This window comes from Platalea leucorodia (genome assembly GCF_965183815.1).
Source record: "Platalea leucorodia genome assembly, chromosome: 6".
NCBI classification, from domain to species: Eukaryota; Metazoa; Chordata; class Aves; order Pelecaniformes; family Threskiornithidae; genus Platalea; species Platalea leucorodia.
The window spans coordinates 1243941-1528562 of NC_138828.1; the positions used below are offsets into that span (position 1 = coordinate 1243941).

Below are 284622 nucleotides of genomic sequence, written 5' to 3' on the forward strand. Positions count from 1 at the left end.
TCACCTGGTAGTTTATTGCCTCATCAATGAATCTCCTAAGGTCCTTCTGCAGTTCTTTATAGCGGAGCCTAGTCTTTACTACTCTTCATTGAGTATCATCAGAATACTTCAGCCCGTAGCCAGTGACCTTCCCAGGCCACCTGTGGATATGCCAAACCAAAAAGGACCCGGCACCAGCTGCTGTAGGAATCGGTGGGCGATGTCCCTTCATCAACAAAAGCCGACCTTTTCATTCTGTCCTTCATTTCTCTGTATTCACCTGTTACGTATCCATTTCCAAGACGTCTTTCTTAGCCTCGTTACTTCTAATGTTTGGTGAGGGTTGCGAAAGGATTTCAGACAGACGGTGTGACTGCACCTGTGGGACCTTCCACATCCGTAGGCTTGTTGTCACCTTCAGGGAACTGTAACAAGTGCGTGAAATACGACTTCCTTCAAAGCTACGCAGACTCTTCCTTAGTATATGTTTATTCATGTGTTTGCTAGTTGTATCCTTTCTACTTCTGGTTTAAGTAAGGCCATTTAAGGGTAACTAATTTCCTCTAGTTTATTCTTGTCCTTGCAGCACTAAAACACATTCATTAAGCTTGAACTCCTTGATACATCACAGTTAGAATTTGAGAGAGACACTGCCAAGGAAATAAGTAGAATCGGCAAGTGTCTGGGGCGCAGGGGGGAATCAAATGTAGTAACGTAGCAGAAGGGGGGTCTGTTCCTTGGCACTCTCATCAGCAAGCGTTTGCTCTCTTTTCATATCCTTGAAAAACTCCAAGGTGTATTGTTCCTTGACTTTTCTTTGATTGGTGACTCAGTATTGTCTCTGGACCTGTCATTAGGTGAAGTATAAAGTGAATTCAGAAATTTATTAATGAAACAATTACCATTAATACAAGCTACAGGGAGAGCAACAGGTGCTCACAAGTTGTTAATGACCTGTTTTTACCGTACCAACCAAAGGGCAGGTGTGCAAAGACAAAAAATCCCGCGTTTACACAAGTACTGCTCCAACAGAAAGGATTTCCACGTGCCTATGTGCAAATTGTGCCAAGTAGGGACCCGATAGTCCCCATTTAGAGGAGCGAAAGCTAATAAGCTTAGAAATGCCAGCTGTACATCTGAATTATACCCAGAAAGGGGCAGGGAGTCTTTTAGAGCTTGATTTTTGGAAGCGTCAGAGGCACACGGATTGTGCTGTCTCTCCGCGGATGTCGAGGCGCATCGTACCTGCGGCCTTTTGGGTGCCTTAACACACAGGGAAGGTATCAAAGCTAGGAAGCTATTTTAATTCTCAGGCATTTAGAAATATAGGTTTAGAGAGCACTGTTGGAAAAAATTACTAATGCCCGAAGAGGGTGAACATTTTCATGCCAGGAAATTAAAATGTGCCTTCTAAAAATAGCTTTCGACCGAAGCTGTTGTAGTAAAGAAAACAACTTGCCTGGCCACAATAGCCTGTATGGGCAGCCGGACCCCAGTGGCTTCCACACACACTCGCCTGCCACCTTTCAGCGTAGCCCTGCCAAGAAAGAAGCACAGAAGTTAAGGCTGGGTGGGTCCCTCCCACGCTCCTGACGCTTCAGAAGTATCTTAGCTCTTTCTCAAGTAAGTGACTGGAGGACATGGTACGAACTTCTGTTTATTAAACTTGTTCCAACAAATTTTCCAGCTAGCATTTCTGAGACAACTAGAGAAAAATGATTTTCCTATACTTGTTCTATACTTGGGCATTTAAGTTTGTGGGGTTTTGTAACGAATGATGTCAATATAGGTGCTTATGATGCAGTCTGTCTAATGAGCCTGATGAACTTTGTAGTTGGTTTCTGTTCTCCATCTGGTCATAGTTTAGCAGATCTTTCAGGAACTTACCTATCTATCTTGGAAACTTTTTTCTTTTTTAATCAAATGTGGCTGTAATTACCAATTACTAGCGAGGTGGAACTGGATGACATGCAATGCTGCACAGAGGGTATGATTGTACAAGTATTATTTGCTTATGAAACCATAGCGAAAGCATAAAACCCTGAAAGCTCCCTTCTGTTTACAGGAACGCATTGATCCAATTCATGTGTATAGTTCCTGATGTGATTTTAAATGAAGCTTACCATACCTTTTATTTTGTACTCACATGGATTTTACAATTCAAGTTCCATGCTCCTCGCGCAGGAAAAAATGCTCAATGTGCAATTCGGACATAGGGAAGAACTCGTGGCGTGTCAAACTTTGCCACGTGCAGACCAAGTTAGTGGAAACTGTTTGAATTCAGGTCAATGGGATCAAGATTGTATCTTTGATTGCGTCTTCATTGTCTAGATTATTAATTGTGCCCTGAATGTGTTACGGGGATCTAATTCTCTCCTCTGATGTTAGTCATAATTAAGATATTAGCATAGAGAGACTTTTAAAATACTGCCTGGAGGTGGCTTGTAACCTCAGCAGGGAATTAGCTCGTTCCTTTGAACAGAAGGCCTAATACCTTACGCTCGGTGTCTACGAGGCTCTGCAAGGGATGTATAATTCCACCCAAAGTCAATAAGTAACTAGGGTGTGAAATGCCAGATCACTTCCTCCTACTGAAAGCAAGATGCTCTTTTGCAAAAGTGCCTACATGATTTCCACATTTTTGCAGCGAGGTCCTCTTTGGCTTAATCTCGCGTTCTGAATAGCCTTGGCAGGCGGGAACTTGGAACGCGTGCTTATGCACAGGCACTGGAAGCCCTTTTCCTCTGTCTTCGCCAGGGCTTGCCTGTAGAACAAAAACAAGTTACGTCTAGGGAAACGAGCCATCTCATGCTTTCCTTCTATGAAGCGAAGAGTATTCCCTTCCGTCAGCCTTATTCTCGTTACTCAGACACTCTGATTTGCTGAAGACTTTGAGATAGAATTAACTGCATCTGCACAACAGCAGCAGTTACGTTTTCAGAGCTGTTGATATGCCGACGCCTTTGAAGTTAAACTTGTATCTCTAAGCTAAAATACTTTGACGTTTTCATACCGCATTTGTGCCGGCCAGATCCTACACCTAAATTGCATCGCTTGAACAAAGTAGGTTAATGTCATTAACTATATCCGCGTATTGTTTAATAGTTTCTCCTATGATCATCTGCTCATATTCTTTATTCTCTTCTGCAAATTGGATAGTTCTTGCTTTGAGGAAGCACTGTCATCAACCTGCCTACCAAGAACAAAAGTACAAATAGGAGAAAGGTGTCATTTGGAAATGAGATGTATGGACACGTTTAGAAAAAAGGTCCTGTCTTAATTCACATTTCTTAAAATCTAGAGTTAGGCAAATATTATGGCATAGGGATAAACTGATGTCCTGACAGAAGCGCATTTTACCCCTAGAAATGGCCACAGCATCCTAACAACAGACGCAAACACAAACGCCAGCTTTTTATTTCTGAATGACGGTTTATTGAAGATGCACATCTTTTGCAAAAAGCCAGCATTAACATAGCATAAGCCCACTTGCATTTGCATATGTGTATTTATTCATTAGTTACGTGAGTTTTAAGAAATAGCTTCCCTACCTTCTGACCCCGCCATTAAGACCAGACAGAGAACCAAAGCAACGGCAACAGATGTGGCATCCACTGCTGTGCAGAAGTTTTCTTCTGGACAGACGTCCTGCTCCGGTTGTATTTCAGGGTTTATACTGGGAAGGTGCGCTCCCAGCAGCCTCGGTGCTGACCAAGTGCGCTCCAGCACAACCTGGGGCCTCTGTACACACAGGTTTCCTAACACCTGCGAGTCTTGCGTAAGAAATCCAAACCTCTGCCCAGTCCCTTCACTGGCTCTTCAGAATTCCCTAACCTGCTTCTGCTGCTGGTTATTTTTAATTATTTCTTTAAACTGTGATTATTAGCCATCACTTTCTGTTTGCACTTCTAGGATTTCTGTTCAGCTCTTTGCAGTGAGTTTAAGGGCCTCATGCAAAAACTTTTACCCAGCACGATTACGGGAACTTTTCATCCCAATCTTATGGACTATATTTTGGTATGACTAATGAAGTTATTTAGCCAGTGACTTACGAAGGCGAGACATAACTGGTTTCTGTTGTTCTCTGAAAGGATATTGTCATTATCAGCTCGGCTAAAGGGATTTAGATGCTTAATTCTGTACTGAAAAGCTTCTCTAGGCACTGAACAGGAAACGATGAGCTTAAAATGACTGAGGCATTGTCACCTAAGTCACTTAAGCTCTTCTGAAAATTTCATTTGTTCAGAATATGAAAAGAGAGAGTATCTGACAATGAGTTGTAACAACACCTGATTAAAGTAAGCACTTAGCAAGTTACTTGTTTTTCTTTCTAACCTCGTGCATCTAGAATAATCATAGGTGTTTAAAACAGAAGATAAACACGTCGTAAGTGAAATCTCTCGAGCGTTCCTCAGGAATCCATTTCTAGCGTGCGTGTGGTTTAGTCATTGGGATATTGGATATTCTTATTTTTGTGAGGTGAAAAAGAGGTGGTCTGACGGAAAGAAACTGCACCAAACTGTGATCTGATAAAATACGTTGTGCATGTGAATTTCAGTACTTTACCAAAATTAAGAAAGCAGTTGGGTTTTGAAAAGAAGGAGCCTGCCAAATGAGAGCCTTGGTATTGTGTGTAGGGGAGATGGCAGTTTATCCTGGACATACACAGTGTCTGGCTTTTGCTCGCTAGGGAGCAGGACAACGCTTTGGATGTGTTAGCTAAGATCGTTAACTAGTTCATGACTGGCTTAATTGTTAAGTTTATCAACGTAAAAGTATTTTGCCAGGAGAATTAGTAATTTCATGGAGTCCGAGTTCAGCCTTGGAGAGACGGTACTAGCAAAGCAGAAACGACACGGAAGAACGGCCCACGTTTGACAAAGGCAGTCACCGAGTGGGAAGAGCGGCAGCGCTTCTCTTGGCAGCCTCTGAGGGCACTGAAACACGTGTTGGGAAGCGTGAAGGTTGTTGTTGTGTTCCTAAGAAAGATATCTTGTGAGCGCACGCAGAAGAGAAAGGCGATATGTTATCATTTTTAGCCAGCCTCTGAATCACGTCTCACCGATGAGCGATAACCTACGGAGAAAGAAGGGATATGGTTCAGCCGCTGTGCAGGTGCCCTGCCTGGGGTCCTGGGGGCGCAGCCATCGCTGATGTTTTGGACAGAAGAATTTCGAAGAGCCCTTTCTTGGCTGTGACTCAGCTGCAGTAACGTGACTGGCATTTTGCTGTGATAAAGGTTACGTGCTTACTGTAAGTACCTGTACAGCACTAAAACTGGTGCCAGTCCTTTAGGATACGCACATACTTTTATGCATGTATTTTATACTTTTGTGCCAGTCCTTTAGGATACGCACATACTTTTATGTGCGTGCAGCTAAAGTGGTTCTTCCCCGCCTCTTCCCATTCTTGGCTGATATTTATGACTCGCTTACCTCCAAATTAGATTCCTGAAAGAAGCCAGCTTGTAAAACCACTCAGAAAACAGGAAGGCTTAGTGGTGTAAGACAAGTCTGAACAAAACCTGTCCCCTTAAGAAACTTTACCTCCTTTACATTCTGAGGATGCGGTCTGGCAGGCTGTGTAACACGGTGCTGTGGGGCAGGGGCAGAGATGGGGTTAGGGAGCAAAGAGTGCTTGGAATAGTTGTCATCTTGCACAAGAGCTTGCTCAAACAGTACCAGAAACTCCCTTGTTATCTTGCACCACGAGCAAACATGAGCTGTTTGTGCAGAATACGGAGCGGCTCTTTATTGGAAAAGACCAAAGAAAAACAAATATCAAAAGATTTGCTCAACTTTCCCATTTTCTTAAGTGTTTGCTGCTCGTATTCCAGCCATTCCTCTGCAAATCGCTGTGTCACAGGCAGATGTGTGGCCGTACGATCGGAGCGCTGTTTCTCAGGATTTCTCCTGAGGTAGTCCTCCCTCCCCACTGGAATTCGGGAGGGTGCTCAGGGACTTCCTTCATGTTTGTCAGGTTTCCCTGCTTATTTAAGTTCATGAAAAACCTTGTTCAGTGCCAGATTCTCAGCGGATGTGCTGTCTGCTGTGGCCTTGGAATTCCTGTGACTAACCGTTATTTGTTCATTACTTTCTATATTCGAATTTTGTTACCCAGACCTCTGAAAATACTGAGTCTGGCAAGAAAAGAGAGAATTTTTATAATTCCTCCTACTGGCAACCATCTGCACTCACCCGAGGCAAGAATTTGCTGTTGTAGTGAGCTGTCCCGCACAACTCAGCCACCACTTGCCCTTCTGAGAACCCGTTACGTGATGCAAAAGGAAAGGAAATGCATCCTCTTTCTCAGTTCTGTATTGCAATAGGGAAAGTAATAAGACACAATACTGAAATGAAAACATTTCAACAAGGGTTTATTAGGTACATAAACGCAAATATTTTCCATAAATAAATAAATAAATAAATAAATAAATATTGAAGACGAACTACATTCTTACATTAAAGTAAATAAATATGCAAAAGTAAATAAATACCAATAAATAAATAAATAAATCCAGTGCTTTTTTCTAAACAAAAGATGGCATTAAAATATATGTTTATACCTTCATAACACTAATTCACAAGAAATAATACCTTGAAAATGATGGCACAAAACCTGATGTCTCGCAATTTTGGCTCTCCAATTTTGCAAGCCCCCCCCTTCCGGTCAGCAGCCCCCACTGGGTAGCAGCGACCGAGGCAGAGCTGATGCTACCTATCTCTGCTTTCCTGGAGAGAAGGAGTCACTGCTCTTTTCCTAACTTAGCAAAAAGGGAAGGGGTCGCTTGTGAAAGCTCTGCTGAGAGTGCGCTGCACCGATCCAGCTGTCTTTAGCAAAAATGACTGCAGAACCGTCTCCGTCTCCTTTTACAAGCCATTTTTTCTGCCAGCTGTTTCTGGTGTCAGTGGTTTCTCTCCTACCTAATGAGAATTCTTTAAAAGACTTAAAGTACTGCTGTCAACTAACTGCAAAAACAGGGAATCCATGCTCTCTAGATGCTGTTAAAAGCGTGAACGTAGGAGGCAGGAGGAGGTGAGCTGCCAGAAGCTGGATAAGGGTCTCTCCCATTTTTGCCTTCCTGGAAGAGTTAGGACATTTTTCTTCTTTGTCCTAGGACACTGTCTCAGGTTTGGCGTTTGCCCTAGAAAGAAAGAAAACGGAAAAGGAGACCATTAGAACTTGTGCACGGAACAGGTATCACTCGCTGGAATCAGACAAAATCCAGCACTAAGGGCTTGTGCCTCTGTGTCCAAGCCCCCTAAAAGCTGTTCCTGAACCTAAGGGACGCTGGTGCATTGCGGCCTTTTCCCAAGGACTCAGTCACTGTCGGCTTCCATAGTTTGGTGCTTCACTTGCCACCTCTCGGGCCTGATTCGTCCCCCGCTCATCTAAATGCCATGAGTTTTGAAAAACTGATCGTTGCTTTCTACAATTGCAAGCAAGAGAAACCCGGTCGGTTAACGCCTGGATTCCCTGAGCGCTCGAGCTGCAGGTTTTCAGCACGCGTGTGCCTTACGAGAGATGGAGCTCACATTCACGTGGGGTGTGCGGCACAGTACGGGACTGAATCTCATGCTGCAATTAAAGCTCAAAGCAATCGCAGCGTTTGTCCCAGTTAGTGAACACAAACGGTAGTAACTGCCGGAGGAGACAGAATTTCTGACCACTTCACGCTGTGCACGTTCGCTAGCTCATTTAAAATACATTTTTTGGATAAGCCATGCTCACGGAGAACAAACGACTCACTTGTCCAGAATGGCCTTGATGATCAGCTTCACCCAGGGAGCCGTGGGGTCCAGGCACACTTCTCTGCCATCTGTCAGGGTAGCTCTGCGCCAGGGAAAAGAGGAAGGGGAAAGGTCTACTTAGTGAATTCCAAGGCAAATTCCCTTTTCTCTCCTAGCATCGTTCCAGCTGTACACTTCCACGTTCCCCTTTACTGTAAGCTGTATCAGTTGAGGCTGTAGCCTAACATAAGGTTGGGGTTTTTTAAAATGGTTTCACCTCCTTTCATATCTGTTTGTTTGAATGTATTAAATCATTTGCAGGACTCTCGCTCTTTTCAAAATTGCTTCTTTTTTAGCCCCGCTTGCTTTGCGTTTGTGATGGTGTTTAACTGAAGGGCTAAATCTTTCCATCTTGATTCAGAAGCCGTACTTGCCAGTCCATAGGAATTTTGTTACACTAAGAGTTCTGGAATTGTGACCGGATTATAGGATTGGTATGCGAACGGTAGTTTTTGTCATTGACTTCAGTAGAAGTGTGATCGTATTTTTGGCCTAGCCGTTAAAATTCATGTTTTAATCACCTGCTCAGCATGGCTCCACGAGTTTAATTCTTTTCTCACATGCTGGTGGAATTCAGAGTTTTAAAAAGTTATTTGCTGTCTAATGTCTGCGGGTTTAGGTTGAAATATTGCATGGGGTGTTTAAAAAGCAGAGATTGGCGAAAGCAACGCGAAGCTTACAACACGTAGCATATTGTTTGTAAGAGCAAGGAGCGTTGCTGTTCTGCTTTCTGAGTAGCCACGCCTGCTGGCTTGTTACATCTTTCGGAGAACATTTTCATCATCCTTAATGTAAAACCTGTTTCCTTCTCGTTAAGTAATCGTGAGGATTTTGCAAAAGCACTTACATGACTTCAACGTTCTTGCAGTGAGGTCCACTGGGGATGAGGTTCACGTTATGAATGAACTTGGGATGGATGAACTTGGAGTGGGTGCTTACGCACTGGCACCGGAGTTCAATTGCTGAGCGGGGCAGGGCCTTACCTGTAAAAGAAGAATTAGAAAACTAAAGGTGGACTGTTTCACTGTTTCCTCAGGAAGCACAACATGTTCTTTTTGCTGACAGTATTAGAATAGTCATTTGCTGCACTTGTAAGACAGCACAGGGGCTTGCCCGTCAGCATTTACACTAGCAGTTAGTTAGGAGAGCTTTAGGAAGGATTTCTTTACCTTCTGTTCCCACCGCTGAGATCAGGAGAAGAGTCAGGACAGCAGCTACCGCCTTGCCCTTCATGATGCAGGAGTGTTTCTTCCTCGTGCCGCCCGGGTCTGGTTCAGTGGTGAGGTGAGCTCCCGCAGCCCCAAGGGTGGCCAGTGCCTGTGCTCGGAGACCTGCCGTGTTTATATACTGCCGTGGCCTCCCCACGCGCTCCGGCATCACGGGTGGGTCACACCGGTGGAAACTCCGACTCTGCAAGATGCCACTGTGAAATGAGTCACAGGTGAGTGGGTAAGCCCCTTTCCCTAGATGACCACGAAATTGCTTTTCATTAACAGGAAACACTTCATTAATTAAAGAAATATAAAACCATAGAATATGTACAAAATCGGCCTCTACTTTGCTTTGTGGAAACTATAGGGGTTTTGTAATACTCTCTTTCTTGTGGTTATTTTCTTCTGTACCTTCGTACTTTTGCTGTTGTTATTATTATGTTACTCTTTGCAAACCTCCACTTCTGGTGGAGGGCATTTGATCTATGATTTTCCATCTGTGTGTCTTTGGGCTTTGATTTTTTATTCATTTTAAGACGTGGCAGAAGTAGGAGCTAATACTTTGTAGAAATGATAGCTCCTAGAACTGGATTTTAATGAGCTCCCCTTGTCTTTATATGCAATTACATTTTAAAAAATCTTTCTTTATATACTGAGATAACTTCTGCAGAAATACTCTACAGTACTTTCTGATACATTAAAACCTCGCATCACTGAAATAAGCAACAGAATCCAGACTGACCTTGTACTGCTGAGAACATACGGTATGTATTATTACGATAGGATGAATTGCTTTGCCTCATCAGGTGGAATTTTTTTTGGAGGATGACTGCTTCTTCTGAAGCCAAAACTTCTTAACTGTTTGCTGCTTTGAATGGGGGCAGAGGAAAATTCTAAAAGCTGCTGCAGGATTCCGCTTCTGAAATAAATTGAGGCACTTGTGCAAATGTAAATTAGGCCCTGTAACGAGTAAATGTCTTCCGATTATGATAAAATTAAAGGAAAAGTGAGGATGGGATCATGAAGGAGGATTATTCAGATAAAGTCAGAGATGTACAACTGCTTTTATTAACAATAGAAAATAATCCTAAAACACAAGTGGGCTTTTTGGGGGTTAAACATTAAGGGATCCCGTATTGTTGTGCCAGGTAATGGAGACAGTCAAAGGGGCACAGCATAGGACCAGATAGGAACGAATACAGGTTGCTTGTTCTCTGACTCATCAGGAAGGACACAGAGGTTTATGTATGCCGGACTGACATTCACGTAACATTACCGTACGTATCGGTGTCTGTAGTTGTACAGAATTAAGTTTCTAAATAGTCTTAGAGGATGTGTTCTGCATAGTAGCCTAATAAGATGTGTAGATATGGAATTAAGCACCTGTTTTTCCTGTAAATTTTCAGCTTGCAGGGAACATAGCTGGATTAGCTAACGTGAGCACATAAGCCCTTAATTACAGCCCTTCCGTGTGAAACCAGAGGTCTGCCTAGGGAGTATCCTCTCCTCGATCCTGGCCATCGGCAGATGTCTAGGAATGTGTAAGAAAAGATCAGGTGTGTTTGAGACTGATCCCTAGTAGTCTCCCACGCTGAGCCTGGTTTCCTTTGATGCCTCCTGATTCTTTTATGGGAGAACAAGAGTTAGATATTGATCCTTATCCCTGATTTCCATCTCCTTCATAATTCTGTAGACCTTTATCGGATCTCCGGGTGCTCTCTTTTTACTAAATGTTGTCGTGCTGCCTGATAGCAGCATAGGCTGGGTTGTTCATTCCTATCTCTGGACTTTTTGTTTCCCCCTAACGCACTCTTTCCAGGCCCAGCAAGCTGTTTACAGAAATGCAAACAAGGGTATCAATGGAAGTGTCTTCTGGCCCGTACACAAGGAGAAAATGCAAGTATAAATCGCACTGCCTAAGGAGCGTAGACCTCTTTTCCAAATAAACCCAAGAAACTGTTCTTTGTCTTTAATTTCATTAATGATTTTCGTTAACTCAAAGATAAAATTATTGCTTCTGTACTGTATAAGCAATGAAGGTGTTATTCTTTGTCTTCTTTGCGTAAAACCTACTACCTGTTGTGTTTTAAGGAAGTGTTATTTCTGCTTTCTTGATCCAGACAGATGAGATGCGTGTGGCTCTTGTATGTTACTCCTCAAATATAAAGAAAGGGCTTAGGTGTCTTACATCTATCCTATAAAACATAATGATCACAGTATAAAAAAACTTGATATGGAGCAAGGGGGACAACTGAGCAGAGTTCTGGTGCCCGCGTTCTGACTTGTGACTTAAGAGGTAGTGAGCGGAAGGGAAGACTTGGCCTGCAAAAAACCCGCAGTCAACAAAGATAAAATTCCTTTTGTGGTTACAGAGAGAAGTCAGAAAAGATGAACCATAAATGAAAAGGTCACATGTTTTATTGTCAACTCTTGTGATTTGGGCAAAAGAGAGGAGCTGCCGTTTCTATTTACTTAGGAGGCCCTAGTTTTGGAGACGTGAGACAGGTGAATGAAAAGCTGCTGAATTTCTGATGCATACAGTCTCTGACTGAAGAGAGTAACTCCTAAGCCTTAAACATGAGTATCGTAAACAATATCTGGTAGCCTCCAGCTGAATCAACACTTCTTTTGTCATAAGGGTCATAAATATAGTTATTGAGAAGCTTCCATTTTCTTGGTATAAGAGTGCCTTAACACGTACCAAGTGATAAGATTTCTGAGAAACGACGGCCTTATCAGCAATATATGACAGACAGGAATGCAGACTGTTCTGCGTCCGACTTTCGACATTGGCGTGTGGTGCAGAAGTCCCTGTCCAAATCACGCGGCAAAGCGGTACGTGCTAGATTAGTTCGGGTCAACCTGTAGGTGATACCACAGGCATAAAATCCGCTCATTCCACTAATTGAGGCTTCCACATCAGTTACGCTATGGCATAGCAAAGGGCAAGAGAGAGCCTGAGGTACCCGAGGGAAAAACTGGAGTTTCCCCGATCATTTTGTGTATGCTTCTGCCCACCTTTGCCTGACTTGTGGGTGACCTGGAACTTTACATTTCCTTGTGCTCCCATGAGCAGTGGGGGATTTCTTTCCCCTGGGAAACCCCTTGCGCTGCTCTGTACTCGTCTCCTTCAATGATTGCTCACCGGTATCTTTAGAAATCCTGCCTCATGCCTGGAATTTTAGATCCAAACATGTAAAAGAGCATTGAGAAATAGCTGAGCAGCTGGGTCACTGAATGTGACAGCTCCTGTTGGTTTTTTTTAAAGAATATTAGGTTCAGAATATTAGGGTAGTCCTGCTTGAGCTTTAGATTTCCTTCAGGCAAATTCTCCCTCTTATTTTCGTATACTTTTGGCCCTGTACGCAAAATCTATGCATTCTTTTGATCTGCAAAGGGGAAATGTCTCAGCTTCTTGGCCAGTTTGGCAACTGTCACACTGAATGACTTTTACATGAACGATACGGAACGAACGGCTGTAAATAGAAATGCAACCATGAGATACACGTTTAGTACCGATCTTCCTGATCAGCTTCAGTAGCGTCTGGGTCAGCCCTCTACAAAAATATTTGTTCTTTTTTGTTTAGTTGATATGCCATTCTGAAACCCTGACTCATTTTGATGAGCCCTTCTCAGGAAAGGCTCGCTGACATTCATGTCGTTGTCTCTGCCCCTCCTCCTGAAGCTGTTCGTGCTTCCTATTTACCACCATTAACACGAATAGAAATTGCATTCGTTTGTTTCTAAAGTGCTGGACGTGGAGTGGATTTTCTGCATCAGTCCTCTACTGGGCAGGTGTTGCAAAGGTCGCTGTGCGAGTGCTTGAACAAGGGAGTATTAATGAGTCATAAGGTTGCAGAGAGTCTCATGAGAAGAAGGATGAGAGGCAGAGCTCTGCTGTACCGCAGTGCTGCTTCCTCACAGTGCAGGAGATGACGATCCCTATTCCTGGGTTTTCCGGGCGGCCTGCGATTCTTGCTGCAGCGAAGTGCAGTTGCAACACCGATGCTGGTGAATATTTTTTTCCACTTACACCGCTGATGAAGTCTGTGGTTTAGAGGCAGGAGAAGCACCTTCGAGTTCTGTCTCGAGAGCACCTGGCACGTGGATCTCGCAGCAGCACAAGCAAGCGCTCCCGTGATACGCCATTGTATAACGCATCGAAAACCATCACTATCACTTCTTTCTCTCTCTTCTGATTTTCCTGTTAACCGGCTTAATTTCCCTTTGTTCATCTTGCTAGCTGTTCTGGATCCTAGTGCTGTGCATTTAATACTCCGCCCTTGCGGCTGGACTTCTAAAATTCATTCATGGCGACGTTGAGCATTGCTTCAGCAAAGTCCCTGAGCCTCGAGCAGAGCATCTACGGTTGACTCAGAACTTTATTCACAGTTTTCAGCCGTTTGAAAGAATCCAAAATTGCAGTCCTTCCTTTCTGTGCCCTTTGGCCCGCTAACAATACAATCAAAAGCCATTTACGGATGGGGTTTAATGGAAAATATTTGCCTTTGTATATTCCTGGGGTTTCCCCGTGTATGCAGTAATTGCATAGGAAATGAAGTAATCTGCAGAAAGGGAAGTAGTACGGCGGGGGGAGAAGAGAAGAAAGAAAATGGACAGGATGCTGCCGGAAGCATGATCGGGATGTTCATGCTACTCCACATGCAGCGACTTTTCTTAAAAACAAGTGACCACTGTGGTTTAATTGCAGTAGTTGCATTTTTAAGAAAAAAAAATTGCAGTAGGCTTACTCAGGGACTTTCCGGTATTTCAGCTGCTATCACCATGCGTTGCCTTTCCTATTAAATAAATACCTTTTTTCATTAATCATCATAAGCAACTGAAAACCAATTACAATACATGAACCAAAGAGTTCCTCAAGCAAATATTTTATTTAATGTGACAAGGCCAAGACTTCCAGGACCGAGCAGAAACAGTAGCTGAGAATAAGGACAGGACCGGAGGAGATACTTAGGAGTGGCACTCGCTCACGCTCTCTCCTTTACTCCCTGGCCCCCCCTTTGCAAGTTTCTATCCGCTCAGCTGTGCCGAAACTGGAAGTTTGTTTTCTAGGTAGCCGTTATCTTCTTGAGGGAGACGGTAAAGTAATGACAGTTTTTCCAAAGCTATTGTATTTTCAAGCCTATTGCAAAGCAAAGCAGAATTAACACCCCTGTGCTACACGGGTATTGCAATTCCACTCATCCGCCTCCTGGTGTAAATCAGGAATAAATGAAAACCAGTGGAGTCAGGCTTTGGCACTGGATCTAAATCTGAAGAGAACAAGGTCCTGAACTCAGAGGCAGCGATACGATGTGAACCACAAGAGCTACTAGGAGACAGAAGAGGGTGCATTCGCCTCAAATTCCTGTGTGTAAATCATCAAGGCATTTTTTATTGCCAAAGTTGCAGCTGCGTGGAGGAAAAATCACTTTGAACTGGAGACAGAGGGCTTACGCGTACGCTTTTTGCCCGCACCTGAGAGAGCAAAGGGTGAAGACAGAAGAACGTGGAGAGGAAGGGAGCTGCAGTCTGCATTTTATCCACGAGGGCCTGTCCCCATTGTGTGGGAAGATGCCTCCTCGAGGGACCGATCGTCATCGAGCAGACTGTATGTATGTTTACATCACCTAAGGAGTTTTTAGCTCCTGAAACAAAGACCTCTGACACTGGAGCTGAGGGAAAATGCTCCTGAGTAAGCGCCAAGCTGGAGGCCAAAATGGAGCAAACGCATCCTAAGGCATCTGCTTCTGGTGCAGTCCTGCTGGTCGGACACTGCAGAAACATTAGCTGACTCCAAGCACGTAACTCTTCCCCGGGAATTAATTTCTGCCAGTTTATTTACACATTAAATAATTTCCCTGCTGTGTGCATGGCATCGATTTTTGCAGATTAACAATTTGTGTGTGTTCTGCTCTGTGGTATTGCTGTGGAGGAGATTGGTTTTCCCTCTTCATAGGTGCAAATAAGGATGTGCGTTGCAGCTGCACCTGGGTATTCCGCTTCCTCCTGCAGTTGTTACAGATGCCGGGCAGACGTCAGGAAAGTCAGCTGAGATGGGAACAGCCCCCGGGTCCTGTCTCTTCCCACCCAGTCCCGCTCCTCAGGAAAAAAGAGCAAAGGCAGCACCTCCAGCATATACTTTTTCTGACTGGCAACAGTGTGCTGGAAGGTAATGGTTTTCAGGGGATGCAGACTAATTTTTGTTGTCACTGGCTTTCCCTCTTCTTTCCTTCATTTCATGTTGTAATTTTGTTCCTATATCAAATGGAAAACCCCAGGGAATAATTTACATTATTCTGACTTCTTGGCAACTCCTGCTATGGAGAACTTCCTTTAACTCCAGTGGATTTTATTACGCTGATCAAAAGTCAGCAGCAGGTCAAACAAATGCTTTAGGTATGACCTGTTTTGCCTTCTCCCACTCCTCTTAGATATGTTATAGCAAACCAGAATACTTGTGTGACAGGGGGAGTTTGTGAATTTGCACCTTGTTTTTTTCCAAGCGCTCACAAGTAGCTCTCTAGATTTTTAAAGGCCCAGTGACAGGAAGACAGAATTCATATTTTTTAAGCCTCCATAGGTTGCCTGCAATATTATAGCACTTTGGGAAAGCAACTCTATTTGTGTGTAAAGCTTCTCAGCTCTTGTGAACTTGAAATTAAAAATACCATTGTTTAGCAGTTTAAATCTATGTCTAACCACCTGGGTAGTTATATTCTGAATCATATCTCCTCACACCTGAAGTTTCTAGTGCATTTGCAATTCACCCCGGTGCTTTGGGGAAAGTGATGAATCTGTTCTTTAACTCCCCAAAAGAAAGTGACTTGAGAGCGGAGAGCAGTCATTTGTGACCGGACATAAACACCTCCTACCCAGACTGATCTTCTTAACCTGAGGTAGATCCTATCTCTGTGTGACTGATGTGCGTACAGCATGACGGCGTGTCTGATGTTTACCAAACCACCATCAACCGAGGTCTGACATAGCTTGAACTGTCACGGTTAGACTTGCTAGTTGTTTTATACCCTTAGCAATTCCTAAGGTGTGTCCTGAACTTCTGAAAGGCCTCCCCCCTACCTTCAGTATTACGCTTCAGTGTTTGTCCTTTTTGGGCTTGGATTCTCTTTGAATGAAAGGCATCTTCTCCTGTTTATTGTAGGAAAAGTATTTGTCATTGGATTCAATGAAAGATGTGAAAATTACTCTTCTATATCACCGTGTCTCTTACTTCCGGCCCAGAGCTAATTTACTCTTATAAAAAGTAAGGTAATTAGAATCCAGGAATTTACCCACTTCAATTTGGCATAAATGGCTGTGTTGACACAGGCCCTTAGTGGCCCGTGCCAAACCCAAACATCTGAATCTTTAAGGTAGATCAAGGATATAAACGTACAGCAAGGAGTTTGATTTTCCCCAGCACTTGTTTCCCGAAGGTCTGCCAATACCTGTTTGTTAAGTCCAACCTGTTGAGGTACCCGATCCCAGTACGAGGAAACCATCCATTATGAGCGTAAGGCACGCACTGGGGGTAGTCAGAGAGCCGAACGTTTAACCACCCACACAAAACTATATCCCTTCCCCATTCTTCTGACGTGTAATAACCACTGGAGAGTTTGGGAACTGTTAAGAGTCATTATAAGCTTCGATTCCAGCATATCTTTTATCCTTTTAATTTCTGAAGCGGCATGCATGACTGCACACTGGCTGGCAGTCTTTCAGAAGGTTCATCCTGTCAATCACACATATTCTTCAGAAAAGACTTCCATTGCTTCTGCAAAATCTCCATGATTTCTGCAGTTTTGGAGGACAAAAACTCCTTGGGTAGTAAGATGTCCTCCAGAAGAGTTTCTCATAGACTGTCAGAGAGTAAATGAGAAATGCAAGAGACCTAGGACCCCCTCTTCTTGGTCAGACTTCATGTTTGCATCTACTTTTCGGCTTTGATGATATGGGTTAAAAGATTCTCTCCTGAAAAGATTGTCCTCGCGCATTCCAGTTTTACTGTTCTACTTGAGGCATTTGGCCAAGTTCTGTTCCACCAAATCAACTAAGGATTTGCCAGTCTTAAAGGACCTGAGATACTTTGCGACAATGTTTTTTTTCTCCTTCATGCTTAGCGTGTCCTTCCTAGGAATCTTTGAGATGGTCCAAAAGCAACTCTGACTTTCCCACTACCCAGGAGGTCTGATGGGGCAAACCTTAGAGACTAGGTATGCCTCAGAGCTGGTAGGAAATAAACGGAGCGACGTAGTAAGCTCACCATTCACTGTCTGATTCGTAACACAGCCCTGAGAGCGAGAACTTGCCCAGTTCACCTTTTCCTGGTACTAGCATCAAATCTATCACCACAACTAAAAATGTTTTCCCTTTCGCTGAAGCTGACGTGAACAAAACCGTGTTACTTTGACGTTCGCTGTCTGCCATCTCAAAAATGTAGCCCTTCCTTACACTGTCTGTAGGCTTCATTTTGTTTTGGAAAAAGATCCCTCCTTCCCTAGATCGCCCAAAACTATCTTTCAGGTTTATTTGGATTCAAATGTCCCGTGTCTGACTTGAGAGATGTCTCACTGCCTGTTTCAGACAACCTCCTCAACAAATCATTGCGTGAACACTCTGAGTTGGAAATACTGACGTCCAATGGTACTGCGGGTATCATCTAACCAGACATCGTTACCTCTTCCTGAGCCAGATGGAGAATCACGGTTTCACAGAAAGACATGAGAGAATGAGGTTGGAAGAGCCCTCTGGAGAACGCCCAGTCCACGCTCATACAAACACATATGCGCGCGCGTGCGCGTGTCCTACCTGTTCAAAGCAGGGTCAAAGCAGGTTGCTCAGGACCTTGTCGAGTCGAGTTTTGAGCATCTCTAAGGACGGAGACTTCACAGCCTCCGTATGCTTTTGGTTTATGTCAGAGTTTTGTCAGGAGCTCCTTGTTCATCCACGCAGGCCTCCTGCTGCCTTTGCTCGATTTCCTCCTTGCTGGGATGGACCGCTCTTGAGGTTGGCGGGGAGGTGATACTTGAAAATCAACCAGCGCTCCTGGACCCCTCTGCGCTCCAGGATGGTCTCCCATGGGATTCTTCTGAGCAGATCCCTCAAGAGCCCCAAGTCTGCTCTCCTGAAGTCCACAGCTGTGATCCTGTTGTTTGCCTTGCTCCCTCCTTTCAGGATCCTGAACTCTGGCAGCACTCATCGAGGGTGCTGCAGCCACAGTTGCCCCCAGTGTGGTTTGTGCTACTAACCTAATCATTTTGGGGTGGTAAGAGGAGAGTGACATTGCTCAGACCAGCAAGGAGCACCAGTACAAAAATTGCAGTCAAGTCTTTGCCAGAACCTGACTCAGTGACTCAGTGTCACCTGCAACAAGAGGTGACGGGGTGATTCATGAATCCTGGCAAAGTAGTTAGGTGGTGACAGTTAGTCTGACAACGTATGGCATCCAGAGTTTGAGCCTTATGTCCAGCCTTGAATCTTACAAGGTCTCCTAGCACATTAACGTGGCTGCTCTAACACTCCTCCCGCTGCACATGAGCTTTATTGTTACTTTTGTGTTGACTGCAGATTTGGTACTGATCGCAGGTGGAGCGTGATGAGTGTTTCAAGAGTGACAAAAGCCTTCATGAGCATAGAAGGCCTAGCAAGCTTGGCCAGTTGGGACATGAGCAATTTTTTAGGCAAGAGTACCTTAAAGGGTGATTGCCGAGTGCCACATTCGAAGCATTTGACTGTCCAGCCTAGGCGTGTACTTACGTACAATTGCGTTCACTTGGAGCCATCTTTGGTGAAAGCTTTGAGTTACACACGTGGAACTGCAAAGGTCCTGTAACCACGCCGCACCTCTCAGCTCTGTTTCTGCAATTTTTAAACGCTTTTCTCTGTGAAATGAAAGTCACTTTGGAAAGTATTGCAGATAATAATATTGTCCAGTTCTGTGTGCCAGGAGCAGGGACAGGGGCTCGAGTGCTTTATCTCATTCTGTACGAGTGGCGGTTAGTTGTAAAACCCTGTGCAATTAGTAGTTCATAAGGATGTATCAGATGTAGCAGTATTTTTGATCAGGGAATGGTTACTAAACCAGAGTTTGAACACAGTTTCCTTCCAGCTAAGGTTGCAAAATAAGCAGGATGTGCACTTGTTGACTTGAACGTCACTCTGTTCACCTTTCATATGAGTTTTTGAGGTACGCTGTACAAGTGTGGGAAAGGGAATAGGTGCAGATGACACTTGAACTCGTAGCCTTTGCTATTGCAATCTTTAAGTAATAAGGCTTGAGCTTCAAGGTACAGAACTGGACAGGAAGGGAGAAAATGAGTTCTGGAGTATATTTGTGCAGCTTCCTCGAAATTTTTAGGGTTTTATGCCCAGGTCCAAGATAGAGCTCAATTTATCACCGACCTTTGAAGCACTGGCTACTGCCATATACATTCAGCATGAAAAAGCTGACGTATTCTTTGTTGCTGTGGCGTAAACACTCCTGCCATGACAGAGAAGAAGATCCTGTCCAAAGCTTTCTATCACAGCGGTACTTTTCATCAAGCACTGTTTTCATTGGTGTTTTGTGATACTCGTTTAAGAAGTTACTAATTAAAAATTGTGTGTCGTGTCTTAAACGCACCATATAATGCGTTCCGAGAGGAATGCTTGTAATTCCGCATAAGCCACTGCTTGTCCTACTCTTTTCACAACCCAGTCTGAAAGGAAATGCCAAACATGATGGTAATCATTTATCAAAAGAAATTCCAGATGAAAACCATGTGTCTGCAGCAGAAGGCGTAAGAGCAAAGAAGTTTGGTTTTCAGATACATTTTTTGAGTACTTATGTCATTTGTTGACAGTACGAAGTGTAAACCGGGTGGCACAAGTTCAGACAACGAATGAATTCCTTCCCTTCTGAAGTTACTAAAAATTAGGTTTTACTCTTTAGGCAGAACTTTAAGGCAAGTTGTGTCGCCCCATGGTGAGTTCCTCGGAGTCCTCCTCTATTGGCCTCTCCTTATTTCTTTTCTGAATCAATGATATTTCCCAGTTACCAGCAGTTATTGTGCTGTGTTACTATGTTTTGGACAAATTAATGCCGAAAGGAACAGCGTTTCTCATTAACATGCAGTCAAATCAGAGTTTCAGTGGAAGACTTTTGGGACTTATTTTGCGATCTGGGAATAGGAATGGGCTGAGACTTCTGCGGCGTTGTTATTACAGACCTGTTTTTTCACTCCAGTGCCGGTCATTTTATTTTTAGGGTGATTCTGCCTTATTTATTTGAGGGGGATCCCATTTTACACTCTGGCTCTGTGATCGCGGTAGTGAAATAACCGAAGAGACGCTGCAAAAGCTGCGCTGCAGAGGTGGGAACAAGAGGCCAGGGCTGAGGAAGGCAGAGGAACTTCTTACGCTGGCTTCCCCAAAGCTGTACGTCTCGAACTACATCCTTCGTTGTAACAACATAGCCTAGAAAATTATGCACTGTAATCCCCTGTATGAAGCATCAGACATGCCGTAGTAGCTGCCAGATAATATCGGAAGGATTAGCGACGATTGCTCTAAAGCCTTAAAGAACTAAGGCGCTATCAAATTAAGTTATACGACACAATGGAATTACAAGACATAATGACATTTTTATCACAGAACAAAAGCTGTCTTTATGAGGCCTTACTAACATATAGGTCACTTCATTTCATGGCAAGTTCAGTCACGTTGGCTCTTCCTGCTAGCAGCAACGGGTGAGAACGGAGGCAGTGCTGTGTATCTGATAATGCCTTGGATCCCTTAACCTCAGCAGCGACCAGTGAGGGTCTCGGGTCCGCAGTGCTGCTCAGGAAGCAGTCAGACCATACTGCTGTTATTTCTAGTTTACATCCACTATCACAACTATAGCACTACAGCTAGAGCCTTGCGCTGCACGGGACTGCTATGGTATGAAGGGACAACAGGCAGGCTGGAGGCAGAAGAGCAGTTGTTGCCTAAGGCGAGTCGCTTACAGTCGTGCCTCCCGTCTTTCAGACTGTGAATATATCTCCCTGTGCTGTTTATCTGCAAAAGGCAGCGTCGGTACATTGCATCTCTGCTGTTTTTCAGGGCCCTGTCCTCAAGGCCGCATGTAGCAGCCATTGCTCATTTCAAAATGAATCATTTGTTGTGGGGACATCCAAAGGCCATTTTCATGTCATTCTTTTACTTGGAGGCAGGAACTTTGTAATGAGTTCCAGCAAGACAATACAATCATAGCCGCATCGTGTTGCAATCTCGTTGTGTTGCACAGTGTCATCCTGGGAGCCCTGTGTAGGAAGTCGCTTCGGCACTAATGGCACGCAAGCGAGGACGCTGTCATTTTGAAAGAGAAGCGGTGGTCCCTCTTCAAGGACAGCCGGGCAGCTTCCTGCCTAGGAGCGGCAATCAGCATTTTAACATTTCCCCTCGGTGAGAATGCTTCTGCTCCGAGCAGGCGGCATTTCGCCACCGCGCAGCCGGAGTTCCTGGCGTAGCTCATTAGTGGGTTCAGAATAATCGTCTGTCCCTGTAAGAGGATCAGTAAGCGGATGCATTAGATCCTCTCTTTCAGCGTAGACCCCGCAGGCAGCGTACACTTGTAAAAGTGAGGAATGGCAGAGAGTGCACATACAGGGTTTCTAGCAGCACTTGCAGTCTTACCAGACGGCATCTTGCTGCCTTTGGCGCGGGGCTTGCAGTGGGTGCTAAGACTCTAGCACCAGCAAGCATCCCATTTTCCTATTTTTGAAGAGTATCGAGAAGAATGGGCTACTTATCCGAAGCGGAGCTTTTGCACACTGCAAAAATGAATAATAGTAGTGGTGACTCAGCCCTGAGGTGCTCTGCACACTGCCCCGGTGCTGAGCCACAGCTCTTCGAAATCGGATAGAGCCTTTCCACACCCTTCAGCGCTCTTGCACAACCAGCAGCTACTCGCTTGTGTCCCAGGCAGCGGAGGAGAGGCCTGAATCACAAAGCTGAGATCAGAAGCTGGATCTGAAGCTCCCATTCCCGTGCGGGTATTTGAATACAGAAATTTTGTCTAAGGCTCCCCCCAAGGATATGAAATCACTGCGTGAGAAGGAAACATAGATGTGCGTATTTACTAGCTGCTGTTATTTGGTAGGGGATGTGACATTAACATTCTGCAGGCAAGTTAGCAGCACGGCCTTTGATAGTTAAAGTTGCACTCTTCAATTTTCACGTGGATACTTAAAAAAGTGGCCCGATTTTCACATTTGTCACTGCTGTTGAAGTTGCTGGGTATCTGTGGGAGCAACGACCGAGGCAGTTTCATTATCTTACTTTAGAAGTGCCCGTGTGAAAGCATGGACCCCTTGGGAATCTTCAGCTTAAGGCAAGTCCCTTGTGAAAGAAAAATAGAAGGACAACCCAGGACAAAATCAGCAAGTAAATTAGATTTATTGCATGTGCATGATGTGGAAGATTGATAAACTCAGAGAAAAGACAGTGACGTGCCTAAAGCATTAACCTGGAACCCCGCAGATTTCAGTCCAGCTCTTGGCCTTGGTGCGGAGCTTTGTGACTCTGGGAGAGTCGATTAGGGCAGGATCTGCAAAGATCTCATCGAAGATGAGGCTGTCATCCTCAAAGGTCATGCCAGAGCAAATTAATTACCGCTGAAGATTTGAGCTTTATTTCTTTGTGCCTGACTCCTCCTCTATAAAATTACGTAGCTGCATAGATTGAAGCTGCCTGACTGCCAGGAGACGTGAGTCTTTTCTGGAGGTTCAGAAAAAGAAATACTCTCGAGTACACAGCATGGCGGAAGGTTAGTTGAAAGGCCTTGAGAACTGAGTGATGAATATTTTTATTTTATTAAAGAATGTATACACTTTAAAAAACAGGAGCAGAGGATTGCCATGGGTTACATGGTTAAATAAAGTATTGGCACAGTTCTTAGACACAACAAGTACAGACCTCAGACAATGTACGTGAAACCGGGTTTTCTTTTTGCAAATGTAGGATTTGTGAGTTACCGACTATACTTTAAAGTATGGATCTAGAAGACCTTTGAAAGAAACATCGCCGCCTTCATCCTGCGTCTTTTGCATGAAAAGATGCAAATTACCAGTACGAGCTTATCTTTAACACTTTAGGCAGTTGAACCTTTTAAAATGGAAACACAATCTGTAATTCAGAGAAAGAGAGGCTTGCTTTCTTCCTTTCTGAAATAACTCTACCTTATAATCCTCTGGAAAGGCTTCAAGCAATATGTTTCATCCTCATCGCATTTCATAAACAAATAAACTAACACAGAAGAAAGCACCTGAGTTGGATTGTGGTTTTCCTCCACACCTCAGAGACGGGAAATTCAGCTACAGGTGACACCCTGCCTTTCAAGGCAAGCTGATTTGTTTTGATAGCAATGCCAGTTAGCTGAAAGCCCCGCTTCCTGCCAGAAGTCGACGCAGGTCACACTTCTACTGTAGGATTTGCATGATTTATTTCTGTTTCGTATTCCTTTTGCATCCCTGATACATTGCTGGGGATTGCAAGGGTCTTATTCACCCCACTGAAGTCACTGAGGTTATTTCCCTCTCGCACGTTCCACTTGTGTAATCTGATATTTTTTCCCCCCGTCTCACATGCCTTAACAAGATCGCTGAAGTGAAAAACACGACCAAGGTTTTCTTCTGCTATGAGACACAGCGCATGTTTGATGGGAGAGAATGGTTTGTCTCTCTGCAGTCTAGAAACTCATTAATCTGAAAGCTAATAGGAAGGATATTTTCCTATTCACAGCAACGGCAGAAACAGCCTCTTGCACTTAAACCGGCATGGGCTAGAGTGGCCATAGCCGTTTCTTGTTTTGTCCAGGAATCAGCATTTGTGGTCCAGATTTTTTCCTTTAATAATATTTGGCTTTGCTAGGAATATTGGGATTTCTCTTCGCAAGCGCTTCACTAACAACTTCAAGCAAGCAGGAGACCATAGTATCATTTCAGCTTCTTTGTCCAGAACGGTTACCTTTTCTGTCGTTGCACTGTTGTAAAGCTTATAACCAAAACCAGACATCTCATGCCCTTTTTCTGCTCTTATTTCTTGTCCAGGAAGATCTACTGATATCCCTGAAGATGGACTCATTTTCTGTTTTACGTCTGCTCCCACAGCCTCAGCACGGGCAGCCCTTCGGTAAGGCAGCGCCATGTATGGTTATTCAGCATGGCTACGGGTGTACTGTGGAGAGTCTGTGAAAGACAGATGTGTCTAACTCCATCCCCTTCCTCCCCGCATTTTTATTCTCCTTCCCTCCCTCTTTTCTGCCCCAGGTCACCACAGTAAAACGCAGCACAATAAAATGTAATGACAGTGCTTCTTAAGGCAGTCTAAGTAGGAAGCCAACTTTCTCCCCTGGTATCTTTTAGCCAGGAGGTATAGGAAAGAGTGGTAAGGCAGCAGTATCCAGGCATGAAACATCCTTCTCCCAGGAACCCCCTCCGCGTTGCATGCCCCACCGTCTCTTCTGTTAAATAACAACAGCGTAAGCAGTTCCCAGACCTGGTGTTGCAGGGACTGCAGGCGTTTATGCAGCAAGAGAAAGGCGGGTGGCCCTCCCAGCGATGCCATAGCCTCCCTGTGGCGGGTCCACAGTTCCACCTGGAGGCCACGTCTCATACAGCAGCCTCTTGTCACAGGGAGCAGTCAGAGCCTGCTCTTCATGCTATTAAGGGATGGCTCCACACCAAATCCAAAACCTGTAGGTCTACCCCTGCGCTTCTCACGCACACCGAATTCATTCCATTACTTACGTACAAGAAAGTTGTGCTTTCACCCTGGAAGCTACCGCTGCGTTGAGACTGAAGTTGTTCCCCACCGTTCTCCCTAGCTGTAATCGCATAGTAGTTTTATGAGATACGATCAAAAGGTCACTGATGGGAGGCTTGATTGATACATGCTGTTATACATGAAGAGTTGTAGAGGACAAGGAGAACTGTTTCCTCTTGATATGCAACACAGCTCTTTCAGGTGGAAGTTTTCACCTGCCTGATTCGCTTCACTTCCAACAGCACAGGTCCCACAGCAGCTCTGTGGGACTCAGGCCACCCCTCTCCCATAAGAAAAGTGGCCATTGCTTAGTCCTGCTGTCTGTTTCTAAGCCTTTACCCTTCTGCACAAGTCATTTCTCACCTCTCTGGAGGGATTTTTGGTGATGGACATTGTTGATGTGCTCCAGGTAGCAAGAACATCCCTACCACCTGGGTCCCCGCTGCCTGCAGGCATCCTAACAGGTCCCGAGACACAGCTTTTGACAAAAGCTGTTAACCCTTCCCCAATATGTTAGGTGGAGTTCTTTTTGTTTTCTTTTCTTCTAACCTGCCTGGTAAAGACATCAACTTACTGGTCTGTGGTTTTCCATACATCCAGAAGATTTATCTTTAAAACAAGGCCATTTTCAAGTCTGGTACCTAGGCAGGTGTAAATGAGAGGTTTGGCACATGCTGTGTTTTATCCCCACATGTAGCATGCTACAGCTGGTACTCCTTTTGTCTTTTCTCTCCTTAACCATTCCTTAAGCCTTGGAAGCTACCTTCCCTGTTGTAACAGCCTCCTTAACACTTAATTACATGGGCCCTTAGAACAACTTTCCAACATAAATTTAACAGTGTTTTTTTGCACTCCCCAGTCAATAGAGCCTTCTCACAAACAGCAACACCCCACCCTCCCCCCCCCAAATGCTGACAGCTCTAGCACCCCATCCACCACAGGGAGAGCTAAAGTATTTCAGCTCAGCCAAGTTCAAGACCAGCTGTTACGGAACAGACTCACACCCACGGGGGCTGCGCCACCGGGCAGTGCCTGCGCTCCCCTGCAGCCCAACCATCCCACACAGGGCAGGCAGGTATGGGCCATTTCCCTATGGGGTAGTTTTGTTGACTTCAGTTCGATGTAATTACTAGTATTAGTGTTTATATTGGAACAGTGGGTTTTTACCGTATTTTAGAGATCAGGACAAAGACTAACAAGTGTGTAATCAGAAACACTTATAGTCTAAAGAGTCAAGAAAAGGTAAAGTACTAAGCAACAAGCCCAGTGTAAGACAAGCAGTTGGCATGTCAAATAACTTTTTAGTACATCATCTTCGTATACACCATTTGACTGCAACAGCAGTCACTCAGTTTATGTACCAGGGACGGCTTGCAATAACACATTTTTCTAGAAACGGAGTTAGTGGAAAATAGAGCTTAAGAAAAACAGAAGAAAATCAGAAGGAAAACTGATATCTGCCAGCTCTTACTTATCTGTCTTAATGATATCTCAATGGTATGTTGTCTATCTTGATAATAGACAAGAGAGCCAGCAGAAATTCTTTTTACATTCATAAGAACTTATGACAAAATCCAAGAGCCATATTGGGTTTGTTTCAGCAGGTATATTAAATACAAAGGCATACATTTTAGAAGACAATGTTCAGGTGATGAAATTTTAGTTCCTAACATTAGTGTTTGACGAGATACCAAATTAATTGAAGAAATTACTCTACTTTCTGTAATAGTTTAATGGAATACAATGAAAATTATTTTTACTCCACCAAGGCCCCAGCAGCTTGTAAAAATCAAGTGCTGCAGCAACACATGCAATCGGGCCAGAGAAACAAGTTCCTGGATACAAACTACATGAGGATTGGAGTCTCTTAGCTCAGCCCTTTTTAACTACAGTTGCCATTATGTTTGCCTCAAGCACCCTGAGAGATGAGGCAGAGCAGGAATAGCCGTGGCTCACCGTAGGTCCCTGGAGCACATTTTGCTGCAGAAGCCAGCAGGGGCCACTGCAAGATCACCACGTTGGGCTGCAGACTACCTGCAGCCCCAGCCCAGCTGGCGCTGGCAAGCACCCTACCCCACTACTTCCCTGGCAGCAGTTTACCTGCTCAGCACACCCCTTACTCATCTCCCCTGCTAAACATTTCCCCTGGTACCTTAGCAAGGCAAGCTGAGCAGAGCCAGAGGCTGCAGCCACACTGAAGCAAGAGTGCAGGTACCAGACGAAGTCACGGTGATGAAACAGGACCAATGAAAAACCAAGAAATCAAATCCCCACATGAAAACCAGATCATCCAGTGACTGCTCATCAAGTCTAGAACAACAAGAAAACAAGTCAGTCTGCAAAACAGGATCAGTAGGGTCCACAACCAGGCATAGACATGTTTACCACTGAGACAGACACCAACAGCCTTACAACACAGCTCAAAAAGCAAGAAACTACTCCAGCCTGAGCTTAAATAGGACCATGGGCCCATGGGTGAGGGTCAGGGGGTGGGGAGGTTCCAGGTGAGGCAAATCAGTATCATTAGGGTGAATTGGTGCCCTCGGAGTGCAGACAATGAAAGAGATCTTACTTTTCATTTTGCAGCATGGAGTTATGCATGTGTCATTGCCGTATGAAGTCCGATACGCTGGGAAGAAGCATATCCTGCACCTAGCAGGGCCTTGCCCATTGGTGTGGGGCAGAGGAAGCAGCAGGATCCAACCCCAGAAGATTGTCACCTTTGATGAAATTTCAGGTAAGACAGGCAGCTCTCCGTGAACACCAGAGACAACACTGTCGCTCTTTGAAAAACATTGTCACTTAAGTGCAAATTTCTGGTGTTTTATGTCAGGAGAGTGGTGCCACGCTCAAACGTTCACATCAGTCTTGTAAAAATGGTCATTGTTCTGTGAGTCTTCAATTTCCGGGTATTTCGCTAGATGTTCTGTAATTTTTCATGAAGGTGTCTGAAATTCTGAAATTTATTGCCGTAAGTGAAGGCTTGAAAATTCAGTGCCAACTCTTGCAGCGCTGAGGTACTACGGAAGCGCACAGGGGCCAGATCTACGCAGGGATCTACGCAGATCGCGGGTGCTGTGGGAGAGGAGCGTCCAGCTCCCTGTCCATATCCCTCCAGTAATAGCTGGACATTTACCGCTGGGACGCGGTGCCCGTTTCTGCAATACCTTTGCATAAAATTTGGCGCCTGAAATTGTTTCCATTCCTGCACCTGTTAGAACCTGTGCTCTCGGCACAGACCTGGGCAAGCACACCATCCAACTTACGGTCCTAAAGACGCCCCTGTTTCTCTACAGCTTTTTAGCTGATGGAACATCATCTCGTTGGAGACGGCCTCCCACCCAGCAGCCCATGGTTTCCTGTGGTGAGGACTGCTTCCTGCAAGCGTGGTACCTTTCCTCTGGGCGGCGTGCGCCGTGGAAGCTGGGACGACACCGTCCCAGAAGCTGAATTTGCATTTCCAGTGGGCAGCTTGTTCAGATTCTTCACTTGTAAGGACATGTGTACCGGCTAGAAGCGAGGTATCGCCCGCAGGGCTGCGAATGACACTTTCAGATGGATCAAATTCCAGACTGGAAGACACACCCTCTGAACAACTGAGCAGGGAAGAGTCTTTCCAGAATTTCAGCATCTCCTAAACAGCTGTTGACTTGTTTATGTTGCCTTACACAGGAACATGCAGAGCTCACAGCCCAAATCAGACAGTGATTTTATATACCACTGTGTTCTACATGCCTCCATTCTTGTCTGCTTTTGTTTTTCCAAAGCGCTTCTAGACCAGAAAGACATTCAGATGTCCTCAACGATGAGATCAAATCTTAGCCTGGTTAATTCCCACGAAACCTAGCGTAGGTTGTAAATGTGTTAGCCAAGCACTGAGAGAAGAGTTAGCCCGTCAAAGTTAGAGACGCTATTGTTTCATCCAGCGCCACTGAAATGCCACCGCCTCTGCCATGGAGCTGACGCGTAAGTGCCACCCATAGCAGGTTGTGCTCTAGGACCCTGCTCACGAGAGTTTGGGCCTTGCATAGCTGAATGAGAAGAAAAATGTGATCCACGCAATCAGACACTCAGGAGAAGAATATGAATATGACACAGTAAGTATATAAATGTATTTACTCTTGCTAAAATACGTTAGACAGCTGAATGCCCAAAGGGGTTATTTGATATTGTAATAGAAAAGCAGCGTTACGGAAGGACGGGAGCGATCCAGAGCAAGCAGTTGCAGGGTCTACGGGGTGATTTTCAACACGGAGACCGAGCAGAGTTGAGGAGCGTGTCAGTGTCAGAGGGTGAGCTTTCTTAGAGAGCACTGAGGAGTCACGGAGGTCTCTTCAAAGGGCCAAACCCAAGGCAGAACCTCAGCGAGTCAGCCCAATCTGTGGGCTTTGCACTTTCTCCTTCGCAGCGCGCTCTGTGCTTGTGTGAGATTTTCAAGAGCAAATTAATAAATAAATGCTACGGATGCTAGTAGATCATCTGCTCTGCTGTCTGTTTAGATATCTAATGCAGTACAAAAATTAAAAAGTCAGTTCTCTCTCTGAACAATTTTTACAATGTACACCAGGGATGATACTTGCTTACGCAGTCAATATTCAGTGTGGAAATGTTTTTAAGTCTCCGATGTCGCCGTTTTTACGCTAGCTTCCCAGCAGTTTGATGTATCACTCAAGTTATTTGTGCTTAGCAGCATACAATGAAGAACTGTATGCCACGCAGAGACGCCGGGACACAATGTGAAGAATGTCTGCACTGCGTAGCGACTGTGAGCAAAGGAGCGTGGGCTGCTTACGCACAGAGGCAGGCTGCAATTGCCACGCGTTCCCCCCGTGCCCACCAGCTTCTAATTCCTCACTTCATAATCACAGAGCAAAAATGAGTGAGAAAACTGTTTCTCACGTTACTCCTTTTCAGCCTGAACACTTTTATTGCACAAAGAGTTACGTATGTAAGGATAACGGAAATTTATTCCGGCGTGCTTTCCTGCAGTGACAAACTATGTCCTCATCTGTACAGGAGCAGCTCTGGTGTGTAATGGCTCTTTAAGGAAATCTGATTTTCTTCTAGAATGGATGCTAGAATAAACGAGGTGGCATAAGCGCGTGTGTGCTCTTCATACTCTTTATCTGGGCACCCGGTACGAGAAGACGTTATAGGAGCCGAGCTCTTGCTAGGTGACTTGTCGTTCAGTCTCCTAGGTCCCCTAATGACGCTATGTACACTGAAAGGTTATTTTCCGTCGATATTGACGGAGTTTCTTCATTTTATGCCATCAGGAAACTTGGTCCAGTACAGTCATGTAAAATATGGTGGAGATATCGCATACTTTTGTATCACACATTCTTTACTAAAATTGCTTTATAATCTCGATCTCAGTAAAACATCTGCCGAGTCCAGTTGCCATATCCCCTCTTGTCCTTACCATTTTCTTGAGGTTTGTAAATTCTAGCCACGCTGGCTAGCACAGGTCGTCATTCTTCCTTAAAGTAATTGCCATTTACTGCCCCAGAGCAGAGCAGTGTGTGAAAAACTTGTACTTTCTGTTGGCGAGTGTGAAGAGAATGATATCCGGAAATCTGGGCTACTTTTTTTAACCACTAGAGTGTTTACATAGACAACGGCTAAGTATTTACATGAGTGCGCTTTAACCCATATCCAGCCTAGCATGAAGGTAATTTAACGTTAGGAGGTTTTTGCTTCGTAATGATGACTCAGCATCGATTGCTATGAAGCAGGAATATTTATCTTAGTTTAGTAGTACATTACACTGTATTTAGGCAGTACACTATATAATAGTGACGCTCCTGAAGTGCAGTTTACTTGCGGGTTTTTTTTCAAATAGATCTTGCAGTTTACAGACAAAAAAATTTGCTGCCGAGCTCTTCTCTGAATTTTGCCAGAGGCGCGTGTGTGCTCACAGCATCTCAGGATCCAGCACCGTGTAAATTTTCAGAAGATGAAAGTCTGAGGAAAAAGAGAGAATCTCTCTGGAAGTCTGACCGGTAGGGTAGGGAACACGGACAGCATGACAGTACAGAGCCTCTCAGATCCCCCCGAGCTCGGTAACATGCAGGCACGGTCCGCAGGGCTTAGGACAGTGCCGCAGACCATACGCTAGAGGTTCTTAATCATTTCATTACACAGTGCCATGCGCTGCAGCAAAGTCAAGGAAACAATGTCTGATTTGCAGCGTGTTCATTAGAAATTAAACTCGGACTGATTACGGGTAGAGTTTTTTGGATAAGGTTCATGTATTTATAATGTGACTCTAGGACTGATCTTCAGCGGAGCCGAGACATTTCCCGTTTCTTCACTGAGCGTGCGGAGAAAATACAGACTTGCGTACGTATGTCTGTGATGCAAAATATATTGGAATTGGAGTTATTGCTGAAGTTTGCTTTATGATTTAGGACATCTTAGGATGAGGAGAACGGGGGAAATTCGGGCACAATAACAAATAGTCATACAACGCTTTGCAAATCGAATCTTCCCATTTGTACGCAATCTAAAGGCAAGCGTAGAAGTAACAGAAAAAAACTCTGGTTGTTTTGCAAGGGCAGTTCCAGCTGTAGCAGGTGAGCATGCCTTCACAGGATCCATGGTGAGAGCTTCAAGTCCGAATTAAGGTCTGAAGCTTCCTCAAAACTCTAGTTTGGATCTAGTGTGACCCTTTGATTGTGGAGAGTACTGAACCCATATTGTTAAAAGCGATAGAAAATAGGGGACAGTCCACATTATGACTCAGCTGCTTTAAGAAAGAAGTAATTAAAGAAAAATCATTAGCATATTGGAAATGGGAGTCAGGTGCTACAGTCACATGACCCTCAACTGACCATTACAGAGGAGGGACCTGAGCATAAAAGGACCTTGGGTTGCAAAGGGGAAGAAAGCTGGAGGGGGACTTTGTGTTGTGGAGCAGGAGAGAGTTTTAATGTGGGTCTTAAAAGAAAACCAGACTGTGTGTTTTGTGGTTAAAGAGAGAAGAGCCCAAATCTGGAGTGACATACAGAAAGCAATCTTAGGAGGTGAGGTTTTGATGGAAACCCTTGGGTTTGAGGAGTATCTGGGTCTGGAAACCTTGAGTGTGGAGGAGTTAGGGTTTTTAAGTACTGTGTGAGGTGCCTGGGTGTGGCGAGGTTGTGATTTTACTCCTGGTTGAGCTCGAATGGGTGTGAGAAGCTGTATGATTGTAGCTTTTTTTGGACAGGGCAGTTCCTTTTGGTTCTGCCCTTAGTAACATTTTGGTAGCTTCAGGGAATGCAAATCCTTGTATGGATTTAGAAAGCTCTGTAATATCAAATGGGTGACTTAATGGGTGTGTATAATCAATGCCAAGCATGACTACTGGTGTTTCAGATGTTTAGGTAAGATGTGCACGTCTACCAGTGGCTCACAAGGACAAAGGCAGCAATACCTGCAAGCCGTTTTTCACGCAGGCAAAGGTCAGAACCTGGGAAGTTTCAGCTTTTCAACTGATGTCAAAAACCGTAGCCTTTAGCAAATGGTAGCTCTGCTTCTTTTCTTCCCCTTAAAGATTTGGGACCCACAGAGCTCACAAAACGGCGTGTGTGAGGGATTATGGCCCCTGAGAGAGAACAAGGCATTGTAGTGGGGGGTGCATTGCATATTTAGTGATTTGAGCTAATTATCTGTTTCCTAGTTTCTGTTTTCCGTGCTTATCAGTTCTGTCTGCAAAACATGTCCTGGCACATAAGTATGGCTGTTGGCACTTCTGTGTGATGACAGAAAATAATCTTATTAAAGCTTGGGAGGCCCTTAGTAGGGTAAATCCAGTTTTTTTTAAATACCTGGATTTGTTGCTATTACCACGGCAGTCCTCTTGGTAGTGTTTGTAACATAAAGGAAAAAATCCATCACTTGCTTTACGTGCGTTTCAGATCTTGTCAGTCGAGGCTCTACCTTTGCATTGCTGTAGTTGGCTCAGGAAGTCCAAGAGGAATTTCCCATGGTTGGAGTTCATCATCTGAAGGTGTCCAGAAACAGCTGTTTGCAAATAATGCGAGGGATTTTTCTTCTCACTATGAAGCAGAGAAGTCTGTAGTGAGCTCATGTATATTCTGTTGTGTTTATCAAAACACTTCCACTGAAGTCGAGCATGTGTGTATGATCTTGCCATGGCTAGCGTGCTTGTGATTGTGTACTACAAAAATAGATCAGGGATCTCTAAGTTTTTTCTGTTTGAGATGTTCTTCCTGCTTTAGAAGTCTGTTTGTTATTTGAGGCCAAGTTATTAAACAGCCGAACTCCAACTTGCAATTATTTATTAGCTTAAAATTATTTGAATAATCATTATGCAAGGAGTCAGAAACGTAACACAGCCTTTCAGGACTCCAGGATTGTCATATTGCCTGTGTGTTCTAAACAAATCAGCATTACCCTTTCATTTAACGGGTGAAATAGTATAACCAAATTGTGACTTGTTCTTAGATTTCCAGGGCATTTAAACAGTTTATTATGTAAAATGCAAAAATAAAACTCCCTGTGCACTGATTATTTACTATGGCAGGAATAGAAGCATTCTCTCTCTTGGAATTTACAGTAAACTAATTTCTGCTATGTGGTCCTGAAGACATTTTTTTTTTTTCTTTTCCCTGATGTGGTCTGTTCCTAGTCTGTGCTGACCAGTCTCCACGAAGTACTTCTCAGGGAATTGTGTGTGACTGAAATGACACCGGAACGAGGCCATTGGTCGTAATTCCCGTGGGAGAGTGAAAATTGAAAACAAACCTGAGCCATGTTCACGAAGCCAGTGTAAAAATGAACACACCTGGTTTAACTGGAAATGAAAACTATAGTCCTGAAATATATTGGGGTTATCTTGCTCTATTACATTAATTAATTTAATTGAAATGAATAATAAAAAAACCAAAACAACAGAACCCTAGAAGTTGTGAGTCAGAAGAAGCTTGAGTTACACTGAAGGGTTAACATCACATTGCCCTGTTGCAAGCTCATAATGTGGCCTTCAGTTCTAAAAATACTCAGCTACCTCCTGGTACCGTCAGCTTTACAGCCCAAGTGTCCGGCAGGGTGGCACGCTTGTCAGAAAGAGATAGATTTGACATTATCTCGGTTTGGAGACTTGAAGGTGCCAGGCTGTGCTTACTCTCCATTTTAGCCCTCTGACCCAAGAGGGTCAGGCAGAGTGCTCAAGTGTCCGAAGCTGTGACAGCAAAAATAAAACCTCTGGTTTTAAACAAGTTAGGAATCTATGTGGATTTGTGTTAAATGATTGCAGAAGAGATGGAGAAGCTTCAGCAGTTGAGCTTGGCGTGAAGCTCCAAGCCCACCAGAGCATGGAGCTTTTGTGCTGAGCAAAAACCTTGTGTGTTGACTCCTGCCTGTGTTTTGAGACTTCTTCGTCTTTTATATACACCAATGAAACCTTTACTGAAATATTTCTCAAGTGCAGAGCTAGATGCTGCAGCATGAACTGTAGTCTCAAGTAACAAGTATGTAGTGTTGTGTGTCCAGCGATGAGCCTAGCTCTTGAGAGGGGTACACCAGAGGATAATGATGTGATCAGGAATCAAATAGTTAAGGGTCTGTTCTGCCTCTCCTTAAAATAAAATCACCTGAAGCAGAAGTAGCTTGATAAAAATCACAGTGCAATAAAATGGGTGCAAAGGCAAATTCAGGCTCACTACTTTTCAGGGTCTTCGCTCTGTGGCTCAATAATTTCCACTTTTAGGCGGGATCCTGTGAATAAATTGTTTGCTATAAATGGATGGGCAAATAGTAGGAACTTGGAAGGTATGTGTTGGTTCAAATAATTTTTTTTTTTACAGCATAAATGTCTGTTTAGACAATTAGCTGCTGAGGAATTGAGCTAATGCATTCTCTCTTACAGACACAACTCTTGCCCAATGAATAATATTCACATAAGGCTATTGTACAGTTAAGCAAGAAATTGAATATAGAGCCGTATGTGACCAAGTGATCGAGTTGTGTTGTCAGAGTTCTTGTCATAACGGTATAAATTCATATATTTTTACTTAGGCATGATCTGATTGGATGTATTGGTTATTCCGCTAACCAGTAAAGACTGGCATGTATCTGGAGAAGGAAAAATGCCCTTATCCTATGGATTAGAAAACACAGGAGAGAAGAGGTTAAAGCATAGCAGTGCTTTCAGCACAGGATGTTTCAGTGTGCTCCCTGTCAGCAAATCATTACCAAGAGTCAGCAGGTTGCCTCTCGTTATGAAGTTAGTGATTAAAGTGTTAAGTGGAGCCTCCCCATAGGTGTAACCGTGACTAAGGGAGCGCTCCTGCCAGCCGCTTGGAGGAAGGAAAGCGGGTAGGTAAATATTCCCGACATGCACCAAGCTGCGGGGAGTGTCCTGGGTTTCCAGCACTCCCAGTTTGTTAAGCAAAATAGTAATTAACAGCTCTGTGGGTTCCGTGAAGTCGCAGAGCTAGCCGTCAGCCAGCGCAATGCTGTCATGCCTTGTCCAGGGCTCGGTGAAAGGTATGTGAAACTCCTCCTCTGCTTCTCCTTCCCTGATCGTACGTACAGGTAAGTGAAACGTAAAGCCGGAGCTGTTCTGCTTGCTGTCTAACCTGCAGCGTCAGTAGAAAGCAAGGTCCTTCGCAGTCACCCAGAACTCGAGTCAAATTCCTTTCGGGTATTTAGGGTGCCGGAGGGAAGGAGAAATATTCGGTCAGAAATTCTCATCGAAGAAGTTAGTAAATCTCAAGGTGGCTTTGTGGGAGTAGGAGTTGTGACTGAAATGGGCGGATAATAGGTAGCGCTGCTGCTTAGTGTGGACGCGGGCGTAAGCCGTTGCTGCCCTTGGTTCAATTGCCAGGGTCATTTGAAAGGCTGCATGGGTGACCTTGGCTGTTGGTTTTGGTGGGTAAAAGCTATCTTTCCTAAGTGACCTGAGTAGGAAGTAATTTCTCTTCGTAATAATGGATTGCTTAGTGTTGGAAATAGATTTGGTGTAAGCCCTGCTCTGTCATCGTTTGGGTGAAGGGAGGGAGTTTGTGTGACTCGGAAAGTTAAGGGGCCATTTTCACAGATGAGAACTGATTTACTTCTGGTTTCATTAATCAAAGCCCATTCTGAACCTGCCAAAGCAGAGGTTTTCCACCGTGTTTCGTATTCAAGTAGTGCTGTTAGTGCTCCGTACTGTAGCAGTTCATTTTAAAATAAAGTGTAAAGAAGTCTGCAAGATCAAGAAGAAAGCCCCCTTGTTTTCAGTGGGGAAAAGGCAAGTGTTTGCAGTAAGTACTTCCTTGTGATTAGACATTTGCTTTGGTGGTAAGGACATCTAACTTATAAAAAAAAAAGTAAACAAACCAAACAAATAATACCAATGAAAAGCCAATATGAGGGCTCCTCTAACTAGAGCGTGTGACTAGGTGAAGGCTAGTAAAATTATTCTGCTGATACCAAGTTTCTTACGTATGTGAATAAATCTTAAAGTCGTTTTTATAGAAGCGGATAAGGGTCAAAAATTTTGCTAAGTACCAGACACTTGTGAGTTTAGAAAATGCCTTAGGTATATGTGCTATTGTGCTGACAGCGTGAAGGTCTTTGTGCTGTACAAAATATTAGGGGTCTATGTTGTCGATGGCTAAAATAGACAGCTGAGCCTTGTGGTCTCTACATGAGAAGCTGAGAAGGTTCGCCCCATCCTGACTTGCTGTGGTTTTGGAACAGCTTTGGGAAGCGCTGGGTCAAAACATCTAGAAATCGTTGGGGCGGTTTGGGTTTTTGGTTTTTTGTTAACACTGGTAGGAGCTCTACGTGGGGACTGCAGAGCGAGCGGTGCGCTATCTTAATATATGGATGTGCCAAAAAGCACTCCAGGCTGTTCCGTACGCATGAAAACGCTGCTTTGCTGCTCCTGCGTGGCTCAGCTCTGGATGTTGAGTGTCCCTCTCCTTCCAGCCCGCCTCTGTAGTTGCCTCCTTTCAGCCTTGTGTCAAAATCTGCGTGGCCGTTCGCTCTTACCTTTGCTTGGTCATTACTCCCCTGCCCTGTCCCTGTGCTCTCCCCTTAAGCCAATAACTTAAAAATCACTCTACTTAATAAAATTAAATGAGTCCTCTCATCTGCCCCTCCACTAACAACTTGACTTTTTCTTGGAAAAAGTCTTTCAGGTAAGATATACATCTTAGAGCAAAGTGAAGTTCATTGCCTCTGTGAGATTTGTGCCCTGACGTGGCTGTTGATCCTCTGGCGGCTTTGGGATTGCGCAGCGCTCTTTTCCTTTTCCTAGGCTTCTCCAGTAGTTGCAGTCTTCCTCTAGAGTTGCTCATTTTACATCTGCCCCGCTTCTGATTTATCCCTGTCTTGCCCTTCTGTTTCTTTTCTTTGCTTCCAGGAGTAAGAAAGAAGACACTTCACTTGTCCTGTTTGCTTCTCCGTAAGAGCTACAGGGAAGTGACGGGGAAAACAATAAAATACCTGCAGGTGATAGAAAATGTGACAGCTTTGTGGATTTATGGATTGCCAGCGTCAATATACTGTCGGTGGTGGTGTCAGACAGTTCGGCTGGGGAAGTCACTGCGTGTTCTCGACCCGCAGGTCTCGGGGTTAACTGAAAATAAGGGCCGCAGCCGTGTGTAGCCAAAATGCGCCTAGGGGAGGGGTACATGGGGAAGTGTTTTATCTCTAGGGTGAGCTGGCAGTGTGGAAATCTTTCGTACAAGGCTGATAAGCAGAACGGGGCACGTAATGGAGGAAAATGTAACGAGTGCATTGGGTGCCTCTGCGGCAGCTGTAGGAGAAAAGGCCAGTCTTAGTCCAGGCTCATCGGGCAGCGAGGGGGAGCAAAGCGGGAGGTGCTGGTCAAGACTGCTCCCATCACCAGCTGCTCCTCTGATCTCTTTCATTGTCAGCATTTTCATGGCATCCAGCTGATCTGAGATATGCTCAAGGTTTTTAAGGCAAATAAATTAGTAAGAGCCATTCACTGTGTAACAAAATAGGTAGTTCAGCGATGATCTTTTTTTGTGTGTAAAGATCACATCTCTCCATCTGCAGAGATCAGCTTTTTCTTTCATACGAATAATTTTCAGGTCAAATTCTATTGAAAAGAATGCAGCCGTGAGCAATGGAGCGGTGCTAGAGCTTGCTAGAGTTGCTGCTCTGCATTTAGTAGGGGTGACTTGGCTATCTGCTCTTCAGAACATGTTGTTTCCCGGCAGATGGGAGGAAGCTGAAGCATATATCCAGTTATTCAGGTGCCAGTGTACTTAAACTTGTCTGCATGTTTTAAAATTGTTTTGAAATTACATTGGCAGAGGCAGCTGATTCGGTGAGAGGTATTAGTAAATCACATAAAAGCAGATTTCAAGGTGTGGCCGATGGTTGCTGAACTCATTTCAGAGGCAAACAACGCTGTTATACTGGCATACAGCAGTCTCTTACTTACGGACAAACTCAAGTCTGTACAGAAGTCCCTGGGCTTCTTTGGCTTTCTGGTGTGTTCTTGCCTGGATGGATGTCACCCCAAGGACAGTGGCTGTGTGGGATCCTTCCCGCTCTTCTCGGGGAGCTGCTGATGAAGCGCTGTTAGATATCCCCGTGCTCGCGTAAAGCTCATTTTGCTTGTGCAGTCTGGCTTTAGAGGTTGTGAAAGAACCTGTAGGTTGAAGATAATGTGTTTTTATACTGAACTTCTTGTTTGTCCACGTAGATTTTTTTTTTTAGAAGTCATTCATCTATGACTATGGAAACTCTATGTAAATTTGTCTGAAAAAAGCGCAGTTGTGTAGGATCATTTGCACAGAAGCTAGGCACTTACTCTTTAGCTAGCCATGATCTTTTCAACCTTGAATTTATTTTCTAAATTGGTTTCTCTGAAGGCTACTTGTGATCAGTACTATAGACAATAAACTACTTTTCAGATGTCTCTGACCAGGCTCTGTCCCACGCAGTCTGAAGTCAGACTCGAGTAGATCTCCTGGCATGAGGCAGAAGGGGCACCAAGTGCTGTGAGGCGAACCGCTCTGTCAGCGTGCCCAAGTAAGAGTAAGAAAAGGGGAATAACCCACTTCCAGTGCTGTCCTTGGAGACTTCACTGCTTTCTGTGGGATTCATTTTTTCCACCCATCTGTGTGATGCCATTTCTTGGGCTGAGACTATGTTTTTTTTTCAGCACAGTATCAGTTGCCAATCTTGAGTCTCCGAGTCTCTTCAGTGATTTTCCTCAGTCTGCCTTTTCTTCTAGTACCTGAGGGGGAAGAGAAGCAGCCAAGACTCCGTAATTAAGCTTATTGAAGAACGCATTGTTGGAGTCTCATGAGTCTGGCTTGTTGCCTACACCACGTGCTGGAATCACTACACGGTGATCTGTAAATTATATTGCTACATCGCTTTAATTATAGCCTTGTTCTCTCTTTAATATCTCAGCTGCTTGCTTTGTGTGCTGCAGGACTCTGCCAATGATCAACACTTATCCTGTTCTTGTCTAGTTTTATGAACTAGTTAAGGGTGGTTTGCTGAGTCACTTGATTTTTGGTGACCCTGGGCAATGCTCTATCCATGATCAACAAATGAATCCTAACCAGTGAATGGCTTGCAGTCTCAGTCTACTAAGAAGCGAAGCATACTCATGGAGTTGTAGAGTAGTCCTAAAACTACTTGCGAAAGTCCCGGTATACGTAGTACTCGGTATTTAAGGTGCTGTGATATACTTGGTGGGAATGGCTTATGGCTTTTTTTACTAGGAGGGGGAAATATTTGGGTGTTAGGGCTAAGTACAAAGTAGTCAAAATATGGTATAGTTAGCCCTTAGCTTGAGTGTCCTAACCTGTTTCACTGGGCAAACTAAGGCTTTGTTGTTGGGTTTACCATTGAGTCTGTCTTTGTGGTGTTAGTGGATATAATTATTTTTTTAACCTTTTGTTTAGATTCATTTCTTCTGAATAAATGAAGAAAGTGACTATGAAAGCACAGCATCTACCTTCTGTTTCCATCAATGAGGAGAAGTTCATAACCAGGTAAATAATTAAAAAAAAATTCATGACTCGGCTGCTTTCTTTCGAGTTAGTTTGTATTTATTCATTAACAGGGGATCCTGTGGAGAGCTCAGCCTGTAGCAGCAGCAATTCCTTCAACTTGCTTTCTGTAAAGTGTCTACAGAACCAAGTGGCCCTTCATATGGATTTCAAAGAACAGAGCATTAAAGTTTTGGTCTGTGGATTTGGTTCTTGAGGTAGAACGGCACTTTTGGAGGAGGCTGAAATAAAACTTGAAATCAGAGAAGACCACCTTCTTATCTTGGAAATCTATTGGAATTGAGCATGAGTTCCAGTGTTTTAACTCAAGCTCTACTTGTTTGAGGCATGCGGTTTGGTCTGCAGTCCCAGATGGTCTTTCTGCAAAGAAACCCTGCCTGTTGGGCTGCCAGCTCTATTCTGTGGCGAGTCCAAGTGGTTCTTTAACCTACTTGTAAAAAGCTGGGAATTGCACTCAAAATGTATTTTGTGGGATGCTTTTCCACAGTTAAATCTGGCTGGTAGGAATATTTTCCTAATGCTGCCATAAACTCTGAGCCTCCTGGTGTATCGATCCCTGCCCTTGTTAGGGGATTTATTTTTCCCTTGTTGACCAGAGGACAGGAGCTGGAGGAGGGGGTCCTTTTCTCACTTCATTTCCATCCTTCTTGATGTTCCTGTGGGAAGAAGTTAACTGTAAATGTACCCAGGGATGGGGCCTGTGGTAGAATTGCTCCGGCTGCAGTAGGTATCTGCATCTGAATCCTGTTACTTTTATACGTGGCATGAGCAGTGCTGTTGATTTCTTCCTCTTGAAGGAAGGGTGTCAGAGCTTTGCCCAAAGCACAAGAGCAATAAATACATCCCTCTTTCAGAGCTGTTCCTTTTATACTGCTCCTAATTTGGGACATAGTGCTTTTGTGTCTGAGGTAATTAATCTGTGTGAACTTCCATATAGTTGGCATAAAAAAGCATTTGGTAATGTACTAGATGAACTAGATGAACCAATGTCTGTGCGTTTTTATTCCCCTATATATTTGCCTGTTCAAGTGGTGGAATGTGGATCATGGTCGAGACCTTTCTGTATTACAGTCGTGATTTAAAGTACTGTTCAAGTTCCTTTGCCTTGCGAAAAAGCAAGCATTTCAAGAATCAGTAACGTATTCCGTATGCGCTCAAGCTTGGTTCCAGTGCAATTTCCAAACTACTGTCCTGCATCTATGCCTTGAATCTGCTGTTGCATTGCTCGTCTTCGAGTTGCATCGTGCAGATCTTGCTGACGTGGCAAGCCTGCTGCTGGGGAACCGCACAACGGCTGGATCAAAAGGCTGACCGCAGCATGTGGGGTAACCTGGCTGGCTGAGCTGTTGTGTCTGTAAGCGTAACTGCCATAAATACCTGTGGATAACTGTGTAGGGCTTGGAGGAGAAGAGGACAGAGGTGAGCTGTCCTGGGTTTGGAGTGAACACAACCTGGCCTCTGTTGTGGCTTACCACCAGGCCGCTTGACCTTACAGCTCCCTTGTATTCTGCCTTCATTACTGAAGCAAGTAGTGAATCTGCAGTAAATGTGATGGGTTTTGGGTTTGTCTCTTAAGTTGTTCTACCAGTTACTTAGCTTTGGCTTCCATTAATAGCTGCATTTGGCTGTTGTCGCAAAGGCGTGCTGTGAGGAACAGTCTTGCAACACAACAGAGCCGCTGACTTTCTGGCAGTGTAACGGTGGAGAGATGACCGCCTGCCTCTTGGTTAGGGCGGTCTTTGGGCTTTCGTAGTCAAGATGTGTTAAAATCAGACTTGTTCTGGAACTGGTAGGCTGGTGCATGTGTTGGTCCTTTCTGGGGCAAAAAGAAGAAAGATTCTCTTTCCTGATGTCTCTCTGCTACACAAGGACAAACAACTCAGAGCTGCTGTTAAATCTCGCCCTCGGGGCTTTTCTAATGGCTTGTGTGGTTCGTCACCGTTGGTTGCACTAATGCCAAACTGAAACCTGAAAGATTTATTGGTGCAAACTTTCGTGGAAGTCAATGGGAAGTTTTTCTAGACAAGGCAAGAAACGAAGTGACAATCTGCATAACTTGCTCTGAGAAACGGCATCTGCCTCAGAGATGACCCTTATCACATCACTTAGTGCTTTTAGCCTATGATTTGCTTGCCTTTGAAGCTGACGTGGACTAAGAATAATAGACGGGCCTCGGTGTGAACCAAGTCCTTATGTATTCCTAATCTGTCTTCAGGGAACTGAACTTCCCAACTTCCTACCTGGAAAAAGCTTGCAAAATAAAAGCTGTCAATAAAATGATTGCCAAAGGTATTAGACCGCCAAGTATAAAGAGACTTAGGTTTTAAGCGCCTCGCAAGCAGGATCAGCAGGTCTATCGCAACATCCGACAAACAAAACTACCTATCTCCGGCTTGCGTGTTAAGCTCGCATTGCTTCTGGATTTTGCCTGTGTATGAGGCCGAGACGTGCTTAATCTTGCTTACCTTTCGCCAGCATGATCAAAATTTCACTTGTATCTGATGGATATCCAAGTCTACTAAAGGTTTCCCTTTAAGTGGGATGACATGAATAGAATCCCTCGGAGCTCGTGAGACACAAAGAACCTGTAATGTGCTATTCCAGCACAGTGAAAGAAAGGCTTTAAGCACCTGTATTACTGGGATTTATGATCCAAGTGAGTTGAAGTAAATGTTGAAAATGCTGTTTTGGAGCCCAGCACTTTGTTGACAAAGCCACTTAAAAATATTTTTGGGGGAGTTGCAGTAAGTTAACGAAGTAAATCATTTACATCTCGAGTGTTAGAAGGGAGGGCAGTTTAAGCTTGTTGAGTTTAGTGGTGCAGCCCTTGCCCTAATGTTACCTGCTGAGTCAAAACCCTGTTTATTTTTTCCCTTCTTAGCACAGGAAAAGGCTTGCTGAGCAACAGGACACTGCCAAGTTCAGTTTACGAAGCGGAGCGAGGGAGGGATAGGGTAGGCCAGGGGAAAACATTAAGCTTTCGCAGGCTGTGTGCCCCTCTGCCCCAAACACAGCGCATGCACCTTACCTGGCCTCCCTGCTTGCCCAGCTCCTCTCTCCAGTGTGTCGGCAGCCAAGCCTGGGGGGGAGGCCGTGCTCCTGCTGGCCAGTCTCCATGTCAGGCTCTCGGGCAGCGGTGTCCCTCGGTCCCACGTGGGCACTCCGCTTCGACGCAGTGTCAGATGTGTGCCCGCCTCGCCCCGAAGGAAGACCCAGGTGCCGCAGGTGACTGTCCCATGTAGGGACTCGCATCGTCATACAGTTCTGCCTAGTGTTATTGAGAGAGAGCGTGTTGTCCAGGTGCTTTGGATACGTATAAATGGTAAGAGGTGACTGAGAAATACAGTCCTGCGTAAGGCACTTGATTCAAGCTCTCATAGAGACTGTAAAGAGGGGAGGCTGAAGGTGGAAGAGGAGCGTCTGTTTCGTAAGCTGTAGAAGAGGGTGTACGCTGCTGGAGTAGGACTATAGCAGTCCCACGAGGGGTTACTTCTGTTGTCTTGTTGGTACACGTAAAATCATACATAGCAGCTCCCAGCCAAAATGTTTTGTATTTCTTTGAGTAATCCATCTTCCCAATATTCTCTTGGACTGATTTCTTGGAATTTCTTACTATCTTACGTGACATCCCCTGAGCAACACTGACTTTTTTTACTTCTTAAGTTTACATAGTCAACTGTGCAGCCATTTAAGCAGTCAGTTGGAGTAAATTGAGTCACAATCTGATCAGAGGAATGCTATGAGATAATATTCATTTCACCCCTGAAAATTTCCTTCTGAACTGCTTTGCAGTGATGGACAAGCTGATCCCGTTCCTAGGGGAGAGATCGCTCTGAGGTTTGTCATCTCTGATAAGGGTGCTGCTGTCACCGTGATAAAGTTCTCGTGTTATGAGACATGGGTGTGTTGCGACTGTTAGAGGAAAACAACTGTTAAAAACTTTGCTGAAACTATTCATGCCAGCGTTCCCGATGGCCCCAGGCTGTACTGTAACATATTTCTCTAAATGTATCTCCCACAGAAGGTGGTGTGTAGTACTTGGCGTAGGGTCTTGGTCCGTATATTCTTGCACCTCTGATGCTTTTTCTTTGATGTTCTTGGTGAACTGTGACTGTTGAAATACGAGAATGTAATTTCTGCTGAGCATCATTCCCAAGTGTGATTTATTCTTTCAGTAACAGTGCTAGAAGTCAATTCTTGGGTTTGCATTTGGGGTGGGGTTTTTTGTTCGTGTTTTTCTTTTTTTTTTTTTTTTTACTTGAAATTGAGGTAGGAGTTCCAACAGTACTTCTGATTGTATATGGGTCTTCAATAGTTTCAGAAGGTCTCTGTGGAACTTATTTGAGAAGAGTTTGCAAACGCTGTCTGCTTTGCCTGTGGTTCAGCTGTTAAAAAATCTCATACTAGACAAAAACCTGGAAATAATAGATGCTGTTTGGAAACAAACTTGGTGTTTTCACTCCCCACTGGAAGGCAGTACATTAAACCATCTTGATCATTAGTCATCTCGGTTGGTCCTTAAAGATTGTCCATGAGGAAGAATACATATGCTTCCAAGCAGTTGTTTCCCATGCATAATTATCTCTGATGGTGGAAATAGTTTTTTTGAATTACAATCTAAATAATATTTGTTGTTTAATTTGTGTGGGGACGAGTGTTTCATTCTAGATGGCCCTGAAATACGTATCACTTAACTCTCTCTTTTTTTGGTCCTTCTTAGCCTGAGATGCAACTTGCTTTTCGTCTCCACGGCTCGTGCCACTTACCACTCCCCCTGCTCTTCTTTGGACTCTGTCAACTTGATGTGTATCCTTCTTGACAAGTAGTGCTAAGAGGGCAGAGTACTCTGACCAAACTTGGCGTTGAGCTGTAATTCAAGCAGCCGTGCTCTGAAGAGGATACTCCCGCGTGTTTCTCCTTGGTAGTTCCTTCTTACACAACAGCATGGCCCTGCGGAGCGGGGATCAGCAGCTGCTTAGCAGTAACCGGCAGGTGCTTTTCTACAGCGCCGGTGCCAAAGCAGTCATCCCCCAGCCTGTGTTTGTGCAACGTGGCATTTATTGCTTCTTACCCGTTTACACGGGCTGTACGGGCACGTCAGTGGTGCGCACTGTCGGCCGCACGGCTGCTGTTGGCTGAGGAGGGAGCGGTGTTCGCACCGGCTGTCGGCGGAGCTGGCGTTGCCCTGCGCTATGACTTTAACCCACGCGGGATGCTGCAGGGGTGCTGCCTGCGCACCCACGGGCTGCTCAGGATTTCGGGATGTTGAGTAGCCCAGTCTCTGCTGAAATGTCCCAGAAGTTTGGCAATCCCGTAGTTGAAATCCAGTAGCTAAAGTTGGTTTTTTCCAGACTAAGTTGCCAAAGGGAGGAGGTGGTGGCTGTGGCTTAGAAGCTGGGATGTGAGGCAGCTCTAATTGCCTTGTTTTGAAATGCCATCGAATTTGAAACGTTTTCTGAAACCTCTTCTCTTGCAGCACTGTGAGTTTATCAAGGATGGAGACAGGCATAGGTGTCCGCGGTGGGGGTTCTTAAAAATTAAGTGTTAAAAATCATTAGGATCAGTGTGCCTCACGTTGCCTTCCTGCCTCAACAGAGTGTTTTCACAGCAGAATGTTATGCTGCTTTTTTTAATGATGTCATGAATTTCTGTTTAAAATCTGAGGTTTATAATCCTTGCTTGTTGGGAGAGGTTCTCTTCACCTCCATCCTTTCTCCTCTGAGCAGAGATTTGGTACAAAGCTGTTATGTTTCAAGCAGAAGGAAACGTAAATGTTTTGTCCAGGCATGCTATCTATAATTTGAAATAGGAAGAGAATCTGAAAAAATAAAATAACCCAATGGAAAAGATCATGCAGGGAGAACAAATTGTCACCTAACTACAATCATCTGCAGCGCTGGTGCATGGGAGCGTTGTTCCCGTTTGCTTCCCCTCACGACTGTAACAGAAGTCCGAAGTACGAGTTATTCTGGGGCAGCGGTGTTAACGTCACATCAGACTGTGACTAAGTAATTTCCTCTGTGAATCAGGTCTTAAAAGAAGCAATTTGTAAGCAACCCGGTATCCTGACACAATTTTCCTCCCGGCAATTAGTGTATTTATGATTAACAAACCTGTACAAGGATCCAGTGGGTAACACAGATACAGGGTGTTACCCTGCCACTTAGCACCTGGATTTTACGGTGATAGAGATGTTTAAAAACTATTTTTTCATTGTGATCTTCTATTTTAGAGAGCAGCTCAGTTCTCTTCTGAAGACTTATAACTCTTACTATTCTGATCAAGAAAATCTGCAACTGTCCCATAATCAGGTAAGTAAAAATAGTACAAAACCCACAAGGTAATGGTAGGAAAAGCACTAATGGGTGCTGAAGTTGAAAGCGGCTAGACTGAACAGTGTAGGATACCTGTACTGTGTTAATATATTAGATGGAAGATATCACTGAAATACAAATGCCATGCTAAGTGCTAGAGTCAAATGCTGTGCGGAGAGGAGAGCAGGAATAGGTATGTTGAGACTAGTGGGAGTTTTGGGTTTTTAACAGTGCGATCTCCTTGCCATCCCATCCCTGAGCATATCACAGGAAAGAGCTGTTTGTGTTGATCTCTCAAGTCCTTTATCGGTAGCTGGGAGGGAGTAGCACTGCAAGTGTTGCTGTGGGGTGCAGTTACCCTCCGCCCCTTCTGCTTGAACCCCCGGTGTGTAATGGCAGGATTGCCGTCGCTCCGGTCAAGGAGGGAGTACCCCTCTCTCCTCAGATGTCAGCCTTCAGTACAGAGAAAATGCTGGTAAGCGTAGCTCCAGGAATGCATCTTCTGCGGAGACCAGGGGGCCTGTGGAGCTGAAAGACGGATGGAAACATGAATTGTGTCTCTCGTAGCACAGAGTCCCTGGTTTAGAGGTCTGAACGGCTTTTTCCTTCCCAAGCTGTGTTTCTATGGTTTTGCTGGTACCGAGACGCAGAAGGACATTAGAGCGATGCTGGGCAACATTGGTCTGAAAAAGGGCAGTCCTCACTTCTGTCCCAGCTCATTCAGCAGTGACAGAGTTGTATGTCAGCAAGAACGGGGACCGACAAGGTGCTCCGGAGTGATGCAGTGCCCTGCCTTAGCAAGGACAACTTCATGAACTGCTGCTTCCTCCCTCCCCAGCAGTCACTCTTCCCCTTTGCCTCCTTCCTAGCACCCTGGTTTCAGAGGAGCTAGTCATCCGAGCAGAACAAATAGGATTTGACTTGTAATTGTAGGGAATTACGGTCATGCTGGCTGGAAAAACTCCTGGTCAAAGTCAGACCAATGCTGGGATGAGATGAGGTCAGCTGCAGCTTTAGCTACCTCCTTGGGAGATACCGTAAGTATGGAGATTACACAGCCTCGCTAGGTGACCCGTTCTAGGGCTGTGCTGACCTCAGCGATTTCATCATCTTCCTGTTACTTTGAGGGGAAATCGATTATTATCACTTGATTATTATTACACAATTATGATGCAGCACTCCTTATTCCTTTTTTATTCCAGCAAGAAGGAAGCAAACCATTTATTGAAGGGATCTTGTCAATATTTTGGGGAGTCCGACATCCTATCCGATTAAAAATTCAGGATGAGAAGCAGATACCTTCTTTTGTAACCCTGAAGTCAACAGAGAACGTGGGTTTGTTCCCTGGTAAAAGGTAATGTATTGACTTCCATAATGAGGAGGCAGGCTGGTATTTAAAGAGAGCTCCCGTAGGTGGTTGCAGTGGATAGTGCTGGTTGCATTTCCCAGATTCCCCAAAGGCTGCGGTGGTCGCGGTGCTCTAACTGCTGTGGTCTTTCCACAGCTTCTGCTGGGCACAAAGATGCATCTTTTTAGCGTCTTTGTTGCATCTTGGCCTGGCTTTCAGTGTAAGAAGAGTTGAGAAGGTGGAGGAGGCTGCTCTGGTCTATGCTGGCTATTCCCACGCAAGTACTGGGAATGCTATGTAGATAAAAAGTTACCAAAAAACCCCCCACATCTATTTGTGTGATAATGTTGGTAGCCCCTGAAAGACCTCACGTCGGCACACATTCTACAGCATGAAGGGAGAATGTGTAGGTTACTGCCAAGTGATTGTCCATCGCAGGCTGCCCTCCTGGGTTCTTTAGGTGTGACGCCATTGCTTCTCAGGGCCAAGTTCAAGCCAGGGAACGTGCAAAATCTGGTGTTAAAAGCCCTTGGATCCGAGAGCATTGTGCCGATCTGACTCCTGCTAGATTTGCTGTGTATTTAAAAACTGGCATAGGTTCTTAGAGTATTGCTCCTTTCTATTTTGAACACCAGTTCCCAAGCCTCGGCTGGTGAATTTTGAATTGTACCTGATGAGCTGAAGCGAGTCATGTGTAATGTGGAGGCTGAGCCAATGTTAACCCTGAATGAGTCCCTGATAAATTCTGTATTTCAGAGCTTGTTTTCTTAATTATCCTTTGTCTTACGTGGTGCATGGTGCAGGTTTGAATCCTGGGTATAATTCTACCCTCATTGCAGCTGTGGAGTTCCAGTGAAGTCAGGGACAGTTTTCCTCCCCATCTCTTGCTGTTGCAATGAAGGGATGTAATGTGCCAGGAGTAGCCAGCGAAGAGCTCGAGGCTGAGGCAAATCTGGTTCTCTGTGTTGACCTTGACCAGATCTACTGGTACGGGCTGCGTGTGGCCTGTGGGAGAGGGTCCAGTCTGGCAGTTCAAGTGATGCGTTGCCTTTTATTTCTTAAAAAATTATGACTGGTGCAGATCTGAATCTTAAAGTAAATATTAATTCACGATCACAGCAATGTGAAGCTGCCCTGACATGCTTTAAGGTATGCAGAGCAGCTTGACTCTTTGTTCTTAAATGAACTTTTTAAATGCACGGAACAGAACTGAGGTCGTTGTTTGGCGTGTTTATTGGAGTTAGTTGAATATTGTTTTGAATATACATATAGGAAATGAATTTTTAGTATTTTCCTACAAATTGGTTTATTCTCAGTCAGAGCAGTAACTGGCCAAGACATTACGCTAGAGAGTTTATGCAATAAATTATGGAAATATTGGCATAAAGCAAATTGGGCTTTAAAGCGGGCTGGATTGAGTTCCCTGCTCTCGTACAGAACTGGTTTGGATAGTACGAGGGGCTAGTATGCTAGCTTTATCTTTCATCTCCCTGTCTGAGTAACAGAGACCTTGTGTCCTGTTACTATTTAAACCACAACACATCTGTGTTTTCTGTGTGCCTGCCTGCTGTCCTACGTGTGATTCATCCAGGGCATTGCAACGAGATGGATGAAGAATTACTGCAAATTATTTAAGCGCCATCGTGAGGGATGTTCAATAGGCTCTAAATAGGATTGTGTTACATTTGGGATCCCTAGTTGTATCGCATTTTACTAACTGATGTTGTTTTGATGTAAACTGAAATTATTGGCTTCATATACCACAGTGACGTCTGTAGTTTACGTTCTATGAAGTTTTCAACAGGGATAGCAGTGTCTTTTGTAGAGCCTGGCTAAGGATAAATGGTAATTGCTGAGTTAACGAGGAGAAAAAAACTATAAATATGTTTGGTTTTCAGGGGAATGACACGCTGGGGAGAATTTGATGATCTGCATCATATCAGCGGGGAGACATTGAAATCTACTGAAGAAAAGCCAAACCTTGAGAAAAGTTAGTGTCGCTGCTCTTACGTTCGTTAAAAATGCTTTGTTCTATAACTGCGCCAAAGTCATTTAACACATTAGGCCTTCCCCACCAGTAAAGGAAGATCACTTTCTCTATTTAACATCAATTAGATGCTAGTGAATACTGACATATGACTGGTTAGTGAAACCATGGCTGTGCAGGTAACTTCTCAAACGGCTGGCGCTGACGGGCTGGGCTTTCACCAAAGAAATCATTCCCAAGAAGTGAACAAAATAGTGAATTTTGGCCACTGCAGACAGCCTGTTGCTCTGCGTAGCATGCCTATGCAGTGCTTCTCTCCCACTCCCCCCCACCCACGCTCCACCAAGAACCTTCTTCCCGTGGGGATGCTGGCAAGGAGGGGAGAGCAGCTGTGCAACATGCTGATGCGGTTTAATTTTGTCCAGGTTATTCATGTTACGAAAGCCTCGCTCTGAAGTCCAAGTGCGAGCAGGAACATGATTGCGCTACCCTGCCCAGGGCCGTCAGCGAAGTTGCGGCTGTGCGGAAGAGGACCAGGCTCCCCATGATAGCCAGGACAGAAGTAGAAACTCACAGGTTTTCAATTAATGGCCACTTCTATAACTATGAGGTAAGAATGTTTATGCTCGTCTTTGATCACCTGAGGTTGGTACTGGGACAGATAAAAATGTGCAGCAAGCTTCTGGCCCTCCCCTGCAGCCCCTTAGCCACGAGGGGCTCTCCCCAGTGGCCCCCTGCGTGGCCAGGCTGGTGTCACTGGGCCGTGGGCTCAGCCCCCGGGGTCAGTTTTGGGGGTCTGCTCCAGAAGGTGGCTTTCCAGTGTGCGTGGCCGCTGCACGGTGGGGGTCCGCAGCGGCCCTGCCTACCGGGGGTGCTCTCCTGAGGACGCTGCCCGCCCTTGGCTTTACGGCCCCAGGGGCAGCGTACCCGACAGCCTGCTTTCCACCAGAGCTGTGCTGCTTGACACCCTTTTGAGTCCCAGCCCCCGAGTACAGCGCTCCTCACACGCGTGCCCTTTTGCTGCTGTTGTTGTTCCTAGACATCAGTTTTTACTCCGGCTTTTGGATCAGAAACCAAAATCAGAATAAACAGCCAGATGAGGACCAGACAAGTAATAGAACAATTGCTTCGGAAGTTTAAGGTAACGCTGTGTGTTTGCAGAAGCAAGTGCAGCCGTGTTGTGGAAACGTTAACTCAAGTGTGTCACACTGGTGCTGCGGGAAAGGCAGGAATTAACTGGGAGGGGATAATGCATAGAGCAGAGCGTAGTTAAAAACCACATGGGCCATTTCTAAGGAATGGGTTGGTTTTATTTTACAAATGTTTCACGGCTACTTGAGGCTAGAAAAGGTATATTGGGGGGATAGTGTGTAGTGAAGGAAGAGCTGCAGAACCGCTGCTCTATGAACTCGGGCACAGAAGGGGAAAAGAGCTGCGCTTGCAGCATTTCCCAGCACGGAGAAAGGGTGTTGGTTAATGTGCGTGGCCCTGCTCCCCTCTGGTGCCGGGCACCGGTAATTGTATCTTGCTTAAAACGAAAGGGACTTCTCTTCTAGCCCGAGTGCCTGGGGTACACGTTCTGTTGATCCAGGCCTGTAAGAAGCTCCAGAAAGTCAGAGTTAAAACTGGTGCTCAAGATCAGTGCCATACTGTCCAAAATTACCTTTTCTTTTTTCCTTGGAGTTTCCTTGGTACCATCTTTCATTACCATGATTGTACCCAGTCAGAAATACATCTACCATTGGTGCTGTATATTTCTCCAATATCTTTATTCTCCATAGCTTCTTGGTGTACAATTATTGCTAACTCTTGATTTAACTTGTCTAGAGACTTTGCTATTGCAGAATGAGTTCATACAGTTGGTAAGACTTCGTAGTGTAATACTAAAAGGAGAGGTTGATGTTGATGAATAATAACATCAGGAATGGGATTACAGAGGCGGTTGTGAAGTTAGAGAGACTAAGCTGAAAAACGGCTGTTCAAAAGGACTGCTGTTGGCTGAATGTGCTGGTGCAGGGCAGCGGACAGGAAGAGGTAACAGCGTTTCGCCCTAATGGTAATACTCCTGGCAAATACAGGAGTCACCTGAAAGGGCAGTTGTATCAAGTAGTTAAGGATGCTCCAAGGAAACAAGACTCAAGTCTGGTGTTGTCTAAGAGGGTACGTCACCGATGTGGGCAGTACGGTAACGTCATGAGGCAGCAGGGCACGGGGACATGGAACCTGGCCGCATAGCTTTCTGTCTTACCCAAAGCCAGTATCTCTTAACTTTTCCACAGGCAGGATCCCAGTCTCAGACTTTGATTTAAATATCTGAGTTGAAAAGCACAGAGAACACCTGCTGGCAGTGAAATGCTAGCAAGTGTATCAGTCAGTCTGAATAGACTTTTTTGTTTGTGTTTAACAGATAGAAAACAGCCCACATGAGTTTGCACTTTACATTATCCATGCGTCCGGAGGTAAGTGTGGAGCGCTTAACTTGGAGCGACAAGATCCGTCATGGGCATCTGTCCTTGCTCCGACAGCGTGCGCTCAGTGTGGTGTTTTGGCTTTTCTAGAGACCCCTTAGAGACGCGTGGTCCTCTGATGGAGAGGAGACCCTGACTAACGGTGTTCCGGGTGCTTTGTGTGCTGCCAGCATGGCTGGCTCAGCTGAGCGGGCCTTTGTTTTGCCCTGCATTTAAAGGCCGCGCTTAAGATGCTTTTCTGCTCTGGGTTGTGTTCCGCGCAGCCACGCTGCAATTGTGGGATGCCAGGCTCCCGCTGATGGTGTTACGGGAGATTTCAATTGATGGTTTTGGATGGTAGTCCTGGATCGCAGGTGCCTAGTTTAAGTACTCGTTTTTGCGTATAAAAGGTTTGCTTCTGCAACACAGTCTGCTCTGCTCCTTCAGGAAAAAGGAAAATTTATCTTTATTAAAAGAAATACCTGAGAGAATGGGGGAGAGAATTGATGGGCGTATATATTCAATGTCAAAATAGGAAGGTGAAATGATGTTTGAAAACAATGAAGCTTGTGTGTTAGTGAGTCATGGTCAAGCTGATGGGCCTGGGATCAGTCTCTTGGAGGCGTACTTGGCTACTTGAACTGCAGCTCCTTTGTGTTGCATCTACCAATTTGTTTCAAAAGGTGTAGTGTAAGTTAGCTGCCACGTCCTCCTGCAAATATGTCTTAGAGACTTGTTGGGTATCTAATGACTGCCCATCAGTCAAACAGAGGATCTTTGTCAAGAAAAAACACTACTGAGGGCACGAGGTATCTAGAGGCGCTGTTTTATGTTCCCTGTATCACGACATTTCTTCTAAATCCCAGAAAAGAAGCAGCTGAGGAGCGGGGACGTTCCCTTACTGCACAGGCTCTTGCAGGGGCCCTCGGAGAAGGTTGCCAAGTTCTTTCTCATGGACAGAGATGTGGAAGAGATCAGCAGTGATGTACGTGTATCGTCAATTCTAATTGTTCACAGTATTTTATCCAGTTAGCATCCTCGGTAATGGCCATTTCTTGTTGTTGTCTGTTTGATAGGTTGCTCAGTATATTCAATTTCATCTTCCCTTTTTGGAGTCAATTCTGCACAGAATAAATGAAGAGGAAGAACAGGAGATTCAACAGACAATTGCAAGGTAAATAGAAGTTAAATGAGTGGGTCCACTTTGAGTCCGGGAGAATATTTACAGTTACGGGTTGGCTCAGGAGGTGAATGTGTTTGTGTAGCAGAGAACGCTGTGCCCTGACTGCTGAAGTGAAACTTGGTGGGATTTATAATCCTTTCGATATCCTACGCACCCTGGTGAGCTGTTCCTGGTGAAGACTCCAGAATAAATCCTGACTACGTACACGTGGGGGGATCTTTCTGGAAAACGCGTACCCTCAGGGTCACTCCTGTTTACTTTGTCCTCTGCGTGTTGGACTGGTTCCTCAGTCTCTATGTGCCGCTGTGCATTTCCATGGGAAGTATAAATGCAGTACATACAGTGGGACTACTGAGGTAGCATAGCGTTGATGCTAGACGAGTGCCAAATTCTTAATGTCCCTTCAAAAGGTCACTTCTGGTGAATGGCATGAGTTCTTCTGACAGTAGCTCAAAAAGCACAACAGGTAGGAGTTAGAAACATGCTATTTCTGAACACTTACGTGAGTCCTGAGGTCTAAAGCAATGAGAGTCCGTACCAGCTGTGGATCTGGTAGCAAATGACCATCTGATAATCGCTTGGAATCGCAGGGGCCAGGAAATGGAAAGAAAAAAATAAATACCAATTGCCATTTTCCATCGGAAAAGCTTTCATTACCACGTTTTTCAGCCATTCAACGAGCACGATAGAATTTGGGTTCCGTTTTCGCAGGATGCTGTTACTAAAACGCTTTGTCTCTCTCTTCATCTCAGGTACCTAAAAGAGAAGAGTATGATACGCCAGCACCTTTGTAGTCGAACAGCTAAAAAAACAGAGACTACTGTCTGATGTGAAGGGCCTATTGCGAACGCCCGCGCGCCGCCTTGGCCGAAGGCGGTCGGTGTCCGCTTGGCTGTGCCGTGGCTGAAGAGCGCTTAAAGCACGGGGCTGCTCCAAGTGCTGGGGTTTCTCCTGATCATTTTGCAACCGAAACTGAACCCGTTCCTCTACAGCTCTGGAATACAAGAGGGGAACCCCCTGAGAAGATGCACTTGACCCCCAAAAGACAAATGCTGAGTCTAGCTTGAAACCTAAGATTGGGGGAAAAATCCTGTGAGAAGCGCGAGGCTTTAAAACCTACTAACTTAGGAACTGTTACCACAAGTCTAGCATGTAAGAGAAATACTGCAATAACCAATGTGCTAATTGTGCAGAGAATATGAAGTATATGGTTTTCCTTCTACTAGAGAAATGTTGTATTACGTGAGGAGGAAGCTTTTTAATTGAGATAAGTGGCAAAAGGTATTTATGTATTGAAGATTGCAGTTAGGCTTTTCGCTTAAATTAAAAAAAAAAAAAATAAAAAATGCAAGAGAGACCTGAAATCCCCCTGCCTTCAGATTGGTAGATGCCTAACTTCGTTAAGCTTTGAGCTATGGTTAGAAAAATATAAATGGAAACCCTCCCACCGAACAGCTGCTCAGCTCTGAAATGTCAGAGGAGTTTCTCTGACATCTCTCTTTTGCTGCAGAGTAAGAACTCCCACCAAATGTGGTTGCATCCACGTGGCTGGTCCCGGTGGGCACCTCGGTGTTGGCGGTTGTTGCAACAAATGGTGTTGTGTTACTTGCAGTGGTTTGTACTTGAAGCTGGAAATGAGAAGTGGTCAGTGAGAGCTGAAATCACAGCCACGAGGGGGTCGGGTTGGCCTCCTCCCACGGGTGCGGTTTTGGGATGGTCTGGCCGCAGCGCACAGTGGCCAGCTGTCGGGTCCTGTCTGGTTGAGTCGTGCTGAATATTGGAGCTCAAATTGTAGAGACCTAAATAAAATCCCATTTGTGCACAATGAATTGCTCTCCTGTATTAGTTTGTGTTTGTTACAGGGTGTCTGTGATTTGCCTCAGCTGCCTTTGGCTTAGGCAGATAGCAAGATGGAGACTGTGAGAGGGAGGGAGTCAGTCTGCAGAAGATGTTGCCAGGAAATCATGTGGAATAAATCAAATGTGAAAAACTTTGCGGGGCCTGAGCTGATGTTACTTGGATGGTAACTGAAAAATGAGCAGTCAGTGTGTGAACTGAAGCTATGGTGTTTGGGGCGAGGGGTTTATTTTAATGTACAATCTATTATAATCCTGCCCAGGAAAATGATTATGGGCAAGGAAGCACAGAGGGGAGAAATAAAAATACTGCAGCGGTCAAGATGCGTGGTATGAAATAACAGTTGCCTTAGAGGTGTGAATGGGAGTGCCTCGAAGCGAGAGAGGGACGCGCACAAGTGTCACTGAAGTTCCCCAAGGCCTGTTCAAGTACGTGTTAGCTACGTTGCAGGAGGTAGGAAACACCCTAAAAAGTCTCGGGGGGTACGTGCGAGGTCAAGTGAGGTTTCGGTGAAGCCTGAAGTAGACCACAGTCAAGTTCTTACCGGAACCCGTCAGAAGCTGGCGGTTCCAGCCCTGTCCTGGCTGGTGGTGGTGGTGCCTCGAGCCGCGTATGTTAGGAGCACCAGCTGGCTCTGAAGCGCTACGGAGATGGTGCTGGCGTCGGAACAGGAACAGACCCTCCCTGGCTGCGTTTTGGGCTTTGTTCTGCTTAAATTACTTAAAGGAACAAGCCAGGACCCATTTGCAAAGTGATACTCAATAGTTCCAATTCATGAGCAGAGAGATCGGCTAGTCTGTGCTAAGTAGAGAACGGGAGTGCTGCAGAGACCTCTGCCTGCACTGCGGCGCCTGTTTCTCATTTAGGCAGAAATAAGTATTTAAGTTTTTGTATGCAGAACAGGCTATTTCTGTCACATGTTCCGTTTAGTAAGTGCTTGAGTAGTTGTATGAAGGTGCAGTATGAAAATATTGGAATATGAAATGTAATTCCTTGGTCTGAGAGGGAAAGAGAAATGAAGGCATGGACCATGTGGGAAAGAGAGGAAGCGTTTTCAAGCAGGGTCTCCAGTCCTCTGTCTATGTACGCCGTTTTACTGGAGCCATTTTGGCCCCCCTCTGATGTTTGATACTTGAATCCTTTTTATTTCACTTGGCCTCCTGAATCGGGACCGAAAGATGCTGGGAAGAACCTTTGGAACACAGCCAGGTTCCCTTGAGCCTGCTGGGATTTAAGGGCTACAAGTGAAACGAAGCCGCGGCTTTGCTGCGGCGTTAGTGCTTCGTGGCTACCGCGCTCGTTTAACTGAATCATTTCTGACCAATACAGACAAGGATGGGGGAGGAATTTATTCCATAGCATTATTGGCTCTTCAAGGTAAGACAGCAATGAAAACCAGAGGTGACAGAGGAAATGATTGCTTTGCAAGTCATTAACCATGAAGACGGCCATTACAGTATGTATCTTACCTGCATTTGTACCACCAAGCCACCCCACGAGAGGAATCCACAGTCATCACCGGATTTCAAAAAAAAGCTGGAAATGCAAACCACCAGAACACTGATCTTCATCAGAACTTAAAATCTTAAGAAAACACAGTGCCGAGAGACGCCCAGCACGGCCATCTCATCGTTGTTTTGGTATTGGAAACATCACTGACGCTTGGGTAAAGCCTGTTCAATATCTGTGTGTCTCTCACAGCTCCCCACCTTTCCCAGTCCATCCCAGTGCTCTGTTACCAGGCCCTGACTGGCTGCTTTTTGCCCTGGGATCGGGATTTTTGGGTGTATGAAGATTTCCAGGTTCCTGCAGCCTTCCTTGTGAAACCAGGCAAGCCCAGCCTGTTGTCGCTGTTCTTGTCGTGTTTTCAGGATCGCCGACTGTTGCCGTTGTTCTCCTTGCAGTGAAACGCTGCCCAGCGGGGAGGTACCCAGGGTTGCCCTAAGGCTCCCGCCAGCTCCTTACCGCAGGCGAGGAAAATGAGACCATGCTACGTTCGTTACACAGCTCGGCCTCCTCTTCTGTCTGTTGTTCTGCTTTCGCCCCTGCGACGCAGCACGATGGCGGGCTCTCCTTAGCAGCATCCCTTTGGTGGCTCTCGGTCAGCCTGGGACGTGCTACAACTCCCGTGCAACCCCCTGCTGAGTAGCTTTCCTGTACTGAAATGGTGCAGCTGCTTAATCCTACCTATGTCGTACGTTACGTTCGTCCCCGTAGAACACAGAGCTGTGTTTTTCTAGGCTATTTCTTTAATTTGCCAAGATGACTTTGACATTTCAAATGTCTGCAACAGCAAGTCTCCCTCTTGCTGTCAGCCACAAATCTAATGAATGTTTTTCCTTCTTATTGATATCCTTCAGGAAAATGTCGCCTAGCAGTGGGTACAGGATAGCTTCCCGTGGGACTCGGTTTGGCTGACCGCCTCAGTCTGCCTCGGAAGCCTGCTCTCGGACGGTACTATTTTAAGCTGGGTTTGCATTTCAGGAGATGTTTGTTTGGGCAATGCTGCTTTATCTGACAGCTATTTTGAAATGTTCCTAGGACAACTACCGCTAGGTGCGTCCACCGAAAGAATCGGATAGCTGGCTATCTCCTCCTTCGAGCCAAAGGTTTCCAGAAAAAAATATTTTTTTTTTTAATAGTGTTTTGGACGTCTGGTTTTTACCGTGCCTTCTAATTGCTTCTTAATGTAAAAAGAAAATAAAAACACTAAAGCTGCTGTTGTGTCAAACCACCTGGAGTGTCAATTTGGCGGCCTTCTGGTGCTTACTCTAACCATCCCTCTGCTGAGCGGGCGTTTCAGCAGCTCCTCGTCGGGCCTGGCCACGACGCGGGGCTCATTGCTCTTCCTTCTCACCCTCTTCGGGATGCCCCAGGCCACCTTTGCCTGTGCTTGAAGGCAATTTAACCACTCCCCTACAGCAGCCCATATCGGTGAGCGCGCAGGTTATTTTTCAAGGACAGTGCTATAAAAATGCAAAGATAATTATGTGGTGATGCAAAAACGATTTAGAAGTGGTTACAGGCAGATTTGCTTAATTCGATATCATTTGCGCTTACGCTTCAAAAGCTTAAGATTTAAACGCCTTTATTTTTTGGGTGTCTGTGACTATTTGGTGTAAGTAAAATAATACTGCATAACAACACGGCGGCCACAATTAAACCCTGAATTTCCATCGGTTTTATTTATTCTTTTGGTGGATTTCTTTAAGGTGATGCACCCTCTCTCTGGACTTAAACTGAGTCTAAGTTACTTGTTGTGGTTTAAATTTTACATATCCTTGATCATTTTGAATCAAAGCGATAGGAGCCAGAGATGCAGTTTGCGTAGTTTCTCCCCCATCTGAATAAAAGGGATAAACACGTTTAATTTTGGGGTAAGCTGAGCTCTGCGAGCAGACCAGGTTTGCAGTTCCACGGCTCGGCGGATTCTGTGGGGAAATGTGATGTTTTATTCCCAGGCACCTCTTCTGCGCCGGTCACGGCGGCAGATCGGAGGGTGGCAGAGCTGTGGGCGGTGTAAACCGTCCTCCCTTCATCAGATTGGTGAGTGGAGAGCCACAACGTGGTTTTCTCCACTATGACAAATCATACGTTCGTGTTTACGCTTGATGAACATTTAGAAAAGATATGCTCCCTATTAACTTCGTGTGACTTCCTATCATTCAGCAAGTATCTTCCAATATGCTGTGCCAGCTCTTTATGCTGACAGCATCTTTTCGCTTCTTTTGATAAGTTCTGGACCCTGAAAAAAAAAAAGAGAAATATCGATGAGCACTAGAGTCGGGAAGGTGATGTACTTGTGAAGGAGGTCAGTGAGTACGGCCGCAGTAGGCAACCTTTCGTCGTCTTTGCAAGCTGTGTACAAATGTGTACAGGGGGCATGTACATACGTAGCTAGGCTTAAAAAATGTTTTGCTTTTACTGTTCAGCTCAGATCGCCTTAGGAGATTTGGTGTTTGTCAGAAGAATATTGAAATACAGTTCTGTTAGGGAGAGTTTGTAGAACGCTTCTCTGTAGATAGGCTGTTTGGCTGTATTCAGAGGTGGAAGTTTCTTATTAACGAAAGAGAGAATTTTCTGTGTTTTATCATTTAAAGCTTAATAAAGGCTTAGGAAAAGACAGAGCAAGGCTCAAGGGTCGTGGATGCTTTGTTGAAGTTCAGTTAAGGAATATATTGAAGAGAGAGAGATGAGACGTAGGCAAAAGCCTATTCACGGGAGGGTAAGGTGAAGCCCAGGGAGCTCTGCAGTGTGAAGTTCAGAGAACTGAAATAACGTAGGAAAGAGGAAAACAGAGGGAGGGAGAATAAACAGGGAAGCTGCTTTGACCTAAAAGGTGAACAGATCTTTTCCCTCCCTCTTGCAGAGGAACTTTTCAAAAGAAATTCAGTTAAGAACCGTCGGCCAGGGCAAGACTTGCACCCGTATCCTTCACAGCGCTCGGCCCAGGGGCTCCCCAGGAGCAGCTGAGCTCCGTGTCTGTCAACTGCTGTGCGCGAACACCAGACCCATGAGCTAAGTTCTCTAGCGATCATCCCACTGGTACGCATCTCCGCTCGCGCAGGCAATGAAGTTGGGCTTTGGAAATGTAACCGCAGGATTTCTGGCTCGTCAGGCTTTGGTTTTGCTGCTTAATGGAGAAATTTACGCTCTGGCGTACGCTCCGTGTTTCCGTTTGGATTCAGGATGTGCGGGTGGAAACAGAATGGATACCTCTTTCACAAAGCACGCCTCACGGTTGTCGTCTTTGCAGCACTGTTCCCGCATGGCAGTGAAGGCGGCCGTGACGGAGCTCAGCTGTTCCTGCGTGATCTGCGGCTTGTATTTGATGAGGTTGATGAGCATTCTGCAAGACAAGCAAAGCGAGCCCTGTGAGGCCGGGAGGTGAGCACGCGGCTCACGAAGCATTTCTCAAACGCTAGGCCTGCCAAGTCCCTCTCCTGTTACTGCCCGCTTTCTTTCTACAGCTTTTCCATTTCGATTCACCCCCCCGGATACGTATTTGCAGCAGGGAGCAAGGATGCGCCCTGTTCCCCTGTGAAATAAAACCCCCACGCTCGTTGTTGGAGCGGCTCCACCACGAATATGCGTGAACAAACCGTGCCGATGGCTCCTGCGCGGTGCACCGCCCCAGAGCATCCCGGACGGGACAGTATGGGTTCGCCACAGCACACGTTAAGGGCCAAAGAAGATTTTTTTTGTCTTGCAGTGACGGTGGAGCCGGGGGGAAGCGTGCAAGTTTGCTCTGACCAAGGCAACCAAACACTAGAGCTTTTCAGAGACTGAAGGAGTGCCTGGGGTAAAAGATGATGCGTGGGCTTTCCCGTTCGGGGGAATGAGCCCCGATTAAGCCGTAAAGGCCGAGCAGGACTTGAGGCAGTAGCTTCCCTGTTCGTCTGGGATCTTTTTATGCAGTGCCCTGTGCAGTTCCCGCAAGGGGCGGTGGGAGGGCACGTTTGTCGGACCTCGCTTTGGACACCTATTGCTTCCTTCCTGGCGGTGCACGTACCGGTGCTGCTCCCCGCCTCCGCAGATGACCGTCTTCTAACCCGAGGCAGGCGAATAGAGGTTGAGCCAGGGAGCAGAAGAAACCTGGGAGTAGCGTGAGAGGGAAGAAAAGGAGCTTGGAAGAGGGGTTGGGGAGCGCGTGGCTGCTTTTCCATGGCGTGTTGCAGAACACGGAGGCCAGGCAGAGCGGAGAAGGGAAAGGTGAGCGTTGCCAGGATAAGAATAAGAAACACGGGGGTAACGGAGTAAAGCAGGCATGGCTTACTCCTGCTTCTTCTGCTGTAACTTCCCCTCTTCAGTCGTACACAAGTCTTCGTGGAAAGTGAACAGACCAGGAGTCAAGGATAAGGGCACGTAATTCTCATCGATCTCTAGTTTCCCCATGCATGGCCTCCTGAGAGCGTAGGAGCTACTACAGCAGTGGCAAACTCCGGGGTTTATAGGATCGGTCAGGTGTCTCCTACAGATTTCTCCAAGCACGAGATCCAACTGTACCAAGAGAGGTGAAAAAACCCCCAATTTTACGTTATCTTTTCACTTCCAAAGATCCCTGAAATACATGCTGCTCTTAGTGAAGTTACAAAAAATAACTGAGAATTTAAATTAGACCTTGTTTGTAAGATAGAAAACAGGTTATATTTCTACTGAATGCCGACTTTTGTCAGTGCAAAAACGGCTCAGATTTTTCAGAATAAATATGTATGTGCAGTTTCAGGGACTGTCCTTTGCGTGTAGGAATGATGTGATTTTTCTTAAAACCGTGGGTGCATTTGATTTGTTTTCCTCAGCAGGATTTCTGTGGGTCTGTTGGGCTGTTCTTGTAAAGGTGAGGTACCAGCGGGTGGCTGGAGGACAGGCCCGAGCTTCTGAAGTACTTTGGTTTATGGGCTGGGGGAGTGCTTAGGGAGGAGCTGTACAACACCGATCCTTTTCATAGAGCACTGCGGCCTCAGGCATCGGGAAAGGATGAAATCGGGCAGGAGATGGTCAGCTTCGGAGGCAGCAGGGTGGGACTGCCTGCAGCCTGGCACTAGCCTGACAACGGCCCGATCCTCCTGTAGTTTAATTCAAGCATTAACTTCGATGATGCTGAGTTAGGCTTACTTCGAGCACGCATCTGGAAGCACAGCTTCAGGCCAGCTCAACAGCTCGGTGAGCATTTTGCTCATTTACCTTTACTCCAAGCCCTTGGACCCTGCTGGCAGCAGCATTTGTGGCAGAGTTTCGAGAAAAAGTAGGCCTAAGATAGAGAGGAAAACTACTCACGTTTTCCTCGGCGCAAGGCAGCAGCTTGTCCTGGCTTAACTGGCAGCATTTGGAGCCGATTGTAGTCATTTGCCTGGTGAACTGTATCAGCTCTGCAGATGTCAGCTGAGGCATCTTCTTGGTGAAGCTCATGAGAAGCCTGAAATGACAATTCCTTTGCTCTTGGCGTGTTTGTTCCAGCAGCGAGCCAGCCGCTGCCTTCGCATGCGTAAAGCTCGAGCCGAACCCCGCAGAACGCGCGTTGGTACAAGGGCAGGACTGAGCCTGGTGTTCATAAACTCACGCAGGCGAGTGTAAGCCTGCTCTGTCTGTTTGAGCTCTCTCCTTTGTCTGACCGGTCTCCTGCCAGGCTAAATAAATAACACGAAGGGTAACGAGGCCAGTTAGATGCTGGTGGGCCCTCTTATGACAAGGTACGGGCGTTATTCCCGTGTCACTCCTTTCCCTGGGCGTGCGGGGAGCTTGTCTCAGAGCAAAATTGAACTCGAGTGACTTCTCGGCAGACTAGATGAGGGCAGAAGATGAGCTCAAAGAATTTCACTTGTTTTCTCTTTTAGAAAAGCTCTGCTTATTAACCAGCGTGGCCAGGAAAACCTGAACAACTGATACACCCGGCAGAAGCAGCCCACCAGGTATGTCGGAAACCTCTAGTCCCAAAGGTCTTTGAAAGATCAGTCGTGGCCAGGAGCGCAAAAAGCCCCGTGCATCTCCGCAGAGGAGGCTAGCTGAAGCCTCGCTTGAAGTACGCAAGCAGTTTAGAGGTTTCGCTGAGATTGCTGACATACTTTAAGTTAGGCACGTGCCCATTAACATTGCAAGTCGGGGCCAAAGTTCCTCCAGGAGGCTTGTGCCTGCATGCTGCGTTTAGGCACAGCATACAGTTCAGCTAGGGGGGTTTTGCTCTGTCTGCCGTAGTGAGGAGCGTTAATGTTTACATCTGCTGCAGGAGCTGGATGGAGCGAAGCCGTTTGCAGAAGGCCCAGCACCTGTCTTGTGCCCGGATTTGTGACTCTTAAGTTACAGCTCACAGCTCAAAATGCAGCTCTAAAGCAAGAACATCACAGGGCTCATGGACAGGAGATGGAGCAAGTTGTCACTTCGCTCTTCATGAGTTGGGCTAAGGAGAGAACTCATGAGAGGCCAGCACATTGTTTTGGAAAAGATAAAAACCAAAATCCTTGAAGCGGTTACTATATCGGTCCAAATGCTCAAGTGGGGTGTTTCAGCCTAGCTTTTTTAACGTGTGTGGCTTTACTCCAGCCTGAGTTGTGTCTGTTACAGGAGTAACGTAAGGATATAAAAAAGTCATACTCGTTTTGGAAATAGTAATCTCCTTTCTCCTTGTAAATGTCACAGCTTGTCTTCATGACGCTTTCCGTTTCATAAATATGTTTCTTCAGTTCCTCCTCCTGGAAAAAATTAATTAATTTGAGGAGTCATTGTGTCAGGGGAATGCAGAATGCCCTCTTGCCTCATGGTAGGGCCCGGATGCCCATAGCTGCCTCTCACCTGATACATACCACCCATGTTTAATTGCATTAGAAATTCCTTATCTGTCTGAAACCTCTGTAAACTGCCTGAATGTGATAAATGCCCACCTTCCATCACACTGAAACATTTAATTTTGTGTCACGGATGGAAGGCTAGCTCAGAGACCCAGGGTGGCTCCTCACTTCAGATGTTTACGGCGCCGCTGTCTGTATCTCAGATAAGAACCGTCAGCGCCTTTTACATTTGCAGGAGGGCCATCAGCTCCCAAAAGAGAGCAGGGCTCACAGAAATGTTAGCTCCGTCCCTTTCCCTGGCATCTCTGTGTATCCCCGTTAAATTGCTCCACAATTCAAGATTGCGAAGGCTCCGTTGGTGCTTTTTCCATAGGGGAATTGGCAGGGCCTTGTCATAGTTGCTGGGCTTTGGTACGGGAGCTGCGGGTCCTCGCTCCAGACCTGGAGCAGCGACGCTCTCTATTTAGCCAGACCCAGTCATGCGGTCCCATGCTTGAATCCCTCGGGAGGCTGCGTGAAGCACGACGGCACCTACCCCTCTGCTGCAGCAGTCGTCTGGAGCGCCGGCTTTGCAGCACTCGTTCAGCAGGTCCTCGTATCCTTTACCGATTCTTAAAAGCATTTGAGCAGAAAATTCAGGGTGTCTCCTGGAATATTCATACAGAAACCTGCAATATGTGGAGTATCGGGAATTAGAGATAAGGAAAACAACTGCCCTCGCGGGGTCGGGGATGGTAAGGACGGCAGGGGTGCTTTCGGGATGGAACAGGGAGAATTCCCCAGCATCTCAGCCTGGGACTGAACGTGAACACATCGCGCCCGACTGAGCAGAGCATTGCCCGAGCGAGTCCTGCGCGTGTCACGCTCCCAGCTCAGCGTTACCTTGGGTCAAGCATAGCTTAGAGCTTTGTGAGGCTTGGGCTTTTGCTCTTTTTTTAATCCTACCTCAATGATAATGACATAATTTCCAGTGCCAGACCCATTGCTTAATAGCCGCCGAACAGATGAGCTCTGCTGAAGCAGTCACCCTGCGCAGCCGCCGTGCCCAGCCGATGAGCTGCACTTGTCATAAATGGAAGGGACGTATGTGATTCGAGGTGAATCCTCTGCCTTGGGACTCGATGTGGCTGCTCTCGCAGCCTGTGGCATTCTTGCCCAAGTTTACTACAGGTAGGATCTGGGATTCATTGCTCAAAGGAACACGGCTAAAACAGAAATGGGCCGATCCTGTTTGAATCAAGACACGAGTCTGACTTAAACAAGTGTTTCTGGAATTCCCCCTGAAGAGCGGATCAAAGCTATATTTTGGGCCCGAGATCAGAACCGATAGCACCTACGTTTCACACGCCGTTCCTCAACTTTGTCTCTGAAATAACAACCGTGCCCTGTCCTGCGCTTGTTCCCGTTCCGTACCTTCGAGGCTGGAGCGGTGTTTTACTGAGATCGACTGGCACAGTGTCCCATGCCTACGTGCTCCCAGAGCAGACAAATCTGAGGCTGATGAGCTGGGCTTTATCATCCACGCTGTCATCTTTGAACCCAAGTATTGAAACAGCACAACTGAAGAGTCGAAGACGACCCACGTTACCTGGCTAAGTGTGTATCTTTCTCCTGGGCAAAACGTTCACATATTCCTTTGTCTTCGATAAACTCCCTGACGTGGGGGGACAGCTCTGCAGGTTTGTCGTCATTTTCTGCATTAACTATGCATTCACTTCTTTGTAGCAGAGGCTTCTCACAGCACTTCTTGATTTTACTCGATAGGATGTCTTGGTTGGCGCAGACATAGTGTAGAATCTCTTCCTGTAAAACAAAAAAGGGAAGGAAGGCAATTTTACCAGATTCTCGTTGTCTTTTTTTTGGATCAGTGTTTTTCTCTCTCTTTTACAGGCAGAGAAGGTGACTCCCAAAGAGAAGAGGTGGCTGGCCACAGCTCTGCAACAGACGTCTGGCAGGAGAAGGAAGACGACTGAAGCCCTGCTCATCTCCTTGCTGCGGTCCCGTGCTTGCCGTTTGAGAGGTGCTGCTAGTTAAGCTCCGCTTGTGGAGAGCGATCAGTGCAGCACAAGAGGAAAAATAAAAATCTGAGAACCAGAAAAGCATTCAAGTTCTGCAAAGCTATAAATAGGAAACGAGTTTTACCCTATCACGCATACAGTCCAGCATATCTCCGCGACAGCAGTCCTTGTGCATGTTAGCGATATCCATCACAAGTTTGTTAACAGTAGCAAAATCAGCCTTAGGGAATTTTTGGCTTATCTGAGCAAGTTTCCTGCAAGAAAGAGAAATAGTTATTGTTTATTTTCACCGTGTGAGACACTGAGAGCTATCATCACTTTCCTGTGGAGGGGTTATCCATACTGCTCAGGAATGGTCTCTCCCTGCTCCCCTGCAGTTAGGAAATCCATGTCCCTACAAGCCAATAGCTGGGATGTTCAGTTATCCAAGGATCTGAGGTGGATTGCAGTGTGGGATGGTGGGAAGAAACGTGGCAGGTGAACATGAAATTACAGGAGCGACCTTGCGTCACAAACGGTTGAGAGAGATGACTTGCGTTTTGCTCGCAATCACTAACTTTCATCACAGAGATGCGTCCGTTCCCAACTTTGGGTTTAGATTGTGCAAGCTAAGGGCAGTTTGTGAGGAAACGGTGACTGCCGCCATGCATAAATTAGTATTCCTAACCCGTATTCCCGGTTAGATGCTGCTAGCGCCCTGCACGCAAAAAGGGGGTCGCTGTACCGTGTGCAGGTGTGGAGGCACCCACGGCCAACACGCGACATCCACGCTTTATTTCGAAATAATGATAAAGGTGGGGAAGACTCACAGAGCCTTTAAGGTCCTTTCTCCAAACTTCTTCAGGATTCCACACGTGTGTTCCTGCCTCAGGCCGTCGTCTTTGACGGGCTTCACCACCTTGGGTGCCTGGTAGAAAGAAGATGCAGACCATGAAAGGGGAAGAGAAGAAAAGACAATGCTTTATGCTAATCTTTTCCAATCTAAATGATTCTATGATTTTAAAACTACTGCAGCGATGTTTTTTTAAACAGGGATTTTTTTAATAGCGAAAGAAAATTGCTGTCCCAGCTGTGATGTGAATGAACTGTTGTGCTTGCCATTTAGTCACCAGCATTTCTTAGGTCAGCGTTCTGTGAAAAGAAACCAGAGCCCTTTTGCACAATAGTTCAGTGTTTTTAGCATAGGGGAAGAAATCGTCACCGGGGAGCTACGTGGCTGCCTTTGCATTGCTGTGAGCTAATGTTGAGCCGCGCCATCGCTTGCAGCCCAGCGGAGGCTGCGCGAAAGGCGTATTCGGCCATTCAGCAAGGGCAGGTTGCCCACGCTTGTTTCCCACCGTCACGGGTCGTTTGCCCTGAATTTCTGGCACTGGTTACGTGTGGGGAAGGAGGAGATGCGTCATGGGGCTATCAACAGGCAAAAAAACCCGGACTTTGCACTACGCGTAGCACCACGTCCTCTCTCGCATCCTTACGACCAGCCCAGTGCAGGCAGCAGAGTCGGGGCGGGCAGCGATGCCACCGCAGGGCGTGGGGACTGCCTTGGGCTCCCCGTAAAGCTACATCTGCCCAACGCCCCAAAGCCGGGCGTTTTCATGTGGGAGTTTGAGCTGTGCTTCAGGAGGGTATTGAAGTCTGATCTCAGCCTGACCTGAACAAGCTGAATGCTAGTATCAGGTTTAGACGCTGAAAAAGAAATGGCTGATGCCTGTGCTTTGGTATTGGTTTAGCTATAGGAAAGTCCCTGGTTGCACGTGAATAAACTAAAACGCTGCGGTGGAATACCTGTCTCCGAAAGCATTCCTCCAGGTCGTGAGTGGGGTCCTCAGCACTTCCGCAGCAGTTCTTCATCATCTCGTCGTAACGGACAGCGACAGAAAGGATTGTGGGGGCATAGAGGAATGGGTGCCTCCTGGAAACCTCATAGATAAAGCTAAAAGCAAGAGAGAAATGCCTTTAGTTTCGGCGTAAGCCCTTACGTGCAGGGGGCAACATCTGCCGTATATTAAAATGAGCGCTGCTAAAAGTGATTGTTTTCCTGTCATAACGACAAGCTGTATAGCGTGGTGTTTATCTTGGAAAAATTCTGAGGGGGGCTGATGGTTTCGTGGAAGTGGAAGTCTCAAATCCTGCCAGTTCTGCCTTAGAGGCAGCGAAACATCTGCTTGGCTTTTAGGGGCTCAAGGGAGGCCCGTGGTTTCCGATGAGGGTTTTAGGTGGGCTACGATGAAACAGGCCAGCGTGTTTGTCGTTTGGGCCTACAAACGAGGCAGGAGGTGGCAGAACAGGCTCCACACAACGACGGTGACAGCTAGATGAATTACGCTAATCGTTCCCGTGAGGAAGACAAACAAGTACGAGATTACAGCGAATTGTAGACCGAACTTTTTGGTTGATACTGCATTTGCTGACTCTAGGCTCATAACCGGCATATCTAGGCCACGAAGCCATGATTTATTTACTTACTATCCTGTTAATGAATGTTGATGCCGTGAATGATTTTTGCAGGCAGCTTCAGCATTTGGCCTTTCCAAAGGGGAAATGAACCCCCTCGATGCATTTTTAAGGGAGAGGAAGCAGTCGTTTCTTTCAGGATCCTTTTTAGCACAGCAGTCAGTAAACCCGGGAAGATTTTCCTCCTGGCAGATTGTATCGAGGAAAATCCCGTCCTGTGAAAAATCAGAAAAAAATTAATTGGTGTGAGGATTCCATTTTACTCTTGTGAGCTCTCTGCGGAGGCTTCTTGAAGCCAACAAGCCCTGACGTGCACGAGCACTCAGTTTGTCTCTTCGTGACCTCCTGCTTTGACTGCAGTGAAAATTAGGCTGACCTCTAAAACCTGTCAATGATGATTTCTCAAACTCTGACACCTGCCGTTACGCCAAGACAGACTCTGAAGTGCAACGGTTTTCAAACACTCTGAACTTACAATGTTATCCAGACCTTTCTTCTCCGTAACAAGCGAGACGGTTGTTTGATTTGTGTACTGCAGTATACACGTGTGCTTTTCTCATTACAGCAGGTTCGCGCAATGAAAAGCGTCTCGTTTCTTGTTCATCAGGCAGCGGCGCTCAAGGCCGCCTCCCAGTCGCGCCTCAGCTGGGAACCGTTTTCCTTCAGGGTTTGGGTCAGTGTGTCTAACAAATGCATCGTGAGTCGTAACGCAGACATTCACGTTTCGTGATTCAGTCTGCCAGCTCCAAAAGCGTGTTGGAGCATACGCCGTCAAAAACCAGGAATGCGAGGTCATGGAGTGGAGAAAAATGCCTAGAAACATTGCACGTGCTGGAAATATCTCATTTGGCTTCTCCTGAATCTTGTTACACCAGCCATAAAAGCACAACTTGCTGAACATCTTTTCGAAAGAGGCCAAGGATTTCAAAAGGCGCTGTGATGTTTGGGGTGGGGGGAGGAGAGGGGCTTTGTTTTCCTCCACTTATCTTGAGACGCGTTATAGATGGGAGCCTGGAGAACGAAGGAGTCAGTAAGGCCAAGCATGCGTACGCGAGGAAGTCACAGCTCTTCCTAACGTATTCATTCCTCTTTGGAAAAACACAAACCAGGGCTCTGAAATTACAAGTCACTTCTGAAAACGTTTGCCACGTTAGAAGCAGAAAGGTGCTTACCAAAGGCTTCCGACAATCCGGGATCTCTCCGGCTGCAGCAGCACACCTTTTGGCAAGGTCTGTCACATCTTCAGCCATTTTCACGGCTTTGCCGAACGTGCCTCCTTGCACATACTGGGCAAACATGATCATGGCACTGCAGAGGAACACACAGCATTAAACCTGTTGCCGGCCACCTAAAAACTAATGCTATAACTTTAACGTGCGAGACAGCAAGAGGATGCGTATCAGCCCGGGCTGAGCTGGCGCGGGCGGGCAGAACGGGTGAGCGTTTGGCTCACGGTACGTGTTCGCTTCCGAGTGACGCAAGGACGCTCAGCGGCGGCAAATTTGCAAGTAGTCGCTTTCCCTGGGCAACTTACATGGCTTTGAAATTATTCTCCTGCAGCTGAGAAAAACGTTGGCCAATGCTGGTTTTTTCCTCTGAAAAACAAGACAGCGTGAATAAAAAATGTTGACTAAATGCTTCGTTATATGCCCTTTTTTTTTTTCTGGTACTGGAGTCTTGGAGAAAGACGATTCGGTGGCTGGGGTACTGGCACTGGGAGCAGGAAGGCATGAGATTGAGCTCCCTATGCGACTTAAGCACGAGGCTGTGTCACTGCTTCTGACCTACGATGTAACAGGGCCAATAGCATCTCCCTGCCCAGCTCAAGTGTTGCAGGGACGAACACGCTAAAACCTGGAGGCCGCTCAGCTACTTTGATGACGTGCTTCACGTGATTCAATAAGCACCTTACCAAACACCTTTTAACCTCGCCTTAGCTATTTAAAGGTGTGCTTGACCACTCTTTAGCTACAGATGAAGGATCTTCTGTGCACAAAACGTGGGATAAGTTGAGGACTACATTGGTAGGCAAAGCTCCTCAAAAATTCAGAGAACTGCATCCTTCTGTCCATGTTGTGAACGGGCCCAGAGGAAAACAAATGTGTCCGATCTACGTGAAGATCCTGTGCAATTATTTTTCCTTTGCCACTGGGCCTGTATTACGGACAACTCTAAATGCAATAATTTCTTGAGTTCCTGGTTTGTCAGAGAATATTCTGAGAGATCAATTTTAAAAGAAGGGGCCTGTTCTCAAATCAAGAAGTTACTGTTTCACCCTTGTGTCGGTAGGGCTGAGATCAGTGTCAGAGGAGCAAACGAATCAAAGAAATAAGCCAGCTTCTCCCCCCCGAGTAACGTGGCGGTGTCGACTGAGACGGTAACGTGAGATAAATAACACAAACATCGGTTCTGTGTTACGCTCTTGGGCCATTTAGTGCATTTGGAAGTTAGAAAGATGAAAAAAATCTTGACTAATGGTAACGACGTGTACTGTGAAAGAAACCGCACACTACTGGAGGTTTTCAGTTGTTTCATGTTGGTCACTTGACCTTAGTGAGAAGCGTGGTCATCGTAGGCTCCTTCAAGCCTAAAATCAGTGGCCCAACCACATCCCTGTGGATTAAGTGACCCTTCACTAGACCTCCTCTCAGTAATCCCGGCCCTCCTGCACGCTGCACAGATTCTCAAGCCGTTAAGAAGCAACACGTCTAAGGCTGATCACAAAAAAACGTATACGGATACGGTTTTGTTGTATCCCTTCGACGCGTAAGAAAACGCTCATGTGGAACTGGCAGTGGCAAAGCGAGATACCAAATAACCACGCATGCGAAGTTGCAGCCATCAGTATTCTAGAAAAGAATAGAGTAAAAATAGGCGATATATTCTTACCTATGTCCCGATAACTTCTAGGCAGGGCTTTGACTACAGTAAGGCTCACCAGTAAAATAACATAAATTATTGTTCTCCAGTTCATCCTGTCAGATTCTGGCAGGGGCCTGGGGTGAGCTTGGTTCATCTGTGAAAGGCAGAAAGAATTAAGGGGAAAGAGTGACTTTTATACTCTCCCAAACGATTTCTGGTTAATCAAAACCCTTTTACTGTCATATAGAACATTAGCCCTTTTGGAATATTCCCACAATAATTAGACATGCCGTTATTTGCTCAGTATGATGAAGTGACCAGCCTGTTGCCAAGAAAGGACCTTGGAGATTCTTTTTTTCCCTGAAATCTGGACAAATAGAGATTTTTAACTTATCACACTTCAAACAAGAAGTTTAAACACTCCTTGGGCTTTTTATTGTGCATCCTGATCTCATCCACTTACAAACTTGTTCAAAGGTGATGGCCGCACAGAAGATGCCTTCGTAACACGTTGTTGACTGAAAAAATCCCAAGTTCGGCCGTTACCCTGGTATTTTTGCATCCCCCCTCGCTGTACGAGCTAGCTCTTGCTCCCAGCTCCCCAGCTCCCCAGCTCCCCAGGTGAACAGGCTGAATGAAGTACCTGCGATGTTGTTGCAGCATTAACAATTACCAGCAAAATGTCTCCGAACCTTGAAACAAAATCAACTCCAAAACTGTAGAATGAAGGGAAAAATTCCAGTTAAGACAGTTATTTTACTGACTTTTTTAAAAGTATGCTGTAAGCATCAACATGATAAAAATGACAAATTGTTGGAGATGGGATGGCTTTAGAGAGCCATAGGTATTCATGGGAAAGAGGGAGGTGGGCAAGGATACGTGTGTTTGGTCTGAAGGACTAGGCGAGGACAGAGGGGTTTATTTCTTTAGAGAGAAAATGGCGATACTCCCTGTTCCATGCTGCAGGAAGACGAGGAGGGTTCCTCGTTATCACATGGGAGGGAATCAGAAGGAGGAAGGATTCTGAGCGGGAAGATGGGAGGGCGGTCGTCAGAGCAGGAGAGCTGAGATCTAAGGTGAAGCCACATCTGTTGAGGAAGGCACAAATAAGCTCTGTCACACTGTTAACGAAAAAGCTCCATAGGACGCAGAGAAATCTTCTTGAAAGAAAGCGGTCTGGAGGTTATGGACCATATTTCTGCATATGTGATCCTCATGAAGTCCCTAGGAGCAGATCAGAGAAAGCTTTTCTCATCCAGCTGTTTCCGAAAGGCCGATTCCCGTACGCTCTTGGCAGCCAGCGCTACCCCGTGCCCGCCGGTCGCAGGTTCCTCCCGCCGGCCCCGACTCGCAGCACCCCGTGTTGAGGCGGCCAGAGCAGAGTCCCCCGGGGGCGATCTGGGGACCGTCCCCCGTGTTTCAGAGATTTTGCATGTGCAATGTCTTGTCCTAAGTATTTCCGGAAGCGGCACTTGGCTGCTGCATTTAAAATCCTTTAATTTAAATTTCTCCACTGCCCTTGTCCATGCTCCGCAGGATGGCTACCTACTTCTCTCTTTTCTCCGAAAATCCTTGCCACTATTCGGATGGCAATCGGCCTATTTACAGTGAACACTCTCTCATTTGCAGGAGGGAAATGTATGCATAGTATTTAACTGGAAAGAAAGAGTGTGGCAAACACTAGAAATGAGATTCAGTGAAGAGCTTAGGTCCTCATTAAGGGTTCCTGTTGTCCTTCAAAGTATGGAAACCATGTTGACCGGTTCAGTTTTACACCTACTGAGGCCCCAGCTGTTTCCAGCACTTCTTAGAAACTGTCTTGCAAGGCCAGGATAGAGCTGAAAGCAGCTGACGGCCCTCAGGGTGCGGGGCTGTGAATTCCCATCAGCTGGGGGTGGTTGGGGGATGCTCAGGACACTCTTGAAATGCCCGGGCAGTGATTTGTTCGGGGCTTTTCTGCTCTGTGTGTTGCACGCCAGAGAGGTGAGGTAGTTTGTACTGAATAATTTCTTTCTGATGGCATACACCAATTTGAGAGGAAGGTTTTAGGTGTTTTAGGTGGTGTTATGTTCCTGGTAGATTTTGGTCCTTGATTATCATTCTCAAATTAGGCCAACAAAGTGCAAACGCGTGTGCCTAGAGCTCAGCTAGTTTCTTTCTGCTCTTACTAATGAGACGAGCATTTGTGAATCCCCTTTTGCTTTCTTCATGATTGTCTCAATACTTTAGTTCTTTTTCTTGAAGTTCAACAATGGTGTTTTCTGGTAATGTAAGTAGTACGTCTATAGGACTCAATTACATCCTTTCTTAATACTTGGAGAGTATCATTCTTGTCAAATCCTGAGCATTCGCTGTAGGAAGAGTAATGTTCGTGCACCTGGAAGAACTCAGGTTCTTCCCAAGTAGTAAGAAGGTGTGTCCTTAAAAAAATTTGAGCTGCTCTGATGTGATATTTGGAGTTATTTTCCCTGTGAGTAACTTCAAGTACTGGGATGTGCTGTGTAAAAGAGGCACGTTGGGACTTTATAAACTGTTGTGTAAAGAAACTGTCTGTTGCGTTTGTGTTTCTGGATGGAAATATCATGAAAGGAAGCTGGCTAGACTTTATCTGATTATGTATTTTTGAATATGTCTTGTTTTGTTACCAGGATCTCTTGCCTGGAGAAGATACCATACAGCGCCATTTGGGAAACCTGAGTTGGTGATCTCCCCCGTCCTCCTTCCCCGAGTGTCTCTCTGCTGCAGACCCACATCACCACAGGCCTCCGGAGTTCCTTAGGTCATGGAGTTCTTTTCTCCTCCTGGGGAGCCCAGCACAGGTAGCTACCCTCAGCACGGTCGGGTGCGTGTTTGCCACGGGGTTACTTGGTACGTGGGACAGCAGCGGTTCTCCAGCTGTGGTATCGCTCATCCAGTGTGCAGAGCAATTTGGTGGCGGCAAGAAGGAGTTTCCAGCACTTTCCCCGTCGCCCCAGAGGAGCGAGGCGTCTCTGTGGGTTGCCTTGACACCTATGTCTGTCTGTTAGGCTGTGCTCCTTTCTGACCCTGCAAAACCAACATCCCCAGCTGAGTGCTTGGTTTAAATTTACGGAAGTGATCAAATTATATTCCGAAGAAATGTATGCGAACTGTGAAGGGTGACAGCCCCAGCTTGTGTGAACTGGTTCTGCTGAAGGCAACGTAATTATCCCAACTTATATTAGCTGAGAATCTAGGCCAAATTTTCCCATGTTGCAGCTTTTTTTTTTTTTTTTTTGCTGGTCAGCTGGGGCCTGAGCTGGCCAGAGAAGAACTGGAAATAGCAGTGAGAAGTAGCATTCTTTTCATAATTGCAAATACGTTAGCGTGTAAAGGACAAACTGTTTGTAACTCGCCACGTTGCTGGCAAAGGAGTCTTTGCTGGTAACTGAGACATTGTTTGCAGTATTGTAAATATCTGAAGATCGAGCCCTAGGAAGTTTTTTGGCTAAATAAACCAAGAACATGAGAAAGAAGGGGCGGGGGGAAGTTGTTGGAAACTTGATAATGAGGAAAGTTGCAAGTTACTAACGTTTCTCTAACTTCTGTGGATTCATCTCTGAGAAAGCCACACGGTATGAGTGTCTCTTGAACCTAGAGGTTACTGAACCCTCGTTATTCAAACCATTTATCTGCACAGCCAAGAAAAAAGAGGTTTAGATCATACAGCGGAGAGATGGTCCGTTGTAACCGGGCCCTGTAACACTCCAGGTCTATGATTCGCGCCTGAGGTCTCCCTGCTTAAACTGACTGCTCCGCTGAGCAGGAGTGTGACTCTCTTGCTGCTCTTGAAAGGTTTATCCGTATCTAGTGGAGCTCTGTCTTTGGAGGACTGAGCCTGCCACTCACCGTGTTCAGTAAAGGCTCCGAAGTCTTTTCTTATCTCACGAGCTATTTTGGCCTTTCGTGGAAAGGGAAGAAAAACATAAATGATGACGATTAGAGAATGAGGAGTTGCTGGTGTGGTTCTTCACAGCCTTCCTGTAAACAGTTGTGTCAAAAGACGAAAGTAAATTAATGCTTACATGCACACACGTGCCGATGGATTTGTGTGTGCGTGCGTATATGTATATATCTATTAAAAAAATCCTAGTTCTTTTAACTCCTTACTCTGTCGAGACTGTAAAACTGAGGTGGTCACAGGTTGCCCTTGAAAAAATCTCATCCATAGGGAGTTTCATTGTGTACTGTTAAAAATAAAAGAGTCCACCTGGTGTGGAGGCTGGTTGATGGGTATGGAAACAGCCGACGTTGTCTATAAGGCATCTAGCACTGACTGTAAGTATCGCGATTGGCCTGTCCGTAATGACTTGAGCTTGCATACACCCTTGTTGAGCCAGAAATACAGCCAGTATGTAAGATGCAGCTTGCACGTGTTGATCTGCCGGGCGCGTTTGCCCACGGCGGTAGCGGAGTTGCTGTTAGGGTGGTGGGCGGCAGCTGTTCTGCCCCAGCGGCTGAGCCTTCCGCCTTTTTGGAAATGAGGAATAATTCCCTGCTATGGAGAACAAGAACTTGTAACGACTGGATTTAAAAACAAAAGGGTAAAAGTATTGTTTTAAATGCGAAAAATGCAAAAGTCTGGTTTATTTTTTGCGGGTTTGCTTTGTTTAGTTTTCACTGAAAACCCCGACTCCTTTCCTCCTCGTCTTCCAGGAATTGCTTTGTGGTTGAATATGCATAATTTTCCATTGAAAGCCAAAACCATTTCACCTTTTCCATGCTCTTCAGTTAGTTAACTGCGGTTTCCCTAAGCAAACTCACTTTTATACAATATATTTGAATACATAATTCCTGCAAATATTCCTCTCAAAAAATCAGCAACGGTCCTCTGCCCTCTTGTGCGTGTGTGTGAATGGCATTCCAAGTGCTCCGAACCGGGATCGTGCTCCGCTCCTCTTGCTCAGCTAGACTGACCTGACCGTGCATACGATGGCAGCAGGGGCCAGATCCAGCCGAATTCACGTCAGAGCCTTTGGCTGGAGTGTTGCAGCTTGAGGCTTACTGATGCAGAGCAGAGTTTTGTATTTGGCTTCTAGGGTCTACTTTGAAGCTTATTGAAGAGAGTGGAAGGTTATTATAATTATATATAATACATGTTACATAAGTAACGATAAAATAATATATATAAATATATTACTTAAAAGTTTATTACCTGTATATTCAGCAAAACTTTTCCTGTGTATATTACCTGGAGGCAATACAGAGAGCAAATGCAAGTTGTTCATGTCATTGCTGCAAATGATTTAATGTTATTTGGCTATGGCAGGAGGTTTGATGGTAAGAATTGCTCTTTGCAGCCCCTGCAAGTGATTAATGATATCAAAATCATTTATGAACTTCTGTTTGACCTGGAGATTATTTCCTGAGTGGGTATATTTTGCTCACAGTGCACGTCTTAAACATTTATCTGACTACATATGTAATCTGGACGTTGTAATTTTTAAAAGGCTTTATAAATTCATGGACTATCAGTACATAGAAAAGTAGTCTTGTTTCACGAAAAACAGGCAATTTTTGACGTGGTATTAAAGTATTCTCTTGTTCCCCAGCGTTGCCTCTTTGCTAATATACGTTGAAAAGGCGTACATGGTGTAACACAAAGCGTAATTTATCTAGCTAAAAGGATCCTGTTCAAATTTTTTTAACTCGAGGGAATGAAAAGATTCATACACGATGTCTGGCTTCTCCCTTTTTTTAGTCCCTCTCAGGTGTTTTATGTGGCCTGTTGGTTTGATATGAATTGACAGTTCTTCCTTAAGCCCGTGTCTTCAGGAGCGCTCACCCTGTGGGTGTGTAAGCATGTCGGCACAGGAGACAGGATAACCTCTTGCAGTACAGGTGGGAGCATGCCCAGGCCACGCACGCCTACGTGCTGCTGTAAGTTGGCAACAAATTCCTCTGTCCTTTGGTTCCTCAGAGTCGCTTGGCTGGGAATGAAACAGCTTTCCTCACTGCTTTTCTGGCAGTGCTTCTCCCTGTCCCGTTGGGCTCTGGGCTTGCAAGGACGCATTGACTGCATGTTCTGTGTCGGAGCGGCCCGCGGGTGGGAAGTGCTTTGTGTGGTCCCAGTGTTGGAAATAAATTGTCGGGTGTCCCAGGAGGACTTGTCTGTGTGGCTGTTTGTAGCGCAGGTCTCTTAGCATGCCGACACGGGAGAAAGCTTTACCTTTCGTTACAGTCCAGATCTGTCAAACAGATCTCCCTTTCGAGAGGCAGAAATTGGCAGACAACAGAGGGTGAAACGCGGATCGCTCCCGAGGGGGGCTCCGAGGAAGCCTAGTGTTAGCAACCCGTGCTCTCCTCCGTTGTGCTGGTGCACCGGCTGTACGACCTAGCCCGTTACAGGGGCTGGTGAAGCTCACCGGATTCGGGGGCTGCCAGTCATGCTGTCGGTCCTTCAGTGTTACTGCATCTAAGGTCAAGCACTAGACATCTTGCCTTGGCTTCAGTTTCTTTGATTCTAGCAAATGTTTCTGGACTCCTATAGAGAGAAACAAGAAGGAACAAAGCCTGTTTAACAAACCGACAGATGAAACCTTCGCGCACAGGATGTATTCGTTTGCTTCAGACTCTATAGCCCTCTTCGCAAGACAAAATACACATAAAACGCCCAACCTTTCTTGCACTGTGATTTTTCTTTCCCTTCGTGCCCCTTCTCTTCCCCTTCATTTTTGCTGTGACGCTGACGGGGTGCTGGGAGAGGGATGGCTGCTCTCCGGGATGGCTGCAGCCGTGTAACGCCGTGTGGGCAGCAGGGTGACAGAGCCATCTAGTTTTCTTGAAGACGTTCAGTCCGTGACTGATGAGCCATGAAAGGTCACCTTATCGCCCCAACAGGTGGGATTGTTATTTATACGTGGTGAAGGATTCCTGGGTGACCTGTTCTTGAGGGAATTACTCCTGAGCTGCTAAGAAAAGATCCAGGTTTCATCCGTAATTGAGGCTCGTCTCCCAGCTTCAGTTGCGTGAAGCTGTGCCTTTCTCCCAGGCGGGTTGTTAAGCAACGAGAGCCTAAGAGGAGAAAGCAACGATCCCACCGCTGCGGCCTGCTGAAGTGGAGCTCCCTGGCACTGTTCCCACTTCTTCCATACAGCAGGCACTCGGCCTTTTACTCCAGTCTTTCCAAGTACAGGACGTCAAGCTTCCAGCTAAAGTGCAATCGAGTCACCTCCGTCACATGAAGACTGAGTTGTGCCCTGTGAGTTTTACTACCCAGTTTTCCACCCTGCCCTGCTCCTCCACTTCCACTTAATTCCAGGACCATGTCAAAAGCAAAATATACTTTTCCTATAGAGTAGAAAAGAAAGATTCTAGTAACTCTGGGAGCTATTACTCGCCTCAGAGGCGATCTCTTTTTATAGGAAACGCTTTTGATAGTAAAAAAAAAAAAAGGTCAGAAAACAGATACCTGTTTTGGACTTGGAGGACTGACACCTCTATTCAGGCGTTCTAGTCCCAGTGTAGTTCAAGGGGTGGTGTTGGTGCCAGTATGGCTTCAGCAAGAGAACGGAGTGTCTGCTTTTGCTCTGTAGGATGCTTTCTCTCACACCGTAATGAAATGGTTTCTTCGGATATAACCTTGTTCTGCTGTAGGTGAGGTCCTTCCACTTTCTGTATTGGGTGCCATGAATGTCCCCCTGGAGGGTCTGGACTGCAGTAGTTATCACCCCCTAAGAGGGAGAAAAGAAGTAATCACTGATCGTGAGTATTGGGAGGGGGGAATCTGCAGCCCAGTATTTAGTGTGAGAGCTTCAGAGGAGCGATGTTTTGTAGCGGCTGCTGCATACGTGTTCGTTACCAACATAATACGCCCTTTGTGGGGAAGCAAAGCCTCTATGGCAGCTAATTATGAGAACATAAGATGAACCTACGATATCTGCAATGGACCAAGTAAGAAATTCCTCCAGTTAAAATCCTTCGCCCCCGACCCACCCTCCCCTTGACTTCCTAAGCAAAACACTCCTCCTTTTATCGATGTTCCAAATCCCACCGTGGGCTGATTGCAGCTGAACTGGACACAACAAAGTACAAAGGGTGACATTTACAACGTGTCCTTGTCTTTATCTGGCACCTGTAGGCGTGATGGTCTAGCCAAGTGAAACACCATCGCCGAATGTCAAAACAAGTTATCTTAAGACAACACAATCACTGTTATCTTAACACAACGCAAACGTAGGCTGCGGTGACCTGCTTACACAGCACTTCTGAGCGAGGCAGGGAACTCGCTCTATCTGCCCACAGGTAACACAACAGAGTGCGTGCGCTTTGGAGAAGGCCCCGATCAATTCCTTGCAGCTGCTTTGTGAAAGGCACTGCTCCCAAGCCTCCGAGTACTGTACAGCTCACTCTGGATCTAGCGGGGCGGTAGTTTTTGCAGTACAAATTCTCCCTTGACTCCTGGAGTCAAGTGCCTGGCGTTGCCTCGTCCAGGCTTTCTCTTCTGACAGTCATCCTTTCGCTGGGTCAGTTTTTACACTGGTAGTTCTCCGAAGGTGACTCCGTTTGCCGCCTGCCCTTCAGGTGTGACGCTTGTGGCCGCACCGAGCCGAGACAGCTGTCCAGCCCAAATCCCCTGCTGAAGCCATGCTGCCTGGTATTTCGTATCGCTTTCTGAAAGGGTTCAAGTGCATGTCCTGGCTCTTTTTGCCTTGCCCTTGCAAAGGGAAAGTTCTTCCACTCCACCGGGTTTCTGGAAGGGTCTGTTTGGGACGCTTTTGCCAGTCAAGGACCCTGTCTCTCAGTGGAATTCTACCCCATGATCTTTTCTTTTCCTAAACAGGCCAACACTCCAATGGGTCGTTGGCTCCTATCCCGTCTTTATCTTTGCCTGACAACTTTTACGTTGTTCATGTAATAAATAAGATCACGGTTGAATAAACGATTTTGAAGAACAGTTGTGAAGCCCTGATAATTAGTCATCTCTGACTAAAGCCTGTACTTGATTTTTTTTTTTTTTGAAAGGAAGAAAGAAAAACATGTCAGCTTTTCCGTTTTTCACGTTTTCTTGTTTTCCACGGACTAACGCTCCCTCTGTGTGTGCTTCTTGGGTTTAAGACGGAAGCACCCAGGGTAGGCTTGAGACCCTTGAACATAGCACTGTGTGTGACACGTCGTCGGGTAGCTGCGGTACCGGGGGGGTTGGCTAGGATGGCACCTTGCCCAGAACAGACCTGTGACCTTCTGGAGTAGTAGATAGAGACCAGGCAGGCAACCTAGGGAGTCTATCTCAAATGGCATTAGATGCTTCCTTTTAGGCAACTGAATCATCTGTGCTTCTGCATGTCTGTGAAATCAGAAAAGCTTAGGATGCCATAGGCTTCTAGAGACTTTCGGGCTTGTCTGTCTTTAGAGGGATAGGTACATAAAACTGATTCCCTCTACAAGGGGGTGTTCAAGAACGTCTACTTGCCAGAAATAGATGGTAGGGGGGAAAAAAGTAGTGGCAGGAGTCTAAAATAGTCTGCCTGCTAAAAATGAGTCAACCGAAGTAGCCGCAATTGCTACAATTGATTACCAAACCTATGTAGGTGTTCTGAAAGGAAAGGGAAGAGTAAGGAGGCAATGGCTTTCCTTTTTACCATGTCTGCTCTCACATCAAACTACTGCTCTGCTGCATGAGTTGTTAATTTTTGCTTTACAGAATTAAACAGTAAACTGGAACAATGTAGATTCATGAAGTGTTTCTTCGTTGCCCGTTTAAAAAAAAGATGACAAAAGAATTGAAAAGGCTATGAAAAGTCCATGGATTCTCAGACAATCGCTCATTCAAGTAACTTGGTTACTGCTGGGAAGAGAAGAAAAGTAGAGGCTGAGCAGACGGCTTTTCCATCCTTAGCGTTGTTAACCTAAATTGAGAGCAACCAAAAAGACAGTATACAGCTCTGATGGTTACTTAAACCAGTAAGAAGTCACTTGCTAAAGCTGGTGAGTCACAAGTCACAAGGCCAAGTTCAGGCTTAAGCATGTTAGTGCTAGTCGCCCAGAATGCGGGCGCTCTCTGCCTCTGACCTGAAGAAAGCAAGATGAGCCCTGCTGCAGAGCTTAGCTTCCAAAAGTAACTAGCTTCATGAACTGGGACTGTAACACCAAAAAAAAAAACCACAACCAGACGGACAAAGGGCACAGAAAGCTAGATTTCCCTGAACGCAAGACTATCAGTTTCAGCTTGTAAAAACCATCCTTAAGGCTGCGCTCTGAAAAGGGACATCCGTGCTCCCGACCCTCCTTGTGGATGCCTTGTCAAAACCTGCATCTCAGCAGGGTGTTGATTCGTTATGTGAGTCAAAGGTGTTGAAAACCTTTAGCACTAGTGACATTAGAGGAGTTCTCGCATCAAGGAAGACAACTACTTCATAGTCTCAAAGAGTTTTTTAAGGGCCAAGAGTGTTCCTGCCCTTCGGGCTATGATTTGAAATCTTCTTTTCTACAACGTTGTTTTGCAGTCACCTTTGTCTAGGACTGAGGCCTGTTGTCTCATGACGATGGGTTTTACATGTGATAGTATAGTAGCGAAATTGTTCATATGGTTATAAATCTAGGTGGTCTGAATATTTCTGTGTAGTAGAGGGACGTTGCTGCTGTTATGTGCGGTGCTTTCCTAACAGGGCTCTACTATGGGCTATTAGGTTTGCAAACTAGAAGAAGAATACAAACATAGCACAGAGAGAGACCTTGAGCACAACCTTTCATACAGCTTAAGTCTACTAGTCCGGTGTCAAGAGACACAGAATATACTATTCTAGAGAGACGAATTTTCTTCATTTTTATAGAGAATACTTCCTCCGGAGCTAATGAGTTCTCACCGAAGGATCCAGATAATAAGGAAAATGTCACCAAAATGTACAGTAAGTCAGAAACACTGTCAAGTTCTTAATTTCCTTTCAGAGCAAAGTTTAGGCTTAGAAACGGATATTTACACTTTCTGAAACTGGTTTGAGACCTCTCGACTGCTGCACAGGGGTTTGGTTCGGTTGGTTTTTTAAGGATGATTTCTCCTGCCGAGTTGGTCTGACATAGCGTGCGGAGGTAGCAACATTAAGGGAATGACTGGTGTTGAAACTGGAGGAAAAATGGCTTACATAACCTGAGACCACAATCACCTCAGCTCTTCATCTGCTGTAGTTTTTTCCTTTTTTTTGGACCCCTCCTTTTCCATATACCGTCTTTTCCTGTAACTTTCAGCTTTCCTGCGTGAGGTGCCTGAAGTGGATCAGTCAAAAGGAAATTACCTTATATGTATCACGGGCGACATGTGTTTTGCAGTGCCATGTAAAGATTAAGTAGTCTGTGTGTACATAAAGCTGTAGCTTATTACCTGTGGGCAAACGCATGGCGAAAGTCGCTGTGCAAACGGCCGCTCTACCTGACTGAATTACTTGATCTAAATGCGTTCGCTGATACTTGCAATGTCAGCTTTTGTGTCCAGTGGTTTGTTAAGATAGGAAATACCTCCTCCCCCAAGCATGTCACAGCACCTCTTTGCTTGCAGCGTTCCTCTCTCATCACAGTGAATTTGGCAATAATTTTTTTTTTTTTTCCTTATCCATCTGTCACCTGGGGTTGCATTTAAGGAGATGAAGCAGCAATCTGGAAGGGAAGTCAAATGCAGAGTTAGCGTTAGTTACTGAAGCTTGACATGGCGATTTGTGATTATCATCCAAAGTTTGTAACTGTACAGCATGTCCAGCGGGCATACGCTGTGGCTGCCGCCTATGGCTCTGTTCCCGTCTCCCTTTATGTCTACCTGTCCCACAACTCTCTTGTCCCTTTCTCTTCCTTCACAGTAGGAGGAGCGGTGGAATAGTATTCTTGAGTACACGTTGATATTTTCAGTTAAGCCCATCAATAAGACCTAAATCTGCTAGGGTACAGACTTGAGTCTAGTCAGCTGAGATACTTAGATTGATAAGAAACCCTGTGCGGTATTGGTTACACACATGTTCTCAGCTGAGTGCCGCTTCCTAAAGTCAGTCGGGTTTGGAAACACTGGGAACTATAAGGCCTACTAGTCTCTAGAAATGTGATTCAAGATGCCAAAGATTTAAAAGACCCAAACAAAAAAACCCAAACAAAAAAACCTCTTGACTTCTGCTTGTTTTTTTTTTTTTTTTTTTTTTTTTTAAAAAAAAAAAAAGAGACAGGTAGCTGTATTAATTTCCCTCAGAAAATACAATTATTTCCAGTCTGTGGGCAGGCTCTCTAAGTCATCCAGATTAATTTTTCTGATGATTTACTCCATCGTTGACAAGAACTGCAACTGAAGTGCAATTCTGTCACGTGTGACGTACCTGTTGTCATTTATTTGGTTTTCTATTGAAGTGACCAAAGCGTTAGATATAATGTTATTCTTACATACAGTAAGTTTGCCAAAACGTAGAATAAGCGTTGCATTATTATAAGGAATTACCTGATGCTGTCTCCATGAGCGGAGGATCTGCATTGAAAAGCTGATGAAATGTAGCTGCTGTAGCTGATACTTCGCTACCATTCGTTTCTCATCAGGAGTATGCGGTATTCGCTCCGTTTACAGGAGCCGGCACAGCTTCAGCATCAGTGCTGTTCCCCATAAAAATCAGAAGGGCTCAGCTCAGAAAGCAGCATCGGAACCACGGACACACTTCGGGGAAATCTCCTGCCTAAGAACGGTATGTGAGGTGCAGGTTATTCCCTGTCTCGGTTCTCCACAGTATCTTCAAATTTTGGGACAGCCCGTCCGTGTTGCTTTCTTCAATGGTGTCTGGACGCTTGGTCTGTTGTGAAACGTGTCTCTTCAAGCGTCTTCAGGATCTCACAATTGTACTCGTGAATACTGCTTGGTTCCTTCGTTCCTTTCTATATCGGAACAAGCTCTAATAATGAGCGTGTTATCTATTAAAATGAGCATGTTTCACAAATGAAAAGAGACAACCCCCTGCAAACCTATTGCAGTTTGCAATATTAAATAAATAAATATAAATAAATATAAATAAGTATAAATAAATAAAAATATTGCAGTTGCAAGCCTATTGTCAGACCAATTGTCTGACATTCTTGGGATCTAGAGGGTTTTGATTATTTGGGGTTTTTTTGTCATTGCAGCAGGGGAAGAAAATGCACTTAAGGTTGAAAAAATTCAACAAACAGAAGGGCTTAACAAAACCAAAATAGAATTTTTTTTGGCTGGGAAAGACTGTAATACCTTTAGATTCCCGCAAATGCTGGGACTAGGCTGTTTGCAGCCATTTTCAGCTGTACATGCGTAGTTGATAAGCGGAACAAGTGTAGGAGCACAAAGAAAAGCAGACCTTCTTGCAACCGTAGGAATGTAACTGTAGCGAAAAGGAAATTTAAAAGCCATTGTAATGCTACACAAAGCTTCTAAGAAGCAATATTTTACTAAGAAAATAAACAAGATCTATTTTTGCATCTGCTAATGGACCGAATTGGTCTTAAAACTCACCATACGTCTCCCTGCATTTTCAGACCCAAATGGTTATCAGCATTCCCTATTTAAAAATATATATATTTACACCTGGACGTAAAAATATGACAATAGCCAAAGGTTTCAAGAGTTTTACAATGCAGAAATCCTCACTGCCATACTTACCATTTTTCTCCTCTCTGTGCTTCCTTAAATTCAAGGCTTTTTGAGAGTTGTTATTTTTCCTGGGAAAACACAAGAAAGGAAGGTAGAGAAATTGAGAATTAAACCTAGGAAAATACAGGTGTTCTTGCTAGAATGTTGAAAACTGGAAATATAGAAAGGGTTTCTGAAGGAAAGTATTTTTCTTTTAATATTTTTGGAATGAAAAATGATCTGATTTGACAGTGGTGGGTGAAAGACTCCAGTATTTGAAATGCATGTGCAGCTTTTTCTAAGCACACACCCATATTTCTTCAAACTGTTCCGTTCTACCTGACTAAAAGGTATTTATCCAGTACAAAATGAGCAGTTTCCTTACTGTTCCAGGAATGGCACTGTATTGTCGTAATATTGCTTGAAGAGCACACTGGGCTCTCGGCTCTGGTGTGGTTGAAGGGAATAGTCATTGGGAGTTTGGAAACATGGAAAAGCTGATTTCTTTCGGGGTCGGCTTTGGCACGGCAGTCAGCTGCTGCACCACGTGCTCCGTGGAGTTTTCCTGGTAGATCTTATCCATCGGTGGGCTACAAGAACAAAAGCGAAGAGAGAGAAGAACATCAGAATGATGGGACTGTACAGAGGTCTTATGCGCGATTCTATAAATTCAGATTCCTGTAAAATATGTGTGTGTGTATATAAATCCACAACTTGTTTAACTCTGGGGACGGATTCTTTGTGATGGTTACTTGTCAGTCTGGGTTGGCTGAAAATATAACCTTAATTAATATTAATTTTCTACCGGTGGTTTAGAACACCCTGGCGTCGCCTCGCTGTCACCACGCCAGTGTGCAAGAGGGACAACTCAGTTCCCTTGATGAGCTGTGCTTTTTGTATCAGCACTTCTGGAGACAGCGATAAAATGTGACCGTGGCCCTGAAAGAGCAGCACTTTGTGAAACAGAGGCACATTCCAGACTTCCAGGGGCTCCGACTTCTGCATTCCAAGATTTTGGCACCTATCTCTAGGGACTGGGCTGAGAGCACAGCCAGCTACAGGACGCAAAGTGAAGTTCTTCGGACTAAAATCCCCAACGGACTTCAATGCTTTTGCACATAGCTGCGTGCATATTCCGAAGGAGGTGTCCTGCAGTGTGAATTGTTCGTTCAAATGGTAGGGAGTGGTCCCAGAAAGCTGTGTCCTTCCAGGTTCATTCCCCCCTCCAGTAAGTTATTTTTTATTTGTTATCCTATCCAAAACTCGGTCGACTATAAATACGTCAGAGGAGGACTCCTACTTGTGTCCTTCCTCCGGCTTGAATCCAAGAAGCTTCTAGGTGCTTTATGCTCTTGTTAATGATAACTGATAATAAAATATTTCTCGGCCTCAGCAGGCTTGGTGATATATTTTTGAGGCTTCGTTTTGCATTCCCGTCATTACTAAGATCTACCGGTTAGGATTAATATTCTCAGAAAAGGCCAGGTGTCCCTGCCCGAGCTGTGCTCCCTGTCACGGAGGGGCTATCTGCCGCGGCCCCACCACGCACGTAGGGGAGGGCTGCGCCGCGAGGATGAGCGAGGTGGCACCGCTTCTGCGGTCCAGCGAGCTTTAGGTATTTCTGTCTGAGCTGGGTGTTTTCTATGCTGTGGGAAAGCAGAATCATCTGTCAAAGGGAAAGAATTACTGAAATGAGAAATGTTAAACTGACGGTTCACTTAGACCGCTTTAAAACTTCTTCCCCGTAAATTTCTGAACGGCTGGACAAAGTCACGTTTGGATGCTGGGGAGCGAAGGAAGGAACAACGCGGCTTTGCGCTGCAGTTGCTGTGCGAGCTGTTGTGTGCATTTGCACCTTTTGGGAATAAATTAAGGCACGGGGTTACAGTTTACGAAAACGCCAGGTTTTCACCGACTTGATGGGAGTAGTCCCACTGCCTTCAGCTGGGATGGACCACGCTGGCCTTAAGTACGTTATAAAACGTCGCCCTTTGACTGCCTGGTCCTGAGGCATTCGTGTTTGTTACCTCGACGTCCTCAAAGGCTTCTCCAGGTCCCCTGAGCTCTCCAGTGACAGCGTATCTGTGCGTTTGCCTGGAAAAGCTCAAGCCCACCCGCAAAATATTTATAATACAGTTAGAGGAAATAACTGGTGCCGGTCAGCAAGTTCCGTCTGTAAGGATTGGTTTTGGTTTTGCTTTTTTCCACACACCCCCCCCCTACACACACGTGTGTGCTATTTTAGCCGACAGTGTCAAATCAACTCATCTATCCACAGTTTATTTGGAAAACATTGGCGGGCTTTTCATTTTGGAGATCCTGAAAATAAAGAACTATGAGATAGGATTCTGGTTACATTCGATACAAATCGCCTCTGTGAGAGACAGGATCAGTTGGGAGTTTTCAATTTGTCCCACTTGAAAGGAATGTGTTTAAAGAAGGCATCTGTTTGCATACAGCAAGGTGTGTCTGTATGTAAGTTTGAAGCCCTTTATCTAGAATGCATTGAAACATTTTCAATGCATCATAGAAAGCAATGACGAGAACTTGTAACATAATGAGGATGCCCATATGCTGAAAAATGACATTTAAAACGATGTTATTTGGGCTTTTTGTTGATTTCTGTAAACTCCTTTTTTACTTAAAATAAATACATTTTTGTCTAGAAGCGAATGTTTCATTGAAAATTAAGTTTCTTATTTCTCACTGATATTTTTTTCTTTTTTTTTAGTGGGAAATCAGAATCTTTAAAGAAGTACAGATTCCTCCTGTGTGGGGAAAAAACACAACGGCAACAACAACAAAAACTCAACCCCAAACCCCAAAACTATAGTGTTTAATTCATCGTAGTCAGCATATTGTATGTGTTCCAGTACTGTGAAAATAAGGGTGTTTCACTTAACGTTCATTATGAAATTCGGCAGAATTAACTCCAACCAGTGATTGACACAGTTGCAAAGCTTTGTAAGGACATCAACTGGGATGTTCTGACCTGCAACTCAAGCAAATCTTTTCTGATTTTTGCAGGTAGCAAAACTGGAGAAAATAAAGGAAATAAACAGTATTTGCTTCATTATTGTGGATTGTTTGGAGGTGTAGACCATGCAGGGGAGCTTGGAAGCCAAGAAGAGGGAAGGGAATGAAATCATTCGTGTGCTGTGATCAAGCCGTGTCTGTAAACGGTGACCTGTACCAATGCACGTGGCTGTAGATTCCCAGTCAGGCTTGGAGAGGCCCCCCGGCCGGACCCCCCCTTGCCAAAAGGGAGCGTCACAAAGTGCGAGGTTCGTCATTTAGAGGAGGCAGGTTTGGAAAGACCTTGTAAACTCAGATTTTTTTTTTATTTGTCCAGCTACATAAGAAATTGTGCAACTTGAGATCCGGGTTACAAGACTTCATGTAAAATATAACTTGGTTTAATCTTAGAATTGTGCTCCCTTCTGCCCATCCGTTTTTGGGGGGTCAGCGGTGAAGGCGGTATTTGGATACTGTTCTGTATTAGCAATTAATGGTTGAGGCAGAGGTGAGAACTGCTGTCACCAATTCACTTAGGACTGCAGATCATTAGAAAGTTAATTTAGAATTTCAATTGCTTTCAGTGAGCTGAGGTACAGTTTTCTTACCATGTTCCTGGTGCTTTACGTATTTCCACTGAAAGAATTAACGTGGAGGTTCATTTTTGTTCACGGGGAAGCCCAGAACAGACAGAGTGCACTTGTGGACCTGGTTCAAGACTTGCATCCACTTAAATCTGGTAGATTCAAATGAGCCGCTGCTGCAGCCAAAGCAAAACGCCGCGTGTTTTAATCCTGGTACTCCTGGCACGTAGGAGTCTTATGCTAGTTGAAATGCAATTTACTAGTGCTGGTATGCAGAAAAGTCACATTCAGTAATAAATCCTGAATCAGAAAGCACTGAAAATGAAGTCGTTCAGACAGCGTTGACTACTAAAGTACGCTTACCCCTAATGAACACAAAAGGCATCTCCCCTGCCGGGCAGCAGGGCAAGCGATCCCCTTAGTACGAGGTAACGGAGAACAGCCCTGGGCAGCCAAAGAGGTTGTGAAGATTTAGATTAAGAAAGCGTACACCCAAATGTAGCAGCGGGCTTCCTCGTACATTTTAAAAACCTTGCGCGTCTCTGATCTGATGCAGTCAAAAAAGTTTCAGGACGCTTATCTGGGAGCAGAAAAGGGCTAAGCGCTTGAGTAACCAAGAGGAGTTTTTCCCAAACCCAGGAATATGCCCTGGCCCAAAGCCGCTGCCGTTACCAAGCCCCAGACAAGCTCTACTGTCCCAGGCTGAGTACCGGGAGATTGGCATCGTAAGCTGGTGCAGAGCGCTGGAAGAACATTCTTGCTACCGATCGTTTTTCTATTTATTTGCTTTGTCACGAACCGTGTGTAAATGTTTCCAAATGTTGCGGTGAAAGCTGGAGCACGCGTTAAAGGAATTCCCATACACTAGGGCATTCCCCCGCTAGCAGCTGCCTATAGAAGAGACGCTCCAGAGTCGTGATACTAACCCTAGCTCCCAAACATCAGCAATGAACGCAGAGTGACCGGGGCCTAAAGGTCATGGCGTTTCATCAACCTCAGAGGGACCATGAGAAATGAAGAAGGAACACGGAAATGCCGTGACCCAGAGATCCAGCTTAGCCCAGTGACCTAGAGATGACAAAACCTTTCGGGGTTGCACCTCAAAACACCACGACCAACACCCACTGTTTTAAAAGATATAGGAAACTGTGCTTACAGGGAGGACAAGTGTCACTTTGTGATTCAGAGCTTCGTAGAGACATGGAGAGGAGAAGGGGGCTGAATAATTCAGGGGTGAAGAAAGGAAGGAGCTTAGGGCAGGTGGGAGTCTGATGGATGCAGATGATGCGTGGTCAGCTGAAGGAAATAAAGACTGAAGGAGAAGGCAGAAGGAAGTTGATATAGGCCCTCACCCTTTCACACTAGGACTAGTAGTATAAAGACCTTGCCTTCTCATCCCTTCAGAGAAAAGCAGCGTTTCGAACTTCTGGATCTGGCTGTTACTTTGGAAATGCTGGAATCTGCAGGTAGAACTTCATTGTCCAGCAATGGTAGGTTTTGCATTTGTTAAGAATTAATCATTTTGTGTTTGTTTATTTCTCTATCTTAGCAAAAGCAATCTACATCATAGAGCAAATAAGTTAATTTAGAGGAGTCAAGCCTGGGGAGATTTCTATCAGTTAGTGTTAATGGCTGGCGCTGTCGAAATTGCGTTTCTTGTAAAGGATGGGAGTGTGGGTCCCATTAGGCTTTCTCCAAAGATTGGAAAACTTGATTTATGGGAATAGTTTTTGTGACTATTAGAGGTTCAGTGGTCACGGCTTGATTAACCGTTAGAGAGGGTATATGAGAAAGTCATTCAGGCAGACACAAAAATGAAAATGGAGAAAGTCAAAATTAGCCTGCGTGTTACTGAGGGGTAAGAGGAGATCACAAAGTACAGCTACGTATCCATTTGTTATACTGTGCTGTAGAGGAAAGAGAAGGCATGTGGGGCGTGCAAACAGGCGCAGACTCCATGGTGTGTAATTCCTCGTATTACTCGCTACCGCAAAGGTCTCGCTGTTTTAGATCTTTATCTGTTACCGCAGTGTGGTGGTGTTTGCTGGGATGCCATCTCCCAGGGAAGGCGTTCCTATGTTTATCTAGACGGAGACGGCTAACGCCAGCCTCGCCGGGGCACGTGGCACAGCAGGGGAGCCGCCGGGTGAATTGTCACCGTGCGGGCAACGGAGGCCGACAGCCGCGCTCCGGCTGGTGGGGCACGCTGAGGCAAACTCAGTTGTTCGCGGGCAAGGAGAGGGGCCGTCAAAAAACTTGTGTCCGCCTTAAAATGGGCGTGCTGGTTTTGGGTTTGTTTTCCCTCTTGAATACTTAGGAATACTTGCGTAGCTTTCGGTGAGTGCTAGGGACTAGAAGTTGCAATAGAAGGAATATAAACCCTGAAAGACTCTTGGAATAGCCTAACAAAAGGTGCTGCCAGAAAACAAGTCACAAGTGTCACGCTAATAGTGATACTAACAGTTGGCCTTTCTAAAATTTGAAGCCATCATTCAGGCTTGGTAGCAGAAATTTAAATACGTTCCAAGTAATTAGAGGGAGGTTTCCCTACCTCTTGAGGCGACACTGAAGCGGTTAAAGGACACTTCTCTACAAGCGCAGTCTTAGCTACAGCTGCAGGTGTGCTTACTCCTTTTCCTTCTGAACTCAGACTCTCCAAGGGAAAAAGGAAAGTCACCTCCTTACAAAGAAACCCAGACGGACAAAAAGATATCGGTCGCGGAAAGCCGCAGCCCAAAAGTGAGCCCCCGGAACACAAGGCGGATTGCTCGGCATGGGAGCAAAAGCTCTTCAGAAGTCATTTTCAAAACCACATCAACGCCGAGGCTTAAGACAGTTCTCTAAGTGGTGCAGCTTGGCTGCACTGCTCTGTCGTTATGCAAACTGGAAGACACTGTGACAGGCAAGGCAGAAATAGAGGGGTTCCTATGACTTGTGGAAACGGGAATGGGGTGGAGGGAAATCGATTCTTTTCACGTATTTTTGGTATATTGATATTCGACTCGACTCTACTCTCTTGACACGTTACTCGTTTCAGCTTTGATAAATGTGGCCTGGAAATCATTTATATATTAATTCTGTATCTCTCTGGAGCCGGCGAAATTCCAAACACATTAATTAGAAACACATTTTCAATTACTAAATCTTAACAGAATCCTTAACCTGCTTTGTAGTGGGAATTATTCAACGTGCAGTTGAAAAGCCATACCCGATGTGACGGGAAGCCAACCGGCACGCATGAGCATCGCAATGCGATGTGGCGGGGGGATTAGCTGGACATCTAACGAGAAACTCGCAATTCTCAATAGATTGGTGGGGCTAGTGCGGATTTCTGTGCCTGGGCATCTTCGCTGAACCTCTCCCTCGAACAAGCTTAACTTGTCCTAGAGCAGGTTAGTTTTAGCTGCGGTGAGTGACTGTCAGCTTTTTGGATGGGGAATTAGTTAATGGGAATGGTCTTACTAAAGAGTGTTTGTGCTCCCTTAAACTAAGGGCAAAGGTGCTTAACTGCAACCGACGACTGCTTCTCGCTCAAATTCACAAAACTTTAAGTCTTGAATGAGATGTTTGTGAATGCCCTGGGGTCACACAAACTCTTCTAAGCCAACACCTGACTATGACTTACAGTGACTGAGTGTTCAAACCTTTCAATCATAACAAGATTGATGATTGTTCCTTTTACATTTCGAACCAATGTCTCTGAACGTTTAATTCTGGGTGTACGTCTATGGTCCTGGTGAAGATTCCCAGTTCATGAACTACAGACACAGAGAGTTTCAAGGCCAAGAAAACTGCCCTTATGAAATGCGTTATTATGCAAGGCCCTTCTAATGCTGTAAGGGTCCTCATTAAAGTGTAGAAGATTAGGGGGTTTTGTGTTCACGGACTGAAACAAAATATGTACTAGAAACTCACACTGCTTTAGTGGCATAGAACCGGAAAATTTCTCTGTTGGGAGCTTCCTGCAATGAAGGGCGTGATTTAGATGGTGGGCTTTTCAAGAGACATCTCTAAAGTCAAAAGCTGCTTTAAAGACGTGTCTAAAAGCAGATCTGTCTGCAGCTCTCTGTAAGACAAGAGATACTTGATTGGTGGCTGCTGTAAAAAAAAAAAAAAAAAAAAAAAAAAGAATAAGTCTTTTTTTTCTTCTTAGAAGAGCTTGTTACTAGTCATCTTATTTAGACTGAACAGTTCCTTTGAACGTTGTCTTACTCCGTAATTATAACTGCTGAAGTAAAGTGTAAAATGAACCTGTAGTTGAATCGGTTTTCAAGTCTAGCTAAATGTCTTCCCACCGTTCCTATTCTTTCATACGTACTCTCCAAGGGTCAGAAACAGAAAAAACCCCAATGGAATCCCTGCCCCTATATACTACTTAGAGCAACCATTTTGTGTAGGGAGCGCTGCAGAGCTTTGCCTCATGGTAGTCACCAGCAGACAACGACAGATGCAGATTTATAAAGCTTTTATTTACTATTCATTTGTTTCAAAGTAACAGGATTGAAAAGTTTCTGGAAAAGCACGTGCTTTGACAAAACGTGGAAGATTTACGAAATACTCATTCAATACCAAAGGAAAAAAGGTAATGGGCGGGAGAAGTTACACAGAAGTATTTTTCTTCATATTTTTCCCACTGGCGACCTAGGTTAGAGAAACAAAAAGGATTATTTTGTAAAATGGTAGCGTACTAGTAGTACTTCAACTTTCTGTATGCTCTGTATTGGCAGATGGTAAACCACCCATTAGAAAAAGCAAACGCCTGGTGGTTAAAAGGGAGCTAGATGCTTTTTTGAGTTGAAGGAGTTAAACGGGTGGAAGAGTGGGCAGAGAGGGGTCGATAGACAGACAGATGACACGATATGTAGATACGCATTATTGCTGTTACCTACCACACGTTAAGCGCCAATTCCTAATGTGGCTCTGCTCTGGACTATTAGGTTTGCACCCTAGAAAAAGGAATACAAACAGTTGTGAGAGAGTGACGCCAAGGGAGCAACGCATGCAGCGCTTGAGCAGGAACTTCTATAAACGTGAACTTGGGTCTGCGTTACGGGTCGAAGGATAATTCTAATGGTACTTCCTAACCTTGGAATCTGTGCACCCCTGCATGGTGGGCATTTTTCAATTTTGCAAAAGTAGGAAATAAACTTTTAGAGTGAACTGGAGACAAAATAATTCTTTCCTAAGTCTTGCTAATATATTTACCTATGCAACACGTCGGTTATAAATAAAAAAGGATTCAATCAATAAGCAGTTTAAGATATCAGTAATGCAGTTTAAGATATCAGTAATGCAGTTCTATGCTTCAAATGATAATGAGGTTGCTGTTGGAAACTGTCATTTATAGTTGCTGTAAATGCTTTTAGCTTGCTCAGCGATATGGCTACAGGTAAATTTCTCCTGTGGTTATTGCCAAGACAAGTACATGTTGAACGAATGAATGTATTTGTGGTGGATGAGTTTGAAAAAAAAGGAATGACTGCTCATAGGACATAATCAGCTGGCCTCCCCCTGCCAGTATATCTATATTTGCTAGGCGTCTCTGATAATTGATCCAGATGCACTTTTTACTGGTAATCCTGCGGAGTTCTATAAGGATCTGTAGCGCAAAAGGAAGTTTATGTATGCTAGAGATGTAGTTTAAATTCTACACGTATATATTGTTCCACTATGGCTTGTAGATATTCTACTCTTGGGGACAAGGCCGTGAAGAACCTTCTCTAATCGAGAATTTAGCCGTGCTTTGAGCAGATGACTGGACTACATTACCTCCAGACAACCTTTCCATGTGAAATTGTTCAATGACTATCATCTGTGACTGTAATCTGTACAGTCAAGATCTTTGCCTGCAGAGCATCAGGTATTTATCGTAAGGGTACAGGGACAAGTAACTGTAGCAGGTCGCAGAACCGCTTTCCTAGCGCGTGGTATCCTAGTGAGTTTCCAGTTTCCTGTTTACATTTTTCGGTTTGTTTTTCCTAAAAGGAGATAGGAAATACCTCTTCCCCAAGGCATGTCTCGATATCTGTTTGCTTGCAGCACTTGTCTACCATGGCAGTGAAACCGTCAGCAATTGTCTTGATTTGTTCTTCTGTCATCTGGGGCTTGCGTTTAATGAGGTTGACAAGCAATCTGAAAACAAAACAAAGCCGAAATACACAGTTAAGGCTACCTGTTGTAGTTTGATTTCCCAATTGAAAATATGCATTTCTGTGCACGTACGGCTCATTTATGAGGGGTTTTTTGTCATGTCTAAAGGACTCTGTGCCTATTTGTGACTCCAAACTCCCAGTCTACCGCAACCGTCTGTTGGCTTTTTGTTTTCGCGGTTACAGGCGGGGAAAAAACCTTATTGAAATGATCTGTATGTTGTCTTAATTAAGTACATCTTAAGACTTGCACTGGCAGTGGACCTACGTGAAACTGGTCAGCTAAGACGCTGATTTTGATTTGAAGACAACACCCTATTTTGCCTCTTCCAAGCTGCATGATGTTCTGCACTGACAAGCTCGGAACACACAGGTCCATCCGGTTTTCCTTTTGTCGCTAGCAAGTCCCAGTCAGATGACAGAAAAGGGGGTTTGTAGCCTAAAGTGTGACACTTGCCAAGTTTTTCTACAAGGTATTTCTTTTAGCTTACTTCATCTGCCCGATTTCCCGCTCAGGAGGAGGAGCAGTGCACAATTTTTCATCAAAGTTGAACATGTCAGGGTTAAATGGCGGAGGCACGTATTTGGTATCTACTCCCATGGCAGTGAAACACGGTCTCCTGTAAGCGTAGGAGTCGTCGCAGCAGTGCGAAACGTTGTCATTTATAGGTGTGGTCTCCTGTCTCCTGCACATATCCTGAATCACAATGCTCAGCTGAAAAGAGAAGGAAAGAAGAACAAACAGGAGTTACACGTGCTACAGGAACAGAAGAAATACGAGACGTTTGTGTCACGATAGCACAGCCGCAAGTGGAAGCTGTTGGATCTAAACACCTGCTTGGAAATGGCATGGTCTTAAAATTTAAAATGAATAGGTATGCCTGGAGTCAGGCATTTCTTAATCTGCAAAGTCTGTCCACTGGGCTGCAATTAACAAGTACTTTTTTTTTTTTTTTTTTTTTTTTTTTTAAAGAGACTGTTTAGCTTTTCCAAACGCAAGCTGCCACAGGCACAATCGACTTACTTTTGATTCCTGAGGGAGAGCAAAGTTTAGCTGAAATTTTCACCAGCTACCATCAGACAACTATTTAGGTTCTTACGTCCATTAAATATGAACAGACTTTGCATTCTGTTAAGTAGATCCTTAGCTTGGGGTTTATGCCAAATCATTGCGAGTTTACTACCTCACCAGGATTCAACATTTTTGAGAACAGAAGAAATCTCCGAGAGGAGCAGAGTGAATAAATAAATGTACTCACATATCCCTCAGCACAAGGCAGGCGTTTGTCTTCGGGAAGGTGGCAGCACTTGGTAGCAACGGCTGTCATTTTCTGTCCAATTTCAAGCAAGGTGTCAGTTGATACCTGAGGCATTTTCTTAGTGTAGCGGATCAGAAGTCTGAAAAAGTCATATCAAAATGACCGTTGGTCACATCTGCAGAATGCTCAACTGAGCCAGACCACTGACTGAAGAGAAAGTAGAGGCGAAGACCAAATAAACGTGCCCAAAGCACCCAGCATCATCGTTTGCACTCGAGAATATTTATCAGAAAGTACTTACGCTTTAAGAAAATCGTGCTCGCCATGGGCAGTGAGAAGCTCACAGTTTGTCTTTACAACATCCTGAGTTTCCTTGATGTGTTTGTTCAATTCCTCTTGCTGCAAACAAGTACAAATTTATTAGTAACGTTAGAGCAGGACACCCTGGTAACAGTCACACAAAAACACCTTTGCACCTCTTCTAAATCTGATGAGCTAAAAGATACCCATTTCACAAGGCCAATCGCTTCCGTACAGCCTGGATGGCATAGGGAGGACTTGATTCTCATACGAGTCTTAAGTTCTAACAGAAATTCCGTCAAAAAGGCAGCAGGATTTTTGAAATTGAATTTAAATTAATTACCCATTGGACTTACTTTATGGACAATGGGTTTTTTTTTGGTTTCTTGGTTTAAATCAGGTGAATATTTTTCAAATACAGGATTATCAACCGCGAGGGGAACATCCGCTTTCTATCCCTTGGCCACAGCTGTCAATGACTCAGCTTGTGCTGCGACTTGTTTGCGCTTCACTTGAAGATTAGGAGACCTAAGTTTGGGTGTCTCTATGTTAGCTGGCCCTGCAGGTTCCCATCGTAATCCGTGAGCAGCCATGCTCGGTATAGGCAGCGGGGCCCATAATTCAGCTAACCAGCTATTAATCGTCCTCTTCAGGACAACCAGAATCACTTGGGAGAGACAGAGGCATCGGGCAGTTGAGCGAGACTAGTCTGAAATTTCCCCAGGCGACCAATGAAGTTACTCGGTGATCTGGGAAAACCCTGTATCCTTGTCATGGGCCCTGGACTGCTTCATCTCCCGTCAGAATGCTAACTTCCCCTGGGCTTAGTCTCTCAAAATGCTTTCTGTCTGCTCTTCCGTAGGAGCTTCTCAACCCAGTGGTTTCACGATAGGTACCGAACAAGCGTTCTAGTTATCTGCAAGCCAAGCTTTGCACCTACAGCGTTTCCGTAGCACTCGGCAGGGTTGGGTGTTTTGCAGCACTTCTCCAGGAGTGTTTCATATCCCTTAGTAATTCTCAGAATCAGCTGTGTGGAGAGCTCAGGGTGTCTTCGTGAGTATTCATAAACAAACCTGAAAGACACACAAGCGGAGAGAATTAGAGCGCCCAAATAACACGCTGCTTTCTTCATGCACAACGCAGTAATTGACAATGACAGTTCCTCAGATGAGATCAAGTAAGGCGGACAATGAGCTGGGAATGCTGTTTGCTTGTTTCAGTAGAATTTTTGGGTCGTTCTGTTGTCTGCCAATGGGGCAAATGTGAAAGGAGAAAAATAGTTCCCCAAGACAGAATGCTGCTTAAGCAGATAACGTCTGGGGGCATGCAGAAAGCCCTCAAATACACAAAAGGCACTGATAAATTCAGCTTTGATAAGCAGGACAATGCTGAACAGAAACAGTTGCAAAGCGTGAATGAGAAACGAGGGGTTTGACTAGGGCTGAAGCTGTGTTAGTTACATCAGCCTTCCGTGTGGTCAGCTCTTTTGTCCCTATGCACCCGGAACACCCAGGAGGACAGTTCTGCCAGCGGTGCAAAAGGCCGCAGTCCAGAAAAGACAGAGGATCATTTGCAGGAATGTGCAAATACAAGCACGCGTACTGCTGGCACTACTTACTCTGACAAGTATGCGTCATGGTCTGCCTCAAAGCTTTTACACACTTCCTGACTTTCTATGTATTTTTCAACGAGTGAAGGAAGACCTTCGGGTTTGTCATCAAAATCTGCTTCGATAATGCACTGGCTTCGTTCCACAACTGGCTTCTCACAGCAGTGTTTGATTTTACTTGAGAAAACATCTTGTTTAGAGCACATATAGGCTATAAGCTCTGCCTGTAAAATTAAAATATATTATCATACAAGACATGAAATAATAATTTAAAGATAGATTAATTGATCTGCTCTCCTTTTTCGGACACTTCCCTTTTCATTCAGGTCACCTATATACTTAGCACCTTCCTAAAAAAATGCATAAAAAGAAACACTCAGAGGGAGGGGAACGTCCCGCGCATGTTGAGCGCGACGTTCGCAGGCGCAGGGGAGAATGCGGTTCCCTCCCCGACCTTAGAAACTTTGAGAAGACAAACTCTGGGAAGCCAAGGGAAGTCACTGAGTGGTCTGTCACAAGGATGCCTGATGGATCTTGTCAGTCCTGTCAGGTGCCCAGCTCCGATGAGGGACAAAACATGAAAAACCCCAGAGCTTCATAAAGCCAGCGCTGGACACCAGGTGGTTTAAAAAGCGTGTCTAAGTTCCAGCCAGAGAGGTGATATTTAAAGCATGTCACTATTGCACAGTTTAGCTAATCCTCCCGTGCATGCTGTTCTCTAGAGTTCATTTCACTACAGAAAAGCTGGATTAATGGCAACACACGCAACAGGACAGCAAAAAAACGAGGCCTTTTTGCCTTTGCTTTCTTTTGCTTTGTTTAGGATTGATTTGAAGCGAGTAAATACCATCAAACTCTCTCCCTGATACATGTTTTGATTTCAACCAAACACACAAGCTATATTGCAAGTAACAGCTCCTTGCCCTCATAAAGGGCTAGATCCGGAACTGGTCCACAACCTAGTTCCAGTAACACTCAGCTGGGCCGGCCGTGAGTTTGTGAGTGGCTGAGGAACATTCCGGCAGTGTTGAGTACAAGTTCCCTGGACTGTGACTGAATAGCTGCACAAATTATTGTCTTCCTAAATATTTTTCAAGTACGTAAATATTTTTGAAAAATACTTAGCTTACCCTGTCATCCATGCACTCGACCATGTCCCCTTCGCAGCACTCCTTGTAGATACCCTTAATATCCTGTAGAAGTTTAAGAATTTCTGAGAACGGAGCCTTGGGATATTTCTGGCTCAGGAGAGCAAGTTTACTGGGTGGAAAAGAAGAAAAATACACTTGTTTTAAAGCTGCATGTTGAACAGAAACCTTGCAAGTCACTAACACTTATGATACTGTAGAACAGCGTCGTTTCAAGTAAATATTCATTTGTTCTTCTCATCTAATTTCTGGTGGCTAGAAAACAGGGGCATTGATGCCTTCACCAGTAATCCAGCGCTCCTTGAAAACAGACAGGAAGAAACAAGCTTGTGATTCTTCCGTTCCATCTGAGCTGTCTGTGTCAGAATCACACCCTAGAATTCTGCAAAGCATCTCCAGATGACTGAACACAGACGTCTACAGTCCTAATTAGATCTGTAAATCAAAGCTGACTGTGTCTAGTAAGGTAATCCTAATCAAGGTTAGTGTATTAGCCTAGCCACAGAATGAAAGCGGTTCTCTGCGCTTAGGCAGGTGATCCACTTATTAATTGCAAAAGTCTGTCTTAATCTTAAAAACGCCCCTTTGCCAATAATTGTGATTCTGCCAAATTTGACTCTCTGATGGCTTTAAGGTTCAAACTAGGGACTGACTTTGCTGATTACCAATGTGCCTGTCGCTAAAAGCTGTAGGCAGTGGAAGGGGGCGCAGCTTTGGCAAAAATGTAGATTAAACACACCGGAATCTCTGATTCCGAGTGACGCTTCATCAGTGAACTCCGCGTCTCCTGGATTGGTTCTAGAGACGGTTTCGTTCCTCTGTAACTCTCACAGCTGCTCTTTTTACTAGTACTCGCTATCAGTCTGGAATACACAGGTTCACCTTTGCGTCCAGTCTTTATGCAGAAACCTGATCAGAATTAAATTCTACGTTTAAATAAATAGGCTAAGAAATCGCTGTCGGCCTAGTGTTGAAAGACCACTCACTGATCTCTATTCTGCTGGACAATGGTCCTCAGCCAAAAGTATGCTAGGAAGTACCACGAATGCCGTTTTCCAACTCTAGCATATAGAATTGAATTATGTATGCTGATGTTTTCCTCTTGAGAAGTTTCAGGTTTAGGTTAACAAGCCTACTTCTTTTAAAAAAAAAAAAAAAAAAAAAAAAAAAAACAAAAAAAAACCAAAACTGATTGGAACTTACTCTGCTTTGAAAACTCTCTCGCCAAACTTTGTGAGGATTCCACAAGAATACTGCTGCGTCACACTGACTTTCTTGGCTTTTTCTTTTATGGCAATTGCCTATAACAACAGGAGGCACATTGTCACGTTAAACCTGTAATGAACTGGGAAAAAAGCAAAGCGGAAAATCCCACTTCCAAAACACAGCAGGTTCTAGTCCAGTTAGCTCTAATGAAAAGCCAAGCCAACTAAAAATTCCCTAGGCGGTCCTAACCAGTTCACAATCAGCGTTTAACTTCTGGTCTAGACGCCGTACCTTATGGCACGGTGCAAGTCTTCTATGGAGATGCTGCGGTTCGCCCAATACTTGAATTTCATTGAAACCCTGTGGCTTAGACGGAGCGTAAGCTGTCTCTCCCAGCACCGCAGTGATTACACAGAAGTCACCGGGACTGAGTTTGAGACAAAGGCAAAGTTTGGCTCGTGCCATTCTCAAGGTTGACGTAAAAATCCTGGCTGCAGTTCTTTAAAAAGCAAAGCTACGTGGAAGTCATCTGCTGTTGATTCGTAGGGCGAACACATGATCAATCCTGACCCTTCTCTACAAGTTCTTCAGACAAAGATTTGCATGAACGGGAAGATTCTACACGTTTCTCACTCTTTCTCCTCCGTTTGCTTGGGTAACGAAGAGGGGAAGAATAGGAGAGGCCTCTCGTACGCCTACACGTCGGATGTGGCGACGACACGTTAGGCTGCCGAGTGAGATGTGTCTTTCCCTAGCGCCCCTTCAGCAGCATGCCTTCTCGCTACAGTTTACCCCAGATGAAAAAATCCCAAGGGCTACACGTTATTTGGCTTCAGCCCATCTGCGCAATACTCGTAGCTACCTCATAACGTATTAGCAAAAGGACAAAAAGGCAAGCTTATTTTCTACAGTTTGATTCTTTTGTTTTTTCACTTAAAAAAAAAAAAATCAAAATATTAATTTCTTGACTGTCTTAGTTTCTATGAAGCCATATACAAACGTTGACTGAAAACCACCGTGGGAAAGCACAATTTTGGAATTATAAACCGTAATTTAACATTAGCCTTTTAAAGTCACTTCTTGCTTCAAAGAGAATTGCTGCTAAGATCAGAAGAGACCTTTATGTAGCAGACCCGTTGCTTAGTTTTCATCCACGGTGAAAAATTTGATCTACCTTTTCATCCAAGCAAACACCGACATCGGCCTCTTTGCAACAGCTTTGAAGCGCGTGTTCGTAATCAGCAGCCAGACTGAGGATTGTTGGGGCATACAAGAAGGGGTTTCTTCTTGCAACAGAATAGATGAAGCTTCGAGGAAAAGCAAAACAAAAGTTACATATCCCAATGACAACAGCAAATGGCCTTAAATCTCTCACAGCTCCTATAACTTTTATTTCTAGTTTAGAAATGTAATCCACTTTCCGAACGTAATGCCTGCTAATGGTAAATGCTCTGCTAAATCTGTTTCCAAAGCAGGACTCGATAACCATGATGGAAGGATGAACTCCTTATATTGTCAGCCCCTTAGTTTGATGTATCTACGCTTTTTCAAAATGCATTGTCAAATGCTTGAAAACTCTGATTTTCAGTGTGAAAAACTAATCTACAGCCATTTCACCAAGATTTTCTTGTCGATTTTTATTCTTTTTACTGTTACCTTTCTTAATCCTTTGCTATTACAATGGGAGTAATGGGGAGCTGGAGCGGGTAAATTAAGTCAGTGTGGGAAACACTGTTTTTTCAGGGTTTTTTTTTGGGGGGGAGGAAAAAAGTCCCCCAAGTTTTATAAGATGTTATCCTTTAAAGCCTGTTTTTGAATGGAAAAACCTGCTCTAGCATGGAATGAAAAACCATGATCAGGTCTTTGGATATTTAACGATTGAGCAGCTGTTTTATAGATGCAGATACGAGGTTGAATACTGGCAACTTGTTCAGATGTCCTGCATGTCCACACGCTCCGTCTAGCTTGGGGATCCCTCTTCTGCATGACTAAATACTTAAAAACAGTAGAAAATGGCATTTTTCTTACTGTCCCAGTAATGACACCCGGTTCTGCTGGTACTCCTGGCATATCACATCAGAAGCTGGTCTTTGGTACGGCTGAACGAAGTCTGGTAGGGGAACTTTAAATGACAGGAAACACTCATTTCTTTCCGGATCAGCTTTACCGCAGCAGTCAGCCATTGCACCGTACGAGTCGCGGAGCTTTTCTACTTGGCAGATGTTATCCAGGAAAATGGCGGGCTGTGAGGGAGATGCTGAGGGTCAGAATTATTGTTTATAGACAGTGGAATGTACATGCTATTTGTCCGTAAAAGAAAACCCAGACTGAAAAGTAAATACATTTTTACTGGATAAGATTTAGACCATAAATCAGAATAATCCATTGTTTTCAACACAATATCATAAAGTTTTATTTTATGTGGTCCCATATCAAACCTGTTACAACGCTTCATTGAAAAAAAACATTCATTTTAATTGTACTTCAAAATATTCTGTGCAAGACGGTGATCTCTGTTTACTTATAACCTGACTAAACTGAATTTTCAGATGAATTGAAGCAGGATTTCATACGCCACTTGATGATCAGCTTGGGAAACCTTTAGGGAGAACTAACGTAGTCATGTTATTTGGTCTGAACGTTAGAGCTCGTCCGAACGCAAGCCCCTCACTTTCTGAAGGGTCGGGCTGAACCTGCTAGACATGCAGGGATCTCACGTACCTGCAAACTTCTTTTGTTACCTGATCTTAGAGGAGTTTTTTTAAAAGTTCTTAAACTAAGTACCTTCAATTAGCACACGTACCTTTTCAAGTCACCCCAGTGTGAAAACCCACGCGCTTTGGTCACTTTAATATCTAGGATTAGACATGTATTTTACAGCTGGGGTATTTGTACTAAATGCTAACGTGTATTTCCAGGCAAGGCTAGACGTAATGTGCCAAAGCGTGGTGTTCACGCTCCAACATATGGCTCTATGGATCATTCAGGCATTTCTGAAAGGCAGAGTTTCAGAACCTGACAAAAACAAGTTCTTTGTCTCAGCGTTAAAATCTGCGCGTTGGCCGATGACAACAGCAACACCTGAAAGCATCAGGTCCAAGTCCTCAAGGAGGGTGATTCTGGTAGCTGCATAGAATGAAGAGACACAGAATACCAAAGGATTCATTGCCTACCAGTGATTTTGTGCAACCGGGAGCGTCCTCATCAGCCACACACGTGTGTGCCAGATCAACAACATTCTTCACCAGATTAGACAGGCCCTCATAAGAACACCTCTGGAGATACTGGGCAAATGTGATCAAGGCACTGAAACACAAAGCACGTTTTGGAAAATGGAGATCAGAAACGTAACAGTCAATATTTTCAAAGTGGCTTGTGGATTCAAAATTGTTTGTTCAAATGACATGCACAAATGCTTAAACAGAGTACCACCAAGAGCATAGTACCGCATCCCAGATCCTTCCTCTTCTCACCTCCTTGTGGAAAAATGTTTTTAACCTTACTTCCCAAGAACAAAAGTCTTTGAATAATAGATTGGAAACAAAACAGAGAAGACTGTCAACTGAGTTTTCTACCACTTTAACCAGCGTTTTCGTAAACTAGGTAGGTTTTTGCCATGCTTACAAACGATGTTCCAGCTGCCTTCTTTCAGAAGCAGTTGTGTTCCTGTCAGGGCCTTTTGCGATTCCCAAAACCGGTTTCAAAAGAAAATCATGGAATTGTCTCAGAAAACCTGTCTCAGGTCTATGTTTTGGCATTGGTGTTTTTTTTTTTTTTTTTTTTTTTTTGTAATGTCTCAATCCAGTGTAACTCTTCTCCATCCTAAGGTTATGAAAACCATATTACTCACGCCTATTTTCTTTTCACGTAAGGAACGCGGGTTTTCGCATAACGTTTGCAGGGAGATCTTTTCCCAGAGAGCAAGAACGTCATCGTGACTTTTGCAGGTCTTAAAATATTTGTGGGCTTTGTATACGAACAGTAAGAAGGCTAACCCAACGCTATGCTTCAGTGAGACACATACGCTCTTCACTTGCTCATACAGTGGGTTTTCGTTTCCCTTTTTTGTCCAACATCAACAGAGATGGAAAACAGTCAGAAAATGTAAGCTGAACATTTACTTACACTGCCTTAAATGTCTCTTCCTTCAAATCGTTGTAGCGATGGGCAATCTCACTCTTGTGGTCTAGGAAGAAAAACAAAGGGAATGATGCTGACGGTCACACTGGCTGTGCTGGACCCCTTGAAGAATACCGTCTGGGCACCTTGGGCCAGGTTTTCAGAAGTGTTCAGCATTCACCCAGCCCTTATAATTACAGGAGTAATATCATTGTTTTGGAACAGACCGAGCTAATGCTGAGCACTTGGAAAATCCCACCTTTGGGTACACCGTCCTGGGTAATCTGTACTGCTTTTCTGGGAACTTCAATCTAAAGCTTTCTTCTGGTCACCTTGAACTCTTGGTTGTCTCAGATGGCCATTCTGGTCATCTGGTCCAATCTTTCCGAAGGAACCCAAGCGTGTGATTTTCAGGATTCTAATACACTATTTACCTCTGTAGGCACATACTTAATTAAAATATTCAAAATGACTGCTGTAGCTTACTATTAGGGGTTAGCAAACATGTCCCTTGCATAACCAACACCGGTATCGTGTCTACGCTACAAATAAAAGAACGCAGCTGCAGTTTGATGAGAGCAAGCATGAGCAGAATTTTCTCTTTTTGAACACAAATTATTAACTTGGGGGGTTCATGTTCTTATTCCACCCAGTGCACATCATCTGCGCTCTTCGTGAGAAGGAAAGCAGATAAATCCCTTCACCTGGTCCTGATGGTAACAAAAACAGGTTGTAGCTAGACCTCGCTCTTGGCGAGGTAAGTAATCCCGCAAGATTTTCCCAGCAGATACTGAGGCAGGTGGCCACGCTAACAAATGAGCTAGAGTGGGGCCGTCATTTTGTTCTAGAAATACCATTGAGGAGCTTTTAGAAAACAGGAAGAGTAATTCCTTTAGCTAATGGAATATAGCTGCTTTGATAATAAGGGGTTCAGTGCAGAACATTGTAATTTAAAGACTTTTTGCTGCTGTTGACTGGCATTTCCAGCCAGCTCCTGAAAACTCAGTTTTGTTAAATTTGGGTATTTTCATGTTTCAAACAAAAATAAAAAATATTAGTAGAAAAATTTCTAGGACTGCCTGCAGAAATAGTTGTTTGACCAAGGTCTAAAATTTTATAATACAGGAAGAAATTACACAGATGCGGAGTTCTTGGCTAGCCTTCTCATAGCCCAGACTGAGACGGAGATTTTTGACCTATTCGTATGAAAACCATTGCCTTGAATCGGTGAGGAGCTCGCTTATGAATTACCCTTCAAAACACGGTACTTCCAAAAGGACAGTGCATTTGCTTTCTCTGTGCTGGAAGGTAACAGATTCTGAATAATCAACATCTGTTCATGCGCTACCCTGATGTTGCAAAGGGATGTCACCAAAGTTATTCGCCCAGTGAAATGGTCTGGAGCGTTCTGCCCATCTCCTCACCATTTCTTTGTTTAGTTTCTTTTCAAGTCAATCAAATTTTTCTGTTCTCTTTGAATCAGGCTTGCAAGAATTGTTCGTGAAATTGCATTAAAGCCGTGAAATTGCATTAAAGCCATTAAATTGAGATAACAAAGACTGCAAAGACAAGTAATTAGTCCTTTCTTACCTGCTGCTTGAGCAAGATTTTGCAGATTCAGGAATGTAGCAGAAGAAAGGAGGAAAATAGATGAAATTAATGTTGCCCACTTCATGATTGCAGATTATGATGTGGGCTAAATTGCTCAGAAATGCTAGGAAGATTGAAAGGAAAGCGTTTGCTTATATACCCTTTACTCCCCGTGTCTGTAAAATATTAACCGTAGAGCTGGCACTTGTAGATTTCCATTTGGTCTGAAGAAGATTACAAAACTTGGACTGTCCTTGCCAAAAATGAATTTGATATTATTTGTTTATTATGTGTTACTCGGGGCCTTTTTGTCCTGAAAAGGTTGAACCTTCCAGCACCCAAATAGATAAAAGTTTTGCGTAAATTTCCTTATCAAATAACAAACAAGGAGTTCAAGGCATCAGACAAAAAAGTCATCAAGTCTAATCCTATAGCCGTGCTTTTTTTTTTTTTTTCCCCTAGTATTTGCTCAAAAGCAAAGCAGGTTGGTATTGTACAGTAACGATTCGCCCAGGTAGGACTCAGTCCACATACTTGCTTGTAATTCAAGAATTTTAAATTTAAATCACGTCACAAAGATGAGATGGCTCATCTAGACTTCGGTATAAAAAATACTGGTGGGTAAAATACAGCCCTGAGCACAAAGATACAGGTAAATAGCGGCTGCGATTTCAATTGACTTCCACATTCTTAAAAGACACAGCAGGTGTAAGTGTGGAATGGGTACCAAGGAATCTGAATCTCGCAAGATATGTAGCTCCAGCGTGGAACAGCATCATGCAGACAACGGATCTGTGTCGGTAAGCTGGAACTGACACTTCCACGCTGTATAGGACGGTATCTCGCGCCAAAATTTGGGACGTACGCTTAGGGTAACGTCCAAGAGGAAGGCTGCTCAAACTGCCCGAGGGCTGATTTGAGCTCCTGATTTGTTAGGTCCCATTCTGGATTTCTGCGGGTACTGCTGTTCACCAGGATCCAGAAAACTGCCAAATACCTGTGTAAACATTTGCAAGAGCTGTCATTTCATAATTTTTGCAATTCCTCATTTGCGCTGACATCCTCCCAAGAGTAATCTCTTAATTAAGCGCTGCTCACCTCTTTGAAAAGTTTCTATTGATTAGTCGGTAACTTGGGCAATCAGAGACAGGAAGAATTGTGAAGTTTGCACAGAGCCCCGGGACATGGAATAAAGCTGAAATTATTTCTCCAGAACGCTCAGTGAGAGGCTTCAAAAAACGCCCCCCAAGTATAAGGTCAGATCCTTACTGAGTGCAAAGTGAGGTAGTTCCACAGTGGGAAATGCTACGATTTACTTGCAATGAATTCCTCTCTCTGGCGGCTGGATGTCGACCCCCACAGCTATTCCCAGCGCCTTGCTGGAGGTCGTGCTCTGCCTCGCAACTCCCTGCTTCGGGCAGCAAGCACCCCCGGTACAGCTTAGAGCGAGGGCTTCAAACGCTTCCGTAGTCCTGACGGTTCCCTTTCCTACTCTGTTTTTTTTTCTCAAGTGGGTACTTTTACCACAACTCTGTACTGTTCCTACTGGGAGTAGCTGAAAATTCAATTATTCATGTTTTCTGAAAATTTGACCAAAAAAAAAAAAAAAACCCTCTTTCTGAACGTGAGTTTTTAAACATCTTTTAAATAAATCAAATTATGTGTCTAAGCATAAACTATTTGCAGGCAACTTTCATTTAGAAAAATGTCAAGGCAATGCATCTTGTCTTTCAGAAAGGCCATTCTGTTCTCCCTGAATAACCACATAAAGCTTGGACGAGTTCACGGAATAGTTTGATACAATGAAATTGGTACTAGCTGCTGGTTTTGCACAAGAAGTTTTGCATTTTCCCAAGTCTGCTCCTGATATCTTTGTAGGTGAAAAACAGCATTCTTGTTAGTGATTTAAAGGAACAAGGCTCTATTTTGGGAATTAAAGGTCATCTGGATAACTCTTACACGAAGGATGGTGGGGGAAAGTTAAATTTGCAGAAAAGCACCCCGGTTTTGTCATAATGTTAGAAATAGGGATTATTTTCGGGTGGTTGTAGCAAAATCCCAACTTGCTGGAGAATGATGGGAATTGCGATGAACAATCTGGACCTCTCAGACCCGTGCTGCTTTAGCCTAACAGAACCCCAGGAAAGAGCTGGTTAAACTCTTCCCTCTCTACTTGGTTTTACTGACCATATCCCTCTGTCAGAGAAGAATCCATCACTAAAACGGGGATATTTCCGATTAACCCGTAACCTTCAGAATGGCTCAAGACTACCTAGCGGTATTTTGCACAGTCCCTTAAATCACTGACGTTTGGATGTATCAGCATTCTGAGTCTGGAAACTTGTGCACGCATTTTGCATTGATGTAAATGGTGAGAGGTGGCGTGGTGGATACAGGGGCTTAATAATACTTTTTCGAAGATCTCGGATAAAATGAATGCAAGGAGCTAACTCGGCAATCTGATGAGCACCTTCTGACCCAATGACCCACTGTAAAAATGGAATATAACTTTCCTACGCACATCAGCTTAATTTACTTGCGTCTTGAACCCGTGTCTCCTTTCAGATCTTAACAGAGCATTCAGTGAGATACAAACGCACGTTTAGGTGTCTTGTTGATAACCGTAAAGCGACTGTAAAAGGCAACCAGACCTGAACACTACCCAAGTCCAAGTGGTGAAAAAATGTGGTAGTGGCAAACCATCCCTCAGAATGGCTCTTGAAATGCTCTCAGGCTCTATCAAAGCAGTTGTCAGAAAATGATGGCTAAGGACCGGGAGGGGAAAGTATTTTCTGTTACGCTGAAATTTAGCACAAGAAAAAGTCTCGATATGTAACGTTGCATCTTGAAAGCTAGCTGGAATTTTCCCCTGCAGCATTGTGCAGTGTTAGCAAGAACAGCACTGGTCCCCTAGAGTTAATATGTAAGTTTGTAATACAGGGTCCATGTTTATTTCCAGATATCTTCTGTTGTCTGTCCTGTACTTCATGCCAACATTTCATATAACTGCTGAACGAGAGATCCGAACTCCAATGGTGATGTTTGTTTAACAATATTAAATATTATACTGAGCTTCCTGTTACTCAATTCTTCTATACTGCGCTGAGTCCGCTTTCAGCAAAGTTGTCCTGCTATTACAGACAGGAAGGTATCGACTGCGCTTTAAGGCTAATGCGTTTTCACACCTATCTATGTGTAAAGTTACAGGCGGTAACTGGCATTATGGCAGATACCAAAGGACGGTAACTCCAAGCGTAACTGACCTGGAAAAAAAAAGATGCATCATTTTAAAATATTCCATCACACCGTGTTGTGCAAAGTGAAAGAGGAGATACAAAGCGGATAACTTCATTCTCAGACTCCCGCTGCAGAAATACCGTCAGGGATACCTATTTAACCACCTTCTGTCTGCACACGGCCAGGCTTCATTTTGTGCTGTGTGCTCTCCTGTGCTGGATACAACATCATTAGCGAGGATGAAGAGATGCCATGGGAGAGCCGTAGCTCTTAAGGAATTTCTGAGCCATGAATTTTACAATCACACCTCCTTTATCAGAAAACCCCCACCCGTTCACCTCTATGTTCAGGTTGTCGGTGCTTGAAGGAGACTGCAGGAGAGTGGAAAGCATTCAGAAATGGAAGGGAAAACTATTCATATTTCACTGGGATTAATGTTCCTACTAAAAGTTACGCATATGCGGACCAAAACATACTGAAATTGCAGGAGACATTCGAGTAACAAATTTGGTATATCATCATAAGAACAACTGCCAGAGCACTTCTGGAAAGTAAGTCCTTTTCAAAGTGATCTCTCAAAAAACAAAGACCGTTAGTAACCCTCTAATTTTGTGGCCCTCAAATTTATTTACTGCTCTCTCTTCTTTGTTTTAAAGACCAAAAGTTTTGTTGGTGTGAACGGACCATGAGACATACACCAAACCTAGAGACGTTCACGTGCCAGGATCGCAACTGCTGCCAGTAACCGCGGTTCTGTTTTGGAGGTGGTTTTGTCTTTTGTTTTGCTTTGGCTTTTTACGAATCTATTGATAACGCAAAGGAGGGCGGCCAACTAGCAGGGTTTTTTCTTCCTCAAAATGAAAAATAGTCTTCCACCAAAGCGGGTGGAAGCAGCAAAAAGAACGCTACTTCTCTTCTGTCTGCAGGTGGAGGTGAGAGAATGCTGAAAAAGGTGTCGCCGTCTCCTCTTGCCAGTCCTGTGCCTGCAGACATCTGGCTTAGCTGTTCGTTTTTTCCCATTAGACGGTAGCTGATTTTTTAAGTAACTGTAATCATCAGTATATTTCTAAATAAATGTCTGTAGTTCTGGACACATGGTCAGGTACCAGTCTTTTCCTGCTCTGCTGCATTATGTTTGCTATTCTTATCGCTGATGTTTGGCTCCCATGCAAAACAAGTCAAACTTCTCAAACAGATATATGCCTTTTATTTGAACAGAGATGGACTCATAGATATAAAATAAGCAAGAAGGCCCATCTGATGAGCAAACATCAACATGGAAAGGGTTTGATCGCCGCAGCAGAATAGGCAGAGACCTGCCAAGGTGTAGCTAACGGCATTCCGTGCTAGGGCATACCTTCGGGCACATCCTTAGTTCTGACGCTAAGCCGTTCATCTTGGGTGATCAGCCCCTCATCTGCAGTTTTACGGAGTTTTCTCTCATTAACAGGAGCATTTTTAAATCAACTATGACCGTTCATAATCTCACCGCACCTAAATAATTCAAACACCTAATTCCGATAAGCTTCATTTGTAATTTACTGTTGTACTCCTGTGGTCCTCTGCTGGAACAGATTCAAGACCACAAATCTGCATTCTCGACACCTCAATAGTTTTGCAAAGCTCAACTTTGTGCCAAAATCCAGAACACAGACAGGAGCAGCCAGAACATGCGGTATTCGGTGCTTACTGCAAAGTGAGGGAGAATGACCTCAGACAGGGTAACATGCAGACCTTGTTGTCTCCCCTATGCTCTTGCTCTACCACCAAGTCCATCTAGAAAGCAGACGTTTTAAAAATTATACTGAAAGGCACACCAAAAAAAAAAAAAAACGGTTTTCATATGCGTATGAAAATGTTTTGTGTATGTATTGTTATGTATGGTGGATGTAGGCTTTCCAGATTGCAAAGCTAAGCTTGAATTTGATAACCTGATTGCGTAATTTGACATTATACCTTCCGAGGTCCATCTCAAGAAACACACACGCACGCACACACGCACGCACACACGCACGCGCGCGCACACACACACACACACACACACACACACGACTCTGCTTTTTTAAGTTATTCCTTCCGCTTTGGTTAGGTAGTCCCCTAATTACCTGTTAACAAGGCATTTACCGTGGCAGGAGTTGGAAAAAAGGTTCTCTCACACCATGCTAGCCTAAAGGCCTTGGGAAGGCCTCGCAAGCAGATGGAGGAGAAGCCAGTCGTCTTTCTACGTCTTGTTGACCGGGTCTCGGTAGGCTGCCTATTTTACTCTGCTCTACGTTGTCAATATTCCTGTTTCTCATTCACGAGACTATGAGGATGTATAGCTTTATTCAAGTGACCTCCGTGCTGCCTTCCCTGAAGAAGCGGGTATCTGTTTGTCAGATGCTTACTTTCAAGTGCGCAGTCTGAAAACGACTCACGCGTGGTCTTTGCTTGCATTTTTCTGCTAAGCTGTTTGCCTCTTGGTTATATTAGGCTTCAGACAATACACACTTTCCCTGTTCTTCCTATTTTGTCCTTTACTTCACTGGCAATGGTAGTGATATTAAGACTGCCAGCGTCAGGCTTCCGAGTCAGCTTTTTCCTGTTCCCTGAGCATCGGTGCGTATTTCTTTGCAGCTGCGCTCCTTACTACAGTATTGAGAACCTCACCCAGCAGTTTACCTTTACTCCCTGACTGCCTGTGATACCATGAAGATGCAGGTAAAGGTCTGTTTCCAGCCCAGTTGCCCTGAATGGCTCCGAATCCATTACCGCAGTATGGTATCCATTGAAACGCTACGTGGCCATGCTCCCAGTAACCCCGCGGCAGTCTCTGACAATATGCATCGCTGCCAAAAACCTCGATAGTGGTTAACGGTCATGAGATAATTTATGTGCATTCCTAATGTATACTGAGCCTTACTGGGAATGTTGCACGTTTTCATTCTCTGCCCCTGGATTTTCTTACGTACGACACAGCTGTTTGTCAGGTCTTTCATCTCTCTTATAGTTATCTGCATATGAGGAGTCAAAATGGCTCTAATGTACATTTTCAAGAACAAATTTGCTCAAGATTATGTGCTTAATAATACGTTGCTTATATATGATGCCTTTTTTTTTTTTCATATGTGGATCTTCCAGGTAGCCTTAGGATGCTAGTTAGCAACTGCGACCCTCTGATCAGAGTTTTTTCTTGCTCTTTCGAGTTCCTGCCTTCCGTCTCCTCTATAGTTGCTCTAAATGATGCTTTCCTTTGGGAAGAAAAATGCATTTTCCATAGCTTTCTCTTCGTGATCGAGGCCTGCTGTGTGAGAAATCATCTATGTGCATCTCATACTAGCTCAGTTTTAGCTCTGCTATTCCAAGAACATCATATAACAGTGTGCCGGGTACTGCGCAGGGTACTTCGTAAAGATGCCTTCTGAGTATTTACAGTAGTTTCTGCCGACGCTCCTTCCCCACTGTGCCGGTGGAGCTCATGACACGTGCGGGTGATTGCAAGGTATTTCAGTTGCGCGTACGTTTTCCTGTGGGTAAGATGAATGTGAAAGCTTCTGGTTGCCATGTTTCCAGAAACAATGTCCCAGTCCCCGTCTCGGCGGCAACGTGCTTTGCAGGCGTCCGCTCATTCACGCGGCAGAGCATCACTGCATTTCCGAATGCCCAAGTTAGTCCCTGCTCTTTGCTTTATCGTTGAGATGAACAGCGTCTCTTCCCTTTCCATCTTCTATTCATCCGGGGGGTTTATATACAGTAGGCTGATATGGAAAAAACCCTTGTTAAATATTTTTTAATAAAGGCTTTGATATGATGTAATAGCATCTTTTAGATGGGGGATGTCTTCTCTGTTGATCTTACCTGTTGAAAGCAAGCTGCGGGTGAGTTAGCAAGTGTATCATGAATGGTGCAGCAACGAGCCAGAAATCACCTTGTTCTTCCATCGTCCCTACTTACACTGATCACAGAGAAGAGACGGAGTTCCTGTCTTGCTACGCTTCTTGTTATGCCGTCTTTACACCCAAAATATTCTCCGTTTCAACATTAATCTCTGAGGTGTTTGAGTCCTGTTCGTGAGTCTTGTTGCCTATCCTGCTTTTCAAATCCTGCGCGTTTGATCCCCAGGGCATTCTCCCATCCCTACCAGTTTGTCTCATGAAATCCACGATGCAGTGATGTAGCTGTTCTCCTTATCGGGTCACAGTTGCCGATATCGTCCTTTGGCAGCGAGTACGAGGAGGGTTCTGGTTTGCCTTGTGAGGTAACGCTTTACTGGTTGTAGGCATTTCATAGTGACTCCTCTATAATGCATTAAACTGCTTGAATCTATCCAAATACACAGCCTTCGATGTTTCGTGAGGGCTATCAGCTGGCAAGTTCTGTGAGTTCTCAGAATTAGTCTCTTTTTTCCATGTCCCCGTAACTTTTTTTTTCTGTCAAGACAAGTACGTTATCCGCAAAGTAGATGAGGTACGGGCTTGATCATTTCATCCATTTCTAGTTATAAGGTCCCTCAGAAAACATGAGAGTGATGTTTTGGTATGAATGAAGTGCACACCTAATTACAAAATAGATGTAGGAAAGAATTATCCTAGGCGCAGCGTTACTCAGTTCGTGAAGTCGTTATCGGAAAGAACCTTTTGCTTCAGTATTTTTTTTTTTTTTTTAATTTCTTTGATATGCTCTCTGGAATTCAAATTGTCGCGGTGGTGTGATTGATGTTTGTGTCGGTGGCTTTTTTCTCCCTCTTACATAATTCCCTGGAGGCCTTTGGAATCCAGTACGTTCACTTCTGCCCTAGAAACGTTCTGGCACTCCGTTTCCAGTTTCCATGCTGCTGTCTGAGCTTTGCAGCCTGTGTTCTTCTGAGGTTTATGATCCACCTCTTTTTGCTGTTTCGTATCCTGCTGATGTCATATCTCCATAGACGCTCTCATTCTCAGCGGCTGCTTGCATTCTTCTTTAAGGTGCTATTCAAAAGCAGTTGGCATAGCTGATATATGTGGAACCATATACATTTCATTAGTGTGTCTTTTCAATAGCACACGGAGCATTGATTTTGTTCAAACTCTATTTTTATTTCGGTGCTTCATTTCCCACCAATTTTTATATATTTGTCATGCGTTTTCATGTTTGATAAACTGTTGTTGAATCTGTTCTCTTTACGCTTACCTTTAGCCGTGAGCTACTTCACGTATTTCTAACGATCCTAACAGATCTGCTGTACGTTCTCGGAGAATTCTCACGAAGACTCTCTGCGGTTCATCCTTTTCACCAGTCTGTCTCCGTCGTGGCTATTTTGTTTCCGATAGCTAAATAAATGACATTCAACCTCAAAGAAATTGTTGGTGGCACTGTGCCTGGAAAAGCGCAACTGCAGTCAGCTGTAGCTTGATGGTCTTTGGCAGTATAGAAGAACCATTCAGGGAACACGGTTCAGTCAAGAGCCAAAGCTGAACGCTTTTGTTTGGCAAGAGATCGTTAATATTTCTTTCCTAGGTTTGATGTACTTCAGGTTTAGCCATGAAAGAGATACTGAAAACTTCTGAGGAATGGCAGGAAATGTTTGGAGGGTTTTTTTCTTTTTAATTCCTTTAAGGCATTTATCTGTGATCTGCAATTTATAAAAAACATGGCTGCAAACTTTTTTGTAAGCGTAAGCAGGAGTATTTGCTCAAATCGGAAGAAAAACACGTTGAAAATGAACTGATGATTCTGGGAGCTCTTGGTTGCGCTCCCAACTCGAAACGCTCTAAGAGCTGAAAAAATTGCTTTATGTCGAGTGGGGCTGTAGGACTTGTGGAAAATGTCTGAGCTTTTACAGAGACTCCCCCATTCTGCAGCTGCCACACCTAGATGTTACTGCATCACTGACAGCCTTTGCCCCTCAGCGGTGCTGACGCTCTTACTTGGTCCCATTATTCATTTAGCTTCATTGTAAACTTAACGTTTTCCCATTCTGGCCTAAAAACTGCAGAGCTGATAAATATTTTCTCTTTCATGTCCATCTCCATAGAAACAGAATCTGTGTTACTGCTCTAATTGTTCTCTGATTTTATGCTGGTTTTTCTGTTATGGCCTGTGGATTTTTTTAGGTTGGCTTGTTTCTTGGGAAGGTACTAGTTCATCTACTTAAGACAAGTTGTAAATGTTGAAGCTTTAAGGAGAAGAAGAGAGTGATCCTGTTCTCGTTCTTTCCTCCATTTCTGAGTACGCAATTCCTGAAGGTCGAACCCTCACAACTTTGAAAAATTGAAAGGTGGTTATTTTAAATGAAGCCCTGGAGCAGGAGTAGCATTTTCCGCCTCAAATATTCCCTAGTGCCTTTGGAATTTCTTTAGCTAAGAGTCAGGGCCTGAACTGGCCCCTTAACAGGAGAACAGATGTGTACAGAGCTGTTTGTAGGTCCTCGTCGCTGGAGGAAGGTTTATTGAGCGCGCGAGAGAGGAACGTGTAGGGAAGGATCCTTTCAGTCCCATATATACTGAACAAAGTTCTGTCACCGTTGTATTGAAAAAGGTTGCTCCTTCAGCACTCCTCTCAGAACCCAGGCTTTCAGTTTCCTCAAAGCCAGGGTCTGGACGGAGGTAGGACTCGCCTCCTGACACCACAGCAGGGAACTCTGAAACTCTGAGAGCAGAGGGGTAAGGATGACCAGGAAGAAACGGGGGCCAGAGCTCTGCAGCCCGCCAAGCAGGCCTGCTCCCCCTGGGGCTGAGCCTGTTCCGTTCTTTGGAAGCGGGCAGGTTAAGAAGCTTTGAAAGTTGGCACTGTCATTTACTCACTGACATAAAAAGATAATCCACTTCTGCGTATTATTCTGCTATAATGAATTCTGAGGCTCCATGAATTAAATGTGAAGCTTTCTGTCCCCCACAGGTGAAATCCAAAACCACAGTGAAACATTTCAACATTTTTGTCTTAGCCTCGGAAGCAAAGTTCAATTAGTCAAACCTAAGCATATGTACTTTTCTGTCTGAAAAAATCAATTGTTTTTAACAGCTAAAAGCTGTTCGAGCAGCATTCAAACAGACCACATTTATTAGGTGACCTCTGGCTTGTAGTTCCAGGTCCAGCGCTACCTTAAATGTGACTCAAACTCCTAATGGTATTACCAGCACGTAAGGATCTCTTAGAAGAGAATTTGATTTGCAGCAGCAGCAACAAAACGTTGTCTGTCTTATGGTTGCCGTTTTCCTTCCTATGTTCTCCTTTACCTGGCTTTGTTACAATATAGCACGTAATGCTGGAATCCTGGGGTTCCCAATGTTAAGGAAGTGACTAAATATAGTATGAAACTGAGGAAATGTTGCTTGTTTTGTTTGGTTGGTTTTTCTTTAGAGTAGTGCTTGCAAACTCTGATTTTCAAAGGAGACAAGTGATTCGGGGTACCTAATTTCAGAGCCTTCAGGAAGACCTGATTTTAAAAGAGAGGTTCCTCAGTACATTCCAAGAATCAGAAAAGTTTCGTCCGAGACCAAAAAATGTGATTAAGCCTAGCAGAGATCGGTATGGTTCGTGTGGTTCTCTTAAATAAATAATAAAAACATTGGTCCAGACAGTCACATCAAAGGAATTAAAAAGAGGCACCAGATAGCTCTGAGGCTTTGCAAAGTCTGAATAGCTGTGTTGTGGTGGTTTTTTTGTTTTTTTTTTTTTTTTTAATTTGAATGCTAACCCGTGAATGCTTCTCAAGTCACGAAAAGAAATATTAACAAACTCTTTACACATAAAGCTTTTAGTGTTGTCTTTTGGATCAATTAGCCAGTGGCTGTACTCGCTAGGCCATTCCTCTGTACTGCCCTGCAGCCCACGCTGACAGTCCTTGACATTTGCTTTCTGTTCAAATGCCTTTTATTCTAATACCAACAGCGGTTCAGTATTGCCAGTCGAGCATATTCATAATCTATCTACAGGTCTCAAAAATAACTCATGCAATTAAATCTTGAGAATGAATTTAGAATTGCCCTTATCTGGCTCCCGCGCTTTTAAGTGAACTTTGGTATCTGACTTTTCTCCGTGTCTACGAGTGCTGGAAACAGAGGGGGATTCGCCTTCCTAAGCTTCAGGTGTCTACAGCGCAGGCACCCGAGCTATTCTCCTTTAAAGTCAGCGCAGATCCAGTCAATATAGCCGTGGAGCGAAGGACGCATGCCATCTAACCAAAAGCAGGTACTTGCTTTAGAAAGAGAGGAATCCTGCCCTGTGCCCCTTACGGTAACGGGGGGTGGGGATCCCCCCATCCCTGTTCATAAATACCTTGTCATATTACCGCATTTATACGGTATATCTGCCTCCTGTGTCTTAATAAGTATTTTCCGTGCCAGGGTTGCCTAAGGCTGCCAGATTCCTGGCTCCCTGGGAAGGGAAGTTGGAAGCTGTGCAAATTCTGTGTCGAACCGAATTTCTCACAGTCCCCATTGGCAGAGCAGAGAGCCTAGTGCTGAGCCAAGACCTAGGACTCAGCTCCTGCTGGAAGGACAGGAAGCCTGAAAACGTTGAGAGCCTGACACGAAGGCAAGTCTCGAGGTCTCCAGGGTCCCGCTGCGCAGTCGGGCACTGTAGCCTCATTGCTGTCGGTACCGTAAGAGTTTGGGGATGGATGCTTGAGTACCCCAGAACACTGATGGTTTTGGCTCATTTGAGTGGCTGCCCCCACGTTAAATAACCTGCAAGCATCCCTGCAGGTTTGTTAGAGCCAATATGGTTCTATAGGAACCAGAACTTTGGATTTCATCCAAGTTTATCAGAACTCCGATGTTCCCAGGGAAACATTTTGGATTCAACTAATTGACCTTTTACGTGAAAACTGTGCAATAAATAGGTAAGATCAGGACTGCTTTATGTCATAACGGTTGCTTGATCGGAAATATCACCAGCACATCTCCGCTCCGGCTTAAGACAACAATAAAACTCCCAACAGGAGTCTGAACTATGGTAGCGCCGAATCCAGGGGAAATTACCCTTTTGAATGCGTTTGTTGTCCCTGGGGATGGAGTTTTGTGATCTACAACCAAAGCAGTTCAAGAAAGAATCAATGTTTAAAACATTCAAACCTTTCAAACGACAAACATCTTGTAATCTGCTAACCCTGACCTTTGTCCAATAAAAATTCAAAACACATTAACAAACTGCACCACTACTACCCTAGAACCAGCACTCAACTATGACCTACACGGACAAATGCCCGTTTTCCAGACTAGGAATGACAGAGTCCAGCTACTATGCCTGATCTTGGTGTCTCTTCTCAGAGACCAAGAGTGGCTATTTGTGACAGACTTAGCCTTTTAGAGTGGTTATTATTTTCCTCTTCAGAGTTCTGGCAATGTGCAGATCAGGTTGTATAGTCCCAGTGACACTCTCAGACACGTAAGCCCACTCCCACCCCACGTCTTCCAAGCTGCAAATGTGAATCTGAGTGTTGAATTTATCCTGCCAAGCATAAGGAACAATCTTAAATGTAAACACTTGAAAGGATCAAAATAGTCACCCAGAAGATGATTAATATGACGCCGGCAGATCTTACACTGGAAAATGTACAAAGTTCAATATGTCTTAAAAAGACCAAGCCTCGTGTTCCTTGTGTACTTCATTTCTGTCAGAAAATTTATACGAAAAGGAACACGACATAAGCAAAACTGGATGTGCATGAGGAAGCGTGGGTTCAGTTAAAATCCTGCATACGGGAAGCGCGGGATCCATCGTTACCGGCAGTGTAAGTCCAGAATGTTCGATGCCATTCCCACTGAAGCAAAACAGAACAAAATTTCTGATCCTGCAGGCTCCATTTTGTCTGACGCCGACTATCCCATGAAACGGAATGCATAGAGACTAATGCAACGTGAATTATACCTGCAAAACTGAACTCTTTTGGTAGGCGCCTGATTTCATGCGATAGTCAGATGTAAATAAGAAGATATCCTGGAAACAGGCCTTCCATTAAAAAGATGACCATTTGAATGAAGTATAAAATCAAGAGAACAAAAAGATACCAGTTTGTCACCGGGTCGGCCTCTAAAATTAAGGTACCATCTCTATGGAAATTCAAGAATGACTTTTTCATTTTTGAGACCTACAGACCCAGACCCTATAAAAGATTTGGAGTTGTCATGGCTTTAGAACAAGAAATGCGGAAGCCCTCGGCTAGTAACCTTCACTGTTTTACTGATAACATGTGTTTTTATCAGTCCTCGTGGCATTTATTCATGAAACTTTGCACTGAATTTTCTGTTCTTTTGAGAAAACACACGGTTGTTGTACCGTGTGGCAACAAACAAAAACTCCACTAACGTGGACTTAGGTCATTTTATCTTGCCACCCACAAAAAGAAAACTTCATGATCAAGCTGGTCATAAAATTCAATACAGAATGATGTAACGTTGGAACTAAAAATTATTGTGTAGAGAAGGTGAAATTTAGACTAGGCTTCCCAAGGAATTTCTGTGTAGGGTGGTTCCCCCGCCCCGAGAAAAAGATTATTATTTTATTTCATTCCTGGTTATCAAGGAGGCAATCTATCTACTTCCACTTCTGAAAGGAAAATCAAGTACTCCTTTCCTTCTTTTACTATATAACTGCACTTTAAGTTGGGTAAGGACAGATGAGACAACTCAGAGACTCCTATCTATTGGGTGCTGATATTGCCTAAGCAGCTGACAACTCAGTAAGGTTATCAGGTCCTCAGTGAAGGACTTTGAAATATATTCAGCATTGGCCTAATTGTGGTCATGTCAGTGTCAGTGCTAAAACTCGCTTGACTTCACTGGAAACAGAGGTAGATAAAACTGTGTGCTTCTGAAAAGTGCACTGCTTATTTACCCCAGCTGGGACCAGCGAACTGGATAGCTAAGAAAAGAAGATGAGAAACTGCTGAATAATCAAGCAATAATCACACTTTTTTTTGAGTAAAGTAACATCTAAAATCACAGATTCATTCACGTCAGGTCAAAATTAAAATCCTTAGCCTGCCGTGAGGGCTGTGCAAGCAAGCCTTTATACCAGTGGATCTTCAAAGATAAGAATTACAAGTACGCCTAAATGTGTGCACAGTGTATAGCCCCGTTGAAGTCAACAATGTACGCAAGGTTCAGCTCCAGCAGAGACACTGGTTACCACGAATGGTGCAGAAACAGTTTATTTTACACAAGTGGATACAATTACAAGCGGGATGCTGTCCTTCACGCAAAAGGCTTTTTATTAGGCCTTGGTTTTGGAAGGCAGGGGTTTAATTTACAAAACTGCCAAGAGATACCGTACCTTGCATCTTTCCATACGGACTTTAGACACTCTCTGCAATATTTTGAGGAAGTTATTTCACACCAAATTGCACAAGTATTTTTAGTCTGGTTAGCAGAAGAGCAGGAAACGTCTACATCACACAGCAAAGAATTAATATGGGTTTAATTACCTCCTGCACGTGAGGCCAAGCAAGCCCCTCAAAAGCGCAGGTGAAGACTAGTGCCGATGGAGCAGCGGCGATAGACGAAAAGGCCGCTGCAGCGAGCTGTGGGGAAAGCACAGGCTGGGAGGAGCGCTGGCGTAAACGCAGGAGGCACGGGTACGGACCGTAAAAGGCAGGTCTATCTCAGGTTTTATTGAGATTACTCTAAAACCGATGTTCAAGCCTAATCCCTTCCTAAAAGAGAGCTCTGGCAGAGAAAGCCGCTATGTGTCCTGAAGGAAACGGGTACCAGCATTCGATAAGAATAGCCTCGATTAACATGCAACAAACCTTTTCGAAGTCCCCAGGCGGGAGAAGTATGCCACCTACTGTTAGCAAAACTCTTCTGCACAGAGAAGCCGGGGTCCCCAAGGTTGAGAGAAACGTCATGTTCCTGTGGGCAAAGACAGGGCTGCTATTTCGGTTTTTCAGAGACATCGTTGCTACAAAACTATTTCCATTCAGTGACTAACTATTCCAGGATAAAAAGCTTGCGAGGTGTTTCTCCGTACTTTGTTGCACCGGTGAAAGCCGCTAAAACATAAGAACGCCTCAGCAACATCTAAAACCATCTAGGTATCAAATACTCATGCTAGCTGGACAAGTGCTGCAGCAGTCAGGCCCTACTGTTACACCAGGGTAAGAGTTTGCTTTCCATTAATTGTACTTTCTGCCCTCTTTTATTCAGGCCGCTGTAAGTAAAAACCATTGAATCTATAATTGCACACTAGAGGTGGCTAGAAACGATCAGCCCGATACTGCTGAAATAACCCCGCAAACTACCGATCGTAGCAAACGGTCAAAGGCAGAAACATAGGAACAAACCCAGAGAGAAAAAGCAATGGATAGGTCCCATGCTTGGCTTTGCCGTTAGTGTTCTGTGCGACCATTTCTGCTTCACTCGATCTCTTTGCGTCTGCTTCCTCTCTTAACTTTGGTAAGATTTATCCGTCTATAGCACAAATATTTGCAGTCAGGACTGGCTCTCAGAAGGGATCTGTATGGTACCAACAGAGAGATCCTGAGGTGCCCAAGAATGGCAGTCTTCTCAGGAGGCTGAGCCTTTTTATATTTTCTTCATTTTAGAAATTTGCAGAAACGTTTGCTACTTCAAACAGTTATCTTCAGCAAGCATCAGATGATGATATTAGGGGCATAACACATCAATGAAATATATAAAGATGGTGCATCTGTGCAATTTCCCTTTTCTAAGTGGGCCGGCAGGGCCTTTGGCGTTCTGCTCTGTGGGAGCGCTACCAATACCTAGCAGTGGCCCGACGGAAAAAGGCTCCTTGAAGAAATGTTGTCCATTCTTCAGTTATAAAATACCACTTCAATATGTCATGACTTTATCCAGTTTTTTCTTAGGAAAAAGACTTAAGGAAACGTAAATACTGTTACTCTATCTGAGCTACACTGATGCTGGGAACCGCTGACTTGGCCTGTATGGTTTTATACAGGCCTGCAGAGCCAGCGGTTCACTCTTACCTGTGCGTTTCTGTGAATACGCACGACACGCACAACAGACAAATATACAGGTAGTTAATGTCCCTGTCATCACAGCGTCTGTTAAAAATGTGGTCACTAAGGGATATCTTAAATGAGAGAAGCAGAACAATGTGTAGGGAAACCAGCGTTCACATCCATACAGCTCCTGCATTCGCTCTGGTAGCAAAAACATTTAGCTTCCTCTCGTTTGGCGTTGGGGAATACACACAGCACAAGATATTTGTCAAACGCCGAGCAGAAACCACAGTACAGGGAAGCACCTGATTTTTTCCTTAGCTCTACATCGTCGCAGTTTCCTTTAGAGCGAAGCTGTCTGAAATTGAACTTCGTTAAAACACTGTAGGCAATGATCATGTGTTGGTTAGAAAAGGCAGATGAATTCCATTTGAACTACAAAAATAGCTTATACAGTTATAGGAGGGCGAAGAAGTGAAGGATTCAGCTATAAACTTGTTGTCTGTTGATTTCTTAAATGGTCTTTCTTCCAGCCAGGAGGTGAGATTTTCTTGTTCCTTTTCAAAAACGTTTTAAAGAGCTGCAATCTTGGCTCAGACTGCTTTCTCAGGCTCAGAGGTCTCTGAATGCACAGATGTCACAACAGTTTCATTGGCAAAGTTGTCACCTAATGATTAGAATTATTAGTAGCTAAGTGTCATGTTGAATGCCCCTAAACTCAAATGCTTTATAGCAGACATCGTATAAAAAAAGCTACCGCTACCACACTAACCGATTTTTTTATAACGTACCCATTCCGAATTTCAGCTCCCTAACACCGTGGTTGAGTCAGGCATCATCACACAGCTTTTTCACATTCTGGATGAAAACCGTATCCTAAGACAACGCATTTCCCCAAATCGGGTCTCTGGAAGGATCTGATCGTTGCAATCAAACCTGTTCTGGGCCAGCTAAGCACCTGGGCGCAAGCTCCCGACCACACTTTGGGAACGCTTTTACCGATCGCAGTTGAGGAAGGAGGAGGCCTCCGGGAGGCTGACGTGGACCTTTGCCTCTGTCGTTGTCGGAGGCTGAACGGCAGCACGAACAGTTTGGAATAGCCTTCCCTAGCTTGTCAACGGTCGAAACAAATCGCAACACATGTAACGTAAAACCGTTGCGTTGGTTAGCATGACTATCTCACGCTAAAGAAGCCTTATTTTTGCAATAGCTGCCTGCTAAAAGTGGATGCGTATTTGTTGGAATCCAAAAATACAATAAAAGCCAAAAGCTAACAGCGCGCGGATCTATCTGCAATGCATTGCAGTTGCAAGTTCTCTGACTAACGCATACAGATGCTGACAAGAAACGAGCAGAACATAGGAAAATGGTTCCATGACAGATTAAAATTCAGAGTAGAATAGTCAGGAGGTAAGCTAGTGTCTCTAACGTAATCTGTTTAACAAAACTGAGGTGTATCTGCTCGGGACTGACAGTGCACACAGGCGGGTAAGTAATGTACCTTATTTAGAATAGTCTAAAAGAAAAAAACACATCTAATATTCCAGTGACGGTCTTAGAAAATTGCCATAATGAAGCATAGAACAAAAAGATCAGCTGTCACTGGGGTTTTGATTAATAACAAAGAGAAACCTTGACTTGTTGATTAATAAGGATGTGCGCTTTATTTGGTGCTCTTATTGCAAAGTATTTGTGTAAGACTGCTGGAAGTACTTCTATCGAAAAATGTTTTCATTGTCCTTACAGGAGTCTTTTTAAACTGAAGAAAGATTTTTGAAGCATAGAATGTGAAAAGTTCTTTAAGATACTAGGTAACACTGACAAAGCCTAGCATTCCAAACATTACGAACAGCTTTTCTGGCTAGTAACAGTCACTAGCTAACAAAGAGGTGTGCAAGATTTGGAATTAGGGTACGTAGAGGTTACGTGCAAAGCGCTTTGCTGAACGCAAGTACGCTGAAGCAGATGTTTTAAACCTCCCTGAAGTTAAGTGGCGTTTAAGAGCTTTGCCCAACGTGGAGAGACTGTAGCGATGTCTGAAGGTAAGCTTGTGAGTTTGTGTTCCAACTGACTTCTGGAATACAGCGTTAAGTATTGCAAAGTATTGCCTTGTGTATAACTGAAATCACACGCCTCGGAAAACAAAGCAGGTGTTTTGGGCTGAGCCCGGGCATCGAAATTCATGGATGAGAATAAATGATCCAGATTTATCTTTCAACACCCCCATAAGCTTGCTCACCAGGCATCTCTAGGTAAACGTGTATGGTGACTTACTGCACCCCTCTTTTCAAGTACTGTCTAGTGGTACCTCCTCACTTAGCAACGCAACTGAATTCATGTTCATGCATGAGAAAATAAGAGAATGACAGGTGACAACATGAAAATTCGCCCCATCAGCATTTTTCCTCCCATGTACACGGAATGCTTATTGAAAAGGACGCTAATTCAGGAACACAAAGCTATTCAAGGCAACACCTAACTTTCTAATTAGCTTGTAGTACTATCAATGGCATTGTAAATGTCACACAAGAAAAAAATCCCTGTTTAGCCTGCTGGAAATAAATGAAAAAATAAAAATCACTTTATATTTACTGTTGAATGGAAAAAAATTATTTTTAGGGACATAAATATTTAAGAATCAAATGCTTTAGTAAAATTTCATTTCCAGACCGTTGGGAAGAGTAAGAATTTGTCATTCACGGCCCTCAATTCTGACTAGTTTTAGATGAAGATGGATCGCCAGCTTCTAGCTCCATCTACTGTGTCAAACTGAAATAACAGAGAGATTGATCTTTCCTCTTTTTTGTGAAAAACATTTCCCAACCTCCCCCTAAGACAGGAGATCAGGAATCAGCTATATATAGCTGGTGAAAGGAAACGCATCGAAGCGAAGACAAAACGGCAAATAACATGAGCCAGTAAGTAGAATAGCAGACAATAAACAAGGTAGGGCAGGTTCTGTTTTGAAAAACAGAGGCTCCACGGGATCCTGGGGGGACTTAGATCACCTTAGACGCTTGAGGGCTTTGAAACAATTTTGCTAGTTATCATTTGAACTCTGCGAAACCTTTTTTTCTTCCACTTGACATACCTTTTTGAGATATCGAAGAAATTTCTTCCATTGCCCTCACCGAAAGCAAGATCTTACAAAGTTTCACACGGAGATTCTCACCCCCTTTCTTGTTCAGAGGTCAACTAGCCTGGTAGCATAAATATTTTCTAGGCACGCTTTATATGAAGATAGAAAAGCAACAGCTTGAACCTTGTTGTTCTGCATGCCAGCAGAAGGCCGCTTGCATGAGATCTCCTGAGCTGCGCAAAGAGAAGCAATTTCAAGGACTAATTTCAGAACTAATCAATTGTTTACTTAAAAAGCGGTTACTATAGAAATTATCATTATGGACCGGCAGGACTCAAGCAAAACATAAAATGTAAGAAATGTTTAACCTCCTAGCTGATTCTCGTGTAGTCCACAGTTGATGATACCTTAAACGTCAGTAATAAAAAAAACCAAAACAACAGACAACAAAACAGTACTTTGACAAGTAAACTTTGATATTCAAATACAGGTGGCTTTGGCTTGAGAGGTCTCGTTCACGGTTTTCGATTCCAGATCCGTTATACATAAAATACACAAAACCTTCTCTTTATCTTATGATTTGTCTTGGTTTTCTTCTATTTTTATCATCTTCTACACCACTTGAAGAGAATCAGAAAGAAATCCTGAATCTCTTCCAGATGATCTTTGCCTCAATTTGCAATGGTATTTTTCAAATTTTTACTCACACAGGGTAAACCTTGTGAAAGCATGTGAAGCAAATTAGGAACCTGAAACCTATTTTCAAAAATCCTTTATGCATGTGAAAATGCAAGTCTCACAGAGTACTAAGAAGTTTTAGGATTCCAAGTGCTTAAGCCATTTCTTAAAGAAGATAGAGAGTCCTGAAGTGCTAAATATATTACAGAATAAACGTCTCTCTAGCTTAACACTTTAGGTCAATTGTTTGGTAATCGTGCCTTTAGAATTTCAAGTTCAAAATACTGTTATATGCTGGGCAGAACTGGGACTACAGAGAAGGGTATAAAATAGTGACTAGTTTGTAAAGCTCATCGCCAAAAAAACAAAGTACAAAACTTACATCAAAACCTTAATTTTAATAGAAAAGGCATTGCTTCCCTTTGCCTCATCAGGATGCCTGCCTAATGTCTGTGCGGGGCCACCAGTGTTTCAGCCCAGTCTTCTGTCAGAGTCAATCCTCTTGTATCACCGACGCGGTACGCAGATTTCCCAAGCGCTATCTTAAATTGTAGGTTTTCTCCTTGCAGTGCTCTGACAGGAAGACTGTCTCCAAGTCTCGTATCTCTAACTAGAACTCTGAATTTCCAGCCCCAAAACAGCAGCGGTGTATTATATATACTATTGACTCTTGTGCCATTATTGCATTTTTAACACTCGAAGGAACAAGGAGAAGGGTAGTCTTTGTTAGCAAGGACTTAACTGTGGAACAACTGCGCTTTTTCTTTTTTTAACAGAGCACTGGCATGTTTCTTCAACGAATCAATCTTTAAAAGGTTTTGCTTCCTGGACTCGTTTTTACTTTCCCAGTCCTCCCCGTGAGGAAGTGGTCAAAGCTGGCATGGTCTTGCATTAAGGTTTAAGGGCAACTACCAAAACATGCAATATCAGTATCTGAGATGGAATACAAATAATTTTCAGGACACTGAAGCTGGATATATATGTATTTCAAACAGACACTGATGATAGATAGGTAAGCGTAGCAAATGGCAAAATCACCTGGCGTACCATGCCAAACGTAGGCAGAAATCAATCCCATACAGGCCTTCATACTGGGTGTATTCAAGTGTTAGCATTAATGGAAATGCTTTACCTTCTGCACGTATAGAGGTGCTGTCCCTTGACGAACAGGGCTGCCGTAGCTCCAAGCAGTTCTTCCAGGCTAGCACCGCTCTTGTTACATTCTGAATCCGTCTGGGTTTTCTTTACTTTCTTCGGTCACAAGGCCACACCAATTGAGACGCTCACGGGAAACTTGCTGTAAGGGAGAAATACAGATATTAAAAAAAATGTAATTTAAAGTAAATGCCGTGGCTGCATAAACCAATTTTTAATCATTCTTTTCCACGTGTAATTTACAGTTATTAAAACTGAGTGTTTTAGACAAACCTTAAAATTTACGTCACAGAAACCGCATAATTGCTGAACAACTTCAATTTTATTATTTCTGTTTAAAATAATTAACGATGGTCTGATGTTAGTTTATCTTGTCCCCGTTTCAGATGGGTCTTCCATTTTTTTTTTTTGAGACAATGCTATGCATCAAGGAGGTTCAGTGAGCCACTCCTCTTGGTACGTGTGTTGCAGGAATACGGTCATTTGGGGTTCACAATTCCCAGCACGATAGGAATAAAAACATTGCAGCACATACAGAAGCTGCAACAACCGCAAACCCGTACGCATCAAAGATAACCGACGAATTCACTCATTCTACAACGAGTGAGAATGGCGTGATTTGGTTTTTTGGATTAATTTCATTTGGATAATCATCTCATCTGGAGATGTATAGCTTCTGCGCTCCTCCTGTGCTCCTCCTACTGGGACAAATATTAAAACTAGACATAGTCGGTCTTGACATGAAGAGACAAAAACGTGGGGGGCGCGGTTTTGGGCTGACAGCGTTCACCCTTTCTAAGAGTCAGTCGCTCTTTAGCACTTACAGGAACTCAACTGAAGCAGCTGTATTCACAAAAAGAGAAGAATCAATACTGAAGGTGCTAGAGTGAGACAACGGGAAAAGGTTGCCTTGTGGTAGTTGTAGCAGTCCGGAGTTAGGGTTAAAAATTCAAGAAGTTTTCACAAAAACAAATACGGAGAGAAAATACATTCACGCCTTTGCACAAAGAAAACTATTTCAGCCTTTCAGTAGCGCCATTTCAGTGCATTTACAATAAAAGTTACCAAAGTTAAAAGCTACGCTATTTAATCTTTGCACATCAGGAATGAGACACCTTCTTTCACCCTTTTTTCTCTCCAGCCCTCAATTGATAATCTCGGAAGTTCTGATCGTCGTTCAGGAGCTCCTAGGCTGAAAACATACCCATGAAGTAAGAGCCGAGTGTGAACAGAGCGTGTCTAGGCCCGCTGGGTGGCATGGCACAGAGCACAGCCGGGCTGAATTAGCTGACACGTGTACGAACCTGGAGGGAGAGGGTGCACATATAAAATCAGGGCGGAAGGGCAGGTGGAGGCAAAAGCCAGACTTACGGGGTGCGAAAATATGCATGTTCCGTGCGTGTGTGTGTGTGTGTTGGAGGGGCTACCGAAACTCAAACCAGCAATAACTTTTTACAGTTCCTGTATTAGTTATACTTGCAAACAAAACTGAATATCCATGCTTCCTGACTTTGACGATGATACTGCTTCCAGCGGTTATAAATGAAACTGAAAGCAGATCCATGCAGAGGCTTGCTCCACAGCGTAGGTTTAAACATGTGAGTTGTCCCACAGACCTTTTTAAAGAATCTGGGACACATGAGACAGTTCCTGAAAGCATTCACTGGATTCAAACCTCAGGTTTGCATATTGGGTGTTCGGTGGAGCAATCAATAACCGGAAGGGAACTGAATAAATATTGAAGTAGAAGTCGCAGATCAAAGGGATAACGAAGGATTATTATTTTTCTCAAGTTTTCCTGCAGCTTTATGCTAGCAACACAACCGAATGTCCGCAGTTAACGAACCTCCCAGACTCGCAAAAGGAAATGTATTTGTTAGGTATTACCTCACTGATCGGGGCCTATAGCGACTTCCCATTCCGATGTAACCCATTACCTAAGAGCCCTAAGAACAGGAAACGCAGCTTTGGGTCAGCCACCCATAAGGAAACTAGGATACAAAAAAAAATCGTCTTAATTATTTACTCCTTACGTCTTGATGATTATCATGGTATCTATAAGAAAGTTTTATTTTGGGTTTCCAAAATATAAAGCACCGTTATGCAAGCTGGAGTTTCACGCCTTCCCGGGGCGTTCTCTCGTTCAAACCATCACCAGATTGATAGGTGACTTTTGTCAGCAGCTTTCGCCCATGACAAAACCCCAGCTTATAAGCCCCGTGAACCTAACGCTAAGCTTCTCTAAAGACCACAAGTGCTTTTATTGCTATTGTACTCACAAAAGGCTCAAACTAGTAAGGGTGGTAGGGAGAACAGGTATAAACTGTATGTTATAAAAACGGAGGAAAAGGACTTGCTCTACGTTGCAAGATTAGAAGGAGCAACGCTTTGATCAGAACAGAGTTCACCGTCATAAAAGAAACTGAACAAATAGTCTCAGATAGGCCACGCTGCCTGTGCCAACAGAAGCGGTGTTTTCTAACTACTCCATCCGATTCAGGGCTTGAGAATACAACGCAGAGCGATAAAATAACCCGGTTGCTTTCATCAGCAACGAACTGGACCAGATGGCTCCAAAGACCCTTTCCGAGCCTAACAACTTCAATGGATACTTGAAGTAATGTGCAAACACTGAAGCTCAGTATCAAAATGCAGATTTGTAACCCAATCGAACTGAGCATTACCGCAACCCCGCTGGGCCTAGATCAGCTCCGTGGCGGGCCGACCCTTTGATGCCATTTCCCAACCTTACGCCGCACCGGAAAGGGACAGAGAGGGCAACTCCTTGCTAGCGGCTCAAAGGGTAAAATCCACTCCTGCAACCGCCCTTCCTCAATCCAGGCAGGTGAATTTGGTGCATTTGGACAATCTGTTCCTCTGCCGGGCTCCTTGTACAGCCAAAGAAATCTAAGAAGCGTTTTGTTTAAAGAAGTCAGTCACCTCTCGGATCAAACTATGAAGACTAGGTCACTTTTCCAGGCTAATCACTTGAAAAAGTGACATCCTTTTCACACGCACACCATGAGACTCAGCTGGTAAGGCTGAGGTTGCCTATACTCACTTACAATTCTGGTTTCTGCTTGTTGCGATTACAACAAATAAGAAATGCTTCATTTGTGCCTGTATCTCGATATAAGCCAGTAAAAATCAATGCACTTGCCGAAAGAGGACAAAAGCACTATTCTCACTGATCTGCCTCAGTCGCGCATCTTGCGCTGTTTTGTTTTTGAGATTTTTGTGGAGTCATACCAGGAAGTAGTAGGTAGGCAGCTGGAACATTCAGTTTATTCCTCCCGGATCACATCAAACTGTCATCTACAGAGCTATTTATAAATGTATCGTTCAGTTTAGACCTGGTACCTGAAGATTACAGGTTAAGAACTACAGTTATAGCCAGAAAAATTTGAAACAATGTTGTAATTTAGTAGTGGCGCTGTTCCCACGAATGCAGTCATTTTATTAAGATCGTATAGAGGCATGGAACAAGAGGTGGGTTTCGGTGGGATATAAGGAACAGGCAGATTTGGGGGGAAACTGCGCAGACTCGCTTTCATGACGAGCGTTAGTTCTTTGAGGATTTTTTTTAAAAGCAGTGTTTCATTTGAGAGGTGCTGCAGACATGACTGGTGCTTTCCAACGTTACCCAAATGAGACAAAAGACCACACATAAGAGTAACCAAATAAGGACAAGCTCTTTGCATTTCTTTGAAATATAAGGGGAATAGACACTAGTGGCTTGAAACAGCAATTGCAAAACATCTGTGGCGTAGCAGCGCATTAGAGCCATCGCCAATCTATACGATCATGTGTTTCTGCGGTTAAAAACATTTTCCTTGCCAATTTCCATCAGGTTTAAAAAAAAAAGAAGGAAATAAAAGCCCATTCCTTTAATGAGCATGCATCGACTGTCTATATTTAACTGCCACAAGGGTTCTGTCACTGCAGGGCCTGACCTGCATCGATGGAGGGGACGGTGTTTTTCCGGACACAAAACCAGTTGAGTATTAACGTCCCATGTCAGGGATGAAAGTCTGTGGCGGGGGGCCTGAGGGAGGAAACACGACATCGTGACACAGGCAAAGGGTGTAATTAAAGCGTATGGTCAAAGTGAGACCGGCATCTTGGTGTATTCTACTTTTTTTGTGAAACTCCGCCAACTTTCTGTTAAAACAGGGCTCGGGAGGTTGCCTTTGCACGCACAGCGAGCCCGCGCTGTATGAAAGAACAGGGTTTGTCGTTGGAAAGACGTCACGTTGTGGTTTCACGGCGGCGTCGAGCTAAGGCCTCCGTCGCGCGCTCGCCATTTCATGAGGCGGTTTCCCGCGCGCTGCGCCCGCTCCCACGCACGCGGCATGGCCGAACCAGGCCAGCTGCGCCACAGCAAGCCCTGCCTGACGAGGCCCGAGGTCTTACCGCTCTCCCGGCACTTAGTTTGACGAAGCAACTCAACGTCAGTTGAGCGGCCTGCCCGCCGCTCCGCGCCGCCTGACGCTGCCCCGCCAAACCGCCTTCTCTCTTCGCCGGGGGCGGCGGGGCCCGCCGGCCCCCCCCTCCCCGGTCCTTCGCCTCGCTCGGCGGCAGCCCCGCGGGGAGGGGAGAGAGGGGGCCGCCATCCGCGGCGGGGGCCGGGGCCGCCTCCCCGACGGCGGGGGCGGAGCGGAGGCGGCGGTGAGGTGAGGAGAGGAGAGGTGAGGTGAGGAGAGCGGAGGGAAGAGGCGGCAGGGCGCCGCCGCGGCGGGTGATGACGTCGGCGGCGCTTCCGGCGCCGGGGCGGTGACTGAGGCACGCACGGAAGGGGTCGCCGCCGGGAGGGTGCCGCGACGGAGCGGGCGCGGGGAGGGGCGGGGAGCGCGGTGCGGGGCCGGGCCGAGGCCGGGCGGCGGCGGCGGCGGGGAACGGGCGGGCGGGCGCGGGGCGGCGGCCGTTGCGGCGGGAGCGGCGCCCGCCGCGGCTGAAGGCGGCGGCGGCGGCGACAAGTATCGCGAGAAGTGGCGCGGCGCCGGCGCTAGAGGTGACCGAGAGAGCGGCGGCGGCCCCGGGTGCCTCCTCCTCCTCCTCCTCCTCCTCCCGCCTCACCGGGCGCTGAGCGAGGCGGATCGGCGGCCATGGAGAAGGCGGCCGGCGCGGCGGCGGCGGCAGCGACGGCGGAGGGAGGCGGGGACGGCGGCGACGCCGGGAGCGCCACGGCGGGGCCCGGTCCCCCGGAGGGGCTGAGCGGCGGCGCCGGTACCTCGCCGCCGTCGTGCCCGCCCGGGGCGGCGTCGGCGGCGCCGCGGGGGCTGGTGCGGGTGTGCGACCTGCTGCTGAAGAAGAAGGCGCCGGCGAAGGCGAAGCGGAGCGGGCGGGCGGGCCGGCCGGCCAGCAGCAGCGAGAGCGGCGGCGGCGGCAGCGAGAGCAGCAACAACGGCAGCGAGGAGGAGGAGGAGGAGGAAGACGACGAGGAAGAGGAAGAAGAGGAGGTCTCTGAGGTACGGCGGGGGTGGGGAGGGGGGTCCCCCGGGATGGGGCGGGGGGGCTGCGGGGCCGGGGGGCGATGGCGGAGGAGGGGAGGCCGGGGCGGCCCCGGGGGTTGCCCTACTGATCCGGTTTCATAATTCCTGGCTGCTCCCGCCCCCGCCTCCCGCCGGGCCCTGCCGCACAGGCAGGAAGGGGGCAGCACCGCGCCGCCGGGGGCCGCCTCGTGGCGGGGCGGGACCGGGGCCCGGGGCACGGCGGGGCGCCGCGGCCGGGCCGGGCCTGGCGGGGCGGGAACCGCGGGCCTCAGCCTCCCTGGAGCGGCCCCCGGCGCCCGCCCGCCCTCCCGAGCCGGGCGGTGTGTGCGGGGAGGGGTGCCGGGGTGCCCGGGGGCTGCCCCGGGGGGGAGGCTCCCCCCCGGGAGCCTCAGCCGGCGGCGGCCTTGGCCTCTGGTTTTGGGCGTGAGTGGTTTGGGTCTGGGCGCTGCCGAAGGGAAAGGCCCGGGAAATGCTGCAGGTGCCCTCGACGCCGTGTCTGGCATTTACACGTGCCCCGGCGCAATTCGGATGGGAGCCGGGAGCGGGAGAGCGTGGCGGTGGGCACAGCCGGGCTGAGGCTGTGGAGGTAGGCCTGAGCTCTGGCTCGTACGCTGCTAGAGAGCTGTTGGCACTCCCGATCACGGGAATAGATCATCTTGAAAAGCAGGTGAGCGTGCAGCTAAAGCGAAGGCTGCCGTAGAGCCCCGGGCGTTTCGCTCTCGTCCGAGGCATCCTCTGAACCCGACAGCAGCCACCGCTTCCACGTAACGCTGAAACCGGCGCAAGGAAGCGTTATGAACTTGCTCTCGTTTAACGTTAGGTTTCTCAGGTAGGTATCGCTGGAAAAGGCCAAGCGAGACTTGAAGCCCCTTTTTTATTTGCATATATAGTCACATGGGGCTGCTTTGCTGAGTAGTTTTAAGGCTGTAACCTTCTAAGCTGAACGTTCGCTTCCGCTTTGTTTGAATAGCGTCCTCAAAAGAAGTCCGTTCAAGTTTGAAAGCTTTTCTTTGAACTTTATTTCGAAGCGGTTTGGCTTTTAAGTGGTGTATCTACTTTTATGTTAGAAATGAAAATGAGCAGGAAGAAAGGGAAGGAAGAGTCTGATAGGTTTAAGGAAGGGCTGGGCTAAGATGGTGATAGGTTTTTCCATGGCTAAGAAGCCCTGGGCATTTTATTTCTGCAGAAGTTGATACGAGAAACATTTTATCCAATCTCTGTGAGATAAATTGCACAGGATGAGCGTGTCTCGATTAACAAGTAATTATGCCAGGCATTTTGTTTCTATAGTGTTTATTTTTAGGGAAGTGAGTATCATCATGTAGGTAGAAGTTTTTGGGGTGTAAAACGTCTAAGATGGGCAGCCGCGGTTACGTGCTGAGCTGTGCCATCCAGCAGTCCTACAGATCTTGAAAGAAGGCTCATCCTCTCCTGAACAGTCCCTGGGGTTTTGTGGCGATGGTCCGTGGCGAAGGGATGAGGGCCTTCTCATGACTTAGCAGATGCATCGGTTGATGGTTAAGCATTGAGATGAGTTGTATGCGATGGCATCCTTCAACAGAATTTGCGTAAAGTGAGACTTACTGGCAAAATCTTTGGCCGTGCACCGCAAAATAAATCTGCCTTTCTTCCAAATGGCTCTTCATAGCGATAGCTTTCAAATGGTATAGCGTCTGTGGCGTGAGGAGAAGGGCAGAGACAACTGAGGAATATATGTACTCTTAGGTGAGGTGAGCATTTGCTTGGATTTGCCTTCTGTAGCCATAGGTACGTATTTAATATGCTTTGAGACCTGCAGGGAGATGAAAAAGCAAATGATCATTAAACCATCATGAGGCAGCAGAAGAATACTTTGCCTTTTTTTGACAGAATGACACGTGCTGTAGATGCCGGTAGCTGGCAAGGCAGTTTTGGCATCTGGAAGCTTCCCCAATGTTTTAATCGTATTCATAGTAAGCGAAGGCTTTCCCAGTCTGGGTGATCTGGGGTTAAATATTAAGCAGGGGTAAGTAACTAAGTGATAAACAAGTTAATAATACGGAGTTGATTAAGTTCAGGATAGCATACGTTTTGTCATGTATCAGCATCGTTTATAATAATTCTTCTTCTTGATCATTCAGGTTGCTTGTAAAAAAACTGCTCTAGTCTTTGTCGCACTGACTTCAGGGTGAAATGATACGGCTTGTAGAATACGCACAGCTGAAAACACAGTTTTTAGGAATGTGAACATGAGGATGGCCTGATGAATGGAGCGGAGGATCTGACTTCAAAGTAGTTCCCAGCAGCTCCTGGGGAGGAAATGTATTTTGAGTGTTCTCAGCGAAAGGGAGCTTTCCTTTTCTGAAAGCAACCTGATGTTTAATTTTGGCTTTTAGATGCTTTTTTTTAAAAAAAAAAAAAAGTTTGTTTCTACTGTGGGATTTTTTATTTTTTGGGGTTTGAAATTTTTTTTTAGTTCAGGCACGCTTGAGATGTGCATAGCTTGCGTGGCTTTTAGCAGCTGGATTGTGGTCTTCTGACCACTGGCAGTCTGGAAGGCACATAAAATGAAAAACACAAAGAAATCTAAGTTTATGGTTTTGCTGTAAATGGAAGTGATTGTGGAAACACTGCATAAGATGGTGTTCCCTCCCAACCGTTCCCTTTTTTATCTCTGTAAACTTCAGACAGTTTGTCTTGGGCTATTTTTTGCCTTTCCCATGCTTAATACATTAAGACTTCTCTAATCTCTGAAGCGAAGTACTTCTAGAGTTGACTGCTAATGAGGCAGCTTCTAAAAATCAGGAGTACGGTAGCAACAAGTCAAAGGAGTTACAATCGGAAACCTGGCAGACACTGAATCACAAAAACCCCACGAGTGGAAAGACATTGTTTGGCTCTGTTGTTGCTTAGCTGATGGAATGGAATAAAAAGTTGTAATCAGATGTTTTCATCTGAGCCTGTTTCTAAACGCCGTTAGATCTCGGTGTGGAAGCATAGGCGCTGGATAGAGCTTTGGGAGAAGTTAAATTGCAATTTCATACCAGCAACTTGATGAGCTCCTACTACAATGTTCGTGGCAACCTCCGAGGTTGCTTTTTGAAGCTGCAGCAAATTGCTGCTTGCCAAAACACCGAGAGTCTAGGTAGCACGGTCCAGTGTTGTCTGTAAATGGCCGATTGCTTTTTCCCTAACCACCGGTTAATTAAAAAATGGGAACTCTTTTTGGTACGCAGGAAGAGGAATCTTAAGGTAAGAGAAGAATGACAGGAGGAGTTACAGACTGGGGGAGGCCAGCTTGCATGCTTCCTGGCAGAATCCTGGCCTTCGTTTATGAACGATGACGTACAACAAGCCAAATTGTTCGGTTTTCATAGAGGCAGGCTCTTCAGCTGTTTAAGGAGCCGTATTGTTGTTAAATAGGACTGCAGTGCCGCTTCGATTGGGTGATAACTCACGGGGAGCGTGCATCCAGGCAAAAATTGGATAGGTGCAGTGACACATACGGGAAATGTAATCGGTTGACATGTTAGATGTTTCGGGGTGAGATGAAGGTGCGTCTCTCTTCTCCGTCAGAACGGCGTGAGGAGCAAGACTGTATTCTCGAGCCAGTCTATTCACTGCATCCCTAATGGGAAGCTGCTTTTCCTTTTTAGTGGGGCTTTGTACAGTGTACCCTCCACCCCCTATTTGGCATGGCTTATTATTGATATGTAAATATATGAAACAAATAGGAAGAAAACTGCCCGTCAGATTTGTGCCTTAGGTCAAGTCAAAGGTCCGTCTGCCGAGCTGCTTAAAAGAATGATTTTCAGGACATGAGTCAAAAAAAAAAAAGGAGGGGGGGGAGGGGAACAGGTTGGACAAATGAAAGCTGACGTGTAATGTGAAGCTTGGGAACATAATTATTGTTTGGTAACTTTTTTAGTTGATTTTTTTTTTGTCTTTTGGTGAAAACATGGTTTAGCAGTTCCTCTAAACAGGCTCTAATAAAAACCATAAATATGCAGGTTTCTACAAAGCGTTCTTGTACATACTGATTTTGTTAAAACGTTTGCCTTCAATAAATAGTGAAATAGTGCAAAAAACGAGCAAGTCCTAGTAGCGAGTCGCTACTTAAAAATCTGATGTCCGGAGTGCACTACAGCTTCTCTTATTAAACACAGACGGGTTTAATTGTATAATAAAAACTGTTTACCAGCTTATTTCAAGTCTTTGAACTTACAGGATGTTTGCTGCTGGCAGTGAAATTTATAATTGCTTTTCCTAATATCATATCCATTTTAAGCGTTGCTAAGTTCAGTTTTCTCTGTGAGCAAAAAGTCTCGTGATGATTAGATGCAGATCAGTCTTGGAGTTGCGTGTGTTAATTTCTGTTCTTTCTTTTATTTTTCCTGACTGGTAGAGTTTGTTCCTGGATTCTCATACGACGTGCAAATTAGCTTTCCTGAACGTAATCCTCGATCACGTTAGCTCTACCTGACAGCGCTGCCCTAGGTAAAGGCTGTTTGTGAGACGTTTTGGCTGTTTCTTAAGCGTTCTTGTTTTTACGTGGGCCTTGTAGCTGCTGGAAGTAAAAGTTCATTTTTGTTTTTTCAGCTGCAATTGAATTAGTAAGTGAACTGCAGTAATAAGATGAAGTAAATAAAGCAACACAACACCACCGGTCCTCTAGAACTTCTTCATGCAGAAGAAGCTACTCGTAACTTCTTCAGCTTTAGATATAAGGCATTAATCTGAAAATTTGGGCTTACTGGTGTGATTTCAAGAGCGTCACAGGGACACGGTTGCAATACTTGAATTGTAAAAGGCTTTAACAGCTTAAGTGTTCAAGTAAGCTGTTGATTTGAAACACAGCATTTATGTTACAATTTTTTTATTTAATTCCAGCCATCTTAATTAGAATCGTGGAATAAGGCCCTTGGATTCTGCAGGGCTGCTAAAGAGCCAGTATGTCTCGCTTGGCCGCTGTATGACACGTTCCCTGCGCTACCATTATTTGCTTCTCCTTGCGTCTTCAAATACAGGGCCGAACACTCCAATAACTGGGCTCCGTCCTTGCTAGCGTGTGACATCCTGATGTACGGTTCAGTCTCGTATTCTGCCGCGTTGTTTACGCTGTAATTCTTTTCTTTCTGGCTACTTTGGCAGTGTTTTGCCTGTACTGTTTTGGTAATTCCCTTCAAAAGAAGAAATAATAGTGAAATCCCTTCGGAAAAAAACAAACTCGTGTAAGACCTCAGGTGATTTGGGCATTTTCCTTATCAGTATAGTTACTATAATGTATATCTTGGCGTAGCAAGAGTTACCTTACATCAGTTGAACTGATGCGACTGCGAAAACAGCAGTGTCTGTGGCAGCCTTATTTTCCATCCCTAGAGAGAACCTTACGGTGACGCCTCCGAAACGCCGGTTCTCCCCTGTACGTTACGTACTCCCAGCGCAAACCCCGCTCTTAGAGAGAATATTTGAACTGGGTTGGTGCTAAGGGTGAGATGTGTGTTTTCTCTTGCGTGAGGGATATGGCGAGTGTGATGTCATGTATCTGTCAAGAGTCATCATCCATTAATTGTCTCGGAAGATGAGCGGAATTAGAGATTGCCTGGGCGTGCGTAAAGGATGTGGCTCAAAGACCCCTGAAATGCAGGGCTGTCGGCAGGTGAATCCCGCAGCCGAGTTTCACAGCAGTGAAATCTGCTGTAGGTGACCCCAGAAAGCGTGAGCCAAAAACGGTCAGCATCCCTTCCTCATTGTTCCCCAGGCTCGGTTCCAACAAAATCAGGTTGGAAAACGGGAAGAACAACGTGGCTGGCTTCGCCATTCCCTGCTAACCGCCTTTCGGTCATTACTGGCATCGCCCTATAGACGATGACTAGCATATGGCCCCTTATCTCAGGGAGTTACATGCCCAGAATTCAGATGCTCGTTAGGAGATGGAGAGTACCGTGAACTGGCTGAGGTGGTAAGCAAAGATTAAGTCGTGTCTTTGTGTGCATGGCAGAGAGTCTAGGTATGCGGAGCTGATAAACGGTGTCTGGTTACACCGAGTGCATATCTAAAAAAAAAAAAAAAAAGAAAAGTCTTAAAAGATTTCTTCGTCTGCGCTATGCAATTGAAGTTACTGGTGAATATCTGGGTTTAAAAAGAAGCCCCCTGCATAAAATGGCCACTGCAGAAGGTGGAGTTAGGTATTGTGGCACTATGTGAATTTGTTTACTTCCTCCGCTACTTCTCCAGGAAAGGTCCTGATAAACAGAACTCCTGTGTGCAGGCTGGAGCCAAACACCCCATATTTGAAGCCAGTAATTTAGTTCTTTCAAGAGAATGATTTCTCTGGAAGAGATTTAGCTGAGCGTTATTTCCTCGTCTGTCAACTTTGAAGGCAAATGGGATGATGTATGTTTGGTTTTTTCCTCAATCTGTGCTTTAAAAACAAAACTATTTGTGCTTATTTAGGATATAGCTGATTGGGAAATTGGATTTAGGAATTGAAAAATCAATGCTGCAGATCCAAGACAAGTAAGAAGGCTTTGTTTCTGAGGTCAAAGGAACAAGCCTTTTTAACTTGGAGTTAAAAAAAAAATGGCACAGATATTTAATATTAGTTTTTCAGCCCATTTGAGGCAGAATCTGCGTCTGCCTTGGTAGACATTCTGTTTTGGTTTGGGTTGGTTTTTTTTTTTTCCTTAAATGATGATTCTGGTTTCTTGATATGGCATTTTAAGTGACCGAGTTGGAATAACATCTTGGAAGATAGGCTGTATCTGTCGAGCTTCTGTACCTATGGGGGACTTTTTTGTCATGTCAATAACTTTTGATGTTTTGAGGAAGAATACTCGTTGTTGGGTGGGGCAGGACTTCATGCTAGCAAATGGTTTGGATGAGGGCTTCATCCTAGCAAATGGTTTGGATGAGGTCGTTTAACTAAGACCTGTACTTAGGGGAGAAAAGCCTTCCTTAACGTGTGGTTAGCCGTGCCAGTGAATGTCAATATGCCGTGGCGTTACTGCATGAATTTTGGTGGCCTCTACGCCGTCGTCGTGCAGTGTCAACAGGAATATTTGACAAAAATACATGCTTGACCAATGAAGGGCAGCATTTCCTCTCTGTTTTCACTAAGCTGTTAGTGCTTTGTGTTAATCAGCACTCAGAGAGGTTATCTGAATATTTGAGATGTTTTCCAGCCACGTTTCCCACCCCCCATACGCAGTCCTAAGCTCATAACTCTCTGAAGGGCTAAAGCCACGTGGAGGTATTACTTACCTGTTGTGTCACCTTATTTTCATATTAGGTAATAGGTATATACCAGGCTAAAAACCAGCCACGAAACCAAGCATGTTTTTAATACATCTTTGTTTGCGCTTGCAGTATTTTCTTTTAGGCTGAATGTTGTAATTACGATGACTTTGTTTGTGTTACCCAAAGCAGTTTTTAACAAATTCAGATTACTGGTGTTTGATGTGCAGGTGTTTTTCCTCTGGTGTGTTTTCACTGAATCCTCAAGCCTTAGGAGTATAATGGTATATTCTAGGAAATGAGCTGAAATAAACCTTGATTTTATCTTTTTCCCCTGTCCTAGCCCTATATCTTAGGTCTTTGTGGTGTTAATCATCAAGAATGGATAACGTGTCCGAATATGCAGCTGTTGAGGTGCTACGAGGAAGTTTGGAGTATTAAGAAATATGATGAAATACCACGATTGAGAATATCAGTTTGGGGTTTTGGCCTCCATTCTCTTCAAGTTCAACTTGAAACAGTCACAAAATTAAGCGTCCGGATTCTTTTTTTTTTTTTTTTTTAGGTTAAAATTCAAGGCATGTTTCACACAGTGATACGACTTCTTTCTGCTGCCAAGGAGGCTGCCTCGTATTTGAGCTCAGGTTTGTTTCCCCTTGCCCTAATGAAAAAGGAGTGGTTGTTTCTAAGCCTGTACGTCTGTCCTTCTTTGCAGGAACTGTTTTGTGGATTACAGCCTCAGCAGAAGGGGAACATCTGAAACCTCTCTCTAGGGCAGGGAGTGAATCAGAGATAAGAGGAGGAAGGTCGTTCTTATCCTCCCAGTTTTTCCCACACGCAGGAATAGAGCAAAACACGTTGCGATAAGCTGGAGGTCCCTAGTACATCTGTGTCTGGCAGGTGTCTGGTGACTTAGGTGTTTTCCTGTCCCTGAGCTTTATCATTTCAAAACCTCAGGTATTTCTTTCTTTTTGTTCAGTCTTGTCCTGAAATGCTTTGCCAGCGGAATTTTCCTTTTTTATGCTGTTCTGCAGGTGTGAATTGCTCTCCTCCACAGAACGGTGAACAATGCTTTAACGAAGTTTCAAATTTCAAGTCATGATGTGACTTAATTTTTTTCACCTCAAGTGCTCAGTGTTGTTCAGGCTCCGTGTCAGCGTGGGTACTAATCCCACTGAAGTCGGGGGAATTGGGCTCGTAGGAAGGTTGCAGTGAGCATGCTGCTGCCAAAAAAAAAAAAAAAAAAAAAAGGCATTCATTGCTCCTCCCAGCCGCTTGGGAAATGATTTCGTTGAAAAAACCTCAGCCACAGAAAAAGCATGTTTACAGTCCATCTGTTTCTCGATCCAGTTTGTCAGGCGGTCGCGCAAGGGCTTGTGCTGACGCAGCGAAGAGCCAGGAACTCAGGCGGGGAGGAGGGATGAGGACTGCCTTGTTCGGTGGAGCTATTCATTTAAACGCCTGTCAAAGAAACGCTTGCATTGTCTTTCAGGACTCGAATTGTTCCGAATGGTACAGATCTGTGAGAATTTTTGCGTCGAAGGGCAAAGCAGTCCTCTTGATGCTTCCTTTGGATCTTTTATTTGAAAGTGGCTGGAGCAGTCCTGGAAAGATAAATCACGCAGAATATTTATATTTTTTTTTTGTGTGCAGCTTTAGAACTCGAAACCTTCTTGAGATAAAATCAGCGCTGACTTTTTTTGTCTCTGGTATTTGTTCAGGTTCTTGAAAGCAGCGTATTAAGGATAGGGAGAAAGAGAGGAACGAAGCAATATTTTCTTAAAATGTTGCCGCACTTTTGAGCATCACCATCGCCTCTTTGGCGTCATTTAGCGCAGTGCAGCAAAGGAGTCACTTGGTACGCTGGCTAGTATAAAATAGTCACAAAGCACAATTGTGAGCAGTACGGTAATCGTAATACAAATAACCAAGCTAGTCTGAAGAAAAAGAGCACTTTCAATGTACCAGGCTGCTAGATAGATGAACATACGCCTTCTGTCCATCTCAGTCGCTAACAGAAGTGAAAGTTGGCATAACAGCATGCTGGTATTTTTGTGAAGCATCAGCTTGGTAAAGGATCTCCTCAGTGATAAATATAGTGGCAAACTTTGTGCTAAACTTTGAAAAAGGGCTTTTCTGAAGCCTGCGTGTGGGGGGAAACGTTTATGCTTCTACACCACTTCTGTGTAGAATCACTCTAAACGTACATGTGTCTTTGAGTTGAGGTGGGTATTTAGAAACATGCTAGTACGTGCACCAAAGCTGCGTTCTGCAAAAAACATTTAGGATACGGGATGGCATAATGTGATGAGTTGATCTGACCGCTTACCGCTGCCAAGAAGGGGGAATCTTGTCCTCTGAGCTCTGCCCAGCTGCGCGTTGACGCTGCCGGGGTTTTGGCAGCTATCTCTGCGGCAGGTCACCGGGCTGTGATCTGTCTGAAGGGTGGTCAAGTGGGTACAAAGGGGGAGAGAAAGCTGCGTGCAGTTTTCTGTTGGGTTGGTTTTTCTTTCGAGTCTGGAACTGAGGTGTTTGATCAGCTCTGGACGTGCCTTGTTCGCCTCTGTGGGACTCGATATACCCCCTTTAGCCGAGCGTTCATGAAACGCCTCTGCCAAGTGCAGGGTTTGTTATGAAATGGATACAGATGCTCATTCCTCCTGTGCTTCGGAGCTGTTGCGTGCTGTTCTGTCCCGGCATCACGTAGTATGTCAGTGTACGGCCAAAACCTCGGTTAGGTTGCAAATCTCTTTGCCTTCCATAACTTTATCCATGTTACTGCTTTTGAAGAAGTGTGTGAAGTAGTGCCACCTAGTAAGCACTTCCTTGAGCGAATTAGATCTGAGGTAAGGTTACTAGTAGTACTCTCAAAAAATTTTAATTTAAACCCCCTATTTTTACATCTAAAAAAAATCCCCAAAATATTTTCAAGAAAGGCAGATGTCTGTGGTGGTGGCGGCTTTCATTGTAATCTAGAGATGGGTGTTGCGGAGTATGCAGTCTTTCCAAGCCATTGGAATACTTGTTAATAGAAATAACTTGAGCCATTAGTTTTGTAACAGAAGTATTGTGCACAGTCTGGGACATATTTAATTATTTTTTTAACTCTTTGTGAACTTCCAGTGCATTTTTTACATTTTGTCATAATAAAATAGTTCCTGTAGGCTCTGGGTGTATGATATAATGTCAATGCCAGTGGAGGGGGAGAGGTCCTGCTGTGGGAGGGAGGGTGCACACACATTGGGTTGAAGGGGGACCTCAGCTGTCAGGGTGGTGAGTTGTCTAGCTATGCTGTTGAAATCTGCTGAAGATTTTTTGGTTTTCGACCATTTAAAGCCTTTAGCGTTAGTCTTGGGCTAAAATCAGGCTCTTACTGTGAGTGCCTCTTGAATTGAGAAGGGCAAATGTTTGCGAGTTAATTGTTGTGTCTTTCTTCTGGTAGTCTGAGATAAACTGAACCTGTGATTTTATTTCTGAAGACCCAACAAAGAAGAGAGAGAACGATAGAATCGTTAAGGTTGGAAAAGACTCTTAAGATCGTCCAGTCCTACTGTTTACCCAGCTCTGCCAAGCCCACCACTAAACCATGTCCCTCAGCACAACACCTACCTGGCTTTTAAATCCCCCCAGGGATGGGGACTCAGCCCCTGCCCTGGGCAGCCTGGGCCAGGCCCTGACAGCCCTTTGGGGGAAGACATTTTTCCCAATATCCAACCCAAACCTGCCCTGGCGCAGCTTGAGGCCGTTCCCTCTCGTCCCATCGGTTGTTCCTGGGGAGCAGAGACCGACCCCCCCGGCTCCAGCCTCCTTTCAGGCAGCTGCAGAGAGCGATGGCGAGCAGGAGGTACCAAACTCGGCGAACAAGCAGCGTTCAGGTACAAGTATTTCGATCTGGCAGCTGGTTCAGTTACACCGATAGCAAGCACTGTCAGTTCTGCTCTGTGTTCCCCGGTCTGTCTTGATCTCCCAGGTAACTTCAGATGAATCAAGACGTGAACAACCGTATTGAAAGAATATAGAGAACACAAAAGTCTCTCATTGTTTTTATTCAGTTGATGTATTTTTCCATCTTCATCGTTTTTTACCAGCTTGCTTTCTGTTCAATTCCAGACTTGGTACTGCTCTCAATGAGTGGAGCAGGTTTTCTAGCCCTTTAGTCTGTGAATTTGAAGACGCCGGCGAAGTAACTCGGATTATTGAGGGCTTTGCAAAAGAAAGAAACGTAACGCACGTTATTATGGGTCCTGCTTGTTTCCATGCCGGTTAGGACAGGTCTCAAAATCTGGTATTAGCCAAGTCCAAATTCATTACCAACAGCCTACCTGAATGTAGACCTGTCGAAACAAATATCTGTTTCGTAGCTGGGAAAAGGGAGACGGGGACATCCTGATCCAGCAGATCTGGATTAGAATTTGACATGGAAATACTAGATACTGATGTTCACTTAATTGGATTATTATGCATTGAAGAAAACGATGGACTAGGCACTTAAAAAGGAGGAGGAGAGTTTTGTGCTAGAAAGTGGCTTTTTCTGGTTGAAGGTTTCCTAACTCTGTGTGGGGAATATTTGCACTTAAACTATTCAAGAACTTCCAGTGGCTCACAGCTGTTACCTGCAAAAAGTGCTTAGATTAAAAACATTAGACAACTTCCAATGTATATTCATGTAAGCTTAATGACTGAAGAAGTGGAAATAAGGCACTAGCCTCCTGCATGGTGCATCCAGTCCTTTTTAGGGTAGCTGAGGTTTGCGTTGTTACTCGTTAATTCTGTTCTGCGAGTGCATAGCCAAAATTGCCCAAAATATATTGTGTTACAGCAGGTATAAGAGAAAGCGTCTGTATTTGGGAGCTTGCATACCAGTGTTAATCGGGTGAAAATAAAGAGCGGCTTCTCCTGAAGTAGGGATGTTTTCCTCCTTGCGTATCAAATAGAGTGCAGAGATAGAGCATATGTTAAATGAGGATGGTTTTGACCTTGTGCTCAAATTTTCACATAATAATGTGAAGCTATCTTGGATTAGGACCTATCTTGGAATTCGAGAGGCGTTAGCGTGAGTGTTGTTGGACTGTATCTGACTCCTATGTGTGAGAAATTAGTGCTCTGTTTAGAGGCTGTTCCAATGCTGCTGACATTATCCGTAGCTTTCCTGTCGCTAATATTTCACATGTGGAACGGGAAAGGAATATGTTTCAATTTGTTTGAAGAAGGATCCTCCCTGTCCCAAATTGTTGTCTTTTCGGAACATGTTCCCTATCTTACTTGTGTTTGGCCCAAAACCAGATTTCTTCAGCGCGTTGAAAGTTCTTGGGCTACAGGCTTGGAACGTAGTGTTACTCAGTGAAAACGTGGAGTACTTGAAGTGGAGAACTTGGAGGAGCTTTTCTTACAGAAAGCTCCCTTTAGACAAAAATATGTGCCAGTAATCTTACACTTGTGATGAAAACCACTTTTAAAATGCTTATGTAGTGCTATGTAATTTTGTGTCACTTTGGCACCTTGGTGTCCGTTCTGTTTGAATTTGCCCCGGGCAGTTTCTCCGTAGGAAAATCGCAGGGGCTTCTCCAATCAGAGAGACAACGCGCTGGAGAAATGAGAAGGCAGAACCGCAGGAATATATCTTGGCACCGTTGCTTTTTAATGACCTTCTGGTTAGGTTCGTCTTCAGGGCGGTGCTATGGACGACTAACGATATTGTCTTTCCTCCTTTTTCCATGCTTAGCTTTGCCTTCCAGAATTGAAATCCGAAATAATAGGGCTGATTGCCCACGTCGTGGGGAAGGAGGCTTTTTGCTGGTTAGAAGGGTTTCTCTCTCTCTGCCAGAATGCTGCTTACTTGCTACGCTATAAAACTTTATTTAGATGTCACTTTTATTTAGGCATAGATGAAGACTTATTTCAGAAATATTTTTATATTGTGCACCCACCTTCTGTTTAGAGATTGATGGTGTAAGAATAAGAGGCTGCTCATGGAATTTAAGACTATTAACTTCTGACTCGACTTGAGCATTGCAGCCTCCCTTTAGACAGAGCTAGCTGTTGGCATTCCTTGTCTTGGACAAAGTGCTTTTTTTTTTTTTTTTTGCTTTGACCTTGCAGGTGCTGTCGGTGAATCCTGATAGTTCCCTTAGTTTCCTGGCATTACGTCGCTAACTTTTTTTCGGTTGGTGGAAGCGATTTGCCTTTATTTACCGACCCTTGAATGAGAAATCTTCTATGAAACGGTAATGCAGCGTGAATGCTGAAATCCTCCTGCTGTTACTGGGAGGAGATAATATCTATTTGAAAAAGGTTCTCTGGATCCGGAGTCATCGTCTTCCCTGACCCACCAGAACCTGAAATGTTTCATGCAAGCTGCCAAGTATACGTTGCTAGCGTAGTGCTTCTGTTAAGGGAGAGCAGATCCGAGCAGGGTTGTGGAAGGGAATCGGGCAGCGTTATTCCATCAGGCAGGTCGTAAACATCCGAGTCTGTTGTCAGCAGTCAGTCTTGAAACCTTTTTAGTTTTATGCAGTCTTTTAAATTGACATAAAAAGCCCAGGATGTGTTTATCTTGGCACTTTGAGAGGTAGTAAAGTACAGACACCTTTCAAAGATACGACTTTTCTTGGAGCTGTGGGAAACCTGGGTCTCAAGAATACCATGTTAAGGCCCCTTAAGGAATAGCATTCCATCCTCTCCAGTGTTATTTGCTTACCAAGATGAATAACGCCGAATGAACAGAAAATGCTGAATGTGGCAGGAGGGTCTTGAATGCCTTGCTGCTGCCCTGGGCCAAGGGAGGAATATGCTGGACAGAAATGAAAGATCTGTCTTAGCAGAAAGCTTGGTTTTTGAGTGGGAAATAATTTCGGACAGTCAAAAAAGTTGTTACATAGTTGTTACAGAAGAAAAATATGTGGATTTGTTACGGAAGCTTCCTTATCTGTGGGAGCTGAGACAAGGGTGGTGTGCGAGTAAGGGTGGGCAGCAAGGATCGTTTTGGCATTGTGAGACTCAGTGGCTGCTCCGCTGCAGTTTTTGGCAGAAAAGTCTGAAATGCCCAGAAGGAGACACTGAGTTATAAGAATAAAGGAATAAAAAGATATTAGAATAACAGTCTGTGTTAAAAATGGTAGATTTTATCAGGTTAAAGCCTGTCATCCCTGCGTGCCCTCACCCCCAATAAAAAAAAAAAAAAAGGAATAAAGTAGATTCCGTGGATGTGAAATTCATTAAAGCACCTACCTGAAGGATGCTGGAAATTCAGTCAGGTTGGCAACTGCGGAGATGCGATTGCTGTAGGAACTGAGGAAAAAGAAAACGATATACTGTGTGAAAATAGAAAAGGCAGATGAGGGTCATGACTTCGGATGGTTCCTGAGGTTAGGTTTTGGACTGACTTGATTTTCTGTCATCACTAACCACTGAAGATTAAGAATAGGGAGTTTGATGAAGCTGAAACAGTAGGTTTAAAGCTCTTTTTTTGGTATCGACAGAAGTAAGGGACTTTACAAAATGCACCAAGTGATAACTGATGCAAACTACTACGCAATAGCGGTCGTGCTTCTGCAGTATAACAAGATTTTGGTATTTAAAAAAAACAAAAAGATAATATGAGAAGGAGCAGAGAAGATGATGATTAGTGGCTATGTGAACTAGCTATTGATATGATGGAGTGACGAAAGGTATATACACAGGTGGGGATGTAGTTCCTAATGAAGGCTGATAGTCACTACCGCAATTTCACAAGGCAGTGAGCTTATCGGGAATAGCGTGTACCCCTAGGGGTGTCTGTCTGGGGAAACGTTCAGCTCTGACTTAGTTGTAGAGGATTTTGAAAAACTCTATTTTTACCCTGAGAGCAGATAGGAGGAACTTGGCTCAGTCCGGCAAAATGAATGTGGGCAGGAGTAGCATCGCTCTCCAAAAAAGGAAGAAATGGACCCGACACAAAGCTGAAAGCTAGTGTTAGCAGAAGGAGGAGATGTACGTTGGGTGGTAGGTAATTGTAGCGTGTCGTTTTGAGTTGTTTACCTGCTAGCGTGTCTCCCAATTAATTTAGGTTTCTTGCCTTTTTTTTTTTATTTTCTTTTCCCTGTGCTATCTTGAAGATAATTTTGGAGACTGCATATTCTTTACTACAGAATAGCTTCAGTAACTGCATCTGTTTTGGAGGGACACAGGCTTCCTAGCGTTACGTGAGGTTGTTGCATTTCAAGAGCTGTTTTGGTGATCCACTTCTGTAGCCTTCAAGACAGAGTAAAGAAAGGCCAGACGACATGAAGTCATCCCTTCGGTGTGTGATGACTCGTGAAGACATTGCATTGATTGTTGTTGATGATACTGTAGGTGATTTCTTGTCTTAGCCATGGTTTTTGCTCTCCCCTTAAGCCGTAATGGGAGTGCTCTCCCAGTACCAGTGATGAAGCTCGGTACAGAATCTATAGGGGGCTGAGTTCCTAGGTACTACACTACCGTATTGACAGCTTTACTGCTGCTCGTGTGGATGTGCTGCTCACTCATGTAGCTTTCCCAAAGGCTGCTTCAAACTTGTGCTTGAAAGACTATCTGAATGCTACTTGCACACGGCGTGTTTCTCTAGCATATAAACCAGCGCTCATGTATCTCACGTCATGATGGGTTTTTGTTTCGTGTTAGAATAGGAAACTTGGTCACTTGAAGGTTTTAATGATGGAATGTTCCCCTTTAAGGATTGAGTTTGCTGATCTCATGGATATTTCAAATCTATATGAAATGACAGTCTTCTCTTTGCAAGTGTATTCCGTCACATTCAAGATGTTCAAATACATTTCGTCTGCGATATATGCCTCGGTTTGCAAGGTATTCCGTGCGACAGCGCTGGGATTTTTGCCTCTTGGCGGTCTACGCTTAGCAGAAAATCGGAATGTCACAAAACTTTGCCTGGAAACCCACTCTGCTTTTTGGTCTTAGCTCTCACAGGAACGTTTTGCTTGTGTCTGAGGTCATCTTGTTAGGACTGCTGGCAAGAGGAATACTTGGGAAAGCCATGCTGAAGGGGATAACTGGGAGATACTTTGTACTGTATTGAAGGGCTATATTCAACTCTTCTTTGTTTTTTTTATTCCCCCCCCAATCTCAGAATGATTTGTTTTTTCAGTAATGAATGCGCCTCCTGGTTCCGCTGAGTAAGGTGTTAGCATCCGCGTGGGACACGGTTTCAACAGCCCAACCTTGACACGGAGCTCTGTGACTGTGAAAACACACAAAAAAGTGTGTTTATATGCTTTGGGACGGTTGGTGACCAGTACTGCTTGATCAGCTGTAAATAGATAACAATGTGCTTTTGTGATATAAAAGTGGGAATTGTCTGATCAATTGTTAAATGCTCACATTTCTGGATGCCAGAATCTGTCTCGGATCAATTGTTGCAATGCTTGTGTTTCAGGGTGACCTAATCTGACGGTGCCCGTTCAAAATTCATGGTGGCCTGGGAATCTTTATAAAAATAGTCCGCTATCTAGCTCTTGAGCATTTATAGCTCCGCTGTGCGCTTCGTTCTGCGTGAGCAGCTGTGTTCTGGCAGATGCTTTTATTCTCCCTTTGGTCAAATCATATGCTTTTCGGTTAGTTTTAGTCACCAGTAGCTGTATGGGGAGCATAGCATAGAGTAAACCAACCTCGATTTGCACTCACCCCTGGCTTCGGCTTTTGCCGAATACTGTCTCGGGATTCCCTTTGGTCTGACACGCTTCAGCGTAGCTTGAAATAGGACTCTTTCCCCCCCCATTTTCAAGCAGTGCTGTGCTAAGTTTGTCTCCTCAAGCTGCACTTCAGATGTTTGCTCTCCCACCTTCCGTGTGGGGAACATAAGGGCTTCTCTGTGTTTGAGGCTTGCGGAGCGTAAGGGGCTGTAAGAAGGAAACACGACGGATGTGCGTGACTTGGACGGCTGCTTTGTTTTAAGGTACCGCTTGTTCAGAAGGCTGCTCTTCAGTAGTGGATGGGAACTGATGCGAGCAGTGACTAGATGATGCTCTTCGGAGTAAGGCAAAATAAGGAGAAGCTTTCAAATGGAAGCTGAGATGTTTGAAAAAGATAACTTTTTTTTCCTAAAAACGGCCAGTTGAAGGAATCCATAGAGCTGGACTTGAAAGCAGGGAAGAAATGGATTTGTGTTCACCTTTGCAAAACTCTGAGATACATTTCCTGACCTGTGTTTAAAACACACAATCGCACAGTAGAAATATGAAAAAAATGAATCGTGGACATCTAAATAGGTTTGGTTTTTTGTCGGGTTGGTTTCTCGCCCCCGGATACCTCTTTTTATCTCGCAGGAACGGAATGCAAGCCTGCATTAAAGCCTTCACGTTTTACTGAAGATCTCATAGTGGTGTCAAGTAAAATGTTGGGTTGTTGGCATTTGGTATTCCAGACGATAAATTTTTTTCGAAGTACTAAGTGAAGTAGTGGATGTCGTTTGGGGAAAGAATGCTTCTTTCTCAGCCTGCCCCGGAGGGCTGCGGATGCAGGTAGGCCGGGAGAGGGGAGGAGGTGGGGAGCACCAGGGGCACGACGGGGATTGGAGCGTCGGGATTTTGAGCGTGAAAGCCATCGGATGTTGAGGGTGCCTTGCTTTCAGCGGAGTATCTAGCTGGTTAGGTTGTTGGCTGCCCTCCTTGCTCGCGCGTAGAACCCGACTCCTTGTGGTGTTTCTGATGGTGAAACACACCTGGCGGAGCTCTGAAGTACGCTTTGGGTTATGGTTTCGCAAATGAAGTTGGGGTGTTGCAGATGGGAACTTTCTGCTGTCTCCCGAGTGGGATGGGGAATGGTTCAGCTCTTGAGGTGAGCTTGTTTCTCCTCCTGAAAATCTTGCCCTTGTTTTGTAAAAACGGAGAAGATGCTGCTATTCAGTTTGCTTTGTGTGGAACAGACAACTTCTTTCGGTCCTGTGTTATGCTGTGTTTCCATTTGAAAAGGCTCTCATATGTAAAGTATCTTAATCTCAGTGCAAAGTTGTGTGTTTTATGCTTTTTCTGCGTCTGTGTGTGTGTGTGTGTGATATAAAGTATTTGTTAATTCTTTCTGATGCTCAGAAGACTGAATAACCAGTCTTTTGAGACACGCAAGTTAGGTGGGAGGTGGTGGCTGGTTTTTTCCTTTTTTTGTTCTTATTTATATATAAAGGAATCTTGCAAGTTGGCAGGGATAGCTCTGTACTTGGGCTGACACGTCTGTATAATTGCTAGGTTGCATGGGCACCGGATCAGTTGCGAGGGGCTGCTAAGGGTATGAGAAATGCTGACCTAAAAGCACTAGTCAGGAGGAACCCTGGAATTCTGTCCTGTGATTCTTTGCGCGGACAACAGTTTCCTATGGAAAGTAGGCTGTGACGCGTAGATGTCTGTATGATTCACGTCCCTCAAGGCAGCTCAGGCTTCTACAGATCATCTTGACTATCTAACTTGAGATTGCTGAGCTTTCGCTTCCATAGGTACCCACGCCCAATAAATTCTGATAGGGAGTCGGAAAGGCATGACTGGAAGTGATCCCGCAGCAAACGCTGTTAAGACAAACCTAAGTGGCCTGAAGTCTATGGTCAATGTTGGCAAGTGTTGTCTCGTCCTCAGAGGTAACCTTCTATAAGGACCAGTCATTGGATTTTTCTTTCTATATTGTTTAGAGCGTAAAAAAAAAATCAAAAAACAAACCAAAAAAAACCCCAAATTGGCTGAATAGCAGACAAAATAGTAACGGCTGGATTTATTAGTTAACTCTTCCAGTATAGTACCTCTGCAAGGAAACCTGACCGGCTGAACAGACGAAGTTCAGTAAGGTATTTGATGAACAGCATAAAAATTCTTCCGTGCCGTCAGTTATGCAGGATGTTCTAAGTTCTGACAACAGGCTCAAGAGAAGTTATACAGCGTCAGCGATGACTAGCCCGTAGAGGGGGTGCTCCTTGAATGAATTCTAGAAAAACAGTGTGAAATCCGGGATGTCCTTTGAAGTGGAAAAATAGTATGGAGTGCCTGAGCAGGTGTGGAGTTTGTGTAAAATGAGGGACTTTGATAGCGAGTAGGATATATTTCCCATTTTTGGGGGGCTAAAGAACAGAATTTTGGGCAGAAGAACATAGCTGTGCCTAAAATTTAGACTGATCAACTAGAAATTCTCTTTGTGTTGTTAGTAGTCGGCCTGGTCAGCTGTCTAAAACCAGGTAAGAATATTGCTGTTATTAGAGTATTGGTTACCATTACAGTATTTCTTTGGAAAAAGATGATGTTGATGAAAAGAAATGATTGTTACTAGGATTTCTTCAAGTCAAAATGTGAATTGCAATTCCTTTGGCCGTTAGACCCTTCTGTGCTCTGCTAGAATGAGTTCATGAGAGGAGATTTTTTGGTGGGGTTGACAAGATTGATTATGCTGTATGTGTTTGAATTGGAAAATTAAATAATTCGGAGAGCTGCAGATATGATGGCTGAATGATTTTTGACCTGCTCTGTGCAGAACGGATATCGCCGTCCCCTAGGGTACGGAGGAGCGTGTAAAATGTCACGTCCAAGTTATCCCTGGATGATTTGGGTGAAACAGCGGAGGAGTGCGGAGACGATGACGGTTCTCCAAAGCACCTCGCGGAGACCTGGCTTCGCACGGTCCGCGCCTTTGTTACTGGAGTCGCAGGCTGGTTTTGGATTTCTTGCCACCCTGCATCGCCCTGGAGCAGCGGAGGGGACAAGGATGGGGTGGTTGGAAATGCAGTAGTTGGTAGCGCCGCGCTTAAGGCAGGTTAGCTGGTTTTGGGAGGTTTTGCTGTAATGGGAAGCCGGGTCACAGCATAGGAAAAAAATGTGGGTCATGCTGTAGATGTGCTTAATCTAAGGGTTGGGGTGTTTTTCTTAGGTTTTTGAGGAGCGTGCTTGGTTATCACGGGTGGTTGGGATAGGATGGCAAGAAGGAGACCGAGGAACACCTCCTGAAGTGGGTTTGGGGACTTGGTTGGGCCAGAACGGGGCTGTCCCTCCCGGGGCCTCCGGCTGGCCGGGCCCTCTGAGCGTGGGGGGGCCGCTGGCAGCAGCCCCCCGTGCCGGGGGGACCCCCCGCATGGCTGGAGGGGGCCTGGGAAGCTGCGGGTGATGGTTTTGGGGGCGAGCTGGGGGCTCGGGGCCGTGCGGGAGCCGCGGAGCGGGGAGGCGAGGAGAAGCAGCGAATTCGTGGCTGGGTAAGGGCGGGGAAATGCGTTATGAAAAAGATTTTTCTTCCTTTATTTTTTCAGTCAGTCCTCCGGTGCTTGGCGGGGGCGCGGAGCAGGAGCAGCCCGGCGGAGGCGCCGGGCCGGGCCGCGGCGGGGCGGCCCCCGGGGCGGGGGGAGCGGGTGGGAGCGCTGCCCCGGGGCCGCCGCCCCCCCGCGCCGGGGTGGTAGGTGCCCGCCCTGCGCGGGGTGGAACAGTCCATTTCCTCTTCCCGTGCTGACAGCGGGGGGGGAGCGAGCGTGCTGCTGCCGGGCGGCCGGCAGCCCGCCCGTCCGTCCGTCCGTCCCGGCGACGGCGGGGGGCGGGAGGGAGGGAGCGGGGCATGGCCGGGCGGTGAGGCAGGGCGGAGGCGGCGGCCGCCGCGATGGAGGCGTACGTGTTGGAGGACATCCTGGAGGTAGGGGCGGGAGAGGGCCGCAGAACAAAGGGGTGCGCCGGGTCGGCGGGGGGGAGGCGGCGGCCGAGCCCCGGGGCCTGGCGGGGAGCCCGGCCGCCCTCCCGCCGCAGGGCAGGCGGGCCGCTGCGGCCCCGCGGCCGGCCGGGGCTCGGCCTCGGCCGCAGAGGCACGGCGGGGCCTAGGTGGGAGCGCGGGGCCGCCCCCCGCGCCTCTGGGGCCTGCGGCACTCGGCGTCGGCGGCGCTTGGGGGGCGCAGCCGCGGTTCCTGGGGTGCAGCCGGGGAGGAGGAGGCCTCCCGCGCCTGGCCCGGCGCTGCGGGGCCGGCCCGGGGCTCCTGGAGTCCCCGTGCGTGCCTGGGGCTGACGCTGCAGCAAGATTGCTGTAGCTTTCAGCCCTTCTGCAGAACGACCGGCTGTCATAACTCTGCTTTTTTTCTCTCTCTTTTTTTTTTTTTTTTGCCAGTGTTCCTGTTTGTCGCACCGAGTATGTGCTAGGCCTGTGTAATTTCTCTTACCGTGTTTCCAGTCGCCCTAAGTACAGTCTGCTTTTACTCCCCCTGCAGAAGTAGGGGCCCGCGTTATGAAATAAATGACATTTTCGCTTCTTGCGAAGGAAACGTGAAAATGTTATTTCAGCCCAAGGAGGAGAGGCCTGCCTAGGAATTGTAAAGTGAAACTTCTGTTCAAAGTGACACAGATCCGTATTCCTGATTATATTAGTTGTAGTAGTTCAAGGAAATATCTTATATTTTTTCTTGTTGTTCCTGTGGTTTTGCTGGTTTTGCAAATGAAAACATGATTTCATTGCCAGATGACTTGAAAATATTTGTGTGTATTCTTTATGGTAACAAGAAGCTGCTACCTTATTAGCCGCTCTCAAAATTGAAGCTAAACAGTGCTTTTGGCGGTGCTTGCCCTGTAGTTTTTTTTCCTTAATGGCCGTACTTGGGTTGCTCTAACATTTTAAATCAATAAAAACACTTAGTGTTGGTGTTAACTTCCTTGTGAACCTTGGAACTGTTTAGCATAATTACATCCAGCATGTTAACCCAACTGCTCGGTTTGTGCGTAAGAAACTGGTACAGATGTACGAACAAGACATTTTTACCAGTATCTGTCTGTGCGGTTGGGTTTCTGTGGTGAGGTAGGAGGACCAGAAGTGAACTGGGCTTTCTGCCATCAGACAAATACTTCAGTGCTTCACTTGTCTCGTTGAGTACTGAAAGCTTTTTCTGTTTTTTTTTTCTTTATTTTTAAGTACAGTTGTCATGTGCGACTTCATAATATGTCAAATTAATAAAATACTTGGTATTTATTAATGTTGTTTGGAAAAGCAGTTAGGAAATTAATTTTGTGTAGCGGTATATTGGGTTTGTACGTGCGAACTGAAGATTTCTATCTTGCTTCTCAGAGTGGGATGCGGTGACTTTTCTTTTGATAATTTCATCACACGTTCTTTTGCTGGTCGTGACACCAACTGTATCCACGTAAAATGTCTTCAAAAATCAAGCATGGCTTGTCTGACTTTAGATGAGTGTAAACTATGAGTGAATCGGTTGTTCACGAATCCCTGAAATATTCTGGTAGCAGCGGAGGCTGTTCATCATGTCTTAGCGCGTCGGTAGAAGCAATGTAGTTGTCTTGTGTTGCCAGTACGGGTCCAGAAGTAAAATTTGGTTCCCTTGAAACTTGTTTCCGTTGTAACTTTGACCAGTGTGTTCACGGGGCGTGTTTTGTTTTCCCATTTTAGGGCTTCTTTTTCTCCTGTGGAGCACTTCCTGATGTTCGTTCAAAGACGGCAGCGTGAAGATTGAGAGAACTGCTCTTGCTAAGGCGGCAGAATCTGCCTAGTCTCTGTTTCACTGGACAGACTTAGTACTGCTTAGTATTTAGTTAAATTTGGAGGGCTCAGTCCTTGCCTCCTCGTAAAATCTTCAAGAATGGTTTCACCTCTAGGTTGGTTATAAATGCAAACGAAAAAAAGGCCATTTTTCTGTGGTGTGCTAGTTAGGTTGAGTTAGTGTAGAGACCGAGGTTCACATTGAGGTCCTTACCGCAAAAAGCGAGTGGGTGCTTCTGGGGCAAAAATAAATTCTGAGTTAAAAAGGTAGATAGTAATCAAGTAATTCATAGTGGACACGTTCTGGCTTGCCTTGGTGTGAAGGCTACTTCCTTGGGGAGAGGAAGAAACAAGATTAAGTAGAAGCGCAGTCTCTGCTTGTGTCGTTACTGAAGTTGCGGGACTCTGTTAGAAATAATTTTTCCCAATATTTCTTTCTTGTCAGAGGATAAACCAAAATTAACTCTTCAGCAACTTTAATGCAAATGCAGGCGGAAATGGTCGTTGGCCTAGAGGGTTTCGTGCGGTGTCCTGGCTGCCGTGCGCGTAGGCCACCTTCAGAGAAGGTGTACTGACCGCAGAAGTTGAGCTGGCTTGGCTGCTGTCGGCTGAAGAGGAACATGGTCGTGTCTCCGTTGCCCGAATCTGGTGTTGCAAGTGCTGTGTGGGAATACAGTTGAATAAAGTTGAAGTACCGTGGGGTTAATCTGCAGTTAGCTTCTGCTCATTTGGCTCTTCTGATAGGTATATCTTGGCCATCCTTCTTTGTGGATGTGTGACTGAACTGACAACAAGGCTTATTTTTGGTGTAACTTTTCAGTTTTTGGCTCGTGTGTGCTGCTGAAGGAATAATCGTGCTACAGGAGACATTACTGTGGTATTCAGAGAGAGGCATAAACCCGTAGTTGTGTTTTTAACGCTTGAGTTAGTGAAGAGAAACGTTTTCTTGGTTGGGAGAAGAGGAGGTTGGGTTTGTCCTGACAGACGAGGATGTGGTCTGTGTTGTTGTGTGCTGAACTCGGGCTCGCAGCACAGAAAACCGCTTTGGAAGCTTATGACAGTAGAGGGGTAAATTTATAATCCCTGTCTAGATTTGAGACTTTTCAAGAGAAGCTACCATGTGTTCTGACCTTCAGGTTCTTTGAAAGCTTGTTTGTGCTTGACTCAAAGAGAAGCGGACTGGAGTATAACGCAGGCCCACATGTGGCAGTTCATTTACATCCTTAGTAAGAGCATTTAAAAAAAAAAACCCTTTAACTTTCTAGCTTGAGGTAAATATCTTTCACCTACCTTGAACTGAAACTGAAAATCATAGTGAACAAACCTTCATTTCTTATTGTGATAGTGGGAGTATATCCTAACTGCGGAAGTTTTTTTTTAATTTTGTACTAGAGTCATGGGGATATTGTAATAACTCCCAAGATCCTACCTCGGCCGCTTTGCGTGTAGCTGCCACCGGTGTCGGTGAGAGGCGAGGTGCTACGAAAGGATCATCCCTTATACCTCCAGTAGCCTAGTCGAGCCGCAGCGAGGACAGCGGAGCGCATTTTACGTGGTGACCGAAAGCTTTACATAGAGCGGAGAGTGCCCTGCTTAAGGACACGGGTGCTTGATGAAAGGAAGGAAGAGCAGACGTGAGATGGAAGAGTCAGGTCTATAATGCATGGTCAGCTATCAGGGAGGCCTCTGCAATGCAATTTTTTTTTTAACAAGCCAAGGCTTTTAATATTTATAAACCTTGCAATCTCCTGGTCTGAAGATGAAAATCAGGGTTATACTACAGTATTTGTGTGTTGGGCATGAGTAGCTTTCCCACGTTCCAGCTCTTAAATAGGCTGATCCTTTCCCTCTTTTCTTTCTCATAGTTTCTTTTGATCACCGTGTCTGTTTTACTTTCTACCTCTTTGCCCGGCTTATTTAAGAGTTTGCCTCCATGAAGTCAGCATTGGCTACTGACACCCTCCAGCATCTCCTAGTGATTTGTGGCAGCCGTTCGTACGTAAGTTGGAGTACTGCTGTAGTATTGCTTTTATTAAGGCATCGTTACTGAGTCTGGGCCGCACCTAGGCCCAGCCCCAGGGGAAGAATATTGGAAGCTTGTGTTCCTGACTGGGTCCAAGGTAGCAGGATTTCTAAGGTTTACTCTTCAGAAATACTGAGGTAACGTTAACAAGAGGACCCCCACTTAAGTGCTGTGAGGTCATTCCCCGCAATGACGTTGAAAAGCTTTAGTTGAAGCTGGTGGCAAAGCAGCAGGAGTGCTGTATGGAGCGCTGTAAGTACATCGAGAGCCGGATTCCTCCGTGCCGCGGTGCTGTGAAGATGCACTGTTGTCTGATCGTCTGAAGGAGAAAGGAACTTTTGATCAGGATGCGTGTTCTGCTGGAGAGTAGGTACTGCCTTACGTTCTGTTAGTTGTTTGCGTCTGGTCGGCGCACTTGTGTCAGTCAATAGCTAGCTGGTCGTGGCATACTTTGCCCAAACTTTAACAAAAGCAGATGGTTTCAGTTGCTGCTTCAGGGTGTGGGACTGAATTGTTCTGAGGTGAACTCATGTTCCAGGAGCAGTCTGGGCGAGCGAGATCTGAACGTAGCTGAACGTGCCTTGTCTGAAGGATTGTTCAGGGAGGACAACTGGCCTGAGGGAAAGCAAGCTGAACGTGCGAACAGAAGAGGCTAAAACTCGTCGGCCGTCTTAAATTCAGGAGGTGGCACTGAGACCCCTGGTGATGTGCAGTGAAGAGGAGTGGGAAGACCCAGACGCTAGAACTTGGACCACATCCTTGTTTGGCTGGTAGTATCACATGGCTTTTAGGAAATTTTAGAGGAAAAATACTTTGTTTTGCCCCTCTCCTGAATCAGCTGGAGAAAAGAGGGGCTTTCTGAGCTTACTGGCAGAGGTATTTATGCAGCTTACTGACCTACCGTGCGGCTCTTTACGTAGCGAGAAGCTCTGTGCTGCCGCCTTCTTCCCGTGGCTGGGTGGAGCTGACAGAATGGTGTCAGCCTGGCCGAGCGGCAGCGGTGGCAGTCGCCTGGGCCCTGCTAGCTTGTGTGTTTGCAGCTTCCCCAAGGCGAGTGCAAACTCGAACGAAGCTGCCTGGCCGGCTCCCAAGGGCTCTTTCTGCATCCTTGCCTAGCGCTTTCAAACAAACCGCAGGAAGGGGATTCCCCTTCCCTTGCAACTGCTCTGCCCCTAATGCCGCTCCTGTGGTGCGAGGCAGAGAGCTCGGAGCAAGCGTGCGGGTTGAGTCTCCTAGAAAAGCAAATCCTACCTTGGATTGCTGTTATTTTCCCCCTCCCAGTTAGTTTGGTAAGTCTGTTTTGCAGGGCAAGGAGCTCATTTTGCAGCTGCTGGATCTGGGTTTCCTTGTGTGACAGGCAAGAAGTAAAAGCTGGTAGATGTGATTTCTTTGGGTCTTAAGCTGTTCCTCCTTGACGTGCAGGATGAGATTACAAGCGTGATGGTATAATTGGACACCATTCTTGTTAGCTATGCTTTATTGCCTTATCTTTTTCAGTAATGGTTTGTTCTTGGTATAGTAATATGAAAATGCAATTATTCTGTGAGAAACCGTTAAGGCATTAAGTAACGTGGTACTTGGCTAACTGCTCTTTAAAAGGTCAATGTTATTCAGTGGTTGTGACTGCCAGTGAGTGTCTTGGTAATTGGGATAACCTAACCAAGGCCTGGAGTAGCAGGTGGGATCAGATGGTCTGCAGAGGTCTCTTCCAGCCCAGGCTCTTCTGTCTTTCAAGCTGTTCGTTCAAATCAGGTACTTCATCGAAAACAATACGAGAAGTGAGAGAGACGTTGCAGACAGGTGAGTTGATTTAGACTTTTTTTTTTCCCCATACATCCTGTCTTTAAACTTAGGTAGACATGTGTAAAAAGGTTCTTTTCATGGTTAAGGCCCCTTTTTTCCTGCATGTGCATAAAATCTCTTCAGATCCTTGCGTTGCTGGAATTTGCTGGCTGTGTTGGCTGATAGGAAGTCACATGCTCTGAAGCTGTAACCCGCACTCAAAACAACGTGTTGCACGGCCTCAGCAGCAAAATCGTGAGAGAAGGAAATCTCCGTAAGCGGCTAGTAGAAATAGTGGTTCTCCGACCTCTCTTGCTGCACGGTTCTTGCACGGTTTCTTCAATTTCATTGCACTTAAAGCAGCAACGTTCCCGCTAGTAGGTGAGAGCCTTGAACATCTTAGATGTTGTTTTAGGAAGAAACGTGTTATTCCTGTTTCTCGTTGTGGACGAGCGTGTTGTAACAGGAAAAGGAACTTGTACTCGCAGTTTTCCCTGTGATCTGCATGTAGCTGGACATAGCGTGTGCTCAAGGGAGGGAAGGAGAGGAAGCGAGCTGTGATGCAGCTTGTCCTACCGAGAAGCTGATGCTGGAGCTATGTTCGTGTCAACATTGAATAAACACGCTAAAATATCTTTGTGGAACAGATGCGATCAGAAGCATTGAGGAGAGAGTAGAAATCAAAATTGTGGTAGTGATTTGAAGGAACTTGGCACATGATTTTTATATCTAGCATGTAAAGCAAATAGGGAAAAGGAAGGACTCCGCTTAAAACTGCTGTCTTTGCTCTGCCCTTAAACCTTGATTTATTTTTTTTTTTTTTAATAGGAGCTCTTTTTGATCAGAGGGAAAGAAGACATATTTGGATTTAGTCAAATACTTGTGCGTTGCTTTAGCTACCTTCACAAGTCTGTTAATTTACCATATGTAAAAACTGGTCACATCTGTTCAATATGCAGAAGCTTTCAGTTGGGTGTGCCAAATAGAGCAAAAAAAAAAAAAAAAATTGTAACTCATTCTTTAGGTATGCCTAACAGTCGTTTGTATTGAAGGAAGAATTCAGTGACTATCAGGCTTGTCAGAATTTTAACCAGATGAGTTGAAATTAATAAAAAGAATTCCCTCTGCGCTCGGTTCCCCAGGCGGTAACAATGGGAATTCTAATCGGATACTGAACTCGACCGTCTCCTACTGTAACTTTATCCTTTCACTTCTCGTCAAAAGAGAAGATTGGTAAACTAGGCCATACCAGTTCCTTTATTGAAAAAAAGGCTTCGGTTGTAAATGCCAAAAAAGGAAAGGCAATCCGCATTACGTTCCAGTTGGTTCCGTTTCACTTTTTTGTTGGGCTCAGTTTTTATATCTCTAAGTGTGGCTGGCTGTTTTGGGACAGTTGCAGAGCTATTTCTCCATTGGACTTTATAGGGCATGAATAAATACCAATGAACAAAACTGGAATGACTCGAAATAATTTCCAAGCTCTTGACCTAACTAGTCATATCTTCTCAAACTCTTTTTGGTTAACTTCGTAAGCATCTCTACGTAATACTTTGAATTGGTTATGCTGCATGATGAGAGATACTGAAAGGAGATTGCAGCAGGATAATTATGTGGAGAAAAGTAGGTGTCCTCTAAGGACCTCTAGTTTCTACTTTGACCTCCCTGATCCTGATGGGTTAAATGGGATGCAGGCCACAGACGGTCTGGAGGTGGTATGCTAGCAAGGTCTTACCTGTCACCTGAGCAGGACAAAAAAAGGGATTTCTATAGTTTGGTATGGAATGGAAGGGCTTGTTTTGTTTGATTTGCTTGGGATGAACCCTTGCCACTGATCTTGACTTGAAGCGCTTTCCTTGAGGAGCCGTTCTTCAGGCCCCTGGCTCAGCTGCGATGGCGCACTTGGAGCGGTAGCAGCGTGGCTGGTCTCTTTGCTGTTTCCTAGCTTTGGAAGTGAGGGTGGGAGGGAACGGTAGCTAAACCTGCCTGTGCTGAACAGAATAGCAATTTCACTTAAATGTGGAGGGGGCTGGAAACAAAATGCAAGTGTCTGCTATGTTTCAGTCTTTTTTTTTTTTATTAGTAGAGAAATGTTTGAAAATTTTCTTCTTCTAGGAGATGTTTGAAAAGGCTGTCCTTCTCATAGCTATAATTTCCCCCATATTGTATCGTTTTCGTTGTTTCTAATGTGCGTTAGTGTCCACATGTCTGTCGGTCACTTAATGTAACACGGCTTGACTAAAGGAGCTACCGCTAGCATCAAGAAAGATGACTTGTGGGACATGCGTAAGGTTCCTTTATTTTGTTCGTCCCTGGAATAGCATATTGCGTTAAGACCGTGGAGAGGGATGGAGTCGTCTTAGCCTCGTCCCCCTGTGCCCTGTTCAGTGGAGTGATGCTCTGATGATGGGAAGGGAAAGCTGTGACTAAGCTACGCTTCACGTTGCATTGCTTGGAGGAAAAAAACTTTTTCTAGCATTCCTGCGTTTTGTTTTACATCTCTGCAGACGAGTTGATCCTGTATTGCTGTGCAGAAGCCCATGCACCCATCAGTGTTTCATTCATGCCAGAGGGAATTCTGAGTCGGGCTGCGGCAGGAGAGCGGTTTGCGCGTTCATCCTGTCCCTCCTCCACATGTCCTCCTTCCCTTCTGCTGCTTCATCCTTCCCCGCAGAGCACTCGCTCGCTATTGTGAATAACAGCTGACCAAAACTACTTACAGAAGGGAGTGATTTCCTGCCAAATTTGTGTAAGAAAACATGTGGGCAGCGTAAAACTATTTCTGTTTCAAAACCAACTGGTGTTATGCAGCTCAGGCCACTTGCTCGCTGTGTTTTATGCTCAGTAGTCACAGTCAGTGACAGAACACAAATCTGCGTGTCCTTTGGGTGACTTGTGGACCTGATGCCTGAAATGCACATGTCGGAGGATGTGCGAGAGTGATCAGAACGGAGAATCTGAGAGGATTTATTTTTGACAGGAACAATGAGGAAGAAATATAGGCAGCTGAGGCGAAAAGGAGTGGTAGTGCTGCTGAGCATCAGTCGTTCACTGGGGGCAGTGAAAATACTGTTTATCTAAAATCATCATCTTTGATTTTTCAAAACATATTTGATTTTAAAGGCTTTTTTTCCCTCGTGGTGTCTTACCGGAGGAAAAAAAGGTTCTGGAGGGAGTATAGGTTATACATAGTGGGCAAAACAGGCAGACTGGAGTGGGAGGCAAGCAGCTTTTCTTCCTTGCTGTGCTGGGCGAGATGGATGTCTGCCTCTGACACGTCTTTTCCTCTAACGTAGATCTTGATTTTTCTGAGCGCAAGCAAAGAGACAGTCTGTCGCCACGGAGGGGACAGACAGGGAGGGGTTGGGAGCGTGTTGTGTGATGATATTTTTTTGTAGCGCACGACAAGGTTTCTCCGATCCCTGATGGTATTTTGGACACTTGGTTTTGATGTTCCAACATCGTGGCGGAGCAGGCAGGGAGAGGGCTGGTGGGTGCACACCTCAGCCGAGGCCGGGAAGGCCTCTGCCGCGCTTCGTTTCCGATGCTTCATCAACGCGCTGTGCCGCTACCGCAAAATATAGTTTTGTTGGTATATCTGCCCTTTAAATGGCAAATTTCCAGTTGACTGTTGTTCCTGAAGCTTTATGCTAACTTCCACATTGGCTTCTACTGAAAAGAGAACTCGGGATGCTTCAGGGGGAAACTTACGGCTTTTACCCTCGGTGCCTTCCACTCAGAAATGTAGTTTTTGGTACGCGTCTCCATTACTGTGCAAGTGATTTGGTAAGAAGTCTGTGATGGTTATACACCATGATATCTGTATAACGGCCACAGGCTTCTCTTACGCCCTGTAGCAGCTGAGGTAATGGAAGCGTGCGTTTCGTGATCTGTGTTCAGATAAGCCCTGAGCACTTCGATCAACACGTTACAGTAAATAACTGGAGTTCTTGCAACGCAGTACCACTAGTGCCGGTTTGGGAAAGGCGTACCTGAAAAAGCCGACTGCTCGTGCAAACCCCCAGCGCACAGAGCCATTTCGGGCCTCTTCTGGACAGGTAGTCTTGCTGTACTGCCTCTGGCTCTCCTTATCGAAGGGAGCTTGGTTTCAGGCAGGACGCTATCGATATACTGCTCTTCTGCTATGATTTCTCCAGTTTGTGTAGATGCCTGGTGTATATATATTCTTGATCCTGACCAAAAGAAAAAGGAGCAGGGGAAAAAAAAAAAACCAAGCTGTGAATGTCTTTGCTTCTTACTTGATGCTAGTTTGATGTTGTGTGAGGGTTTTGAAAGCTTGGAGATGCTGCGGTTGGGTGACCCCCCCAGCTGTTCTGACGGAGGAGAACTCTCCTGGTAGTTTTTAAGACTTGAGAGGGAGTTCAAGGTGCAACTACAGCAGTAAAATCAGAGTTGTTCGTGTAGCAGGGAAATGGGCTTTCCTTAGTTTTGCTGGTAACTGAGCAGCTTTGTGGTCGGGAAGGGGAAGTCTCGTAAGCATCAGGCTTGTCTGCACCCCGGATCCAAATTGAGTAGTAGAGGTTTTTTTAAGTAAATCGGTGTGGTGCACGGAGCCTGTTGGATTCTCAAAGGTTGATCCTGCTTTCACGGGACCGTAGTGCTGTGGGTTCCTTTCCCTGTGACAAGAACGTGTAGCGTTGGTCATCGCTGCGGAGCGAGGACAGCTGGTCCTGCCGGCCGGGCGGCGGTGGGCGCTGGTGGTGGCTTTCTGCAAACGCTGTCAGGAGGGCCTGATCCCGGGAAAACACAGAGCTATTGCCTTCGGAGTTTTGGGGAGGGGAAGGAGTTTCCTAGAGATGGGAGACATGGTGTTCGAGTCAGCCAAGGGGTGCGTTAGGCGTCAGGAGATCTGAGGTTTAGTCCCGAGGGCAGCGGTAACTTGTGATGTAATACAAACTATTTAATCCTTTATTTCTGTTCCTATTATTTCTCTTGTCCTGTGATCTGATCAATCTATATATCTCAGTATCTGTGTTCGGGGATGACAGTATGTGGACTAACGTGGATCGCTTGCCTTCTGATGTTGTTGAAGCAAAAGACTCTTGACTTAATAGCTGATCTGCATGTCAAAAGTTTCGGGGAATGGAGGTCTTGCTCTGTGCCTGTGTTGCAGCCAGTGTGGTCTGTCTTCTCTTCGGAGGTTTTGTGGTACTAATGACCCTGTGAGCTGCCCTCTGTTGTGGAGTTGAGTTTGGCTTTAAGATGAGAATTGGGAAACACACAGAAATAAGTCATTTGACATCTAGGGAACAGGAGTAAACTCTTGGTGGGCATTGTAGTCGATCTACCACCGCTGTACTCGCTGGCAGATGCAGGGAGGAATGAAGCCAAGCTGACGAGGCGAATTGTCGAAAGTGTGCTGACTGAGAAATGCCTTCTGGCAGATTTAGCATAGCAAATCTGAAGCCTCTCTTTGTGAAAGACTGGGAAAGTCGGTGGTTTCCCTCTTCTTAACCTTACAAACGGAGCGTGCTCTGTCAGTGAAAACTCACCGCGTAGCGGTGTTCGTGGGGGCTTTACTTCTACAAATTTTGATTTCACATACGATTCCGGTGCTTTGTATCATATGTATTGAAGAATAGAAGGGTGGTCTTGCCTGTGATTGACATTAATAGCTATAAATGCCTGTCCTCTTTTTCCTGTGAATCTGCACAGTTGCTAAGTTTGGCCGCTTCCTTGGCATGGACTACAGAGAAGCTGCTTGGGGTCATCCAAGGCCTGGCCTCGTCGCAAGAAATAATCGTGCGTTCAAATCGGAGAGAACTGCTCTTGTATTAGCAACGTTCAACTGTGCTGTTAGAAAATCCGGGTGAAGGCAAGGCCCCGCAGCACTGTTTCTGCGTAGAGCTTTGTTGCTGCTAGCTTTGTCTACGTAGAAGTTACGATGGCGTGTTTCCATTGTTCAGCTGTGCTGAACTACAGTCCTTAGAATAACAACTCCTTTCAGCTGGAAATGCATGGGTGTGCGCGGTTGTGAACCGAAACTTCAGCCAAGTGCATCGGGCCGGTGAATTGGAAGAGGTGAAAAATATTCCAGAAAAAGCGCCTGTGAGACGTTGGGCCACCTTTAGTTGTGCTAAGCTGCTCTAAACTCCCTTCTCGGAGGATTAGTGCAGGGGCTTGATCTGTTACAACGAAGCCTGAGAGTGACAGAGAAATGGCTGCTTAGTGAGCTGTGAGAAGACAGCTCCAGACACTTCTCCGTGAAGACTCTGCAGGCACCAAACATGCAGACGAGGCCCCTGAAGCTACCCGGTGATAAAGATGATAAATTATCATTAGGATTTCAAGCTTGGCTCTTGAAGAGATAGCAGCATTGAAACAATGCCTTTGTGCTTTTAACAGCTCAGGAATTTTTTTTTTGGTCAAGTTTTCACTTTTTCTTTAGGTGTCATCTAAAAGGAGGATGCTTCAAGGTTCTAAACCAGTTGATGTGGATCTGTCAGTGTAGCAAGGCGCTTCATTGCAGCCTTGGAAATGCTTGTATTGGGAACGCACCTATTAAATCTACCCTTGGAGTATACAGTCAAGGCAAAAGGTGAGTCCGGTGGAAAAGGAAGGTGACCAACTCTTAGAGAAGGATTTTCTCTTTCTTGTGAGCTCACCTTCCTTAAACAAGGCTTAAGAGAATAATTAGTCCCTCGAAAGTAGGGCAGTGAGGAATAGGACGTAGCAGCGCACAGCAGGACCGCTTAGTCCTTTTTCAGTAGCACAGGTGTTGTTCAGAGATGCTAGCGTTGCTGTGAATCGAGGTGCTCTTCAGGTCGACGTCCAAAATATTTTGTCAAGAGCAGAGTCACGCTTAATGTAATTCCCAATTCTTACATATTGAATGACAAAACTGACAAGACTTTCCTGCAGCTACGTTGTTCTGTACTCCTTATGTTCTCCGTATTCCTACGTTCCTACTGCTAGATCCATCGAAGCTGGCCATGTCATGGTGAGGGGTTAGTCTGAGTCTGTGGTGATGGTCCTCGGGACCTTTAAGTACATGGTTTTCCAGAGAGATTTAGAGTCCTTGAGCTGTCCCTCAGCAGGAGGAGACGTTGGAAGACTCTAAAATGCTATTTAAATAGCTCAGAAAGCTTGTCTTTAAGAGCCCATGATACAGTTTGGGTGGAGAATTGGCTAGGTGGTCAGAGGCAGCATGACCCCTCTAAGCTTTTTATGGCTGTAATGAGTAGGCTCTGGTTTGTGTGGCCCTGTAAGGAACTTGTTAAGTAGCTTAAGTGATGCTTAGCTCAGTTACGGGGGGGGGGGGGGGGGAGAGAGAGAGAGAGAGTCTTAAGGGGCTGCAGTTGTTGTTCAAGTGTGACATTGGGGGATTTTGGCAACGAGGGGAGAGGGTGATTCTGGGAAGCTCGGTTGCACCGTCTCTTCTCTTCATGGTTGTTACGTGCTCCCTATATTGTGTTTTTTTGATAGATAGACTTTGATCGTTTGGGAAAACGTGACAGGTTACTCGCTAAGGGTAGCAGAAGTTGCCTGCGTAGGATCAGGCTGTCCGTTTAGCATCCTTCAGTTGTCGGGGCTATTTTGCAGAAAGGGGTTTCCATTTTGGTTTTGCAACAGTACGGGAACAACCTTTTTTTTACAGGTGTTACCTATTTGTCAGGGGCTCTGATGTAGACCACCGCATCTCAGGGTTGATGCAGAGACAGCAGCCACGTGGATTGGTCATAGGGCATCAAAGCTTTGCTTCTACGGTCAGTTCTTTCCAAGCCGGCTCCAAAAGAGATGGTTTCTATCACAAGTTCATGTTCAGTTTTTTTGTGGGGCTTGGGAGAGTGAAGGTGCATACCTGTGTTCCAGTGGTTGGGTTGGAAACGTGTCAGCTTTTTTATTATTGATATAAAAGTGTTGTCTGCAGCTGAGCTTTCAGAAGCATGATGACAGGCAGTTTTAGAGTGTTTTGCTGATTTTTTTTTTGTGTGTGTGTGTGTGATTTTTATATCCTGTTACTTATGTCAGAGACTAAAACTTGTATTTTTTTTTTTTCCCCCCACATAAATGTGAAATTGGAGCGGGGAACTTAATAAGGTAATGAGTTGAGGTGTTGTTATTCTTACGTTGGCATGAAATTTTTCTTGCGCGAACAATTGCAGCTGAATGCCAGTTAATGCGTAAATTTGCCTAATGTGGAAGTATGCCAAGTGTTTGGAATGAGGGTTTGAAAGGAGAAAAGAATATTAAACTGAAGGTCTTTCTCCTTGTGATTTCGCACCCTTCTTGTAGCGATAGGTTTCAGTCTGCCTGCCTGTCTTGAGTGTTGTTTGTAATGCTGGGGATGCAGAGCGCAGAGGAGAGGAGGGAATTTTCCTGCGAATACCTCGGCACCTGTCTCGTCATCAGAAACACACTGCAGCAATATTGCAGGTGTCCCTGCAGCAGAAGCCCTGTCGGTGCCAGTCATGAGGACGGTGTTATGCCATTTCAGCAGCATGGGCTGTTATTCATCTCTCCCTTCTCCCTCCCCCCTGCTTTTTATTTTTTTTTTTTTTTTTTTTAGCAGCAGCGAGAGAAATTGAGTGTATAGTTGATGGAATAAAATGAAAGAAGACGTTGTTGGGACGTTCCAGCTGCCAGACTTCAGATTTCTGCTGAACAAGGCATTTAGGTTTGGGGAGGGTCACTGCATGTTCAAAAGACAACAGATCTGATTATGTATCCCAGATAACTGGAAGCAATCCTCAGTGTACAGGGAAGAAATGCTGCTGTAAGACTTGGTGTCTGCGGTGACAGCGCTGCTGTAGTAGCTGGGTAAGGCGAGGGAGAATAACACAGCTTGTTCCTGTTTCAAAATAGATTCGAAGAGAAAACACAAAAGCTGCAAGGCTGAAACTGAGTAGGCAAAATAGTCTGCTTCGCTTGGCTTCGGTGTCTGCCTTCCCTTTCAGTAACCAGGAAGGTGATCTTTATCTAAAGAAAATGGTGTCTTGTGTAAATATCCAGTAAACCATGGCTTTCACATCAGAGCTACGTCGCATAAATTAGGTGGTCGTGATGTTCTGTTTTGTCCCCGCAGAAATGGCAAGCGATGCCGGAGGCTTGTCTTCAGTCAAGTTTTGAGTGGGATTTTTAATATAATACAGTGTGAATGCTGTGAAGATCTACATCTTGAAATGGCTTGACATCTGTGTTAACTAAGCCGTGATTTCACCTGAAAACACGTAGCCTTCGGTGAAAAGGCAGAACCAGACACTTTGCCCTAATATTTAGTTCGATAAAGCCAAAATCTGTTCTCGCCGTTTTATTTCAAGATGTGTGTAAGTTGATTGCTTTGTCTTCATGTTTCAGATCAGAGTGTTTGTTCCAGTAAGCTGACTTTCAACTGAGATGGGTTAATGTATTTCGAAAGTCTTAAGAGGTGATATTCTGAGGGCTAAAAGGTAGCAGGGTCAGGGAGAGCAGGCATGAAGTTCTTGCTGTAGTGTGGGACATGGGAGGGGCTGACATAGTTTCCTACCCTATCTTACACTGAGCTGACCTGCGACCGAGATGAATAAAAAATGCAGCGCGTGTACGTTGTACGGGCATTACGAAGTGCCTTTGGAATAACGAGTGTTTTGTCTTTCTAAGACTCCAAATGCTTTCTAGACACTTTGAATTGAAAGCTACGTGTGAAGACTTCGATAGCCCATTAGGATTAAAAACACGATGGACTTACGCATCATAACTTGCAGAGGTTTTGGGTTGCCTGTTTGCATGGTAGGTTTTGGATGCCTAGGTGAATAATTGGTGCTTGAAATACTTGGCCCGGTTTGCCACATTCCAAATATATCATCGCTTTGTTTTCTTTCGCTCTTACCTCACGAATCCCTTGATGCGCGTTGAATGTTTAGATATAAGACATTAATACCTAGCAGTGTCGTGCAAAGAAGACTTAACTAGTTATTGGTCAGAGTCGGACTTTGCTCTTGCACTGGGAATGTAGTTTTATTTCCTCTTGTGTGTTCCAGTTGCAAGGTAATAGTATAAAAGCTGCTATTTCTGTGTAAAACAGACCCGTAGGGTGTATTCATGAAGTGAACAGTGGAAAATATTTTATTTTAAAGAAATGCTCGTGAAACTTGTATGGAAGGCGGGGGGGGGGGGTTTGTTTTGGTGCAGTGTCTTGCCATAACGTTGGACAATTTCACAGTAATCCCAAGGCTGTAGGAGGTGATCAGCAGATGCTGAGTGGAACTGATCAACAGCAAAGAAATACTTGGGGAGCATTTTTCATAGCAGAACGGTCAGAAGAAAATCCTGCCAGGGGTCCCGATCCCAGACTCCAGGGCGGTTCGTAGGCTTGTCTGGTCCTCAAGAAAAGGTTTGTCTGTCTGCTGGCCCGGTGCCCCCTTCCTGCCTGTCCACCCCTGCACGTTCAGTTTGTCAGGCGGGAGTTCTGCAGGTCCAGCTCTAAAACCAGTAAATGACATGGGCTGTAAAAACAATCTGTTGTCTCGGTGAGACGAAGGACGGGGACAGGAATAATGAGCTCTCTGCCGTCGGAGGTGTGAGAGCTAAAACCGTTCTGGAGCCAAAGCTGAGATTAGCTTGGATAGGAGTTGCCGGAGCGCGAGGGGAAGGTAGTGTAACTGCGGGTCAGGCTCTGCTGCTTACGTGAGGAGTTCCTCATGTCAATCGGGATTAAAGCTGCTCACCGTACGAGAGTCGCTGTCGCTGAGAAAGTGAAGAATCTGAAGCTTCCTTGCTCTCTCCGAGCTAGTAACTTGTGAATGTGGTGGGACTCAAGTTGATTAAATGACCCGGTAGCAATTGTCGTTTCAGTCTGAAGGTGGCTTTGCATTACCCGACGGACGTGAAAATCCTTCTTAAATTTCACGTTGTCTTTAAAAACTTTTTGCTGCTCTCCAAAGATTTTAGAGCTGGGAAAAATAAACTGTTAGAGTGCTTGCAAATGGGCAGTAAGTCCTTCTGTACCTCAATAAGGAATAATACAAAAGGACTCTTGGTGAAGGTCTCTTTGACGTGGTGAAGTTCGCTACATGGCAGTAGCCACTAGCTGTTCCTCGTCCGCCAGGTTCTTTGGAAAGGCTTGGTACTAAGTCTTGATTCTCAAAGGATCCGTTTGGCACCCTCCAGGTATCAAACACCAAAGGCCCAAGTGCCAAGGTAAAAGTTGAGCAAATGCCGCGATTGTAATCGGTGCCTAATAGGAGGCAAAAGTCACGGGAGTCATCTGACAAAAGTTGACAAGCCAATCTGCTGTTGGACTGTAAGCCTAGAAAATAGGGGCCAGCCCCAAGAATAAGAAAAAAAAAAAACCTGCAGAGAACGTATTTTATTTGTGAAAGGTGATTTTTGGGCCTTTTAAATTACTGGTCGGGGCTAACATGGTTCATCCAAATCAGGCTTCAGATGCTGTTGTTTATGGAGCTCAAAAACGTTTCATTCTGTTATGTGATGAGTACGACTTGCCATTTCACAGCCGTTGCGATCTCTTGTTTGCGACCCAACTGCTAGACACTTGAACTGGATTTCACTGTGTACTTCATACTTGAAGAAATGTTTGCTACTTTTTTTGAGCATGTCTTCGTGTAAGGCTTCAAGACAGAGAAATATTCTATTGCCTGTTGTCTTATTATAAACAAGGGCTAAAACACAGGTAGGAGCTTGCCTTGCTTCCAGGAAGGTGTTGCTGGGCGTTGGGCCAAGGGTGCTCTTCAGGTTCTTCGGAGCGAGCGTTTGGGCTGTGGCAACGACACCGTGCGCCTAAAGGTACCATACAATTAAGCAACTGCTTGCTGCCCTCCATCTCTGTGCTTTGGCTTTCGGATGGCACATGTTACAGTAACATGATGTTAATTTTTATAATTTATATGGAATGTAGGGTCTTGAATGTTTAATCGGTGTGAATTTCTGACTAAATGCTGGAAAGCACTAGCGTGTAAATACTGTGTGTGTGCCGGATGGCCTTAAAGAGAAGGACTAGGGAATGGGATCAGCAAAACGTAATCTTGGGCTCTCGAAATCAGATGAGGAACCTGAGATAAGAAGGAGAAAATGACTTCTTACGGCCTGTTCTTACCGCCTCTGGGTTGTCCTTACAGCACAGCTGTGATTGAGAAAAAACTGTAAAACAGTGATAAACAAATGCTAGAGATGCTCTGTAGATTAATGACCAGAGCTATTCATGGCAGCTACGTTCTGATGAGATAGAGAAATAACGGGCTTTTGTCATTCGCGGCAAGGGCTTTAGTAGGTGGCAGATGCTGGAAACTAACGGTTTTCTGCCATTTTTCATACATGAAATTTTAAGTAGTTGCTTTTATTGTTCTCTACTATTGATCAAGTTTAGCTAATCATAAAGCTCTCGGGTAACGCTTCGTGGGCGCCCATATTGATGTGCAGCCTAAATGTTACCAAGTGTTAGAAATGCATGAAAAGTGGGAGTTCAGGCACTAAACCGAGCGACACTGCCAAGGGGCCCGAGTCAGTAGCCTAACAAAAAGGCTTACCTTTGCTCTTGGGTTCTTTTAAGGTGCAGTATCAAACAAGATTAAAACTTTTTATCGGTCAGCCTGTGCAGTATCATCAGAGTTGAATCGTGTTGTGTTCAGATGCGTACTCCTATTTTTCATGTTTTGATGGGCGTGAAGAGTTTTCACACCAAACTGCCGATACGTGGCAGGTACTTCTGACAGTCAGATGAGAGTTGATGTCATCTTAGGCTTGCAACGTTAATTTAGGTATTGCGTACCAATTTTGGTAGCGAAGTGACTTGACGGCTTGATACCTTAGTTGATGATGTGGTTCGAGAGTTGTTGTTTGGTGTTGAGTACTGGATTTCTATCTCCTAAGTGCAGAAGAAGTGAAGAGAGAGTTGTTTGCGGTTGGAATATATCTTCCCTCCCTCCCTGGCTTGACAGAGAATTAGGAAGATGCTCATCTGTGTTTAACCTTATGAGCAGTAAAAACGAAATCAATAGGTGACTGATGCCTTCTCTTCAAATCCTTAATGCATGGGGATTTGTGTGTGGTGTGTTGGTTGGGTTTTTTTCATTTGGTCGGTTGGGGTTTTTTTTTTGTGAAGGAAGCTATGGGAGGAAGTTTATTGTTTGCCCTTAGTTTATATCGGCGTGAGACTACGTGGAGGCACGTGTATGGACTTGGAAGACACTGGTACAGAGATGGAGGGGGATGTTTACACCAGTGTGTCCACAGGGGGATCTGTGCTGGTGGCAGTTCTACGTGCGTACGGCTTGATGGTGAGACATGGATGAAGTTCGAGTTAGTGTCAAGAACTGAATTTGGTCTCTTGTTGATCTAGCATCAGGCAGCGGTAAGAGGCATGCCAGTTAGAGCCAAGTAACTCAGTTGTGCTTTTTTCCTGCTCTAACCTGGCATTTATTAAACAGTATGTTCAGTGTCTGGTATTTGGCAGCCAAAACATAAAATTACTGATGTCTTGCAGGGTGTATAGACATGAGTCCTGGTGGATCAGCCTCTACCTGGTTGAGGTGTCTGTATGTCCGTGTACCAGGTGGCAAAGCAGTACTGACACTGCAGAGGTATGGTTCTTCACGAAAGCAAAGATACAGCCCTGCCCATGGAATAGTTCTGGTCAAAACTTACACCTCCTGATTCTGGCCTGGTGAAGAGGAGATCCCTTGATGTCACGTTTGCTACTTGATGGGGGAAACAAAAGGAGCAAACGGATCACCCCGAGGCTGGAGGGGGGAAGAGGAGGTGGCGTGTGGAGTCTGTGCTTGAGAAAACAGAGAAAACCCAATGCGTGGGTCTGTGAGTGTGCGCGCCCGACGGCGTGCCTTGGGGAGCCTGGGAGCGGGCACGGGGCAGAGGACGGCAGAGGTCACTGAGGGAGAGGACGGGTCTACAGAGCCCAATTCGATGTTGTTGCAAAGCTTTGCTACGTAGGGAAGAACTGGTCTTTCTAATAAGAGGTGATAAAAGCACATGATGTTGAAAATATAAGTTTAGTCTAGCATTGCAGCACTTGGAAAACTTAAAAATACTTTTTTGCCTCGAAAAACAGGACTCGGAACATATGCTAAGGTACTTGTGGCATGAAATTTCCTTGAGGTTTGGCTTTATGTACCTATTAACACTGCGCTTTGCTAAGCCATTTTTAGATTTCTCTTTACAGTTGTATTCAGCGCATCAAAACTGTAGGCTGTTCTGTGTGAGTAGCCGGAACTTGGTAATTTTGTTCTCCGAGTATCTTTTTGGATTATAGGAGCATCAAATAAACCAGAAGAGATTAGGGGCAAAGTCAAGTGGGGCAAGTACAGAACATGAGATCTTTATTGCAGGATGAGAGAGGAGGAGGAACCTCGTAAAAGAGCTTCGGTTGGGGACTGTCCGAACAATTGGGTTATGTCAGAGTATTGTTTGATGGGAGAAATACTGACCGAGAGCCCAGATTAAGTATTCTGATACGGAAGGTGGAGCGTTTGCGTACTATTCTACACGTATTTTAGTGAAGAGAAATAAAATACATCTGAAGACCATTAAAGGAAACGTCTGTTTACTTGGCCCGGTAAATGGAAATGCTTTGTCTTTAGTCCGTAGCTTCTGTAGAGAAGGCAGTATTTTCTGAGAAATGAAAATGGGATTTTCAGTTGTGCCAAAGTACAGTTTTATTCACCGCTGTTAGACACTGTGTCTTCTGTCACTGTCACCCTGTATGGTCTTCTGTGTCACGTTGAACCGGCTGTGAAGACAAGACAGTAGATCTAATGAAACTCTTGAGCTGAAAGGCAATTGTGAGAATACAGAGTAGCGTAACTGGAGGCTTGATGAGAAGTTCTGCAAGCCGCAGGCTGAACATGTCTCTCTTCTACCTTAGAAAAGGAAAGCCAGCTATATTTAGTGTCGTAAAATAGCCTGAATTCCGTTACTTAAGATGTTAATTTCTTGGGCTGTTGCTCTGAAATGGTTTAAATGAGAGCGCATAACATAAACACTTTGAGAACTTCATTGCAAAAGGCGTTTTTTCCTGATAACTTGTGGTTGTCTTGGTGCTGTGTTGTTTGTAGGTGGATTGCTTTTTCTCCCTGTTCTCCTTGTGTTCTAGTTGTGGGGTGTTTTTTTTTAATTATACCACGCTCATATTCTTAGCTGGAAGGAAAATAGGAAGATTTTTCCGTTTGAAACTTAAACTGCATAAAAGACCTAATTTGAGGGGAGAGGATGTGAGTGGGGGAGAGACGTTTTCCTATTTTGACTTTTTTCTTAGCAAATATTTCATAGTGTTAGGAAGAACCACGACCAGCTGTTAAATATCTCACTCAGATGAGATTTGTTTTTTTTCAGTGAGTCTGAGTAGTAGGGATTTTGCATGAGTTGGGTGAGCCAAGAATCCTTCCGACTGCTCGGTCGCTTGCCTTTCCAGCGGTGAAATCCATCGCTTGGCTCCTGAACAGCGGAGTGGTTCCTTTCTCTTGCTGCTTCCTCCAGCAGGCTTAGTCCTCTGGAAGAAGACAAACGGCAAGTCCTCAGATGAACCAAAACCGCCCTGAAAACGGCGTTGTAGATGCGCAGAGCAGAGCTGGCAGCGACCAGCGAAGGACCCTGGTGAGGCAGGAGCAAACTGTTCCCTAGGACTGCGGAGGAAACTAGGAGTTGCCTTCACCAGTTTGCCAGACTGGAAAGCCGCAGCCTGTGTGAGTTTGACTTGGAAAAAGTAGCGCTGAGGAGCAGCACGCAGTACTGCGGGACGGTCCTGTTGTCGGCAGTTTGACATCAGAGCCGCTTGCATCAGAAGCCGCAAGTCATCCCCTTCAGCCTGCTGTGTTCCCAGGTTTGAAGGAGGGCCGAGAGGTTCCAAAGGAGTGGAAGGAGGCTTCAAAGATGCCCATGAGATGTGTACTTCTGTATTGCCAAGAGCAGTCTGATAGGAGATTTTGTTTCTCAACGGTATCGTTGAAGTGATAAATTGAAGTCATTTTCTATGTAGTTCTCAGCCTACCTTCTTGAGCAAACAAGGTGTTTAGGTTCAAGCTATGTGCCAGTACCATATCCTGGTAAGTTTTGAGCTGGAGGCAGACTGTGGAAGGAAACGTCGTGTGAGCTCTTCACTGGGTCAAGAGATGGGAGGCCGGAGGGAGACCTTTCAGGAGCCCCGAGATGAATTGGTCCCTCCTCTGGTTTATCTGCCCACGTAGATTCGTAGGGCATTTATCTGCAGGAATCGGAACTTGTGATGCTCATGAGACTGCTTTTCAACTTTGGAGACACATGTGAATCTTAAGAATAAAATAAATTATGTTTCTGTCTTGCTGAACTGTATTCCACATGGAAATAGATTACTGCTGTACTACAGACAGTAGCTGCTTTTATCCAGAGATGTTTGAAGTTTTTAATTATGTTGTAGGGGTGGCTGGCACATGTGGTCCGTTTGTCTGGCAGACTTGCATTTAGATTGATTTTGATTTTGGATTGGGATTGGTTTTTATTTTTTGATGAATATGATTTTTGAAGGTGTGGGGTTTTGAGGCTGTTGAGCTTTATAGGGGGGGTGTTTAAACTTGGTCTCCATAACCTAATAAATGGTTCGATGGCTAGTTCATAGGCTTGGGGGTGTGTTCGTGGAGCTCATAGAGGAGCGTCTTCTCTAAACTACTTGACCCAGTCCTCCTTTAACGGGTGGTAAAGCACCAATGGATACTAGGGACTTTTCTGTCTAATGTGCTGATCTCTTCCTTAATTTCTATGTGTTTCACAACCAAAACAACTTAGAGCACTCAGCATCTGTTTTCTGAAAAAGGCAGATATAATGGATTGCGTATTCTGTAGGTCATGTTTTAAATAAATGTTTTCTTGAGAGAGAGTCTGTGAAACCCTTGTACGCTGCATTTGAGTTGACTCCACCTGGGACATGTTGCTGGTCCTTTTTATTTTTTTAAACGTTGGATTAGGAGACATCAGGCTTGAAAGCAGTGAGATAGCTGAGAGGGTTTTCCTGCAAGTCAGAGGAAAACGGTAGACAGTAAAATAGCGATGACTTAGTTTTTCTGGTTTTGTGTGGTAGTAGAGTTTAATGCCATTTGAGGGTAGGTTACTTCTTTGCAAGGTGACTGGGTTGTGTGAAATGGAGTGATTCTGTCTTTGTTATGTGTATCTTTGCTGCTTTGGGGAGGGGAAAAAAACAAACAAAGAAAGGAATGAACAGCTTGCATGGAAAGGCCTGGCAGCTACTGCCTTGAGGCCTTCGGGGGTGATAGCTGTTCTTCCACTTTTCCCTCCCTGTGTTAACTTGGACTTGAAAACTGTAGAGTGCAGCGTGGAGATGTGAAGTCAGTTTTGAACCTCTCTGGTACGTCGTGTGGCTTCTAGCCACAAATGGGTAAGATGTTACCTACGCTCTTCATATGTGCTTTTGGAAAATCTCATCGCTTACACTGATGAAATAATACCCTTCTGAGTCAACCGAGAACGGTTTGGCTGACGAGGTAGTTAAAAAGCAAATGCTTAAGTGATAACTGCAACTGTGGGTTTTTCGTGTTTTGTGTCGGTCAGTCACGCGATTCTTAAAGCAGATCTGTTATTTTTCAGGTGGAATCGTTCATCTTAGATCAGGATGATCTCGAAAACCCTATGTTGGAAACAGCTTCCAAATTGCTTTTGTCAAGTACTGCCGACGGTGCTGACCTGAGAACAGTAGATCCAGAAACCCAGGCAAGATTAGAAGCTTTACTTGAAGCTGCAGGTAAGTATTGGTGTCCCACACAGGTTTAACCCCGAAGCCCTTACCCGCGAGACCATACTGGAACTGCTTGCATAAGTCTAATCCATAGGAGCATGATAAGGATGCAGAATGTCAGGTGGTGTGAATGTGGCAAGGTTGTGCAAGTCATTGAAGAGAGAGAAGTTCATTAAAGCATTTCAGATTTCGGACAATTGGAGTTGAATGTGAAGGCTGTGCTTCTAATCGGATTCCCCCAGTGTCGGATTTCTAAAAGCTTGAGTAAAAACTGATCCCCGACCTTGGCTTGCAGCTTTATATCAAAAACTAAATTGCTCTATGAGGCTTTGTTTTGTAACAATTACTGTATGAAAAGCTTTCCTAGTTGCTTATCCTAAGTAGTTGTCGGTAGTTGAAAAATAATGCCTTCTGTGGATCGGAGGGTTTCATTCATGCGCATCCCATCCGAGGGCAGCTTTTAAGTTAGGCAGCTTTTAAGTTAGCATTGTAAACTGTTAATCCCTTCAGTTTGGAAGCTGTAGTTCGTTATGCTTGGAATGTTTCTGCCAACAGATCTCGTAGGCTCAATGTCAACTTCTCTGTTTTCTCCTTTTCTGGCACGTGTACCAATTTGTTGTAAATTGGCATGAAAGGAATAGGTAAGCTGTCTACCGCTGATGGTAAAGCATTTGCAGATCCTGAGGTGCTTCGCAGACTGACTTCCTCGGTCAGTTGCGCGTTGGATGAAGCTGCCGCTGCACTTACCCGGATGAGAGCAGAAAGCACAGCGAACGCAGGGCAGACGGACAAGTAAGCCAAACTTTATACTGGATTTTTTTTCCGTAGCTTGCTACTTTTAGGAACAGTTTTTCTTCTTGTATCACTTCTGATCATGCCATGGTGAAACTCTCACCCACGTGGAATTAGTGCCAAGTTATCACCTGTGATTCTACTGTTAAATATTCCTGGACTGTCACGTCTTGCAGCGGGGAGTGAAGCGATTAATGCTGCTTAGAATGCAGAAATCACGCTCCAAGTCATTTAACTTCAGCAACTATAGAAACAAAATCTCGAGGCTCTTAAATAGTACGGGCCTTAGAACTGTACCAAAAAATCGCAAATGCTGAAACGGGTCATTCGGTGATAGCACCAAGCTAGCTTTGGCACCCAATCCGTTGTTTGAGAGAACTTCGGAGTGGCTTTTTATTTGAGGAGGGAAAACAGCCTTGAGGGACTGGACCCTTGATGGCGGTCAGGAGCTTTCGTGTGGCGGGTAGGACCTCGGCCAGAGAGGCGCTGCTTTTTCACCGGGCTTGGTGGCTTTCTGGCTTTTTGTCTTCCTGGGATGTTCAGGAGGGAAAGAAAAAGAAGGTTCCCTTCCAGGCTGTCGTTAAGCTTCAATACAAGAGAAACAGTGCGTTAGTAGGAACAACCGAGTGCTGCTGCGCTAGTGGGCAGTTTGTTCCTTGTATGCTGAGTAACTCCGAAGGAAAGTTTCTTGGTGTGATGATCAGGACATAGGAAGAAGAGCAGAATAGTTTGGGGTTACGTCCGCTTTTATCCTGTGTGCGTCCCTCCCTGCCCCCAGCTACCTCTTCTCTTGTGAATGGTGGCTGTTGCCAAAGTCGTTACCAGGACAGAGGGTGTGGGAAATAAAATTAATGTGGGAAATGCAGTGAACAGACGTATTTCGGAACTAATTCTCCGTATGTTAAGGTTGTGTCAGGTAGCACAAATTAACTAGGAGTCCTGGGTACAATATACAGGTGTAAGTTAGTCCTTGCTACGCAAGTACCTGCTTTTACATCTTCAGTTTTTTTAAGAATTGCTCATACTCACGTTGAGTTAAACGGCTTGCAGCAAGTTTTCTGTCAACTACCTGATTTTTCCATTCCCTTTTGAGTTAGTTCTGCGTTGAAGGGACTTCCTAAATGGAGAAGAGATGAAAGGGCGTTGGGTGGGGTGAGGCCAGTAGTCTTCGATTTATTATTATTGATCCAATTATTTGGAGCAGAATAGAGAAATATGTCAGTCTAGAATTTTTATTCTCACAAAGGAATAACTGGTTTGGAATGAAGGCAATGTAGACAGAAGACGGAATCGGAGGGTTTGAAAATACGCTTCCAGTAGACCCTTCTTTGCCTGGAACAGAACTGGAATGATAAAAGTGACAAAACTCGGGGAGCGACGTGAGAACCACAAGTACTCTGACTTAGGGCTTACCAAAGCAGGAGAATTTTACACTTCTCTGCTTGGTTGAGTTAGGGCCCCAACTGAAAGGTGGTATTGCGTTACAAAATTCCGGGGTTTTCAGCACAGGACAGAGGGGAAGTGATGAATTTTGTTACAGAAGAGTGGTGCAGGAGGTGTGTTTCAGTTGAGTTAACAGATGGGGTGCTGATCCAAAGTTGAAGCGTTGTTAAGATGGACAGGAGATTTCCGTGTCCTCTGGTCCTGAGGCCAAAGAGAATGTGAATGCAACTCGGAGTAGCGGTTGCTGATTTGGAAACGAATACTCATGGTGCTGTAACTACCGGGATTCAATCCGTTCTCCTTTGAAGCCCACTTCAGAAAATGAGTGGGACAAAAGGTGTGTTTTCAGACCGGAGCTACAAAGCAGGAATAGGCTGAGAGGGTATATTGTGTCGTAATTAGTAATATAAACCAACAGTGATTTGTTTGCAGTGCTGTATGATTAGCCTTTCAAAAGAAAAAGTTACTACTGATTTCTCAGGTTTGTAAATGATTTCCAGAAAAGGTTTTGCACTTAGGAGGGACGTAACATCGCGCTGCATGGGTAGTGCTGGGACAGTAAATCGGGTCCGCGGTCATGTCTTCTCTCAACGTGTTTCGTGCTTCGGTTGTACATAATGCAGGATTTGGTAACCTAAATGGTCATCCTGCAGTTGTTTCTCCTGTAAACTTCTGTTAAAAATTAGTAACGGGAGTGGCTGAGTACGCACATGACTCTAGTTTTTGGAGAAGTTATGTGGAAAACCTCAAGCGTAAAAATGGCACCTCTTTAATTAGCAGTTGGCACTCTCGCGTTTCCTTTCTTGTTGACTGCGTCCTCATGGCATGTTGGGTTTTTACTCTGCACGTAGAGCGAGCATTTCAAACGTAGTCCATTTTCACTTCTAAATGCTTTCTATCTTATTAGCCGCAGCTTGGCAGAGGCTTGTTCAGAAGGAGATGTAAATGCTGTGCGGAAGTTGCTAATTGAAGGACGAAGTGTGAACGAGCACACAGAAGAAGGGGAAAGCCTCCTTTGTTTAGCCTGCTCAGCGGGATATTATGAGCTTGCGCAGGTTGGTTTCCTAGCTGTTTTTAGTATGCGCGTATTGTACAAAAATAAGTGTCGAATTAACGTATTCCAGTCGTACGCACCTGGAAGGCGGTGTTAAGGTAGCGGAAAATGTCAGTTAACTGGCAAATGAAGACTTATACGTAAACTGAATGTTGCTAATGCATTCTTTGTGCTTACTTCTCTCGGTGTTTCTAACACAAAACTGTCGTGGTGAAGGTGGGGGCTTTGTGTGGCGTTTCAACCATCTTGACGTGCTGGTTTGTCACTTGGCAGCGTTGTTGATCACCCTTCTGTTCACAGGTTCTTCTGGCAATGCATGCTAATGTAGAGGACCGTGGTATTAAAGGAGACATAACGCCTTTAATGGCTGCTGCTAACGGCGGACATGTCAAAATTGTCAAGTTGCTGCTAGCTCACGGTGCTGATGTGAATGCACAGTCATCAACAGGTAAATACGTGTCTTGGGGCTTGTTGAAAACGGCTGAAAAGCTGAGGTTTGCAGCGTGGGGGGAACGTTGTGTGAAAACTTGGGGAGAAGGGCTCTCAGCCAAGCAGCGCAGAATGCTTCCTCGTGGTTTTACTCTTCGGCTTTTGCATTTTTATAACAAAGCTGTAAGATACAGGTGGCGGACATGCAAAGGTGGATAAGGTCAATTAGTAACCGAAAGGTATTTGCGTACCTAGGATTTGTTGTCAGGTAGTATTACATGCACAGTTTCCTAAGTTTCTGTGTACATTGAAAATTAGTTGGTGCCAGGCCTAAGAAACCAAGGGAAAAAAGTAAATGTGAGAAGCTGCGCCCCCCCCCCCCCCTTTTTTTTTTTCTCCCCCCCGCAGCCTTCCCATGGCAGTTTGGTAGGCATTTGGGTTGAAGTGACCAAATTGGGAAATTTTCTTAGTTTGTGCAGCCTCGAAGTGGAGAGATTGTGTGTAGTTAAGAGTCATTGACCAATGGAGTACGGACCCTGAATGATGAAGGAAGTTGGGATACCAGAAGATAGTTTCTTAGCGAAGTATTTCTGAGTGGTAATACTGCTTTGACCTTTAACTTGTTTCAAGGTATCTTTCATAAAGGCAGATAATTGACTGTTCCGTTCAGAGATAGGTTTTGCAGGTTTTCCATGGAGGTTGTTTCATCTCCTTGTAAAGACTGTGAGCGTTTTTGAACTAGCCCTGTAGAAGTGTTCAAGACTTGATTTAGAAGCAGCAGTTCGTTCTGCTCCTTGTTTTGAGCTTTCCTTTTTACAGCATAGTATCTCCCTGCTGATCAACAGGAAAAGGGATGGGCTTTTGTGATGGAAGCTGGGATTAGCCGGGACAGGAATGGGAAGAGAAGTGCATCAATGCAGTCACCAGGCACGCGGAGATCTTTAGTCTGTCAGCACTGAGCTACTTGGTGCAGTTACTTGCTTTTTTCCCCCCTCCCTGTAGTTCTTGGTTTGTAGCCTGAAAAAAAACCTGTTCTCTAAGATAGCTAGGTAAAAGCGAGGAAATGAAGCGTAAGTTGAAGTTCCCAGTGTAGAAACGCTATCAAATTCTGTTTTCAAACCTTTTTCTCTTCTGGCTTTAGGCAATACAGCCCTTACGTACGCCTGTGCTGGAGGCTACGTAGATGTCGTGAAAGTACTGCTGGAGTCGGGCGCTAGCATCGAGGACCATAACGAGAACGGTCACACTCCTCTGATGGAAGCAGGGAGCGCCGGCCACGTGGAGGTGGCCAGAGTGCTGTTAGAAAATGGAGCAGGCATCAATACGCATTCCAATGAATTCAAGGAGAGCGCGCTCACGCTGGCTTGCTACAAAGGTATTGTACCAAATACCATACTTGCCGCAAAGGCGCGGCACGTGTGGAAAAGCGTGACAGCTGTGAAAAGCCTTCTTAAACATGTATTTATTCAGCCTTGCTGTCCAGGACAAAATTAATTTAAAGGCTATGAATAGACGCTTTCTGATGCTTTTGTCCTGACTGTGATACCACATAACATGGATGTGCCGTATGTAAAATGATGAACAGTGTGGCGAGTGTAAGTATCAAGATAGAAACCTTTTGTCTGAGTCGTTATGATGCTTTAAAAGATTCTCAATTAAATGAATTAGGAGACGAGGAACTAACACGCTTGATCATAGAGTAAGTACGGTAAACTTTGTGTATTGTAGCAATATTATACAAGATATCTCTGCTTAGATACAGAAATTATTTAATTTTAAAGGGCTTGGCACTTGGAAAACATGCAAAATCTAGGACCTTGCCTTTTAGGTGTCAGTGCTTAGGCAACAGGCCTGTCTTGCCTCCCTTAGAGCGTTAGGCAGCTATCTTGCATCACCCCAAGCAAGGGATGCAGATCTTTAATTAAGAGGCCACGTGTGTTCACACAGCTGAGCAGTTGCTGTTACAGTCACTTAGGACATGTTTTATTAGAGCTCTTAGCGTGGCTCTTGGCATCGTAGAGTAATTGATGTCGGTAGCAGAGGTACTTCTGGGGCACCTCAGTTGAAGGTGGTCTTAGTCTTTCCTTTCTGTTTCGTTTATCTACCTTGATAAATTCTGGGTTCGCTGTTGCTGAACGCCCTCATAAGCCACGGTGATTTTCTTCTGTGCTGGCTGTCAGAGCAAAGGCTGTATTTGAGAGAGGGGAGTGGGACCCCAAAACATGTCCTCCCTGAGAAAATGTGCTTGGGTTCCGAATCCTGAAGTGAGGTTGGAAAGCAGAGGTGAAAAATTAAGTCTGTGCTTACTCAGTTGTTCACTGTGATATATGGGACGAAAGTGAAGCTATTCAGGCTTTTATGTTTTTCATCTTATCCATAGATACAGATATAGAGATATATACACACACACACATATATACACACACACACACATATATACACGTATATATATCTCTCTCTCTTTATTTGTATCTGTCCTTTGTGCATTTCTCTGTTACTCCAAAGCTCATGTTTAGGACCTGAAAATAAGCTGGTAATTTTGTCATGTTGCTTGCTTCCTGTAATAGAATGACATGTGATATTTGGGACCGAGAAGGTGGCTAACTTCGCCCAAATAAAGGGGGAAGGGTGAAAAGGCAATGGAGCTTCATATTGGGCGGTATCTGTGCTATTCATGGTGTTGCTAGGTGTAGTTTGTAGTTTTAAGGTTCAGCCATGGTCATGTGGAGTTACAAAACAGCAATTTTTTTTTTTTCCTTTGACTTGGTTTTGTATACGTGCATATGGTGTTGGTCAGGACTGCGTAGCCAAGTTGACTGGACGTGGGACACACACGGAGGACTTGGCGAACTAGAGCCATGGATTAATGGAGTGGTTGAGAGCAAATACTTATAGAAAGCTGTTAGGTGTCCTTATCGTGGGAGGATTCCTATAGATGGTTGAATTCCTAAGAGTATGCTTGGAAGCGGGAAGGTCCATCTGCTTCGTATGTTTTATGGTCTGAGGGTCAGCGTGAGCTCAGGGACTGGTTCCAATGCCAGTTATAAAACACAGTAACCCTAAATCCTTAATGTCAAACAAGTAGAGGGGAAGCCCTGACCCCCAAAAAAACCAAGATGCTGTAGATGAATAAATCTGAATATCTTTGCACAAAATAAATCACCCTGGTAAAGCTTCTGCAGTGTGGGTTACTCAGCTGTAATGTCACCTCAAGGAACACTTGTGGTGCAGATGTGATTTTAGAGACTGAGTGAATTGGACTGCGTTTGAACTAACTACGCTGGTTAGCTTCTGTGTGCGTTGAATGCGTAGATATGAAAATACCTTTCAGGAGTGTTTCATGGGCTTTTTGTTTTTATGTTGTAACATGGCCTTCTGTTACCTTCATTTGGTACGTTAGACCCTTTCTGTGACTTGTGAAACGCAGTTTCTAAAGTGGTTTTTACCTGTGAAATATTTTCTCCGTACAGGCCACCTAGAGATGGTGAGATTTCTGCTGGAAGCTGGCGCCGACCAGGAACACAAAACAGATGAAATGCACACTGCCCTCATGGAGGCTTGCATGGTAAGAGATGGACGCCTTGAGCGGGGAGGCGTACGTACTCTCTCTTCGCTTCCTGAAGATGAACAAAGCGATTCCTTTGGGTCTCCTTTTGGTACAGAACCCAACTACGTGACGTTTCGGTTCTCCTGTGTACTTGATGGCCCTTTCGCAGAAGAAATTGGCCGGGGGGGGGATATACCTGGTTGAAAAATAGTACTTCCTAAAGCAGCAAAATTGAGCTCATTCCTCTCGTGGCTGACGAAGCAGTTGAATTCTTAAGAGACATCAGCTAAAACTTGCGTCACGTGAGCATTAGCAGGAGAGCTGTATTAACCCGTCCTTTGAATAAGTAGGTTTCTGTATGTCCAGCTGCGCTTTATTCTTGGTCTGAAGTGGCAGAAGTTGGTGAGTAAGGCTGTGCTCGTTGTCCCAAAGCAGCTTCTGTAGGCTACGTCTCTCCTCCTGGTGGTCTATGTGACTTGCTCTCTGCTTTTTGCCCCTCTGATAATCGCAGTGGCCTGGTTTGAAACAGATATTTTTGTGACCTCAGTTCAGAGAAATGAATGACTTCAAGAGATAGCTAAAAGGAAATAATATTAATTTATTTGACGAGAACTTTTTTTTTTCCTTTGTGTAATTTTGCAGGCTTCTGAGTGAGCGACTTTTAGTTTATGATGGGAAAATCCTTTATACAGGCATCTCCAAATTAAATAAGTTGAAGATTCTCAGTAGTTGTCAAAATGCTTTTAACAATTCTCACGTGCTAAACACAGGCAGCGAATATGGTCATAACCCAGCTATTGGAGGCATTTGACATACCTATGTCATGTTTAAGGAGTGGGTAAGCCAAGTTCTCGAAGTGTAGGTGGTTACGTTGAGGTGGGCGTGTGCAACTTGTTTCAGTACGATTCCCATAGCCACGTGCTCCTCGAAAACGCGGGATCACAAGCTGTTTGGGAAACAACTAGGAAACGGCAGGGGAAATTGTGAACTTCTTACTAATAAGAGTACTTTCATGTTCAGCTTTGCCCGTCTGAGGCAATTGTAAAATGACAGTGTAGAACAGATGACCTTTCTATGTAACTTCAGTAAGATTTTGAGAACAACTCTGATTGTCGGATAATAGTTTTTTGCTGTAGAACACAAATGGATGTGAAGCTTTCACTTTTTCAAGTGATGTACGGGTACATTTTAATGCTGGGATGGTTTAATTGATGCCGGACTAAAGATGATTCCAGGCTTTCGTGGTGAAGAAAACCTGCTAAATTGATGCCCTGAGAGAGATTTTCTGTTTGAAGTACTGTTAGGCTTGAACTACTCTAAGTCTCATATATCTGCATTTTCTTTAAAGCACATGTCCTATTTGAAATCTGTTTCCTACGTATTACCTGAGGTAGTAGGATTCAATTGCTCTGGCCTTTTCCTTTGGAGATGTCTTTTGACGATGGAGTAAATGTGCCCGTTGATTCCGTTTATTTCTTCTCCAGGAATTGTTTGGGCTTTGGTACCCGCTCTCAGAGAAGCGAATACGCTGGTGTGAGTTGATGAACCCTGCACCGTACCAAGGGTTGGCAGGAGTAAGCGAGCAGGATGAAAACTCTAGCAGGCGTCAGTTGGCGTTTCTAGAAGTGAGAAAGTTTTGACACTTTTCCTGCTGGAGAAATGAAAATGGTACAAGATGGATCAGACTTAGGCTGCATTTTAGACTCCCCCGGTTTTCTTTGTGACCCTGAGTTGCAGCAGGGTGCTGAGCAATGCTTACTGAAGAGGTTTCCTCTACTCGTTAGGATGCATAGCTGCAGCATGCGTAGATGGGTCAGTAGTTTGTTTATGCCAACATATTCCAAATCTTTCATCTGAATATGGAACTTAAACGTAAAACTAAAAACTTGTCTCTTAGGTTTCCTTTCTACCCTCCTCTCTTAAGAGATTTCTCATGGGTTGGGCTTTTCATGTCATAAGCCTTGTGTAGTGGCACGTTGGCAATCTGTGGCCATAGAGGAGTGCCGCAAATCCTTATTTAGTCTTCCCTTCCCTGAAATAACTGTAATGGTTCTGAAATCAGCCGGTTATCTCTATTCAAGGAAGTTAATGGCTTCAAATAGGGAATTATTAACAGAAAGCAGTATACTTAACAAGAAGTCGTTAGAAAGAAAGGCATGTAGATAAACAGGACTTCAGCTACTGTTTATCTCATTCTGAAATCTTAATAGATTAGCCGTATAAATATCATGGGCGCTGTCCTTGCAGCGAGTTCCCTGGAAGGTGACGATAAAATTATCTCCTTGGATGTTGCAGTAGCCTTCTCATCAGGACGGCTTCTTGACAGATCCGAAGTTTGCAGAGAAAGCTGTTATTTCACGGAGCAAGCCTTCTTTTCCTTCCCAGCCTCTCCCCCCCTTTTCCCTCCACCAACAGACTAGCAAAAGTCCGTCGGACTCGCAGAAATGTTGAGACCGATTTTGTTTTAAGACTTACTGAGCACCAGGAAAAAATGGGTCTCCCTTACTTCTGCAGGCAGCTGTTCCCAAGTAGGCATTTCCAGGCTGCTGCTCAGAATTGACAGGTAGTTGAGAGTCGCGGTACCTGCAGCTCTGTCTATAGCAGTCCTTAAAAAGGTTGCAGTCTGAATAAAGCAATGCAGGGGCTTCTCATCTCGGCATGTAGCTTCTGCAGAAACGGTTGTCGCTCTTCAGTAGCAGGAGAAACCTTACCTTCTCCAGAAGAGCATTGAACTCGAATATATGTTACGGAATTGTTTGTATGTGGCGTAGCGCTTACATACAAGCCAGTGAGACTGTTTAAACCTTGTCCTACAAGGTATTCGGGGAGACTTCTGACTGAGATGTTTTTTACAGACAGCAGTTAACATTGGTTTAATGCAAATGAGTTGTTGGGCAACGCGACTCGCCTGGCGAGATCCAAAAGCAGGTTTGTCTAGTTTGTGCTTCCTTTTACTGAAGCAGCCTAGTCTTTCACAGTGAGGGCCCACAGTGGTTGATCTTTCAAATACACCTGGTGCGCTTGTGCAAGTTGGTCGGGTGATTTGTTGGGACCTAATAGCAGTGACGAGGCTTTTCCCAGCTGTTGTAAAAGAGCTGAACAGCACCCCCCCCATTGGAAGGTTTGTTAAAGCACGGGTAGAATTTCCTCGTGTGGTTAAACACCAGCAGTTATTTTCCAGGCCGCTTGGCCCATGTAAGAAGCTTTGAAGCGTAGCTTCATACTGCTGCTGGCCATACTTGTCGTGAATCAGGGATGATGAGTGAGCTGCCTCGCCAGAGCCGGATGGTTGAGGCACCGTCTCTGCGTTTCCCCGAGGAAAGATTCTTCACGGAGTTGTAGAGTTTTTCCCGAAAATAGTATCGTCATTTCATGTAAAAGGTGAATATGTCCTAGTTAATGTCCTAGATATTTTTTTCTGAGAGGAAATCAGGATTTGCTCCCTGGATATCAGAAGAAGGTGTAAAACACTTAAGAAAATGAAGCTTAAAAATGTCATATGCAGTTTCGTGTTTTGTCTGGAAAAGAGCTTTTTGGGGTTGTGGTTTCTAGCGTGGCGAGGATGGCAGTGGCTGCCGTTTGCTGCCTCGTACTAGTTAATCTGAGCTCAAGGTGTACTTAACTTGCTCGATGACAGCCTCGGGGTAGCCTTGTGTTCCTGCTAAGCTGCTGGTTTTTCTACGCGGCCGTCCTGTGTCTTGCGTGTCAGACCTCTCCCATTCTGGTCCCTCCAAGTGTGAATGACGGTCATTTCCTCCCGGAGAAAACCAGCTTGGAGAGTTTGTGCTGTTGTTGGACCGCGGCGACCGAGCCGGTCTCTGCTTCTGTCTAAACAAAAGCAGGATTGAATGGCAGTTGGATATGTCACTGTCAGGCCTCCGGTGTAAACACGTAGCTGAAAAGCCACTTCAAATAGTTCCTGAATTTATGGTGTACTAAAAACATTACGAAGATCATAAGCTCAAATACGTCCTTTGTTTCTAAAGGAAGAAAGCAAAGTTAGGAGCTAGGGTTTGGTAAAACGGGTTTGACAGCATGATAATGGTCTCTGGAAAATCTTGCCCAGATCCTGCCAAGGGAAGGCTGCAGTTCAGGTGGCTCCCGCGATGTATGAGGCACCCCTGACAAACGGCCCTGGTTTGGCTTTTCTCTCAGAGGGAGAAAGTCACTCCGGACTCCGCTATTAAATTGAAATAGTTCTGCAGGTGCCGAGAGGCAAGCGGTGTCATCGTGCACGGCTTCTTTTCAAGAAAGGAAGGAAGCCAGATTAAACTTAAATCCCGTCTCTCTTCCACCTCCCTCCCCAAAAGCTGGGAATCTGTAACGTAAATGCTCCGAGACACGAACCGTCTGCATGGACGTGAGGAGGAAGTGTATTCCTGACGTGTGTTGTTTTTATAACTAAAATACGCTGTATTTAACCAATAATGCAACTGCACGTGGAACTTTGGACAGAATTCCCTCTCTGTCAAATTGGGGAGCGTTGGCATTGGGCCACTTGTTTGTAATGTAAAGGTTTGGTAGTCATTAGGAAGAACGTGAAAACCTGTTATTACATCCAAAAGAAGATACTCTCTTTGACTGAAATTCTCTTAATCCTCCTTTATTTCTTGGACTGTTTGTGGTGTTAGTAGTAAATTTGCTGGCAGAATGCAAGAAGTACGTACGTTTGAGTGGTAACTTAATTTTTAGCATTTGTGTTCCTTAGATAATTTTGCACATACGGTTCTGTGGGTACAGTTTTTAACGGAGTACTGGGTGTTGGAGGATTTTGGTATTGTTCTTGTGGAGGAGGCAAGCTTCTAAAGCAGTGTCGAGCTCCCTATCAGCTGCTTGGGTTTTGTCTTGTTTTCTTGCTTTCCCCCCTAACTAAGCTGATCCCAAACACTTGACCTTGAGTCTGATGTGAAGAAGTTGACCGGCTTGTTACTTACACCATGGCGAGGAAAGTTTGATGTGTCGTTCGTAATATTTTGGTTTTGAATTGAACGTCCTCAGTAAAGCATGCTTGACGTTTCTTCAGGAGCCTATTGAATAGTAGATCTTTAGCCTTTATTCAAATACTTGGGAAAAATATTTAGGAGAACTGTTAAGCAAGTTTGATCACATTTTTGGGTTCTTTACTGATTTGTTGTTTTCAGTGTCTTCTGAGGGAATTTGAGTTGTTGGCTACGTAAAACTTGGGAGAAGAGCAGCAATTTTTCTATTTTGACGGTCTTTCGATCTCGTTTTTTGAATTCCTAGGATGGCCATGTGGAAGTGGCAAGATTACTTCTTGACAGCGGAGCTCAGGTGAACATGCCTGCTGACTCCTTTGAGTCTCCGTTGACTTTGGCAGCCTGTGGCGGGCACGTCGAGTTGGCAGCTTTGTTAATTGAACGTGGAGCTAACTTGGAAGAGGTAAACGATGAAGGATACACACCACTAATGGAAGCAGCTAGAGAAGGCCATGAAGAGATGGTGGCACTGTTACTTGGTCAAGGTAACTATCGTGGTGCCTTCCGCGGACTGTAATTCAATAGCCATCTGCTTATGTTAGGGCGGAGGAAAAAAAGCTAAGTTAATGTAGTTTTTGGTTCCTTCTTCAACAACTTCTCAGCTCCACAGGACCCCCTTCCCCCTGCCCAGCTGTTGGTGGGTTGTTTGTTCTTTCCCCCCACCCCGTTTTTTGTGGCTTGTTTTGTTTTGTTTTGGTTTGGTTTTTTTGGGTTTTGTTTTGTTTTGTTTTTTTTTTAAGAAAAATATCCTTTACTCTACTTGTTTACTTTGTAAATGGTCATTCTGAATTGTTCTTCAGAACAGGTTTGCGTTTTTCAGGCAGACGTGGAACAGTGAAGGGCTAATGTGGGTAACTTGCACTCTGCACGATGGCCTTGGCCCATCTTGAGATGGTGTTATTGCTGAAAAGCTATAGAGAAGTGCTTTGAGGTCCTCAGAGCGGTTTCCAAAGTAGTTAAACAGAGTTGAAATCTTTCAATTTGATACAGTAGGATCTTAGAGGAAAACTTGTGCAGCTCTAGAAATGACAGCCGTAATAAGATGATGCCTTGTGCATCAGGAAATGGCTTTGCCGCGACTGGTTTCAGTACCTAGCGTTTGCTGATGTGTATGTGGTTTTGGTGTTGTGTTTTGTTTTAAGGAGCAAACATCAATGCTCAAACAGAGGAGACGCAGGAAACCGCATTAACTCTGGCTTGCTGTGGAGGTTTTCTGGAGGTTGCCGATTTTCTTATTAAAGCGGGAGCTGACATAGAACTTGGTTGTTCCACACCTTTGATGGAGGCTGCTCAAGAGGGTCATTTGGAGCTCGTTAAATATTTATTAGCTGCAGGTATGGAGTTATTTTGTTAACAGTTTTATAGAGACTTAATGTAACCTTAAGAGAAAAACGTCTTTTTCCCTATTAATTACGTTTCCATGGGCAGCTTTTTGAAGTTGATTGCAAAGGATTGCGGAACCTAAAGTAATTTAGTAGTTGGACCCTAATTTAGCTTTTGATGTTTAAGTTCCTGTAAACTGGCTTGGACCTGAACTTCTGGTTTACGATGATTTTTTTGTTCCTCTAGAGTATGACTGTCAATTTCGGAGGTGTGGGGTTGGAGGGGGGGAGCGAAACATTTGGTATCTGGTCTGGTGAAGGTAATGAAGAGGCTTGGCAGCTTTTCTGTCTTGAACTTCGTGAAGCTTACACGCTCGTTTCTGCCGCTTCAGGGGCTAATGTGCACGCCACAACAGCGACAGGCGACACAGCACTGACGTACGCCTGTGAAAATGGCCATACTGATGTAGCAGATGTCTTACTTCAGGCAGGCGCAGATCTGGTAAGTCATGACCTTCTTGAAAAAAGTTAATTAGGAAATAACATTATAAATGTCTTAGTTTGTGGGTTGTGTTTTTTTTCTGTGGTCCCATGTTTATTGCTGGAAACTTACTGAGTTTGCTCTTAATTGTTATAGTTGTATTCAAATTATCTTTTAACATTTTCCTTTTAACTAAGTGAGAATTGGTGATGCTTTCCTGATGGATTTTAGGCTGTTTAATTACCTGAAAGTGCTTAGGTCAGTTACAGTACTTTGGCCATTGATGTCTAAAGCATTTCCAAGCCATTCAAGGCTGCTTGTACAGAAAAATAGGGCATTTTGTTCTTTTGTCACACGCAGTCCTGAATAGTCTTCAGCTTTCAACTGTTGAGCTGATTATGGGTTAGTACTTGGACCTGCAAATTTGTTCTGTTCCTTATGCAGCAACTAGTTCTGATGTGATCTATTTGGTGTACCGTAATGGAATTAAGATGATGGAGGTAAATTGGTTTTTACGTTTCGGTAGGCTTGTACACCAGTATGTTATCAAAAGGTGAAGTTAAGCATGAGAGAACGCATTTTTTTTGAACTAAAATCCCCACCATGTGCTTGAGTGGTTCTTGTCCAGGAGTCTCAGACCTGTACAAAGGTAGGGAGATCGTTTCATCTGTCCGCAAGAGGCACTGAGTTCAAATGTTAGGGAAGTTTTCATGTGTGTAGTTTGTGAAACTCTGCAAAGGGATCTTCAATGTCTGGTGTCTTTCCATTCAGAAAACCAAAAGGCTGAATTGCTTTCTTTCACATGTGCAAATTTTGAATTTTAAGCTTTTCTTTATCTGCTCTAGGAGCATGAATCAGAAGGTGGAAGAACTCCTCTTATGAAAGCTGCAAGGGCAGGTCATGTTTGCACTGTTCAGTTCTTGATTAGCAAAGGTAAGAGTGTGAACAGCTTTTGGGTTTCCTGCTGTTAGAAATACTCGGAGTTCAGAACATGTCAGGCGTAGCGTAACTTCCCTGGATGTGTCTCAAATACTTTAACTCGAGTAGGTCGTTGATTCTCAAAGCAGGCAGGTAGCGATCACCTCTGGTTTCTGGTGAGATTAGTGGGAACTGCGACTACTTGAAAAATAGTTCCATTCCCATCTCTCATGGCTAGTAAAAGCAGCAACAATAGTAGCGGTTACTGGCTGTCTCCACGCTCCTTGGTGCAGCTTTTGAGCGCTGCCTTTTCAGAAGTTTAACTTCAAGTGCCTGTTTGTTTCCAAGTTTTGGCTGGAACTTGCACGATGTTGTCAGAATCATCGGCTCCAGCCTTGCATCGCTGTTGAATGCACAGAGTCGATGAAAAGCTCGCAATTGCTGTTTCCTCTCTCTTGAGCTGATACCGACAGATTGTTCCTGTACCTTCCCTGCAGGGAGCGGGACTGGCCTAACGCTTCCAGGGCGGTGTAGTTTTCCCTGCCTAGATAGCAGAGCAAAGAAGCAGAGCTGCAATTAATCATCTGCTTCCTGCTGCTAAGATGCATGGATTCATGCGCTGGATCTTAGCATTTGGTTTTCGGTTGGGTTTTTTTTTGTGATTTTTCTTTTTTTGTTGTTGGTTTGTTTTTAAAAAGAGGCATAGCCCTGGCACAACTGCTGACAAACTTAAAAGCAATAGGTTCGTCTGTGTGACGTTCTATACTTAAAATGTAGCCATTTGAAGAGTGAGTTTGGAGTGCTAGTCCAGGTAGAGCTGCTTTTGTTGTTGTGACATGTGGCATGTTAAATGGTCTTCTCAGGATAGTAATAATTGACTGCTGGATTTAATTTATCTGTTGTAAGACTGCAGCCGTGGAGAGCTACGTTTTCATATTTAAGACAAAAGTTAACTTCTGTCACTTTTGGTAGAGGAGAACCAGTTTAAGTCTTACTTTAAAATAATTTTTCCCCCTCTATTTTTGAAGGAGCAAACGTGAATAGGACCACAGCTAACAACGATCATACAGTATTGTCGCTGGCCTGTGCTGGAGGTCATTTGGCAGTAGTGGAGTTACTGCTAGCTCATGGTGCTGATCCTACGCACAGACTGAAGGTTTGTTGCTCAGCTACCTTGCTTTCCTCTGAGGTAGTCGTTCTTTAATCTTAAAACTCACAATACCCAGGCGAATTTGCGCCTTCTGTATTCTCTGCAGCTGACCCAACAAGTCATGATTTCAGTGGAGGTCAGATGCAAGCGCTGGTATTTCCACAAGCGGGCGATGGAGTTGGGAGGAGTGCAGGTTTATAGATTACTATGAATGTATAGGTTGCGCTCCAGTTGTAAAGTCATAATTGCGGAAGAGGAGGGAAAGGAAAACTTTAATAAGTACTAGATTTTTTGGAAACACTTAATAGAGTCTTTAAGTTTAGATGGGGACTTACTGCAGATCGAATGAGTGTTTATTAAAGCAGTCTTAACAGATAGTGTGTCGTGTCTCCCAAAGTGCTTCGGTGTTGTCATGTTTGGATCGTGCTGTTTTCTAATACTGTGATCTTTCCCTCCTTAGGATGGATCAACGATGTTAATAGAGGCAGCAAAAGGTGGTCATACCAGCGTGGTTTGTTACCTTCTAGATTACCCAAACAACTTGCTTTCTGCTCCTCCACCTGATGCTACTCAGCTGACCCCACCATCCCATGATTTAAATAGGGTAAGATTGAAGGGCTGCTTATCTGTGGATTTGTGGGGCTTTGTTCCATTTCTTTTTGCAGCTTACTCGAGAGTTTAAAGATGACAGAAGAGTCAGTTATGTCATTTAACGAACTTCTGAAGTGTAGGTGAACACACGGAAAATTACTTAGAGATGTCCAGAAAGTGGTGAAGACACTTCGAGCGTCACTGTGTAGTGCTTTCATCATTCTTCTTATTGCTCTATAAATATTATTGGATAAAATGATGAGGGGGGGAAAAAAAGAAAACAGCAAGTGAGAAGATCTGCTTTAATGAGGCTCTTCAGAACTACATTTGTAGCCCACTGTGGCTTATATTTGCTTTACCATAGTATAACACTGTACCGTGCTGAGAGGAGTATTGTTTGGCAAGTGATTTCTTAGGTGAAAAATGCAAAGTATATAGAAGCGAGATGATCTCAAATTGTTAACTATTGACCTCAGCATATTAAAAAAAAAAAGTATTAAATGTTATGAGTCACCATTAAAGTCTGCTTTTCTAACAGGTTTTGTTTACCTTCTCTTGAATTATAACTAGATTAGAGTATGAGAAAAGTAATCTGTTAGTATCCAACATTTTAGGCTCCTCGTGTACCAGTGCAGGCGCTGCCCATGGTCGTCCCACCCCAGGAGCCTGACAAACCCCCTGCTAATGTCGCCACAACCCTTCCCATCAGAAATAAAGGTCAGTCTTAGTTCTGGAGCTTATTTTCTAAATATCCTTCCTAGGTAGAAGATAGAGGGTTGCACTTACAGCAGGGTAGTTCCTATGAAGAGTGTTTACGGATTCAGTCAAGGAAACCGCAATTTTTTATTTTTTTTTTCTTTTTTGAAGGATTTGCTTATCGGCCAAATACGAAGTGTCAGTCATCTAACCCTGTAATCATAAAGCGTCAAGAAATCTGCCTAAGTAAATATGTTAAAATATATATTAGTCTGACGTATTGGACTAATGCAAAATGTCACCCAGAAGCCTATAGAAATTGGATAATGGAAGTTGTAAAACTAATGTTAATCTCCATATCGTAGTTGATTTGATAACTTGTGTTTACTTAGGATAGTAGTCTTGGAGTGGGTTTGACTAATTTGATTGAAGGCGGAATTTCTTGTGCTATAAAATATTTAGTCTGATGTGGCTCAGGTCCTCCTAGGACTAAATTTGCATCTATTTTGATATCGCCATTTTGACACTTAACGCTTTCTGTACTTAAGAATTCTCTTCCAAAACGATTTTTATCGAGGATCAGCAATAGTGCAAATACAGGCGTGCATGTCATAAAATTAATACTGTGTGTGCACTTGTATTGTTCTGGAAATACAGCGAGGATGACTGGAAGAAACTGGGCACCTCCACTGACTCAGATCCTGAGTTTTGATTTGCCTTTCGCCCTTCAAAATTAACCGATTGTTCCTTCTCCAACCGGTATGGCAGACCATGTCAGCTGTGTTACTGTGGACTTCTTCATAAAAGATGAATTTGGATTAGTCCATCGCTCGTTCTTACAGGAAGGCTGAAATATTTGCCTTGCCTGGGCAGAGAGCTGAGTTTTGACACAGGCCGAGTCATGTCTGCTACGGATAAAATGTAGTGGTAAACATACCCCGTTAGATCACGTTAAATATAACTGACTATCCTGGTTTCTAGCGCTGTTTGTCAACTGAGCAAAGCTGGATACCTGTAGCGAAAGGAGTCAGTAGTCCTAGAAAGCGTAGCGCTTCCTAAAACGTACCGAGGTACTCGCAAAACCGGTGGCCTAGAACAAGTCACCTGTCCCTCAAGATGTTTTTGCATCGCTTTTGCTGTGCTTTCAGGGCTGTAACCCTGCATTTATGTCTTAACACGATACCAGACGCAAAACGCCAAGTAAAGAGACAGCGTATCCTTTCTTTTTGTTTCCGTTTATCTCGTAGCACCACTTGATAGCAGCGGCTCTCGAGGCAATCGCTTCATTTGGCAAAAGTATAACAATGGTTGGAGTAAATATGTCAACGTAGCGCAGGGTTATTTGGAATGTACGCGCAGTAATCTGTACTGTTAAATTGCAATCTGACTGCTGTATTAAAATTGATAGCGAAAGATTCGGTGTTCTTGGAGGGCCTGACGGTACGCGCTGACCTCCTGTGGGTGCTGTGTCTTGGTGCGTAACTGGCCGCTTAGCATCCCAGCAGTAGCTCTATAATGAGGATGCCATTCATATGCACTTCCATTGGTTCTGAGGGGGTTTCTTTTTCACACAGCTGCTTCTAAACAAAAGTCCAGCAGTCATTTGCCAGCAAACAACCAGGATGTACAGGGTTACATCACCAATCAGTCTCCAGAGAGCATTGTAGAAGAGGCTCAGGGCAAGTTGACAGAGCTGGAGCAGAGGATAAAAGAAGCCATAGAGAAGAACGCTCAGCTGCAGTCCCTGGAATTGGCGCACGCTGACCAGCTCACCAAAGAGAAGATTGAGGAGCTGAACAAAACGAGAGAGGAACAAATTCAGAAGAAACAAAAGATTTTGGAGGAACTGCAGAAAGTGGAGCGAGAGTTACAGCTGAAAACTCAGCAGCAGCTCAAAAAGCAATATCTAGAGGTAAAAGCGCAAAGAATTCAGCTCCAGCAGCAGCAGCAGCAACAGTCTTGCCAGCATCTGGGACTACTGACTCCCGTTGGGGTAGGAGAACAACTCTCAGAGGGAGACTATGCACGATTACAGCAAGTGGACCCCATCTTGCTTAAAGATGATCCTCAGCAAGCTGCTGCGCAGACGGGCTTTGCACCAATTCAGCCTCTGGCGATGCCGCAAGCTTTGCCTCTGGCAGCAGGTTCCTTACCTCCAGGGTCCATCGCAAATCTTACAGAACTGCAAGGTGTTATAGTTGGACAGCCAGTATTGGGCCAAGCACAACTAGCAGGGCTGGGGCAAGGAATACTGACAGAAACACAGCAAGGGTTAATGGTAGCCAGCCCTGCTCAGACGCTCAATGACACGCTGGATGACATCATGGCAGGTGGGTTTATATTGTTATGAGCAGGTATAATATTTGCTTGACCAGTTGAGGGTATGTCCACTTCTTTGTGTGTGTGTGCGTGTGTGTTTGTGTATTCCCGCTAGCTCTACAGCCAGTACCGCTAGCCTCCCGATCCCTGTCTGTAGCAGTTCGGAAAACTAGCTTTAACTTTTCAATTTGCAGGGTTGCCTTTCCTTTTGTTGAGCTAACTGGTGCCTGTTTGTCAGGTTGGTATGTCAGAGGTGGCGTTTTTAACTCTCCGTAGTTTGGGGGGGGGGGGGGTGGGTGCGCTAGGGTCAAACAGTTGTACTTTGGCCTGTTTGTAGCTCGGGAACAACATCTTGGCGATACTGGTTAGTACTTGGTTAGTACTTCGGAGTAGCTGAGAACTGACTTGGAGCGCTCAGAACAGGCTTTGAGCAGCTGTAGCACCACATCAAGCCGATGATGCCTAAGGAACCTGTAGGCTTGTCTTCGGAATGGGAGCTGCTCTAGTTGGCTTCGAATAGTCTACCGACTGGAAGCTTTTACTTCTGTGTGGAAAAAAAAAAAAAAGATGATAACCCTATGACATTTTAAAAAATGTCTACTCATAAAAATGGCCGCTTTGACAGCGAAAAACAAATTTAGCCTTACCAAATTCTTCTTAATCGCTTCAGAGAATTCTTTACCCAGTGACATCAGTGCTTTAAGGCCTTGAGTAGTAAAATGAAAGAATGAAACAAGGTTTTAAATAGCGTAGGAAACGTGAGTTGTTAGCGTTGCTTTCCTTCACGCCCGCCTCAGTTGCACGTAATCCCCTTTCCGTGTTAAAGTAGTCGCTGAAATACTCACATTGACCGCTTAGCTGAATACAGACTAACTCTTGGGACATAGTATTAAAAAAAATGTGTCGCTCAATGAAAATGTGCTGAGGTGCTCTTGGCTAAGCTGATGAACTTTCATTTTTTTAAAGTACTGTCTATTTTGACAAGTCTCCTGTGTAAAGCGTGGTAGGACGAGGGGCGTGTGCCAGAGGAAAGGCAGGGCTCTGAGAAGGTTTTAGCCCAGAGGCATGGAGCTGGTCCTGCACACACTGTGAGAGTCATTGGAGTACAATAATGGTGCGGGGTGAATAGAGGACACGGTAGTGGTTAAAAATGCCAGGTGCTGATCGTTTAAAATACTTGAAACAACACTTAGCAGTTCAGGCACCTAACGAGTACCCCGATGTTCTAGCAAAGCCTCATTAAAGATCACTGAAACTCGCAGGAGCTACAGAGATTCTTTTCTGAAAATCTGGTGTTAGAATTGGAGCTTAGACATACAGATGGGAAGCTGTCAGTGTATTAAAAAAAAAAAAAAAAAAAACCTGGATGCATGAGAAAGTAGATAAAACCATGTCCGTCACGCGCTGATAGTAAAGACTGTCTTTCACGTGGAGTTGCTGGAGTACTTAAGACCAGCTACTCAATTCAAGAGGTGGGATAATTACAGGTCTTGGTTACTTAAGAAGAATCTGAGTAATGCACTTCAATTGTGTTTAAATGTAACTTAGGCTTTGAGTTAGGACACTTGTTATGTGTTCCGCTGCATAGAACACCTTGAGAAACTACGATTTTAGGTCATCTGCCACATACCCAAATGCTCGTGCATGACTTCTTGGAAAGGTCAGGTATTTCCAACGTGCGTTTGAGTCAATGTTTTTGTACTACTTAGTCCCCATTCTTAGGATGTGCATGCACACGTGCAATTAGGAATGAGGTCTAAATTCATAGCGTGATAGAATAGTTTGGGGTGGAAGGGATCTTTGAAGGCCATCCAGTCGAACCCCCCTGCAGTGGGCAGGGACATCTCCAACCAGACCAGGTTGCTCAGAGCCCCGTCCAACCTGGCCTTGAACGTTTCCAGGGATGGGGCATCTCCCACCTCTCTGGGCAACCTGGGCCAGTGTTTCACCACCCTCAGCGTAAACAAATTCTTCCTTGTATCTAGTCTTGATCTACCCTCTTCTTCAGCTTAAAAATATTGCCCCTTGTCCTATCGCAACAGGCCCTGCTAAAAAGTTTGTCTGCATCTTTCTTACAGGCGCCTTTTAAGTACTGAAAGGCCGCAATCAGGTCTCCCCGCAGCCTTCTCCTCTCCAGGCTGAACACCCCCAGCTCTCAGCCTGTCCTCCTAGGAGAGGTGCTCCAGCCCTGTGAACATCTTGGTGGCCTCCCCTGGCCCCGCTCCCACAGCTCCATGTCCTTCCCGTGCTGAGGACCCCCGAGCTGGACGCAGGGCTCCGGGGGGGTCTCCCCAGAGCGGAGCAGAGGGGCAGAATCCCCTCCCTCGCCCCGCTGGCCACGCGGCGGGGGATGCAGCCCAGGTTGGCTTTCTGGGCTGCGACAGCACATGGCCGGCTCACGGCCAGCTTTTCGTCTACCAGTGCCCCCAAGTCCTTCTTCGCAGAGCTGCTCTCAATCCCTTCATTCCCCAGCAAACTGTGCTCTGGAAGGGATTTACGGCAAGCCTGTTAAAAGCTGTAGAGACGCAATTCCACATTTGGTTTTCTGTCAAGTGCCTAATTTTAGGGGTTTCTTTAAGCGAGAGCAGAAACAGACCCCAGTGTACAACTGAAGTGCCAGCTTGAATCAGAATTTAGCGAGGAGGTGAAATGGGCTCAATGTAACACAAAACAATTAAGCAGCAGCTAAATATTTGATCAGTAGCTTTGTGTATTGCTTTAATAGGAGCCCTCTAGAGTATTTCCAGGGATTTAAATCTCTGTTCCTGAGGTGGCTTGAGTTTAGTTCATCACAGAGCTGTGGCTTGCAGCACCGGTTACAAAAACAACGCTTGGTTTTGCCTGTGCACGCTGTATCTCATGTTCATCTCTGTGCTTCATTAGTTACAAACAATGAGTTTGATTTTTTCCCATTTTAAGTACTTGTTTAAAACAAGGCCAGGTGTGCAAATGCTGGTATTTGTCAGAGGCAAGTAGAAGACATGGGTGTCGCTGTAGGGGTCAAGTCTTGTTGCTAGATCAACTCTGGGACTTCAGAGTAGGATTCCTTCCTACTAGAGAGGCTAAAATGGTGTTACCAGAGCTCTACACAATTTGCCTGGAAACACCGTGAGACAAGGTACCAAGTTAAGGGGTTTGGGTTTTGTTTTTTTGTTTTTTTTTTTTTTTTTTAAAAGAAAGAAATAGGATAAGTTGAAAAAGCAGTAAATATAAACTTTCAGTTTTAACTTCGGGCTCCTTTCTGATCCGGCTGGAATTGATGACAAGCAGAAGGTTCGCTCCTCAGCTTCGGATGTTGGACGAGTTCTTTGCTTGTTGTGAGGCTGGTGCATGCAAGTATTTTTTAGGGTTAGTTACGTCACTCTGGAACGAACACATTGCGAATGTTAAATGGTGTGTTAAGGATATAAAGGAAAAAAAATATATTCCTCTTTTTAATAGCAAACTTTATAAAAGTAGTAACTGTTGAAAGGATTATGGCCAGTAACAGAGCCTCACAAGGAACTTCAGGAATCTTGATAAGATGAATTCCTGGAAGCTGCCATGTGGGATGAGTCAGTTTTAACTGTAACTGTCTAAATTAATATGTCAGAAAGAATACGCATTGACTGTAAGTTCTTCAGAGAAACTCAATACTGAAAAAAATAACTGTAGAGCGCCAGCATCACAGACAAATGAGGAGGTTCTGGACCACTTGCGACCCGTGCGGGAGCCGCGGAAAACGGAGGATGCAAGCTTTTAGGCACCGGTGTAGCTACACTTGGTTGCTGGCAACGGTCACGCTGTTCTTGCAAAGGGATGGTAAATGCATTCAGCCCGTTGTCCTTGAAATATTAAGAGACTTCCATCTATTGCTGGGCAGCTGGTTTTGTGGGGGACCGAGCCTGTGATAGTCCACCTTTCGGACTCTAATAATGATCAAGACTACAGGTGTGGTGTGGTGTTCAGGCCTCATCCGTGGAGCTATGAGTGCCTAGAAGCAATGCCGTGTGTTTGTATTTGCATTCAGAACATAACTTTGGCTCTTGTAATTCAAGGCATGTTATGCATCTGAAGTATTCTGTATTGATTTCAAGCATGTGTGGCAGAAACGTAGCTTTTCGTAACTTAAGATACTACAGAGAGAAGGAAGTGATGTGGAACAAGCCTGTTAAGTTGGCTTGAAACAAGTTGGAAAAAGGCGAGGTATCTAATGTATTTCTTGTAATACTGGGTTTTTTTCAGTCCCTCATCTTGGCTTATTGCCGTGTAATGTGAAACCGTTCTTTGACACATCTACTGTTGACATTACAGGAGATGAGGAATAAATGCGTAAGAACAGTGCTGTGCCCCCAGTCAGACAGCGCTAGTAAGGAACGTAAGGGTCGACGTAAAGATGAAATGGGATTACCAAGGTGCTTGGTTTCTGTTACGTCTGGCCCTTAGTGAAAATAGGAAGCGTTCGAGGAAGCCGCGAACTCGACCAGTGCAAGCAACCCCGTGGTCCTTCTCAAAACATCAGGCTTTTTTCCAGACGCGCGTTTTGATTGAGGACCTGTAGATCAGTGAGGAAAAAAAAGTGTTGGCTCATATGTTCAGTATTTTGTGTTGGTTCTCAGTTTTTAAAATTTGTCAGCCTTTGTAAGCCAAATGGGCTGCCTTTGGAAGCCAAATGTTTCTCTGGATGGTGAGGCTGTTGGGCATGGGGGGAGAAGGTAGCAGCCCTGAGGATGTTTAATTTAAGCTAAGAGAAAGCTGAGATGTCCAGAAAGAGGTCAATATGGAGAGCAGCTAAGCTTCTGGTATCAGTAAGCACAAAACTGGTTGTCTAATATCCAAACAAACGTAAAAGACTTGGACTGGAATAGTCAAATGGAGCTCCGAGTGAGGTGTTCGGACAAAGAAGCTTGGCCTTGTTTCGTACTGTGGTTAAGGCCGGTAGCCGGTCCTGTACCGAGGCGTGTATATACTAAAATACTCCAATAGTGAGCTACATGGAGGAGTTGGTTATCCCAGCCATGAAATAATGATGTTTTAATGTTCAGGTACAGACTTCTAGCTCAATTTTGCCGCTGGTCCCTTCAAGTAGATGAAGGGGCAGAGGGGAAAGGTAAACCTTTGACTGTCAGAGCGTTTAAATTTGATCATCAGGCTAGTTGGTTACTCCTTTCGGGGCTCAAGACTGTTGTGAAAACCTTTAGGCTTATTGAAAACTTTCAATATTTTTGTTTGGATACCATAAAGATTCTATTCATTGCCCTTGGCATGTTCATTGCTAATTTGAACCCTGCACAGGTGATGTTGAAATAAATATAATCAAAGTCATTGCCCATAAACATTAACATCTTGTCTCAGTGAAATGTGCTGTAGGGCTATAAACTATATTTATATCATTGCTGAAGCACACATGAAATATGCTTAATATGAGAAGCGTAAGTCAACATGCATATTCTCCTCTCCTGGCATGCATAAGAACATTTATATATGGGTTGTACAATAAAGGTTTTCTTCCTTGTGGAAAGAGGGGCGTTGGATTTTAAACATGTCGCTTGTTTTTTCATTTATTTTTTTTTTTCCTTCCCCCTCACTGCCACACCATTGGTATAAAAAAATAGACTTTTCCTGAATTGAGACCTTCCTAACTATCTTGATTTTGTTGTTGTTGTTGTTTGTAAAAGTCTAAACACTTTAATAGTGCCTCCTATGATGCGGTAGATGCTCCCCAGCCCCCGTATTGGGACTACAGCAGTAATTCTTAGCAACCGTTTAAAATAGATGCGCTACTGTAGCAGGGCTAACTTTTTTCACGCGTGGATTATTCGATGATCGTGCTTTTACGTCATCTGCGTTAAGCATATTTGGCTAGTTTTTAGTCCATTTGACCATCTTTACCGTGTTCCTTTGGACTAGGTGTGAGAGTCAAGAATCATAGTGGTTAATAACTCCGGTACTGGTTTATGCCGTTTTAACTTCCTCTTTGCACTGAGAGAAAGAAGGTAAATGTGCTAGGTTTTCAGAGTTCCCCGTAACGCCTGTATATGTAAAGAGGGGAGCAGGAGTTGGCGGCTGACTTATCCTTCTGTACGAAACCAATTTGAAGCTGTGTTTTTAGGTTATATCTCTAATTTACAGTCAGAATAAGCAACGAGACGAGTCTAAATTAGATGCTCCACTGAATGACACTTCGTGATGATCTTGGGTTAGTTCTCCTCTGTACAGAACTCCCTTAGGCCATAGTTTTTGACCTTGTGTCAGAATATTTTTGTTTAGGTTCTATATGTTGGGTTTTTTTTTTTTTTAATCCTTACTTAGCGTGATTTGTCTCGTAAGGTGAGAGAAGTTGTCAGAAGGCACCCTAATATAAAGATCAAGGCAGTTTGAATCTTGATTTACTCTTAAATATAAGGTTAATCGTACTTTTTATGTTTCAAGTTGGGGGTTCTTTGTTCCTTGCGGTGACGTTTATTAGCCTCTTTGCTGGCATTTGGTGTAGGAAGTCCCGAAATGAATGGAGTAATGGATGAAAAACACAGCTGCCTTGCGGAGGAGGCAGGACCCCAGTTGGCACGTTAGGATACAATTTTTGTGGCATCTGTTGAAAAACGTACCACTTCAAATTAAATATATAGGAGCTAATTACCGATGGCTGGCAGTCGGGGACACGGCCGATTATTAAACGCGTTTGAAAAATGAACAGGACTTGAAAAGTTGGGCATCAAGGGGCGTCGTGTTCATGTTCCCTGAGGTTACTGGGCGGTGTGTACTAGATCAACACTGACAAGGTACCAAAGCTGCAGTTCTTTCGTTCTGCAGTTATAGGGGCGTTCGTCAGCTTGACAGGAGAAGTGTGCGGCCCTTGGCTTTCTCCCTTGGTGATCACACCTGATAAAGACGTGTAGAAATACCGGGGACAAGTCAGGGACAAAAACGTGGAGTTCTTGAAAGGAAAAAAAACCCCAAGAAGCAGGAAAAGGGGAGTTTTTCCCCAAAGGCTGTTTTAGATCAAGTTTGCTCTGTACTTTTAAACATTATCTGTATAAATGAATTTCAGGCAAGTGTGGCAGTGGGTGCTATTTTGTGTCATGTCGATATACTGTCATCAGCTGTAAAATGGTATTACCTGTTGCTTATCCTAACAACCTTGACCAAAGTTACTGCAAAACGGCTGCTAAGAAGCTTCCACTTCTCTGGTTTCAACAAATTCTGCCATGTGAGCATCCTGACGCTAGCACTGCTGCTTTCTTTGTTACGTTGATGGGGGCCGGCGTGGTGGGGGTTGAAGGCTGGACAGACTTGTTTTATAGGAGAGTCTTTAAACTGTTTTAAGAAAAACTGCATAGATACCCGTTGATTGGACTTGCTCTGCAGTCCCGCTTCTAAAGGTATGGAATTCCTGGTCCAAATAATGGTTGACTTGTTGTAGGAAAGATCTTTTGTTTTTTAAAAAAAAAAAAAAAAAATTTTTTTTTTGTGGTGGGTTTTTAGAAAACATGCCAGTCTGATACTTACCTATTTCTTTGATCGCATACAGTTAACCTTTCTCGTAGTTGTTAAAGTCAAAGAGTTAAAGGTTTAAAGATTGGGTTAAATGTATAGAAAATATGTATTTGTGGAAAATAAGTTTTAGGGAGTTCTGTCTGTCGGTGGGAAGAACTCCCACTGTCCATTTACTGTCACGTTAAACATGTGAAGCGGTGTTTTGCTTTTACTAAGTGTAATTATTCTGTTCAACAGCAGTGAGCGGAAGAGCATCTGCAATGTCAAACACTCCTACCCACAGCATTGCAACTTCTGTCTCCCAACCTCAGACGCCAACTCCGAGTCCTATCATTTCTCCTTCAGCCATGCTACCGATCTACCCTGCTATAGATATCGATGCACAGGTAAGCCCGCGCTTCTCACCGCAGCACAGATGCGCAAAGCTGTTTTGCTTCTGCATCCCGAATAATTCCGTGATAGTAAACAGCTCTCTTGCACATGAATTGGGTTCTAGAGACTTGATTTGCTGCTTTTAGAGAGCCTGTACAACTCCCCGGAGACTTGCAACCCGCTTTGCTCCGTGCTCTCGCTGAAGGTCTTTGAATGACCCAACGCTTGTATTTCTTATTTCTTTGTTGTCGGAGTGGTTATGAGAAACAGCGAAGTTGTCTTGTGAAAGAAATTAAATATTCTTCTGGCCTGATAGCCTAAGACAAAAATAAGCCTTAGTATGTTGCACACTGTTTTTTCTGGTGGTGCTTGAAGTTGTTGGCCAGTGATCACCCAGTTTGCCAGACGTATGAAAGTATTGAAACTAATAATTTCTATAAGTGTTTCGACAAGAGGAAGTAAATCAAGGTCTTATTTCCATTAAAGAAAAGGCATTTCTGTATTGAAAGTAATTTTTAAAAGGGCTACTTTATGTTGTCTTGCAGCTAGCTGTCCATCAAAAAAAAAAAAAAAGCATGCGTATACTAACGAGCATCCGTACATGCATAGTTCTAGACCGTACATAACATGGATAAGATGTGGGCAGTGTGGAGAACACAAAAGGCATGGGATTGGTGTGGAGAAAGGGAGAGAAACCTCTGGAAAACCAGTCTTGGCTACTTCGGCTGCTCGTGGCACTTGGCTTGGTTTCTGCTGTGGCCATGTCCTGCAGCTCTTGCCGTAACCTGGCCAGCCTCGTTGTTCGCTGGCGGATGCCAGTGTGGATCAACGTTACGATAAGTTGCCGACTACCCTGCGTCATAGTAGAGTCAAATTGAGTTCTCGTAGTAGCCAAGAACTGCGTGCGCGTTTGTGGGTTTTGTTCTTCTGGTGTTTGTTCTTGTTGAAGAAGGAGGAGATGTCATTTTAGTCTCTATGCTGTAACTAACAGCACCCCTAATCCTCTGAGTTTCTCAGTTGCTCTGTGAAATAGGATGGTGGTCGTTTACACGGGCCCTGGCAGCGCTGAGAAATTAAATGCACGTTGTTTCGTTGCGAGTGCTTAATGGGCAGAATCAAGGTTGATAAGGACTCTGTGCTGTTACCGAAATCAGCCTACCGCTAGAAATCCTCACTTGGAGACAGAGTAGAGCGTAAGCTCAGACACTTCTGTATATTTTCAGTTGGTTTGTTCTTTTTGATTACTGTCATTTGTGGACTTGCTGTAGCTGATTTGTCCTGTCCAGAGGCTTCAGCAACAGTAGCGGTGAGACCGGGAATTTTTCCCCGTTGGGTTTAACTGGAGGGTTAGGAATTAACGATACAACTTTTACCTTCATCCTACCATCTAAAGGTCGCAGTCAAGCAGCGGTATAGAAGTCGATCTATTTAGCAAAGCAGAGATGAAACCTCAGTTCTTGTCAGGAGTTGTCCTCAAATCTCTCAACAGAGCTGACTGGAGAAGTAGAATCCTGTTGCGAACGCAAAAGATAACGGACGTCATAAGCAGACATGCCTTAAGCTTATAGAAGCTTTTTATGCTGTCACAGATACAGTTGTATTTGGGCTAATGTGCAACATAACAGGGGTTGTACTTGGAAAAGGAAATATTTATCTTGTTGTACCGATGATGTCTGTTTCCTTTAGACTGAGAGTAATCATGACACAGCATTGACACTTGCTTGTGCTGGTGGCCACGAAGAACTAGTACAAACGCTGCTGGAGAGAGGAGCCAATATTGAGCACAGGGACAAGAAAGGTAGGTGTCTCGCTACGGCAGTACAGACCCTCTCTGGTTTTCCAGTGCGTCACGCTAAATAAATACGCAATAACCGTGGTCTTTAGGTGAAGCTTTTGGGCTTGCTTTTCTGGTGGTTTAACTTACGTCACTTAAACTTCAGCTGTGTATGTGGACTCCTCGAACATACTTTTTCATTTCAGGGTTTACTCCGCTTATCTTGGCTGCTACGGCTGGCCACGTGGGTGTTGTTGAAATCTTGCTGGATAACGGAGCTGATATTGAAGCCCAGTCTGAGAGAACCAAGGACACGCCCTTGTCTTTGGCTTGTTCGGGAGGAAGACAAGAGGTGAAGTAAAACTTAAGTCTTCAAAAGCAGTGTGTAGATTACATATGGTGTCAGTATACCAAAGCCATCTTCCAGAGAAGTTACAGTAACTTAATTCACCGTTCTGTTTCAGGATGGTGTTTTTTAAAAAGGATGCCCAGAGCTTCACGTTTTCTAAGTTATATATTGCAGCATGTCTGATATAAATTGCTTTTTCTGGTTTTCTAAGTTGGACCAGTGCTGTGCAGACGACCTCATGAGTGTCATCTCCAGTGGCTCATTATGGGGCTTTTACCAGCATAATCAGGTGTAGATAGGGAAGTGAATGCCATGGGTGTTCTTGTTGAGAAGCTGGAGTTAGCCGCGAATCGGCTCCCTGTATGAGCCAAGAGGGTTTTCTAACGGATTCTGTACAGGCCATTAGGTACTGGAGTACTGCAGGTGACTCCAGCGTCCCTGACTAACAACACACACAACATTTCTCAACTGATTGATCAAAAGTAAATGTAGGGGAAGGTTTTTTCAATGTTATGTGAAATACTGTGTTCTGTGACTTAATTATGAAATCCGCATTTTGATTTTTTTTTTTTTTTCTCATGGTTGTTACAAATCTTAAGCGTACATTTCTGTTAATGCTTCTACTATTGGGATTGCAAAAGCCGCAGTGGAAGCAATATATTTGGGTGCAGGATAACCTTCCTCTGGTATGGCCATCTGGAAATGAATGAGGCTGGACACACCTCTCCCACTTCTGCAGGTTGTGTTAACAGTGATACTGTGGCATTTATAAGGAGCTTACTTCTCTACACAAAACCTTATTGAAAACTTGTAGCTCTTCTGGCCCTTTTTTTGTCCTATCTGGAAGATGCCAGACGCGGTGGGGCTTAGCTGCAATGACAATCACACGCTCCCTGGGGAAGGGAAAGGCCTGCTATTGCTAAGTGTTTCATAGCAGCCTTTGTGGCCAGCAACCTCGTACACCGAAGGTGAATTTATGCCTACCTTTTCAGAGATGTGCTTGGTCTGTGTTTCTCAAACTCTGTTTCTTGGAGGAAGGCATTATGTTTTCTTCCATGTTTTTTGGAAAAGAAGATGGGAAAACACTGGACTTGGGGCAGCAGAGATGATGTTGGGAAGCCCTCCCACCCCAATTTTTGTATTTGGCAGTATGTTTGTCCTGTGATTTCAAGGGAAACTATTCTGATGGAGAGGCCCTTGGCTTCAGTTGTGCATGTCTCATCCAAACACATTTTACGCTTAAAAGTTCAAAGTGGAGCAAATGTAACGTTGCGCCGGGGGTGACACAGTGGGTTTTCACCTCGGCGTTCATTTTGACTTCACGTCGCTGGACAGTTTAGTTTCTTGTCAAGTCTTCTGCAGAAACTTCATTACAGAATGTAAGCTTCGTGTAGAATACGGGAAGCTGTGCTCTGCTTGGGTTGTAAATGAATCTGTAAGGAAGGAATAATGTAAGAATTACCTGTGTTGTTTTTGTTAATGTACAGAGAAAACCGGCAAGGGATGGAAATGTTCGTTTTTCTAATGGTTCTTGCATGAGATCTCTGTGTACAATCTACACGCTGTTCGAAGTAGTGCTGTAAATAGAGAACATGAGATAAAAGCATGCAACTGCTTTCTTGTTTGCTCCGCAGCTTTGGTTTGAGGATGAGTTTGTAACTTGATAGTGAACTGAGCATTAAAATGGGAGAGGCCAAGAAGCAAGAGTACTTTGTACGCCTTATTCGAACTGAATCTCTGGTTTTGGCAGTCTTAAAGATGGCTGAAATAATCATAAAACGATCTCAATTTTTTCTCGCTATGTTATACAATTCGGTATGAATGGTTTCAGCACGCTGATGAGCGATCATGATGGATGGGGTTTTTTTTTTAAAGGAAGTTTTACAGTGGCTTTGGGAACGTAGTTGCAGCCTCATCCGCTCATGGAGGCGAGGAGTATAGGGAAGCATCTAAGTAAAATCGCTTTCTTACTGTCGGAAGATGTCAACGGTATATTTAGGCTTCAAAAACATGTGCCCTGGATAGATTTGCAAGTGCGGGAGAAAACCAGATGTTATTTCTTAAAACACTGCAGGTGGTGGAGTTGCTGCTAGCTCGAGGGGCAAATAAAGAGCACAGGAATGTGTCTGATTACACACCTTTAAGCCTCGCCGCTTCTGGTGGCTACGTGAACATTATCAAGATTCTGCTAAATGCTGGGGCAGAAATAAATTCCAGGCAAGTTCCCTTTTCACCCCTTCTCTCACGGTTTTGTAGCGTTCGGAGTTTTTACCCTTTCTAGAAGGATTTCTTGACAACTTGACGTTTACGTGGAGCAAAATCTTACTATTCTTACGCGATCACAACTAATGTATTGTTTAATTTGTAGTAGGCTTCTTGCCTCTTAAGTTAGAAACGAAAAGTTTTGACTGTGCTTTTCTAATGCTCTTTTGCCTTCCATCTCCCTCCATGTGTTTTGTTAACTTCTTTCCTATATCGTACCATCAGTTGTCTTTGTCAAAGATAGAAATCTTTCTGCTGGATTGAAATTAGTTCTGGGTTACGGGAAGAAAGCGTGTGTGTGCGTTTGTTATCCCTTTGTTTTCCCTGTGTAGTTCACTGAAAGCTTGTTTCAGTGTGTGTGTATGCACCTATGTAATGCTTTTGCATCCGTCGGGAGGCACAAACTGGCTCAGCCGTGCACTGCCCGAGTCAAATGAAAGGTCCGAGCGAAAGTTACGCTCCTCGTAAGAGCTGCCTTTCAGTTCATAGAGCTTGAAAGGTAACATGCCTGGTATCTCTCAGTAGAAATATTTGTCCTAAGCAACGCTACTGTGGAGAACCTCTTGTAGTTTCAGTAGTAGTTGCTGTGTAGCTGATTTTTCGGTCTTGGATAAGTACTCTGCCTTCACTAGTATTGTTAAATTTATTTCAGAAATGAGATGATGATTTAAGGAGGTTTTTTTTGTTTGTTTGTTTGTGTTTTTTCTCTTTCAGAACTGGTAGCAAATTGGGCATTTCTCCCTTAATGTTGGCAGCCATGAATGGGCACACTGCTGCTGTCAAGCTGCTACTGGACATGGGCTCGGATATAAATGCCCAGATAGAGACCAACAGGAACACAGCACTGACTCTGGCCTGCTTCCAAGGGAGAACTGAAGTGGTTAGCCTGCTTCTTGATAGAAAAGCTAATGTGGAACATAGAGCTAAGGTAAGGAGCAAACAGCTGAATGAGTCTCCCAGAAGAGACGTCTGTAAGTCATCAGTTCTCTGGTTATCTGATGGTGTTGCCTTCTGTGCAAGTGAACTTCTCTAGTTCGGTTAACGGAACTGAACCGTATATCGTGAAGAAAACCAACAGTTGCACTTAAGGGCTAGTATTTTGGTGGTTACACAGTTCATCAACAAATAAGTGTTTCTTCTGAAGCCTTCGTTCATCTTCAGGTGCTTACAAGCCGAAGAATAGTAATCCGTCAACTTAATAAAAAGAGAAGGTTTTAATGTATTTGGAAATAGCTAGAATCTTGGCCCAGGTGTGCTCATGGTCTGATATCATCGGTCTGGCCAGCTGCTGATATCCACAGTGGTGCTGCACAGCTGGAAGGGGATGTGCATGCTTCAGAATATGTCGGTTGGCCGCAGCTCTTTAAACGGGAGGAAAGGCTGTTCACTAGAAAAATGGCTCAAATATTGAGGGGGAGGAAAAAAACCAGACCACCTGCAACGTGGCATTCTCTTCTCATTTTTCACTGTACTTAATGGTTGCCACAGAGGAGGCTGAAAAGACCTGCACGGTACTGATTGCTCCTAGGTATTCTTGCTAAGGTTAGGTGTCCCCATGAGGTAGCCAGGTGCTTTCTGGGTGTTGCTATGCAGGATCTCCTAATGAAGGTAGGAAATGTGATTCGCATCATCTGTATAATAACATGGGCGCTTTGTGAGTTTAATGCTGGTGGTCCTCATCCATTCGAGGTGGGGTGGGTTAGTTTGGAGACACTGACAGCAGTGGGCTTTGAATCCCTCTTAGCGCTGCCCAGCGCAGAGGACCGCTGTGCTGCTCGCTGAAGGCTCTTCTCGAGCCAGCTGAAGATGAGCTCGCCTTCAAAACGTTGCTAAGCTGTTACAAAATTGGCCGGGTAACAATCAGAATCCGTACACCAGAACTAGAAATACGTTGCTGGAAGTTGAAATAAATCCTGGTTCTCAAGTAAAACACCCCCTCACACCCCCCCAACTAACTGCTTGTTTTTCCTGCTTGCTTGTCGTAGACTGGTCTCACACCGTTAATGGAAGCAGCTTCTGGTGGATATGCAGAAGTGGGCAGAGTTCTGCTGGACAAAGGTGCAGATGTCAACGCTCCTCCAGTACCTTCCTCAAGGGACACAGCTTTAACCATTGCGGCAGACAAAGGGCACTACAAATTCTGTGAGCTTCTCATTAGCAGGTACTGTATTTGCAAGCGTGCTGCTTGAAGAACAACATTTTGAATGTGGCCTTCCTTAGACTGATCTTTCCCAATATACCCTACAGGGTAGGAAATGGGAAAGGTTCTGTGTTTATCTACTCTTACTAAGTATTTTTATTTAGCAAAAGCCATCAAAGTTCTCTTTGGTGTTAGTATGCTTGCTTTTGTCCAGATGGACTAACTCAGTTTTCCCTGTCGCACTGAATCACGAGGGTTAGAAATAAACAATTTCTTGTAAAGTTTACATATATGGTACTCATAATCGTGACACACAGCCATTTTAGATGGTCGGGTCCCTAGACAACAGAAGGTGCGCCCAAAACGTACGTCTTAACGATTTCATTTTTTTAGATTAATCATGATGTACGCTCAGTGTAATTACGTTTCCTGATGAGCTTTTGGATACGTCTTTTTCCAAGTAGTCGCACTGGCTGTTGGCTTGTACTTGAAATGTCCTAAGTTGTTGTGAGTAAGGTAACGAAGAATACAGTGTACTGATGGATGGAGTTAATGAAGTAATTGGAGAAGCTTCAGAGACAGCCAACAGACAGCATGATTGAGAGTATTAAAAATGTTTTTAGGCTGCATTGAGGCTCTTGACAGCATCAGAAGAAACAACAATATCATTTTGGAAGCCAAAGTACTCTGAATGCATGTTTGATGTAAAAATCAGTATTCAGTTTTACCCGATCGTTCTTGTGCTGCGTGTCCAGTTTGCCACTCCCGTTGATACGTGAAATGAAAATCTGGTCCGGAGTTTTGATTCTACGTGTTTTGTTTTTTGTAGAGGAGCTCACATTGACGTGCGTAACAAGAAGGGGAATACTCCGCTGTGGCTGGCAGCAAATGGAGGGCATCTAGATGTTGTCCAACTGCTAGTTCAAGCTGGAGCTGATGTGGATGCTGCTGATAACCGGAAAATTACTCCTCTTATGGCAGCCTTTCGAAAGGTAGACTATGAACTTCAGCTTCGGTCTTAGCTAGTATTGACTCGATCATCCCTACGCAGTTGTAATAAATAGAACGCAGCTGACAGAAACGACATATTTAAAAATATGTCAACTAATTTTAATACTGGGTATTGAATCTTCAAAAATAGGCATGTGTGTCACCTGTATAATACCTGTGTTAAATTCTAGTAGAAATTAGCTTTGTAGGCACTTTACGGAGGATGGCTCTCACGGGTCTGTTGAGAGGAGAAAACGGCAGTCTATTTGTGTAGAGAGGGGGAATATGTGACAGAACGGGGGGATATCGGATTGGTTTCTTAGCAAGAGAGGATGAGCGCTTTTGCCAAAAAAAAAAAAAAAAAAAAAAAAGTGTGGTTTAGCCCGATGTGACTCCAGAGATAATTGTTGTTAGCAAGGGAGAGGAGTTCAAGTGCTGCAGTACTGGAAGAATTGCGAACGACTGTAGGAGCCTGCAACTGTTACGCTGCCAGAGCGGGGCATTTGAAAAGTACCAAAACAAACGGCAGAAATATGTGGAAGTAGGGCTGGAGCAAGGGCAACCTGGCAACAGGTACTGTAATGGCTCGCCTTCTCTTCTGTCAGAAATGAAGAAACATGCCTCGCTAGTTCAGAAGGTGATAAAGATTTAAAACAAAACAAAACAAAAACAACAAAAAAACAGTGTTGAGAGCATCATTTGAAGGAGTTGAAAATAAGTATTTTGCAACGAGTGCTTGGACTGAAGTGTTCATTAGCAAACCAGAAGCAGCTGGCCTGATATAAAATGTCGTCCTTAAAATTTCTTTTTCAGGGTCATGTAAAAGTGGTGCGCTACCTAGTGAAAGAAGTAAACCAGTTTCCGTCAGACTCAGAATGCATGAGATACATAGCAACAATTACTGATAAGGTAAGCTGGTAAGAAAGAAAATACTTGAGGAGGAATAGTGCTGTGACTCAGCTTTAGAGTCGGTCACGAGTGGGGTTGAACTTCCTAGCACACCAGGTTTCAGCCAACTCATGAATCTCATTGGAATTTTTCAGAAAAAACATTGCGAAAAACGGGAATACGTGGCCGCAGTAACTTTGTGCGCCTTAGTGCTGTCAGAGTAGTAGTAAAGGTGGTGGCATTTATTATCCATGCTTGCTTTCAGGCGTTCTCCCAGTCATTACTCACGCTCCTCTGCGTTCGTCCTTGTTGAGTAAGTTTGTACTGAATTTATGATGGCCTTTGCAGTGGGGTAGAGGTAACAGAAAGAACTTCTGCTAAGAGCGTGTGTGAGCTTAAGTATGAAGATAGACCATCTTGTAAAAAAAGTTTGTACTAGAAAGAAGGTAGAAAACATAATTGACAGTGAAGTGGTTTCTCATAGCATCTTAAGTGGACCGCTGCTCTTCCCTGCGGAGGTTCAGTTTTAGTTGGTTTGTCTTCAGTCCAGATGAACAGGGCAAAAATTATTTTGTAGTAAGAGAAACGAGAATAGCAACTGCTGCGGAAATACGGTCGTAATGCTTCCATCTGTTCACTGATCCTCTGCGCTGCAATTGAGTTGTCTTCTTTCTGGGCGCCAAGTTGTGATGAGCTTGTTGAGGCTGAAGAGGTGCTAATGTTTAAGTTGGTATGTGCTTTATTGCCCGTGGCTGCGACCCCTGTCTGCTTCCATGATGCTGCATGCCCGTTGCATTTAAACATTTTCACTGCTCTGAAGCCAATATGGGTTTGAGTAGTATTACAATGCTATAATATTCACATATTTCCAAAGTGCCTTAACAAAAAGCCTTGCTTTATGATGTATTTTTGTTTCTGCAGTTGCTTCACCTTTCAGGGCCTTGGCCTTTTATTTCATGGAAATTTTTTGGCCTTGATAACGGGCATAGGTTACGAACTGTTGTCGAACCGTTTGTAGCACGCTGAGATGTAGGTTATCGATGGCACGTCACACCTGTGACTGGAATACCAGTTTGCAAGGTTGGGCATAAAGAAGAACTTAGTGGAGTGAATTTAAAGTTTCCCCTTAAAAAACACGCGTGCAAGTAACGCAACAGTTGTTAAATTGCAAGCGTCAGCCTGAGATCGTACGTTCAAACACAGGCAGTGTTGCTTTTTCAAGCAGAGGGTTGATGTACTTTATCGTTGCAGGAGATGCTGAAGAAGTGCCACCTGTGTATGGAATCGATTGTTCAAGCCAAAGATAGACAGGCTGCTGAAGCCAACAAAAACGCAAGCATTCTTTTAGAGGAACTGGACTTGGAGAAGGCAAGTTGAAAGAGTTTGGAGCTGTGAATATTTATTTGATAAAATTCCAATTTCACGTTCCTTCAAGATTATAAGGTCGGTGGAAGTACGTATTGAAGTATAGGAGTAGGTGTAATTACCGTAATTGGAGTGTCTAGAACTGAGCACCCGGTTGTTCAGGTAATCTTTACACTTTACTTTGACTATTATTCAGAGAAATTTGATCAAAAAACTCTGATACAACTATTTCTTCTGGAATAATGTAGCAAAAAAAGGATTTCTGAGTAGAATTTTTTCGTCAAGTGCATGCTGGATGGGCATTTTTCAGTCACGTTGTTGTGGACTTTAGGTCTAAACCCTGTTTTGTGTCTTAAAAATTAAAAAAAACAAAACAAACTACTAATAATGTTACTAGAAACCATAGTAGTGTAGTAGGAATCTAATGGAAAAATCAAAGTAAAAGTACAGTGTCAAATGAGCGCATGCTTTATATTCACGCTAGCTGAAACCATTTCATGTTCTAATTTTCAAAAGGGAGATGGGTGGTGTCTGCTCTGTACTGCTGAGGCACATGAGGTTACGCAGAGAATCCTCAAAATGCGCCTTGGAAAACTCTGACTGAAGTTTGTACGGTGTCTGTCCTCTGTTTCTGCACTAACCTCCTGTTAACATGAGTGAACCATGTCTTTGGAAGAAGTAAATACGTAAAAATATGGATCATGGAGAATTTAGCTTCGGTTTTGTAAATGCGTTACTCGAGAACGCAAGCTGAGCTTCCTAGGAAATAGAAGGCGTTCGCATTTCTTGAAATGCATGGGACAGCTTGTAATACTGTTCCGTGTGCTTGACTTGTAGCTGAGGGAAGAAAGCAGGAGACTGGCTTTGGCTGCCAAAAGAGAGAAAAGAAAGGAGAAAAGGAGGAAGAAAAAAGAAGAACAAAGACGAAAACTAGAAGAAATAGAAGCAAAAAATAAAGAGAATTTTGAACTTCAAGCTGCTCAGGAGAAAGAGAAGCTAAAACCTGAAGGTGATTTACAATATTTGCCTTAATTTTGAAACATGCCCGTGATTTTATTCCCGGTATTAAAATTTGCTTTTCCTGTCAAAACTTGAATACAAGCTTTCTTATGACCTGCTGAGCTTTCCTTTTGCTAGCTTTTCGATTAAGCCTGTCGAGTAGCGTGATGGCTTCGGTGCGAGTTATGGGTTAACTCTACCATGGGGGTGGTGTTGGCTTGGTTTTTTTCCTTGCAGGCCCCAATAATTAAAACCAGGTCAATTACTTTTTCTTAGCTTACAAACACAACGATGATGGTTAGCTGAAAAAAATGGCAGTAGGGAAATTCCCAATATGTATCGTTTTTTTCTGATCTCTCGAAACCTGGCTCTTGTGTATGTTGGGGCAATGAGTTTCATGTGGCGTACTGAGAAATGGTTTTCACTGATTTTTTTTTTCCCTTGCTCTGTTATGCTGAAATAAGGGGAAGACACGTGACAGTTTTTTTTCTGTTGTTTCATATGCTCGTTTATGTCCCCTAAGTGCTTGCATCCATCTTTCATGCCTGAATTCAGTTTCACATTTGTGAAATTGCTACTGCATTTGTAGCCAGAAAAAAATGAAAGTTAGCATAAAGAAGGGGAGAGGCTCTATGGTATGACATCTGTAATAGTTGTACAGATGTCCGCATAGTTCGTGGTTCTGCGTGTTTCTGGGAGTCTTGTGAAGTTACTCGTGACTCATTTGCTAAGCCAGGCATGATGTGGAAAACAAAACCACACAAGCTTCCTCAAGCCAGCTAAATTAGTAGTGTTTGTGTTCATTCTTCCGTCAGATGATCCAGAGGTCCCAATGGAGCCTCCTAGTGCTACCACTACAACCACCATCGGTATATCTGCAACTTGGACAACGTTAGCCGGTTCCCACGGGAAGAGGAATAACACCATCACCACGACAAGCTCCAAAAGGAAAAACAGGAAAAACAAAGTAACCCCTGATAACGTTCAGATTATATTTGATGATCAACTCCCAATTTCCTATAGCCAACCAGAAAAAGTGAATGGCGAATCGAAGAGCAGCAGTACTAGCGAAAGTGGCGATAGCGACAACATGAGGATTTCCAGCTGTAGCGATGAAAGCAGCAATAGCAACAGCAGCCACAAAAGCGACAATCATTCTTCCGCAGCCGTTACTAACACACAGAGCAACAAAAAGCAACCATCGGTTCTTGTCACTTGTCCAAAGGATGAGAGGAAAGCAGTTACTGGCAAATCGTCCATCAAGTAAGTTGCTGTGACCATGCGTGCCGTTGTAAGGTGGTGGTTGCCCTACATTTCAACGCTGCGCCCTTGTCTTTGTGGTCTTGCGTGCTTAAATCAGTTGTTAGAAAGCGGATGAGGCAGCGTGTCCTTGCTCTAGCGTGTGTAAGGAGCATAAACGTTGCTGCGGTGTGAACTTGAACTACTTGAAGTAGTAGGTTCTGAAGCAAGAAACGCTGTCGTGGATCTGGAATTGGGGAATTGTTGGGGTATTTGGAGATGTAAGCATCTCAGTTCAAGCAACTGGTTAATAACGTAGTGCTTTTGTGCTAAAAGAGAAAAATGGGTTGGGGGGCTGGAGAATGGGCAAAATGCAAGTAATGCTTGCTTTTTTTGCCTCTATAATGACAGCGTTTAATTTCTTTTCAAGGTTGTCTGAAGTTATTAGTGAAGTGACGAGTAATTCCTTGTCTACTTGCACAAAATCTGGTCCTTCTCCCCTTTCTTCTCCAAATGGAAAGCTAACCATTGCTAGTCCTAAACGTGGTCAGAAAAGGGAAGAAGGATGGAAGGAGGTTGTGCGAAGGTAAGCAAAACGTTCCCCTAACTCGCGTCGTTGATGGCCTTTTTCGGAATGTTTTATCTAGCGTAGCCCTCTCTGGGGTTACTGAATGAACGCCTTCTTCGCGGACCGGATAGATTTCACAAAATTACCGCTGCCTAGGTTGAATCGTGCATTATAACATTGTTTTGACTGACCTGCCCACTGCTTCGTGCCACGGAAGCGTTTCCCGGTTAATATGGTTTCTTCTTTGTATAGATCCAAGAAGGTTTCTGTTCCGTCAACTGTAATTTCCCGAGTCATTGGCAGAGGAGGATGCAACATCAATGCGATACGCGAGTGCACGGGAGCACACATAGACATTGACAAACAGAAGGACAAAACTGGAGACAGAATAATAACGATAAGGTAAGCTGGCTGCTCGATTTGCTCGTTCCTGTGGGGATTTTTTCATTGTAGGACACTTTTCTGTCTAGAAAAAAGAAAAGGCTTGACCTCGTTGTCCCTTGAAGGATCGCTTTGAGACAGTCAGTTCTTGGAGGCAGGGGAGACGAACGGGGCGGGGGGGAACGGAGAGCAACTGCCGATTTGGTACCGTCGCGTTTGTGCAAAAGAAGACTTGGGAGATAAGGTGGAGCATAAACGTTAGGATTCTGTGTTTGGACTTGTTCAGACGTGGCTAAATATGTAGGCATATTTAGGGAAGTATACGTTTTAACCATTTGGGGTTTTGGGGAGTTAAGAGTTTTCAGCTTGAGCTTCTTGAGTCATTGTCGGCAGCAAGAACGTGCCAAGCTCAGACTTCAGATACAGAGTTACTTTTCTGTCTGTGTTAGCATGACGGAAGACAGGCTGGATCGTGTGTTGGAGGTACTTTGCTATAATGTAATGTAATACGATGTACGTTAATTCTTCAGATGCTCTATCTATTTTTCCTTCCTTCTTACAGGGGTGGCACAGAATCAACGAGACAGGCCACGCAGTTGATCAATGCTCTGATTAAGGATCCGGATAAGGAAATTGATGAACTTATTCCAAAGAACCGTTTGAAAAGTTCGGCTGCAAACTCCAAAATAGGGTCATCGACACCTGCCGCCACTACAGCTGCTAACAGTTCTCTCGTGGGCATCAAAGTGACCACCGTAGCTGCTTCGTCCGCATCTCAGACTGCCTCCGCACTCACCGTGCCTGCAATTTCTTCAGCATCCACTCACAAAACCATTAAAAACCCAGTGAATAATGTGCGGCCTGGTTTCCAAGTTTCTCTTCCATTAGCCTATCCTCCTCCGCAGTTTGCACACGCTTTACTCGCTGCTCAGACTTTCCAGCAAATCCGTCCGCCTCGGTTGCCCATGACACACTTTGGAGGTACTTTCCCACCAGCTCAGTCCACGTGGGGTCCGTTTCCCGTTAGGCCCTTGAGCCCTGCCAGAGCTACCAACTCGCCGAAACCTCACATGGTGCCTCGCCATAACAGTCAGAACAGCAGCGGTTCTCAGGTGAATTCAGCAAGTTCTTTGACAAGTAGTCCAACAGCTACGACGAGTTCGGTGGCTTCTACTGTGCCTGGTTCTTCTGCAAACGGCAGTCCCAGTTCACCTTCGGTCAGAAGACAGCTCTTCGTCACGGTCGTGAAGACGTCAAATGCCACGACGACCACGGTGACGACCACGGCGAGTAACACGAGCACGGCGCCTACGAATGCCACGTATCCAGTTCCTACTGCCAAAGAACACTACCCTGCATCTTCCCCCTCATCTCCTTCTCCTCCTGCGCAGCCAGCAGGTGTTTCCAGAAGCAGTCCTTCGGACTGCGCGGCGACCTCTCCGAATAAAGGTGCACCTTCGTCCGATCCAGAAGCGGGTAGTCCGCCAGCAGTGGAAACGAGCAGCTCAGCCAGCAGTAGGCAGCCCAGTTCTGGTAGCGGCAGCTCATCTGTGCACCCTGCTCATCAGCAGCCTCCGGGAGCTCCTCTGCAAGAGGCAAGACCCCCTCTTCAGCAACCTCAGGTTCCCGCACCAGATCCTCGAATGGTTGTGCCTCCAAATTTAGCAGCGACAAGCTCATCTGCTCCTGTGGCGGGTCCAACGAATGCCCCGATGACCTATCCCATGTCTCAGACGTCCATGGGGTCTTCTCAGCCTGCGGCTAAGATGGAAACCCCGGCCATCAGACCGCCTGTCCACGGAACCGGTAGCGTCCACAAGAATCCAGCTCCTGTGCAAAATTCTTCTGTCGCGGTCCTCAACGTTAATCACATCAAAAGGCCCCACAGCGTTCCTTCTTCAGTGCAGCTTCCTTCTACCTTAAGTACACAAAGTGCTTCTCAGAATTCAGCCCATCCAGCAAACAAGTCTATGGGTAACAATTTCAGTGCTACTTTACCATTCGGGCCCTTTAGTACGTTGTTTGAAAACAGTCCTACGTCTGCTCATGCCTTCTGGGGCGGTTCCGTCGTCTCATCTCAGACAACACCAGAATCTATGCTATCAGGAAAGTCTTCATTTTTGCCAAATTCAGATCCGTTACATCAGCCTGATACTTCCAAAGCCCCAGGTTTTAGGCCACCGTTACAGAGGCCGGCTCCGAGTCCCTCAGGTAAGTCTCTGTTTTGTGTTCGTACCTTAATAACGTACTGAAATGATAACTGCTGCGTGTTTTTATTTCGAGCACGTAATACTTTCTGCCTCAGCCTTTGTGGTCATTTATAGTAAATCACTGCCTGCCCTGCAACGAAAGGGTGCTGTAATATACTTCGTTGTTGTTTCCCTAAGGAAAGTTGAGTTCGTCTTCCTCTGAAGAGCCACCTGTCAAACCTAGTAACTATTTTGCGGCTGGTGGCCTTGATAAAAGTAGGGCTGAGGCGTTCTTTTGGCCATTGCAGTCTGCTCTTGTGCGATAGCGGAGCTAATAAAACACCTCACTGTTGTTTCCACCTCCCTTCCCTACCACCAGCTCATGACGATTCTGGTTTGTGATAACTTGCCTCTTGTCCTGAGGCCGCAGAAAAATACGCAGCATCTTCCAAGTGTTAGGATGATAAAAAAATGGTGTTTTCATGGGAACTTGTAGAAAGAGGTGTGTTCTCTTAACTACTAAATTCAATCAAAAAACTTAATTTCATTGACTTCCTCAATTTTGTAGCGAGGCGTTTAGCCTTCTGCACAGGCAGAGGCCAAGGGCTGGTCACAGAACTTGTTCCGTAGCTTCCAGAAAGGACGCACACGGTTTGTACCACCGGTGCCTGTTTTAGCAGGACCCGTGAGTTGTCGATGCAGCTTTGTTTACGAATCGAGAGATCTAACAGCTAGTTTTGTCATATCTGGTGAGCGTCGTGGTGCTGAGTAGCTTTTGAGGTGCGCTCTGTGAATTTTGTCAACTTAATATACTATTTAGCATTTCGGCTTTGGCACCCTCGTACGCCGTGTATCGCTTCAGCGTGCCTGTCGGGTCCCGAGTAAAAGCAGTGCTCGGACCGCAGTCCTACTCTTGTCTCAGCGATTTCTCTTTTGGAAGGCCACGGGCGCAACAGGTTAAGTTGGAGGTGTCTGTAGAGTCAGGGCGTGTTATGTTAGCTCGTAGGAAGGTAGCCCCGGAGCGCCTGAAGAACTTGACCAAAAATAGAGGTTGGATCTTGATAACGGCTGGTGCGGAGGAGGCGGATGCTGTGCCGCTTTATCCTTCTCCCTGTCACGGGTGACGGGATTCTCTTTTTTTCTAACTAAAACTACAGATTAAAGTCTTGTCACACGCTTTACAAGTAGGAGAAAGATGCACGTGCCACAGCAGCCGGGTGGTAAAAAGCTTCCTTAATAGTTTTTGAAACTTAAAATCCTAAGATTTTATTTTTCGCTTTGCTCATTGAGGAGAATATTAAGGGGGCAGTAATTCTTGTGGTGTTAGTACCTTGGCTAATTGGTGCCATTTGGTCTTAATAAAATACCATTTTCCTAAGCAGGCGAAAACGTATCCCTGGGTTGGAAAAAAAGACTTCAGTGTCGATCAGGGTGTATATAGACATCATTCTGTAGAATAAAAAATGAATGGAGGAAGTCTTCAAATCTTCAGTATTATTTCCCCCGTTCTTGGTACAAAATCATGCTTTCTAAACCTACGGAATTTAAATTACAGGTTAATAAAATGCTCGGTTAGTTTTCCCGATGTCCAGTTGTATCAGAGCACGTGTTATATTCCCTTCATGCATTTTCATTCCAGCTACCTGCATGCTAACACCGGCATCGTTCTTGATTTGTATATACAGCACCGCTGCCGCATACTGTCAAGGCTTGCGGACTGTGGAGCCTAAGACTCCCAGTTCTCTGTGGAAACGAGTAGCAACTCCCTCCCTGCCCCATTGACTGGAAAAAAGTTTTCCTTCTTTCTTTCTTCTTTCCATGACACGGGCGACCTCTTCACGGAGCTCTTGGAGTGCTGGGAGTCACTTGTGCCCGTTTCTCCCACAGGTATTGTCAGTATGGATTCACCCTACGCTTCTGTAACACCTTCTTCTACGCACCTGGGTAACTTTGCCTCAAACCTGTCGGGAGGGCAGATGTACGCGCCTGGGACACCTCTTGGCGGAGCCCCTGCAGCTGCTAATTTTAACAGACAGCATTTTTCCCCACTCAGTTTATTGCCTCCATGTTCATCAGCATCGAATGGTGAGTTCTAGTCCGCGGGAAACCGGTTCAGCAGCTGGGGCGCAAATAAAGCGGCCTCGTGCACTGCCTCTTTTAGGTGGGCTTTTCTAATTGCGTTCATTTTTCACTTCAGGTTTTTAGATATGTTTTAAACCTTTACGCAATCACAGATTCTGAGATAAAATTTCCTTGTGCGAGTTCTGATCTCTGGCGTGGTTTTTTTTAAAAGCAAATGTCGTGCTATCGTGGAGCTGCTTATTCTTGCTGCAGTTAATTTTGGCCCGTTAACAGACTTCTAGTCATCTTGTAAAGAAAAGGTTGGGGTTTTGGATTGTGAAGGTAATGCTCCAGCTGTGAGTTGTGTAAACTGTGTAACGATGTTTCACTAACGTTAGCTCAACAGCGGTGATTGCTTGGTTTTTCTGATGTTCTTTAAACAGAACTGTGTGATGTATTCTAGGAGAAAATACTTAGGGCAGCTTCTGCTACCTTCCTCCGTGTTTGGCCCCTGCAGTTTGGGCTGGGTAGTGGGGTTGTTTTGGACAGAAAACAAACAAACTGTTGTTCAGGAAACAAGTGAGTCTGTTTTACTAGCCAAAATAATAACAAGCAAAACCCACCAAAATCCCACAGACAACAAATTAGGATTAAAAAAAAACCAAACAAACAAATAAGAAGAAACAAACCCAACCAACCCAACCGCAACATGGGTTTATTTCAGCAACACTTCTGGCTATAATCCTCGCATCCTCTGTTGCTGTGCGCAGTAATGCTTAGTTCAGACTTGGCAGCGGTTGTTGGGATGGGTTGCGGTGTATGTCCGGTAGCTGAGCTGACAGGGCCTGATCAGCGCTTCACGTAAGAGACTAAACTGACAGGGAGTGTCTCTCTGATCTGAGCTTAAAACGGTTCAAATTATCCTGAAGAGTTCGCTGTATGAATCTGGCATTAACACATTACCCATTTTCGCTTGTTCCACGTATGGCTTGACGTTAAAGGATAGGTTTGTGGTGACGTGACAGGGTCTGGCTGCCGTTACGAAGCGCTGTCGCTCATTTTCTTGCAGAATCTCCCGCTCAGTCGGTGTCTTCTGGAGTACGAGCACCATCTCCCACCCCTTCAGCAGTGTCCTTGGGATCAGAAAAACCCAGTAACGTTTCTCAGGACAGAAAAGTTCCTGTTCCGATCGGGACTGAACGGTCTGCACGGATCAGGCAAACTGGAACTTCTACTCCATCTGTTATCGGGAGCAACTTAGCTGCTCCAGTGGGACATAGTGGGATCTGGTCCTTCGAAGGTATAGGTGGCAGTCAAGGTACGTAGCGTTAACAGATCTCCCTGTGCTTGCAGTTGGCCGCAACACTTGTGTTTTCCTACCTTGCCTTTGGAGCTGAAGGGCAGTGCAGGAGTGAGTCCCTCAGAATGTACAAGTGCTCTTCCCAAAGGAGTTGGAGCAGGGGCTTCTGCTTGCCCTCCTGCCTGTGTTTTAACAGGGTCTCAGAAAACCTCAGGTGTTCTGAAACACCCCAGCGGTGAAGATGTGTTACTCAAAGCAAGAAATAACAGGGAAAATAAAAGCACAGGGTTTACAGGAATGAACGGAGCGAGGATCGTTAGATTTAGTAGGAGGGGAAACGAAGATACGTCAAGACAGCTCAGTATTGTCTTTCTGTTGATAAAGAGATGATTCTGTACAATAGGAGCTAATGCTTACCTGGAATTCATAGCCAAGATGGGGCTTTTTGTGCTGAGGAGCGTGCAATTGATGTTTTTGAGATTCAGTTTTCTTTGTTTTTTTCCAGTCATGCCATTTGCGTTTTACTAAGGCAAGGCTCTTGGCTCTCCTGTAGTCCCACAGAATTCAATATTTCAGAATTCATTAAAAACCTCAGTTACTGATGGGACAGCTTTTCTCAGCACACACTTCAGGCGTCTTGGATGCAATTTGTAAGAGATGGCTGAATTTTTTTTTTTTTTAAATTTGATTTTTTTTTTTTCCCTTGGGATGAGGGGGAGGGAATCGTGAGCTGGTGTTGGATGGCACCTCCGGAGGTCATCTCAACCTCCTGCACACCACGGGATTTGCTGTGAGGTCGAAGTGGGTTGCTCAGGGCTTTATCCAGTCTGATCCTGAAAACCTCCAAGGATGGAAACTGCTCACCCTCTCTGAACAACCCGTTCCGCTGCTTGACTGAGGAGTCCAAACAGCTTAAGCTTTTCACAGGCTGACTGTGCACATGCTTTGCATGCGATGAGTCTGCTGTCCTGTTTTTTTTTCCCCCAAATACAAAATAGACTGGATGCATCCAAACCTTTTTTTACTTCACTAATGGTCTTTTCCCCATCTGTGTAGTGAGAAGCTATTCAGCATTAAGGCTTTAGAAAGTGAATATTTTCATTTGCACTGTCTAGGTGTAGAAGTTGCCCTTCTTGTCTGCCTTTGCTTTTGGAACGCTGCTTTCTTTCTACTTTGTTCTGTTACTTCAACATTTTGATTTTCAGTTGAGAATGGGATTGGCTCTTCTCTTGTTGAGTATTAGGATGGCTTCAGAAATGTTCTACACTCCTTCTCCTCGCCTCCAAATAGAATTCTGTTACGTTTTATTTTGAAAAATTGGGTTTCTGGATGTCTCAGGTTTGAACTGTAATAACAATACCAAGCTGCTGCTAATGAATTCGTGTAATTAGAACATGAGCGCGAGTCTCCAGCTGGTCACTTTCCGGTTTTGCTTTTCAAAAGTACTACTCTGTCTCTTAGTTCGTTAAATAACGGATGAAAGAATGGTAACGAAGTGGCGCAAATAGCCTTCATGGCGTAGATACCCTTTGTCAGCAGTGAATGTGCAAGGAATTCAGGTTAGCGCAAAGGCCAGCTTTCCCTTTCAGTGAAGGAAAAGAGCAGCGGTGGTGCTTAGGTTGCTTGTAGCTGTTGAAAACTCCTTGCGCTGGCTCAGGGTTACTGCTGCGGAGTAACTCGGTGTGCAGGTGCCATGTCTGATGCTCTCCATCCCCCGTGCGCCTAAGTTTCGATGCAGGAAAGATGCACGGGAACCGCGAGCTGAGCAAATGCGCTTTTAAAACGTTAAGGCGTGCAAACATTTAGGCTAGAAACTGGGTGATTCGCGGGTGTCAAGTCTAACGCCGTTGCTGTGTCCTCTGTTGTTAGATAAAGTGGACTGGTGTCACAGCGGAATGGGGAGCCACATGATCCACAGGCCCATGTCTGATCCCGGGGTGTTCTCGCACCAAGCCATGGAGAGAGACAGCACGGGAATCGTAACGCCTTCCGGTACATTCCATCAGCCTGTTCCCGCAGGATACATGGACTTCCCGAAAGTCGGGGTAATCACCTTCTCGGGCTTGACGTGCGCGGTACTGCTCGATTTCCGTGTCGGCGCGCGAGGCAGATCCCCAACGCGGAGGTATCGTTCCCTGGGCAGTTGAGCGTGCGTAAGCTAAAACGCTGGCTAACCCTTAGGGTATTGCAGAAGCCTAGGTCGAACAAAAAAATAACTTGTCCCTGATGTAATGCATAAAGGCATAGGAAGGTTTCTCTAAAATTCAGGCGTTTCATTACTGCTTTAAGACAGGGAATTTCGTTAGCACGAATCCCCTTTTGTCGTTCTGTATGTGCGATGTAGTAGCAGTGTTTATGAATACATACTGATTCTTTCTTTTTCTCCTCGCCCCAAGGGTATGCCTTTTTCTGTGTATGGGAACGCAATGATTCCTCCTGTAGCCCCCATCGCAGATGGTACTGGAGGCCCTATATTTAATGGGCCTCACGCTGCTGACCCATCTTGGAACTCGCTGATAAAGATGGTTTCAAATTCCACAGAAAATAACGGGCCTCAGACGGTAATTTTTCCAATTTTTATATTCTCAATTTTGTTTTAACTTAAGAAACAGTGTGGCTAAGATAAAGTCCTAGCTGTTAGAAAGTATGAAAATACAGTGTCGTGTTTTCTCCTTTTTACTCGTGTCTCTAAGGAGCTGATACAGCCCCCTACTCGCTACAGCACTGAGCGCCGCACACGCTTACTGACAACTTGTAAACGTTAGTTGTCTCTCCAAAATCAAGCTTAAGTTGTCCCGAGAATAAAAGCAGCGTCACTAAGTTGTGGCAGTTCAAAGGAGTGTGCTGTAGTTACCTCTGTGAAGGTATTTGTGCTTGAGAACTGGGAAGCTGGCTTCCAGCTGAGCTCTGAGAAGCTGCCTCTTAAATCAAAGTAGGCACCCGGTTAATTACTGCCGATGAGCTTTTTTGATGATGTCTTGTAGGCAAGTCTGGATAGAAAAGATAGTTTTACACTGTATATTTCATTCAAAGTTACCGTGATTTCTGTCGGCGCAGTTCTGCATTTGGGAAAGTAGATTTAATTAGCTTTTGTGAGAAAAGCCATTTATTTGCTGTTAATTAAGCTTCCCTTTCCCAAAAAGGGAAAACAGCATTAGGACTAAAGTATAGTTGCTAGGCAGCGAAAGGTAGGATGTCTTCACTGTGCTAGGAGCTCACGTAAGAAGGGAGTAAGTAGCTCCTCTGTCCACTGCTCTGATCTTTCCAGGGTTATAGGCTTGTCCACTAAATATCCTTTAGGCACAGGGATTATGTTCCCCCAAACCTCTTGTTCGTACTCAGCCAGCAACTAATATTATAATGGATCAGCAGTCGCTCTTCTTGTATTATATCTTGTGTTTATTTTTAATTATACAGTGAGCTCTGTTAAACTGTTATTAAATAGAGACATTTCTCGACTTAATTTGCTTGGGAATGATCCAGGCTGCGAGCAGGAGCTGCCGGCTCTGGCAGCCGGCAGGTGTGCAGAGGAAGAGGCGGACCCTTGTTTGGCCACAGTTCGTGCATTGCTCCAAAGTGGCTCGTGACCATTACGAGGCCAGTTCTGGTTGAGCGAGACCACTTTGTCCCCCAGCGAAGGCTTTGCTTTGTTATACTCGGGTTTCCCCCGAGCTGAGGGTGTTGCTATCCATTGGGGGAAAATCCTTCAAGGTGCCAGAAATCCCGTTCTCGATTGTCTGAACTTCTGAGTCTCTTGCTCTGAAAGCTGGAGGTCTCCGGGCGCTCTCCTTGCACATGATTTTGCACATCGACAGGGTCCTCTTAATTATTGTTGACAGCGGACCCGGCACGTTTAGAGGGAGTACTTATTTCCCTGGGTCTAAAGGGATACATTTTTCCTGTAGAACAGTAGAATATTTATTACCTCAGTGTTGCTATGATGAGGAACTGGTGAGCATAAGTAGCGTTGATTTCTGGTTTGGATTTTGCTGTGAAGGAAAGCAGGCAGGCTGGGTCAGAGGGTGTTTTTGTTTGTTTGTTTGTTTTGCACTAAGTAGAAAGGAAGAGGAAGATGGACCCTTTGGCCAAGGTGAAAAAGTACAGGCAGAAAAATTAAAACCCCGTTTCCCTCTCTACTAACGTGGATTACAGCAGGATAAAACAAGTGCCGAAAGGAATTCGGTGTGGTTTGGCGATCGATTGCCGTGTTGTCCGACGCTGGGCTTCGCTTGGGTGCGCCGCGGTGTAATTTTGACTTCTGAACTGTTTTGAGCAGCCCCGGAGCGTGGTGTTAAATGAAGCTTTCTCTTCCAGGTGTGGACTGGAACTTGGACACCTCACATGAACAGTGTGCATATGAACCAGCTTGGCTGAGTGGGATCAACGTGCTAGCCTTGAGATTCCTTTCTTGCAGAGGAAAACACAAATGGCAGAAACAGTTTATGTGCTCCCAGATCATTCTACTGATGTGCTTGACTGAAGTGTGTAGGCTTTTTGCAGAAGAACTTACTAACTGACCTTTTTCTGTGAACATTGTGACCGCCCATTCCCCACCATCATACGTTTCAACTTAGTTAGCCTTTATTCTTTCCTTTCCTTTTTTTTTTTTTTTTTTTTTTTGACATAACTTTCTGTTGAAGCTGTTCTTTGGCTGGTTGGTTTTAGTACTGTAAACTGCTTCTGAGCAAACACAGAAAATTAGCAAAATTATGTAAACTTGATCCTGAAGTTTTAGAATGGCAAATAAATGTACAATTGTTTACATAACAAATGGCTAAGCAGAAAGTAAATTTCAATATGTCAGTATAGAGGCTCTACTTTATGTAGACTTAAATTAATGTGAGATATGTACCTTCATATTCAGAATTCTGGATGTTTCCTTCATACATTAAACTATTAATAAGCATAACTTTTCTACTTGTGTAATTTAAGTACATTATTAAAAACAAAAACCAAACACCAACAAAAACGGGCATTATCAGAGGGCTTGTTCCAAATGAGTGTTGGATTTTTTTGAGAAAGCATAGATCAGTTGTAACCAGATACTAAGAGTTTCCATTTTCCTTCTGTGAAAGGCTTTTCAGCAAAAAGCGCCGGAGAAAACAGCCTTTTGGCACATTCAGAGTCGTCTCCACGCTGAACTCCCCTACTTGACCAGTAAACGGGGTAAATGTATCACACTGCAGCATCTATTAAAAATTATTCTTACAGTCGGGTTGATGCAGCAAAGTCTGTTCTGTTCCACGAGTGCTCCCAGAGCTTCTGTTCCTCTGGTTCTTCCTTTGCCTACAACAGTCATTTCAGACCGTGCATCCTTGGTGTGTGTTAGTGCAAGAATGAGACTCAACTTGCAGTTTTAGCAGAGCTTCACCGATGAAAACCATCTCCAAAGGAAGGTTTATTTCAGGATAAGCAGCTGTGTTCTCGTAGGCTATGTCGTGCTCCACATGGGGTTGCAGGTGAGAATTTCCTTACAGTCATCGCCAGGAGCTGTCACCTGCTCCACTTAGAGTTGCTTGGTGTGAACAGCAGCACGGGGAGGTGAAGTCCCCGGGGTCCTGTGCGGCAAGACTCGGTCAGCAGCGACACGCAGCTCCAGTCAGCATCCCCGTACGCTTGGTGTATGCGTTAAAGTAGATCTACAAGTCGAATGTATTTTGGTGCAGGGCAGGCAAGGTTATTCAGCATGGGGGAAGGCTGAAGGAAAGCTTGTTTTTTGTTTTTTGTTTTTGTTTTTTTCCTTGCCGTGTTGCTTGGACTCAACCCTCCTGTTATACGTTAGTATCCTGAGAGATACACATGGGTGAAGAAATATCCCTGATGAGTAAAAGGGGCTGCTGCTAAGGCTGGAATGTAGGTAGTCCTATTTTGTATGTATTACGGTACTCCTTTGAATGCCAGAAGAAACAAACACCTGTCCAAAGAAACCCACTGCCTTCTAAATATTGTGATATTTCGGAGGTGTCCAGAAGGTTTGTGCATACCGATGTCCATCTCTATGTCCCGAGGTGATGCTCTCAATAAAACAAATCTCCTTGTTCCAGCTGTCTGATCACCTGAAGTATGTTGTGTAAAGAACTGGTTGTAGCAAAATGGATACCAAACTGACAAACTGTGAAGAAAAATGATTGAAACTCTGTTTCGGCACCTTACTGTAAGTGGGGAATAGTGCTCTTCCAGGCTCCTGTATGACCCCCAGCCTTCTACTAGATTTTTTGCTTAATGCTTCAGTGCTATTTAGGATTATTTGCCTCCTTCTTCTGAACTAATCCTACTGAGAAAGTACTGCTCAGTGTTGATTAAACTGTTAATTCCGTGGGTCAGAAGAACAGTTTTTCTCCTGTGTGGTGTTGACTAGAAAAATCAAAACCGTGGCCGGGGGAGCGCAGGCGGGGTGCTGCCTTTGTGGTGTTCGGCTTGCTCCATGAAATCCTGGGCTGCTGTTTTGGAAATCTGCACAAGGAACACTTTTTTTTTTGTTTGTTTTCTCAGAGGCTTTTTTTTATTTTTTCAAATGTAATGCTTTTATTTGACCGATAAATGAAGGAAGATACTCTTTGGAGACCTGCAGGTCTCTTATACTGAAGAGAAAGGAACAAAAGTGGGTAGAGATTGGTACTGTGTGTAGTGAGGCTTCTGAGGGCTGCAGGAGAACAGGGTGGAGCAAGCAGCAGCTGCATGTGTGCCCTGAAGCGTTTCCCCACCGCTCTTTGCCGTGGCCGAGGTAAGCAGACACCATCCCAGGAACGGCTGTGCGCCAGGAGTTGTTAATTGCTGTTAATTGCTGCTCGCACCCAGCCCGTCCCCCCTCCCCAGGCCCCTGCCCTCACTCAAGATGGCCGCCGCGGCGCCGCGCACCCCCTGCGCAGCTGGCGCATGCGCGGAGGAGGGAGGCGGTGCGAGCCGCCTCCCCCTTAAAGGCAGGAGGGCCGCGCGCCGTGACCGTTGGCCATGTGGCGGCTGGCGCGGGCGGGCGCGCGGGGCGGGCGGTTAACGGTCGCGGCGGTCCCGGGGGCGGCGGCGGCGAGCGGCGGCCCCGGCGGCTGGTACGAGCGGCTGGCGCAGTCGGCGCCCGTCCACTGGGCGGAGGACGGGCTGGTGGGGCTGCAGGCGGCCGCCGGGCTGCCGTGGTGGGCCGCCATCGTCTGCGGCGCCGCCCTGCTCCGCACCGGCGTCACCTTGCCGCTGGCCGCGCACCAGAGCCGCCTCCTGGCCAAGGTGGGTTCCCGGCTACCGGCCCGGTGGCCTGGGGTGGCCGCTCGGGCCCGCAGCGCCCTCGCCGGGAGGGAGGGACTGAGGGCGCGGCCGGGGGGGCTTCGGCGGGGGCGGGGGGAGCGGGGTGTGTCCTGGTGCCTTGCCGCAGAAGCGCTGGGGCTCGGGCGCGGCCGCACTTTCCCCCTTTACCCGGGGTCGGCTTGTGCTGCCCCTTGGAAGCAGCTCATGGGAGGTTTTCCTGTACCTATTAACCTGCGTTGGTCCTTCCTTGGAGACGTGAAGCCTAAATAAACTGAAAATCGGGAATGTGTTTCTTCATGGAAACTGCATGGAAATGGACATGCTGTAGTGCAAGAGTCGAGGCGTGAGCAAGGTGCCGCCTGTGATTTGCTCCGTTAACGTGAACACAGCCCTTGCTAAAGCTCCTCCAATAAAAACTTGAAGTAAACTAGTCTTTAGCAGTTTCTAAATATCTGGTTTTCTTCAAAAGTGAGGAAAAGGGTTGAAGTTACTGAAGAGATTATCTGTTGTGCCTGCAGTAGTAAGGGAGCCTTTGCAGTGCTGTGGGGTCAAGTAGAGTGTTTCTCCTTTTCTGGGCCGTTTCTTTGCCAGCTGACGAGGAGTTCAGGGTGGTGCCTCGCAGCTGCCAGAACTCAAGTCTGATGTGGCATCAATTGGATTTTTGTTCTTCACCTGCGTAAAGGTCAGGCTGGTGAATGCAGGTGTGTTGGTTGGACAGGGTTCTTCACTGATGGTGGTTCAGAGAGCGTTATTGCAGAGGAAGCATCATTTAATTCTTTTATTGCAGCGTGTTTGGGGTGGGCTTTTTTGTTTTGTTTTTTTTATGGTAACAATTGTTCATTTTTCCTTCTCTTTTGATTGCAAAAGTGGATATCATACTGTACCCTCGCATAATGGGGTCTCTTATTCCTCAGGACGGTGACTTTGCTGACTGGCAAAGTTGTGCGTCTTGCTGGGCTTTGAATCTTTTTGAAGGAGCATTAAAGGTTGTTTTGTTAAGTAAAGTCACAGTTCCTGAATGAAGACAAAAAGATGCTTATTAAGAATAAAATACAAAATCATGTATTTATTTCATTTAGTAGTAAGACAGTATCTTTGTAAACACTTCTCACTAGTGTCTTCATGTGTTCGTTTTGTTTCAAGTTAAAAGGTCTTCACAGATGTGTGCCTTGTCCATCCCAGTTGTTTTTAATGTCTGTACAGGATCAGGTGGGGAGGGGAAGTGGTTGTTACATGTAACCGCGCGTAAACATTTTTCCTTTTCTTTAGCTAGTTGGAAAACTTGCAGCCTGAGATTAAACAACTAGCTGAGCGTCTTCGCTATGAAGTTTCTGTTCGTGGAAAGCAAGTGGGTTGGTCTGAAAAGGTGGCCAGGTAAGATGGCGTTTGGGTATACTTTATAAATCCATTCCGGATTGTGGGGTAGCAGGAGGGAGAGTCCTACAAACAGCAGCCTTGCAGAAAGATTCTGCCATCGCCCAAAGCTTAGCTTTTCTTGCCGCTTCTGTGACTTGCTTGTGTTTGTTATGTTGCCCTTCAGAGTATTTTAAAGCTCTGAACTTGTGATAGGCTTGCGATTACAGGGTCCAACCCAGGATTCTTGTTGTTGTCTTTACTTGCGGCTAAAGTTTCCCTAGCTCTAATGGTATCTAAATATTGCCAGAACAACCATTTGGTCGTGGTCCTGTTCATTGGTTAACGTAGCACTGCACCCCGTGCAGCGGCAGTGTATCTAAGCCGGGGTACTGAGGATCACGTAACTGGCCGATTGCCTCCGTATCGAGAAAGTTATGCTCTAGTTCAGACAAAAAGCGCTGCGAAATAAAATATCAGCAAGTTACTGGGAGCTGCCAGTGACAATGGGAAATTTTGTTGTGAAAAGCTGCTTACAGCAACAGGGCTAAAAGCTGTGAGGGAAGGGGGTTGGCAAAGGAGAGGGGCATGTTGGAAGAGGAGAGACTTTCAGGTCTTCCAGAGTTGCACCTAAAGAAGCCAATTAGACACGCACACTTTGTAGAATTGTTACTTCAGAATTTGAGAAGTTACTCTGTAGCAGGTGTCGTGAGAGGATTTTTCTTGTTCTTTCTGAAAGGTTCCACTTTAAGAAGAACCTACGGAGGATTATTACGGAACTATACGTTCGCGACAACTGCCATCCCTTCAAAGCCACTTTACTGGTGTGGGTGCAGATTCCAATGTGGGTTTGCGTGTCCCTCGCTTTGCGCAACTGCAGCGTTGGCGCCACGGACTCAGAAGGTGATTAACCTGAACAGACACACTCTTAATAGTCATTTTTTTGTTCAGTTACTGTTTTTCTGGAAGCTTTGTTGGTTGAAGAACGCAATCTTCTGAGCCTGACGTATAAGCCGGTATAAAAACTACTCCACCGCTGTTTTTAAACTTCATATATTTTAAGGATAGGTAAATATCTGATAAAAATAAAAATGAATTTCCAAGACTTTGTTTAGGTGTATAGTACGTGTTGTACTAGATTAAACCATAGTTCACGTAACCAAAGAACTTGCGTCTGGACTGCACCTATGCTTTTCTTTGGTTTGAAGTTTTCCAGCAGGTATTCGCGGCATCCAGAGCATCACTGATCTCTGCTGATACGATCTCATTATTTGCAATAGTGTTGTGAGCTTTGTGGGGTGCCTCTTGAAAAGCAACATCGGGGTCCGAGCTCTGGGAACGATCTGAGGCATTTTGTTAGGCAGTGTGAGCGCTCCATTATTTTGTGGTCTTCTGAAGACAGGATTGCTAGAAAAAAAACAAGTCTTGGGATTTTTCTGGTTAACAAGATAAGCGTATTTGGCAAGTAATATTACCTATGTCACAGCACGTTCGCTAATAATCTGTTTTTTTTTTCCTTTCATGTGAAGTACTATAGACAAGGTGAATGGGTGGGTTTTTCTTAAATAAAAATACTGGTATTTGGATTTTTTTAGACAAGTTTATAGTCTGTTCTTCTAAACAAAAATGTAACCCTTTTTATGGTTATTAAGAAAAATGTGATTATTTCAAAAACACAAAATACGTAGTCAGTGTAGGTTACTGCATTGCGTATTTTCCTCATTGGCTTGTGAAATGGTCGTTGAGATCAGGCAGGTTGACCTGAATCGGCGGCTGTCATGAGCTAAGCTGCATCTCAGGTTGCATCTCTCACCATTTCTTACTTGTATTGATAGATCACACGTCAAGGCAGTCTGCTGTTTAACCAAAGGTTTCTGCTTTAATAGCATTTATCGTGTAGATAAAATGTACCTAGAAACTTGGATGATTTGATGGTAATACTTGGCAGGGTTCTGGCTAACTTGAGGTACCGAATCATACTTAATTCCGTATTTTCTTTAAACTACTTTTGTAGTTCAAGAACAGTTTTCAGCAGGCGGAACGCTGTGGTTTACAGACCTCACGGCACCAGATTCTACGTGGATTTTGCCCATTTCGCTTGGGTTCGTGAATTTGCTGATAGTGGAGGTATGTTGGCGAAATAAATCGGATGATTGCAAAAGGATAATTCTTTCTGTAGAATTGTAAGGCAATATTACCCGGTTATAAAACATGGTAACATGAGGCTAGGTTCAGGTTCTCTCTGCTTTAAATGCACTGGGCAGAACTGAAAAATAACTTAATTTTTCTATGCATTTGAATCTGTGGGTGTCTCGTTTAGAGATGACAAATTCTGATGTGACGTGCCTCAGATACTTTATTGGCTTTACTTGAGCCCAGTAAAACTTAATCTTGACTCTGAAGTTTCTTTTGGGATGATGTTCTAATGAGCTTCTCGGGCGTTCAGCATCCGAAAGCACATGTGGGGTTTTTTGGTTTGTTCTACACCCCCGCTCCCAATTATTTGTTGCTGCCTTGTGGCCAAAACTAACAATGTTATGTGTTGTTCTTAATAAATTGAAAAAATTCATAACTTCTTAAGATTGCTGGGGAGATAAATCAACTGAAACAGAAAAAGAAATAAGTCTTTGTTTCCCATTTTTGAGGGTAATTTAAAGGAAATATTTTTCTTCTTGATTTTTCTGTTAGGTGTTCTCATCAAACTCTAACTTTCTGGATTTCATTCTTACTCCGTTTTCTTCTTTGTCATGTGGACTGTGACTGTCTTAAGAGAAAAAAAGTCAGTGTGACACTGTAGACCTGATTGTGCTTTTGTTGATTTGTCGATCGGTCGCTTCTGGACTGTTTCCTGTTGGCAGCCTTTTCCCGGAGGGCTGTGCTTCAGGTCGAGGCCGTGGAACTTTGAGATATGCAAAAGTGGCTACTTAAAGCTACGTTACCTTGTAATGATTGTTAGGTACTCTGCTCGGTTGGTACCGTATTTTCTACAAAGGACTGAACACACAAAACATCAAACAAGTTAAATGAAAGATTGTAGCAGTATGTTAATTGAAATGGAGGATACAGAAGAAAAGTAATCGGTGACCAAGAGCGCTGGGTTACAGGGAACCCCGCTGTTGCCTTCTTTGTTGTTTTTAGTTGTTTCAAAAAGATCTTGTTTCTAACTGTGGCTTTCTGCCCTTTCAGATCTTTGCTTCGCAAAAAATGGAAGTTTCCAGGTTCCAGAAGCTTGCTACGAATTTCTTTCGAGTGGTGTCGGTAGTAATGATCCCCGTCGCTGCAACGGTCCCCTCTGTAAGTACAGAGTCTTAATGGTGTGTCCCTTAACCTCTGGCTCTGTTCCTGGTGCTGGAAGAGCAGCCCAAATGCCCGCTCTATTTACCGTGCTCTCTGTTACAGCATGCCCTAAAACAAATAAGATGTTTTGTGTATCGATACGTTTAAATTCTTAACATGTCTGGAATATTTTTGCCCAAGAGGGAAGAATCGGTGAACTCATTGTTTCTAAACACCGTTTTTGCAAACTAGGGCTTGGAAGGACGTTCGGAGCAGGTTAGCATCCTTTTTGTCATCTCGGAAATGAGAGGAGAACTTTATATAAGGACACGCAGGCAAAGGTTTGCCAAGTGTTTGCTTACTGTAAGAGGAACACAGCGTACTTCTTAGATTGGGAAATTTTCCACAATCTTCTTAAAACACTTCCCATTTTTACTAGGTGTTCTGAATACTTTTGCAACTAAGTCTCTAGTTGTCTGGCTGATCAACTTACAGTCTGAAATATAGAAGTTTAAGTAAGCTTAATACGAATTAATTTATGAACTGTTGTCAAACTTCAGTGTAGATGACTCTTTTTCCCAGAAGAGTTGAGAAAGAGTGAAAAATACGTTTCAAATGGAAGCCATTACTGTTATTGAGAGGAGTGGTTTTAGGTGAGTTGTTTTTCTGGATACCTGGGAGGAACCAGTGGCTGTGGTTCGTGAAGAGCTGCCTAAAACTTGTCGCGTTTCCCTTGCATCCGGGGAGGCTGAACTCGGTATTTGTATTTTTCTCGTTGCAGTCCATGGCGTTGTACTGGCTGTCCTCCAGCTTCATGGGACTCGTGCACAACCTGTTGCTGCGTTCTCCGACCTTTCGTCGAGTCTGTTGCGTACCAAGGACCAAATCGGAGTCGGCTACTCCTTACAGGGATATCGTGTCTGCCTTGACTGCCAAATACAGTTTTAAGAAATGACGTCATTTGAACTGTCGGAAGAGCTGTCCCACAAATGTTGCATGGGTAATTAAGTAGCACTATTTTATTGAGATGTACTTATTTACTGTAAAATGTTGCAGCCGGAATTAATATTTATTTTCCAAATAAAGCGTTGGCTGTCTGGCCATAAAGAGCGATCGTTCGGCACAAATGTGTGTTTATTGGGAAGTTTTGTTTCAAGGGTGGTTGTTTTACAATTAGAATAGTCCGGTAGTGCAGGTTTGTCTCCTGAATTATTGCCAAGAATTGTGCAGATGAATATTAAATAAAACTGTGACTCATCTAGGCTGCCTTCTTGTTGTGAAGCTGATCTGACCTACGGGCTAGCGAACAACGAGGTCTTGCTTGAGGGAAAAGGCTAGATGGACTGGCGCTGTGGTTATTGGTTTATTTTATTAAGACGCTGGTGCAGAGCGATTGGTCATCAGGTGTAGTCGTTCGATATCCGGGTGGTTCGTAACAGTTCCAATAGGTAGTTTCCTTTAACTGCAAAGTAAACTAGGTCGCTGTCAGTCTCTCGTGTGTTAGATTTGGAGTTAGGAGGAGAAGTTTCTTTTATCATTTCTCATGATCAGCTGTTGAGTGACAGCGTTCTGTCTGTATGTACTGAAATGAGGCAAGTGGCACCTTGAAAAAGAATGAATGCTGCTAAGAAACCAAATACTTCATTCAAGTGTATATCGAGTCTCTTTTTTAATGTAGGTCTTAAAGGTCAAGGGCTAATATTTTATGCCTTACGGGACCCGTGGTTGATATTTTTTTCATGTAACCATCAGTGCCATTACATGTAGACGCTTCCTGTAAGGGTGTTCAGATTCACATCTCGCCTTGCTCTGCCTGCGTCCGAAGTCAGCAGACAAACGTTGGTGTGAAACTTCGGCACCCGAACGTCCCTTCGCGCAGAAGCCTGTGCAAGTTCGGTCTCGTGAAAGGTGGTCTTTTTTTCTTAGAGAAGCAGAAATCGGGATAGAGGGCAAAGCGTTGCTTGTGCTCTTTGCTCTCAGATGGTTGTCATAGTGCAGAGTCAGGATGATTCATGTTTTAACTGTTGAAGTTAGTGCTCATTAATCTTTGATAATAGGAAGTGATTTTTAAAATAACTAAATAACTGGGGTTTTTTTAAGTCCTTAGAGAAAACGATTTAGCCCTGGGAAAGAGAAGCAGATGGAATACCAGGCAGATGTAGACAACAGTCACGTGCCTTTGTCGGGGTGGAAAGAATCTGTAGTCTTTTCTTAATTTCTCCTGTGAGTTTGTTTCCTGTCGCCCGGACCCCTGAGCGGAAGACGGGGCTGAAGGAGTTCATCAAGGTTTGGCATGTAGGTAGGGCAGGGATGTTTTTTCAAAAATGTTGTTTGCAACGAAACGTTCCTCATTTTCAGTCATGATACCGCACTTCACGTTGTCTTTCAGTGGATGTATTTTTGCTAGGGGAATGCACGATACATTCTTTCGGGCTTGCTTCAGAAGCGTAAAAAAATTCATATAAAATCTATTTACTTATTGGATTTTATTTGAATGTAGTCTTGCCATACAGTTTTTCAGACTGCAATCTACCCGTTAGGATTGAACGACAGCAGTAGCCGTTGGGCTTGGTTTCTCGCTGTAGAATTACGTAGTCTGCTGGCGGCAGGATAAAAGGCGGTCCATCCCCTGATCTGGCTGTGGTTATTCTGAAGAGTCGGGTCCTGGCAATGGCCCGGTAAGGTGACGAGGTGAAAGCGAAATCCTGCGTTTTCCTGAGGTGCCGGGTTGCAGAGGGGTGCAGCCTGCAGGTGAAGGGCAGTTGTTATTCCCTGGCAGTCCTCGAGGCCGCATCTGGATGCTCGGTCTAGTTCTGGGCTCCCCAGTACAACGCAGTGGTGTACTGGAGCAGATCCAGCGGAGGGCTGCTGAGCTGGTCAGGAGGCCGGAGCCCACGATGTGCTGAGAGCGCTGGATTTCAGTTCCTGAAGAGATGGCCTTGCAGAGAGAGAGGGGAGATGGATCGCTGTCTACAAGCAGCTCGTGGGAAGTGCCAAAGGAGATGGAGCCAAACGCAGCTTGGAAGTGCGTAAAAGAAGGATGAAGGACAACAGGGGCAAGTTGGAAGACTGAACTTTTCAGAATTGATATAAAAACCTGTTTTTTACCTTGTGGATAGTCTAACACCTGGTTTTCTGGAGGAGTTGTGGTATCTGCATCATCGGAGGTACTGGAAATGCCAGCTGGGCGAGGCCCTGAGGAACCTGCTTTAGTGGGCGCTGTACTGCCCAGGGGGTTGGACTAGAGACCTCCAGAATTCCCTTTCCAGCTGCATGGTTCTGTGATTACGTTAGGGTCTTATCTGGGGAAAAATCACAAATTTAAAAAAACAGAAACCAAACATTTTTCAAGCATACAAGTGGGAGCGCATTCAGTGTTATGGATGGTGTATCGCCAGTTACTGTGTCGGTCAAGACGAGAATGCCGTTAGCTGTTCCTGCACAGGTAATGCTGAAGTTCTCGCAGCATCCCATCCTAAGAAGCAACAGACTGTAGCCTCGCATCGTATCAGGGGCTCCGCGATCCTTTTATCTACCTATTTCTTCTTACGAATCACTGACTTGCACCTTTTCTTCTACTTGTACGTACAGTTTGTTTAATAATGTACTGCATTAATCTCTATATTTTTTAGAGAGGAGCATCGATTGAAATTTGAAGTTGCGCTGTTCCAAAATACCTAGTTCTAAATTCTAACTATTGCTCAATATTGATTACTGTTTCCTTAAGACTAATGGCAAGCTTGCTACTCTGTAATAAGGTTGCTTTCCCCAAAAGACATTTCTTTCCCTTCTGAGATTTCAGTTAGAGGTTGTAGTCTCATTTGCAAACATGTAAGCAATTCTTTAAATACAGGAAAGTAGGTTGGTTATTCTAGTACGGAGGTTGGTATTTGGACTTGTGTTTTGTCTTTAGAGTTGTAGAACGGCTCGCACCACAATGTTGGCACCAAGTCTGGCTGCGTGGAAAACGAGGCGATGGAGGTCGGTGAGATATAGGGCTCTTGATGTTGCTGTCGGAATTATAGCAAGAGTGACTTTGTATTCTTTGACATCTCAAATAGCGTAGCAGGATTTAGCGAGGTAGGTGGTGGTTTGGTTTTTTTTTTTTTTTTTGAGAGTTCAGGTGCTAAGTTTAGCAGTTGATAAATACACCGCAAAATAATCAAAGTTAATAAAAACTCAAAAGCGTATACAGAAGGACTGTAAGGTGTTAGATTTAATGGGAAATGGCCACAGATAAATGTTTTTAGAGTTAATGTAAGGGCAAGGAAGGTTTGGAATGGTTTCAAATGTAACTAAAATCTACTCAACTTAATCTTCTCAACACTTAATGACATTTAGAAAATATTTGCATTTGTTGGGCTGAGGTTCTGAGTTTGGAAACTGTTTACGGACTGGTTTTTGTCCTTGCTCCTTTGATAGGTAGTCAGAGTCTGAGATGTGAGGCTGGCATGGAAATGGGGTTTGTCTCGCTTCTGTATCCTTGATCCTCCATCTATCTGGTAGAATTCCAGGAGGACAGAAGCTATTTTGTGGTGGTGACATTATTGTCCTTCCTCTCTGGAAGGGAGTTAAACATTGCTTTGGTGTTTACTATCGTTTCTGCGTTGGAAAAGAACTGTGTGTTAGTAATAAGGATACGAGGTCAACAAAATCCTGTTCAGACTAAAACTGAAAAGCAAAAAAGCCCTCGTTAATTAACATATTATTTTTAAAAAGTAGATACGAGGTGAGACTATTGAAGTATTCAGCACTTGCCTTTTAGAAAGACACCGTTCTGGAGTACTTTGGCCAAGGAGTTTCAAATGGGCCAACATCTGGTAAAATCCATGCAAGGCATACAATGGTTGATCATCTCTTTCACGGGGTAGATACTGTCACAAATGAAACTTGTCTTCTTCAGAAACCCAGACCGTAACAGAGGAACTGTGATACGTTACTGCGGAGAGCATAGCACGGCTCCTGGTTTGTACCACTGACTTAACACAAAGAATTCTACAAAGAGGACTATGTTCCTTTGGAATGTCAGGTAGGAGGGCTGAGTTTTAACATACCTGTTGCGAAGATAAGAATTCAAATTTCTTTGGCAATTTGGGAAAGCAATTGTACTTCTAATTTAACACATATTATGAGAGTAATTTCATTTCTTTTGAGATGTGTCTCAGAGAAGGTGCTAGTTTGGGTGAAGTGGATCCCAGAGATAAATTTCATAGGGCTCTGAGTTTTAGTTACCTGCAGCTCCGTAAGTTTCCCAGGAGCAAATAAGCTGTGCTATGTACCTCGTTTCGGCTGTTCAGATACCAAAGTGATACAATTCTGTCTTACCAAATTTAGCTGCGTTCAGAGTAAAGTTTCTAGCTTTTGTTGCAGTTTAGTGATCTGTGTATGCAAAATAAGAGGGGCACCTATATGGGGGGTGGGGAGGAGAAAAAGCAGAAATTCAGTGTTTTTCAGAACTCTGTTGGTTAAATGGAAAATTTTGTTCTGGTTACAAGTTGACAGTTCATACAGTTATTTCCTGAAATACCCTGGCTCTCAAAATAAGGGAGACTTGTTTTATCGTTACCCAACGCCCACGAAGGAGCTGTTCATCTCGCCTATTCCTGTTTGTGTAGGCTAACCTTAGAGAATCTAGGCATTTTCAGGATCTTCTGTTTAGTCCAAAATTCAACATTAGTGCAGTGCTGCTGCCTTGTCTTTGTCAGAAATGTTAGCAATTTTATGTAAGACTTATTTTGTAGGTGTCCCTCAAGTAGAGGGGGAAGAAAGTGGATAAGAGGAACATCTTGGGTTAGGTTGGGGTTTTTTTTTTTCCTTCTTCACTCCCCTCAGCCCCTGAATGCAGAGGTACGTATGGAATTTGTCATGAAAGGGAGCGCTGAGAAAAAGAACAGCTTAAGGACAGTCTGCACAGTAGTCGTCCTTTCACTGGCTGGCATGAGGCAGCAGATTGGAATAACCAAGGGTGGTTTTGTTTGTGGAACAGATAGAAACAGCGATAATTATGGAATAAACATTGTAATTCTGCCCCTTAAAAAAAAAAGCACTGATAGCTCTTACTAGTATTTTTATTTCTGAATTGTGTAGCTGTTGCCCTGGCATAATGCAAGTTGGCATGCTGCTCCGTCCTGAATGCAGACTGCGGTTCCTCGTGTCTCGCCCCACGCCCTTGCGCTGCAGGAGCTGCTCTAACTCAGTTGCGTTCTGCCGACGGAAGAAGCGTCTTAACCTTTCGGTTTATCGCTGGAGTAGATAGTGACTCAGATCTCAAAAATTTCTACATTTGATTAAATTTATGGTATCTGTCAAAATACTCGCTAACAACAAGTTTGCTGTAAAATAAAAACAAGCTTCTAATTTATGTGTAGTTTCTGAACTTCAGTCAGTAGATCCTGCTCCACGGATGCTTTAAATCCTTTCAGTACAATCGGAAGCGCTGGAATTTCTAAATTGTTTTTCCTAGCATTGCTGAAAAAACACCCAAAAAGTAGAAATAAGTATCATAAACCCCAGGAATCTCTTGAGAACATTAAGCTGACCTTGAAACAGTAGCAGAAATAAGTGAAATTCAGTAACTGTTTCTACTCTACCACACTGGATGAAAAATCTGCAAGAAGGGATTATTCAGTAACATCCCAGGCGTGAAAGAAGGTTCGTGGATTTCGGCCACAAAACTGTCTGAAAGCCGTGGAAGAAAAAAAGAGGGGACAAATGGTAAAATAAACTGTAAGGCAGGAAGTAAGCGTTCCGCTCGGGGTTGAAGGCATCCACGTGCCTCAGACATGCTGCGGTCTTGTCTGAGAGCTGCTGCCGCGCGCCCTTAGAAAGCAAGAGAGGACAAGGATGGAAGGGGGCAACAAGTGTTTTAGTTGTTGAGAGACAGCGTATATACCTACAGACATACGTGTATACGCACCCCCACGCCCTTCCTATCTTTCTTTTAGCCTTTCTCCACAGTTTGGTGAGTTTAAGAGAACAGTTTTATGTTTGATAATTTTCAGATTAAAAGCAGTGGCAGTTGAGCAACTTGAACTCAAGTAAGAAAGCGTTACCGCTGTCAGAGTGCGCTTTTTCCGGATTATTTCTGTTTGAGTTAAAAGTAATGCTGATACTGAGGGCTGAATAATCATGCTTAGGTCCTGAAAGAAAGCCATAATTTGTGTTGCAACATCATGAGACGAAGAAAATCATGTTGTTCCATGAAGTTTGTTTCTAGTTCTGTATTAATTGGTACTTGAAGGGTTCTCTGTAGCTGTGAGAGCTGTACACTGACAGACCTAAAACAAGACCTGAGCTTCTCGTGTGGATTGGTAAGTCACGAGTAGGCGACCTTGCTTTGCAGGCACCGGTTGTTTAAACGGGTAAGAGCTAAGAGCAGAAGTGAGCTCAGGGCACTTAGTGGTTTATTGATATCAAGACCCGACTTGCTCAGCGTGAGGAATAGCTGTGCGGCACTGCGAGACTGAACGTAACGTTTTGTTCTGTAGCTTGCTTGCTCGCTCCGTAATTTTTTCCCTTTCTCCCGTATTAACTGTGCTTCCTGAAAGTATCTTGAAGCATACCTGATACCTGTCAGGATATTATTCTTTAACTAGTAAGAGAAATGAAATCCCAAACCGGTAACTATGTTTTACCTAAATTCCCTAGATTTCATCTCTGTTTAGGGAAAAGAAACAGGAGAATGCTCCATTTCAGAGGAATTATTCTCCTAACGTTTTTTTGTAGACCTTCGAATTCACATTAGTTAATCATACGTTATCCCTATGTCTTTGAATCCTCCTTTTCTGCCTTTAATTTATAAATGCCTGCTTTTCTCTATTTTTTTTTCTTGACTAGAAGCACTTTAATAATTGTGTAGACTAATATGGAGATGTGTGTGTGGATTTTTAAAGTTTTGTTGTAAGTATATGTCCTCCTTACCCCGAAAACTGCAATGTTACTCAATTCAAAGCACTATGATTTTAAAATAGTTACAGACTTCTGTGCTTGGTGTAAATACCGAGTTTGACTTAGAGTTTTTTCTTTGTTAAAATGAAGGGTAAGGAATTCATGATTTATTTTAAGTTTTTAAAAGATTCCAAGTTACTATTTTGATGTGAACTAAATTAACAAAAAATCGGGAGCAAGATTGTTAACATAAAATGTGAAGCAGTTATTTCAATTGTGGTGATAGCTTAGTGAAACTGAAGGAGAACTAACTGCACCGTATGCTTACCATTCCGTTACTTGCATGTGTTCAGCCTGCCGCTGTTTCCTGGGTCAGCCGCCTAACCGTTTGTTGTGTGATGGAATTGTAGAATCCTGTTTCTCCTACAGGTGCTTTGTGGCCCCTTGGCAACAGTATTTCGGCTTTTGAAAGGCTATCAAAAGTCAGCTTCCTATGTGGTACCACTAACAGCATGTTGCAACGTTCTGCCTGCTGTATAGCTCTATGCCCATACAGTCGTAACTTTACAGGTAGGGATGAGATACGGTTTCTGACTGAGAACAGCGATTCCGGAGAAAAAGTACAGGTGTCATTGTACTGACAGAGCTGCGCTTGTACAGATTTGGCTGGTTCAGCTGTGGAGATGTTTTCACTGTCTGGTTGTGAATCTCGGAACATGAGTGACCTAGCTACATCGGTATGCTGCCAGCATATTCTTATGCCAAAAAAACCTGCTGTGTGTGAAACTGCAAGCTGAACGAGGCAGCGAGAAGCATCTTACCTAACGATACCTAACAACTCAAAAGCCCCAGGTAAGGAGGCCGTGGCATGGGGTCAGAATTGATACGATAAAGCCCTTTCCAGGGTTGCAGCAGATGTAGGAAATTGTTTCTAGATTTTCAGAGGGTGTTTGAGATCTTTCTGAATGTCACACTGTCATTTTGTCTCAGCTGAAGGTCTTGGAAAAGGACTACGTGCGAAGGTGGAGTGAATTTTTGGCTGGTAAACTGGCAGTAGGGGGAGCTGGTGCTCCGTGCAGCCCAAGAAGAAAAGTCCCTTCGCCTTCCTCAGCAGGGTTTATCTGAGAGGGGTTCGCCTTTCCAGCCTGGGAGCGGGGCGCGCTGAAGGTTCTGGGCAGGGCTTTAAACCAGAGACAGCTCTTCTGTAGCAAAAAGATACCCTGGGCTTCCTTGGCCGGCATAAAGAGGGCCTTGAAACTGGTGGCTGAGAAGTACCTCAGGCAGGTCAGCCGCTCTGGCGGGACACCAAACGCGTAGTACGTGACATTTGCTCGGTTAGATTTGCTCTTCTTTTCGGTGTATGTGAGAGTCTGCTGCTTTTCAAGGTTTGAGTCACCCTCGTGTGTGGAGGAAGAAGCATCTTTGTTTTCTTTGGTGTTACGTCCCTGCTGGAGCAAGCGGTATGTGGCATATACACGTCAAGAGAACCAGCATATTTAGTAGAGTTAGGTGCAGATATAGAGATACAGGTACACCATGTGTTTCCTTAAATATATATTCCTATGTGCAGATAATAGCGCGTATGCTGAAGAGCTAGCAGGTCCTTGTCACGGGAAAGGCACGCGTGACGGCTGCCCCAGCCAGTATTAGGCACCGACTTAAATGTGGGACTCCATTGCCAACTGTACTAAGCATTTATATTAAATGCTTTGTAACAATTTATTTGCTATATCGGGTACCATTTGACTGTTTCTTGTTTATTTCTGAAATCCCCATGGATCCGTTTGTGGCAGGAAGATTGCTGTGCTGAACTCAAGCCGGCTTATTCCTAGCCTTTGCCTGGGATTTTTGTGAACTTATTTTCTCTATCGCAAACAGCCCATATCAGGTCTGAGCAAACAGCGCACCATAGGTGAACGTGGGCATTTGAATACAGGTGGAAGTTCTCACTTGCATAAAACTTAAGCATGAATTTTTAGTGCTGTTTGAGCAACATGTGGGTGCAGTAGTTGGTTAATCTAAATGCTCAGTTCTCCATTTATTCACGTTTGGTATACACTCTTTTAATTCTGTTTACCACATAAAGTCGCACCCGAGGTTTGCCAGTGCCAGTTAAAAGAGAATAACGTTCCTGCAACGAATGTATTTGGAGGTGGATTTCTTATAGCGTTATTTTGGGTGAAACCTGAGTCTGGAAGAGGGTTGTGGAAATCACGCAGTTGCCTAGGAGGGAGACTAAACTCAGGGAACGGAAATCAGTCAAGTCATGTTCAACTAAGTACAAGCTCCCTGAATGGGTTCTGTTCTGATAGAACTCAAACTTGCTGAAATCTCCTGGTGCAGATCCCGTACGGAGCAGAAGCTGGAGCCTTCGGTGTCTGTACTGCTTTTCTGTTCCAAAGGCATAATGCAGAGCACGCACGGAAACTTCCCAAGCCATTGTGAAGTGTTCATTAACACTAATGCAACACAGACGATAGTTCTGCGAAGGCAAGTCGAGAGGACATAGGACGAAAATGAGAGAGAGGTAATAAAAAAAATCTTGTTTTGTTGGTAATATTTTCCATGTACAATGCAAAAAAAAAAAAAAAAAAAAGCCCCATTTCAAACGCACTTGGATTTGCCCCCGCCTAGCCAGTGCGGGTAGGGTTTCCTTTACATGCATATAGCCCAGAGAGCCTACTCATGCACACGCTGCTTACTCACCTTCTTGGTTTAGGATGGATGACATTTAAAAGCATAAGTTTTTTACAGCTCACGTATGTTTCATTCCGTGTCTTGAAAATACAGCCTAAACTTTGAAAATTGGGCTGCGATGCTTGTTAGCTTTAGTAGTTTTGACCTGGAAAAAGGCTGCGTGCCCAAAAGCTTACCTCCTCTCTCAGCCATGGTAATGACTCTGTTAAAATATATTGTCTGTACTAAAATCCTTGTCTTGACGGTTGACGCTGTTTGTAGCAAAGAGCTTTGCTGTTTCCCTTCCTATGATGTATGGCTATGGTAACGTAATTCTTTGGTTTTCAGTCCACGTGGATGAGAGAAGGATGGAGCAGAGAGAGATGTAAGGGTCTGTCTCGGGCCGAAGGAGCCTGTCAGCTGTGGCCGGGAAGCAGTCCCAGTAAGGCATCTGCTCCGTCCTTTACGCTGACCTTAGGAGTGAGCAGCCTTGCAAGCCGTCGGGTCGCGTTAGAGGGTGTGCTTTCTGCAAACGAGCAAGCGGAGGTGGATCTCTGGAGGAGAAATCAGAAAAGCCATTGCTGTCTTTTCTGAGAAAACTGAAGCGTCTTGAGGAAGTCTGTAGAGTATCCTTTCTGAAGGACACCGTATTATTTAAGTAATGTGATACACAGCTCTGTTTGGCTTAACTGTTTCCTCACCTATGCTGCATGCTTCCCGTTCCGGCTTTACTAAAACCAGAGAAATTTTAAGTAAGTTACCAAAACCCGCTCGTAATAAAAGATTTGAGATTTTAGAAAGGAGGAGGGAGTTTCCTTCTCAACTTCCCTCTGCTTATTAGCTTGAAATACAGTAAGAAAGATGAGTTGGTCAAGGTCAGGCTCAAGATGCCCCTGTCAGTGTAACGGAACACCCTTTACAGGGTGCTAGAGGGGCGCGCTGTTGCTGCCGGAGAACTTGATACTTCGCCAGTCCACCTGGTTGTTCTTTGTGGTCGTTTTACTGGGGAATCCAAATTCTTAATTCAAAGCTGAGTTACTAGGGTGGATTCCTTGAAGTGCAAGAATTTTTTCAAGGGCAAAGTGTCATTTTTGGCACTTCGGTTCCATGGTTTCTGGAAAGAAAAAAGTGCTTAAGTATTTTTGAATGTGCTGCTGTACAGACGGAGGTGTTCAACCTATCGGTGGTGGTGGTGGTAGCTCTCAGGGTTCTAAAATCTAGGGCAGGCTGGCAGGCCTCAGATCGAAACGTTTTTCTTCTTCTGTCTTTCATCTTGATGCTGTTTCAGAGCTTAATCAACCCATCCCTTTGCAGTGTACACTGCTTTTCCACCTCATTGCTGAGTCCCTTTGAAGTAACCCAGTGTTTAACACTGCTGATCTTGACAATAAAGAGCAGAGCTTGCTAGCTGCTCCCTCTTTGTGGGCTGAGGATGCCACGTGGGAACTGGCAGGTGCTGGGACAATCCCTCGGACCGCCGGGTTGTCTTTGCAAAGCTATCCGTTTATGCAGCCATGTGGCCAGCTGGCAGGAGGACTCCTCTTTCTTTTTTCCCCTTGTTGCTGTTGGAGTACCTGTATTTAATTGATCTGACTTATTTCTAACGGTAAATAAAATACTCCTCGTTCCTTTGAAGTTCAGCATAGTGCTAAGAGTGACAGCAGCTGCTGTTCTCCTAAGGGAGGGTTGCTCTGTTTCTAAAGTTTGAGGGATCACAAGTTAGTACTATCTTAAAAGAGCAGGGAACGGGCCAACGGGGAGTTTGCACCACATAAAAACTGGCAGGGAGAATGTCCTTAATCCCGGTTTTTTTTTTTTTCATTCTTTTTTTCCCCCTGTATTTTGTAGATTTAGGACTAGTTTAGGCCATGATGTCATAACGTTACAACTAGACGTTGCTGGATCTCTCGGCAGTAGGAGCGTGGTCTGGATCAAGCCGGACTATGCAATTGCATTTCTGTCAAATGAGAGGACACAAATATGGAGTTTGTGCTGATGTCGGGGCCTTTCCTTGCCAGCATCGTGCCAGCTGTGGGAGGACGGATGGTACTAGATCTAGCAAAAAGCGAGTCACAGAAAGACACTACGTGCTGCAGGCCTGAAGGTACAAAGTTAACCTGCCAGAAACTTCTGGACGCACGTGAATCGGCAGAGTGAGTTCACGATAAGGGGCCGGCGCTTTTGTCGCCGTGATGTTTTGGATCAATTTTTGGTGCACGCGATTGTCCTATGGTGCTATGGGCTTTTGGTTTGGGTAGGGGTTTTTAAAGGAGCCTGCGTAAGTTAGGTGCCAACTTCAGTGCGGATTAAGGTGACTGCACGCATCTCAGTGTTCCTTTATTTAAAGAGTTGAGCTTCACAGACTCATTTGTCTAACTGCCAGTTGATAATCTGAACGCCTTAATTATCTTCGCAGTTGAAGTAACAGTAAATAATGTTTTTTAACCTACTTCATTTAATACAATTCCCTACTTTTGTTTCAAAGAAAAAAGGTAAGAGTCCTTCGGGAGAGACCGCTGCTGCTTCATTTATAGGGACTGGGCTTCTGGATGAGGGTAGTGCTAGCCCCAGAGCCCGGATGGCTTCCCTTGTCTGGGGAAACGAGGGTCCCCTCTGGCAGGGGAGGATGCCTCTCTGGGCCCCCTTGCAAGGGGACAGAGAAGAATTTGCTGCCGCCTGTAGGGTCAGATACTTAAACTTGGTAAGCACGCTCTCCAACTACAGTTACTTTGCCAAATTCTTCATTGACCAAATTATTTGGTGTTCTGTGGTTTTGAGCAGCAGTAGGTGAAATAGTAGTAAAAATGACATCTCTGCTTTTACTTAGTTCCGTGGTGGAAAAGAGCAAATAAATCTGCAGTATTATCAACTGCAGTGCATGAGAACTGGAATTTAACCCTATGATTTTAATTTAATTTCATACTTAGACTGGTGAATTAAGACCATCATCGCTCTCTGAAGTAGTTAGAGTCCGTTCCACGTGCTGCTGACAGGGGGAGGCTAAGGACCATGTCGACTGGTGTAAATCGAAAGAAGCTACTAGAAATCACCAAACCTTTTCCTCTGAATTTTAAGCATTATGTTTGAGCCATTTTATTTAAGTTTTTGTTTTGTTCAAACTAATCCCCAATGTTTGTTTTCTGATTATTTATTTGTCGTGCGTAGCATGATAAAATACACTGAAGTACATTATCTTATTATTTGCTTATATACGTTTTAGCTTGTTTGCAGGGTATGTGATGAATCACTGGGGCAAAACAATAGTTTGTCCTGGATCGATTAAATTAATGAGATTTGCAGCCCCTGGAAAATGGGGGACAAATACTATTAATTTCCAAGTTTTCAGATGGATAATTAATGTTTTTACAAAACGCTGACATGCTTCTGGGGACTGGCAAACGTTTTCACAAAAAGAAGTAGCAAACAATTCTGTACTCCTGGAGCAAACCGATGTGCGAGTGATGGGATGTTAAATGCTGGGGAGCCAGTTTCAGCGAAACAGCATGCTCGTTTGCGCTGAAGATGACGCGGAAAGGTCCCTCTGCTGTTTAATCTATGTCACCTCTGCACGGAACGATGGAGGCTTTTTTTCTGAAGGATCACAGTTCTCCCCAAGTGCCAGATAATCCTTCCTGCTCTGCAAACTGTCCCGTCATGACAGTCCTCAGATGTTATAATGATTGGAGTGTAAAAGACGGACGAGCGAAGCTAGCAGCGAGGAATTCTCTTGTCTCTTGCAGGCTCCAGGGGGAAAACTTAACACATAGCAAATGGTCCTGACTGGCCTGGAAAGCAACCTGCCATCGTCGGCATTCCTAAAAGTGTGAGGATGGAGCAAAGTTGAGGATGACGGTCCTTGTGCCGTGCTTCAGGAGGGAAGAATTTGTGGGGGACCTGTCGTGCTTCCTTCTGCCTGGAAGCCTGTCCCCTCTGTTCACCCGCTCACACCCTTCCAGCTCTGACGCTGGGCTGCCACGGCAGTCGGCTGTTTCCAGTTTAGCATTCTGCAGATGAAGCCTAAAGGCATTTAAATTCTGGAATCTCATGTTCTGACTTCCTGGAACAAGTGTGGCACGGGCAAGAGTCGCAGTTATTTGTTTAGATCCCCAAGATGTAAGCAGGGCTTTTATCCTGTGCTTGGAGCGTTCCTCAAGCTCGGAGTGTTCACCCCCTGCCGACAGCAGATGTTGGAATACAAGTGTGTCCCTGCAGATTGCGGTCTTGACCATGGCAAGCATAAAAGCAATTAAATCTTCCCAGCTCCCAGAACCCCTGGTACTCAAATCCCTTATGAAAAAAATGCAGTGTCATACTGTACGCTCTGAAGCTGAATAATACCAGGCCTTTTTAGGCCTGGAAAGAGGTGGGGAAGGAAAACCGATTTACCTGTGCCAAGTACCCTGCCTGGGCTGCCACCTTTTATTCATATCTGGCTCAGTCTCTCAGGGTAGAAGGTGCTTTTCCAGGGAGATCTGTCACAGGACGCCGGGAGCTGTATGTCATGTCTTAACTTGACCTAGGAACGGACGAGCAAGGAGCGCAGACCCTGAAACAGAGGCTGGGGCCTGTTTTCTCGTACCGCTCTGCAGGTGCCGCCAACGTAGGTCATCGGGGCAGCGCAGCCCGAACGGCGCGAGGGGATCGTACAGCTGTAATCGGCCGCAGCTGGGTCTCTGAAACACGCGCGGCGGCATGTAAAGAAAGGAAGGATGCACGGCTCTTTGTGGCACTGTTGAAGTATGTGACTTCCACCATATTGAGCAAATCTGCCCTTGCAGAATTAAGGAAATTTCTTTGGCTTCTCACTAACTGTTTTCCATTGCCTTATTCTTGCAGGCCTCATTTTGTACTGGGGAATATTAGCAGCAAGAAACAGCAGCTTCTCTGTGGAAGGTGGAACTGCTGAAAAGAGCTTTATTTATAGCAGAAAGGAACCTCTGATACTGATGTTTTTCCATACGCAGTAATTGCGGTCAAACTTGGGATAAGAGACTGCATAGGTATTACTTAGACTAAACGACCTGTCTTTCTGTCATCTGAATTCAGCATAAATATTTGCTTCATGTAGGTTTCATCCTAGATTTAGCCGGCCTGAGAAAAAGTGCGTATATCTACCAGACCCATTGGCAGGGGAGCACTGGAGGTTCTGTTAGGAAGAGTTTGCTGTGTGCTTGAAGCCAAAGGAAACTGCCATTTTGCTGTTTGACTGGATCCTCGTGGAGCATTTGTATCAGTATAAATATTGCTGATAAGAAGCTAATTATTTTTTTTCTCACTGAAATAACTCTATTTTTACAGCGATGCACTTGGATTCAGTTATCGGTGTTTAAATGCATACATACCTAGAGAGTTAACTGGGGGAGGGTCTGTATCCACTGTACTTTTACTGTATTAACTGTATCCACGTACAAAGATAGCGAAGGTGGGCACGCACCTTTTTTCTTTCACCAAGATCGCGTAATCTTTTTGTGAAAAGCATTTGAACGCAATATCGAGCATAATCCGCTGGTAGACCAGTGGTACTGCTCATCTTGGGTGTTCTCACTGACATCTGTTCTGTGCTGCAGCCTGTCTCTCTGCTGCGTCGATCGTATATATCCGTAAGGCACGTTCTTGTGGCAGCGTTTCTGGAAATGAGTGACTTCGGAAACGTTTTTCATCCCAACTTCCAGGAAGAGAACGTCCTGTCGTGGATGGCCATGCACTCCAGCTGGGATGAGAGAAAAGCAACCCCTACCATCCTCCGCTCAGAAAGTAAGGATCCCAAGCTATAATGTACATAACCTTCCTTGGGAATTGCCTAGGATATTCGAGGTCAAGGAATGCTATTGTCTCAGTAAACAGTAAGGAAAACGGGATTGTTACTCAGCTACTGCTGTTCAGCTTCTAAATCTTCGCGCCTTTCCTCGCTGTGTGTCTTGCCAAGCCTTGCAGCTGCTTCCTCGGCGTCTGCTGAGCTCCACCCAGAGACTCGGCAGAGAAGAAGAATTTCTGCAGCCCAATAATGGATCTTTAATAGGAAGAGCCATTACTATGGCTGCTTTGTATCAAGCCTTCTGTCAGTAGATGGAAGGCAGGTGTAGGAGAAATGAATATCCCCGCCAGAGACTAGACTGTCTCGCCTCACTTGTGAAAGAATGCAATTGATTTCAAAGAAATCATGCTTTTGCATCCGCACTTGAACAGTAAAAAGAAGGTTTTGGTACTTGTTACTAGAGTACAGCTGAGAACTTGCGACACTATCACAAGCTTGATTTTGGCATCGTGAGTCCGAGGCTCAAGTGTGTTAAACGGAGGGGCCAGAGAAGTTGAAAAGCCATTTGGAATGTTGATGGGTGGGTACCACACACGTCGTAACAGCAAGAATGTTGTTAAAATTAGAAACGAAGGCCAGCCTTCAGCATCAGCCAGTTTTGAGGAAAAGGGCCTGTCAGATCCAGGAGTTTGGGCCTTATTATATTTGTTTTGAACTTGCCTGGGGACCGTTTCCCAGGGCTGATCAAAAGTGGTGTGCAGTTGTTCCAGAGTGGACAGAATGCAAAACCATGGTAAATGACTGATCCCTGGAAGCGCGAGAGGGTGAGAAGAGAGGTCTTTGGCTCATAGTTAAAATGTGCTCTTGCAGCCAAGTTTGAGCAAGCCAAGAAGTTGCTTTTCCACTGTAATCTTTTAAGACGACCTGTTCTACTTTGCCCTGAGATGGGCTAGGAATCTTTAGGCAGAGAGATGGTAGCTTTTGAAGTATTTGAACTTGAGCAGAGGAGAACATCTGACTGGCTTTAGTCTTCGTTCCCGTTGGAGGGCTGTGACGGATGACCGTTTGTCGCGGTGTCTGTTTTTCACTTTGGGGATGTGTTTTAGAAAATGGTGAACTGTCAGCTTTTTCTGACAGGATAACATTTTAAATTCAGATTTCACTTGAAGTTTTTGAAAGGCTGAACTGGATTTGAGAGGTCTAATTGAGGTACCAGAGCACTTATTTCCAGTGATGATTTTTTTTTTTTTGTCAGCACCTGAGTTTGAACAGACAGCTGACCTCTGTACTGATGGGTGTTGCTGACAGAGGTTTTTCAAACGTGATCAGTAACGTGTGTGAGGACAAGAGGCCCTTTAAGAGTCTGAAACATGACTGTTCAAAACAGTAATTGCAGGATAGGTTAGTTGAAGCAGACTGTTAGAAGGATTCAGAGAGAGTTTTCTCGCCATGCAAATTCCTTGCACGCTTTTGGTTTCATCACTGTTGACGAAAAGCCTTGCCATGAGGAGGGGCTTTCCTAATATTCTTGGTACTTCACTTCAGCGTTTCAGTTTTTCTTCATGCCTTTTGTGCTACCTGTGCAACACGTTTTGTACAGCTGCTAAGTTAAATAGTAGATTCATGTAGGTTCCATGAGCTTGGAGTTTGGTACAGTGTGAACACGGTGACATCTTGTTCCCGGTTGGAGTACGTAGCTCGTCTGCTAATTGGAAGTGGTAAGAAAGGATGTTCCTTTTCAATGCTTGGGAGAGATGGATAACAGCCGAACGTTGTCTCACGGTGGGCTCTTCAGAATATGGTTTGTCAAACTCGGAAGGGTCTGTCAGAGCTGTAATCTTAAATATTACACATTACCTTCTACCTGTAAGTCCCTGACATCTCCCCCAGCCCTGTCCTGAGCACATGCATCCTGCCTACACCCCTGCCTGCCCTACCCGCCTTGTTTCTCACAGAATTGTAAGTATTGTCACTCTTGCAGAGTTGAATTTTGTTCATGGTGTTGAGCCGCTTTGGGTCAGCTCTGCGGGAGACTGTTGTTTTGTAATCTTGGGTAGAGCTGCATAGCCTCAGGTAGATTAGAGGTCGTAAGTGTGGATCCAGACGCTCAAGCCGTTTTCCTTTCACTGAAGGCGAGCGGAGTAGAAGGGGGATCCCAGGGCAGTCAGAACACGATGCTTTCTGGTGCAGCGTTCGGTTCAAGTTTGCTCTCTTTGCAATTGCCGAGTGAAAAATCCGATAGTGTTCCTTTTCTCCTTAACGCCAGTTCAAATTCCATGGAAAGTTATTTTTTAAGCACCTTGGTGCAGCATTATTTCCATCGGCAAATGAGGAAATTAAGAAACATTTTCTACAGGTGCAACGTCACTGTACCTGTCAATATCCTTCAATATCCTTTCCAGTACTTGAACCGTGGGGCTTCATACTGTGATGGGAAGCTGCCAGAAGTTGTCAGCCACCGCAACAGGTAGCGAAACCTTCATTTTTTCCCTGTTCAGCTATTTTTATGTTTGTTGTCTCTACACTAAAAGACATTCCTTAAATTTGGGCAATGGAGCTTGAAGTATTCAGAGGACGGCTATGAAGAAACATGGAGAAGTGCAAAGTGCTCCGTTCCGAAAGGGTCCTAGGTCTCACATCAAAAAGGGGAATATGCACGCTGATTTTAACGGCTCAAAGCAAGTCTGTGGCAGAACCGTGAGTGGAAATTCGGCCTTCCGCACTTGGATTGTGACAAAATCCAAATTAACGCTTTGTATGTGATGCGCACCCGTGTCTTTCGTACTGCCTTGTATTTCCCTTTTTCTTCAGGAAATAGCCGGGCGTTCAAATCGTACCCTAGAAAGAACAAATTCCACTGCAATGCTGCACAAACTGAGTCAAGAAGCTTCTCAAACAGAATGAGGATTTGCGGATATGGAGACCTAGTTTTTAAATAGCTGAGCCTTTTTTCTGTACTCGATACTGTATCTTATGACACTTTTAGACTTTGTGAGCCAAAAGATCAGTCTCCATGGTTTGATCCTCCAGGGTCCTTTTACTGTCATTAGTCCCTGTAGTAAATCATGTCTTACATCTTGCTGGTGATTATCTGATTTGTACTTTGATAAACCTGGATCAAGTTCAAATATTGGTATGCAAGCTAATTATTTCCGAAGTCTCTTTGCAAAGACAGCCAGCTGCGTCACAAATACACTGTTAAATTGGGGTGCGCGGGGGAGAGGGAGAGCAGAAGGAAAAATGCTGTTATAGTTACATGTGTGGTTTGGAAAATTTTTCGGGCTTCCCTGTTTGTGTAGTCGCTTTCGTGACACACTGTGTATTAGTAAACACACGGTTTGGTATGGCACAGAATATTGCTCCGTAAGGAAGCGAGAGTGCCTCTCCAGGTCCTGGTGGAGCGACTGCCTAGCAACTGGCTGTAGTCTGGCGTTTTTCCGCCTGCATCTACAGGTAGTACCCCGAGCAAAGTGCGGTTATTTGCCCTAGATCACTTACCCTCAGACGCTGTGAACTGTTTGAGTGGTATAGCAGGGAAAGGAATCGCCGTGGCCGTGGCCTGAGAATCTAACGGTTGGCCTAACGAGATGCGTTGGACTGAAAGAGGGCACAAGTGGGCCGCGCGTGTGTCTGTGCGCTGTATGCGTTACCGGCCTCGGGGAAGGCAGAAATTGCAGTCTTCCAGCCAGGAGCAAGAATGGGTTTGTCCTTTCCGAGACGGGGAAGGTGCCGCAGACTGCAGGTGGCACCCAGCTGCGACGAAGAGGAGTGACCAGCACGCGTTGCAGATAGCGCAACCCGTTTTCCCGTGGGATAACACGCACAGGGATGATTTGACATTTAAATCGGATTGTACGTTACAGTGTTCATTTTAACGCTGAAGTAGCTTGAATTGAGCAAACGTGGCAGTAACGCAAGCAATGATCTAAGGTGATAGATGCTATTTATGTGCTTGAATTGATGTGGCTAGGACAATCCTGCGTTCTGTAATATCTCCAGCAGCCGCGCTCATGGCAGAGCTGGCAGCTACGAGTCGACTCTGTGATAGCAGGATCGGTGCGTAGGTACTTGACAGAACATCTTACTGTAGGCTGAGCACGCACGTTACGTTACAAGGAGCAATTTGTTTATTCGAGTGTTGTATTTTGGGGCTCTTTGTGTTTAGAATAGATTCTGTGTCTACAGCGTGGGACTGACGAGCTTCGGAAACGGTTTGAAATTCGTGTGCTTGCCCCAGGAAGAGGGGTGCGAAGGTATGACTGCCAGCCTGCTCTTAAGGAGCAAGCAAAAGAGCACTTGCCAGCTCGTGGGTCCTCTCGTGCTCAACACCTGTGGAAAACGCCAGCGGCCAAAAAAAGAAAGGCTGTATTCCAGTCTGATTCTGGTTGGGAGAAAGCTGAGATACAGGAATTCAGTTTTGAATAATAGACATAATCGCCCTTAAGGGCTCAAATGAAAACTGAGGCCCTTTATGTTTTACATGCTTGCCATAAGCAGATGGAAGTCGTATTGAGCATAACTACAGATTTATGTTAGCCAGGAAACGTACTTTCTTAGGGAAGCGAGAGTCGGAGGGACTGCGCTGTAAAAATGCCTTGTGGTCTAACCTGGGGCAGCTCATGGCGTCCGCTAATGGGAGCCGCTGCAGGCAGATAAAATTCTCTTCTATATGAATTTCTGAAGTGTTAGGCTAGGAAAGGAAAAAGAAACGTGGGACTCGAACTCTCTTTATGGCCGACAGCTCGACTCCTTTTTGTCTAGAAAGTAGTTAAATGATAAAATCTCCAAATAGGGAAAGTCAGTTGCTTAGAAATATATCTAATAAAATACGAATGGTGGCAGTACTCTTTAGGCACGTTATTTCTGCTTTGAGGAAGAGTTTGGAATTGAAAGTTGGCAAAGAAGAACTTCTTAGAGGTTTCATATCCGTGTAGCCTAAACCTTGTCTTTTATCTTGTGGGTACGACTAAAGGGACTTGCCTTTTTGAGCGCTCGTGTTCTTTGTGCATTTTGTTAAAGTCTGGCTGGCCGGTCTGTGTAATGAAACCAGATTTTTTTTTTTTTTTTTTAAGGTTCTGTAAAGCAGAGGAACTTAAAACTCGAGACAGCTTCTGCAAATGTTTTCATTTATGCCTAAACATGACGCTATTATTCAAATTTAGGATTGATTCTCGGGTCAAATTCCAGTTAAATCTCCCTACAACTCCATCCTTCCCATGAGTTCCACGTCATACCGTTGTGTTGGGTTTTTTTGCTGAAAGTCAGCCTTCTTTAAACACTTTCTGTTTCTTATTCTTTTTTTAAAACTGTCCCTCTTGCTCATCAGTGTTCAAGCTGGGAATTGGGCTATTTACCTTTTCCGTAGATGTCCGTGTGGTTCGCATTACTTGCTAATTAAAATACTACATGCTTTTGACACTCAGCTGTTTGAAAATATTTCTGTTCCCTATTTCTAGAAATTTCTTTAATGCATTGCCAGAATTACAGTTGAGTCCCTAGGTCCTTATCAGCTTCTGTAAGTAGAGAAGATCCAGCTTTGTCAGAAGGCAAGCGGTGAGGAGCTGGAACCAGGTCCCTTGATGCCAGAGTGGTGCCATTTGCAAAGAAGCCCTGAGTTTGGTCTGTAATGGCTGTGCAGTTCACGTTTTTTATTTAGTTACTGCCTGTATAAGTGCTTGCTCCAGAGAGTGCAGCTAATAGTTCTCTTCTATTTTGCAAAGTAAACAACCTCAGATTAATTGCCTAATAAAAGCTTTGCTATGCTTGCATTTTTCCACTTTATATGCTATTACTGGAAGGCTGAGAGATAAGGTTTGTTTGGAGATATTTAGAATAATGGTTTTAGCAGTAAGTCCCCAGAGATTGACTATGCACATGACTGCAATTTTTTATCTGGTGACCTTTTCCCCTTCAGATGCAGATTATCTAGAGTGAACTAATTGTAGAAATCGGCAGAAAATAGGAGCAGCGATGCTTTAAAAGGCTTGAATTCAGCATAGCTGCTTATTAATAGCTAGCCCCGCAGGTAATTCTGTCTCTCTCCGCTGCAGCGTGCCGATGTTGCCGTGAACGTCTCACAGCGGAGCAGAGCGTAGCTGACGGGCTGCGAGAGCTTGGAGCTTTGGCGTGTTTCCTTTTCCAGTGCAGCCAACCCCCTTCAGGAGTGGAACTGGAATAAGAACAGTCTGGCTCGGGAGTAAGTGTATATCATGTTATTTGCTGCCACGAGCTGTTTGCTCTTGTGACAATTCAAAGTTTGGATTGAAGATCTCTGTGGAATCAGGCTGACGTCTGGGAGGTGCTGAAATGCAAAAGTGAGGACTTGACCACAATATAGTCTTTTAAAAATCCTAAAGACAGGGGAAACTAATTCTGATATTCTGGCCAAATGAAATTTGTTTGGTGCTTTGGGCTTTTGTAATATTTCTCCTCCGAGTTCTGTGAGGCGAGATGATGTCCTTCTGGCGTTAAATAATGCAAAGCGCGGATTTTCGGTGGCGCAGGCCTGAGCAAAGGAGCCGTTGTGTGACCGTGCTGGCATTACAATGGCTGTCGGCATCCCTGCGTTTGTAACGGTTTCTGACTTTCCTCGTTGCTGTTGGGATGAGCATCGCTATGACCTGCTACGGGCCTAGGGTCCAACAGCATTTTCTAGTCCTTGTTGTGAAAGCTTTGTGGTCCCCTCTCGAAAAATTACTTTTTTTTCTTAGTGTTCGCTCCTTGCCTGACCTGAAAAATGAAGGTAGATTGCCCAAATGAGCACGCAGCCTCACGATCAGTTACTGCGTGCCCTTTGATACGTAACTGTTAGGCTGCAGAATACGCAGTATGATCTAACTCGATTTCTTTTGTGGTGAAAGAAGACAGTGAAGTGAAGGTGCATTCAATTAAACGTTTTCCGCCATGTACAAATGCAGATACTTTCCTTAGCTAAGCTGGTGCATGGTAGTTGAGCCCAGAGCCAATTCCAAAGTTGTATCTTGGCCAAATCTGTTGATTTTTATGCTTCATTTGACTAAATCCATCCTTCCAGAGGCTCTCTGAAATCTTGAACCTGTGGACACCAGCAGGAATTTTGTCACCGATTTCAGTGAGATAAGGATTTAATTTTTTTTTTCCTTACCTTTTTCTCCCACTTTCTAATGAGACAGGTTGAAGCCAGATCAGCTGCTGCTCCCTGGGATGGTAGCCCTCTGTGGAACGTGCTGGTCTTCGAAGCCGTAACGCTGGGATGCTGAATCGGGCACTGAGTGACGGGGACATGTCTCCAGACTGCGATACTGGTGATGTGCTGAGAAGAGCCAGTGACTTACGACGCTTTCTGTCCACTGCACAATACTATATGTGGTAATTCACCTAGAACATCGGCTTTAATTTCTGCTATCTTAGTGTATATAATTATATATTATGTTACTATTGAGTAGTTTTGCACGGATGAGGATGTCAATTTTGCATTCTTTTCAAGTCATTGGAGATGGAAGACGCAGAGGCAAAATCATTGGACGGGAATATACGAATTGTCAGAAGAGAGGGTTTTACAAGTTAGTAAGTGATTGAGGGTCTCAAAAAACACGTTGTGTGTTCACTGCGAGTTATATTTTCCAGTGGAAACCAAATATGTTCAAACAGTCTGAAAACCCTGGGAAAAGAGGATTCTGCCTAAAAAGTAAGCAGAGTTGGAGCAAGCTATAAGGGCCTAATGATGGGTTTACCTTACTAATTTAAAAATTCAATTTTGGGCAACAGTTGTTGTTCTTTCCACACAGTGGACAGTGACTATTTCAGTTACGAATACCTAAAGAAAGGATTTTTGTCCGTCTAAAGCTCAGTACTTTCACTGGGCAGCCTGCTTATTTCCATTTTGATCATGATCAGCTCTCCTTCTCAGGATGTCAAGTAATTCAACTAGCACCTGCTATGCGTGGTTGAGTTCTTGTGTTGATACTTGCTATTTCATATACCCGTTTCTTTTTTTTCCCCTCGGTCATGATCTCTCAAGTGCTGTGAGTGACTGTGTCTGTGATTATCTGAGAGGAGGTATGCTGGCACTCCTTCACGGCCAGTGTCCTACCAAAGAACTAACAAAGCCAGTTTCGATTTTCAGTCGTTTGGAAATCGATCCTTTGTGATGCTGAATGATTTTGATTTGCCTAATCTATACGGGGCTTGAGGATGCATGCATGGTGTGAGGTGCGGAGTTGCAAAGCGTGAAGGCCTCAGCGTGTGACTAAATGAATTCTGTCTTCCCCAGCTTAGCGTATTTCCCTCTCGGAGGGCTCCCGAGTATCTTACTTGAACAATCTGCTTGAGGGAGCTATGTGCACCCTACTGAAGAGTAACGCTGCCTTAGGAGCCTGCAGCCTTCTGTTCTGATAGGATCAGCGCTAGAAAAAGAAGTTGTAAAGGAAGGTAGCTGTGTTGCACCAGCTCTGCCGTCTGCTGGCCGTCATAACGTGGAGTCCGTTGGGAGCGCTCGCGGTAGGTTCTGGATCCACTTTTTATTGCTAGGTCAGCATAGAACTGTTTAATATGGGTCAGAGTCATTGTAACGTTCATGTTAATTGAAATTTTGGTGCTATTGGGGGTATTTAGGATTACTTATGTGGTATTTTTCAGAGCAGAGTCCCTGAGGCACTTTAAAGCGCTCTTTGTTCTGTGACCTTTTGCTGTATTTTTTTTTCACAAGCTGGTCAAAAAAGAAGTAAGTGTCAGTAAGATAAGACAAACTTTTAGATTATTGATGACGGTGATAAAATGAAGTTACCATTTTCTTACGGCACAGATTATTAACCGAGTCAGGTAAAAAAAGCAAAATGTATTAATGCTTACGCCAAGCCTTACTCTCCCCAACAGTCTGGGGAATATTTTGCCCTTTGTTTCTTCCTTCTTCCCGTTTGCCTGATAATTTTGTAAGTGGCTGAGATGCACATAGCAAAAACAAAACAAAACAAAACACCCAAAACCGTTCTTGTGCTTTTATCGCTACTAGATTTCACTTGCGAAGTGAAACTGCACCTTATTGTACCATTTGCTTTCTTGTATTTTCTGAAAATGGAGACACTTGTGGGGTAGTGATGCGTAAGAGGAGTGTCTGTGATAGTCTGTGCGTCATTGAAATGCTGCTTTTGGATGGTAGTTAGCTAAAGAGAAGATGGAGGTTACTCTGAGGCAGCACAAACCGCCATAACTATGTTGGGAACTGGAAAGATATGCCAGAGCCTTCTAGGAACTCGTGTTTTGCGTGGTCAGTTAGAGATTTTAACCCTGAGTTTGTGTGCCTTGTAACTGATCTCCCTCTGTCTCCTGTAAAAAACTGAGGCCTCTCTGCACTTTACCAAGCGAAGGTCCAACGTGACTCGCGTATGGAAGACTTGGCCAGGTGAGCGAGGCTGAGTGAATGAAGAGCAGCGTTCTTTGATAACGACGGCTCCTGAGTGGACCCGAGCCCAGGGAGCAGGTTCAGTTGGTAACTTGGAGAACCTGCCAGGTAGCCCTTCCCTCACCTACAAATCCTGCAAACAAACATGTTTGGAGGTGTGAAACTTCTGAAGGATAATCAGTCATTGTGGAGGCCATGTTTTGCAGTGCTCTCTCCTATGAGCAGACCCATTCTATTTAGCAAGACTCTTAAACAGATATTTGAACATAACAGATACTAGGCTAGCGTCTCTTGGGTTCTGGTTTTCTAGCTTATTCTGAGCTTGTAATTGGCTCACATGCTGTATCAAAAAAACTTATAAGAAATTAAGCCCTTCTTTCTCGTCATTCTTTAAGCTTTACATCTCTACAGGTGACGATAATAACATAAATACGAATAATATCCTAACCACTGGTCAGTATAACGCAGTTGAGTGTAAAGGGAAGGCAGAGAGAAGGAAGACTGATATTAGAAATGCTAATAGTTGCTAGGAGCCAGCGTACTGCTAACTGTGAACTGTTTACTTTGGAGAGAAGTACTGCCCTTACTCATACGTCTTTGTTTTTTAATACTTATTGGTACTAAAAAGCCCTCCATGCAGAAACTGAACTAATAGTTGGCCAACAGGATGACTACAGCATCTGAAGCTCTTGAATGATACAAAGATTGTTTCTTGTTCCATGGTTTTGATCACAGAATCATAGAATTGTTTAGGTTGGAAAAGGCCTTTAAGATCATTGAGTCCAACCGTTAACCCAGCACTGCCAATTCCACCGCTAAACCATGTCCCCGAGCACCGCATATTATGCTATGATTTGGAACAGTATACAGAAAAGAAACACATCTCATGCTGTTTCTGTATAACGACTGCCAAAAATATTGAAATGATTTAGCAACAAACACTTATTTTTCTCCTTAATGTAAGGTTTATGGCTAAGCATTCCAGCATTCTTGGTAGAATCCTTTCTTACCGTTTCTATCTAAATACTTCTGTTTTATGGAAGGAAGTTGAGCAAATAAACTGCTCGTCATCCTAGCTCTCCCTCTAAGTTTAGAATATCCTTCAGGTTGCAAAAGAAATGCTCTGAGAGGTCAACTCTATTAGCTTTGTCTGAAGCTTATCACAGATTAAACCCCCATAGCTTATTTTAGGAAGGCTTTTTGCTTTGTTTTGGCAACTTGTATTCTTCAGATGCTCTCTATAGAAGTTTCAATTGCGGGGAATGTTCATGTCGGGGTCAAATGGCCGTTCTGTTCTGATGTCTGTCCCAAACCTATCTGGAGATACCGTTGTGCTGGGCACAGAAGTTGATCTGCAACAGTTTTTCTGCTTAAGCTTAATTGATATTCAGGCTTGCAGGTTGTGTTACCTTTTATTGCTGAAATTTGATGTTGAGATGCCGAATATCTTTGTAAACCCCAGGATAAGCTAACCTATGAACAGTAGAACCAGGAAAATATAGTGCTTTCACAAAAGTAAAACTGTTTCCTAATGTGAAACTACGTATATGTTAGTATTTCTGCCTGCATAAACAGGTGTAACTACGTATATGTTAGTATTTCTGCCTGCATAAACAGGTGTAACTACGTATATGTTAGTATTTCTGCCTGCATAAACAGGTGTAACTACGTATATGTTAGTATTTCTGCCTGCATAAACAGGTGTAACTACGTATATGTTAGTATTTCTGCCTGCATAAACAGGTGTAACTACGTATATGTTAGTATTTCTGCCTGCATAAACAGGTGTATGTGTTCCATACACATGGAGACTCTGCCAAACTCAAACGCAAATATCAAAGGATCTTCTTGAATGCGATAACATGCCTAGAGTAATGAAAACAGAGAATTGTTTTTGGTTTATTTGGGTTTTTTTGTTTTGGTTTGGTGGGTTTTTTTTGATATGTGATGGGAAATAATGGTAGTTTGGGGGATTTTTTTGGTATCGTCATCCCAGCGTTCTTTTCTGGTGTGCTGGTATTTGCGCAGCCACTGAAGGCTGACCGTGACGAAATTCAGCAGATGACTTGCAGAAGAGATGGGCTTTTGACTTGAGCACTGGATGGCAGTGACACGGTCTCGTTAGGAGGTAGCCACTAGCCAGGCGCTGCATTGCTGCCCCCCGTCATTTGTGAAGAGCTGTCCCGTTTGTTGCGTGTGGGGTCCTTTTTTCAAGGTGGCACAAAATCAGCTGTATTTTTGGTTAATTCAAAGCCATAATGAGATACTGTTAAACAACAGATTTTAAGTAAAGAAACCCAGCTGTAAGGAGAGAGACCTCATTTACCACAGTAGACAGGTTGCTTCTAGTACTGGCTCCCACTCTGACATCCACGTCCATCGATCAGGCTGGGGTCCCCGTCCCCGAACACTACAGAAGAGCTCTAGGAGGGCGTATCTACAGCTGGGGTACTTTTTCTGCCTCCTCGCCACCATGGCCAGTGTCAGCAACGCTCCTCGATACAGGTACGAATGCTGTTTTTCTGTGCATTTCCTTTGGGTGAGGGACGTATGGATGCATGAGGCTTCTGAGGAAACTTGGGCATTGGTTTTGCCTTGGCAGAGCAGCAGTGAATAATTGCTGGTCTACCTAAAAGAGCTGTACACCTTTAAAAGCAATTCCATAGGCTTGTGAGAGGAATCATCAGCACGCTAACTACTCACAGCAAATACCGTGTCTGCCCAGTGGCCACCTTGTTGGAGTGCTTAGCTCTGTCCTTGTCCCAAGCAAGCTGAGCACCCGCTATGCTTTGTTAACCTGCGTTTCTGTGACTTCTGTACGAGAAGAATGCTCTGCGGCTGTTTTCCTTGACAAAAACAGCAGGTAGGGCAGATGAGACTTCAGTAATACCAGGCACAGCAACTCTTGAAACCCTGCCCCAGAGGTCAAGCCCTCATGTAAACCTTGGGGCGGTTTCTGATATTTAGAGCGTGAGGCAGTGGCGAATGCGGCGGCTGGTGGAGGTAACGCTCTTCCCCTGCCCCCTCGAAGGTGGGGCAAGCATTGAGAACATGGCCACCGTGGTGAAAGTCCGCGGACTTAAAGCTGCGAAAGCAAACGTTACCCTTGTACCTTTGCTCCATTTCTTTTCTTATTGATCACTTTGATTCTCAGATTTTTATATGAAACGGTAAGGTTTTCATGGCGGACATCATCTCGTAGCGTGTGTACATGCTTCACCTACTACAAAATACCTCTGACCACTGCTAGGTTTCCAAGGCAAATGCTGTAATACAAACTGTAATTCACATAGTTCTGTGCTGAGACAAAATTTGAAATTGATTCTAGGTAACGGCATGCGTGCAAACTATTGTATCCTGCATTTTGATGCAGATATCGAAATGATTTTGGAACTGAGTCACATAAAATCAAGTAAGCTTACATTATCGCTGGGAAAAAGAAAGCCCTCTAGCAACAATGATGTGTACGTTTCTGAATAATGTTTCTTGAATGTGGTGGCTATGCTTCATGGACCGTATATGTACTTCATCTGCATGAGGGTGATTCTAGATCTTACAGTTTATAGATTGATGTAAAACACAAGGTGCGTGGGTATTTCTAGACTTCTGCAGCTTGACACTTGTCGGCCTTGTGGAAGAATCCGGGTAATTAGAGCCTAGCAGTACTTTCATGTGCTCAAGAGAAAAAATAACTGCTTCAGAAAAAATTTTTAAATAAATTTATAAACAAATAAATCATTTTCCACTGGCCCCGTTTACATTAAACAAGACAAAATTCCGCAACATCTTCGTCAAGTCTTTGGCTACAAAGACTATCTTTCAATAAAGCATTGTGCCTCTTTGAGAGGACTGGTATCCTTAGAAGCGTTCTGGTTTAGAAGAAAAGGGAAATGTGTTTGGAATTAAAGCAGAGAGCAACTTGATCATTTCATAGGAAAGGGCAGAGATTGCAGGCGAAGAGTTCTGGAAAGCCATAGTAGAAGGGGTGAGGTGACGCAGCTACTAACCCTTGGGCGGGGGTGGAAGGCGTTAACGTGCACTGAAGAGCGTAATGGCTTGCTGTACAGTTGCAATCTAGGCCTCTCTTTGCTAGAGATGAAAGGGGAAAAAAAACCCGCTGAATACTAGATTCAAACAAGATCGTGCTGTATACCTATGTAACAGTCGTCTTGTGATACATATACGTGAACACAAAGCTCTGTTGTTTCCCAGGTAGACTTTGCTAGGATCCTTTTCTGATTTTTCTATGTTGCTTTTTTTAACAAGTCTGCTTAGAGTAGGCCGGGGAAAAAAAAAGAAAAATCCTGGGTACCAAAATAAAAGTGAAGGGTGAAGTGGCTATGCCTGGCACTTATCTTTGTTTCAGAATCTGCAAATAGTAAATATTTAATAAATATTCATAAATTAATAACTATTGCACAATGACTGTGGTATGCCCTTATAATGTTTAGAAAGAGAAGGGTTAGATTTCACTGACTGACTGTGAAACGCTGTTGTGTTTGGTTGTTGGTTTGTTTTTTTTTTCCCATCCGCTTGGGGCCTAGACGATCACATCATATTGGGTGTAGGGATCTCTTTGCCAGCACATCCCACGTCAGGAAACTCATTTCAGCGGCAGCATTTTATAGCCTATATGTTAGCTTTTTGTGGATTTCATTTCCGGACGAGCGGTAGGTTTGTTAGAATTAAACGTGCGGCTGAAAGATTGCAAAGTTTCATATTTATGTCTGTGCGCGCTGGTTTTAAACAGAAGTTTCAAGCAAGGATCTGTAGTAGTCCCTCGAGTGATAGGAAAGAAAAGTGGGAAAATTTTGATGCGTAAGATAGAGTTAATAATGTGCGCACGAAATATGAATTTGTGCACGTGCTGTGATGCCTGTATTGAACAAAAGAGGGGAGGTAGGAAAAATGTTGCTGCGTGGACTTAGAGTTGGGAGACCTTCACCGCGTTTCTGCTCTGCCGCTGCGTGACCTTGAGCCGTCGCTTCCCTACGTTCAGCAGTCGCTAAGTTTTTGGGTTTCTGCTTCTTTGTTGTCCTTTCCGCGGCCTACTTTGGTTGTAAAGTTTCCTGACTAGGGTCTGTCTCCACCTACGCTTTACTTTGACCAGCTAATCCATGTGAAATTTATTTGTTCACAGTGGGATTTTAATACAGCTTGATTAATAGCTTAAAATACTCTGTTTTCCAGGTGTGAATACTTCTAGAGTGTAACCCTAACGCAGCTTTATACAAGCAGTAGATAAAATGGCGTTTGCTTGATATAAGCTAGCAAATCGGGAGTTTTGCTTTCTTCCTATCCTGCTTTGCTCTGCTCTTGGATACAGTTCTAAGAAATAAAGACAGTTCAAGATAACAAACTTCGGAGTCGCAGCATGACGGGATACATGTTGTGTTGGGAAGCAGCATACGTGCCGTGACGGAGTAGTTGTGTGTGTATAGTCAGCGTTTCCTTGGGAATATTTCTTGAATAATATTTGAGACGCAGTTCACGTTGCCGCACCAAACAGAGTCAGCATGCTAACGACTTCGGAGTGGGAGCTGCATGCTCGGGAGCTGCCTGTGGAATTTATCCCTGTTACTGTTTTCTAAGTCTTCACATTGGCTGCACGTGTTCAGCCGTTTCAACCCTCCGGTTATTTGAGTGTATGGAACATGGCTGCTTAACTCTTTCTTTCACCGGTCTGATGTTCTGCTCGCGCCGTTAAGGTAACTGTTGAAGTGAATGAAAAAAAAACCCACCGATAAATTGGCTTTTGCATTTCCTATTAAAAAGCCTATATCAAAGGCCTGATTCTGATGCCATAAAAGCTTTGCGTAGGGGGAGTATAAACAAAAGTGATCAAGGAATTTTGAAATGCAAGTTTGGTTTATGGTTTTTGTGTTCCTTCACACCATGAGGACGGCCACAAGGCAGGTTTTTCTGTTGCACGTCATAGGACTCCGCTGAACCCTGCGCACTGAATCTGACTCCAACGAGCTGTTTCCTTAAGTACGGAAGACAGCTTTGCTCTAAGGAATTTAGTCAGGGAGCTTCATTGATGTTAGATGTGCCATGAATTTGTCTCCCGAGACATGCAACTATCACCCTGGATTGGTGCATCTGTATGATGGCAAAATGATTTTATAATGTATTACTGTACGTAGCTTAATCTTGCCGCAAGAGGTAACGTAAGTGACAAAAACTGGATTTAAGGCCAGTGAGGCTTGTTCGCTGGACTGAAGCAAACATTTGAACTTGCGTCATCGAAATCGCTGTTGACGCTTCCCTTCTCTGTCGTATGTCGCTTAAATATAGGTTCAGCCAGGGTATACCTCAGGTTTAACCCGGGTTATGAGACTTTGTGTATTAAAATCATGAATGTTTGAACTGAAGGAAAGTATGGGTGGTAATCGGAGAGCATTTACAATTAATTCTAGGCCTATGCCCATCCACACCAGTGCGGTGTACTTCTGTGGAAACACTCGAGATCCACACAGAAAGGTGGCTCTTTTGCATGACTGAAGGTGAAGGTTCTTCCATAAATTGCGATGAAGAAATGATTTATACCCAAGTAAGAGACCCTGTGAAAGAAATGGAAGAATTCTGCCACAATAATTTCAATTTAAACTTAGTAAAAAATAAGTGCACAGAGGAGACTTAACGCAACAAACGACTTAGGCCAGAAGTAAAGCACCTCTCACCCGCTCCCATAAATTATTTGCCTGGCCTGTAAAATATTCCTATATAGAAAGTGTCAAGTGAAGTGTCAGTGAGATCACATATGCCTGCAAACACGGTGTGCCTGTGTTTCATTATTTTTGGACATATTCGGACAATGAGTTTATGCATACAGGCCTGCAGCGGCGGGAAGCAGAACACGCAGTCTCTTCCTCATCGCATATTTAGTTCATACACCTCTTCCCCCGGATAAAACGTCATCCTCTAGATCTGAATGGGATCTGGCTTGTATGCTGTTCTGTTCCTCGGTCAAATGAAGCTGTTGAAGGAACACCTGGGGGCTTGTGGCTTAGGTTCATTTTAATGGCAGCGTCCCCTCAGAGCAGAGGCATAAAGCAGCGTCTTACCAAAACTGATTTTAAACTTCCTTAGGCCCGCAAGACCAGACCTCCGCCTACACTATCCCCCAGCCAAAAACGGGGCAGAGACAGCAAGAAAACTGAAGGCCATGGCTGTGACCAAGCCCTTTTCTGGTCAGAGGAGTATCCATGAGCAGGCTTGCACGTTTGTTAGGGACAGCGCTCGCCGGGCTGATTTTGTCCATGGACAAATTTATACTTTCACACAGCTCCTGTTACTTGTTAGAATCGCCCTCTACCTTGCTAAACCAGGAGGCACCGCTGTTGCTCTCTAACAGGACACCCTCCAACCCTCTTTGACTCAAATGTGTTTTGATAAAATTGTTCGCAAAAAAAGCAAATAAGGCAGAGCTGCTAATAAAAATAAAAGATTTGGCAATTATTTTTTTGCTGTAGTGGTTAGAAGCTGTTCCTGTCTTGAAAATCCCTGTAGATTTTAGTGTGAGGCTTGGCCGTCGTTCAGTTTTTGTATGTTTACGACTGATCCAGGTACAGGTTGTTTCGATGGCGTTTGGGTTTTTTTGTTTTGTTTGCTTTTTTTAAACAAAAGTATGGTATTCACTGGAGGCAACATTAAATTGGTATAAAGCTTTCTTAGATTCATATAGCTTTCTCCTGTTCCCAGACTTACTCCAGATATTTTGGCAAAAGGTCAGTATTGTATCATTTTCACTCTGCCTCCCTTCTGGCTGACTGCAGGTTTGCTGATAAAATTGTAGTGCGGAGGTTAAATGGTGAAACTTCTGTGTCTGAGGCTGTCGCGCTGGGATGTCGTAAAAGAAACCTAGACGATTCTGCATAAAAATCCCCTTCTCAGCATAACCTATGCTTGTTTTGCTACTGCTGTGCTATTTAAAGGAAAGGAAGAGGTGATCTTCCAATCGCAATATATGTAATACCTACAAATATTTTATTTTTTTAAGTTTTTTATTTAATGGACTATATGTTGAGATATATATTTATAGATACATATATATATATAGTTAGATAGATAGATAGATATATAAAGACCTGAAGAGGAAGTATGACCTAAGGATACAAATATATTTGCCAAAAACTGTTGAAAGCTCCTTGGTTTGCAGAGTTGAGTATTTAAGTTACAGAGCTGAAGATGTCTGTGCAGTTTTCTTCATCCCTGTGTGTATGTGTATATATATATATATATGTTACGATGCAGTGCTGAATGACCACAGACTGTTTCATTTTTGGCAGTTCCGCCTCAGTGCATGGGAGAATTGATGTTCAGGGGCTTCTGTGCTGCACGAGGCTCTTGGACTTGCTCTAGTGAATGAAGTGGAAACGGCCCCGGTGAGTAGGTCAGGAAGTTGGCGGAATGTTTCCTGGCTGTGGCCTTTTTTCTGTGGGCAGTTCAGAAGATAGCTAGTACAGGAACCTCTCCAGGAAGACCGAGCCTATCTGTGCAGCACACTAGTAACGTTTTATGGGACCTCCTGCAAAGGAAGAGGTATGGCATATACTTAGGTTCAGAAGGATATCTGAAATGCACGTCGCGAGCTCTGTTACGCTGATGGGTATGATGTTTGTTCTCTTTTCCGTTCCTGAGCTCTTTGTGTTTCTGTACCCACTGCTTTATTATGTAATATTATTGCTTGGTGTGAACAGACGAACACTAATAATAGGCGAGCCTTAGAACCAGGGAACGTATCGGCAGCATCCACGCATGCTCCTCTCCAGGTTGGGGCTACAGGATGGCTTCTCCAATGCTCTCTGACTTGCTGGAGGAGCGATAGGTTGTTTAGCAGTAATCAGGACTGCATTCCATACTTGTCTTAAACTGCTCCCACAGATACCACCAGCTTTAGCTACATCTCACATAGGACTTGTCCTTTAAATTTGGACTCAGACTTGAGGAGTTCGTAGCATTGACGTGGTTTTTTGGGGATTATACTCATGATAAATGAATTTGTAGTATTTGGACAAATGTAACGCTTCCTTATTTCAAGCGTACCTGTCTTCTGTTCTTGATGCTTCTATTGCATATGTGAGGCCTGGCTGGAGACAGCACAGCCTGCTCTTGTTTTGGCCAAAGTTTTAGAGTTTCTTTTTTTTGCCTTTTGAAACTCTCTTCAGAACCGTGAGGCTACAACGTATGGTGAGGTCGACTGGTCAAGAGGAGGAAGGACCTATGGATAGTTATTGCTGGGCAAAGTAGTAGGACATTTGGTTGGTCAGCTGTGAAAGAACTTGGGAGGCGTCAGTATGGTATCTTCCAGTTCTACCCTCTAGATACTGGCAGCTGCTCACCACAAGCTTACTGGACTCGTTTAGACCCAAACAGGAGATGCTAACTTGCCGGTTTGGGTCTCGGAGTTTTCTTTGTGCTGCGGAGAGAAAAATGTGATGCGCTCGGCTAAATGTTGTATTTGCTGTGGGGATTTGCTTTGCCTAATGCAGTTTTTAAGACCTGTTGGTTCATTCCGAGGTCAAGGAACATTTATGCAAGAGAGTCTTCAATAACATTCCTTTACCTTGGCAAGTTGAAAAAGCCCAGCGCCAGTTTTTCTCCTTTTTTGAGTATTAAATTTTTGCGTGGATCCTTTTGACTCCCAACCAAACAGTGAAATTGCTTTTAAAAACTGAAGGCAGCATCGTGTAAAGGCAGAGACATGCGTTATGAATTAGTTTCCATTGATTCTTATTTTTTTTCCCTACTTGCCTATTAATGAGGGTTAACCTAAATGCCAGCACGCTATCTAAAAGTTTTCAGCTGAAACGGTATACAGGGTAAGATTTGTCTAAGCTTGCTGAAGTCCAGCTCTCTGCTGTCAGGATTTTTCAGGCATGCACACGTTCTGGAGATAGCAGATGTGAGGGAAGGCCCCATATTCCATGTGTGTAGCTGCTTCTCTTCGCTGAAGAATCCGTAGTATTTTGACATTTTCTCTGTTTCTCTCGCGCTTGCCATCTGTACAAATGCTCAAAGCATTTGCCTCCTCTCAAGTCTGTTAAAAACCTCCACTCTTTGGCAAATTCCAGATTAAAAGCATCAGGTTAGGAAACCTTTGAACTGATTTCTTGCCTTAGAAAGACAGACAGACTCTTCCGTCCCACGCAGTAGAGTGGGTTGAAGGGTGATTTACCTGAGCTGCCTCATCTGACTTCAAGCAATAGAAAAAGCAAATGTCTCTCCACAGAGTTTTTTAATACATTAATTACTCTTCCTCCCACTTCCATATGCAGTTATTTCACATTGTGTGCACGGAATTCATATTTGGTTTATGTAAAGCTGAAGGAGGAGCAAAATTGGAGACATGTTGCTGGGAAGCAGGATGAGCTCCCCAGCCTCCTCGTTAGCTGCTAGTTACCAGAAGGATTTCAGATATCGTAGAAGCGCTTGAAGGAAAGCTACTCTTAATTTTCTTTTCCTCCTTTTTGCCTTTTCCCTTGGGACAGAATAGTATTGGTGGTTTTATTATCCCATTGTCTTGACAGATCCTGTGGTCTGCAAATGCGAACCATGGTTTAAAAAAACAAAAGTGTGTGTTTCACTGTGGAATAAATGTGCTTGATGTACGCTTGCTTTTTTTTTTTTTTTGACCCTGAGATTTAAACAATAGTCACCCAGCCCCTGTACGCAAATGCATACTTACACGCCATCTGGCTTGTGTTGCAAATATCACCAGAAAACTTACCATCTTCTCTGACTGCTGGAATTACCCCATGGTACCTGGAGCGAAACTCAGAAAACCAGCCTTGCTGCAAACAGTGCTTGCAGCTGGGAAGGGCTGTGCCGTTAAATAAAAGGAGCCAGATACCGCTCTGGGGCTCAGACGCTCGATGTCACGGCTTAGTTTGCACCCCTGCGGTTCGTAGCTAAACTCTTCTTCCCCAGCAGAGAATGGTTGCATCAAAAGTGCCTCAGAAGGAGAGGTTTCCTGACTCATGCTGGGCCGTTATCCAGTAGCGATAGCTGACGTGGGCAAAAATTGTGCTGGGGAGCGAGAAAGAAGGGGGATGAATGATCATGTGCCAGCGTTTGTGTCAGAGCCTTGTCCCTGTTTTATTTATAAGTGGAGACAGAAGCCTGTCGGTTCAGTGGAAATAATATAAGCTGCACGTCTTTTATCTGCTTGTATAGTCTCCTTCTTCAGCTGGCATCGCTGAGCAGAGAGCTCTCGGGCATGAGAGCGAAGCCTGAGGTACCTTGCTTCGGGAAGTGCTGCGGTGCCGGGGGTCCGCCGCCCACCGCTGGGGCCGCCCGAGGACGGCGGGAGACGCACGAGCCGCTGCGCTTTGTCGTGCCAGGGTTCGCAAACACGATGGGGCTCATCCTCCCGGAGAGATCACTGGGGCAGGGAGGCAGTGCGTACTCTCGTATTCAAAATGACAAGACGAGTGGGGAATCTGAATTAAAAAAATAATGAGGTGCCTGGGTTTAAGAGGCTTGTTCTGGAGCAGTATTCTAAATGACTCTTTGGTCAGCTCTGTCATTCCGCTGCTTCTTTCTCAGGAGATGTCTTTTTTACCGATGCGTGTCTTTTTTGCCTTTTACATGTAAGAGCTTTAACTGCTTTATTTTGCAGTTGTTTGAAGGGAAAAAAAAAGAAAAACAAAAGAAAAAGACAGCAGATGTGGTCTTTTTGTGTGGGAGAAGCCCTGGGTGGTGGAAAAAGTTGTTTGGAAAGCTGCGAAAAAACCTGCATTGACCTTGAAACACGTTTGCTCTTTTTTATCTCACGGCGGTTATACCTGGGGTGAATTAATCCCTTCATTAGCTACGTCTGACTGCTCAGGCAAACGTGTCGTTCAGCTGGGTGAGCATTCTGACATCCTTTTTATGCGAAGAGATGTCACCATTTTTAATAGTGCATCCCAGGGGGTGGCTAAGTCTTTTCACTGCTGAGAAAGACATGGTTTGGCTTTAGATGAAGTTTAAAACCACTGGTGTACTAAGGGTATTCTAGTGCCTAAATACATACACACACCTCTATCTATGGTCTCCTTTGCTCTCTACCTCCTTCTGGAATTCTGAGGAGCACTCATAGTTATTTGTTTCCAGACCTCCTGATGGCTGCTCGTGGTTCACGTCCGTGTCCCTTACACACAAAAATGGCAATGAATCCTCTTTCAGCGGGTTCTGTTAAACCCTGAGCATTTCCATTTCGAAGAAGGGTGCTGCCTTGTGCTGCAGCTGCGCATTACTGCAGGAATGAGCAAACTTGGTGGGAACCAATGGTTTGCAAATATTTCAAAGCGCTTTGCAGTTTGACATATATGACTAAAATATGTGAACGTGACCGTCACGGTAATCCAAACCCGCAGGCATGGACCTCAAGCTGGTATGAACCGGGAGAGCTGTCTTGAATGTCTGTGCTTCCTGCGCCTTCTCCCGATGCATCAGATCGGTGCCAGCTGGAAGCAGGGGTGCTGGGGTCGCCCTGGAGCGAGAATTTGTGACGCTTACAGCTTAGTTGTTGTGCCTCTGCCTGCTCTCTGCTGCCCATCCCTTCCTGCGTCTACCCTGGTATCTGCGCTGCAGAAGGGGAACGTAGCAGGCGAATTGGAGGCGGTCAAGCCAACGCCACAGAAAATGGAGATCGTCTACTGTAAGACTTTGATGCAAATCAGGACAGATTTCATTGGGACCTACAACTGGAAGGGGCATAGGGTTCGTTCTGAGGCATCCGTACGCTATAATCCTCTCTATCTAGGATGGAAATCCCAATCTCGTCTGTTGAGTGCTACCTTAAGGCAACATCAACGTTTGCCCTTACCGCTGGCGCTGTGACGCGAGTCCCAGCCTCCCTCCTCTTACGTATAGAATTCTGCTTTATTCTGATTTTCAGCATGACTTTTGTTCCTGGCTAGTTTGTACCCCTTTATTCTTTTGTCATCAGCATCCTCTCACTGAAAGTTGTTCTCCCTCCTTTGCCATCCTCTTTGTGATATTTTCCAAGAAATGGATATTCCAAAAGGATATTGAAATCCATCTCTGGATTATGCAAATGGCACCCCAGTCGTCTGTTAAGCGAGTCCTCCGGTCTATCCCGTTGTTGTATTTGTGTGTATCGCTGATTCTGTCACCAAAATGAAATCCCGTTAGAAGCGTTTGGAAATATTATTAGAGCATTAAGGGCCTTTGGCAGGAGAGGAGGGAGAATAAAAGGCATTTAACTACGAAGAAAGAGCCCACAAAGGCATATTTTATGCACAGGATGTACAGAAGGCAGTAAACCGCTGGGCTCTCTTCCCCTGTCATCTGAAGGAATGTCGTGAAATGTGTTAGTTATTACGGAGAAAGGCTCTAGCTCTGTTTGGCTGCCCTATATGTGCGCTAGCTTTAAGAAAACCGGCGGTTTCGCTGCTGATCTGGTCGCGATTTCCTGTCTGTAGAAGGAAAAATGACGGTTTTTAATTGTTCTGCAGTAGAAACTCACGTTGATATCGCATGTGGTATTTGTTTGTCAACGTAGCTTTATTCTGTAGAAGTGGACCAGTAAACACTGACTACCAGAATAGCTGCCAGCTGCCCCTGCCCCCAGATCTTTTCGGTGATTTAACCATGAGACTTAAGCGCATCTTTGTACCGAGTTCACTTTGCGGTTACCGAGTTCCCTGTTCAGCTAAGCCAGATTTTGACTCCATTATCGAACGACGCTACCATACAATAGGAACGCACTGCGATACCCGAGATGTTTGACATATCGCCTCTCTGCGATTCCAGACCATTTTGTTGGATGCTGCAGATGGTTTATTTGCTTATATGATGTACTTCGAGTAAAACAGGCAAACTTCTTGTATCTATGCCAACATCGATCTGGAACAAGTCAAGGAAAAATACAGCGGAGCTCCACTGAGTTTGCGTTCAGCAGGCTTCACCGAGATGGAGGCCAGCGAAATCCATAGCAGTTGGGTGCGTTGCTGTTGCCCGTCTGAACTTTCCTCTTCTAGGCAGAGGATGCTCGCTATCCAGAACCGCAAGGCAAAAATGCTGTTGTAAACAAAGGTAAATCGCAGCTTCAAAACGCTTCACACGTTTATGCGTTTTTATCATTCTAAAATTCAATTTTTGATAATGTTTACTTTCAACCTTTTTCTTAGTGTTTTTTTTTTCTAATGGCTTTGAAGTGCGTTCTCAGATTTAGTTTCAAGACGCTTACCTTGTAAACAATACTTGAACCAAGTATTTCACCATCTGGGATAAATAAATCTAGGTTTTCAATAAACAAAAAGAATTACTGAAATGTTTTCAGATTTTCCATACGGCTAGTGTATTGAAAAATGCAGTTTTCATAGTCCTGTTTGATTTTAGGCCCTAATATAATGCTCTAATAAAATCCTTAAACTTTGTTTCTAGATAAGACTTGAGGTGCTTGACCTACAAATTCCAGACAGTTCTTTGCTGACATTGAAACCTACCTGGGAAGAGTATTTTGGTAAGTGGGGGGACTCGAGATGGTGGGAGGGAGGAAGGTACTCGTTGTGCTTAAAGGTTCTTCCCAGATGGTGATTAGTTGGCCTCCTAAGGTTATTACTGAGGTGGAAAAGTTATTCCTGAAGGAATCAGGGTATCTTATATGGTCCAGGAGGTTTGGAAGGAGTTTGAAGAAGTGTCCTCAATAACGCTGTTTCTTTATAAAATTGATGTCTTGCAACTTCTTCTGTTAAACCTTGTAAGTGAAAACTAAAGACAAGCTAGGAAAGTGTTCAGTTTAAATTGGAAAAAAAGGGGGAGAGCATCGTAGCCCTACCTATACCCTCGCTGGACCTCTTTGTGGTTTGGATTAGGTTTAATATTTGTAACCAGTTCCCGAAACAGATTTGTGCTCAGTTCATTCCAGTGGCTTGTACAACTCTCCCTCTGACGTTTGGGGAAAAAAGGATGGAGGGGAAAAGGGGCCTTGCCTCCGAGGGCTTGCTGTGGACAATCTACTTCTGTGTCCTTCACTAGCTCCTTGAAGAAAGGGTTCTTTCCATTTTTCTGGGTGGGTCGGTTCTGGTTTTCTCACAGTGATGGTGAGGAAATTTGGGTTCTTGAAGAAAAAAAACAACATCTTTTTAGACTAAATGAAGTCCATAGACTTGCTAAAGATCCTGGCTGGCTGAGCATGTTAAAATTGCTTCTGCTCAGTTTCTGCTCCTGCTTTTACCCCCTCTAATGGGACCAAACCAGCCCAGGTACGTTAGCAGATAGAGTTGCACACTGCGTGTGCCACGTCTGTGCGTCTGTAGAGTTCTGTCAGGCTTCCAGTACTTTTCAAACTGAAACAAGCAGCTTTCCAAATATTTTGCGCACCTCGGTGCACCCTTGCTCAAAAACACCGATAGAGTGAAGTGCCTGTTACAGTTTAATATACTTTTCTCAGCCAGCTGCAAATGATTTGCCATTTTTTTCCTGAAGGACAGTTTGGGGAGCTTTTGCAGTAGAGGAGAGCTTTGGTTTGAGGAGCAGAGTCGATGCCCAGGAGAGGGCACCCCTGCCCAAAGGAGCACGACGAGGTAGGTTTCCCAAGCAATGCTTAGAAGTGTGTTGCCTTTGTCGTGCCACCAGCGAGCCAGGAATGATGTACCTGGGAACACTAGAGTGGGATAAAAAGCAGTTATCTTTCAAGAGGCATTTAAAAGATGCGATTTCTTTCCTTTCGAGGAGATCTGGTTTTTTGGTTGTTTTTTTGTTGGGGGTTTTTGACTGTCTTGTTTGTTTTTTAAAAAAAATCAATTTAGAATTAAAGAGAAGATTAACTACTTTGGTCAAGACCTTACCTACCCTTGGTGTATTCAAACAGCGTAATCCGAGTAGCAATAATATTTGAGTAGTCTGTGTTTGCTGCCAAGTTTTCAAGAAAGTCCAGCTGCGGACTTGGTGCAAGTCTCCAGCTGCTCACCCAAACATGGTGTTTGCTGGTGATGTACTAGTTTGTGGATGACAGAAGTCTCCTCTGCAGGAGCAGAGAGAGTGTTTCTTTCACTTGATTTATTCTGTCCATTCGGTTTAGTCCAAAACACCTGGTTCACTCACAGCTGGGGAAACCAAATGGAGGAGAGGGAGCTTGCAAAGTAGGGGTGCTGCTTTTACTCTTTGACTGTAGGAGGAAAACCAAGCTGTGATGTCCCAGCGCTAAAACTCTGAAAAACAAAACAATAAAAAGTGTGCACTGTTTATAGACAGCGCTTTATTTAATAAATCAGTTGTTTTCCATTGCAAAACATAGTTAAGGTGTGTTTTTGCGCGGTCAACTTTTTTTGCTTGTTCCATCTTCTTTTTTGCGTGTCCAACTTTGAAAACTTTTAAGGTTTGGCAGTTGTACGTTTCAATATACTTTATTAGAAGAGTAATTAATTGCTCTTAATTTAAAATTTACTTAGAACCTTATTAATTATGTGGTACTAAAATGGATGTATTATATATTCTGCTCATCGAAAAGTTCAGTTCAGAGGTTTTATTTTCATGACTTAATGGTTACAAATGAGGAGTGAATCTTTTCTTATGATGATAAATAAAATGTGCAAATACAACCCAAGATCTAAATCCTTGCCCTAAAGACAGGTTCCTTGTTTCTCAATGAAATTGGTTTTTAATCTGTGATGGGCTATAACAGATCCTTTGGTAAAACACTGGAGTAGTGGCCGTATAATAGAAGTTAATACTCAACAAAGAGCCTCCTCTCTCTGCAGCAGGTGTTTGCAGGTGCTCGCAATCCCGTATCCTAAGAGAATGGAAATTCCCACGTTGGATCTGAGTCTGTGTCACCTCCTTTTCGCTTTTAGGTCCCCTCCTTGGTACTGCAGGGATTCGTTTGGCAATCAAACTGTAATCGCTTACTGTGATTTTAATTGGTATATTATCTATCTCTCTTTAACTTCTTGTTTGTCTTTGGGGTGGGGTAATGAATTGACACCAATCAATCCAGACTATGCTGGAGTTTGTTCCTTAGGCGTAAGTTTTAGCTTGAATGGGCATCCTGGGAAACTGGAGTCCTTTTCCTACTGGTCAGGTTTGCCAAAGGTAGCCAAATTTCCGTTGAAATCCCAGCATTTCTGTGCCCGAGTCCTGAACTGAAGAACCTGAAAAGAGGAGGACTTTCTTATCCTCATTTTCGTCCATGTTCGTAGCTTTTCTGCAAGTATCGCTAACAAGGGTGTTAGTAAGCTGAGCGACTTGTGAAAGTACGAAACTGAGCCAAAGTACCAGAATTGTTTCATTTAAGTAGGGTTAGATCTATTTGTAATTCTTGGCCGATATCAAGCTAAGTTCAATCTGATCTGTTGCTTTACCGATTAAATATTTCATCTTTTAATGTTTAGCATCGTCAATAAAATTTGGCGTATAAAATATTTATGGAAGAAGAGATCCACGTTAAACTAATGGTACACAAATATGAAGTGAATGACTGGCCATTTTGATGTTGTGAAAGACAAAAAAAATATTTGTTAGAAATGCCTTCGGGTTTTCCTAAAGGAATTATAAATGCAAGAGCTTGCTTCTTTCTTAAAATGTTTTTGGTTTTTTGGGGTTTTTTTGTTTTTTTTTTTCTGTTTACTGATTCTTTTTTTTTTTGAACCTACTATGCTGGGACTTTTAATGGAAATGCTGACACGAATGGTGCTATTGTAACGGTTATAGCGAGTATAGAAAGCGGTAACAGTGCCGTTAATAACATGCTGTCGACACATGCAGCACCAGGCAGGCCTGCCTGCAACCCTTGCTTCCCGTGGGAAGCACTGTTGGAACTCCCTTTCTCCAAGACCTTTCAAATGTGCTGCCTTGAAATGGGGTCTCTGTTGTGTGCCTTTAGGAATAAATATTCCCTCATTTGGAAGAGCCTATAAGAAATTACATTTGGTTTTGGTTTTTTTTTTTTTGAGAAGTCAGCTGAAAGTTTATTCTTAGAAGGGAAGGCTTAACTTGTTAGTAATAACCTTCTCATGTTTCCTAAATATGTTAAATGCTAACTCATGGAAATGACCTGAATTTAAAATTACTGTGATGGTTCTTGGGTTGCTCTCTTGGTTGTATTTATCGTTAGAAGAACAAAGTAGGTGGGTAAAATTGTGTTGAAAGAATAACCTACTAAGTAAATATCTAGTTGTATCTGTCCAAGTAGAAGACATACATCACCTGTGAATAAGCAATGGACAAATCTCAAAAGATTTTTGTGGTCACCACTTCAGTAAGAGGTGAAATTTTCAGGTACTTATCCAGTTATCCAAATTATAACCCAGATCTCTTAGAACTTCATGCTGAGGTGAGAAGCATGAGAAGGAGCTCGTTCCAGAAGGATTCAGTACTCCCTGCTCTGTAGCTGCGGAAGCACAGCCGTGATTTGTAGTCTTTCTTTTGAGATATTTTGATGCGTCCAAGATCAACTTCGTGTCTGAGCCCCTCCCGCCAAGCAGGTAAATCAGGAGGTATTCTGACAGTTTGCAAAATGAAAATAAATTATGCCGGCAGAAATTTGTTCAGGTAGAAAAGGGATAGACTAGAAGATGCGGCAGAAGGCGTAGAAGACAGCGGAGAGTCTGGTTGTCTCAGACAGGAGGGAGTTAGGAGATGGGCAGGTAGCCAGGCAAGAGGTGAGCGGTGGGACAGAAAACATTTGGAGGTGAGCGCATCTTCTGCGTGATCAGCGATGGAGAAGGGAACTGATGGAGAGAAGGGGAGTTGTATTCTGATTAATCTGCTCTGCAGAACTTAACTGTGCTAAGTAGTGTCTTGGCTGGTGGTTTGACTAACAGAACAGCTGCGAGTCCCTATAACAATTAATTTTGTTTCCATGTGGTGGTGTGTGACTGTGACGGGGGAGTTAGCCATCAGAGCTTACCCAGGTCTGAAGAAGGGGCAAGAGCGTGTAAATCTTAGTGGACCTATAGACCTAATTCAGTGCTGAATTTACTCTGCTCGGTACACCCTTAGTGGTGTATGGGAGAGCTTCTGCCAGTTGATTTTTAGTGGGGAGAGTGGATCTGGAGCAGCGTTTGCTGGGTTTAGCTTTGGCATAGGGAGAGTGGCGTTTAAGCGGCAGCCTACACTAGAGCTGATGGGAGTACGCTTTTGGAGAGGTGGAGTTCCTCCCGGCGTGAACGATTTAGCGTTGGCTACAAAGCCGGTGCAAGCAGATCCGATTTAGTGCAGCTCATGTAAATGCAAGATCTGCGAGCGTAAGGAAGAATTAGATTCAGGTCTGTGGCTGTTGTCATCTCTACATCCTGTTTGAGCACCGACTATGAAGACAGAGAACGGGATAATGTGCTACGGAGATACTGGATCACAAGGTCAATAAAGCAGGGATAAAGTAATGTTGGTATTTGCTCTAATTCCTCCCTATTGCCTTGGTTTGCAGATGTTCTCCTGTTTTCTGGAGTACAGAAATATCTGTGCGACTGAAGTGTTGCTGTAACGATTTCTCTCTGCCACTGGATATACGCGAATGCGTTGCTTGATAAGCCATACCTGGCGATGAAGGATGCGATAAACCATGCTGTCTCTTAGAGTCATGGGAGTAAATCTACGCCTCAATTTTAAATTGCAGTTTTTATTTCTCAACAAGTAATGGTTGATGCATTAAGGATGTAAACATTTTTGATTGTCATGAAATGATTTTCTTTACTTAATGTCTCTGATTTAGAGCAAAGTTTCCAAGCCATTCCAAGCAATTTTCTAACCTCTGCTAGAACGTTTAGCAAACGTAGTCTACAGCAGCAGTTAGCGGAGCCAGAAAAGATACTTTCATCCTCCCACAGCACAGTGTTTTTGCCGCTCTCCACAAAGAACACAGCAACTAAATCTTGCGGCGAGGAGGCAAAACAGACAGCCCAAGTTTTACCTTTCTGTCTAGCTAATGTTTCTTCGGTAACAATTATTTAAAGCGTTGATGCTTCACTGCGAAGGGACTCTTGGAAGTGCTGTGATTCACAGGTCTTTGTAAAACAGACTAATATCTTGGGAGGAATGCTGTGTCAGCTAGTAAGGAAAGAGAAACTTGGACAGTGATTTTTAGTCAGTATATTTCTCCGACTTCAGTTCAGCAGGGCAAAGAATCTGCCTGAGTATTACACTTAGAGATTGTATTAAAAAAATCTGTGGCCAGAGGAGGGAAAAAAAGAGGAAGGAGGGGAGGTGGTAAAAATGGGAAATAAAGAGCAGCGGTTTCCCGTGTATTGCAAAGGGAGAGAACAGATCACCAGTAGACACAAGGTGCTCTGCATTTCTTCTTATGTATGATGATGATGTCAAGCTTAAACCATTTACATGTCTCAAAATTATGTACAATACAGTTAGAAACTTGAAATTATCACCAAAAATTCAGTACCTGTTCCAGACTTTTATTAAGCTTCAATTAGAATTAATTTAGCAAGTTTTGTGTGGTAGGCCAATCGCTAGTGTAAGCGCGTATCCGAGTGAAGATTGCAGCGAGACATTTTGGATATATATATTTTTTTTTTTTAATAGCAGTAATTTTCCATAGTATTAAATCATCTCATCCTTAAGACCTACCATGATGTGTGCCTGTGGATTACAAGCGAATGCCCGTTGTCAATGAATAGTCAAGCATTTCCCCTTGCTACGGAAGGAGAGATATGATGTAGCAAGGAGAGAAGACTGGGCTTCAAAAAATGCAGGCGTCATCACGTGCAGTTATGTGCTAGATCTGTCTCTGTTTAACCTGAACATCAAGACTTTTTCGTGAGGGCAAAGCCACTGATTTCCAGGCTGGAGCTGGCTTAAGCCCTGCCAGCTTGAGATACAAATGCACGCTCAGAACGCACTTGCGGGGTCTGTCCGTGAGCACATCTATAACTGCACCTGTAGGAGGGTTTCCAGGGGCCAGAGGAGTGAATACTGCTTGTTGTCAGGCTTGAGCTGGTATGGATTTGAGGGGAGCTTTTGGTGTCGTGTTAATCTGAAGGCGGGCGATGAACAGGTAGGTAGTTCTGCCTTTGGTGCAACAGGGAGGGATTTCTCACATGAATTTTCCTCGTATGGATAGCCTGTGACTGTTTGTCTGGGACTTATGTTAGGAGAGACCTTGTGCATCCTTCCAGTCACATCGGCTAGCTACCTGGTCCTAGGTGAAGGGTTTTACTCTAGGACTTCTCCCTTCTTGAATTTTTTCCTGATCTGGGTTGTTCTTCCTTAAATCTTGCAGTTCGGGTGGGAATTCTGCTTCTGAAAGGTTTGGCCATTTGTCCACTTTGATGCACGCACACACAAAATTAATCAAAGGTGGTTAATTCAAGGTGGCTACTTAACCTTGTTGATGCGGCCAGACGTATGACTATGAATTTGACTGCAGCTTCAGGAAGGAAGTTTCAAAGCCTGATGCCATTTACCCACTGAGTTTCAGAAGAATTTTGAGCACCCAAGTTTTGAAAAATTCAACTTAAGCCTTTGACTTTTGTAGCCCCCCCCCCCAGTATTATATTTTTTGAGAAATAAGGCCGCTTGTAGTGCAAATGTTCCCTATCAAAAGCTGTGTTTCCATACCACAGCAATAACTGATTTGGGATTAGCTAAATCCTTTAAACAGGGGATTTAAAGGTGGGAGACCGAGCAAAGTAAATTTGAGTGACGTTCACGATGACACGTGTAAAAGAATAGTCTACACAAGGTAACTTACTGTAGATGAATTGGCCAGCACAGCACGCTCCTGATGGCCACGGAGGTGGTGCTGTCCTTAATCAAAAGTCTCTCTCTGAGACGGAGGGGATGAAATCAGAAGACACATTTAAAAGAGCTAGCGTTAAGTGTCCAAAGGGACATAGTGACGAGAAGGAGAACTTGCCGTTTTCACAGAGGATTGCAGCCCAGAGATATTGGTCTTGTGTTTCGGCAGATCGGGGAAAGAATGCGTACAGAATGGCGGTGATCCTGTAAGTAACCGTGAAACAAGATAAAACAAGAAAGGAGACCCGGAGTTCTAAGTTTTACCTCTGTTGGTGCTTGTAAAATGGCAGTATTGAGTAGGGTACTGAAAGCTTGGAAGCTTTTTGGAAAGCTTTTGTTCCTCAAACGCTGCTAAGCAGAATTATTTGGAAAGCGGCGTCAAGTAGCATTCTGAAATAATTGCTGTCCTCGCTGCGTGCAGCCAGTCACTGAGGCTGTTGTCAAAGGTGAGAGAGATCCGAAGATGACATAGAGCAGCGCGGCTTCGTGCCGAATGGAACGATACAAATTACGGTCAGCCTAAAACTTAACTCGGTATCTGAAATAACCTGGGAAGTGGATAAGACAGAGAATTCTTCTCTCCACACTGGGGACTTGGCTTGATTGCTGGAGCTGGCTCTCCATGCTCTTGCCAAAGATAGCAGATGATTTTTAGCGGCCACACCTATTGAGGATTGTTATTTTATGTCTCATCCAATAAAGGATAGAATAAATGTTGTTTTGTTTCAGAAAAATACAACAGGCATGGTAAATGCTTCCAAAACTAACAATTCTTTAGAAAAATAACCGTGTTCTGGGGAGTAGCAGACTTGAGCTCTTTATTAGTCTAATGCTTGCATAGTGCAATCCTGATACATTTCATTAGTATTTATTGTGCCGACTCTAGTTACAAAGCATATACCATCCTCTTCTTCCGTTTGTTTTTTTAAAAATTGTTTGTGTACGGCCTTATAGTCCATTAAAAATTCCCTACTTCTGTAAGGCTCTCAGTATTCTTGTCCTAGAAGATGCTATTGGAGGCCGTGACATTCGGGGGCTGTCGGTACTCCTCCAGTATGCCCGTAGTAGATCCAGAGCCAGTGGACTGGATCTTCCTAGGTAGTATTTTTTGATTCCTTGATTCATTCACAATGTGTGTGCTGAAATACCAACTTAGAAGGACATGCAAATAGTAGAATTGACGTGGCTGTTTTGCTTCCCCCAAACCAGAAAGTGTCATTTTTGGGCAACTGTAATAAAAGCCGAAGCAGCAAAGGACACGAGACCTGAAAAAGGGTGCCAGTGCTGCTTCCACTTTGCATCCAGGTGGGTAACAGCTAGGCTGTTGCTTAGCAGCTCTTCTCTGGCCTTTTCTGTGTGTTATGAACTGGGCAGGACTAGCAAATAGACAGCAAAGGCTGTTCAAAAAGCACCAGTTTCCTTAGGGACTTAGGTGATTTTGCCTGAGGAACTCCTGTTAATCAAGAAAATTATCATATGGTTTTATGCAGGTTTTATGCAGTGTTTCTGCAATTTATATTATTGCGTACTGAAAAGTGTGGGTGTAGATTTGTTGAATTTGCAGAATTACTGTATTAACTTGCAACAGGGAGGCTTCTGGAGTGGTTTCCAGCATTTATTACAGAATTGCACTAGCATTCTTGATCCTAGAGACAGCCCGAGTTCAAACTGGCACATACGGCGTTAAAGAAAGCATTCTTGATTTCTGAGATTTTGGTTTTTGTTGGTTTTTTGTTTTGTTTTTGGTTTTGTGGGTTTTTTTTGTGAAAGAGTTTCTGCTTTGCAATAGCCATCTTTACTTGCAGGGCGTGTGTGGTTAGAGGCTTGCCCTCGCAAGAGCAGACTCAAAACCAGCCAACTTGCTGATTTAGAGCCTACGGTATTATTGCTGTCCCCAGACTCCAGCCAGCATCATGAAACCACAAGAATCAAACAAACAATAGGATTTGTTTGGTAAAAAAGATGTTTCCTAACCCTGAAAGATGTCATTTGTTGTACTTGAGAGATTAATGGGGAGGGAGGAGAATTCCACTGCTTTGAGTCCAGCCTCAAGGGAACGCATGGACGTTTGTCTTTTGTCCTGTGACCCAGGATGGCCAGCTGTTTCGGACAAGGCCAACTCAGTTGTTTGGGACAGCTTAACAGACTGGTAAATACAACTCCCAAAAGTAGTTTTCACAAGCAGCTCAAAGTTGGTAGCCAAGACATTCCTGCCTACCCGAGGATTGCTTTGTCCACAGGATTCATAAAACGAGCTGCGAGACGAGCAGGGAGCCCCATCTTGAAGATGCAAGTAGGAACCCGGTGTTTAGCTGAAACCTAGCGGCGCTGATCTGTGTTGATGAAGTTCAGTGCATCTGAAGTGCGGTGCGACTTCATCTCTTCATCTTCTGAAATGAATTTCTGCTTGTCCTGTGCTCATCTAGCGCATTGGTTAAAAGTTAACACGCTGTCTTTCCGGTATCGTGTGCATTTCACAGTCTACCGTAGGCTGCGTAACCCAGAACTGCTTGGAGGTTTCCAAAACTACCGGGATATCCTAGTCAAGGTTTGGGTTACGTGACATTACTTGAATCTTTCCCGAGCATTTTTTCTGAAAAGATTTTTTCAAATAAAATGGCAGTAAGCAGATATTTGTTTTGTGTTAAGTAAAAGAAAATGGCTTTCCCAGAAGTAAATGTAGTTTGAAAACTCCCGTCCCATTTTATACAAAACGAAAGGCAAACGTTATTAGGACAAAGTCAAACCAGAGTCTTAATGGACCGTAGTTATAGTACAGTTCAGCAAACGTATTTCATGTAATTCTCATTGCAGCTGAACATCCGAGAAGAATGAAAGCAGCTGAAAGCAAGCTGAAAGCTTTAGTGTTTGGCTTCAGTTTTGTCTTTTAAAAACTTCTAATTGCCCCTTTCAGTTGTCTAAAATTGATGGAAGATGCAGGAAAGAGGTGACAATTAGCAGTAACTTCAGCGAGATGATGCTTAAAAGAATCAACCTCACCAGAGCTTTCCCTGTCTTCAAAATGCGGAATTGAAGTTTTTAAAACGTTTCTATTATATGTTAGGAAACAAGGGCTGCAGTTGATTACCTTATTATCGAGTGCAGATGAGCAATCGTGAGACTGTCAGATAGATGTTTTTCATTTCTGCCAGGGTGACTTTTCCCTTACCGTCTCTGCGTAGGCATTGAAGCTGTTAACAGTTTCACTGCCGTATCAGGCATTTAGCAGAGTCTTGCAACTGTCAAGTCATGCCAAGTCTGAAGATCTTACAACCTAAAATGCTTTAAAATAATGGTAGAACATTGAAAACAAACCTTTCAAGAGTTGTAGAGGAAAATTCATTGGCCAGGCATGCTCTTTGTCTTATAAAAAACTTTAAAATTTAAAGGTACCAATAAAATCTTTAGAAAATGAAAAGAAAGAAAAGATTGGCATAGGAGTCTGGTGTGGAACCAGCATGTCTTGGCTGTGTACAAATTCTTTCAAAGAAACATTTGGAAAAGTTCTTTG

General features: G+C 44.6%; 6 protein-coding genes and 1 long non-coding RNA gene across 22 annotated transcripts; 4 read left to right on the top strand and 3 right to left on the bottom strand.

The window, feature by feature from the left end:
* Positions 1–7724: 7724 nt before the first annotated feature.
* Positions 7725–9002, bottom strand: LOC309592140 (interleukin-8-like; the record flags this gene model as incomplete). Its single annotated transcript, XM_082315266.1, has 3 exons — positions 7725–7812; positions 8617–8752; positions 8939–9002. The coding sequence occupies 3 exons, from the start codon at positions 9000–9002 to the stop codon at positions 7725–7727; spliced, it is 288 nt and encodes a 95-aa protein (XP_082171392.1).
* A 137-nt stretch (positions 9003–9139) lies between these two features.
* On the top strand, positions 9140–27485 carry LOC309591911. The gene is made up of 3 exons (XR_014228460.1): positions 9140–9210; positions 24049–24130; positions 27350–27485. It is a non-coding gene; the product is annotated as an uncharacterized lncRNA (long non-coding RNA).
* A 1252-nt stretch (positions 27486–28737) lies between these two features.
* Positions 28738–54023, top strand: RASSF6 (Ras association domain family member 6). The gene is made up of 11 exons (XM_082315645.1): positions 28738–28860; positions 39652–39741; positions 45992–46070; positions 47276–47427; positions 49320–49411; positions 49834–50018; positions 50448–50549; positions 51816–51867; positions 52722–52840; positions 52932–53029; positions 53791–54023. Exons 2-11 carry the CDS (start codon positions 39671–39673, stop codon positions 53864–53866), a joined length of 1026 nt encoding a protein of 341 aa, XP_082171771.1. The 5' UTR covers positions 28738–28860; positions 39652–39670; the 3' UTR covers positions 53867–54023.
* Positions 54024–58595: 4572 nt separating this feature from the next.
* LOC309592698 (alpha-fetoprotein-like) lies at positions 58596–70623 on the bottom strand (the record flags this gene model as incomplete). Its single annotated transcript, XM_082316406.1, has 14 exons — positions 58596–58640; positions 59612–59744; positions 60672–60895; positions 61673–61811; positions 62984–63081; positions 63713–63845; positions 64766–64980; positions 65320–65449; positions 66005–66102; positions 66981–67128; positions 67662–67864; positions 68822–68957; positions 69184–69244; positions 70539–70623. 14 exons carry the CDS (start codon positions 70621–70623, stop codon positions 58596–58598), a joined length of 1848 nt encoding a protein of 615 aa, XP_082172532.1.
* A 21546-nt stretch (positions 70624–92169) lies between these two features.
* Positions 92170–130788, bottom strand: LOC309591980 (albumin-like). Of its 7 annotated transcripts, none has more exons than XM_082314994.1 (18): positions 130509–130788; positions 126073–126237; positions 107718–108329; positions 105794–106063; positions 103483–103543; positions 102531–102663; positions 101386–101600; positions 100532–100664; positions 99355–99452; positions 98134–98263; positions 97013–97227; positions 96335–96467; positions 95396–95493; positions 95095–95233; positions 94327–94550; positions 93686–93818; positions 92576–92632; positions 92170–92327 (listed from the first exon to the last, which is right to left on the bottom strand). In XM_082314994.1, the coding sequence occupies exons 4-17, from the start codon at positions 105843–105845 to the stop codon at positions 92582–92584; spliced, it is 1815 nt and encodes a 604-aa protein (XP_082171120.1). In that variant the 5' UTR covers positions 105846–106063; positions 107718–108329; positions 126073–126237; positions 130509–130788; the 3' UTR covers positions 92170–92327; positions 92576–92581. The 7 variants fall into 7 exon arrangements, with proteins under 7 accessions (XP_082171120.1, XP_082171119.1, XP_082171122.1 ...); XM_082314993.1 differs by having other exon boundaries at positions 106165–108329; XM_082314996.1 differs by lacking the exon at positions 130509–130788 and adding an exon at positions 130049–130496 and having other exon boundaries at positions 106165–108329.
* A 262-nt stretch (positions 130789–131050) lies between these two features.
* ANKRD17 (ankyrin repeat domain 17) lies at positions 131051–227032 on the top strand. 10 transcript variants are annotated; one of them, XM_082316187.1, is made up of 35 exons: positions 131051–131563; positions 175605–175758; positions 176430–176544; positions 178895–179042; positions 179342–179489; positions 180612–180845; positions 182941–183035; positions 188262–188499; positions 189157–189348; positions 189729–189838; positions 190663–190750; positions 191764–191891; positions 192346–192489; positions 193091–193193; positions 193344–193418; positions 194747–195502; positions 203205–203353; positions 205026–205137; positions 205320–205465; positions 207537–207679; positions 208439–208652; positions 209710–209885; positions 210694–210856; positions 211668–211763; positions 212994–213110; positions 213945–214116; positions 214922–215369; positions 215776–215931; positions 216166–216315; positions 216857–218505; positions 220371–220568; positions 221614–221862; positions 223714–223889; positions 224241–224405; positions 226159–227032. In XM_082316187.1, the coding sequence occupies exons 1-35, from the start codon at positions 131201–131203 to the stop codon at positions 226216–226218; spliced, it is 7830 nt and encodes a 2609-aa protein (XP_082172313.1). In that variant the 5' UTR covers positions 131051–131200; the 3' UTR covers positions 226219–227032. The 10 variants fall into 10 exon arrangements, with proteins under 10 accessions (XP_082172313.1, XP_082172310.1, XP_082172312.1 ...); XM_082316184.1 differs by having other exon boundaries at positions 176388–176544; positions 226159–227031; XM_082316186.1 differs by having other exon boundaries at positions 176388–176544; positions 203208–203353; positions 226159–227031.
* Positions 227033–228795: 1763 nt separating this feature from the next.
* Positions 228796–238700, top strand: COX18 (cytochrome c oxidase assembly factor COX18; the record flags this gene model as incomplete). The annotated part of the gene is made up of 7 exons (XM_082315028.1): positions 228796–229062; positions 230354–230454; positions 231173–231336; positions 232448–232560; positions 233620–233727; positions 234491–234709; positions 238613–238700. 6 exons carry the CDS (start codon positions 228796–228798, stop codon positions 234662–234664), a joined length of 927 nt encoding a protein of 308 aa, XP_082171154.1. The 3' UTR covers positions 234665–234709; positions 238613–238700.
* Positions 238701–284622: the final 45922 nt, after the last annotated feature.

What these genes read in the sequence shown, in the direction of transcription:
- LOC309591980 (XM_082314999.1), bottom strand. Translation starts at nt 105,151, where the DNA reads ATGAAGTGGGCAACATTAATTTCATCTATTTTCCTCCTTTCTTCTGCT. An exon ending in CGGGTGTCATTACTGGGACA is followed by an intron (nt 100,665 to 101,385) that starts GTAAGAAAAATG and finishes TTTTCCTCGAAG; the next exon opens with CTTCATCTATTCTGTTGCAA. An exon ending in TCGAGTGCATGGATGACAGG is followed by an intron (nt 97,228 to 98,133) that starts GTAAGCTAAGTA and finishes TTAATTTTACAG; the next exon opens with GCAGAGCTTATAGCCTATAT.
- RASSF6 (XM_082315645.1), top strand. Translation starts at nt 39,671, where the DNA reads ATGAAGAAAGTGACTATGAAAGCACAGCATCTACCTTCTGTTTCCATC. An exon ending in AAAGCCAAACCTTGAGAAAA is followed by an intron (nt 49,412 to 49,833) that starts GTTAGTGTCGCT and finishes AATTTTGTCCAG; the next exon opens with GTTATTCATGTTACGAAAGC. An exon ending in CATTATCCATGCGTCCGGAG is followed by an intron (nt 51,868 to 52,721) that starts GTAAGTGTGGAG and finishes TCTAAATCCCAG; the next exon opens with AAAAGAAGCAGCTGAGGAGC.
- ANKRD17 (XM_082316184.1), top strand. Translation starts at nt 131,201, where the DNA reads ATGGAGAAGGCGGCCGGCGCGGCGGCGGCGGCAGCGACGGCGGAGGGA. An exon ending in ATGTGGAACATAGAGCTAAG is followed by an intron (nt 208,653 to 209,709) that starts GTAAGGAGCAAA and finishes TGCTTGTCGTAG; the next exon opens with ACTGGTCTCACACCGTTAAT. An exon ending in AGGAACTGGACTTGGAGAAG is followed by an intron (nt 213,111 to 213,944) that starts GCAAGTTGAAAG and finishes CTTGACTTGTAG; the next exon opens with CTGAGGGAAGAAAGCAGGAG.